General features: G+C 44.5%; 1 protein-coding gene across 3 annotated transcripts; it reads right to left on the bottom strand.

The window, feature by feature from the left end:
• Positions 1–53,110: 53,110 nt before the first annotated feature.
• On the bottom strand, positions 53,111–250,495 carry MPND (MPN domain containing). Of its 3 annotated transcripts, none has more exons than XM_075863851.1 (13): positions 250,404–250,495; positions 230,006–230,211; positions 167,953–168,183; positions 167,755–167,866; positions 166,396–166,468; positions 154,682–154,778; positions 154,537–154,609; positions 154,369–154,445; positions 114,767–114,935; positions 114,609–114,679; positions 113,076–113,165; positions 79,325–79,417; positions 53,111–53,310 (listed from the first exon to the last, which is right to left on the bottom strand). In XM_075863851.1, the coding sequence occupies exons 2-13, from the start codon at positions 230,207–230,209 to the stop codon at positions 53,233–53,235; spliced, it is 1,368 nt and encodes a 455-aa protein (XP_075719966.1). In that variant the 5' UTR covers positions 230,210–230,211; positions 250,404–250,495; the 3' UTR covers positions 53,111–53,232. The 3 variants fall into 3 exon arrangements, with proteins under 3 accessions (XP_075719966.1, XP_075719971.1, XP_075719973.1); XM_075863856.1 differs by lacking the exon at positions 250,404–250,495 and adding an exon at positions 250,306–250,378; XM_075863858.1 differs by lacking the exon at positions 113,076–113,165.
• Between the last annotated feature and the right edge of the window lie 37,863 nt (positions 250,496–288,358).

Raw genomic sequence — 288,358 nt, 5'->3', positions numbered from 1 at the left:
TCTCTGATACACCTCCACCAGTAAATCATCTGTCCCTGTAGCCTTACCTTTTGGCATCCCCATCACCGTACTTATCCTGACTCTCTTTTGATAACGTTGGCAATTTAAGATCCAGCAAATAGCTCTTTAAATCCCTTCCTATATTAACGGTATCTGAGCTATATAACTTTATAAAATACTCTTCAAAGAGGGACTTTATTCCTTCCTGGTCCTTTATCTTCCCTCCATTAGAGGCCCTAATAAAACCAATTTTCTTGTTGGTTTCGTTTTTATTAACCTTATCGGCAAGCCACTTTCCCATCTGACCTCCCTCAACAAGATAATTGTTGGTAGTCTTACAATGAATACATTTAGCTTTATCCAAAAGGTATTCCACATAGGCCTCACTAGTTTTAAGAAATTCTACTTTTTTTTCCTTTAGAGGGATCCCTGAGATATTCTTACTCTGCCTTTGATAGCCCTCTCCTTCCAGTCCAGATCCAGCATATATTTTTCCTTTTTTTACCCTAGAGGAACCCTTTTTCAATAGTTCACGTTAAAATGCCTTACCAGTGTCCCAGACCACTAGTAAATCTGCAGAGCCAATGCTAATGTCAAAAAAGCTCTTAAAAGGGTTTGCCCTATCAGTGACATTTATGGCATATCCACAGGGGGACCTGCACCTATCTCTAGAACGGGGCCCCCTAAACTCCGTTCTACCTTTGTCTTCTCCCACTGCCTCCCGGCCACTTCCTGATAAGATGGTCGGGAGTTCCAAAGACAGCTGAGCTACGCTGTTTCCGCAACTCCCATAGAAGTGAATGGCAGTTACGGAAGCAGCTTAGCACACGAGTTATCTGACATTTATGGCATATCCTGTGGATATGCCATAAATGTCCCTGATGGGCAAACTCCTTTAACCCCTTCCCGCTCCTGGACGTACTATTAGGTCACGGTAGCTGTATCGTTCGCGCTCCATGACCTAATAGTACGTCACGGGAGTAACGGCCATTTCGGCCGTCCTCCCAACACATCCAGGAGCTGTGACAGCTGCTGTCTCGTACAGCAGCTGCCGCAGCTCCTACAGCGGGGACCGATCGCTGTGTTCCCGCTGATTAACCACTTAAAAGCCGTGTTCAATAGGGATCGCGGCTTTTTAGGGGTTAAGCTACCATCGACGGCCCGCTACACGATAGCGGCCGGCGATGGTGACTATGGCAACCGGAAACCAAACAATGGCGTCCGGCTATGCCATCGACGGAAGCCTAGTGGGTCCTGACAAAGTCCCACTAGACCCACTATGCTTGCTGTCAGTGAGCATGTAGTGCAGTATATTAGAATAGCGATCAGGGCATCCTGCCCTCAAGTCCCCTAGTGGTACAAAGTAATAAAGTTAAAAAAAAAGTAAAAAAAAGATGTGTAAAAATAAGAAAAGAAAAGTTTTAAAAGTAATAAAAGTAAAAATCCCCCTTTTTCCCTTTTCAGTAATTATTATTAATAAAAATAGATAAATAAACAAATAATGGTATCACCGCGTCCGTAACGGCCTGAACTACAAAATTATTTAGTTATTTATCCCGTGCGGTGAACGCCGTAAAAGAAAATAATAATAAACCGTATAACAATCACAATTGTTTGGTCACTTCACCTCCCAAAAAATGGAATAAAAAGAGATCAAAATGTCGCATGTACCTAAAAATGGTAATGATTGAAACTACAGTTCGTTACGCAAAAAATAAGTCCTCGCACAGATTTATTGATGGAAAAATAAAAAAGTTATGGCTCTTAGAATATGGTAACACAAAAAGTGAATGATTTTTTACAAAACGTATTTTATTGTGCAAACGCCATTAGACATAAAAAAAACTATAAACATCTGGTATCGCCGTAATCGTATCGCCCCGCAGAATAAACTGAATATGTCATTTATAGCGCACGGTAAACACTGTAAAAAAAATGGAATTAAAAAAACAACAGTAGAATTGCTGTTTTTTAGTCACCACGCCACCTAAAAATAGAATAAAAACTGATCAAAAAGTCGCATGCACCCCAAGAAAACTACAATGAATTCCTCAAGGGGTCTAGTTTCCAAAATGGGGTCACTTTTGGGGGGTTTCCACTGTTTTGACACCAAAAGACCTCTTCAAACCGGACATGGTGCCTAATAAAAAAGAGGCCTCAAAATCCACTAGGTGCTCCTTTGCTTCGGAGGCCGGTGCTTCAGTCCATTACCGCACTAGGGCCACATGTGGGATATTTCTCAAAACTGCAGAATCTGGGCAATAAGTATTAAGTTGCGTTTCTCCGGTAAAACCTTTTGTGTTATAGAAAAAAATGGTATAAAAAGGATTTTCTGACAAAAATAAATATGTAAAATTCACCTCTACTTTGCTCTAAATTTCTGTGAAACACCTAAAGAGTTCATAAACTTTCTAAATTCTGTTGTGAATACTTTGAGGGGCCTAGTTTCTAAAATGGGGTGTTTTATAGGGGTGTCTAATATATAGACCCCTCAAAGCAACTTCAGAACTGAACTGGAACCTGAAAAAAAATAAAAAATTAGGCAATACTTTGCTTCTCCTAATGAGCATTGCCTACTCCAAGATGACCCCAGTTTTGACCATTTGTATAAACGGAGACCCCTATTAGACCGTTTCAGTGCCCGGTTTTCCCAAGCATACACCACCAAGACGTGTATTTCTATTGATGAGTACTTGGTACATTTTAAAGGGAGGCATCAATTCCGCCAGTACCTGCCGGGTAAGAAGGCAAGGTATGGCGTGAAGATGTATAAGCTGTGCGAGTACATCAGGTTATACCTACAAATTTAGGATATATGAAGGGAAGGACACCAGTGCTCAGACCCCAGAATGCCCCCCCTTACTGGGAGTTAATGCAAAAATTGGGATTTGGTGCACCCACTGCTGGACCAGGGTTACCACCTCTACCTGGATAATTTTTATACCAGCGTCCCAGTCTTCAACTGCCTCGCCTCCAGAAATCCTGCAGCATGCGGCACTGCTAGAAGAAATCTGAGAGGCCTGCCTAAGACTCTGCTTGGGCAAACACTCAGAAGGTGTGAGAGCAGGGCACAATCTAGCAGCAACATATTGTGTGTCAAGTACAAGACAATAGACTGCATCCTGGACTACAATAGGTACATGGGAGGGGTGGACTTGTCAGATAAAATCCTGAAGCCCTACAGCGCCATGCGGTGTGGTATAAGGAGCTGGCCGTGCACATCATACAAATGGCATTGTACAATGTGTACGTGCTACGTTGATGTGCAGGCCAGATGGTAACTTTCCTGGAATTTCAAGAGGTGGTTATCAAGAAACTAATTTTTAGGGACCAAGAAGGGGTGGGCACCCAGTACTTCTGGAAGCGGGGCCACACGCATCATACCAGGGCAACACTATCCAGGAGAAGTTCCCCAAACTGGCAGGAAAGGAAAAAGTCAAAAGAGGTACAAAGTCTGCTATAAGAGGGGGATAAGGAAGGACACAATATATCAATGTGACACGTGTCCCGAAAAACTAAGGCTCCGTATGAAAGAGTGCTTCAAAATGTATCATACATCCCTTGATTTTTAATCTACCCAGTTTTACTTACCCTGATGCACTCCGCACAGCTTATCCCCCTCATCTTTCCCTTCTGAGCCCTGCTGTGTGCCCAGGCAGCTGATAAAAGCCACATTGAGGGTATTGCCATACCCGTGGGAACACACATTACAGTTTATAAGGTGAATGTCTCCGGTCAAAATGCTCACTACACCTCTAGATGAATGCATTAAGGGTGTTGTTTTTAAAACGGGGTCACTTCTTGGTGGTTTCAACTGTACTGGTACCTCAGGGTCTTCTGCATACATGACTTCACACCAGAAAATCCCCAGTAGGCCAAATGGTGGTCCTTTCACTCTGAGCCCTCCCATGGGCCCAAACGTCAGTTTATCACCACAAATTGGGCATTGCCGCACTCAGGACGAATTGAGCAACAAAATGGGGTCTTTTATTTCTTGTGAAAATAAGAAATTTTCAGCCAAAACTACATATTATTGGAAAAAATTAATTTTGTTTGAATTCCCAGCCCAATTCAAATAAGTTAGGTGAAAAATCTATGGGGTCAAAATGGTCACAACAGCAATAAATGAATTCCTTGAGGTGTGTAGTTTCCAAAATGGGGTCACTCTGGTGGGTTTCCATTGCTTTGATACCTCTGGGGCACTGCAAATGCGACATGGCACCCGAAAACCAATCCAGCAAAATCTGGACTCCAAAGAACAACTAGCGCTCCTTTCCTTCTGAGCCCTCCTATGGGCCCAAACGGCAGTTTATCACCACAAATGGGGTATTGCTGCACTCAGGACAAATTGGGCAACAAAATGGAGTGTTTTATTTCTTGTGAAAATAAGAAATTTTGAGCTAAAACTACATATTATTGGAAAATATATATAGTTTTTAAATTCCCAGCCCAATTCAAATAAGTTCTGTGAAGAAACTATGGGGTCTAAATGGTCACATTACCCATCAATTAATTCCTTGAGGGGTGTAGTTTCCAAAATGGGGTCACTTCTGGTGGGTTTCTATTGCTTTGATACCTCTGGGGCTCTGCAAATGCAACATGGTACCCGAAAACCAATCCAGCAAAATCTGCACTCCAAAGAACACACAGCGCTCCTTCCATTCTGAGGCCACCCATGGGCCCAAACTGCAGTTTATCGACACAAATGGGGTACTGCTGCACTCAGGACAAATTGGGCAACAAAATGGGGTATTTTGTTCCCTGTGAAAATAATAAATTTTTATCAAAAATGACATCTTATTGGAAAAAATTTCATTTTTTTAATTTCACAGCCCAATTCAAATACGTTCTGTGTAAAAACTGTGTGGTCAAAATTGTAACAACAACCATAAAAGAACTCCTTGAGGGGTGTAGTTTCCCGAAATGTGGTCACTTTTGGGGGATTCCTACTGTTTTGGCACCTCAACACCTCTTCAAACCTGGCATGCTGCCGAAAATATATTCTACTAAAAAGAGGCCTCAAAATGCACTAGGTGCTTCTTTGCTTCTTGGGCTTGTGTTTTAGTCCACGAGCACACTAGAGCCACATGTGGGACATTTCTTAAAACTGCAGAATCTGTACAATACATATTTAGTAGTGTTTCTCTGGTAAAACCTTCTGTGTTACAGAAAAAAATTGAATACAATTGAAATTCAGCAAGAAAAATTAAGTTTGCAAATTTCACCTCTACTTTGCTTTAATTTCTGTGAAATGCCTGAAGGGTTAAATAAACTTTCTAAATGCTGTTTTGAATACTTTGAGGGGTCTAGTTTTCAAAATGGGGTGTTTCATGGGGGTTTCTAATACATAGGCCCCTCAAAGCCACTTCGGAACTGAAGAGGTACCTTAAAAAAATTGCTTTTTAAATTTTCTTAAAAATATGAGAAATTGCTGTTTATGTTCTAAGCCTTGTAACGTCCAAGAAAAATAAAAGAATGTTCAAAAAACGATGCCAATCTAAAGTAGACATATGGAAAATGTGAACTAGTAACTATTTTGGGTGGTTTTACAAGCAGATGCATTTAAATTCTGAAAAATGCTGATTTTTATACATTTTCTCTAAATTTTGCAATTTTTCACCAATAAACACTGAATATATCGTCCAAATTTTACCACTAACTTAAAGCCCAATGTGTCACGAGAAAACAATCTCAGAATCGCTTGGATAGGTTTAAGCATTCCGACGTTATTACCACATAAAGTGAAATATGTCAGATTTGAAAAATGGGCTCTGAGCCTTAAGACCAAAACAAGGCTGCGTCCTTAAGGGGTTAAAAACTTGCTAGCATTCTGACGTAGACCTATACTATCACTATAAAGCTTGTCACATGTTATATAGTCATTATCATACATGATTTTCTTAGTCCAGTATAAAATAATAAGTGTTGCCAAATCATTGTTCTTTGATATATTCTGTAGTAAATGTTTATTTTTATGATATGTAAACATTTAATTTTTAACATGAGAATTTAATAAAGTATTTATACAATTTTAAATTATATGGTTATCATTTCTGGTTTTTGGTTTACCACCCAGATGGTGTTGCATCCTGCTGAGAGAGGAAGGTCTGTGACGAAGTCCATTGCAATGTGCTGCCAAGGGGCATTGGGTACAGGCAGAGGTTGAAGCAGGCCGGCAGGATTGGAGTGAGAAACTTTGTTAGAGGCACACACCGTGCAAGAAGAGACAAAGTCCAGAACATCTTTAGGTAGTGTGGGCCACCAGAAGTGACGAGCAATCAGGTCTTGGGTTTTACGGACACCAGCGTGCCCAGCCAGTTTAGAACTGTGTCCCCAGCGGAGAATTCTTCTCCTGTCTGCCAACCGAACAAATGTTCTCCCCGGAGGGATGTCTCTAATCTGCAGCGGATTAGCGGTGACAATGCAGGACGGGTCTATGATAGTCTGAAGGGACTCCACCGTGTCCTCCGTCTCAAACGATCTGGACAGGGTATCGGCCCTCACATTCTTGTCAGCCGGACGATAGTGGAGCAGAAACTCGAAACGGGTGAAGAACAGCAACCACCTGGCTTGACGAGGATTCAGTCTTTGAGCGGACTGAAGGTAGGCAAGGTTCTTGTGATCGGTGTAGATCAAGATGGGGTGAGCTGCGCCTTCTAGATGATGTCTCCACTCCTCCAGAGCCAATTTGATGGCCAGTAGCTCCCGATCTCCAATAGAGTAATTACGCTCAGCAGAAGAAAACAGTCTTGAGTAGTACTACTGCCTTTCCTTTAGAGCTCCTCTGGAACAGAAGTGCACCTGCACCAACAGAGGAAGCGTCCACTTCCAGTGAGAACTGCCGAGATACGTCAGGGTGATGGAGGATCGAAGCTGAAGTGAAGGCTCTCTTGAGGCTAATGAATGCATACTCTGCCTCTGGAGTCCACACCTTGGCGTTCACACCCTTCTTGGTAAGGGTAGAGATGGGAGCCTTCAGAGATGAAAAGTTCGGAATTAACTGCCGGTAGAAATTGGCGAATCCTAGGAAACGTTGTATGGCCTTGAGGACGTGGCCATTCCAGGACATACTTTAGTTTCTCAGGGTCCATCTTAAGATGACGTAGCCGAGGAAGGGCAAAGACTTCTTTTCAAAGACGCACTTCTCCAACTTGGCATATAAGCGATTCTCTCTTAGTCGCAGAAGAACTTGACGGACTTGCCTCTGATGAGTCATCGGATCTGGGGAGAAAATCTAAATATCATCAAGATAAACAACAACACAGACATAGAGGAGATCTCGGAAAATACCATTGATGAATTCCTGAAATACTGCGGGAGCGTTACACAGTCCGAAGGGCATCACTAAGTATTCGTAGTGCCCATCGCGGGTGTTAAATGCCGTCTTCCATTCGTCACCCCGGCGAATCCGGATTAGATTATAAGCCCCCCGCAGATCTAGATTGGAAAAAATTTTGGTTCCTCGTATGCGATCAAACAGCTCGGATATAAGTGGCAACAGATATTTGTTCTTGACCGTGATCTTGTTGAGACCACGGTAGTCAATGCAGGGTCGAAGAGGTCCATCTCTTTTTTTTTTTTTTTTTAACTCGGTTTATTGTAAAAGTACATACAAAAATCATCAGCAAATGGAAACAAAATAATGACATTAACATTAACATTCCTGCATACCATGAATACACATTAGAAACAAGAGTTTGCAATTTACATTTATACATGAAGGCGAGTCACAGGAGACTCCAAATATTCACTGCACGCAGGCAGGTCAGTGTCACACTTATTTGTGATTCTGTAGACATACAGGTCGCAGTTATTTACCAGAACCAAGCTCCATTCTCACACCTAGGGCATTAAATACCTGGTCAAATAGATCTCAGATCCCTCCTACTTGAAGTGGTAAGGATTCTCTAAGGTCGCCCACGCTGAAGGAGGCAAGAGGTGAGGAGCACCACTCTCCCCAGATTTTCAAGAATTTATATTGACATCCTCTATGTTTATATACTATATTTTCATATGGGAGAATAGCATTGACCAAGCTTTTCCATTGTGATGTATCCGGAAAAGTGTCCCCCATCCATCAGATGGCTATCGCTTTTCTGGCTAAGAACAGGGCTTCTCGCAGGAAGATACCCTCATAGTGTGTCCGGGTTCTCTCTCCCAACAGCCCCAATAAGCATAGACCTGGTTCACATGGAATCGGGTTGGTCATAATTGAGGACAGTATTTGCGTCACTTCTTTCCAGAAATTGGCTATGACTGGGCATAACCACATCATGTGATCAAAGCCAGCCTGATCTTGAGAGCATCTAGGACATCGTGTGTTAGGTGCCCTTCCCATCCGATATAATCTGATGGGGGTAATATAACATCTGTGTATGATGTACAATTGCGTCAATTTATTGTTCGCTGCAGGCGAGACCAAGAGATGTGATCCCATGGCCTCCCCCCAGTCCTCACTAGATAATGTAGGAATAAGACCCCTCCATCCAACCTCAACCGACATCTCAGCGTGAGCGACCCTCTGTGATAGGAGGTAAGTATAAAGTGCAGATACCATCCCCCTTGGTCCCTGTGTTCTCAGAATACCAATGAGTGGAAGTGAAGAAATGGATCTCTGATCTTCCCTGAACTGGGATTGTAAAGCATGCCTAATCTGTACACAGCGGAATGCGTCTCTCTCAGGGACCCGGAATGTATCCTGTATCTCTCTGGCTGATATCATATGTCCCTCGTCATCTATCAGGTTTTGCACCTGCGTTATACCTACTTCAATCCAAAAATCAGAATCCTGCATCCCCCTAAAATGAGAAAGACCCTGATGAGACCAAAGTGGCAGCTCTGCAACTATGTCCTCCCATTCCAGAACTTTCTTAACATGTGACCAGACCTGTCTGGCTAGTTTAATTATTGGCAAGGAATGCCTAGGGCTATATCCATGCGGCTCAAGTATGGGCCACAAAGAGGGGATCCTAAGAAAATGGGCCAAGTGGAGATCTGCATTAGGCATTGGTTCCTCAGCCACCCATGTTTTAATAAATCTTAATTGGCCTGCCAAGTAATACAAGAACACGTCAGGTAGAGCAGCCCCCGCCTGTTCCTTGGGGCGTTGGAGCGTGCTAAGTTTAAGCTTGGGGCGACTCTCCCCCCATACAAATGAGGAAAATAAGGAGCTTACCAGGTTGAAAAATCGTTTAGGGACCAGGGTGTCCGCGTGTTCTAGGAGGTATAACATTTTGGGCAGCACTATCATCTTAATTAAATTTATTCTTCCTGCCGTCGATATAGGGAGCGCCTTCCAGACAGCAAATTTATCTCTCAGATATGTCAACAGGGGATATATATTTAGATCATATGAAGCGCCACTATCCCTAACTATATGGACCCCTAAGTATTTAAAACAGGAAACCACCTGCAGGCCCTGGAAGTCCTTATCCCACCCACAGTTATCGGGTCTAAGGGGCATAAGAAATGACTTACTCCAATTGATATATAGGCCTGAGAACCGTCCAAACTCTTCCAGTATTGTCATTGCTCTTGGTAAGGAGGCGTTTGGATTAGCCATATACAAAATCATGTCATCGGCATAAAGACCAATCCGATCCTCCCGTGGTCCTATGCGGATACCCTGAAAAGCCGCATCTAGACGGATGCGGATAGCCAGGGGCTCAATGGCCACTGCAAACAGAAGAGGGGACAGGGGGCATCCCTGCCTCGCACCTCTATGGAGACAAAAGGAGGGAGACAAAATCCCATTGACCAACACCGATGCCTTCGGATCTTTGTATAGGATGTTAATCCATTTAAGGAATCTCTCGCCAAAACCAAATCTGCGAAGGACCTCAAACAAATAAGGCCACTCTACTGAATCAAAGGCCTTAGCCGCGTCCAACGAGGCCAATGCCCAGTCCTGCTGCTCCCACCACCCTATCTGGGTCACCACCTGAGCTCTGCGGATATTATCCGATGTTGATTTGCCTGGGATAAAACCGGATTGGTCCGGATGAATAATATCTGTGATAGCACCACTAAGTCTATTAGCTAAAAGTTTGGTTAGGATTTTATAATCCACATTGAGTAGGGATATCGGGCGGTACGACTCACATTCCTCTGAATTTTTTCCTGGTTTCAAAATGACAACTATAGTGGCATCTTTCATCGAGACTGGTAACTCACCCTTCTGAAAGGCGTCCTCAAATACAGTTAATAACTGGGAATTTAGAGTATCTGCATATTTAATATACACCTCTAGAGGGAGACCATCCGGACCTGACGCCTTCCCTTTTGTCATGGAGGATAAGCATTCTTCTATCTCCTGTACCGAGAAAGGGGCCTCTAACTTGATTCTATTCTCCTCTGACAACCCTGGGAAGTTTGCCCCATCTAAATAGGAGTTCAATTCCTCCATCGAATACTGTGCCTGCGAAGTGTAGAGTTCCCCATAAAAATCTGCAAATCTATTCAGTATGTCTAATGGTGTATTAGCTGTACCCTGGTTTGGTTGGGATATACGTAGCACTGGGGGGGACATGGTATTCTGTTTCGCTATTTGTGCAAGCAGCTTACTCGACTGATTACCGTGCTCAAAAAAGGATTGTTTAGAGAAGAATATCCTTCTTGCTGCCTTTTCCTTGACTAGAAGCAAGTATTGTCTGCCCGCTGCCAGCCACGCTTCTCTGTTACCCTGGGATGGGTCCCGTACGAAAGTATCCTCTAAACCCCTGCATTGTTGTGCTAAATCCATTTCTTGTCTGGCTGAGGAGCGTTTAACATAGGAAATAGAGGGCTCAAGCACCCTCTCAAATACGCTTTTAATGTATCCCACACCAGTGCACTATTTTGTTCTTGTGAATGCGCTTCTAAAAAGACATCTAGTTGGTCAGGAATTCTGTCACTTCCCGTAAACAATTGCAACCAAAATGGGTGTATCTTAAGAGCTCCCCTCCTTCCCTCTGCCCGTTGATGTAACTGTAAAAGAATCGGGCTATGATCCGACACATTAGCTGACCTAATCAAGCAAGGCGGGTAGTGACGTCGAGACTCTGCCTTGTGAATCCCTGGCCATGTTGGGAACATCGCACGAAAAAGGATACTATATGGATACTATATGGTTTGGAAAATCACCTTCTTGAAAGTGTGGGCCCCTCTTTCTTTTGGATCTAATACCTCTATATGTTTCCTGTGGAGCAACCTTGCATGTCGGAGACGTAATAAAGCCTATATTGAAGAATTCAATCCTAAAGGCTTGAAGGAAGGTATGAGCTTATGGGCGGAATCTCACCTGAATACCACCTGGTGAGAGGCATTGGAGCTTCAAATTGTGCCTGCTGCTCTTCCACGTCTCTTTGCGGATGTTTAAAGGTAAAAGCCGTATAAAATCATTAAGAACGGAGCTCTCTGTGATAATTATAAGGATCGGGAGGAATATATTTTGACCGGAATGGTCTAAGAAATAGACTGTCTATTACCCCTGATCCCTGAGGCAAGATTGATCCTTGAAAGGGAGGAATGAGAGCCACACACAATAAAAAATACAATCCCCTTACTGAATGACAGCTTTATTTCTATAGGGGAATGCTTCTTTCATATATGGGAAGGCCTTCCTCATAAATCTACTACACGTTCTTTTGACAAGAACTGCTGTCATTTTTGGAGGAAATACACATAAGTATGTGCAAGGGAAAAAAAACGCAGGTGTGAATTCAACCTAGCGATTTTTCTTGGATCTATGCTATTTACCCCAATTGTGGGGAAAACAAGGTGTACATCTATGCTTTCTACTTATTAGTAATATATTTTGTATAGGAGGTTATTTGTATCTGTATGTAACCTTTTCCTGGCCAGGAGACAAAAATGTTTTAATTTGTGTGAATACATTTATATTTTCTAAATAATTGGAGTTTTAATAATAAATAAATTTTCATAATTTTTCAATGACCCAAGAGTGCCTGGTTATATTTCTGATATAGTTTTTCTTTTTTGTTTTACATATGATCCGACACCCCTCTGGGCAAGTGCTCTATAGAAGCCATGCTTGAGAAAATGGCGGGAGATCCCAACACGTAGTCAATGCGAGACAGAGCGTTAAACTGCGGAGTATGGCACGTGTATTCCCTTATTCCCGGGTGGCTCACTCTCCATAGATCCAACCATCCTATCTCCTCTATCATAGATGCTAGCGGAGTGGGGTTCGTTGGGTCGGGGGCCCGACCTAGCAGTAAAGCGATCCAACAGAGGGTCTATGGTGAGGTTCAGGTCCCCCATTAGTATAACTCGCGCCTCCTGATAAGCGGATGCGAATGTGATGGCCTCTCTGAGTATACTCATTGAGCCCTGTGGCGGGTTGTAGATACCAATTATGACATAAGGGACAGAGTTTACATTAGCATGAACCAGCACATATCTACCATCAGTATCTATTCTTGTATGTAACGCCTCCCAGCGTAAATTCCTATGTACTAGCAGTGATACTCCCCGTGATGCTGAGGATCTAGTAGCATGCCGCCCCCATTGAATCCAAGATTTACTCAGCATATGCACCTTATCTGCCGTAAGATGCGTTTCCTGAAGGCATATAATATGAGGCATGTGCCTCCGTAGTATAGAAAAGATCACATTTCTCTTACCCGGCGTTCCCATCCCCCTCACATTCCAGGACATAAATTTAAGCGTCGCCATATTCCACTCTATACCATATCTCTATGTGAAGGCACCATCCCCCCACAATCAGCGAGCAGTAATAATGGAACCCTGTTCCCATGTCATCATGTAGCAGGCATGCAAAACCGATTTGAACCTTAAACCAATAACTTTGAACAATTAAGCTCATCAGGAGCTGCTTAAGCCTACAAGGCATAAAAAATGCAAAGTGCATAAAAACGGGGGAAGTTTCCACTGCTTAGGTTAGTAACACAGAGGAATCAAGATAAGCAATAGTACCTTTTCAATGGCTTCACCCATTGTTAACCTGTATTTCAGCCATATAAGATTCTATGTTCCCTTCCTTATAACTTAGATAAACGTGAGGGTAATTAATCCAGTTATTTAAACTATAACATTTTACTCCTATGCCACCTCAATATATCTGCCCCTCTCCCCTTATCTTCTTCAAGGTTTAGTACATACATATACTCAGTACATCAAGAACACTTATATACACTTGTATATAACCCATGTGTGTGCGAGATCAAACATCCACTGCATAGGGACCCCTCATAAAATGCATATTGCAATCATGTAAAATCACTGTCCCCTTCATATAAAACGTGGTCCTCAAGTCAGCGTCGAGGAGACCGTCCATGTCTGGTGAGCCACTCATCTGCCGCCTCAGGGGTAGTGAAAAACACGGATCTCTCTCCATCCACAACTCTCAGTCGCGCAGGGTACGCCATAGAATATGGGATCTGACGCTCCCGAAGTCGTCTCTTGACGTGCATGTACGAGGCCCTCTGTCGTTGTAGCTCCGGGGAAAAATCCGGTAAAATGGACACCGTCGTGTTCTCCACTCTAATCACTCCTTTGCGCCTTGCCGCCTGCAGCACCAAATCTCGGTCCTTGCAATTTAGCAATCTCGCCAGCAATGGTCTGGGATTCGCCCCGGGTGGTGGTGGTTTCGCTGGCACTCTGTGCGCCCTTTCAACTGCAAAGGCCATTGAAAATACTGTATCCGGAAATAGGTCTTTCAGCCACTTCTCCACAAATTCATCTGGTCTAGGCCCCTCCGACCTTTCAGGGAGGCCTATTATCCTCAGATTATTTCTTCTCAGTCGATTCTCGAGATCATCTGCTTTTTGGCGCCACAACTCCACTTTCCCCGACAGGTCTCTCAGCGTGCGCGGTACTGCTGCCGTCACATCTTCCAGGTCCGAAACCCTTGTCTCAACCTGAGTTACCCGGTCTCTCAGATTATGGAGGTCCTGCCGCATCAGACCGACATCCACCTTCACCTCCTCCACCTTCGTTGTTACCGAGGTACGTGTCTCCAGAATCGCCGCCAGGAGCATCTCCGTCACCTGCTTCAGCGTTAACTCAGGGGGCACCGCTTCCCCTGCCTCGGCGAGTGCAGCAGGCCGTCTCTCCTGAACATGTGCCGACGAGGACTGCTCCCCCCGGGCGCCATCTTGTCCCGAGTTCCTGGCGAACTCTTTCAGTTTTTCCACCGCTCCCGATGTCTTGGAGGGTCCCATATTTTGTCGAGTGGGTTTCCTACCCTTCTTTCTCAACAGGTAAGGAATTTTGGCTGAAATACTTTCTCCACAGGATGAAATACAGGGTTCAGCACACGGAGCTAAGGTTCAGTGCGACCGCTCACATCCGTGCCTGGCCACGCCCCCCCCATCTCTCTTTTTAACGAAGAAGAAGCTTGCCCCAGCGGGGGAGGAAGATTTTCGAATAAAACCCCTCTCCAAGCTCTCCTTGATATAGGCTGACATAGATAAAGTCTCTGGCAAGGAGAGAGGATATACTCGTCCATGGGGAAGAGAAGCATTAGGAACCAGTTCAATGGGACAGTCATAACTCCGATGTGGAGGCAACGTCTCAGCCTCTCGTTTGCAGAAGACATCCGCAAAACTGGCATACTGAGAAGGTAGAGTGGAGAGTGATTGAGGCAGAGGGGGCATAACAGGACGGACTTGTGAGAGGCAATGGCTATGGCATCTGGAACCCCATTGAAGAATCTCTCCGGAATTCCAGTCAAGGACCGGGGCGTGTAGGCGGAGCCATGGCAGGCCCAGCAGGATAGGATTGATGGCCTTAGGTAGTACCAGGAAGGTGATCTGTTCAGAGTGAAGAGCTCTGACCTGTAGTGTCAATGGCTCCGTGATGAGCATTATCGGATCTGGCAATGGTAGACCATTCACAGAGGCGTCAGCCAGGGGTCTCTATAGTCGGACTGTGGGTAGGCGTAAACGATCCACTGGATCCTGCTGGATAAAATTAGCAGCCACTCCAGAGTCAAGATAGGTGGAGGAAGGATGTGACTTTTCTCCAGAGACGAATGCCACAGGAATCGAAAATCTGGAAAAGAGGTTTTAACATTTGGAGACGTTCCACCTAGAGTTGCCTCTCCAACCAACCCTAGGTACTGGAGTTTCCTGGTTTCTGTGAGCATTGGCACACAAAATGACCCTTAAGGCCACAATACATACATAGTCCAGAGGAGCGTCTGCGCCGCTTCTCCTGTTCAGATAACCGGACTCTGTCCACCTGCATGGGTTCTTCAGGTAGCGCACATGGGGAAGACAATAGTGGTCTCTGGACCGAGGGTGCTGGTCTGTGGACCCGGCTCTCCTTTCGAACCTCTTGAGTGCGCTCCGGGATTCTCATATGAACCCGGGTGGCTAACAGGATGAGGGCATCCAAGGTAGAAGGAAGTCAGTTCGTCCTTGATGTGAGAGGGGAGTCCCTGCCAGAAGGTCGCCACCAGTGCTTCATTGTTCCATGCCAGCTCAGCTGCTAGGGTACGGAAGGAGATAGCATACTCCCCTACTGTGGAACCTACTTGCTTGAGGGTCAACAGAGTAGCTGCGGCAGAGTATGTTCGACCCAGCTCCTCGAACACGGCACGAAAGGACTGCAGGAACAAGGCTAGGTCCAAGGATACAGGTCCTTGTTGCTCCAAGATTGGGTTCCCCCATGTGAGGGCCTTGCCAGCGAGAAGGGAGATAATAAACGCCACCTTGGCCTCCTCGGAGTAGAAGAGATGAGGCCGCAGCCTAAAATGAACCGTGCATTGATTAAGAAATCCTCTACATGCTCTGGGATCACCGTCGTAGCGAGGAGGAAGAGGCAGAGGAACTGTGGATCCGGAACAAACAGGAGGAGAAATGGGCAGTGGCACAGCAACAGCCTCAGGAGGAAGAACCGGGGGTGGAACAGTGAGTAGATCCAGGCGGACCAGGATAGAATTCACAGCCTCAAGGAGTTGATCCTCTTGTGTGCGTAGGTCATGCATCTCTGTCTGTATCTTCTGGACTGCGGTCTTGGGCTGGCCTGCTGGTTCCATGGCCTGAGCGTACTGTCACGGGCACAGGTTATGTGGACCCACTAGGCCGCTCCGCCGTAGCGCGGAGGCAGCTGACCAGGTCACAGTCTATACGAAAGTCAATAGCAGATAGCAATGCTTGGGTACCTGAACTAGTCCAGACGGTGGCTGTGGCTTCAGCACGGATGGAGGCTGGTGCGGCAGGTACCGCCAGACGTGGCGGGCAGTATCCGATGTAGCAGAAGACACTGGACGTGGCAGAATTCACTGGACGTGACAGAAGACACTGGACGTGGCAGAAGACACTGGACGTGGCAAACGACACTGGACGTGGCAAACAACAGCAGGTGCAGTAGACACGACTCCAAGACTGGTAGGCACAGGAACAAGAACAATACGGAACACAGGAACGGATAACAGGGCACGGGTAACAACTGGAACGGGGAAACACTAAGGGACCATTTGCGAGACAGACTGGGAAAGACTAACAACTCTCAGGCAAGGATTAGAAGGCCTGGGGCCTTCTTATAGACCAGGAAATCGTGGCAGTTGATAATGATTACGACTTCCTATTTGCGCGCGCTAGGCCTTTAAGGCCGGGCACGAGTGTGCGCGTGCAGCCTACGGGACACAGCAGAACGGAGCGGAAGTGAGCGCTGGCGTCTCCTAGGAAGAAGATGGGGACCAGCGTTCACGGATCCATGGCTGTGGGCGTCAGGAGGTGAGTAAACCTGACGGCCCGCGGCCATGGACGCTACACTGCGGTCTCGATCTCGCTGCTCAATAGAGAGTCTCTGGAGCAGCGACGTTGTGACAGCTGATAGTGGCAGTCTCTGTAAATTTAACCACGGACTGGGAGAGTGTATCTTCTCCTGGCTTAGTATATCATAGTCGCCTGCCAATACCAGCAAGGTATGTCCATATGACTTTATGGACTGAGGTTCAATTCAGGCAACCGTGAGAACGTTCAAATACTAAAGCTACGTAAATATAGCTTCATTGAGTACTCCCTCCTTTTTCCCATTTGATATGGATGTAGCCATTCATATAGGATGGTCTCTTTAATCAATGGGATTTGAAACATAATAATATTAAATAATAAAAATAACAATAAAAATACTAACAATAATATAAGAAACATCTAAGCAAAAATAAATCATAATAATAAATAAAAATTTAAAATAAACAGAATCGTCTTGTCAGTGTAACTCAAGAGGACATTGCACTGTACATTCCTTTTCCTATAACTGTTGGTATCAATATAAACTACAATTGAAGGCGACATAACACTGATTACTCTTGCCCTATTTTCCTTCTTTTCCCATACCTACAATTTCTATTCATCTAGTGGTGTAGTGAGCATTTTGACCCCACAGGTGTTTCATAGATTTTATTAGAATTGGGCAGTGAAATTTAAAACAATCCCTTTTCTTCAATAAGTAGCTTTAGCTCAAAATTTTTCATTTTCTCAACAAATAAATGAAAAAAGAACCCATCATTTATAAAGCAACTTCTCTGGAGTACGGAAATACCCCATATATGGTCATAAACTGCTGTTTGGGCACACGGCAAGGATCATAAGAGAAGGAGCAACTTTTGGCTTTTGGAGTGCAGATTTTGCTGGATTGGTTTTTGACACCATGTTGCATTTGCAAAGCCCCCAATGTACCAGTACAGTGGAAACTACCCAAAAGTGACTGCATTTGGGATACTACATTCCTTGAGGAATTAATCTAGGGGTGTAGTAAGCATTTTGACCCCACAGGTGTTTCATAGATTTTATCTGAATTGGGCAGTGAAAATAAAAATTAAATTTTTTACCAATAAGACGTAGCTAAAGCTCAATTTTTCATTTTCTCAAAAACTAAAGGAGAAAAAGCACCCCAATATTTGTAAAGCAACTTCTCCCGAGTACGGCAATAACCTATATGTGGCCACAAACTGCTTTTTGGGCACACTGCAGGGCTCAGAAGGGAAGGAGCGCCATTTCGGTTTTGGAGTGCAGATTTTGCTGGATTGGTTTCTGGTCGCTATGTAGCATTTGCAAAGCCCCTGTGGTACCAAAACAGTGGAAACCCCCCAGAAGTGACCCGATTTTGGAAGCTACACGCCTCAAGGAGAGTAGTGAGCATGTTAAACCCGCAGGTGTTTTGTAGAAATTTGTGTGCACTCGATGTTGCAGAGTGAAAAATTGGATTTTTTTCCATGGATATGTCAATATGTGGTGCTCAGCTTGTGCCACTGTAGCATCCATGGCCACGGGCCATCGGATTTACTCACCTCCCGACACCCGCAGCCATGGATCAGTGAGCGCTGGGTCGCATCTCCTTCCTAGGAGATGCCAGTGATCGCTTCCGCTCCAGGCCGCTGTGTCCCGGTCTTAAAGGGCCAGCGCGCGCACATGTGAATAAATCAACATCAACTACACATGATTGCTGGACTATAAGAAGGGCCCTGCCCTTCTGATCCTTGCCTGAGCGTTGTTATTGTATCCCAAATCTGTCTTGCAAATGTTTCCTTAGTGTTTTCCCGTTCCAGTTGTTACCCATGCCCTGTTACCCGTATCCTGTATCCCATGCTGTGTTCTCGTTTCTGAGCCTCTTAGTGTTGAAGTCGTGTCCTATTGCACCTGCTGTCGTTTGCCAGGTCCAGTGTCTTCTGCCACGTGCAGTGTCTTCTGCCACGTCCAGTGTCTTCTGCCACGTCTGGTACTGTCTGCCATGTCTGGTGCAACCTGCTGCACCTAACTCTATCCGTGCTGAAGCCACAGCCACTGTCTGGACTAGTTCAGGTACCCGTGTGTTACGAACTGCTATAGACTTTTGTATAGACTGTGACCTGGCCAGCTGCTAAGGCGGAGCGGCCTAGTGGGTCCACATACCCTGTGATCGTGACAGTGCGCTCAGGCCATGGAACCCACTGGCCAGCACAAGACCGCAGTCCAGAAGATACACACGGAGATGTATGACCTACGCACATGTCAGACTCCTTGAGGTGGTAAATACTGTCATGGTCCATCTGGATCAACTCACTGTTCCTCCTCCGCTTCTTTCTCCAGAGGCTGTTGCTGTGCCACTGCCCAGTGCTCCCCCTGTTTGTTCCGGATCCACAGTTTCTCTGCCTCTTCCTTCTCGCTATGACGGTGATCCCAGAGCCTGTAGAGGATTTATTAACCAATGCACGGTTCATTTTAGGCTACGGGCTCATCTCTTCCCCTCCGAGGCCAAAGTAGCGCTTATCATCTCCCTCCTCGCTGACAGGGCCCTCGCATAGGCGAACCCAATCTTGGAACAACAACGTGTTTGAGGACCCAGGACGAACATCCTCTACCGCAGCCACTCTGTTGACCCTTAAGCAAGAAGGTTCCACAGTAGGGGAGTATGCTATCTCCTTCCATACCCTGGCAGCCGAGCTGGCATGGAACAATGAGGCACTGGTGGCGACCTTCTGGCAGGGACTGTTCTCTCACATCAAGGACGAACTGGCCGCCTGTGACCTTCCTTCTACCTCGGATGCCCTCATCCTGTTAGCCACTCAGGTTGACATGAGAATCTGGGAGAGCAATCAAGAGGTTCGACAGGAGAGCCGGGGTCACAGGCCAGCACCCCCAGTCCAGAGACAACCATTGCCTTCCCCTAGTGCGCTACCTGAAGAACCCATGCAGGTAGACAGAGTCCAGTAATCTGAACAGGAGAAGCAGCACAGACGTTCCTCTGGACTATGTATGTATTGTGGCCTTAAAGGGTAATTTTGTGCGTCAATGCCCGCAGAACCCGGGAAACTCCAGCACCTAGGGTTGGTTGGAGAGGCATCTTTAGTTGGGATGTTTCCAAACGTTAAAACCTCTTTCATATTATCGATTCCTGTGGCCATCGTCACCGGGGAGACGTCACATCCCTCCTCTGCCTATCTTGACTCCGGAACAGCTGCTAATTTCTGCTAATTTTTGCTAGTGGATCGTATACATCTTCCCACAGTTCTTCTGGAGAGGCCCCTGGCTGTTGCCAATGTGAATGGTCTACCATTGCCCGATCCGATTATGTTCATCACAGAACCGTTGACAATTCAGGTCGGAGCTCTTCACTCGGAGCAGATCACCTTCCTTGTACTACTTAAGGCTATCAATCCTATCCTGCTGGGTCTGCCATGGCTTTCTCCTACACGCCCCGGTTCTTGACTGGTTTTCCGGAGAAAATCTTCAAAGGGGTCCTAGATGCCAAAGCCATTGCCTGTCACAAGTTCATCCTGTTACGCCCCCTTCTGCCTCAGTCACTCTCCGATCTACCATCTCAGTATGCCAGTGTTGCGGATGTCTTAAGCAAGCGAGAGGCTGAGACGTTGCCTCCACATCGGAATTATGACTGTCCCATTGAACTGGTTCCAAGTGCTTCTCTTCCCCGTGGATGGGTATATCCTCTCTCTTTGCCAGAGACTTTATTCATGTCAGCCTATATCAAGGAGAATTTGGAGAGGCGTTTTATATGAAAATTTTCCACCCCGGCCAGGGCTGGGTTCTTCTTTGTTAAGAAGAGAGATGGATCTCTTCGACCCTGAATTGACTACCGTGGTCTCAACCAGATCACGGCCAAGAACAAATACCCGTTGCCACTTATATCCGAGCTGTTTGACCATATACGAGGAGCCAGAATTTTTTCAAAATTAGACTTGCGTGGGGCTTACAATTTGATTAGAATCCGTCAAGGGGACGAGTGGAAGACGGCGTTCAATACCCGAGATGGGCACTATGAATACCTGGTGACGCCCTTCGGACTGTGTAACGCTCCCGCAGTCTTTCAGGAATTCGTCAATGATATCTTCCGGGATCTCCTCTATATCTGTGTTGTAGTCTATCTCTATTATATTTTTATTTTCTCCCCAGATCTGATGACCCATCGGAAGCATGTCAGCTAGGTTCTACTGCGACTAAGGGAGAATCGCTTATATGCCAAGTTGGAGAAGTGCGTCTTTGAAAAGAAGTCTTTGCCGTTCCTGGGCTAAATCATCTCGGATCAAGGTCTCAAGATGGATGCTGAGAAACTAAAGTCTGTCCTGGAATGGCCTGAGAGCCATACAGCGTTTCCTGGGATTCGTCAATTTCTACCGGCAGTTTATTCCAAACTTCTAATCACTGATGGCTCCCATCTCTACCCTTACCAAGAAGGGTATGAACACCAAGGTGTGGACTCCAGAGGCAGAGTCTGCATTTATTAGCCTCAAGAAAGCCTTCACTTCAGCCTCGATCCTCCATCATCTAGACGAATCTCTGCTGTTTTCTTTGGAGGTGGACACTTCTTCTGTTGGTGCAGGTGCACTTCTGTTCCAGTGGAGCTCCAAAGAAAAGCCAGTAGTATGTGGCTATTACGCGAGACTTTTTTCTTCTGCAGAGAGCAATTACTCTATTGGGGATTGGGAGCTTCTGGCCATCAAATTGGCTCTGGAGGAGTGGAGACATCTTCTAGAGGGCGCAGCTCACCACATCTTGATCTACACCGACCACAAGAACCTCACCTATCTCCAGTCCGCTCAACAACTAAATCCCCGTCAAGCCAGGTGGTCGCTGTTCTTCACCCATTTCCAATTCGTGCTCCACTACCATCCCGCTGACAAGAATGTGAGGGCCGTTGCCCTGTCCAGCTAATTTGAGACGGATGACACAGTGGATTCCCTTCAAAGTATAATAGACCCATTCTGCATTGTCACTGCCAACCCTTTACAGGTTAGAGACATCCCTCTGCGGAGGACTTTTGTTCGGTTTGTAGACAGGAGAAGAATTCTCAGCTGGGGACACAGCTGTAAACTGGCTGGGCACGCTGGTGTTCGTAAGACCTGGGACCTAATTGCTCGTCTCTTCTGGTGGCCCACTGTCACGAGGCGGGGTGTGGACCCACTGGGCCGTACCACGTAGCGGGATGACAGCTGGCCAAACAGGGTACCTAAGGCAGTGTAGACAGTAGCAAGGCAGGCTCGGCTGGGACCAGGCAGCAGGTAGACGTCAGGCGTGGAATAGTAGAACAGACGTGGAGATGCAGCACAACACGACAACAGCTCAGCACAGCAGTAGACCAGGATGGTACAGATAGCACGGGAAACAGGATACAGGAACGGGAAACACTGGGAAGCTGGAAGACACTTAGGAGACCATTTGCAAGGCAGACTAAGGGAAATAACAACAACGCTCAGGCGATGATAAGAAGGGCGGTGACCCCCTTATAGTCCAGGAGTTCATGAGTTGATGATGATGATTTTCAGGTGCGAGACAGGCACGATACCAGGGGAGAGTGCCGGCGCCACACAGGGGGATGACGCAGCATAGCAGCCGGACGTCCATGGCCGCGGTCATCAAGGGGTAAGTTAGTACGACAGACAGCGGCCATAGACGTTACAGTATCCCCCCTCTTACGCCCCCTCTTCTTGGGACCAGAACGGGAGAGAAACTTCCTTATGAGGACAGGGGCATCGATGTTCTCCTCTGGCTCCCAAGACATCTCTTCTGGGACGAATCCCCTCCAATCCACCAAATAAAACTTCCTTCCTCCCACCTTCTTGGTTTCTAGAATCTCCCTTACCTCGAAAGTCCCTGACGAATCGCCAGGAGCCACTGCGGAACTAGGTGTAAAGGATCTGCCAGACACAGCTTCTGTGTCGACGCCCGTGGGTAATCGGTCTGCACCTGCTCCTAGGTCTGAGGGAGTGACTCCATCTTCTACCACTCGGGCTGGAAGGCTTGGGGGTGGGAGAGCCTGTCACAGCCTGGCCAGACGGAGCTAGCTCCCGCCCTCTGTCTATTTATACCTGCATTTCCTGCTCCTCCTTTGCCTGTGATTCTGCCTGTTTCCTGGCTCTGCTGCTCCTGCTAATACTATTGACCTCTGCTTCAAATTGACCCTGGCTTTACTGACTACTCTCCTGCTCTGCGTTTGGTACCTTGTACACTCCTGGCTTGACTCGGCTCGTTCACTACTCTTGTTGCTCATGGTGTTGCCGTGGGCAACTGCCCCATTTCCCTTAACTTCTATGTACCCTTGTCTGATTGTCTGTCATGCACTTATTTGAGCTTAGGGACCGTCGCCCAGTTGTGCGCCGTCGCCTAGGGTGGGCCGTTACAGGTGGGCGGGGACTGAGTGGCGGGTAGATTGGGGCTCGCCTGTCTGTCTCCCTACCCCGTCATTACACTAGGAGTCCTAGATAAGTGGTTCAGGACCACGGGCCTCAGCAAGGAGACATGGAAGGAGTTAGGGATCTTGAGTGTAGGAGGCAGCCGCAGCTTGTACGACACCGGTTTAATTTGTAGCAGGATCTCGAAGGGTCCGAGGAACCTGGGAACAAATTTGAAGGGCGGTACCCTCAGCCGGATATTCTTTGAGGACAAACAGACTCTTGTACCTGGAAGAAACTGAGGAGGATCCCGTCTTCTAGTATCTGCTTTTCTCTTCATGCGATCCACCGCCAGCAGAATAGAAGATCGGGTCTGTTGCCATATTTGTAGAAAGTCCCTGAAGGTTGAGTCAGCTGCAGGCACCTGGGACATAGTAGAGACAGGAAGTGGTATTTGAGGATGTTGGCTGTAGACTATGAAGAACGGGCTGGAGGTGGTGGACTCACTAGTATGGTTATTATAGGAGAATTCTGACCACGGGAACAGCTGCACCCAGTCATCATGTCGTCTGGAAACGAAGTGCCGCAGATAGTTCTCCATAATTTGGTTAATCCTCTCGACTTACCCATTAGACTGGTGATGATAGGCCGAAGAGAAGTCCAACTTTACACTAAGGAGACCGCAGAATGCTCTCCAAAACTTCGAAGTGAACTGGACCCCTCGATCCGAAACAATATGTAGGGGCAAGCCATGAAGACGGAAGATCTGTTGTATGAAGAGGTCAGCCAGTCGAGAAGCAGAAGGCAGAGGCCAGTCAGGGGAACAAAATGAGTCATTTTAGAGAAAAGATCCACCACCACCCAGATCACACTGCAACCCGCAGAGAGAGGGAGATCTGTGACAAAGTCCATTGCAACATGCTGCCAGGGGGCACTGGGCACAGGCAGTGGTTGGAGAAGACCAGCTGGTCTGGAGTGGGCAACTTTATTAGCTGTGCATACCATGCATGAGGAGACGAAGTCCCTGACATCTTTGGGCAGCGTGGGCCACCAGAACTGATGGGCGATTAAGTCTTGGGTCTTACGAGCACCCGCGTAACCTGCCAGCTTGGAGCTGTGACCCCAGTGAAGGATTCTTCCTCTGTCTGCCAGACGTACAAAAGTTCTTCCTGGAGGAATGTATCTGATCTGCAGAGGGTTCACAGAGAAGATGCAGGAAGGATCAATAATATTCTGTGGAGACTCCACAGTGTCCTCTGTTTCAAATGACCTAGACAAGGCATCGGATCTCACATTCTTGTCGGCAGGTCGGTAGTGGAATTCGAACTGGAATCGAGCAAAGAATAATGACCACCTGGCTTGACGAGGATTCAACCATTCAGCCATCTGTAAATAGGTCACATTCTTGTGATCCGTGATGACCAGTACAGGGTGGACTGCGCCTTACAGTAGGTGTCTCCACTCCTGCAGGGCCAGGCCAGTAACTCCCGATCCCCAATCGAGTAGTTGCGCTCTGCGGAAGAAAAAAGTTTGGAATAGTAGCCACATACCACAGTCTTGACTTTAGAACCTCTCTGGAACAACAGTGCAACAGAGGAAGCGTACACCTCTAAAGAAAAGTGTAGGGACACATCAGGGTGGTGAAGTATAGAGGCTGACGTGAAGGCTTTTTTCAGGGTCGCAAATGCGGCTTCAGCCTCCGGAGTCCACATTTTGGCATTCATACCCTTCTTTGTGTGGGAAGAGATGGGGGCTGTCAATGACGAGAAGTTGGAGATGAACAGCCGGTAGAAGTTGGGGAATCCCAGGAAGCGTTGTATGGTCCTTAAGCCTTGGGGGCGAGGCCACTCCAGGATAGCCTTTACCTTCTCAGGGTCCATTTTGAGGCCCTGATCGGAGATGATGTAGCCCAGGAAGGGAAGAGATCTTTGTTCAAACGTGCACTTCTCCAGCTTGACGTAAAGATGATTCTCCCTTAAACGAAGCAACACCTGGCGGACATGACTCTGATGAGTTACTGGATCTGGGGAAAAAATCAAAATGTCATCGAGATACACCACAACACAGATATAGAGGAGACGACGAAAAATGTAATTGACAAATTCTTCAAACACCGCGGGGGCGTTACACAGGCCGAAGGGCATCACTAGGTATTCATAGTGCCCATCACGAGTATTAAATGCGGTCTTCCACTCGTCACCTTGACTAATCCAAATCAGGTTGTATGCCCCCCGCAAGTCCGGTTTAGAAAAAAATTTTGCCCCCCGTATGCGATCGAACAGTTGCAAAATTAAACGCAAAGGGTACCTGTTCTTCACCGTGATCCGATTGAGGCCTCGGTAGTCAATGCAGGGACGGAGGGATCCATCCCTTCTCTTGACAAAGAAGAACCCGGCTCCGGCCGGAAATGAGGATTTACGAATGAAGCCCCTCTCCAGATTCTCCTTTAAAATAGGTCGACATAGACTGAGTCTCTGGTAGGGAGAGAGGGTATACTCTACTGCGAGGAGGGGATGAATTAGGAACCAAGTCGATCAGACAATCATAGGCACGATGAGGCGGCAAGGTCTCTGCTTCCTTCTTGTCTAAGACATCAGCGAACTGAGAGAAACAGGGAGGCAACCCTGCCAATGACTGATGCGGAGAAGGCTGCGGTGGATGTATATGACCCAGACAGCGGTCGAGACACTTGGGACCGCACTGGAGAACCTATCCGGAGTTCCAATCCAGGACTGGGGCGTGCAAACGGAGCCAAGGAAAACCCGGCAACACAGGGTTGACGGCCTTGGGCAGAACAAACAGGGAGATGTGCTCACTTGAAGTCTCAATGGCTTGGTAACAGAAAAAACTGCATCAGGCAAAGGCAGTCCATCTACCGAGGCAATGATCAACGGCCTTTCCAGGCAGACAGTGGGCAACTGGAGAAGATCCACAAGGTCTTGACGGATGAAATTAGCTGCAGAGCCAGAGTCCAGGTATGCAGAAACCGGATGGGGCCTCTCGCCAGCGACCAAACAGTTTGGAAGAGAGTTCACGATTAAATGCAGTAGCGCCCAGGGTTGTCTCTCCAACCAAACCTAGGCGTTTGGGGTTTCTTGGTATCTGTAGACACCTACGCACGACATGGCCAGTGAGGCCGCTATACAGACAGAGACAAGAGGTGTGCCTGCGCGGTTTCTCTTGCATAGACAATTTTAGGTGATCTACCTGCATCGGCACCTCAGGCGTAGCAGTAGATGAAGGCAAGAGGGGTTGTTGAAAGTTGCATCTCATGAGACCTCTCCCTGAGCCTTATATCTACCCTATTAGCCAGCAGAATCAGGTCATCCAAGGCAGGTGGTAGGTCTCGGGCAGCAAGTTCGTCCTTGATCCTGGGCGACAGGTCAGGCCAGACGGATGCCACCAAGGCCTCATTGTTTCAGGACAGCTCTCCCGCCTATTGGCGAAGGTTGAAGACAGCCGTGGCTGCCGACAAAACACATCCTGGCTCCTCAAAAACAGTATGGAACAACCGCACGAACCCCTGGAAGTCTCGAGTCTCGGGTCCCTGTCGTTTCCAGATTGGGTTCGCCCATGCCAGGGCCTTGCCAGCAAGTAGGGACACGATGAAGGCGATCTTGGTTCCGTCTGACGGAAATGCTCGGGCGTTCAGGGAAAAATGGATATAGCATTGGTTCAGAAATCCAATGCACGTAGTTGCGTCTCCATGGAACCGAGATGGTAATGGCAGCGAGAACCGGGAACCGGAACCGGAACCGCCAGGAGAAGTAGCAGGAGGGTCGGTCGGAGGAGCTTGTATAGAGGAAATGGAAGCAGTTAGCGCCCCTAGCTGCTGCGCCATGGAGCCCACTGTTACAAGAAGTCGATCCTGTCTTGTTCGGAGATCCTGCAAGTTCGCCTGCATGGCTTGGTAGGGTGACAAGCGGGGTCCATGGCCTGAGTGTACTGTCACGAGGCGGGGTGTGGACCCACTGGGCCGTACCACATAGCGGGATGGCAGCTGGCCAAACAGGTATGGTACAGTCTATAGTCCAGAAAAGGGTACCTGAGGCAGTGTAGACAGTAGTAGGCAGGCTCGGTAGGGACCAGGCAGCAGGTAGAAGTCAGGCGTGGAGTAGTAGAACAGGCGTGGAGATGCAGCACAACACGACAACAGCTGAGTACGGAAATACACCAGGATGGTACAGATAGCACGGGAAACGGGATACAAGAACGGGAAACACTGGGAAGCTGGAAGACAGGTAGGAGACCATTTGCAAGACAGACTAAGGGAAACAACAACAACACTCAGGCGAGGATAAGAAGAGCGGTGACTCTCTTATAGTCCAGGAGTTCATGAGTTGATGATGATGATTTTCAGGTGCGCACACCCTCCGGGAGACCGGCTCGATACCCGGAAGTGAGTGCCGGCGCCTCACAGGGGGACGACGAAGCACAGCAGCAGGACGTCCATGGCCGCGGTCATCAAGGGATAAGTTAGAACGACAGACCGCGGCCATAGACGTTACACCCACGCTTCCCATATATGTTGTGGACTTTGTCTCTTCCTGTACGGTGTGTGCTTCTAACAAGGTTACTCGCTCCAGGGCCACCGACCTGCTCCAACCTCTCCCTGTACCCAATGCCCCCTGGTAGCACATTGCGATGGACTTTGTTATAGACCTTCCTCCCTCAGCAGGATTCACTACTGTCTGGGTGGTGGTGGACCGGTTCTCTAAGATGGCACATTTTATTCCACTGACCGGCCTACCTTCTGCTCCCTGACTGGCGAGTGTCTTCATTAAGCATATCTTCCGCTTTCATGGCTTGCCCCTTCACATTGTGACCGTTCGGGTTCAATTTACCTCAAAGTTCTGGAGAGCCCTCTGTAAACTCGTGGATGTAAGATTGGACTTATCCTCGGCCTATCACCCTCACTCCAATGGGCAAGTAGAGAGGATCAACCAGATCATGGAGAGTTATCTCCGCCACTTTATTTCCTTGCAGCATGATAACTGGGTGCAGCTTCTTCCATTGGCCGAGTTCTCGTATAACAACCAAACAAGCGAGTCCACCACTTCCACTCCGTTTTACATTATGTACAGTCATACAGTCCCTCTTCCTGTGTCGACTACATCTCAAGTAGCCGCTGCTGACTCTGCATTTGGGGACTTTCTGCAAATCTGACAACAGACCCGGTCCTCTATTTTGCTGGCAGTTGATCGCATGAAGCGAAAAGCGGACACAAAAAGAAGAGACCCGTCTCAGTATCTTTCAGGTACCAAAGTCTGGCTGTCCTCACAGAACATCCGTTTGAAGGTGCCTGCATACAAGTTTGCTCCAAGGTTACTGTTGAGATTCTGCAACAGATAAACTCTGTCTCCTATAAGCTGCGGTTGCCTCCTACCCTCAGAATCCCCAACTCCTTTCATGTGCCACTCCTGAAACCTGTGGTCCTGAACCGCTACAGTAAGACTTCCAGTTCCACAGTACACCGCATTCCAAATTATGCAAATGTTATTTTTCACTGATTTTCCTAAATAGTCAATGCAAATGAAAGTCAGTATAATCTTCAAGCCATCAACCGTTGGAGTATAATGCTAATTTTATTGAACAAATCTCCTAATGATAACAGATTTTTTTTTAGAAGTAAAAAACTCAAAATGCACTATTTCAAATTATTATGCACAACAGAGATCAAAACATTTTAAAAGTTGTAAAGAGAACTAAAAAGGTCATTTGTTGAATTTGCAGAATCAGGAGGTCATATTTACAGAAATCAAAAGCTCTTTCAATCAAAAAAACACTGAACAGGCCAAGTTACATGTTAACATAGGACCACTTCTTTGATATCACATTCACAATTCTTGCATCCATGGAATTTGTATTTGGACAGTTTCTGCTTGAATATCTTTGCAGGATGTCAGAATAGCCTCCCAGAGCTTCTGTTTTGATGTGAACTACCTCCAAACCTCATAGATATTTTGCTTGAGAATGCTCCAAAGGTTCTCAATAGGGTTGAGGTCAGGGGAACATGGGGCCACACCATGAGTTTCTCTCCTTTTATGCCCATAGCAGCCAATGACACAGAGGTATTCTTTGCAGCATGAGATGGTGCATTGTCATGCATGAAGATAATTTTGCTACGGAAGGCACGGTTCTTCTTTTTGTACCACGGAAGAAAGTGGTCAGTCATAAACTCTACGTACTTTGCAGAGGTCATTTTCACACCGTCAGAGACCCTAAAGGGGCCTACCAGCTCTCTCCCCATGATTCCAGGCCAAAACATGACTCCGCCACCTCCTTGCTGACGTCACAGCCTTGTTGGGACATGGTGGCCATTCACCAACCATCCACTACTCCATCCATCTGAACCATCCAGGGTTGCAACGGCACCCATCAGTAAACAAGACGATTTGAAAGTTAGTCTTCATGTATTTCTGAGCCCACTGCAACCGTTTCTGCTTGTGAGCATTGTTTAGGGGTGGCCGAATAATAGCTTTATGCACACTTGCAAACCTCTGGAGGATCCTACACCTTGAGGTTCGCGGGACTCCAGAGGCACCAGCGGCTTCAAATACCTGTTTGCTGCTTTGCAATGGCATTTTAGCAGCTGCTCTCCTAATCCTATTAATTTGTCTGGCAGAAACCTTCCTCATTATGCCTTTATCTGAACTAACCCGTCTGTGCTCTGAATCAGCCACAAATCTTTTCACAGTACGATGATCACGCTTAAGTTTTCTTGAAATATCCAATGTTTTCATACCTTGTCCAAGGTATTGCACTATTTCACGCTTTTCGGCAGCAGAGACATCCTTTTTCTTTCCCATATTGCTTGAAACCTGTGGCCTGCTTAATAATGTGGAACGTCCTTCTTAAATAGTTTTCCTTTGATTGGGCATACCTGGCAAACTAATTATCACAGTTGTCTGAGATTGATTACAATGATCCAAAGAGCCCTAAGACACAATACCATCCATGAATTTAATTGAAAAACGAATAATTAAATGTTTATGACACTTAAATCCAATGTGCATAATAATTTGGAACACGGTGTAGCTCCCAGCGGTTCATCTGATGTGTTTGAGGTGAGGGAGATCCTGGACTGCAAAAGGGTAGGAAGAAGGACTTTCTATTTGGTGGACTGGAGAGGGTTTGGTCCTGAAGAGAGGTCCTGGGAGCCGGAAGAGAACCTCAGTGCCCCTTCTCTCATTAAAAAATGTCTCTCTCGCTCTGGTCCCAAGAAGAAGGGGCATGAGAGGGGGGATACTGTAGCGTCCATGGCTGCGGGGCATCAGGTTTACTCACCTCCCGATGCCCGCAGCCATGGATCAGTGAGTACTGGCTCGCATCTCCTTCCTAGGAGACGCCAGCGATCACTTCCGTTCAGGTCTGCTGTGTCCCGTAGGGTGCGCGCGCACTTGTACCCCGGTCTTAAAGGGTCAGCGCGCGCACATGTGAAACCATCATCATCAACTACACATGATTCCTGGACTATAAGAAGAGCCCTGCCCTTCTGATCCTTGCCTGAGCATTGTTAGTGTATCCCAAATCTGTCTTGCAAATGGTTCCTTAGTGTTTTCCCGTTCCAGTTGTTACCCGTGCCCTGTTACCCGTATCCTGTATCCCGTGCTGTGTTCTCGTTTCTGAGCTTCTTAGTGTTGGAGTCATGTCCTACGGTACCTGCTGTCTTTTGCCTCGTCCAGTGTCGTTTGCCACGTCCAGTGTCTTCTGCCACGTCCAGTGTCGTCTGCCACATTGTGTCGTCTACTACGTCCAGTACTGTCCGCGTCTGGCATAACACGTCTGGCCCAACCTGCTGCACCTACCAGTGTCTTCTGCCACAGCCACTGTCTGGACTTGTTCAGGTACCCGTGTGTTACGAACTGCTATAGACTTTTGTATAGACTGTGACTAGGCCAGCTGCCTCTCTGCTACGGCGGAGCGGCCTAGTGGGTCCACATACCCTGTGATCGTGACAACCACCATAACAAGACAGCTCTCTAATTATTATGCTGGATTTCCCGGTTTTAGAATCACCATACATGGGGCACTAATCTTTTGCCTGGACATTCGACAGGGCTCAGGAGTGAAAGAGTACCATGCGAAAGCGAGGCCTAATTTGGCGACTTACAAAGTATTGGTTCACAATTGCAAAGGCTGTGATGTGAAATAATAAAAGAAACTCCTGAGAAGTGACCCCATTTTGGAAACAATACCCCTCAAGGCATTTATTAAGAGGTGTTGTGAGCATTTTCACCCCATTAGGCTGCGGAAGGTGCAAAGTAAAATTTAAATTTTTCCCTAGATATGCAATTTCAGTGGCAAATATGTCGTGCCCAGCTTGTGCCACTGGAGACACACATCCCAGAAATTGTTAAAGGTGTTCTCCCGGGTATGGCGATGCCATATATGTGGAAGTAAACGGCTGTTTGGGCATGCTGTAGGGTTAATTTGGCTTTTGTCTCCATCACACGGAAAAAGAATACTGTGCGGTTTGGAAACTTACCTTCTTGAAAGTGTGTGCCCTTTCCCTTCGGATCTTGTACCTCTTGATGCATACTGTGGAGTGACCTTGCACATCGGAGAAGTAAGAGGCTTCTAACTGGAAACGAAATCCAAAGGCTTAAAAGAATATATGAGCACATGGGCTGAAAATCACCTGGTGAGAGCCATTGGAGCTTTAAAGAGGCTCTGTCACCAGATTTTGCAACCCCTATCTGCTATTGCAGCAGATAGGCGCTGCAATGTAGATTACAGTAACGTTTTTATTTTTAAAAAACGAGCATTTTTGGCCAAGTTATGACCATTTTTGTAGTTATGCAAATGAGGCTTGCAAAAGTCCAAGTGGGTGTGTTTAAAAGTAAAAGTCCAAGTGGGCGTGTATTATGTGCGTACATCGGGGCGTTTTTAATACTTTTACTAGCTGGGCGCTCTGAAGAGAAGTATCATCCACTTCTCTTCAGAACGCCCAGCTTCTGACAGTGCAGATCTGTGACATCACTCACAGGTCCTGCATCGTGTCGGCCACATCGGCACCAGAGGCTACAGTTGATTCTGCAGCAGCATCAGCGTTTGCAGGTAAGATCGACTTACCTGCAAACGCTGATGCTGCTGCAGAATCAACTGTAGCCTCTGGTGCCGATGTGGCCGACACGATGCAGGACCTGTGAGTGACGTCACAGATCTGCACTGTCAGAAGCTGGGCGTTCTGAAGAGAAGTGGATGATACTTCTCTTCAGAGCGCCCAGCTAGTAAAAGTATTAAAAACGCCCCGATGTACGCACATAATACACGCACACTTGGACTTTTACTTTTAAACACACCCACTTGGACTTTTGCAAGCCTCATTTGCATAACTACAAAAATGGTCATAACTTGGCCAAAAATGCTCGTTTTTTAAAAATAAAAACGTTACTGTAATCTACATTGCAGCGCCGATCTGCTGCAATAGCAGATAGGGGTTGCAAAATCTGGTGACAGAGCCTCTTTAAGCTGTGCCTGCTGTTCTTCCACGTGTCTTCCCGGTGCACTTCGGATGACCAGAGGTAAAATACCATGTGGATAATGGAAGTAAGAATTGCCATATAAAATCATAGAAAAACTGCGTTTTCTGGGATAACGGTAGGGATCGGGAGGAATGCATAAAGACCGCAATGGTCTAAGAATAGACTGCTGGTTACCCCTGATTCCCTAGAAAAGATCTGATTTCGAAAGGGAAGAACGAGAGTCACACACATCGTAAATATAATCTCTTTACTGCATGATGGCCACATTCCTATGAAAGGAACTATTACACATAGGAAAGTTTTCCTTATAAATCCATTACTAAGGTTCTTGAACAGGAACTTTTGCCATTTTTGAGGATATATAAAAAAATTTATATAGAGAAAAACCGCAAGTGTGAATGCAACCCAGCGTTTTTTTTCGGACTATGCTATTGACCCCAATCTTGTGGGGGGAAACATATGTATACTGTAATGACAGGGATAGGGAAACAGACAAGTGAGCTTTAATCTACCCGCCACTCAGTCCCTGCCTACTTGCAGCGACCCGCCCTAGGCGACGGGGTACAACTGGGCGACGGTCCCTACACTCAGTAAGTACACGACAGACAACCAGACAAGGAAACACAGAACAAAGGGAAACGGGGCAGTTGCCCACGGCAACACCGTGAGCAACAAGAGTAGTAAACGAGCCAAGTCAAACCAGCAGAGTAGGAGGTGCCAAACGCAGAGCAGGAGAGTAGTGAACAAGCCGAGTCAAACCAGGAGTGTACGAGGTACCAAACGCAGAGCAGATGAGTAGTCAGTAAGCCAGGGTCAATACGAAGCAGGGACAAGTAGTTCAAGAAGCTGCAGCAGGGCCAGGAAACCAACAGAGAAGAATCACAACCAAGGACGAACAGGAAAGGCAGGTATAAATAGACGGAGGGCGGGAGCTAGCTCCGTCTGGCCAGGCTGTGATAGGCTCTCCCACTCCTAAGCCTGCCATCCTGAGTGGTGGAAGATGGAGTCAGTCTCACAGACATAGAAGCAGATGCAGACTGATTACCTATGGGCGTGGATACAGAAGCTGTGCCTGGCAGATCCTTAACAGTACCCCCCCTTTATGAGGGGCCACCGGACCATTTCTAGATGGACCTGGTTTATTGGGGAAACGAAGGTGGAACCTCCTGACCAATACCCCAGCGTGAACATCCCGGGCGGGTACCCAAATCCTCTCCTCAGGCCCGTATCCTCTCCAATGGACCAGGTACTGGAGGGAGCCTTGGACCATCTTGCTGTCCACAATCTTGGCCACCTCGAATTCTACCCACTCAGGGGTGAGAACGGGGACAGGAGGTTTCCTCGAGGGAGCCAAGGATGGGGAGCAGCGTTTAAGGAGGGAGGCATGAAACACGTCGTGTACTCAAAAAGATGGGGGCAAATCCAGTCGGAAGGAGACAGGATTGAGGACTTCAATGACCTTGTACGGCCCTATAAACCGGGAAGCAAACTTCTTGGACGGGACCTTAAGGCGCAAGTTCTTAGACGATAGCCACACCAGATCCCGACCATAAACAAGGGGTTAGCAGAACGTCTTCTATCTGCCTGAGTTTTTTGTATGCTCTGGGACACCTCTAGGTTCTTCTGAACCTGGGCCCAAACTGTGCACAGTTCCCGATGAACGACCTCTACCTCGGGATTGTTGGAACTATCAGGTGAAACGGAGGAGAACCGTGGATTAAACCCAAAATTACAGAAAAAGGGGGAGACCCCTGACGAGTTACTGACCCGGTTATTAAGGGAAAATTCGGCGAGGGGAATGAATGAGACCCAATCATATTGACAGTCAGAGATAAAACACCTTAAATATTGTTCTAGAGACTGATTAGTCCTCTCAGTTTGGCCATTAGTTTCAGGATGGAAGGCAGAGGAGAAGGACAGATCAATCTCCAAATTTTTACAGAAGGCTCTCCAAAACAAAGAAACAAATTGTACCCCTCTGTCAGAAACAATATTGACAGGGACCCCATGGAGACGCAGGATGTGTTTGACAAACAAGGTAGCTAACGTCTTAGCATTGGGTAGTTTTTTGAGGGGCACAAAGTGGCACATCTTACTGAAGCGGTCTACTACAACCCACACTACCGACTTGCCATGAGATGGAGGCAAATCGGTGATAAAATCCATGGAGATATGGGTCCAAGGTCTCTGGGGAATGGGCAAAGAACGTAGTAAGCCCTCTGGTCGGGACCTGGGAGTCTTGGACCTAGCACAAACCTCACAAGCAGCAACGTAGGCCTTAACGTCTTTAGGCAACCCAGGCCACCAATAGTTTCTGGCAATGAGGTGCTTGGTACCCAGGATGCCTGGATGACCAGATAGTGCGGAGTCATGATTTTCCCTAAGTACCCTTAGCCGGAATTGCAGGGGAACAAACAGCTTGTTCTCAGGAAGGTTCCCGGGGGCTGAACCTTGATCAGCCGCAATTTCGGAGACTAAATCAGAATCAATAGAGGAAATGATTATACCTGGAGGCAAAATACAAGCAGGATCTTCCTCCGAAGGAGGGCTGGCCATGAAGCTACGCGACAGTGCATCAGCCTTAATATTTTTAGACCCAGCCCTATAGGTAACCAAAAAATTTAATCTGGTAAAAAATAACGCCCATCGAGCTTGTCTCGGGTTTAGCCTCCGGGCAGATTCTAGGAAAATCAGATTCTTGTGGTCGGTAAGGACCGTTACCTGGTGCCTTGCCCCCTCCAGTAAGTGGCGCCACTCTTCAAATGCCAATTTAATGGCTAAGAGTTCGCGGTTGCCAATATCATAGTTACTCTCAGTGGGCGAAAACTTCCTGGAGAAGTAGGCACAGGGACGGAGATGGGTGAGGGACCTGGTACCCTGGGACAAGACAGCCCCCACTCCCACCTCGGACGCGTCAACCTCCACAATAAATGGCTCCATTTGGTTGGGCTGAACCAACACCGGGGCCGAGATAAAGCACTTCTTAAGGACCTCAAAAGCCTGGACAGCCTCAGGCGGCCAGCGGAGGAGATCAGCACCCTTGCGAGTGAGGTCCGTAAGAGGCTTAGCGATGACCGAGAAGTTAGAAATAAATCTCCTGTAATAATTAGCGAACCCCAAGAAGCACTGTAATGCCTTCAGGGAGGCAGGTTGGACCCATTCCGCCACAGCCTGGACCTTGGCGGGGTCCATGCGGAATTCATGAGGAGTGAGGATTTGACCCAAAAATGGTATCTCCTGCACCCCAAACACACATTTTTCGGTCTTCGCAAACAGTTTGTTTTCCCGAAGGACCTGGAGCACCTTCCTGACATGCTCAATGTGGGAGGACCAGTCCTTGGAAAACACAAGTATATCATCAAGGTACACTACAAGAAATACCCCCAGGTAATCTCTTAAAATCTAATTTATGAAATTATGGAAGACCGCGGGAGCATTACACAACCCAAAGGGCATGACGAGGTATTCTAAATGACCTTCGGGCATGTTAAACGCAGTCTTCCACTCATACCCCTCTTTGATGCGGATAAGGTTATACGCCCCCCATAGATCAAACTTAGAGAACCATTGGGCCCCCTGAACCTGATTAAAGAGATCAGGAATCAAAGGAAGGGGATACTGGTTCCTTACAGTGACCTTATTCAAGTTATGGTAGTCAATGCATGGCCTAAGACCACCATCCTTCTTCCCTACGAAGAAGCCAGCACCTACCGGAGAAGTAGAGGGGCGAATGTAACCCTTGGCCAGGCATTCCTGGATATACTCTCTCATGGCTTCACGTTCGGGACAAGAGAGGTTAAATATCCTACCCTTAGGTAGCTTAGCTCCTGGTACCAAATCGATAGCGCAATCTTATTCTCTATGAGGAGGTAACACTTCAGAGGCCTCCTTAGAGAAAACATCCGCGAAGTCCTGAACAAACTCAGGTAGCGTGTTCACCTCCTCAGGGGGAGAAATAGAATTAACAGAAAAACATGACGTCAAGCATTCATTACCCCATTTGGTAAAATCCCCAGTATTCCAGTCAAACGTGGGATTATGCAACTGCAACCAGGGAAGGTCTAAAACCAAATCGGACGATAATCCCTGCATCAACAGTACAGAGCACTGCTCCAAATGCATGGAGCCAACAAGGAGTTCAAAAACAGGGGTATGCTGTGTAAAATAACCATTAGCAAGAGGAGTGGAGTCGATACCCACTACCGGGACAGGTTTAGGCAAATCAATCAAAGGCATAGCTAGAGACATAGCAAATTCCACAGACATGATATTAGCAGACGACCCTGAATCCACGAAGGCACTGCCGGTAGCAGACCTACCACCAAAAGAGACCTGAAAGGGAAGCAAGATTTTATTACGTTTCATATTTACGGGAAATACCTGTGCGCCCAAGTGACCTCCCCGATGATCACTTAGGCGCGGAAGTTTTCCGGCTGCTTATTCTTACGCCTAGGACAGGTGTTCACTTGATGCTTGTCATCCCCACAATAGAAGCAGAGACCATTCTTCCTGCGGAACTCTCTACGTTGTTGGGGGGACACGGAGGCCCCGAGTTGCATAGGTACCTCCGAGTCTTCCGTGGAAGAACGAAGCAACGGAAACTCGGGAGGCATCATGGGGGAGTCAGAGGAGAAAACACATAAACGTTCACGTTGTCGTTCACTGAGACGTTGGTCAAGTCGTACCGCTAAAGCCATAACCTGGTCTAGTGAGTCAGAAGAGGGATAGCTAACTAGCAGGTCTTTCAGGGCGTTCGACAGACCCAACCTAAACTGGCACCTTAAGGCAGGGTCATTGCACCGAGAAGCTACGCACCACTTCCTAAAGTCAGAGCAATACTCCTCAACAGGTCTCTTACCCTGACGTAAGGTCACCAGCTGACTCTCGGCAAAGGCAGTCCTGTCAGTCTCGTCATAAATGAGTCCGAGAGCAGAAAAGAAAAGATCAACGGAGGAAAGTTCAGGGGCATCATGAGCCAAGGAGAAGGCCCATTCTTGGGGCCCTTCCTGGAGCCGGGACATAATTATACCCACCCGCTGGCTCTCAGAACCTGAGGAGTGGGGCTTTAAACAAAAATAGAGCCTACAACTCTCCCGAAAGGAGAGAAAAGTCTTCCGGTCCCCTGAGAACCGGTCAGTCAACTTGAGGTGGGGTTCAAGAGGTGAGGTGAGGGGCACTACCATGGTAGCATCAGGCTGGTTGACCCTCTGAGCCAGGGCCTGGACCTGTAGGGAGAGACCCTGCATTTGCTGAACCAGGGTCTCAAGGGGGTCCATAGTGGTGTGAGGGACCAGGGTAGAGTAGGTATATGGGCTTGTGATTATGTAATGACAGGGATAGGGAAACAGACAAGTGAGCCCTAATCTACCTGCCACTCAGTCCCTGCCTACTTGCATCGACCCGCCCATCTTGTGTCGAATCCATCCCGTGGAGCCAATTCCACTCTCGAAAATGACAAAATATGTTTCCATACCAGTGGGATCACAAACGAGTTCCTAAATTCAAAAATATTTGATTCCCGGGTCAGTTAAGACATCTCTCGTCTGGTGGGTGTCTCTAAACAACCTAAACAGAGTAGTTCCATGGAAGCTTTCTCCATACGTGGTAGTCACCATAGATGCAAACAAACAAGGTTGGGGTCTATAATTCATGACAAATATTTCCAATACTTCTGGTCTCCTCAAATAGGAAATATGTCTTTAAACTACAGGGAACTGAGAGCAGTTTGGGAAACTCTCAAGCAAGCTCTTCCACTAGTAAAAGGGAAACATATAAGGATATTGTCAGACAACATCACAGCAGTATCCTTTCTTCGTCACCAAGGGGGAACAAGACATGCTCATCTCCAAGCTCTCTCCGCTCAAATTTTCAGCTGGGCAGAGGAAAATGTCCTGTCCATATCAGCAGTCCACTTCAAGGGCACAGAAAATATATCAGCCGACTTTCTGAGCCGGAAGAAAACAGATTCCGGAGAATGAACAAAGAAATCTTTCAATCTCTAAGCCAGAAATGCGGTCTTCCTCAAGTGGATCTATTTGCCACAAAACAAAATACTCAGGTAGATACCATTTTTTCCCTAAACTCCAGAGACAACCCGGTAGGAGTAGATGTGTTGTCCCATCAGAGGGACATGAAGCTGGCTTACGCATTTTCTCGATTCCCTCTAATTCTGGCAGGATTAAGGAAGGCTCAAGAGGAGTTAACGAACCTAATTAGAATTCTTCCATACTGGCCAAAAAGGAACTGGTTCCCAATCCTAAAATGGTTGGCATTGGAAGACCCGATCATACTCCCGGTGAAAATGGACCTTCTCTCCCAGGGGCCTTTATTTTATCAAGAAATGGAGACTCTAAATCTATCAGCATGGATCCTGAAAGGGAAATCCTGAGAAACCATTTCAGAAGAGGTAATCTCAACCACTCTTTTAAGCAATAAGGAGGTAAGTTCAAAGATCTACCGTAAAATCTGGAAAAAAATTCTGTTCCTGGCCCTTTTCTTCCAAATACAGCAAAAATCCTAGATTTTCTACAAGCAGGGTTCAAAAAGGGACTTAGAGCTTAAATTTGTACTTTTAGGGTACTAGGGCTGAGTAATTTTTTCAACACTCCGCTGGCTGAACATAGGTGGATCAAAAGATTTACACAGGCAGTTTCTAAATTAAAACCATCCTTAAAGAAATCAGTCTCTTCCTGGCACCGGACTTTAATGTGTAATTAGCCCATGAGTGCCCTGGACTATAAGAGGGGCCCAGCCCCGTGCTTCGATGCCTGAGCGTTGTTTGTCGTATCCTAGTTTGTCTAAGCAAATGGTCTCCCAGTGTTTTCCAGTTCCCAGTGTTCCCTGTATCCCGTGCTATTTTGGTCAAGTGCTGTGCTGAACTGTAGTCGTGCTGTGCTGTATTCCATGCCTGTCCTGCTACTCCATGCCTGACGTCTACCCGCTGCCTAGTCCCAGCCGAGCCTGCCTTGCTACTGTCTGAGCTGCCACAGGTACCCTATACGAACTATAGACTGTGACCTGCGCCCTGTTGGCCAGCTGCCATACCACCAAGGCATTACGGCCCAGTGGGTCCACGGACCCTACTTGACAGTACGCTCTGGCCATGGAACCCGCTGGTCGATCCAAGACCAAGATGACGTCACAAGAGATGTGGACGGATATGCTGGACCTCCGGTCTCTACACGACCAACTTCTAGGCCTTGAACATTCTCGCACATCGTTAGAACGCACAAGCGCCCGTTCCTTCCACTACACCTCCTGGCAGTACTGATCCTCAGACTACACCTCCTGGAAGTGTTGATCCTCGTTTTTCTTTGCCACTCCCTGACCGCTATGATGACGCAGGTACCGGTCGTGGATTTTTTAACCAGTGCCAGACCCACTTCAGCCTGTATTCAAGGGCATTTTCATCTGATGGCGCAATGGTCGCTTTCATCATCTCTCTTCTAACTGGCAAGGCCCATGCATGGGCGAACCCTATCTGGGAGAGACCAGGACCAGAGACCCGTGACTTCCAGGGGTACTTCCGGATATCTCGTACGGTGTTTGAGGAGCCTGGACGAGCCTCTCCTCTGCAGCGGCTTCCTTGCTGAACCTATGCCAAGGAAACATCTCTGTGGGCAAGTACGCCATCCACTTCCGCACCCTGGCAGGAGAACGGTAGTGGAACAATGAGGCCCTGGTGGCTAAATTCTGGCATGGACTGTCTCCTAAAATTAAGGACGAACTTGCCGCTCGAGACCTGCCGTCTACCCTGGATGACCTCATCATTTTGGCTGCCCGGATTGATAGAAGGCTCAGAGAACGGCTCCAAGAGGTTCGTCGGGAGGGAGGTCTTCCTAGTCCGGTCCCTACCTTGCAGCAACCCCTACTGTCCTCAGATGCCGATCCTCCTAAGGAGTTTGTGAGGATGGACCAATGTAAGCTATCTACCCAGGAGAGACAACGCAGACGCACTTCAGGACTCTGTCTATATTGTAGTCTCGGTGGCCATCTTACCGTTAACCCAATGCTTATGGGCCTGCCTTGGCTCCGACTACATGCCCTAGTCCTAGACTGGAACTCTGGAGAGGTTCTCCAATGGGGCCACGAGTGTCATAGCCGATGCCTTGTGCAGATTCGTTCGGCTCAGCCACCTCTGCCTCGGTCATTGGCAGGTCATTATGCTGCATTTTCGGACGTCTTCAGCAAAAGGGAGGCGGAGACACTGCCCCCACACCGGGCATATGACTGTCCTATCGAGCGGATTCCTGGTGCATCCCTTACCCGGGTATATGCTCTCTCCTTGCCAGAGACTCTGTCCATGTCCACCTATGTGAAAGAGAACTTGAAGAGGGGCTTCATACGGAACTCTTCCTACCCGGCAGGAGCTGGGTTCTTCTTCATCAAAAAGAAGGTTGGCTCACTGCGTCCTTGTATTGACTAACGGGGTCTCAACCAAATCATGGTAAGGAATAAGTATTCGTTACCACTGATCTCTGAATTGTTCGATCGTATACGTGGTGCCAAGATTTTTTCCAAACTAGACCTGTGTGGGGCTTACAACCCAATCCGGATTCGCGGGGGTGACGAATGGAAGACTGCATTTAACACCCGTGATGGACAATATGAATATCTAGTAATGCCCTACGGCCTGTGTAATGCTCCCGCGGTCTTCCAGGAGTTCGTTAATTACATTCTCCGTGACCTCCTCTATGTTTGTGTTGTGGTCTATCTTGATGACATCTTGATTTTTTCTCCAGATCCTATGACTCATCAGAGACATGGCCGTCAAGTTTTGCTGCGGTTAAGGGAGAATCGTCTGTACGCCAAGTTGGAGAAGTGCGTTTTTGAAAAGGATGCTCTACCCTTCCTGGGCTACATTGTCTCGAATAGAGGTCTCAAGATAGATCCTTAAAAGGTAAAGTCCGTCCTGGAATGGCCACGCCCTCAAGGCTTGAGGGCCATACAGCGCTTTCTGGGGTTCGCCAATTTTTACAGTTTATTCCAAACTTCTCCTTACTGAAATCTCCCATCTCTAACCTCACTAAGAAGGGCATGAACGCCAAGGTGTGGACTCCTGAGGCAGAGTCCGCATTCAATAGCCTGAAGAGTGCCTTCACGTCAGCCTCTATCCTTCATCATCCAGACATTTCTCTACAGTTCTCGTTGGAGGTGGACGCATCCTCTGTTGGTGCTGGTGCACTCCTGTTCCAGAGAGGTTCCAAGGGCAAGTCAAGGGTATGTGGATATTTCTCGAAGCTCCTCTCTTCCGCAGAACGCAACTACTCAATTTGGGATCGGGAGTTACTGGCCATCAAATTGTCCCTGGAGGAGTGGAGATATCTAATAGAGGGCACAGCTCATCCCATCCTGATTTTTACGGACCACAAGAACCTCACCTATCTTCAGACGGCCGAACCCTCGTCAGGCCAGGTGGTCGATGTTCTTTACCAGGTTCAAGTTAGAGCTCCATTATCGCCCGGCCGAAAGAATGTGAGGGCCGATGCCTTGTCCAGGAATTTCGAAGACAGAAGACACCATGGAAATTCCACAGAATATTATTGATCCGTCTTGTATTGTCTCTGTCAATCCCCTGCAAGTTAGGGACATTCTGTAATGACGGGGTAGGGAGACAGACAGGTGAGCCCTAATCTACTCGCCACTCAGTCCCTGCCTACTTGCAACGGCCGTCCTAGGCGACGGCGTACAACTGTGCGACGGTCCCTACGCTCAATAAGTGCACGACAGACAAACAGACAAGGGTACATAGAAGCTAAGGGAAATGGGGCAGTTGCCCACGGCAACACCGTGAGAAACAAGAGTAGTGAACGAGCCGAGTCAAACCAGGAGTATACGAGGTACCAAACGCAGAGCAGGAGAGTAGTCAGTAAAGCCAGGGTCAATTTGAAGCAGAGGTCAATAGTATTAGCAGGAGCACCAGAGCCAGGAAACAGGCAGAATCACAGGCAAAGGACGAGCAGGAAATGCAGGTATAAATAGACAGAGGGCGGGAGCTAGCTCCGTCTGGCCAGGCTGTGATAGGCTCTCCCACTCCTAAGCCTCCCAGGCTGAGTGGTAGAAGATGGAGTCACTCTCTCAGACTTAGGAGCAGGTGCAGACTGAATACCCACGGGCGTCGACACAGAAGCTGTGTTTGGCAGATCCTTTACACATTCCGCCAAGGAGGACTTTTGTGCGCCTGGCTATCCGAGGGAGAATCCTCTGCTGGGGACACTCCTCTAGACTGGCTGGTCACACGGGGACCCTTAAGACCCGGGATCTGATTGCCCCGTCATTTCTGGTGGCCCACGCTGCCCAAGGACATTATGGACTTTGTTTCTTCCTGCTCAGTATGTGCAGCTAACAAGGTCGCTCACTCCAGACCTGCTGGCCTGCTCCAGCCATTGCCTGTGCCCGATGTTCCCAGCTATGGACTTTATCACTGACCTGCCTCTCTCTGCCGGATGCTGTACTGTCTGGGAGGTGGTGGATCGATTTTCGAAGATGGCCCACTTCGTTCCTCTGACCGGTCTTCCTTCTGCTCAACTGGCCAAGCTGTTCATCCAACACTTCTTCCACCTGCACGGCTTGCCGCAGCATATTGTGTCTGATCGGTGGTGTTCAGTTCACATTGAAGTCCTGGAGAGCCCTCTGCGGACTCCTAGATGTAAAGTTGGACTTCTCCTCGGCCTACCATCCTCAGTGCATTAGTGAGTCAGGTCGAGAGGATCAATCAGATCTTGGAAAACTACTTACCCCACTTCATCTCCAAGCACCATGATGACTGGGTGCAGTTGCTCCCGTGGGCTGAATTCTCTTACAATAATCACACCAGTGAGTCCACAGAGAACACACCATTTTTTATTATCTATGGCCAACACCCACGAATTCCTCTCCCGGTGCCTGATATGTCCGAGGTACCAGCTGCTTACACGGCTTTTAGGGACTTTCTGCAGATCTGGCAGCAGACTCGATCCTCTATCCTACTGGCAGTCGACCCCATGAAACGGAAGGCGGACACAAGAAGAAGAGAACCTCAATGCTCCTACCCTTCTGATGAAGTTTATCTCTCGCTCTGGCCCCAAGAAGAGGGGGCGTAAGAGGGGTGATACTGTCAAGTCCGTGGCTGCGAGCCGTCAGGTTCACTCTCCTCCTGGGGGCAGCGCACGCACCGGACTTTAATGTGTAATTAGCCCACGAGTGCCCTGGACTATAAGAGGGGCCTAGCCCCTTGCTTCGATGCCTGAGTGTTGTTTGTCGTATCCTAGTTTGTCTAAGCAAATGGTCTCCCTGTATCCCATGCTATCCTGGTCAAGTGCCGTGCTGTGCTGTATTCCACGCCTGTCCTGCTACTCCACACCTGACGTCTACCTGCTGCCTAGTCTCAGCCGAGCCTGCCTTGCTACTGTCCAAGCTGCCACAGGTACCCTATACGAAGTATAGACTGTGACCTGCGCCCTGTTGGCCAGCTGCCATACAGCCAAGGCGGTACGGCCCAGTGGGTCCACGAACCCTACGTGACACTTCCTTTATCCTAAAGTGGCTCCTTCCTTTCACAGAGATCAGGAAATAATTTTGCCTTTTATCCACATCCAAAAGATCAGCAGGAACAAAGGTACAATTCCCTGGATGTTAGACATGCTGTACTCCATTACCTGGAGGTAACATCCCCCTGGAGACCAGATAAAAATGTATTTGTCCTTTATGGTGGAAAAAAATAAAGCAAAGAAAGCTTCAAAATGCGCTCTAGCAAGATGGGTAAAGATTACAATTCAAGAAGCCTACAGTTCCCAAGGACTCTGCGCTCCCCTGGGCATAAAAGCTCATTCTACAAGAGCGGCCTCTTCCTCTTGGGCAGAAAGAAGAGAAGACTCTTTGGGCCAGATCTGCAGAGCTGCCACTTGGTCGAACTATCATACCTTTTGCAGACACTATAGATTGGACGCTCTGTCAGATACGGATCTTAGTTTTTGCCGGAAAGTCCTCCAATCCGTAGTCCCGCCCTGAGCATTATAATTTGGTATTGCTCCTGTGGTTCTGGCATGAGGGACGTACTGGAAAGTAGGAATTAGACCTACCGGTAATTGTATTTCCAGGAGTCCATCATGACAGCACCCTTAGGCTGGGTTCACACGAGCATGTTACGTCCGTAAAGAACGGAACGTATTTCGGCCGTAAGTCCCGGACCGAACACGTGGCAGGGAGCCGGGCTCCTAGCATCATAGTTATGTACGACGCTACATACGACGCTTGTCCTCGCTGCAGGACAACTGTCCCGTACTGTAATCATGTTTTCAGTACGGGACAGTAGTTCCACGGAGAGGCAAGGACTCCTAGCGTCGTACATAACTATGATGCTAGGAGCCCGGCTCCCTGCAGTGTGTTCGGTCCGGGACTTGCGGCCGAAATACATTCCGGCCTTTACGTATGTAACATGCTCGTATGAACCCAGCCTTACATTCCCTCCCTTTACTAAAATTCTGGGTTGCATCCATCCTGGTGTAGTAATTTGAAAAACACTAGCAAGTGGGTGGAGGGAGGGGCCTTTTAACCTCTCTGTCTTCCTGTCCCTATAGAGGTCAATAGGGCAACCTCCTGTGGTGCTGTCATGATGGACTCCTGGAAAATGTATTGGCTGCATTTCCTGCAATTCCTTCCACTTTTTTTTTTGTACCCTTAGAGGTGTTACCCTTATTCTTCCCCACAATTATATGGGTTCTTGTCTCCTCAGTAAAATGTTGAACAAACATTCCCTCGTGGTATCACTATTGTTTAGAGAGAGCGAAATCCAAAAGAAGTGGCTCTACCCTTAAAGGGGTTTTCCCATGAGAGACATTTATGACATCCACAGGATATGTCATAAATGTCAGATAGATGCGGGTCCCACCTCTCGGACTCACACCTATCTCCAGAATGGGGCCCCCTAAACCCCGTTCAGCTGCTCTGTGTTGCAGCTGAATGAGGTGAATTCCGACCATGAAAAAGGTTATATGGTCGTGTGTTACGAAAACAGCGTAGCTCGCTGAGCTATGCTGTTTCCGTAAGTCCCATAGAACTGAATGGTAGTTAGGGAAACAGCGTAGCTCGCGTGCTACGCTGCTTCCGTAACTGCCATTCACTAATATGGAAGTTACGGAAACAGCGTAACTCCCGACCATATAACCAGGAAGTGGCCGGGAGTCAGCAAGATCAGACAAAGCTAGAACGGGGTTTGGGTCCCAGAGATTGGACCCGCATCTATCTGACATTTATGACATATCCTGTGGATGTCAAGTAAAATAGTCGAACAACAGCACACGTCTCCAGATGATCAAAGTGGTTTTATTGTCAAAACATCCACGACAGACAGGCAACGTTTCGACCCATAGTGAGTGTGGGGTCTTTGTCAAGCCTAACATTACATCTAAAAACATCATACTAAATAGGTGAATTCGAATGATCACATGGTACATTGCAGCCAGTGAGAATCGTGATCCCGGTCTCCCAGGTGAATCATACATTAGTCTTGATGACAACCAACAACTTGTTACATAGTACAAAAAAGTGTATAAATTCGACATACAATACATCTTCAATCCATAGTAAGTATTTAAGCCATCAATTATTGATCTTGGAGTAGAAAACGAAAAAGGAAAGTCCACCACACTCCAGGCACCAGCTCCGATCCCAGGACGCCACCGCGCATGCTCCACAATCAGTGCATCGCAACGGCATAATCAAAACAAAAGTATTACAAAAGCATCTCTTGTACGCAGGTGCCTATAGAGTGAATGATGTCCTCACTCTCCCACTGTGTGGTTCAGAAATACCAGTCCACACAATGTGATGGCAATCGCATGGAAAAACGCTTATAGAATGTCATCTCATGTTGTCAAGGACGCCATCACTGCGTGACGATAAGTCACGTGTGTCCAGGCGTCTACTACAAAAGAGAATTGGAAAAGGTAAATATAACCTGTAGTTAACCAATAATGAGGGTCAAAAAGTGATAAGATCTTGAAGTCATCAGTCGTGTTAAATCGCCTATATGAATTAGATCACCAAAAAGTGGACAAAAAATAATAATTATAGGGAATGCTCGTAACATACATCCGATGGAATACATCGAATAATAGTACTGCATAATACACTAGACTTCTAGTAAATAATCGATCATCACTTCTAATATCCCACTTGAAACTTCTATATTCTCCATGATAAATGCTCGCGATAAACAAGAGAAGAAAAAAAATTTTTTGTATAGTCCACGTCCTGGTCGTATGCCCGCTGGTGTGTGGTGAACGAACCTCCAAGCAGGGTAATCCCCAACTGTAAAAGATATGCAAAATTTTTTTTATTATCAAAGATTTTTCTTTAACATCCAAGAAATTTTTATAGAAAGCTTTTCTAGTTATTTAAAAAGACGGGGGGAAGAAAGATGAACATATCTCGATGGTCACCCATAAAGTGTACAATATTAATAAAAAAATTTAAAAACAGCAATGAAGTTTCAGAGTCCAGGTGTTATCTTATATTCTAGATTCAAACCTCTTGGGTGTAAAGAATCAAGTTCAAAGATCCAACGTAATTCCTTCCTTTTCAGTAATTTCTGTCTATCCCCTCCCCTTCTCAGTGTTGGGACACAATCTATTATCCTGAATCTTAATTGATTCAACTGGTGGTTTTTCTCAATGAAATGTCTCGGTATTTGTAATTCAATCATTTTCTTCCTGATTGTGCTCTTATGTTTATTAATTCTTAATTTGATAGGCATAGTCGTTTCTCCTATGTAAATTAAAGAGCAGGGGCATGTGATCATGTACACGACAAAATCTGAATTACATGTGAACCTATGTCTGATGTTAAAAGTCTTCCCAGTATATGGGTGCTGGAATTTGTTCCCCTTCAGGATGTTGTTACAATTGCAGCAACTTAAAACATGGAAAATTTCCATTTTTAGGGGGGCAGAGCAATAATTGTGTGTTCTTCTTCCTACTACCCACATCAGATTTAACCAATGTGTCTCTAATATTTTTGGTCCTCCGATAGGACATGATAGGTGGTACATTCAATGTCTCGATCTCACTATGTCCCTTCGATACTATCGACCAATTTTTTCGCAAAATATTGCCAATATGGCCACTCAGGTTACCAAAGGTTGAAATAAACGGTATGCGTTCAACCTGTTTAGTCTTGGTTTTGGATTCTAAGATACCAGTATCTAGTCTATCTCTATATTTTTGTACAAGCTTTCTAGGGTAACCTCTCTTTTTAAATTTGTTACACATCTGTGTCAACCTAATTTGTTTCTGTGTTGTATCTGATACAATTCTATCAACTTGTAACAGTTGACTCCATGGAAGAGACTCTATCATGTGTCTAGGGTGGTTACTGTTATATAAGAGGAGATTGTTTCTGTCTGTGGTTTTCACAAATAGATCCGTGGAGAATACTCCATCTTTCAGTTGTACCAATGTATCCAAGAACTGCAATTCCTGGTCAGAGCACTCCATAGTGAACTGCAGTGCTGGAATATGGCTGTTTAACTCCAATAAGAATTGATCTAAACACAATCTATCTCCCTCCCAGATGACAAAAATGTCATCAATGAATCTCCACCAGCAGCGGATGTGACCCATATGTGGAGAGGTGTAGACATGCTCCTCCTCAAAGGTGGACATGAAGATGTTGGCATACGTTGGGGCCACATTGGCAAAGCACCAATGTATATGGTCCTCCCCAGAGACGCAGGAAATCAAGGAAACAGGGGAATGGCAATGTTTTATATACCACAGGCGATTCTGATTCCACTGATGAAGCTAACCACGTACCTTTTTTAGACAAAGGTCCACTTGGAAACATGGACGGTCTAGGAGAGGGGGACGAAAACACCAACGGCAACGTAAGAGGCCAATTCCGCTCGAGATCGAGACCCCCGATGAGGAGGAATCCTCCAAGAACAAAAACATAGTGGTAAATATCTCTTCTATTGATCTTACGAATGACCAACTACAAGTATTACAGAAGGGACTTTCATTTTGTCTTGATACCAATGTTGATTGGTTCCAATTAGATTTGGACCTTAAAAGTTTTTTTAGACGTCTGAACCTTAAAGTGTTGTTTTCTAAAGAGAGTATTACTATTTGTGATAAGGTTGATTCCAATTGTATTTTTCAATCTAACAAATTAGGTCTTAGACCGATTAGCACATATATGCCTCCCTCTAGCCCAGTCATTGAGACATTTTCCAAGATTGTGTTAGAAGAGATAAGGACATTAAAAGAGAGTACAATTCATGATACTAGGATCAATTCAAATTTGTCCAGAAAGGAAAGGCAGGCTTTGAAGGAACTCATGAGCAATAGGGAGATTACCATAAAACAAGCCGATAAGGGTGGGGCCACAGTTATTTTAGATAGCAATAAATATGAATCCGAAATTTATAGACAACTGGCAGATATGGAAATATATCAATCATTACCCAGAGACCCCAAACCTGATTTACTCAGAGAGATTAAAGTGATTATTGATGTTGCAGTGGAACAAGGGATTATTGACCAACAATTAGGGCATTTTCTGAAGGTAGAGGAACCCATCACTCCAGTACTATATATACTCCCTAAGATTCACAAAAATCTACATGCCCCCCCATGTAGACCTATCGTATCAGGGAGAGGTTCAATTTTTAATAACATTGCCATCTTTCTGGACAAAGTTTTGAGAGATTTTGCCATTAAGGCAAAATCATACATTAAAGATACGACAGATTTTTTGTGTAAATTAAAGAACATTGAGGCGAGAGGTCCACTATTGCTAGTCTCATTTGACATTGTATCTCTATACACCAGCATCGAACACAATAGAGGTTTAAGGGCAGTTGAGAATTGTCTCGCCAGCGCCGGATGTGACCCAGGGTGTAGACGCTTCATCCTCCAGCTGCTGGAGTTGGTACTCGGGAGGAATTACTTCCTCTTTGGTGACCAGTTCTACCTGCAGCTTAGAGGGACAGCGATGGGGTCCAATGTGGCCCCAACGTATGCCAACATCTTCATGTCCACCTTTGAGGAGGAGCATGTCTACACCTCTCCACATATGGGTCACATCCGCTGCTGGTGGAGATTCATTGATGACATTTTTGTCATCTGGGAGGGAGATAGATTGTGTTTAGATCAATTCTTATTGGAGTTAAACAGCCATATTCCAGCACTGCAGTTCACTATGGAGTGCTCTGACCAGGAATTGCAGTTCTTGGATACATTGGTACAACTGAAAGATGGAGTATTCTCCACGGATCTATTTGTGAAAACCACAGACAGAAACAATCTCCTCTTATATAACAGTAACCACCCTAGACACATGATAGAGTCTCTTCCATGGAGTCAACTGTTACGAGTTGATAGAATTGTATCAGATACAACACAGAAACAAATTAGGTTGACACAGATGTGTAACAAATTTAAAAAGAGAGGTTACCCTAGAAAGCTTGTACAAAAATATAGAGATAGACTAGATACTGGTATCTTAGAATCCAAAACCAAGACTAAACAGGTTGAACGCATACCGTTTATTTCAACCTTTGGTAACCTGAGTGGCCATATTGGCAATATTTTGCGAAAAAATTGGTCGATAGTATCGAAGGGACATAGTGAGATCGAGACATTGAATGTACCACCTATCATGTCCTATCGGAGGACCAAAAATATTAGAGACACATTGGTTAAATCTGATGTGGGTAGTAGGAAGAAGAACACACAATTATTGCTCTGCCCCCCTAAAAATGGAAATTTTCCATGTTTAAGTTGCTGCAATTGTAACAACATCCTGAAGGGGAACAAATTCCAGCACCCATATACTGGGAAGACTTTTAACATCAGACATAGGTTCACATGTAATTCAGATTTTGTCGTGTACATGATCACATGCCCCTGCTCTTTAATTTACATAGGAGAAACGACTATGCCTATCAAATTAAGAATTAATAAACATAAGAGCACAATCAGGAAGAAAATGATTGAATTACCAATACCGAGACATTTCATTGAGAAAAACCACCAGTTGAATCAATTAAGATTCAGGATAATAGATTGTGTCCCAACACTGAGAAGGGGAGGGGATAGACAGAAATTACTGAAAAGGAAGGAATTACGTTGGATCTTTGAACTTGATTCTTTACACCCAAGAGGTTTGAATCTAGAATATAAGATAACACCTGGACTCTGAAACTTCATTGCTGTTTTTAACATTTTTTATTAATATTGTACACTTTATGGGTGACCATCGAGATATATTCATCTTTCTTCCCCCCGTCTTTTTAAATAACTAGAAAAGCTTTCTATAAAAATTTCTTGGATGTTAAAGAAAAATCTTTGATAATAAAAAAAATTTTGCATATCTTTTACAGTTGGGGATTACCCTGCTTGGAGGTTCGTTCACCACACACCAGCGGGCATACGACCAGGACGTGGACTATACAAAAAAAATTTTTTCGTCTCTTGTTTATCGCGAGCATTTATCATGGAGAATATAGAAGTTTCAAGTGGGATATTAGAAGTGATGATCGATTATTTACTAGAAGTCTAGTGTATTATGCAGTACTATTATTCGATGTATTCCATCGGATGTATGTTACGAGCATTCCCTATAATTATTATTTTTTGTCCACTTTTTGGTGATCTAATTCATATAGGCGATTTAACACGACTGATGACTTCAAGATCTTATCACTTTTTGACCCTCATTATTGGTTAACTACAGGTTATATTTACCTTTTCCAATTCTCTTTTGTAGTAGACGCCTGGACACACGTGACTTATCGTCACGCAGTGATGGCGTCCTTGACAACATGAGATGACATTCTATAAGCGTTTTTCCATGCGATTGCCATCACATTGTGTGGACTGGTATTTCTGAACCACACAGTGGGAGAGTGAGGACATCATTCCCTCTATAGGCACCTGCGTACAAGAGATGCTTTTGTAATACTTTTGTTTTGATTATGCCGTTGCGATGCACTGATTGTGGAGCATGCGCGGTGGCGTCCTGGGATCGGAGCTGGTGCCTGGAGTGTGGTGGACTTTCCTTTTTCGTTTTCTACTCCAAGATCAATAATTGATGGCTTAAATACTTACTATGGATTGAAGATGTATTGTATGTCGAATTTATACACTTTTTTGTACTATGTAACAAGTTGTTGGTTGTCATCAAGACTAATGTATGATTCACCTGGGAGACCGGGATCACGATTCTCACTGGCTGCAATGTACCATGTGATCATTCGAATTCACCTATTTAGTATGATGTTTTTAGATGTAATGTTAGGCTTGACAAAGACCCCACACTCACTATGGGTCGAAACGTTACCTGTCTGTCGTGGATGTTTTGACAATAAAACCACTTTGATCATCTGGAGACGTGTGCTGTTGTTCGACTATTTTACTTGGAATTCTACAACATGCCGGAGCGGGTTTGCCCGGCTTGACAGCGTGCACCGCACCAGACTCGGGATTTGTGCTGCTTCAAAACCTTCTATTTTGCTTCATATACTGTGGATGTGTCATAAATGTCTCTCATGGGAACACCCCTTTAAATTGCAATGGTAGTTATATCTAATTCGGACAAAGATAAAAAAAAATACTGTGACCATTCAGCCACTCTTATTAATTGCAATCTGAGTAAATCCAGAAAGAACACTTGCAGTCAATATTACATGTATGCCTTTTGTTGAGGAGAAGCAACCAGATCATGTGATATCACTATTTAGAGAGATAAATCAAAGAAAAGTGGTTCTTCCCTTAAATTGCCATGGTAGTTATATCTATTTCAAACAAATTACTGACCATTCAACCGCTCTTATTAATTTCAATCTGAGTAACTCCAGAAAGAACACTTGAAATCAACATTACAGTTATGTCATTTGTTGAAGAGGAGCAACCAAATCATGTGACTTCTGATCTCCGCACTAGAATGTTTAACAAACGTACCATTGTATATAGAGTTGTTATATAGCCAAACACTTATACTGAGCTCCCATTGGTCTCCAACAGTTCTCGGAAAATGAGTGTGTTAGAAACGATTTCCTATGTGAAAGAGGTTTACAGGTTTCGTTAACCTAATCAGGCAAGAAATTAAAAGGTGCTTTTTTTTCCTACTCACATCCCTTGCCTGGATGAAAGCAACGTCCCTGGAAAATGGCCCAACCAGGAGAGAAGGATGAGACAGCTTTAACGGCAGTTCATAACAAACAGCTTTTAATGTCCAGTCAAGTTCCAATGTTCTCCCCTGGGTCTCCTTGGCATCCACACCTTCAATCCTGGTTCCAGAGCCGCATTCCCCATTCCAGTGGTGCGGCGATGCAGCAAGGAGCAGGAAGAAGAGCCGGGTGCAGTTAAAAAGCTGTTTTTGACCGCGTGGGGCAACGAGACTTGGCCGCCATACTATGGCGGCTAGCAGAATCCAGCGGCAGGAAGGGAGATGGAGGGCATGCTACGTGCTACGTCATGACGACCACGTTGCAGCGTCACCGGTCACATGACCGAATAACCTCTTTAGAGATAGATTTACTTTAAATAAACTTAAAATCACTAAACACAGCTGAAACTATTTTTATTGAACACATATGATAAGTACAGATCACAGGCCTACATTATTCTAAATTTTATTAATATTGCAAATTGAGCATTTTAAGTAAAACCTGTACAGTCCATCCAACTAGTTAAGAACGCTATAGATTTTGTCTAAAACGGCCTCAAATCCGACATCCTTAGGAATACGGGCAGCCAACGATCCCTGCAAAAGTACAGAGAGGAAATTAAATTACAGGTAAGCATCAACAGGATGTAGACATGGGAAGAAAGCACACTGTATCTAGCAAAAATGTATGCAATGATAGGTTTCAAGTACTGTTGGATATCCAACTATTAGGGTCAGTTCACACAGTTTTTTGGAGCTGATCGTGACACGGAAAACGCGTCTGAATCAGTGCCAAAAGACGGCCTAAATCACCTCCCATTGATTTCAATGGGAGGCAGAGGAGTTTTTTTTCCCGAGAGGCTTTCGGCCATGTTATTTCTTGTAGTGGTTTCCGCCTCTGAGCCCCCTGTTAGTTTGAGTGTTTTTTTATGCGTTTCTTGGCCGCGGTCCTTGCATTAGATTTAAAACTTTTCATCATACAATAAATAAAATTTATGTGCTGAAATTATAACACCCCTTTAAAGATTTTCATAGGTTTTTAACAATATTTATGTAACACATAAAAAATACACAATATATATTTAGATGCAGTACAAAGCTGAGAGTTTTTGAATGTAACTTTATGTACACTACCGTTCAAAAGTTTGGGGTCACCCAGACAATTTTGTGTTTTCCATGAAAACTCACACTTATATTTATCTATTAACAGTGTTTCTGACTTCAATTCTATGGAATGGTGTGATTTGTATTCGCCTGAGACCATTTTTACTTATGTATTTGAACTGTTTTTGTATTGTTTGTCTAATAATTGTAGGGTGGTAATTTGTCCTTTGATAGGGGACTAATAAACTATATTTTTACATTATTTTTGAGTTATTTATTATTGATTAGTTTCATTAGACAATATTGGTTTCGTCAGTATTATTCTTTTTGTCTTATGTTATGGATATATGCTCGGGATGTATATATAGGTTATTATTAACCCCTTAATGACCAGCCTATTTTGGACCTTAAAGGAACAGTGTCATCACAAAAAATGTTTTCATATGTTCAAGATGTTAGTGCTTTATTAAAAACGTTTATATTTATTTGTGTGTTTGTGTTTTACTTTTTCTTATTTTTACACTTTTTCTTCCCTATGGGGGCTGCCATTTTTTGTTCCATTTCTGTGTGTGTCGATTAACGACACATACAGACATGGAATACGGCAGCCACAGTCCCATAGGAACTGCGAACGGCTCCCGTCCCATTCACTTGTGTGTACGGCGTCTGTGTGGGAACTGCGCATGCGCCGCTCCCACACAGTCCAATTTGAAATTGGCGCCGTCCGGCGCCATTTTCCTGTGGACCGGAAGTCGCGGCCGGACAGTAATATTACTACTTCCGGTCGCGGCTTCCGGACTTGTGCACTTGGACCAGCGGCAGCAGACGGAGCGGACGGGCCGGAGGGAGCCGCGGCGGCAGGAGCAGGTAAGAGATTTCAATGTATGTTCGTGTTTGTGTGTGTTTACTACTGTATGTAAACCTACTACACTGTGTGTTAGCTCAAAAAATGGCGACACACAGTGTAGGAGGTTACACCGTTCAAACCCCTCGTTTATCCCGGCACTAGCCAGGATAAAGGAGGGGGGGATGCTGAGAGCTCAATAGAGCGAGGGCTTTTTACCCAATTTTGCAGCAGAAAAGCTATGTGGTTGCTTTACCACATGCTTTTGGGAATGGCTCCATCTAGTGACCAGAAATGGTAAATACTATAAATTTGAATCCAATTGAATCCAATTTATAATATTTCCTGACTCGTGAAAAAAATAAAAAAAATTTGAACAATGTTTAATCACCTACACACTAAATGTTTAATTTAAAAAAAACAAACATGTTTTTCTGGCAACACATTGCCTTTAATGACCAAGCTATTTTTTACGTTTTTCAATCGTCGCATTCCAAGAGCTATAACCTTTTTATTTTTGCGTCGACATAGCTGTCTAAGGTCTTGTTTCTTGCGGGACAAGTTGTATTTTTTAATAGCACCATTTTTAGGTACATATTATTTATTGATTAACTTTTATTAACTTTTTTTGGGGGGGGAATAGAAAAAAATCTGACATTTCGCCACTCTTTTTTGCTTCCTAAATCTACGCCGTTTACCATGTGGTATAAATAACACAATAACTTTATTCAGCGGGTTGTTACGATTGCAATGATACCAAATTTGTATAGTTTTTGTATGTTTTACTACTTTTACACAGTAAAAACGCTTTTTTTTCTAAATTATAAGTTTTTGTGTCTCCATATTTGAAGAGCCGTAACGTCTTTATTTTTTCGCCGATGCGGTTGTATGAGGGCTTTTTTTTTGCGGGACGACTTGTAGTTTTTATTGGTACCATTTTGGAGTAGATGCGACTTTTTTGATCACTTTTTATCACATTTTTTTTAAGTCAGTATTCACAGAAAACAGCAATTTTTCCATAGTTTTTTATTAATTTTTTTACGGCGTTCACCGTGCGGCTTAAATAATGTAATAGATTTATAGTCGGGGTCGTTACGGATGCGGCAATACCAAATATGTGTAACTTTTTAACTTTATTTTGTTTTTTTAACAGTAAAGCATTTTGTAAGGGGAAAAGCTGGGTTTTTCATTTTTTTTCACATTTTTTTTTTTAATTAACTTTATTCAACTTTATTTTCACTTTTTTACTAGTCCCATTAGGGGACTATAATATGCGATTCTGTGATCGCTATTGTAATACACTGCGATACTTTTGTATTGCAGTGTATTACTGCCTGTCCGTTTAACACGGACAGGCATCTGCTAGGTCATGCCTGCGGCATGATCTAGCAGGCATTCACTCCAGTCAGACCTGGGGGCCTTTATTAGACCCCCGGCTGCCATTGGAGACACAGACACTCGGTGATCGTATCGCTGGGTGTCGGTGGGAGAGAGAGGGAGCTCCCTCCCTCTCTCCAAAACCGCTCAGATGCGGTGCTCGCTATTGAGCACCGCATCTGAGGGGTTAAACGTGTGAGATCGATACTAATATCGATCTCACACGGCAGAGCAGGGACGCTCCCAGCCCTCAGCTGCCTCTAGCAGCTGAGAGCAGGGAGATTTGACAGCTCCCTGCTCTGTAAACTTATTCCGATGCCGCGACGTAAAAAGTCTATGGCATCGGAATAAGGCCCGTTAGTGACCGACGTAGAAAGACGATGGGCCGGTCACTAACGGGTTAAATAAACAGTATTACTTTATTCTGATTACACATTTCAATGCCCTACCACAACATCTTCATTGGCCCATCAAAAAGCCAATACATAAGAGAAAATAAATATACTAAAGGACCGCCACGTTAAAGGGTGATCTGACGTCATCTAAGGTCAAAGAGTTAAAAAATAGACCGTTTAAACAGCCAATCACAAGAATTGTATATACAGTCAAACCTCTTTAAGCCAACTAGCCAAAATTGCAAAATAAAATGGTCTTTTATGGGGGTGGTCCTCTCAAAAAAAGTATACAGAATGCAGGTTAAAGTGTGTAATGCAGTCAGCAAACATGTACAGCACACAAATAAACAGTCCTCTCCTTCTTAATACCCAGCATGGCTCACCATCTCATTCATAGTCCCCAGCATGACTCCGCTCTCATTCTTAGTACCCAGGATGTCTCCCACATCTCATTCTTAATCTCCAGCATGGCTTCCCTTTCATTCTGTCCCCAGCATGGCTCCCCTCTCTTTATTAGTCCCCAGAATGACTCCCCTCTCATTCCTGGTCACTAGAATGACCCCTCCTCTAATTCCTGGTCACCATCATTGCTCCCCTCTCTAAATCTTGTTTCCTAGCATGGTTCCCCTCTTGGTCCCTAGCATGGCTCCCCTCTCATTCCTGATTCCCATTAGCTCTCATTCTTATACAGGACAGTACACCAGCATGGCTACCTTTACTTTTAGAGCCCAGTTAGGCTTCACTCTCCATATCCCCCCAGACCGCTAACTATGACACCCTAGTCTACAGGCTCCCTTGCTCAGCAATCCAGCGGGCTGTTAAAGAGGCTCTGTCACCAGATTTTGCAACCCCTATCTGCTATTGCAGCAGATAGGCGCTGCAATGTAGATTACAGTAACGTTTTTATTTTAAAAAAACGAGCATTTTTGGCCAAGTTATGACCATTTTTCTAGTTATGCAAATGAGGCTTGCAAAAGTCCAAGTGGGTGTGTTTAAAAGTACAAGTCCAAGTGGGCGTGTATTATGTGCGTACATCGGGGCGTTTTTAATACTTTTACTAGCTGGGCGCTCTGATGAGAAGTAACATCCTCTTCTCTTCAGAACGCCCAGCTTGTGACAGTGCAGATCTGTGACGTCACTCACAGGTCCTGCATCGTGACGGCCACATCGGCACCAGAGGCTACAGCTGATTCTGCAGCAGCATCAGCGTTTGCAGGTAAGTCGATCTTACCTGCAAACGCTGATGCTGCTGCAGAATCAACTGTAGCCTCTGCTGCCGATGTGGCCGTCACGATGCAGGACCTGTGAGTGACGTCACAGATCTGCACTGTCACAAGCTGGGCGTTCTGAAGAGAAGAGGATGTTACTTCTCTTCACAGCGCCCAGCTAGTAAAAGTATTAAAAACGCCCCGATGTACGCACCTAATACACGCCCACTTGGACTTGTACTTTTAAACACACCCACTTGGACTTTTGCAAGCCTCATTTGCATAATTACAAAAATGGTCATAACTTGGCCAAAAATGCTCGTTTTTTAAAAATAAAAACGTTACTGTAATCTACATTGCAGCGCCTATCTGCTGCAATAGCAGATAGGGGTTGCAAAATCTGGTGACAGAGCCTCTTTAAGTGCAGCATGATGCATGTGGCACCATCCCCTCCTCTGACAGCTTTTCTCTTCCTCCCTTAATGGTGCTAAAATTCTTCTCCCCTGATGTGCCAAGCAAGTCTCTTGCTCGGTCTGTTTTGGCAATGCGGCGCACACCCGCATCCAGATGATTTACAGTGCATGTGTCCAATTTGTGGTCTTTTCAAGAGGTGTTTCCACTGAAAAATTTGCTAAAACAAAAGTGGCCTTTGGTCGTATTAGGGTGTGGTCTGCTTAAAGAGGGGCAGCTTTCATAGAAAACAATTGTAAAGGATCTGCCAGACACAGCTTCTGTGTCGACGCCTGTGTGTATTCAGTCTGCACCTGCTCCTAAGTCTGAGAGAGTGACTCCATCTTCTACCAGTCAGGCTGGGAGGCTTAGGAGTGGGAGAGGCTATCACAGCCTGGCCAGACGGAGCTAGCACCCGCCCTCTGTCTATTCATACCTGCATTTCCTGCTCCTCCTTTGCCTGTGATTCTGTCTGTGTCCTCGCTCTGCTGCTGAACTATTTGTCCTCTGCTTCATTTTGACCCTGGCTTTACTGACAATTCTCCTGCTCTGCGTTTGGTACCTCGTACACTCGTGGTTTGACTCGTCTCGCTCACTACTCTCGTTGCTCACGGTGTTGCCGTGGGCAACTGCCCCATTTCCCTATCTTCTGTGTACCCTTGTCTGTTTGTCTGTCATGCACTTATTGAGCGTAGGGACCGTCGCCCAGTTGTACGCCATCGCCTAGGACGGGCCGTTGCAAGTAGGCAGGGACTGAGTGGCGGGTAGATTAGGGCTCACCTGTCTGTCTCCCTACCCCGTCATTACATAATCACAGGCCCATATACCTTTTCTACCCTGGTCCCTGACACAACTAAGGACCCCCTTGAGACCCTGGCTCAGCAAATGCAGGGCCTCTCCCTACAGGTCCAAGCCCTGGCTCAGAGGAGCAACCAGCATGATGCTACCCTCGTAGTGCCCCTCACCTCACCTCTTGAACCCCACCTCAAGTTGCCTGACCGGTTCTCAGGGGACCGGAAGACTTTTTTCTCCTTTCGGGAGAGTTGTAGGCTCTATTTCCGCTTAAAGCCCCACTCCTCAGGTTCTGAGAGCCAGCGAGTGGGTATAATTATGTCCCGGCTCCAGGACGGGCCCCAAGAATGGGCCTTCTCCTTGGCTACTGACGCCCCTGAACTTTCCTCTGTTGATCTTTTCTTTTCTGCTCTCGGGCTCATATATGACGAGACTGATAAGACTGCCTTTGCCAAGAGTCAGCTGGTGACCTTACGTCAGGGTAAGAGACCGGTTGAGGAGTACTGTTCTGACTTTAGGAAGTGGTGTGTAGCTTCTCAGTGGAATGACTCTGCCTTAAGGTGCCAGTTTAGATTGGGTCTGTCGAACGCCCTGAAAGACCTGTTAGTTAGCTATCCCTCTTCTTACTCCCTAGATCAGGTTATGGCTTTAGCGGTTCGTCTTGACTGACGTTTCAGGGAACGACGACTTGAACGTTTTTTTGCCTTCTCCTCTGACTCCATGATGGCTCCCGAGGTTCCGTCGCTTCGTTCCTCCACGGAAGACTCGGATGAACCTATGCAACTCGGGGCCTCCGTGTCTCCCCAACAACGTAGAGAGTTCCGCAGGAAGAATGGTCTCTGTTTCTACTGTGGGGATGACAAGCATCAAGTGAACAACTGTCCTAGGCGTAAGAATAAGCAGCCGGAAAACTTCCGCGCCTAAGTGATCATCGGGGAGGTCACTTGGGCGCACAGGTATTTCCCGTAAATATGAAACCTAATAAAATCTTGCTTCCCTTTCAAGTCTCTTTTGGTGCTAGGTCTGCTGCCGGCAGTCCCTTCGTGGATTCAGGGTCTTCTGCTAATATTATGTCTGTGAAATTTGCTATGTCTCTAGCTATGCCATTGATTGATTTGTCTAAACCTGTCCCGGTAGTGGGTATCGACGCCACTCTTCTTGCTAATGGTTATTTTACGCAGAATACCCATGTTTTTGAACTCCTTGTTGGCTCCATGCATTTGGAACAGTACTCTGGACTGGTGATGCAGGGATTATCGTCCGATTTGGGATTATCGTCCGATTATCGTCCGATTTGGTTTTAGGCCTTCCCTGGTTGCAGATGCATAATCCCACATTTAACTGGAATACTGGGGATCTTACCAAATGGGATAATGAATGCATGACGTCATGTTTTTCTGTTAATTCTATTTCTCTCCCTGAGGAGGTGAACACTCTACCTGAGTTTGTTCAGGACTTCGCTGATGTTTTTTCTAAAAAGGCCTCCGAAGTGTTACCTCCTTGTAAAGGATTTGCCAGACACAGCTTCTGTGTCAATGCCCGTTGGCAATCAGTCTGCACCTGCTCCTATGTCTGTGAGACTGACTCCATCTTCAACCATTCAGGATGGCAGGCTTAGGAGTGGGAGAGCCTATCACAGCCTGGCCAGACGGAGCTAGTTCCCGCCCACTGACTATTTATACCTGCCTTTCCTGTTCCTCCTTTGCCTGTGATTCTTCTATGCTTGTTTCCTGGCTTGCTGCTGCTGCTTGTACTACTCATCCTCTGCTTGTTATTGACCTTGGCTTTCTGACCACTCTTCTGCTCAGCGTTTTGTACCTCGCTCTCTCCTGGTTTGACTCGGCTCGTTCACTACTCTTGTTGCTCACGGTGTCTCCATGGGCAGCTGCCCCGTTTCCCTAGTTTCTGTGTACCCTTGTCTGTTTTGTCTGTCTTGCACTTACTGAGCGTAGGGACCGTCGCCCAGTTGTACCCCGTCGCTTAGGACAGGTCGTTGCAAGTAGGCAGGTACTGAGTGGCGGGTAGATTAGGGCTCACCTGTCTGTCTCACTACCCTGTCATTACACTCCTCATAGAGAATACGATTGCGCAAACGATTTGGTACCAGGAGCTAAGCTCCCTAAGGGTAGGATATTTAATCTCTCTTGTCCCGAACGTGAAGCCATGAGAGAGTATATCCAGGAATGCCTGGCCAAGGGTTACATTCGCCCCTCTACTTCTCCGGTAGGTGCTGGCTTTCTTCTTCGTAGGGAAGAAGGATGGTGGTCTTAGGCCATGCATTGACTACCGTAACTTGAATAAGGTCACTGTAAGGAACCAGTATCCCCTTCCTCTGATTCCTGATCTCTTTAATCAGGTTCAGGGGGCCCAATGGTTCTCTAAGTTTGATCTACGGGGGGCTTATAACCTTATCCGCATCAAAGAGGGGGATGAGTGGAAGACTGCATTTAAAACGCCCGAAGGTCATTTCGAATACCTCGTCATGCCCTTTGGGTAGTGTAATGCTCCCGCGGTCTTCCAGAACTTCATAAATGAGATTTTAAGAGACTACTTGGGGGATATTTCTTGTAGTGTACCTTGATGACATACTTGTGTTTTCCAAGGACTGGTCCTCCCACATTGAGCATGTCAGGAAGGTGCTCCAGGCCCTTCGGGAAAACAAACTGTTTGCTAAATCCGAAAAATGTGTATTTGGGGTGCAGTACCATTTTTGGGTCAAATCCTCACTCCTCATGAATTCCGCATGGACCCCGCCAAGGTGCAGGCTGTGGCTGAATGGGTCCAAACTGCCTCCCTGAAGGCGTTACAGTATTTCCTGGGGTTCGCTAATTATTACAGGAGATTTATTGCTAACTTCTCGGTCATTGCTAAGCCTCTTACGGATCTTACTCGCAAAGGTGCTGATCTCCTCCACTGGCCTCCAGAGGCGGTCCAGGCTTTTGAGGTCCTTAAGAAGTGATTTATCTCAGCCCCAGTGCTGGTTCAGCCTAACCAAATGGAGCCATTCATCGTGGAGGTTGACGCCTCCGAGGTGGGAGTGGGTGCTATCTTGTCCCAGGGTACCAGGTCCCTCACCCATCTCCTTCCCTGTGCCTACTTCTCCAGGATGTTCTCGCCCACTGAGAGTAACTATGATATTGGCAACCGCGAACTCTTAGCCATTAAATGGGCATTTGAAGAGTGGCGCCACTTCCTGGAGGGGGCTAGGCACCAGGTAACGGTCCTTACCGACCACAAGAATCTGGTTTTCCTAGAATCTGCCCGGAGGCTAAACCCGAGACAAGCTCGATGGGCGTTATTTTTTACTAGATTCAACTTTTTGGTCACCTATAGGGCTGGGTCTAAAAATATTAAGGCTGATGCACTGTCGCGTAGCTTCATGGCCAGCACTCCTTCGGAGGAAGATCCTGCTTGTGTTTTGCCTCCAGGTATAATCATTTCATCTGTTGATTCTGACTTAGTCTCCGAAATTGCGGCTGATCAAGTTTCAGCTTTCGGCAACCTTCCTGAGAACAAGCTGTTTGTTCCCCTGCAATTCCGGCTAAGGGTACTCAGGGAAAATCATGACTCTGCACTATCTGGCCATCCAGGCATCCTGGGTACCAAGCATCTCATTGCCAGAAACTATTGGTGGCCTGGGTTGCTTAAAGACGTTAAGGCCTACGTCGCCGCTTGTGAAATTTGTGCTAGGTCCAAGACTCCCAGGTCCCGACCAGCGGGCTTGCTATGTTCTGTGCCCATTCCCCAGAGACCTTGGACCAATATCTCCATGGATTTTATCACCGATTTGCCTCCATCTCAAGGCAAGTCGGTGGTGTGGGTTGTAGTAGACCGTTTCTGTAAAGGATCTGCCAGGCACAGCTTCGGGGTTAACGCCCATAGATAATCAGTCTGCACCTGCCTCTATGTCTGTGAGACTGACTCCATCTTCCACCACTCAGGGTGGAAGGCTTAGGAGTGGGAGAACCTATCACAGCCTGGCCAGACGGAGCTAACTCCCGCCCTCTGTCTATTTATACCTGCCTTTCCTGTTCCTCCTTGCTTGTGATTTCTTCTCATTTGGTTTCCTGGCCCTGCTGCAGCTTCTTGTACTATTGTCCTTGCTTCATATTGACCCCGGCTTGTTGACTACTCTCCTGCTCTGCGTTTGATACCTCGTACTCTCCTGGTTTGACTCGGCTTGTTCACTACTCTCCTGCTCTGCGTTTGGCACCTCGTACTCTCCTGGTTTGACTCGGCTTGTTCACTTCTCTTGTTGCTCACGGTGTTGCCGTGGGCAACTGCCCCTTTCTCCCCCTAGCTCTGTGTACCCTTGTCTGTTTGTCTGTCGTGCACTTATTGAGCGTAGGGGCCATCACCCAGTTGTACCTCGTCGCCTAGGGCGGGTCGTTGCAAGTAGGCAGGGACTGAGTGGCGGGTAGATTAGGGCTCACTTGTCTGTCTCCCCACCCCCGTCATTACAGTTTCATTAAGATGTGCCACTTTGTGCCCCTCAAGAAACTACCCAATGCTAAGACGTTAGCTACCTTGTTTGTCAAACACATCCTGTGTCTCCATGGGGTTCCTGTCAATATTGTTTCTGACAGAGGGGTACAATTTGTTTCATTGTTTTGGAGAACCTTCTGTAAAAAGTTGGAGATTGATCTGTACTTCTCCTCGGCCTTCCATCCTGAAACTAATGGCCAAACCGAGAGGACTAATCAGTCTCTAGAACAATATTTAAGGTGTTTTATCTCTGACTGTCAATATGATTGGGTCTCCTTCATTCCCCTCGTCGAATTTTCCCTTAATAACCGGGTCAGTAACTCGTCAGGGGTCACCCCCTTTTTCTGTAATTTTGGGTTTAATCTACGGTTCTCCTCCGTTTCACCTGGTAGTTCCAACAATCCCGAGGTAGATGTCGTTCATCGGGAACTGTGCACAGTCTGGGCCCAGGTTCAGAAGAACCTAGAGGCCTCCCAGAGCATACAAAAGACTCAGACTGATAGAAGACGTTCTGCTAACCCCTTGTTTGTGGTCGGGGATCTGGTGTGGCTATCTTCTAAAAATTTGCGCCTTAAGGTCCCGTCAAAAAAATTTGCTCCCCGATATATAGGGTCGTACAAGGTCATTGAAGTCCTTAACCCTGTCTCCTTCCGACTGGAGTTACCCCCTGTCTTTTCGAGTACACGACGTGTTTCATGCCTCCCTCCTTAAACGCTGCTCCCCGTCCTTGGCTCCCTCGAGGAAACCTCCGGTCCCTGTTCTCACCCCTGAAGGGGTAGAATTCGAGGTGGCCAAGATTGTGGACAGCAGGATGGTCCAAGGCTCCCTCCAGTACCTTGTCCATTGGAGAGGATACGGGCCTGAGGAGAGGACTTGGGTACCCGCCCGGGATGTTCACGCTGGGGTATTGCTAAAGGAGGTTCCATCTTCGCTTCCCCAATAAGCCAGGTCCACCTAGAAAGGGTCCAGTGGCCCCTCTTAAAAGGGGGGGTACTGTAAAGGATCTGCCAGACACAGCTTCTGTGTCTACGCCCGAGGGTATTCAGTCTGCACCTGCTTCTAAGTCTGAGAGAGTGACTCCATCTTCTACCACTCAGCCTGGGAGGCTTAGGAGTGGGAGAGCCTATCACAGCCTGGCCAGACGGAGCTAGCTCCCGCCCTCTGTCTATTTATACCTGCATTTCCTGCTCGTCCTTTGCCTGCTCCTCCTTCTGTCTGTGTCCTGGCTCTGCTGCTGCTGCTGAACTATTTGTCCTCTGCTTCATTTTGACCCAGCAGCCATATCCGTGAGCGCTGGTCCCCATCTCCTTCCTAGGAGACGCCAGCGCTCACTTCCGCTCCGGTCTGCTGCGTCCCGTAGAGTGCACGCGCACGCTCGTGCCCGGCCTTAAAAGGCCAGCGCGTGCACAAAAGGAAATCACCACCATTAACTACCCATTATTTCCTGGTCTATAAGAAGGCCCCAGCCCTTCTGATCCTTGCCTGAGCGTTGTTAGTTATCCCAAGTCTGTCTTTCAAATGGTCCCTTAGTGTTTCCCGTTCCAGATGTTACCCGTGCCCTGTTACCTGTTCCTGTATCCCGTGCTGTGTTCTTGTTCCTTTGCCTACTAGTGTCGGAGTTCTGTCTTCTGCACCTGTAGTCGCTTGCCACGTCCTGTGTCTTCTGCCACATCGGATACTGCCCGCCATGTCTGGCGTTACCTACTGAACCAACCTCCATCCGTGCTGAAAACACAGCTACTGTCTGGACTAGTTCAGGTACCCAAGTGTTACTACTACTATAGACTTTCGTATAGACTGTGACCTGGTCAGCGGCCTCTCCGCTATGGTGGAGCGGCCTAGTGGGTCCACATACCCTGTGATCGTGACAGTACGCTCAGGCCATGGAACCAGCTGGCCAGCCCAAGACCGCAGTCCAGAAGATACAGACGGAGATGCATGACCTACGCACACGTCAAGATCAACTTCTTGAGGCGGTAAACACTATCATGGTCCGCCTGGATCTACTCACTGTTCCACCTCCGGTTCTTCTTCCTGAGGCTGTTGCTGTGCCACTGCCCCTTGCTCCTCCTGTTTGTTCCGGATCCACAGTTCCTCTGCCTCTTCCTCCTCACTACGACGGTGATCCCAGAGCATGTAGAGGATTTATTAATCAATGCACGGTTTATTTCAGGCTACGGGCTCATCTCTTCCCCTCCGAGGAGGCCAAGGTAGCTGTCACGAAGGGTCTGTGGACCCACTGGGCCGTACCGCCTTGGCAGTAGGGTAGCTGGCCAACAGGGAGCAGGTCACAGTCTATGGTGTATAGGGTCCCTGTGGCAGCACGGACAGTAGCTTGGCAGGAACTAGGCAGCAGGTGGACGACAGGTGTGCGTAGGCAGTCAAGCATGGTATCCAGCACGGCACGACAATAGCAAGCACGGCACTAGATCGGGATATAGGAACAGGAGCAGGAAACACTAGGGGACCAATTTGCATAGACAGACTAAGGAAACACAACAACGCTCAGGCATCGAACTAGGGAGCTTGCCCCCTCTTATAGTCCAGGGTACTCACGGGTCAAAGGTCGTCCATGATGTCCGGTGCGCGTGCTGCCCCTTTAAGAGCGGGGACGAGCGTGCGCGCGCACCTTACGGGATCCGGCAGAGGTGAGTGGATGCAAGCGCTGGCGTCTCCTGAGGCTGGGGCCAGCGCTTGCCGACTCGTGGCTGCGGCTGTCAGCGGGAGGTTGGAGCTGACAGCCCGCAGCCACGGATATTACAGTATCCCCCCTCTTATGCCCCCTCTACTTGGGACCAGAGCGAGAGAGAAACTTCTTCAGAAGAGTAGGGGCATTGAGGTTCTCCTCTGGCTCCCAGGACCTCTCTTCGGAACCAAACCCCCTCCAATCCATCAAAAAAAAGGTCTTTCCTCTCACTCTCTTAGGGTCCAAGATCTCCTTGACCTCAAAAATGTCAGAGGGGCTGCTGGGGGCAACCGCAGGGCTGGGAGTCTTGGAATAGCAGTTTAGGATCACAGGCTTCAGGAGGGAGACGTGGAAGGAGTTGGGAATCCTGAGCTTAGGAGGCAGCTGAAGCTTGTAGGCGACAGGGTTGATCTGCTGCAGGACCTCGAATGGTCCGAGGAACCTGGGGGCAAATTTACATGACGGCACCCTCAGTCGGATATTCCTGCCCAACAGCCAGACCTTAGTGGCAGGAAGAAACCGAGGAGGCTCTCTTCTCTTCCGGTCAGCCTTCCGTTTCATGCGGTCCACTGCCATTAGGATGGAAGATCGAGTCTGCTGCCAGATCTGCAAAAAGTCTCTAAACGTGGAGTTAGCTGCAGGTACCTCGGAAGCATCAGGCACCGGAAGAGGAATTCGTGGATGCTGGCCATATACAATGCGGAACGGAGTATTCCTAGTAGACTCACTGGTGTGATTGTTATAGGAGAACTCCGCCCATGGGAGCAGCTGCACCCAGTAATCATGCTGCTTGGAGATGAAGTGGCGTAGGTAGTTCTCCAAAATCTGGTTGATCCTCTCGACCTGACCATTAGACTGAGGATGGTAGGCAGAAGAAAAGTCCAATTTCACGCCAAGAAGTCCGCAGAGGCCTCTCCAGAACCTCGAGGTAAACTGAACCCCCCGATCAGACACAATATGCTGTGGCAAGCCGTGCAGGCGGAAGATGTGTTGAATAAATAATTTGGCCAACTGAGGAGTGGAAGGAAGGCCGGTCAGAGGAACGAAGTGGGCCATCTTCGAAAATCGGTCCACCACTACCCAGACAGTACTGGATCCAGCAGAGAGAAGCAGGTCCGTGATAAAGTCCATCGCTATATGCGGCCAGGGAGCATTAGGCACAGGCAATGGCTGGAGCAGGCCTGGAGTGGGTCGCCTTGTTGGCTGCATATACAGCACAGGAAGAAACGAAGTCCACAATATCTTTGGGCAGAGTGAGCCACCAGAAATGACGAGCAATCAAATCCCGGGTCTTACATAACCCCGCATGACGTGCCAGTCTAGAGGAGTGACCCCAGCGGAGGATTCTTCCACGATCAGCCAGGCGCACAAAAGTCCTCCCAGGAGGAATGTCCCCAATCTGCAGGGGATTGACCGAGACAATGCAGGATGGATCGATAATATTCTGTGGATTCTCAATGGTGTCTTATGTCTCGAAAGACCTGGACAAGGCATCGGCCCTCACATTCTTTTCGGCCGGGCGATAATGAAGCTCAAATAGAAACCTTGCAAAGAACAGTGACCACCTGGCCTGACGAGGGTTCAGGCCGTAAAAATCAAGATCGGCTGAGCTGTGCCCTCTAGTAGATGTCTCCACTCCTCCAGAGCCAATTTGATGGCCAGTAACTCCCGATCCCCAATCGAGTAGTTGTGTTCTGCGGAAGAGAAGAGTTTAGAGAAGTATCCACATACCCTTGACTTGCCCTTGGGACCTCTCTGGAACAGGAGTGCACCAGCACCGACAGAGGATGCGTCCACCTCCAACGAGAACTGTAGAGAGATATCCGGATGATGGAGAATAGAAGCGGACGTGAAGGCACTCTTCAGGCTATTGAATGCAGACTCTGCCTCGGGAGTCCACACCTTGGCGTTCATACCCTTCTTAGTAAGTTTATAGATGGGAGAAGTCAGTGAAGAGAAGTTCGGAATAAACTGCCTGTAAAAGTTAGCAAATCTCAAAAAGCGCTGTATGGCCCTCAAGCCTTGAGGGCGTGGCCACTCCAGGACAGACTTTACCTTCTCAGGGTCCATCTCGAGACCTCGATTCGAGACGATGTAGCCCAGGAAGGGTAGAGCATCCTTGTCAAATACGCACTTCTCCAACTTGGCGTACAGACGATTCTCCCTTAACCGTAGCAGAACCTGACAGACATGTCTCTTTTGCGTCATAGGATTTGGGGAGAAAATCAAGATGTCATCAAGGTAGACTACAACACAAACGTATAGGAGGTCACGAAAAATGTCATTAACGAACTCCTGGAAGACCGCGGGAGCATTACACAGGCCGAAGGGCATTACTAGATACTTATAGTGTCCATCACGGGTGTTAAATGCAGTCTTCCATTCATCGCCCTGACGAATCCGGATTAGGTTGTAAGCCCCACACAGGTCTAGTTCGGAAAAAAAATTTGCACCACATATTCGATCAAACAGTTCGGAGATCAGTGGCAATGGATATTTATTCTTCACCATGATCTGGTTAATACCACGGTAGTCGATGCAAGGACGAAGAGAGCCATCTTTCTTTTTGATGAAGAAAAACCCGGCTCCTGCCGGGGAGAAAGACTTTCGTATGAAGCCCCTTTCTAGGTTCTGCTTCACATAGGCGGACATGGACAGAGTCTCTGGCAAGGAGAGAGGATATACCCTACCACGGGGAAGGGATGCACCAGGTAACAGTTCAATAGGGCAGTCATACGCCCGATGTGGAGGCAAAGTCTCCGCCTCCCTCTTGCTGAAGTCGTCCGAAAAGGCAGCATAATGACGCGGCAATCCTGCCAGTGACCGAGGCAGCGAAGGCTGAGTCGAACGAATCCTCACCAGGCAACGACCTTGACACTCAAGCCCCCACTGAAGAACCCCTCCAGAATTCCAGTCCAGAACTGGGGCATGCCAAGGAACACAAGATTAATGGCTTTGGATAGGACATAGAACGACAGGACATAGAACTGATCAAGAGTCCAGATAAGCAGAGACTTGGTGCGTTCTCTCGCCGACCACTATAATCACGGGTATGGACAATTTAGATGGAAGTCCATCTTTACCCAGGGTCGTCACTCCAAGCAATCCTAGGTTTTGGGATTTTTGGGGACACAGGCGCACCAGGTGGCCATCGAGGCCGCAATAAAGACAAAGTCCAGATGTGCGTCCGCGTAGTCTCTCTTGGGTAGATAACTTATAATGGTCCGTTATTACCGACTTTTCAGGAGGATCGGCATCTGAGGGCAGCAGAGGTTGCTGCAACGTAGGGGCCAGACTTGGAAGGGCTCCATCCCGTCGAACCTCTTGGAAGCGTTCACAGATCCGCATATTAATCCGGGCAGAGAGAAGGATGAGGTCATCCAGGGTAGACGGCAGATCCCGGGCGGCAAGTTCGTCTTTCATTCTGGAAGATAGTCTGTGCCAGAATGCAGCTACCAGAGCCTCATTGTTCCATGTGAGCTCTCCCGCCAGGGTGCGGAAGTGGATGGAGTACTCATTCACGGAGGTGTCTCCTTGGCGCAGGTCAATCAAAGAAGCTGCTGCAGATAAGACCCGGCCGGGCTCCTCAAACACCATGCGAAACGTCCGAAGGAAGGCAGGGAAGTCACGGGTCTCTGGTCCTGGACTCTCCCAGACAGGGTTCGCCCATGCAAGGGCCTTTCCGGTGAGGAGAGAAATGATGAACGCGACCCTGGCGCCATCAGACGAAAAAGTCCCAGCGTACAAGCTGAAAAGGATCTGCCATTGATTAAGAAAACCGCGACAAGCACTTGCTTCTCCATCGTAGTGGTCAGGAAGGGGCAAAGAAACACGTGGGTCAATACTGCCAAGCGGTGTAGACGGAGGATCCACATTTCCAGGCGGTATAGTAGGAGGAACAATATTGCCAGGAGGTGTAGTAGGAGGAACAGCAGCTTGTGCCTCCTGCCGACGTGCAAGAATGTTCAACGCCTGGAGGAGTTGGTCCTGTCGGGACCGGAGGTCCAGCATATCCGCTCGCATCTCTTGCGTCGTCATAGTTTTGAACCGGCCATCGGGGTCCATTGCCTGAGCGTACTGTCACAAATGGTCTGTGGACCCACTGGGCCGTATCGCCTAGGCGGTAGGGCAGCTGGCCAACAGGTCGCAGATCACAGTCTATGGTGTATAGGGTACCTGTGGCAGCACGGACAGTAGCTTGGCAGGAACTAGGCAGCAGGTGGACGACAGGCGTGGGTAGGCAGTCAAGCGTGGTATCCAGCACGGCACGACAATAGCAAGCACGACACTCTATATAGGGATATAGGAACAGGAGCAGGAACGAGAAACACTGGGAGCAGGAAACACTAGGGGACAGACTAAGGAAACACAACAACGCTCAGGCATCGAACTAGGGGGCTGGACCCCTCTTATAGTCCAGGGTACTCACGGGTCAAAGGTCGTCCATGATGTCCGGTGTGCGCACTGCCCCTTTAAGAGCGGGGACGACCCTACGGGATCCGGCAGAGGTGAGTGGATGTAAGTGCTGGCGTCTTCTGAGGAGGCTGGGGCCAGCGCTTGCCGACTCGTGGCTGCGGCTGTCAGCGGGAGGCTGGAGCTGAAAGCCCGCAGCCACGGACATTACAGTAGCATTTATCATCTCCCTTCTTGCTGGCAAGGCCCTCGCATGGGCGAACCCAATCTTGGAGCAACAAGGACCTGTATCCTCTGACCTAGCCTTGTTCCTGCAATCCTTTTGTGCCGTGTTCGAGGAGCCGTGTCGAACATCCTCTGCCGCAGCTACTCTGTTGACCCTCAAGAGGGTTCCTGTAATGGCAGGAAGGAGGTGAAGGGAAAGTGAGCCCTAATCTACCCACCGCCCTGTCCCTGCCTACTTGCAATGACCCGCCCTAGGCGACGGGGTACAACTGGGCGGCGGTCCCTACGCTGTCTAAGTGCACGGGAGAACAAACAGGGAACACGCAAGGGAAGGAGCAGTAGCCCACGGAACGCCACGAGGAAACGGAGCGGTGAATGAGTTGTCAGGACCAGGATGAAGTGGAGTATAGCCAAGTGAGCACGGAGGAGGAAGCAAGCCGGAGGCAAAGCAAAGCGGGTTAAGCAGAACAGCAGCAAGGCAGAAGCACGGCAGAAGCAGGCTGGAGCAAGCAGCAGTGGGGCCAGGAATCCAAAAGAATTACAAGCACTGAGGAGGAGAAAACAGCAGGTAATAAAGGACAGGGGGCGGAGCTAACTCCGACTGACCAGGCCGCGATAGGCTCTCCCACTCCTGAGCCTGCCACCCTGGTTGGTGGGAGATGGTGTCAGTCGAACAGGTCTGGCCTCAGGTGTGGATTGATTAATCCCAGGAGTATACCTAGATGTAGTACCTGGCAGATCCCTAACAGTTCCACAGTAGGGGAGTATGCTATCTCCTTCCGTACCCTGGCAGCCGAGCTGGTATGGAACAATGAGGCACTGGTGGCGACCTTCTGGCAGGGACTGTCCTCTCACATCAAGGACGAATTGGCAGCCCGCGGCCTTCCTTCTACCTTGGATGCCCTCATCCTGTTAGCCACCCGGGTTGATATGAGAATCCGGGAGCGCACTCAAAAGGTTCGACAGGAGAGCCGGGTCCACAGACCAGCACTCTTCGTCCAGAGACCACTATTGCCTTCTCCTAGTGCGCTACCTGAAGAACCCATGCAGGTAGACAGAGTCCGGTTATCTGAACAGGAGAAGCAGCGCAGACGCTCCTCAGGACTATATATGTACTGTGGCCTTAAGGGTAATTTTGTGTGCCAATGCCCACAGAGACAGGGAAACTCCAGTACCTAGGGTTGGTTGGAGAGGCAACTCTAGGTAGAACATCTCCAAACGTGAAAACCTCTTCCAAATTGTCGATTCCTGTGGCCATCATCTCCGGAGAGACGTCACATCCCTCCCCTGCCTATCTTGACTCCGGAGCGGCTGCTAACTTCATCCAGCAGGATCTAGTGGACCGTTTGCATCTACCCACAGTTCTTCTAGAGAGACCCCTGGCTGTTGCCTCTGTGAATGGTCTACCATTGCCCGATCCGATTGTGTCCATCACGGAGCCGTTGACACTACAGGTCGGAGCTCTTCACTCGGAGCACATAGTCTTCCTTGTACTACCTAAAGCTATCAATCCTATCCTGCTGGGTCTGCCATGGCTTCGCCTGCATGCCCCGGTTCTTGACTGGAGTTCCAGAGAGGTTCTTCAATGGGGTTCCAGATGCCATAGCCATTGCCTGTCACAAGTCCATCCTGTTATGCCCCCTCTGCCTCAGTCACTTTCCGGTCTACCATCTCAGTATGCCAGTTTTGCGGATGTCTTCTGCAAGCGAGAGGCTGAGACGTTGCCTCCACATCGGAATTATGACTGCCCCATTGAATTGGTTCCAAATGCCTCTCTCCATCGTGGCCGAGTATATCCTCTCTCCTTTCCAGAGTCTCTATGTATGTCGGCCTATATCAAGGAGAATTTGGAGAGGGGTTTCATACGAAAGTATTCCTCCCCGGCCGGGGCTGGATTCTTCTTCATTAAAAAGGATGGATCCCTTCGACCCTGCATTGACTACCGTGGTCTCAACCAGATCACGGTCAAGAACAGGTACCCGTTACCACTTAAATCCGAGCTGTTTGATCGCATACGAGGAGCCCAAATTTTTTCTAAGCTAGACCTGCGGAGGGCTTATAACCTAGTCCTGATTCGCCCGGGTGACGAATGGAAGACGGCATTTAACACCCAGGACGGGCACTACGAATACCTAGTGATGCCTGTGTAATGCTCCCAAGAGTGTTTCAGAAGTTCGTTAATGATATCTTCAGAGATCTCCTCTATGTCTGTGTTGTAGTCTATCTTGATGATATTTTGATTTTCTCCCCAGATCCGACGACTCATCGGAGGCATGTCCGTCAAGTTCTACTATGATTTAGGGAGAATCGTTTATACGCCAAGCTGGAGAAGTGCGTCTTTCAGAGGAGTTATCTGCCATTCCTGGGCTACATCATCTCGGATCAAGGTCTCAAGATGGATCCTGAGAAAGTCAGAGCTATACTGGAGTGGCCACGTCCTCAAGGCCTAAAGCCATAGAGCGGTTCCTGGGATTCGCCAATTTCTACCTGCAGTTTATTCCAAACTTCTCATCCCTGACGGCTCCCATCTCTACCCTTACCAAGAAGGGTGTAAACGCCATGGTGTGGACTCCAGAGGCAGAGTCCGCATTTATTAGCCTCAAGAAAGCCTTCACTTAAGCTTCGATCCTCCATCATCCTGACATATCTCGGCAGTTCCCAGGTGGTCGCTGTTCTTCACCCATTTCCAGTTTGTGCTCCACTACCGTACCGCTGACAAGAATGTGAGGGCCGATGCCCTGTCCAGATCGTTTGAGATGGAAGACACTGTGGAGTCCCTTCCGACTATCATAGACCCGTCCTGCATTGTCACTGCTAATCCTCTGCAGGTTGGAGACATCCCTCCGGGGAGGACTTTTGTTCGGTTGGCAGACAGAAGAAGAATTCTCCACTGGGGACACAGTTCTAAACTAGCTGGGCATGCTGGTGTCCGTAAAATCCGAAACCTGATTGCTCGTCACTTCTGGTGGCCCACGCTACCTAAAGATGTTCTGGACTTAGTCTCTTCTTGCACGGTGTGTGCTTCTAACAAAGTTACTCATTCCAAGCCTGCTTCTACCTCTGCCTGTACCCAATGCCCCCTGGCAGCACATTGTGATGGACTTTGTCACAGACCTTCCCCCCTCAGCAGGATGCAACACTGTCTGGCTGGTGGTGGACCGGTTCTCTAAGATGGCACATTTTATCCCGCTGACCGGCCTACCTTCTGCTCCCCGACTGGCGAGTTTCTTCATTCAACACATCTTTCGCTTGCATGGCTTGCCTCTTCACATTGTGTCCAACCGGGGGGTGGGGGGGGGGTCAGTTTACTTAAAAGTTCTGGAGAGCCCCCTGTAAACTCCTGGATGTGAGATTGGACTTCTCCTCCGCCTATCTCCCCCAGTCCAATGGGCAAGTTGAGAGGATCAACCAGATCATGGAGAATTATCTCCGCCACTTCATCTCTTTACAGCACGATAACTGGGTACAGCTTCTTCTATGGGCCGAGTTCTTGTACAACAACCACACAAGTGAGTCCACCACTTCCACTCCATTTCACATTGTGTACAGTCAAAATCCTAGAGTCCCTCTTCCAGTGTCGACTACATCTAAGGTACCTCAGGTACCCGCTGCTGACTCTGCATATGGGGACTTTCTGCAAATCTGGCAACAGACCCGGTCATCGAGATACACCACAACACAGACATAAAGGAGATCACGAAAAAGGTTATTGACAAATTCTTGAAACACCGCGGGGTCGTTACACAGGCCGAAGGGCATAACTAGGTATTCATAGTGCCCATCACGAGTATTAAAAGCAGTCTTCCACTCGTCACCTTGACGAATCCGGATCAGATTGTAGGCCCCCCGCAGTTCCAGTTTAGAAAAAAATGTTGCCCCCCGTATGCGATCAAACAGTTCGGAAATCAAAGGCAGTGGGTACATGTTCTTCACCGTTATCTGGTTGAGGCCTCAGTAGTTAATTCAGGGTCGTAGGGATCCATCTTTCTTCTTGACAAAGTAGAACCCAACTCCGGCCGGGGATGAGGATTTATGAATGAAGCCCCTCTCCAGATTCTCTTTAATGTAGTACGACATTCACTCTACCGCGAGGAGGAGATGACTCAGGAACCAATTAGATCGGACAATCATATGCTCGATGTGGCGATGGTCTCCACTTCCTTCTTATCAAAGACATAAGAGAACATAGAGTAACAATAAGGCAACCCTGCCAATGACTGAAGCCGGAGGAGGCTGTGGTGGCTGGATATGATCCAGACAACGGTCGAGACACTTGAGATCCCACTGGAGAACCTCTCCAGAGTTCCAATACAGGACTGGGGCATACAAACGGAGCCAAGGCAAACCCAGCAGCACGGGATTGACGGCCTTGGACAGGACAAACAGGGAGATGAGCTCAGAATGAAGAGCTTCCACTTGAAGTCTTAATGGCTTGGTCACAGACACAACTGGGTCAGGCAATGGCAGTCCATCTACCGAGGCAACGATCAATGGCCTTTCCAGCTGGATAGTGGGCAACTGAAGAAGATCCACAAGGTCTTGGCAGATGAAATTGGCTGCAGAGAATGAACAGTTTGGAGGAGAGTTCTCAATTAAATGCAGTAGCGCCCAGGGTGATTTCTCAAACCAAAGCTAGGCGCTGGGGTTTTTTGGCTCCTGAGGACACAGACGCATGACATGGCCAGCGAGGCCGCAATATAAACAGAGTCCAGAGGTGCGCCTGCGCTGTTTCTCCTGAACGGACACTTGCATCGGAACCTCGGGCAAAGCAGTAGAAGGAGGCAAGAGGGGTTGCTGGAAGTTGGGCGCCAGTCTAGGAAGCCGTCTCTGCTGATGAACCTCATGAGATCTCTCCCCCAGCCTTATGTCCACCCGAGTGGCAAGCAGAATCAGGTCGTCCAAGGTGGCAGATCTCGAGCGGAAAGTTCATCCTTGATCTCGGGCGATAGGCCATGCCAAAAGGATGCCACTAAGGCCTCATTGTTCCAGGATAGTTCTCCTGCCAGGGACCGGAACTGGATGGTGTATTCGCCCACGGCGGTGTCTTCCTGGCGAAGGTTAAAGATAGCAGTGGCTGCCGATGAGACTCGTCCTGGCTCCTCGAAAACAGTCCGGAATAACCGCACGAACCCCAGGAAGTCTTGGGTCTCAGGTCCCTGACGTTCCCAGATAGGGTTTGCCCATGCCAGGGCCTTGCCGGCAAGTAGAGACACGATGAAGGCGATCTTGGTTCCATCTGACTGAAATGCTCGGGCGTGCAGGGTAAAATGGATATAGCATTGGTTCAGAAACCCCCGACACGTACTTGCGTTTCCATAGAACCGAGAAGGTAATGGCAGCGAGAACCGAGGATCCGAGCCGGAACCGCCAGGAAGTATAGCAGGAGGGTCGATCTGAGGAGCTTGCATAGAGGCAGGAAGGGAAGCAGCTAGTGTCCCTAGCTGCTGTGCCATGGAGTCCACTGCCACAAAAAGTTGATCCTGTCTTGCTTGGAGCTCCTGCAGGTCCGCCTGCATGGCTTGGGAGGGTGACATGCCCTTGAATTGGCCAGCGGAGTCCAATGCCTGAGCGTACTGTCACGATGTGGGGTGTGGACCCACTGGACCGTACCGTGTAGAGGAACGGCAGCTAACCAAACAGGTAAGTACAGAGTCTATAGTCCAGAGAGGGTACCTGTGGCAACTTGGACAAAAGCAAGGCAGGCTTGGCTGGGACCAGGTGGCAGGTAGATGTCAGGCGTGGCGTGGCAGAACAGGCGTGATATGCAGCACAACACGACAACAGCTTAGCACGGTACTAGACTGGATAGCACGGTAAACAGGATACAGCAATAGGGAACACTTGGAAACTGGAAGACACTAGGGGACAATTAGCAAGACAAACTTTGGGTAATGAACAACGCTCAGGCAAAGAACAAGAGGGCAGGGCCCTTTTTATAGCCCAGTAGCATTCTGGGCTTGACTGCAGACTTCCTGCAATTATGCGCACACTGGCCCTTTAAGACCATCACGCACGTACGCGCGTACCCTCCGGGAGACCGTCTCGATGACAGGAAGTTTATGCCGGCGCCTCACTGGGAGACGACGCAGCAGAGAGCACACATGTCCGTGGCCACGGCCGTCAAGGGGGTATGTCAGACCGACGGGCCGTGGCCACAGACGTAACAATCAGTACCTGTAGCCAATTATATTGATATACTTACTGGCTTTAACTGGGTCTGGTAAGTAACTCTGCGACGTATTCTATCTTTATGGCTTTTTGTATGTATTTTTAAAGTGATTTATTAAAATTGCATTTTTATACACCTCTTATATAATGTGTAGTGTGATATTCACTCTTTCTATGTAGGGTCAGTGCAGAAAAAATTCCCATCTGTCTGGTTGCCTACATTTTCAAAACAAAAAGAGTACCACTTGAAACACATTGACATAGTGCCCGTTACGCTTCTACAATGCAGTTGTCATGGCAACCAATGTTAGAATCTGACTATGGAAGCTCAGATGGGACAGTGTTAGAACATAATACTTACTATACCGGCAGCTGCGGGGCACTAGAAAGATATCATTTTTAGGGTATAGACCATGACACAATGTACTGCTCAGAGCGAGGACTCTATAATGTCGTTCGACCCATTTGGTTGGAGCCTCGACAGTTTGTAGATCCAATAGTTCTCTCTCTTCATTAACATGATAAAAAAACAACGTCTTTGGTTCATCTTTTACATACAATTTCTCTAAAGATAGCATTGAATTACTAGATTTGGTAATTGCCAAATATAGTGAGGGAAACTTATCAACAAACACCCATTTCAAGAAAGTAGACGTCAAAAGTTACTTAGATTTTTAGAGTGCCCACTATGTAACCTGGCTCAAGAACATTACCTTTGATCACTTTAAGCATATCAGGAAAAACTGCTCTTATGATGCTATATATAGTTCAGTGTAAAACCCTGAATAAGGCTCTCTCCACATCTGCATCAAGGCTTTCCGTTATTCTGCTCCATCATAGGAGCAGAACAACGAAAAAACTGAGTCACCGGTGTCACGATCTTGGGGTATGTGGACCCACTAGGCCACACCACCGTAGCGGAGTAGCAGCTGGTCAAACAAGAGTCTATAAAGTCTATGCAATGTCCTTAGCACAAGAGTACCTGTAAGAGTCCATACAGTAGCAGAGGCTTTGGCGGGGATGAAACTTGATGTGGCAGAAGACGCCATACGTGGCGGTTGATACCAGACGTGGTATATGACAGCAGGCGTGGCAGAAGACACCAGACGTGGTACCAGACGTGGTATATGACAGCAGGCGTGGCAGATGACACAACATGACACCAACACTAGATAACACTAGATAAGGCACAGGAACAAACAAAGCACGGGATACAGGAAACGGGAACACTTGGAACATGATACAACTAAGGGACCATTTGCTATGACTAACATGACAATATAACAATGCTGAGGCAAGGAGGGGAAGGGCAGAGCCCTTTTGTAGTCTAGGGTGATCTGGGAATTTTGACGCATTTCTCAAATTGAAACAGAGAGAACTATTGGATCTACAAACTGTCAGGACTGCAACCAAATGGGTTGAAAAACATTATAGAGTCCTCACTCTGAGCAGACCATTGTGTCGTGGTCTATACCATAATGATGATATCTTTCTAGTGTCCCGCAGCCACCGGTACAGTAAGCATCAGAAGCTCTAACATTGTACCATCGTGGCTTCTGTACCCAGATTCTAGCGTATGGTTGCCATGACAACTGCATAATAGAAACATTTTAGGTACTATGTAAATGTATTTTACGTGGTACTCTTTATTTTGAATATTGAGGCAGTTAGACAGATTGGAATTTTTTATATGCCCTTCTAAATATTTGCTTTTAACTTTTGTATTGAACTTTTGTTACACACAGCTATGAGTCCTATTAGCCGAACATGATCACTTATCAGTAACTCTTTATACGTTTTATTATACTGTGCATGATATATATATATATATATATATATATATATATTTTTTTTTATATATATATTTTTTATTTTTCATTCTAAATGCTGTTTTAAGGTGATCTGTTTAGTATATGATATCATTTTTTTAAGTGATCCATTGTTCTGTAAGCAAATTTCTTTAGTGTACTTCACACTTTATCACTGTTTGATTGAGTGTTTAGATACACACTTCATCTGAATGGCTTTTTGAACTGTCTATCTTTTAACCCTTCAACCTCAGATAACGTCAGTTCACCCTCTGGTTTGGCATTCTTATAGTATATTTATTTTTTCTTATGATGAACCAAGTGACAGGTTCCCTTTAATAAAGATACCAGAGCAGAAGTACAGATACTCACCTCTCCCCATTCCTGCACTCCGCAGACATCTGTGTCAAGACGTTGTTTGCGTCAGTGCCCGGGAGTGAAGAGTAGTGTAGGAATAAGGAGAGGTGAGTATACTCTACACCCAGATTTGCCTTCTCTTTCGGGATATCTCCCCATTTTCCAGGAGTATCCCGGATATCCTGGAGGAGTTTGCAAGTATGATTATACAGTATTTTTAATGCGTGATGGTAGTTGCATTTTAGATGGTGCAAATGATGAACATGAAATTACATGATGTATTTGCCATATTTTCATACCTTTATTTTGTCTAGAAAAGCATTATCTTCATCCCATATGTCCTGGAATGTAATCTGGTCTGGCCCTCTCTTATAAAACTCAACCAGAAGGACCTGTGAAACATAGAAAAGTGACTGAGAAAGACTGTTCGATTTTGTAGCATGAAAGTACCAAGCGTTTAGAACTTCTGAATACTTAAAGGTTTTGTATAAGGCTAGAAAAATGCAGCCATTCTTGTCCCAGAGCCATTTTGAAGTTGGTTGGTTGGCTTCATTCATCACGCTATTGGAATCCGTCTAATCTAATTTTGAGCTAAATATTCTCACTTCAAATATACATTAGGGAAATACAAGCTAAATTTTGTTTTTACCTTTCCTTGCAACAAACATGAAACTAACCAGGGGCTTCTGTTTTTCAACCATATTAGGCCCCATTTACATCCGTTTAACGTATAATGTATACGTCATGAGTTTTTCAGGATGTATGCGTTAAACAGATATCATAATAGCCAATGGGTGATAGATGCCACTGTTGAGGAATCCATTACAGGCATTCATCACCCATAGGCTATTATTGCATCCGTTTAACATATAGGGCATGAAATGCTCATAAAAAGCTTGTGACATATACAGTCCTGGCCACAAAGTTTGCTGCTGCAGTTTTTATAGTGGCCATTTGCATTAACTCTAGGTTATGAAGAGTGATCAGATGAATTGCAATTAATTGCAAAGTCATTCCTTGCCACATAAACACCATTTCCACTGCATTTCAGCCCTGCCACAAAATGACCTAACATCATTTCCTTGATCTTCTTATTACCTCAGGAGAAAGTGTCAACGAGGACAAGGCAGCTAAGCTGATATCACTTTGTCATGCTGATTGAATTAGAAGAGCAGACTGGTTGCTTTAAAAAGGGGGATGGTGCTTAACCCCTTAAGGACGCAGCCTAGTTTGGGCCTTAAGGCTCAGAGCCCATTTTTCAAATCTGACATATTTCACTTTATGTGGTAATAACGTCGGAATGCTTAAACCTATCCAAGCGATTCTGAGATTGTTTTCTCGTGACACTTTGGGCTTCATGTTCGTGGTAAAATTTGATCGATATATTCAGTCTTTATTTGTGAAAAATTGCAAAATTTAGAGAAAATTTACAAAAAATAGCATTTTTCAGAATTTAAATGCATCTGCTTGAAAAACAGACGGTTATACCACCCAAAATAGTTATTAGTTCACATTTCCCATATGTCTACTTTAGATTGGCATCGTTTTTTGAACATTATTTTATTTTTCTTGGACGTTACAAGGCTTAGAACATAAACAGCAATTTCTCATATTCTTAAGAAAATTTCAAAAGCCTTTTTTTGAAGGTGCCAGTTCAGTTCTGAAGTGGATTTGAGGGGCCTATGTATTAGAAACCCCCATAAAACACCCCATTTTAAAAACTAGACCCCTCAAAGTATTCAAAACAGCATATAGAAAGTTTTTTAACCCTTCAGGCATTTCACAGGAATTAAAGCAAAGTGGAAATGAAATTTGCAAATTTCATTTTTTCTGCTGAATTTCAATTTTATTCAATTTTTTTTTAGTAACAGAGAAGGTTTTACCAGAGAAATACTACAAAATATGTATTGTCCAGATTCTTCAGTTTTTAGAAATTTCCCACATGTGTGTCTACTGCGCTCGTGGACTAAAACACAAGCCCTAGAAGCAAAGAAGGACCTAGTGCATTTTGAGGCCTCTTTTTTATTAGAATATATTTTAGGCAGCATGCCAGGTTTGAAGAGGTGTTGAGGTATCAAAACAATGGAAACCCACCAGAAGTGACCCCATTTTGGAAATTACACCCCTCAAGGAATTCATTTATGGTTTTTGTTATCATTTTGACCGCACAGTTTTTTCACAGCACCTATTTGAATTGGGCTGTGAAATGAAAAAAATGATATTTTTTCCAATAAGATGTCATTTTTGATCAAAATTTCTTATTTTCACAGGGAACAACATACCCCATTTTGTTGCCCAATTTGTCCTTAGTGCGGTAATACCCCATTTGTGGTGATAAACTGCCGTTTGGGCCCATGGGAGGGCTCAGAAGGAAAGGAGCGCTATGTGTTTGTTGGAGTCCAGATTTTGCTGGATTGGTTTTCGGGTGCCATGTCGCATTTGCAGAGCCCCAGAGGTATCAAAGCAATGGAAACCCACCAAAAGTGACCCCATTTTGGAAACTACACCCCTCAAGGAATTCATGTATGGTTTTTGTTATCATTTTGACCGCACAGTTTTTTCACAGCACCTATTTGAATTGGGCTGTGAAATGAAAAAAATGATATTTTTTCCAATAAGATGTCATTTTTGATCAAAATTTCTTATTTTCACAGGGAATAACATACCCCATTTTGTTGCCCAATTTGTCCTTAGTGCGGCAATACCCCATTTGTGGTGATAAACTGCCGTTTGGGCCCATGGGAGGGCTCAGAAGGAAAGGACCACCATTTGGCCTACTGGAGCTTTTCTGGTGCTAAGTCATGTATGCAGAAGCCCCTGAGGTACCAGTACAGTTGAAACCCCCGAGAAGTGACCCCATTTTAAAAACTACACCCCTTAAGACATTCATCTAGAGGTGTAGTGAGCGAGCATTTTGACCCCACAGGTACTGTGTAAAAGATAATGCGCAGCAGATGGTGCAGTGTGAGATTTGCAATTTAATATATATATATATGGCATGTCAGTGTCCGATATAGGGTGCCCAGCATGCGCCACCGGAGATCTACACCCCTTAAATTGCAATGTGGGTTCTCCTGGGTACGGCAATACCCTACATGTGGCTGTTATCAGCTGCCTGGGCATACGGCAGGGCTCAGAAGGGAAAGATGAGGGGGGTAAGCTGTGCGGAGTGCATCAGGGTAAATTAAAAATCAAGGGATGTATGATACATTTTAAAACAATCTTTTATACAGAGCCCTGGTTTTTCGGGACACGTGTCACATTGGTATATTGTGTTCTTCCTTATCCCCCTCTTATAGCAGACTCTGCACCTCTTTTGACTCTTTCCCTTTCCACCGGTTTGGGGAACTTCTCCTGGAAAGTGTTGCCCTGGTACGATGCGTGTGGCCCCGCTTCCAGAAGTACTGGGTGCCCCCCTTCCTGTTCCCTAAAGATTAGATCTTGAAATTCCAGGAAAGTTCCCCTCTGGCCTGCACATCGACGTAGCACGTACGCATTGTACAAAGCCATCTGTATGATGTGCCCGGCCAGCTTCTTATACCACACCGCATGGCACTGTAGGGCTTCAGGACTTGATTTGACAAGTCCATCCCTCCCATGTACCTATTGTAGTCCAGGATGCAGTCTGGTTTGGGGGTGGCCTTTCCTTCATATATCCTAAATCTGTAGGTATACCCTGATGCACTCTCACAGCTTATACATCTTCACGCCATACCTTGCCCTCTTACCTGGCAGGTACTGGCGGAATTGAACCCTCCCTTTAAAATGTACCAGGGACTCATCAATAGAAAAACACTTCTCGGGGGTGAATGCTTGGAAAAACCGGGCACTGAAACGGTCTAATAGGGGTCTCCGTTTATACAAACGGTCAAAACTGGGGTAATCTCGGGGTGGGCACGGCTCATTATCAGTATAATGTAAGAAGCGAAGTATTGCCTCATTTATTTATTTTTTTAGGTTCCAGTTCATTTCTGAAGTTGCTTTGAGGGGCCCATATATTAGAAACCCCTATCAAATACGCCATTTTAGAAACTAGACCCCTCAAAGTATTCACAACAGCATTTAGAAAGTTTATGAACCCTTTAGGTGCTTCACAGAAATTTAGAGCAAAGTAGAGGTGAAATTTACTCTTTTTATACCATTTTTTTTTATAACACAAAAGGATTTATCAGAGAAACGCAACTTAATACGTATTGCCCAGATTCTGCAGTTTAGAGAAATAACCCACATGTGGCCCTCGGGCGGTAATGGACTGAAGCCTCGGCCTCCGAAGCAAAGGAGCACCTAGCGGATTTTGAGCCCTCTTTTTTATTAGGCACCATGTCCGGTTTGAAGAGGTCTTGTGGTGCCAAAACATTGGAAACCCCCCAAAAGTGACCCCAATTTGGAAACTAGACCCCTTGAGGAATGGATTGTAGTTTTCTTGGGGTGCATGCAGCTTTTTGATCAGTTTTTATTCCATTTTTAGGTGGCGTGGTGACTAATAAACAGCAATTCTACTATTGGTTTTGTATACTTTTTTTTTTACAGCGTTCACCGTGCGCTATAAATGATATATTCACTTTATTCTGCGGGGTGATACGATCTCGACGATACCAGATGTTTATAGTTTTTTTTTATGTCTTATGCCGTTTGCACAATAAAATACGTTTTGTAAACAATCATTCACTTTTTGTGTTACCTTATTCTAAGAGCCAGAACGTTTTTATTTTTCAATCAATAAAGCCGTGCGAGGACTTATTTTTTGCGTAAGGAACTGTAGTTTCGATCAGGACCATTTTTCGGTACATGCGACTTTTTGATCTCTTTTTATTCCATTTTTTTGGGAGGTGAAGTGACCAAACAATTGTGATTGTGGTACGGTGTATTAATATTTTTTTTTACGGCATTCACCGTGCGGGATAAATAACAAAATAATTTTGTAGTTCAGGCCGTTACGGACGCGGCGATACCAATTATGTATAGTTTATTTGTTTGTTTATATATTTTTATTAATAATAAAGGAGTGATAAGGGAAAAAGTGGGACTTTTACTTTTATTACTTTTAAAACTTTTATTTTCTTATTTTTACACATCTTTTTTAAACTTTTTTTTAACTTTATTACTTTGTCCCACTAGGGGACTTGAGGGCAGGAGGCCCTGATCGCTATTCTAATACACTGCACTACATGCGTAGTGCAGTGTATTAGAACTGTCAGCTACTCACTGACAGCAAGCATAGTGGGTCCTGACGTTGTCAGGACCCACTAGGCTTCCGTCTATGGCATAGCCGGACGCCATTGTTTGGTGTCCGGTTGCCATAGTCACCATCGCCGGCCGCTATCGTGTAGCAGGCCGGCGATGGCGGATTAACCCCTAAGAAGCCGCGATCGCTATTGAACGCGGCTTCTGAGGGGTTAATCGGCGGGGGAGCTCCGCGATCGGTCCCGGCACATTGAGCAGTGATAGTCTGCTGTCGGAAACAGCAGCTATCACAGCTCATGAACGCGCCCCGCGCGAACGGCGCCGTGTTTACTCCATGACCTACTATTAGGTCACTGAGCGTGAACGCTACAGTTAGCATGACCTAATAGTAGGTCATGGAGCGTTAAGGGGTTAAGATCATTGTCATCTTCTGTCAACCATAGTTACCTCCAAGGAAACATTCCTTTTTTTATCAAAAGGGCTTTACAGACAAGGACATTGCTTGTAAGACTGCACCTAAATCAACCATTTATCGGATCATTAAAAACTTCAAGGAGAGACGTTTAATTGCTGTAAGAAGACTTCTGGGCACCCAAGAAAGTCTAGCAAATGCAAGGACCGTCTCCTAAAGAGGATTCAGCTACGGGATTGGTCCAACACCAGTGCAGAGCTAGCACATGAATGGCAGGAGGCAGGTGTCAGTGCAGCTGCACGCACAGTGAGGCAAAGGCTTTTGGAGGCTGGCCTGGTGTCAAGAAGGACAACAAAGAAACCACTTCTCTCCAAGAAATTAAACCGAAAAGGTTGCGAAACGCGCGTCGAGGTGCTTGGTGTCCAGGTGTCCTATCCTACCAGTATCATGTCCTCAACAGGTATTGTGTTCTATTGCTAACTGCCTATAGCTTGTCTCTGATTAGGTCTCCATTACCATAAGCATGGTTGCTATATTCTATTGATTGGAGGGACCTGTCAGTCTGATACTCATACATATGGTATAAGCTATTACTTACCTGGGATGTGATTCTCTATTTGGAGGAATTATTTCTCTATTTTTTTGATATTGTATTTTGTGAACCTGGTATACATTCTTTTAATTATATTTTATATGTCTATAGTATATACTTGGGAGGGGGGTTAATTTTGTATGTTTTGTATTTATTGATGTGTAATAAAGTACAAATAAATATATTTTGATATATTATTATGTCGAGATTTTTCTTTTCGGTTTAATATATATGGATTATGTGAAATTTTGAATTTAATGAATTGGCTATGAGTATATATATATAGGTTATAATATATTCTCTCCAAGAAAACCCATCAAGGACATACTAACATTCTGCAGGAAGTACAGGGATTGGACTGCAGATGACTGGGGTAAAGTAATTTTCTGTAATGAACCCCCCTGCAGACTGTTTGGGACATCTGGAAGAATGATTGTGTGGAGAAATCCTGCTCTATCCAGGACCTGTGGCTGGCCGGGATGCAGACGTGTGCTCTCCAATAGCCCTGTGGAACAAAGTCTGACCTCGGTAGTGCATTCAAAACCTCCCCCTCTGTCCCTTCTGTTTTGTGTTCCTGCAAAGGGATATTCGACCGGTGACGATGCGGCAAGGAGGAGGGCAGTGAGGAGTGTTGATTACTGTGGCCCTGTCTACGGGCAGTTGCTAAATGTAAACTGCCTCTGCCTCAGGCTGCGACAATATAGGGAAAGCAGGACCCTGCCCACGGTTTCCTTCTTCGGGGAGAGAACCGTCCTATCTATCCTGAAATGGAGCCATACCAGAGCAACGAAACAGCTGGTCACCAGTGAGGATTGACCGGAAGAGGGAAAAAATGCCCCCTGCATCTCCAAGTGGATAATAGGAGAAAGAGGAATCTAACTCAGCATTGGAACAGGTCGTATGGTGCTAAAAAAAAAAATTCTGTAACCACAAACTGCCATTGCATATGTATTACACCAACTCCAACTACTATAGTACAACTTTTTTGGAATATCTGACTTTATTTAAACATCTTCATGTACTGACTGTTAAACAAAAACTATAGATAACCAAAAGGAAAAAAAGTATTAAAATCTAGCATTGGAATAATTTCCACAACAGTGTTTGGTTTGTAATTACAACCGCCATTGCATCCGATATCTAGCATTCTTGTGTTCCTGAGGGCTGCTAAAAAATGTATTAAAAAAAATTTCAATATTGGAACAGGCCTTATAATACTATTTTGCCTGCAATTTCAACTACTACCGTGCAATTATTATACCAAGCACAACTGGTGTGTTATATGCTTGTGATATTCATTTCAATGAACAGGTCATGTAGTGTTATAACTTTTTGAAGTCCTAAGGGTCATCGTATACATGGTGCACTAACTTTTTAAAACAAAATCTATATATAACCGCATGGTGAAAATAATTAAAATCCAGTATTGCAATAACCTGTATAATACTATCTGGTTTACAATTGCAGCCGTCATTGTATTTGTTATATTGCATCCGTAGGATCTTGCCTTTTTTTTTGCAAAAACGGTCATATATTAAACGTAATACTGGAACAAGCTATATAATGGTAACTTTGCAACCGCAGCTACTATCGCAGAATTGCTACATTAAATAGGCTCTGTCACCAGATTATCAAATCCCTATCTCCTATTGAATGTGATCGGCGCTGCAATGTAGATAACAGCAAAGTTTTATTTTTTTGAAAAACGATAATTTTTGCCCAAGTTATGAGCAATTTTATATTTATGCAAATGAGCTTTTCAAATGGACAACTGGGCGTGTTTTCTCGTATTTCCAACTGGGCGTGTATTGTGTTCTTACCAACTGGGCGTGTATTGTGTTTTTACCAACTGGGCGTTGTGAATAGAAGTGTATGACCGCTGACAAATCAGCATCATACACTTCTCATCGTTCCCACCCAGCTTCTTTCACTAAAGACACACAGCGTGACGTCACACACAGGTCCTTCAACCTTGTCGTCGGACAAAGAAGATACATCGGCGAAAGGCGTACAAAAGGTTAATATGCTCGTCTCTAGGGAGTTTGCTATGCTTACCTGCACATGGTGATGCTGCTGCAAATTCAACTGTAGGTGGACTCTGGCTGCACTTACTCTACTCAGTCACCATGGGTATGTGAGACATCATTGACTTTTTGAAAATTTTCACTTACCTCGCTAATGATTTTGTTTTGCATGTTTTTGATCCTTTGTACTCATCATGTTTATTGGCATCTGTGTTGTCATATCTGTTCTCTTATGACCACAATAACAACTTGATATACTTCTATGTAGTCTGTTGTACTTCATATTCATATATGTATTTAATTGAACTACTTTTTGCACAGACTGTCATTAACGGATGCCTACACACATCCACTACATTAGTCAAAGGACGCACATGCATTCTATCTATCTGTCTTTTGCATAGCTATATGGTCTGACTTTATTCATCAGCCAAAGATCCTTGTTTTTACTGTGGTTTTTTGGATTCTTTTTATATGTGCTATCATTGTTAAATAAAGTATTTTTTGTATATTTACTACTTCCTAGTTTCCCAGCGTCAATCTTTCTCTTTTGGTTCTCTGTTGCATTTTTCGATGCTGTTAGGGTTTTACACCCTGAAATCGACCTATTGGTCCACACATATTTTTATGTGCAATTTTTCTTGGACCTTTGGGTATGTAGATTTCTGTTGCTTTCCTTTTTGGATCGGTTATATAAATTCAACTGTACGCCTGGAGCTGATCTGTCTTCTCTCTTCCGACGCCAAGGTTGAAGGACCTGTGGGTGACGTCATCATTCCCAGTGTCTGCAGTGAAAGAAGCTGGCTGGGAATGATGACGTCACCCACAGGTCCTTCAACCTTGGTGTCGGAAGAGAGAAGACACATCAGCTCCAGTTGAATTTGCAGCAGCATCACTATGTGCAGGTAAGCATAGTAAACTCCCTAGAGACGAGCATATTAACCTTTTGGGCAGGGAGCCGATATATCTTCTGTGTCCGACGACAAGGTTGAAGGACCTGTGTGTGATGTCACGCTGTGTGTCTTTAGTGAAAGAAGCTGGGTGGGAATGATGAGAAGTGTATGATGCTGATTCGTCAGCATCATGCACTTCTATTCACAACGCCCAGTTGGTAAAAACACAATACACGCCCAGTTGGTAAGAACACAATACACGCCCAGTTGGTAAGAACACAATACACGCCCAGTTGTCCATTTGAAAAGCTCATTTGCATAAATATAAAATTGCTCATAACTTGGGAAAAAAAAAACTTTGCTGTTATTTACATTGCAGCGCCCATCACATTCAATAGGAGATAGGGATTTGATAATCTGGTGACAGAGCCTCTTTAAGCACATGTTAGGAAATGCCTGTTCCCTTAAGATTACCATGACTACGGTTCTGGCTTCTGGGTGTGTCTGTTTTTTCCTTGAGCCTATCTCTTTTCTCTATCTTTCTGCCTATCAGATTTGGTTTAGTATTTATACCTGTCCTTACTCAGTCTTTGCTTGTGATTCTCCTATCTTCTGGAGTTCTGTCAAGCTCATGACATTTCCTGAACTTGTGACTTCTGGACCTCGTGAATACTGACCTTGGATTGCCTCTCGTTGACCCTCTGCATACCGATTCTGATTATCTGTTCCCGGCTGGTTTTGACCTTTGCTTTGCCTGATTACCCCTTGCTCTAGCTTTGCACTTTCATTTAACCCTCTGGCTGTCTGGTATCCAGATCAGGTTTGCATGCATAGCACCTCTTATCCAACACAGTACTCTGCTAAGACAACCTGGGTTCTAAGCAGCAAAGACCATCCCACCTTGCGGTCGGCTCAAGGTCGAATACTGACCTTGGATTGCCTCTCGTTGACCCTCTGCATACCGATTCTGATTATCTGTTCCCATGCTGGTTTTGACCTTTGCTTTGCCTGATTACCCCTTGCTCTAGCTTTGGACTTTCATTTAACCCTCTGGCTGTCTGGTATCCAGCTCAGGTTTGCATGCATAGCACCTCTTATCCAACACAGTACTCTGCTAAGAAAACCTGGGTTCTAAGCAGCAAAGACCATCCCACCTTGCAGTCGGCTCTGGCGAACACCTTAGAGGTATCCCTATACTCTGTCAATCAGAGTGGTTACAGATTTGAAGTTGCGGTTTTATGTGCACACTCTCTCCTGGCAGACTCCAGCAGCCTTTGGAAAATCACTCAAACTTGCATTTCCATAACAGCACAATTGTTGTGCAACATTTGTGGGACATTAACTTCAACTAAAATCAAGCAGACGTAGGGGAAAGAGAAAAGAAGAAGAAAAAGAAGATGAAAAAGAAGATGAAAGATGAAAGAGAAGAAGAAGAAATGAGAGCAGCAAGGGTAAAGAAAAAGAAAGAAAAGAAAGAAAAACTCTTGCTAGAATCTCCTTCTGGTCTAACAACCATTGCTTGTTAAGGAATTGACTGACTGTGAACGAGAGAGATATAGAGACTTTAGATAACATTTTTTAGAAGGATCTTTTTTTGTCTGTCTTCGTTCTTCCCTATGGCCTCATGCACACAATCGTGCCCGTAATTACGACCCATAATTACGTGCACGGCCGGCCATGGGCAGCTGGCCGTTTTTACGGGCCGTGCTCCCATTATAAAGTATAGTAGCACGGCCCGTAAAAAAAAAAAATAGGACATGTTCTATATTTTTCAACGGCACGGGCAACTTCCCGTAAGCAAACGGGAAGGCACCCGTGGCCAAAAGTCTATGGGCCCGTAATTACGGGCCATAATTACGGGCGTGTGCATGGGGCCTATGTCTGTATAAAAACTGGCAAAGTGTAGAACTAGTTGGCAGCTGAGGAGTGCAGGGGGGGTAAGGGAAGACAGTGATAAGAGAGGGACTAAGGTCAGGGGTCCAATAAGTATTTGAGGACGAGGCTGATCTCACTAGGAAGTGGGGCTTTTTTTTTTCTCTTACTATCCCTATGGGAGGGAAAAGGAAATCAATGCCTATAAGGAATTTACAGAGTCAGGCCCCATGCATATGACCATATTTTTTCCCTTGCGTAAATACGGGTCCGTAGTCACCTGTATCCACCCGTATTTACGGACCCGTCTTCTCTGCTTCTCTTTACACGTAGAGAGAGATATTGCACTGCACTAATCGGCAGCCCCTTCTCTCTATCCAGCACTGATAGAGAGAAGAGGCTGCTGATCAGTGCTGGATAGAGAGAAGGGGCAGCCACTTCTCTCCATCCAGCTCTGATCAGCAGCCTCTTCTCTCTATCAGTGCTGGATAGAGAGAAGGGGCAGCCCTTTCGGGTAGAGTTTCTGCAGCGGAATGCAGCGATAGAAAGAAAAATAAGTTCATACGTACCCCGGCCGTTGTCTTGGTGACGAGTCCCTCTTTTGACATCCAGTCTGACCTCCCTGGATGAAGCGGCAGTCCGTGTGACCGCTGCAGCCTGTGATTGGCTGCAGCGGTCACATGGGATGAAACGTTATCCCAGGAGGCCGGACTGGAGGAAGAAGCAGAGAGTTCTGGGTAGGTATAAACTTTTTTGTTGCGGGTTTTTGAAGGAAACATTAGAAATCTATATTGTGAGCGCAGCGCATGGTACTCACTGTCCAGTGGTAGTCACTGTCCAGGGTGCTAAAAGAGTTACTGCCGATCAGTGCAGCCCCTTCTCTCTATCCAGCACTGATCGTTTAACTCTTTCAGTAACCTGGACAGTGACTACCGCTGGACAGTGAGTACCATGTGCAGCGCTCACAATATAGATTTCTAATGTTTCTAATTATTCAAAAATTCAAATCAGGCATGAGCCTGCAGACAGGGGAATACCCTGACATCGCCTAGCAACGCCCCCGTAATTACGGGTGCACACACGTAGCCACCCGTAATTACGGTAGCCCCATAGAATTCTATGGGCCTGCCCGTGCTGTAACTACGGCCTGAAATAGGACATGTTCTATATTTTTCAATGGCCCGGGTATCTTCCCGTAAGCAAACAGGAAGGTACCCGTGGCCAATAGAAATTAATTACCGGCGTTTTTACGGTCGTGTGCATGGGGCCTAAGAACTTCAGAAACACAACAGAACCATGAAAAACTGACTCTGCTAGAAGCACCCGAGAAAAATATAAAATTTGGACTTCAGTATCCCGCAACCTTGAAGATCTTCCGGCAGGATAGTTCTATACAATTATTTGACCAGCCAAAAGAAGCATCCAAGTTCTGTAAAGAGAAATTCAATACTTGCTTGGATGAGTAGACAAATGCAGAATCCCTCCTACTCCTCCCTTTTTTTTTTGTTCATACTAGGCCTTCTATTTTTTTTCTTTCTTTGTTATCATTTTTAGGTCGATGGAGAGCAATTGTTATGGAAATGATGATAACTAAGAATTGCTTTTAGGGAAAAAAGGAAGTCGATACGTGAGGAAAAGGGGAGGGTGAGACATTCGAAAAGACTCAACACTGAGATAGCCCTTCTCCAGAAATCATATCTTTCAGAGAGAGAGATACAAAAACTTAATAAAAGCTGGCTGGGTCAGGTGAGGGGAAAAGGGATAGCGCAACGCAAGACTGGAGTGATTATATTGTTTAATAAAATTCTTAATGCCAAGATTATATCTACAGAATCTGGGGAAAGAGGGAAGATCAATGCGCACTTTGATTAAGTGCCAGAATAAAGAAATGATTATCTATAATAGGGATGGACGATGCATTGAAACTTCGATACTGTTTCGATACCGTGCACCCTCAAATGGTTCGATACCGTTATTTCATGTATTTCGATACTAAGCTGTGCGGCCACACAGCTTAGTATAGTAATACATGAATGTATGAGAGCAGGACTGCAGCTGTGTAATACAGCCATTGCCCCGCTCCTGAGAAGTGCGCGCGTGGTCAGCACGATGTGATGCGACCAGCGCTGCACTAATGAGCGGCGGCACTGAAGACAGAACATGACGGGCGCACTGCAAAACAGACCCATGTTCGGTCTTCAGTGCAAGTGCCGCCGCTCATTAGTGCAGCGCCGGCCACATCACCTCATGCTGACCGTGCGCGCACTTATTGCCAGGAGCAGGGCAATGGCTGTATTACACAGCCGCAGCTCCGCTCTAACGGCAGAGATCAGAGAAACCTCTCATCACCGCCGCTATTCTCGTGAATGCTGCGACCAAAGCTGACCGCAGTATTCAGGGGAAAATGAGAAGGGGAGATGCCCTTTGGATCTCGTCACAGGGAATTCCTGTGACACGATCGAGGGCCATACCATATATGGGCAGACAGCCCAGGGTGCATTGAAGGACCCCAGGGCTGTCTGACCATATTTCCTGTTAGGGCATACTTAGGTATGTCCTAACAACTGATAGTACACAGGCTAATTTACTGGCATATAGATACATGCCAGTACATTAAAGTTTAAAAATAAAAAAGTTAAAAAAATAAAAATAAAGTAACGTTAAATGAAAAACACACACACACACACACACACACACACACACACACACACACACACACACACACACACACACACACACTACAATAAAAATTCAAATAAGTCTCGATACATAAAATATACACATATTCGGTATCGTCGCGACCATAATAACACATTTATAACGTCATTCATGTTTAAGCTGTTATAAAATAAATAAAACTGCTTTCTTTCACTTGTTAATGTGAGGCACGAAGAATTATGAATTTTGAACCTCCATGTGCCTCACATTAATAGTATTTAACCCCATCATGTACCTCACACATTAACCCAATGTTGTCCATTATGACTAATGGGTTAATTGCTATTAATGTCAGGCACGTGGAGGTTCAAAATTCATAATTCTTCGTGCCTCACATTAACAAGTGAAAGAAGTAGTTCAGACAGTACAACGGCTAGCTTCAGATGGGACCTTCGCGGCAAATTTGGTAAGATCCCCAGTATTCCATTTAAATGTGGGATTATGCATCTGCAACCAGGGAAGGCCTAAAACCAAATCGCTGCATCGATAATCCCTGCATCACCAGTACAGAGCACTGCTCCAAATGAATGGAGCCAAGAATGAGCTCAAAAACAGGGGTATGCTGCGTAAAATAACCATTAGCAAGTGGAGTGGAGTCTTGATCGGAAATAGAGCCTACAACTCTCCTGAAAGGAGAAAAAAGTCTTCCAGTCCCCTGAGAACCGGTCAGGCAACTTGAGGTGGGGTTCAAGAGGTAAGGTGGAGGGCACTATCTGGTTAGCATCACGCTGGTTGCACCTCTGAGCCAGGGCTTGGACCTGTAGGGAGAGACCCTGCATTTGCTGAGCCAGGGTCTCAAGGGGGTCCATAGTTATGTAAGAACCAGGGTAGAAAAGGTATATGGGCCTGTGATTATGTAATGTCGGGGTAGGGAGACAGACAGGTGAGCCCTAATCTGAAGACAGCGAACAAGGAGGGCGCACTGAAAAACCCCCATGTTCTCTGTCTTCAGGGACGATGCCGCCGCTCATAAGTGCAGTGCCAGCTGCATCACCTCATGCTGTCCGCGCACACATACTTGTCAGGAGCGATGTAGAAAAGGTATATGGCCCTGTGATTATGTAATGACGGGGTAGGGAGACAGACAGGTGAGCGCTAATCTACCCGCCACTCAGTCCCTGCCTACTTGCATTGCCCGTCCTAGACGACGGCGTACAACTGGGCGACGGTCCCTACGCTCAATATGTGCACGACAGACAAACAGACAAGGGTACACAGAAGCTAAGGGAAATGGGGCAGTTGCCCATGGCAACACCGTGAGCAACAAGAGTAGTGAACGAACCGAGTCAAAACAGGAGTGTACGAGGTACCAAACGCAGAGCAGGAGCATAGTCAGTAAAGCCAGGGTCAATTTGAAGCAGAGGTCAATAGTACTAGCAGGAACAGAAGAGCCAGGAAACAAGACAGAATCACAGGCAAAGGAATAGCAGGAAATGAAGGTATAAATAGACCGAGGGCGAGAGCTATCTCCATCTGGCCAGGCTGTGATAGGTTCTCCCACTCCTCAGCCTACCAGCCTGAGTGGTAGCAGATCGAGTCACTCTATCAGACCTAGGAGCAGATGCAGACTGATTAACCATGGGTGTCGACACAGAAGCTGTGTCTGGCAGATCCTTTACAGGCAAATACTGAGGTGGCTCTCTTCTCCTAGTATCCGCCTTTCACTTCATGCGATCGCCTTCCTGCAGAATAGGGGACCGGGTTTGCTGCCAGACCTGTAGAAAGTCTCCGAATGCAGAGTCAGCTGCGAGTACCTGGGATGTAGCCAGAACAGGAAGACTGATTTGTGGATGTTGGCCGTACACAGTATAGAATGGTGTAGAAGCAGTGGACTCACTTGTTTGGTTGTTGCATGAGAACTTTGCCCATGGAAGAAGCTGTACCCAGTCTTCATCCCGCGTGGAGATGAAATGGTGAAGATAATTCTCCATGATTTAGTTAATCCTCTCAACTTGACCATTTGACTGGGGATGGTAGGCTGAAGAAAAGTCCAAATTCACGTCTAGGAGTTTACAGATGGCTCTCCAGAACTTCAAGTTGAACTGAACCCCCTGATCAGACACGATATGAAGAGGCAAGCCATGCAAGTGAAAGATGTATTGGATAAAGAGGTTAGCCAGTCAGGAGGTAGAAGGTAGGCCAGTCAGCGGAACAAAATGAGTCATCTTCGAGAATCAGTCCACCACCACCCAGACCGTATTGCATCCTGCAGAGGAAGGAAAGTCTGTAACAAAGTCCATTGCTATATGCGGCCAGGGAGAATTGGGCACAGGCAGAGGTTGGAACAGACCAGCAGGCTTGGAGTGAGCAACTTTGTTGGAAGGGCACACAGTGCCAGTTTGGAGCTGTGCCCCCAGCAAAGGATTCTCCTCCTGTCTGCCAAACGCACAAAAGTCCTCCCCAGAGGGATGTCTCTAACTTGCAGAGGAGTAACAGAAATAATACAGGACGGATCATTGATACTTTGTGGAGACCCCACGGTGACCTTTATTTTGAATGACCTGGACAGGGCATCAGCCCTCACATTTTTGTCAGCAAGAGGGTAGTGGAGCACTAACTGGAACTGGGTGAACTCAGGCCTTGAGGACGTGGCCATTCCAGGACGGACTTTACCTTCTCAGGATCCATCTTGAGGTCTTGACCTGAGATGATGTAGCCCAGGAAGGGTAGAGAATTCCTCAAAAACGCATTTCTCCAGCTTGGCATACAGACGATTCTTCCTTAATCACAACAGAACTTGACGGACATGTCTCCGATGAGTCATCAGATCTGGAGAAAAAATCAAATTGTCATCGAGATAGACCACAACACAGACATAGAGGAGATCTCGGAAGATATCATTGACAAACTCTTAGAAGACCGCAGAAGCGTTACACAGACCAAAAAGGCATTACCAGGTATTCATAGTGCCCGTCTCGAGTGTTGTCACCACTTTTCACCCTGGCGTATCCGGATCAAATTGTAAGCCCCACGCAGGTCTAGTTTATAGTTCGGAAATTAGTGGCAACAGATATATTTGTTCTTGATCCTGATTTGATTGAGACCACGGTAGTCAATGCAAAGTCGAAGAGATCCGTCTTTTTTCTAGACAGACTCTGGCAAGGAAAGAGGGTATACCCGTCCACGGGGAGGGGATGCATTTGGAACCAGTTCAATGGGACAGTCATAAGACCAGTGTGGAGGAAGCAACTCAGCCTCCCTCTTGCTGAAGACATCCGCAAACTGAGAGAAATGAGGGGTAATCCTGACAATGACTGAGGCAGAGGAGGCTAGACAGGATGGATCTGCAACAGATAGTGATTGAGACATTTGGAGCCCCATTGGAGAACCTCTCCGGAATTCGAGTCCAGGACTGTGGCATGTAGTCCAGGCCAAGGCAGGCTCAGCAGAACAGGATTGCCTGCTTTGGACAAAACAAGAAATTAAGTTCAGGATGAAGGGCTCCAACTTGGAACTTTAGCGGCTTGGTCTCAGATACAATTGGGTCGGGCAGAGGCAGTCCATTTACCGAGGCAACAGCCAAAGACATCTCCAGAGGGACTGTGGGCAACTGGAGAAGATACTAGGTCTTTTTGGATGAAGTTTGCTGCAGACCCAGAGTCAGTGCGTCTGCGTTGTTTCTCCTGGACTGACAATTTGAGCCGGTCCACCTGCATAGGCTCCTTTGGTGGAACAACTGGTGAGAGTGACAGAGATGGCTAGAAAGTAGGAGTCAGCTTGGGGAATCTTCTCTCCCGACGAACCTCTTGGGATCGCTCCCGGACCCTCATGTCAATCTGGGTGGCAAGAAGAATGAGGTCATCCAGGGTAGGTGGCAGATCACGAGCGGCAAGCTCGTCTTTAATCTCGGAAGACATTCCCTGCCAGAATTTAGCCATCAAGGCCTCGTTGTTCCAGGACAGCTCTGCCGCCAGGGTGCGAAACTGAATGGCGTACTCGCCCACGGAGAGGTTTCCCAGCTGCAGATGACATTCACCCAAGTTCCTCAAATACTGTGCAAAAAGTCTGTAGGAAACATTGGTAGTCACAGATCTCTGGTCCCTGACGTTCCCAGATAGGATTCGCCCATGCTAGGGCCTTGCCAGTAAGAAGCGAGATGACGAAAGCGATCCTTGCGCCATTAGACGGAAATGCTCTGGCATGTAGGCTGAAGTGGATCCGGCACTGGTTCCGAAATCCCCTGCAGATACTCACGTCTCCGTCGAAGCGAGGAGGTAGTGGCAGCGAGAATCGGGAGTCGGCACTTGTACTGACAAGAGGAGTAGTAGGAGGAAAATCCAGAGCAATAGGAACAGGTGCCGTGATGGCTGCAGATTGCGCATCCAGTTGCTTTGCAATGGAGTTCACTGCCAGGAGGAGTTGGTCTTGTCGTGACCAAAGGTCTTGTATGTCTGCCTGCATGGCTTGTGACGTCGACATGGTCTTGGGTTGACCAGCGGGGTCCATGGCCTGAGCATACTGTCACGATCTATGGGTCTGTTGACCCACTGGACCATACCGCCGTAGCGGGATAGCACCCCCAAACGGAGTACCAAGTCAATGTATATATAGTCCAAGCACAAGGGTACCTATAGTAGTTCAGAATGTACAATGGCTAGGTTCAGATGGGACCTTGGCAGCAGACACTGGGCGTGGTGTAACGCAGCAGGCATGACCGGTGGCACAACACGACTCCAACGGTCTCAGGCACAGGAACAAAGGTAGCACGGGATACAGGTAGCAGGGTACGGGAAACAGTGGGAACAGCAAAACACTAAGGGACCATCTGTAAGACTAACACGGGTAAACACAAAAACGCTCAGGCAATGAATGAAAGGGCAGAGCCCTTTTTATAGTCCAGGGTGATCATGGGCTAATTACAGATTTTCCTCATGTGTGTGCACTGGCCCTTTAAGGCCGGGGGCGTGAGCATGCACCCTACGGGAACTAGTGCAGCGATGCGGAAGTGAGTGCCGGCATCTCAGGAGGGAGATGCCGCTCGGCACTCACTTGTACATGGCAGCGGCCGTCGGGGAGCAGGTAAGCACGACGGTCCGTAGCTGTGAACATTACAACAGGTACTGTAGTTCTAAAAACTTTCATTGACTGTAGTTTGTCCAGCTGCTAGCTACTCTGCTACGGCGGAGCAGCCTAGTGGGTCCGCATACCCCCAGAGCCGTGATACTACACCTACTCTCCAGGGCTGGGTCCTTCGTTATGTTGAGAGACTCTAAGGTAATTTGGGGACTGCTGATAAAAAATTTTAACCTGTCATATAGATAATCGGGGTTCCTGAATATAGTGGAATATTTGCAACTTAGAGGGTATTGAGATAATAGAGGCTGGGCAAAGAGGTGGGCACAAAAAGGCAGTTGCAAAAGTTCAGATTTAATCGATGAGCAGGCCAAAAAATTTAAAACGTTCACCCAAGTTAGGGACCAATAGGATCTTGAACATGGATACTTTTTGCAGTACATGCAAATAGAACATATAATGAAAAAGGAGGGAGGTTTGCAAAGGCTCTTGGTAACCAACCAAAAAAACTTCTTATGCATGACAAGAGGTATGCAGGGTAGCCCATCAATTGCATTTATCAGGCGGAGACTGATAATAAAAGAAGACAATAGATAATTAAAGAATATAATACAAAATTGTCAAAGAGATTTGGGCACCCAGCTCTCGGAGGTGGAAATTGAGGAACGATTGTTTAAAGGTTGGTCACAAACAAGTAAGGTTACATCATCTGAAAAGCTAAGGGAAATGCAATGGAAGACGGAATCTAGACATTTAATATGCCATATGAAAATTACATCTTTAATTACATACGACACTGTCCAAAATGTGGCGAAGCCAATGAAGGGCTAGTACACTGTTTATGGTCATGCGCTGCAATTAGGAGACTATGGTTCTCGGCAGAAAATTATATGAGATATGTATTAAATAATTATATAAGATTGGACGAGCGGATTTGTATGCTCCAGTATGCCTCAGGTGAAACAGATCGTCATTTGTCACATCTGGTTCAGATAATGCCACTCTCGGTAAAAAAAATTATCCTAGCAGAATGGGTATCCACAAATATACTATCCATGGTTCAGGTTAGGAGGTACTGGATAAAATTACTATTTCTGCAGTGGGTAGACAAAAATAAACAAATAAAAAAACTTAGAAGGATGGATAAGAAAATGGCACCCAATAATGTTAAGAATACTATCTAATATAGAGCTTCAGGAGATTAAGGTTACATTCACACGAGCGTATCAGATTCACGCGAGTGAAAAATGCACGTGAATCTGGTCCGTGTGCGTTGCGTTATGCATCAGTGTGCTTTGGGAGTGGCATGCATTTTTCACGCACTCGCAAAGCACATCTTTTTTTTTTCAATGGAATTGATTCGCAAATCACGCACAGCACACGCATGTGAATCCGTGTGCTGTGCGTGATTTTCACGCACCCATTGATTGGGCTCGTGGGTGCGTGAAAAACGCACCAATATAGGACATGCAGTGAGTTTCACGCAACGGACACACGCTGCGTGAAAACTCCTGCATGTGAGAATGGCCCCATTGAAATCAATGGGTCACTGTGCTGTGCGTGATTTTGACGCACAGCACACGGAAGAGTTTTATGCTCGTCTGAATGAGCCCTTATGGAACTTATTGATAAAAGGGGGGGGGGCGAAAAGGTGGGAGGATTATGGGTAAATTGTACTAGTTAAATGTTGTTATTAAAAGAAAACCTATATGATTTCACCTGTGAATGGAATATGTTTTATATAGATGGAAAATCAAATAAAGTTTTTAAATAAAAGAAAATACATCCTCCAAGAGCAACTTCTCACCAACGATCAAGGAGCAATTTGGTGATGAACAATGCTTTTTCCAGCATAATGGAGCACCATGTCACAAAGTAAGACTAATAACTAAGGCCCCATGCACAGTGTTAGGTCCGTGATATACAGTCCGTAGGTTGGCCGCATGTCCCGGACCGAGCACAGTGCAGGGAGCCGGGCTCGGTCCGGGACATGCAGCCGACCTGCGGACCGTATATCACGGACCGAACATGGTCGTGTGCATGGGGCCTAAGTGGCTCGGTGAACAAAAGATTACAATTTTGAGCCCATGGCCAGGAAACTCCCCAGATCTCAATCTCATTGAGAACCTGTGTTCAATCCTCAAAAAGCGGATGCACAAAGAAAAACACTTTTCTGATTGCTGTTGTAATACAAGGGCCAGTTGGAGAGAGCTTTTTTGACTGCGCATACTATTGCATTGGCTCGGGATGCCTCTCTTTGTATATACAGTGGCATCCATAGGCTACCATCTTAAAAAAAGATATACTGAGCGGATCCGGTTTAGTCTTCTAAATTATTCCATACTGAATAATGTATGTAATGGTAGAGCAACTTCAGAACAAAGGCACAAACAAATGAGACAAAACTGAGTCCTGCATCCCAGCTATAAAGAAAGAAGTTAGCAATGTGGTTCGTGGCTCGGAGCTGCATGCAATAATTACAAAATATTAAATATAAAATAAAAACTCTGCAAAAATCAGCATTGCTCGTTACATAGTTACATAGTTAGTACGGCTGAAAAAAGACACATGTCCATCAAGTTCAACCAAGGAAAGGGAAAAGGGAAGGAAAAATTTCTACACATAGGAGCTAATATTTTTTTGTTCTAGGAAATTATCTAATCCTTTTTTAAAGCCATCTACTGTCCCTGCTGTGACCAGCTCCTGTGGTAGGCTATTCCATAGATTCACAGTTCTCACGGTAAAGAAGCCTTGTCGCCTCTGCAGCTTGAACCTTTTTTTCTCCAGACGGAGGGAGTGCCCCCTTGTTTTTTGAGGGGGTTTTACAAGGAACAGGATTTCACCATATTTTTTGTATGTGCCATTAATATATTTATATAAGTTAATCATGTCCCCCCTTAGTTGTCTTTTTTCAAGGCTAAATAGGTTTAATTCTTTCAATCTTTCCTCATAACTTAAATTTTCCATGCCCCTAATTAGCTTTGTTGCTCTTCTTTGTATTTTTCCCAACTCCAGGGCATCCTTTCTATGAACTGGAGCCCAGAACTGAACTGCATATTCTAGATGAGGCCTCACTAATGCTTTGTAAAGTGGTAATATTACATCCCTGTCCTGCGAGTCCATGCCTCTTTTAATACACGACAATATCCTGCTGGCCTTTGAAGCAGCTGATTGACATTGCATGCTGTTATTGAGTTTATGATTTACAAGTACACCCAGATCCTTCTCAACAAGTGAATCCGCTAGTGTAGCTCTCCCTAGGACATATGATGCATGCAGGTTGTTGGTACCCAGATGCATAACTTTACATTTATCTACATTAAACTTCATCTGCCAAGTGGACGCCCAAACACTTAGTTTGTTTAAATCTGCCTGCAATTCATGAACATCTTCCATAGACTGAACTATATTACATAGCTTGGTGTCATCTGCAAAAATAGAAATAGTGCTATTAATCCCATCTTCTATATCATTAATAAATAAGTTGAATAATAGTGGTCCCAGCACTGAACCCTGGGGTACACCACTTATAACCGGGGACCATTCAGAGTAGGAATCATTGACCACAACTCTCTGGATACGGTCCTTGAGCCAATTCTCAATCCAATTACAAACTATATTTTCTAAACCTATAGTCCTTAATTTACCCATTAGGCGTCTATGGGGGACAGTGTCAAATGCCTTTGCAAAGTCCAAAAACACTAAATCCACAGCGGCCCCTCTGTCTAGGCTTTTGCTCACCTCTTCATAAAAACAGATTAGGTTAGTTTGACAACTTCTGTCCTTAGTAAAACCGTGCTGGCTGTCACTTATAATGCTATTTATTGTCACATAATCCTGTATATAGTCCCTCAATAGCCCCTCAAACATTTTCCCCACGATGGATGTTAAGCTTACTGGTCTATAATTACCTGGGGAAGACCTAGAGCCCTTTTTGAAAATAGGCACCACATTTGCGCTGCGCCAGTCCCTTGGCACTATACCAGTCACTAGAGATTCTCTGAATATTATGAAAAGGGGGACAGAAATAACTGAACTAAGCTCCTTAAGGACTCTAGGGTGTAACCCATCTGGTCCCGGGGCCTTGTGCACATTTATTTTATTTAATTTAGCTTGGACCATATCTACATTCATCCAATTCAGTATATCAACTGATATATTAACAGCACTGGCAGCGGCTACATCAGCTGCTCTTTCTTCTGTTGTATATACAGAGCTAAAGAACCCATTTAGTAACTCTGCCTTCTCTTGATCCCCTGTGATCAACTCCCCATTACCATTATCTAGGGGTCCTACATGTTCAGACCTTGGCTTTTTAGCATTTATATGAATTATAAGAATTTTTTGGGATTTGTTTTACTATCCTTGGCCACCTGCCTTTCCTTTTGTATTTTGCTAATTTTATTACATTTTTACAGATTTTATTAAGCTCTTTATATTTTACAAAGGCTACAGCTGTACCCTCAGATTTGTATTTTTTAAATGCCCGTTTTTTGTCGTGTATTGCCCCTTTCACAGAAGGTGTAAGCCATGTGGGGTTTAATTTGAGTCGTTTATACTTGTTACCTATAGGAATAAATTTTGCACTATAATAACTCAAAGTAGATGTGAAAATCTCCCATTTATCATTTGTTCCATTATTTGACATTAGTTCTTCCCAGTCCATATCCTGAATTGCAACCCTCATCCTGGGGAAATTGGCTTTCTTAAAATTAAGTGTTTTTGCCCTCCCAGCCTGCGTTTGTTTTTTACAGTATAGGTAAAATGTAACTATATTATGATCACTGTTACCGAGGTTTTCACGAACATTGACATTCCCAACAAGATCTGCATTATTAGAAATGACCAGATCCAACAGAGCTTCACCTCTAGTCGGGTCTTCCACAAACTGGCCCATAAAATTTTCCTGCAACAGGTTGAGGAAATGTCTCCCCTTTGCAGTTGAAGCTGAACCATGACACCAATTAATATCCCGGAAATTAAAATCTCCCATTATCACTACAGTACCCGCCTGTGCAGCCTGCTCCATATGTTTATATAGCTGAACTTCCATCTCCTCAGTTATATTGGGGGGTCTATAGATTACACCAAAAGTAATTTTTTCAGTGTTTACCTCCCTTTCTAGTTCCACCCACAAGGTTTCAACCTCCTCACAGTATTCACCCACTATTGTCTCTTTCACACTCGCCTTCATATCACTTCTCACATACAGACATACACCACCACCTTTCCTATTTGTCCTGTCTTTCCGAAACAGTGTAAAACCCTGTAGATTTACAGCCCAGTCATGTGAAGAGTCCAGCCATGTTTCAGAAACACCAACTATATCTATATTTTCTTCCAGTATCAAGGCCTCCAGCTCCCCCATTTTGCTTGCTAGACTTCTGGCATTTGTGAACATACACTTTAACTTGCCTGTCAGTTTTAGTCGTTAATAGTTACTTTAAAGAGGCTCTGTCACCAGATTTTGCAACCCCTATCTGCTATGCAATGTAGATTACTGTAACGTTTTTATTTTTTAAAAACGAGCATTTTTGGCCAAGTTATGACCATTTTTGTAGTTATGCAAATGAGGCTTGCAAAAGTCCAAGTGGGTGTGTTTAAAAGTAAAAGTCCAAGTGGGCGTGTATTATCTGCGTACATCGGGGCGTTTTTAATACTTTTACTAGCTGGGCGTTCTGATGAGAAATATCATCCACTTCTCTTCAGAACGCCCAGCTTCTGCCAGATCACGCTGTGACGTCACTCACAGGTCCTGCATCGTGTCAGACGAGCGAGGACACATCGGCACCAGAGGCTACAGTTGATTCTGCAGCAGCATCAGCGTTTGCAGGAAAGTAGCTACATCGACTTACCTGCTAACGCCGATGCTGCTGCAGAATCAACTGAAGCCTCTGGTGCCGATGTGTCCTCGCTCGTCTGACACGATGCAGGACCTGTGAGTGACGTCACAGCGTGATCTGGCAGAAGCTGGGCGTTCTGAAGAGAAGTGGATGATACTTCTCGTCAGAGCGCCTAGCTAGTAAAAGTATTAAAAACGCCCCGATGTACGCACATAATACACGCCCACTTGGACTTTTACTTTTAAACACACCCACTTGGACTTTTGAAAGCCTCATTTGCATAACTACAAAAATGGTCATAACTTGGCCAAAAATGCTCGTTTTTTAAAAATAAAAACGTTACTGTAATCTACATTGCAGCGCCGATCTGCTGCAATAGCAGATAGGGGTTGCAAAATCTGGTGACAGAGCCTGTTTAACAAGCCTTACGAATGCTGCAATAGGGTACTTTCCAGTACAACAGTACAATTAAGCCTCGCTTTTCCAGCTGCTTTCTCTCCGCTATGGCATCTATCAGAAGTGCACGCTCTCCTTCATCCAGCTCTGCGGACAGGGCGTGTTTACCATTTTGCACTGCGGGTGCAGTGCCTAGGGCGTCCAGCCGGGGGGGGGATGGAGGATCGTATTTTTTTTATTAAAAACTTAACTCGTGACCTGACCGGCCAGTGGTCAGGTAACACACAGGGCAGGGTGGGGGGTGTGCGCTTCACCAGCGCTCCTTAGTCTGTAACACACGCCCACTATAAATGAATTGGCCAGAGCAGCTGTGGCCAATCCGAGAACAGTGGGCCTCTCTTCGACTCAGAAGCACTGTAGGGGGAGCGGATGGCAGAGCAGGACAAGAGGGCATCGCAGCAGGTTCAGGTAAGTAGTACTACATGTTTAATGTAATGTAATGTAGTGTTGGGTTGCACGATGCATCGATACTATTTCGATACCGTGCACCCTCAAACGGTTAAATACCGTGAATTAATGTATTGCAATACTAAGCTGTACGACCGCACAGCTTAGTATTGTATACATGAATGTAGTTAGAGTGGGGCTGCGGCTGTGTAATCCAGCCATTGCCCCACTCCTGACAAGTGTGTGCGCGCGATCAGCATGAGGTGATGCGGCCGATGCTGCACTATTGAGCGCCGGCACTGAAGACAGTGAACAAGGAGGGCGCACTGAAAAACCCCCATGTTCTCTGTCTTCAGGGACGATGCCGCCGCTCATAAGTGCAGTGCCAGCTGCATCACCTCATGCTGTCCGCGCACACATACTTGTCAGGAGCGATGTAGAAAAGGTATATGGCCCTGTGATTATGTAATGACGGGGTAGGGAGACAGACAGGTGAGCGCTAATCTACCCGCCACTCAGTCCCTGCCTACTTGCAACGACCCGTCCTAGGCAACGGCGTACAACTGGGCGACGGTCCCTATGCTCACTATGTGCACGACAGACAAACAGACACGGGTACACAGAAACAAAGGGAAATGGGGCAGTTGCCCACTGCAACCCCGTGAGCAACAAGAGTAGTGAACGAGCCGAGTCAAACCAGGAGTGTACGAGGTACCAAACACAGAGCAGGAGAGTAGTCAGTGAACGAGCCGAGTCAATATGAAGCAGAGGGCAAAGTACAAGCAGCAGCAGCAGAGCAAGAAAACAGAATCACAGGCAAAGGAGGAGCAGGAAATGCAGGTATAAATAGACAGAGGGCGGGAGCTAGCTCCGTCTGGCCAGGCTGTGATAGGCTCTCCCACTCCTAAGCCTGCCAGACTGATTGGTAGATGAAGGAGTCACTCTACCAGACTTAGGAGCAGGTGCAGACTGACTAACCATGGGCGTCGACACAGAAGCTGTGTCTGGCAGATCCTTTACAGTACCCCCCCCTTTTATGAGGGGCCCCTGTACCCTTTCTAGGTGGACCTGGCTTATTGGGGAACCGAAGATGGAACCTCCTGATCAATACTCCAGCGTGAACATCCCAGGCGGGTACCCAAGTTCTCTCCTGAGGGCCGTATCCTCTCCAATGGACTAGGTACTGGAGGGAGCCTTGGACCATCCTGCTGTCCACAATCTTGGCCACCTCGAATTCTACCCCTTCAGGGGTGAGAACAGGGACCGGAGGTTTCCTCGAGGGAGCCAAGGACGGGGAGCAGCGTTTAAGGATGGAGGCATGAAACACGTCGAGTATTCGAAAAAACGGTCGTAACTCCAGTCGGAAGGAGACAGGGTTAAGGACTTCAATGACCTTGTACGGCCCTATATACCGGGGAGCAAATTTTTGTTGACTGGACTTTAAGGCACAAATTTTTTGAAGATAGCCACAACAGATCCCCGACCACAAACAAGGGGTTAGCAGAACATCTTCTATCTGCCTGAGTTTTTTGTATGCTCTTGGACGCCTCTAGGTTCTTCTGAACCTGGGCCCAGACTGTGCACAGTTCCCGATGAACGACATCTACCTCAGGATTGTTGGAACCACCAGGTGAAACGGAGGAGAACCGTGGATTAAACCCAAAATTGCAGAAAAATGGGGAGACCCCTGAAGAGTTACTGACCCGGTTATTAAGGGAAAATTCGGCGAGGGAAATGAAGGAGACCCAATCATATTGACAGTCAGAGATATAACACCTTAAATATTGTTCTAGAGACTGATTAGTCCTCTCAGTTTGGCCATTAGTTTCAGGATGGAAGGCTGAGGAGAAGGACAGATCAATCTCCAACTTTTTACAGAAGGCTCTCCAAAACCATGAAACAAATTGTACCCCTCTGTCAGAAACAATATTGACAGGAACCCCATGGAGACGCAGGATGTGTTTGACAAACAAGGTAACTAACGTCTTAGCATTGGGTAGTTTCTTGGGGAGCACAAAGGGGCACATCTTACTGAAGCGGTCTACTACAACCCACACCACCGACTTGCCTTGAGATGGAGGCAAATCGGTGATAAAATCCATGGAGATATGGGTCCAAGGTCTCTGGGGATTGGGCACAGAACGTAGTAAGCCCGCTGGTCGGGACCTGGGAGTCTTGGACCTAGCACAAATTTCACAAGCGGCGACGTAGGCCTTAACGTCTTTAAGCAACCCAGGCCACCAATAGTTTCTGGCAATAAGATGCTTGGTACCCAGAATGCCTGGATGGCCAGATAGTAGTGCAGAGTCATGATTTTCCCTGAGTACCCTTAGCCGGAATTGCAGGGGAACAAACAACTTGTTCTCAGGAAGGTTCCCGGGAGCTGAACCTTGATCAGCCGCAATTTCGGAGACTAAGTCAGAATCAACAGAGGAAATGATTATACCTGGGGGCAAAACTCAAGCAGGATCTTCCTCTGAAGGAGGACTGGCCATGAAGCTACGCGACAGTGCATCAGCCTTAATATTTTTAGACCCAGCCATATAGGTGACCAAAAAGTTGAAGCTAGTAAAAAAGAACGCCCATCGAGCTTGTCTCGGGTTTAGCCTCCAGGCAGATTCTAGGAAAACCAGATTCTTGTGGTCGGTAAGGACCGTTACCTGGTGCCTCGCCCCCTCCAGGAAGTGGCGCCACTCTTCAAATGGCCATTTAATGGCTAAGAGTTCGCGGTTGCCAATATCATAGTTACTCTCAGTGGGCGAGAACTTCCTGGAGAAGTGCCGGGGTAATATACTGGCATATAGATATATGCCAGTACATTAAAAGGGTATTCCGGTTACAACACGTTACCCCCTATCCGTAGGGTAGGGGGTAACTTGCTGATTGATGGGTCTCTGACAGCTGGGACCTCCACAGTTTCCGAGAACAAACAGGGTCCCGTACCCCTCGTTTGAAACGAGGGGCAGGTCGCTCATGCGTACTGCCGCTCCATTCATTCTCTATGGCAGTGCCGGAAATAGCCGAATGCTGTACTCGCCTATCTCCGGCACTCCCATAGAGAATGAATGGAGCGGCAGTGCACATGAGCGACCTGCTGCTTGGTTCTAACAAGGGGTACGGGTCCCCTGTTATCGTAAATGGAGGGGGTCCCAGCTGTCGGGCACCCACCGATGAGAAAGTTACTCCTTACCCTACGGATAGGCGGTAAATTGTTGTAATACCCCATTAAAGTTTAAAAATACCAAAAGTAAAAATAATGTAATGTTAAATAAAAAAACTAATTAAAAAAATACACACCCAATTTTTTTTACAACGAACCATAAAATAAAAGTCTCATTACAAAAAATATACACACATTCAGTATTGTCGCGACCGTAATAACCTGCACAACAAATTTATAGCGTCATTTATGATGTGTACAGTATAAAAAAAAACAAAAAAAAAATACCTCCATGTGCCTCTGATTAATAGTAATAACCCCATCATGTACCTCACACATTAACCTAATGTTGTCTATTATGACTGAGAAACACGATGGGGTTAATTACTATTAATATGAGGCACATGGAGGTTCAAAATTCATCACACCACGTGCCTCACATCAGAAAATGGAAGAACTTTTTTATTATTGTTGGCAAAGTATCATTTTGGTATGGAGAATCGCACTACTACACAAAGTATTGGTATCGAAGTCCAAATTCTGGTATCGTGACAAACCTAATGTAATGTACTGTCTTCAATTGTATCCGTGTCCTTAGGAAGCGGATAAAATTGAAAGCGCAGGTGAAGCAAGGGAACCATTAGTTCCCTTCCTCATCATTCAACGCTTTCTTGTGATGCGGCCTGCCGTCGTTCCGCTGGAGCAGGCCTGATCAGAAAAGACCAGGCCTGCATCAACGGAAACTTTATTGCTGAGCCCCGCCTACGCTAGTAACCCCTAGTGCAGGATACCTTTGTATCCGAAGGCGTCCTCACACTAGGTTTATAGTGGCACACGCACCCGAGATGCGCCAAAATTCTGGTGCATCTTGGATGATCCTGTGTCACTTACAAGACTTAGTAAACTAAGCAGTGACAACTCTAAGCTGTCATTGGTTAGTTTACATCACGTGGTGGGCGGTCACCTAAGTTCATTGTCCTACTTTTAAAAGTAGATAACCTGGGAGCACGAGTTGTAAATGAACCAATGACAGCTAGGAGCTGTCACATTTTATTTAACTGTCACAGACCCAATAGTTTTGGTTTTTTACTTATTAATGTCACAAATGTTTATTTTCGTGCTTTTTTCTACAGGTTTGGTCAGTGGACTACGTCGGATTCGAGGACTACTTCGATGACTGTCTTTTTATTTTCAATAAATTGGTCAACGAGGGTTGTGTAGGGGGTTTTATTTAAATTAAATATTTTTTATGTTTCCGTTTTTCTTTTTTAATTATATTACTACTGCCTTAGTAATGGTGGCAGTCTGATAGACAGCATCCATTACTAAGGTGGGGCTTAGTGTTAGCTGGTGCAGAGGCTAACACTAATCCCCTAAACCCCCTCATTATTACCCCGGTACCAACCGCCACCAGGGGTGCCGGGAAGAGCCAGGTACAATCCAGTACCTGACCATCTGAAGTGATGGTCGGGCACTGGGGCAGCAGCAGGCTGGTATTATTAGGTTGGGAAAGCCCAAAAACAATGGGCTTTCACACCCTGGTAATGCTAGGCAGCTGCTGCTATGTTGTATCTGGCTGGTTATGAAAAAACAACTTTTTCATAACCAGCTAGATACAATAATGCAGCTGCCGCCTAGCATTACCAGAGTGGGAAGGGACATTGTTTTTGGACTTTCCCAGGCTAATAATACCAGCTTGCATCTACCTCAGTACTCAACCATCACTTCAGATGGTCGGGTACTGGATTGTACCCAGCTCTTTCTAGCACCCCTGGTGGCGGTGGGTACCAGGGTAATAATGGGTGGGGTTAGTGTTAGCCTCTTCATCGGCTAACACTAAGCCCCCCCTTAGTAATGGACGCGGTCTTTCAGACAGCTGCCATTACTAAGGCAGCGGTAATGAAGTAAAAAAAAAAACAACTACAGAGAAAATCCCACACAACCCTCGTTAACCATTTTATTGAAAATAAAAATGCAGTCATCAAAGTAGTCCTCGAATCCGACGTAGTCCAACAACCGAACCTGTAAAAAAAAAAACATACAAAAAACAAACACATTAGTTAGGGTATGTTCACAAGCTTAATAAAAAACTTCTAAAAATACAGAGCTGTTTTCAAGGGAAAACAGCTCCTGATTTTCAGTCGTTTTTTAATCAAACTCGCGTTTTTCGCGGCATTTTCTACGGCCGTTTTTGAAGCTATTTTTCTATTGAGTCAATGAAAAACGGCTCCAAAAAGGGCTCAAGAAGTGACATGCACTTCTTTTTCGGGGGCGATTTTTAACGCGGCCGTTTTTAAAAACAATGCCCCGTCGGAACAGAACGCAGTTTTTCCCATTCAAATCAATGGGCAGATGTTTGGAGGTGTTCTGCTTCCGATTTTTCGTCTGTTTTTCGGCGATTTATGGCCCGTAAAACGTCCGAAAATTAGCCGTGTGAACATACCCGAACACTAATAACTAAAAAAGCAAAAGGATTATTATACTTACCTTCCTCGGTCTGTGACAGTAAACTAAGAAGTGACAGCTCTAAGCTGTCATTTTGTTAGTTGACATCACATGGTCCCAGGTTACCTCCGTTCATTGGCTTACTTTTAAAAGTAGGACGTTGTACTGAGGTAACCGTCAGGGAGTTTTTTTGCTCCAGTCGGGAAGTGTTTTTTTTCCCTAAAAAATAGTGTTAATGGGGTAGCACTGAGTGTAAAGGATCTGCCAGGCACTTCTGTGTATACGCCCATGGGTAATCAGTCTGCACCTGGTTCTATGTCTCTGAGACTAGGAGTGCTGGAAGATTGAGTCAGTCTCAGAGACATAGAACCAGGTGCAGACTGATTACCCATGGGCGTATACACAGAAGTGCCTGGCAGATCCTTTACACTGAGCATTTATTTTAGGGTAAATCCGTAGCGTAATACAGTAGCAGTAGAGTATATATATTTGAACAAATCTCATCCATACGCTGCGCAAATAACCCACCGAAAAACCGTTCATAATTTGACCTGCGGTGCGTTTTTTTAAATCCGCAGCATGTCAATTTATCGCTGATTTTCTGTTGCTGGGTTTCCCTATTGAATTAAATCGGGAAGTAAAACCCGCAAAAATTAGCAAATGTTGCGCAAAAGCTGCGTTATCGGGGGCATCACCCCTAAAAGTGCCTAGGGCAGCACAAACTCTAAATACAGTCCTGTCTGTGGATAGTGCGGTTGTTCAAATTTCCTCCTAAACAGAAGACTGAAGGAAAAACAGCTGATCCTTGGATCCTCTGGGAAGCGGATAGATGGTTTTCTTTGCTCCAAAGGAATTTGCAGTGAGAGAAAAGCAAAAAAAACACTGGGTGGAAACAGATTACACAGTTAGGCTGGGTTCACACGACCACATTAACGTCCGTAATGGACGGACGTATTTCGGCCGGAAGTCCCGGACCGAACTCAGTGCAGGGAGCCGGGCTCCTAGCATCATAGTTATGTACGATGCTAGGGGTCCCTGCCTCTCCGTGGAACTACTGTCCCGTACTGAAAACATGATTACAGTACGGGACAGTTGTCCTGCAGAGAGGCAGGGACTCCTAGCATCGTACATAACTATGATGCTAGGAGCCCGGCTCCCTGCACTGAGTTCGGTCCGGGACTTCTGGCCAAAATACGTCCGTCCATTAAGGACGTTAATGTGCTCGTGTGAACCCAGCCTTAGATGCGCTGCATTTATTTTAAAGCTTCCAAAATGATTTCTTGGATAAAAGCATATCGGTCTGACTTGCAGCCTACATCAAGCTATGTCGACGGAAGACTAGTTATTGCTCGTTGAATGCAACGATTGCAAAACGTAAAAACTGCTTGGTAATAGGCTGGTCACTAAGGCGTTAAACATTGAGCAAGAGCTAAATTGTTTTATTTTAAAATAGTTGTTATATATGTTTTTATGCTTGTAAATGTGTATTTGAAACATTGTGACCTTTTCGACCCGGAAGTTAATTCTGCCACGGGTTTATAAAGTATTAGTCCTCAGTATTATGTCCCCGATAAAGTAGGAATAGGCGAAACTAGTCGGACGTATACACTGAGGATCAATTGATGTAGGCTGCAAGTCAGACCGATATGCTTTTATCCAAGAAATCAATTTGTAAGTTTTAAAATAAATGCAGGCCATCTAACTGCTTAATCTGTTTCCACACAGTGTTTTTTTTTTTTGCTTTTCTCCCACTGCAAATTCCTTTGGAGCAAAGAAAACCATCTATCCGCTTCCCAGAGGATCCAATGATCAGTTGTTTGTACTTTAGTCTTCTGATTAAGAGGAAAATTGAACAGTACTATCTGCAGAGCTGGATGAAGGAGAGCGTGCGCTTCTGACAGACGCCGAAGTGGCGAGAAATCAGCTGGAAAAGGGAGGCAGAATTGTACTGGACAGTACACTATTGCAGCATTCGTAAGGCTACTGAAAAGTAACTATTAGAGCAGTGCTAAATTATTCCATACTTTTTTTTTCGCAGTATGCCAACATACAATGGCCAGATGGAAGCCAAAAGGACACATTTTTAGCCTTCATCAGGCTAATGTCACCCAGTGGAAACGTTTACATTTATTTCAGAAGCTTTCCTGGCATACACGTTAAACGTAGGGAAAGAACGTGATGTGAATGGGGCCTTACGTTCATAACTACCATTATTCCCACCATAAGCATTGTTAACACAGCAGTCTATAGCATCGTATTGAGCTTTCTACATAGAGATGTTTCATGGACATATTGAAGAAGCCTCGCATATAAAATAATAAACTTAATTAGCGTTTTCAAAACCTGTCCTGAAGGAACCCCAACAGGATTTCCCAAAGAGAAAATTCATGCGCTAATTTTTTTTTTGTGAAGCTAATTAAATCACCTAAATCATTCTCAAAATGAGACCTATTGGGGTTTCTTTAGGACTGGTTTGAGAAAAAAAAATCTAGAGAACCTGACAAACGGGTCTCAAGCATCCTTTTATTGTAAGAATGTTATAAACACCTGGAAACATGTTTTGATCTTAGAATGTAAATCTCAGTTCATTGTTTTAAATCATACTAAGGGTATATGAACATGCAAAATCAAGGGTATATGCAGACACGTTTTTTACGTCCGTTTTTGAAGCTGTTTTTCTATAGAGTCAATGAAAAGCGGCTCCAAAAACGGCTCAAGAAGTGACATGCACTACTTTTTTGGGGGCGTTTTTCTACGCGGTCGTTTTTAAAAACGGGCGTGTAAAAAAACTCCGTCGGAACAGAATGACGTTTTTCCCATTGAAATGAATGGGCAGATGTTTGGAGGCGTTCTGATTCTGATTATTCAGCCGTTTACGGCCCCAAAAACGGCCAAAAATAAGCCGTGTGAACATACCCTTACAGTGCTCTCTAAGGCTCTGTTAACACTAGCATTGTGGTTTCCGTTTATAACTAAAACCATGACGCATTGTCTAATCTAGGAGTGATACCAACAAGCCTAAAGTTCCCTATTGACTCCCTGAGTCTTTACCATGTCGTGCAAGATGTCATTGGTTAGAAAGCTGTCCTGTATATATGTCACTTCAACCTCCATAGGAATTCCATAATCATTTGGACGGTGCTGAAATAGAAGATTTAAAAATCTATTAATAAAAAATCACTACAAGCAACCTACACTCCTCAACATTGAAATTGCAAAACCAAGAAGGAAAAGTTTGGGATTTGTAGAAATCACACGATCGATAGACAAGTTAATGATATGCAAATGAGAAAAAAAATTTAAACAAAATATTCCAAAGATCTTGATTTATTCAGTTTTGAGTGTCACACACAGAAATACATGCACTTACAAGCCTTGGCATGCGATCAATGAGGTTATTAATAGTTGTCTGAGGAATGTTATGCTACGCTAAATGCACTTGGGCATGCAAATTTAAAAAATTGGCTGCTGGCAGCTCCCTTTGCAATTGCCGACCAATGACATCCCAGATGTGCTAGATGGGAGACAAGTCCGGATACACTGCAGGCCATGGTAGCACCTTTAAGCCACACAGTAGCACGTGCTCACAGTAGCACGAGCAACATGCGACCTGGCGTTCTGTTGGAAAACGGCTTCTGGGATACTTTGGAGAAATGGCCGTAGCACTGGTTCCACGACCAAATCAATGTAACGCCTAACTGTTAGTGTACCTGAAATGAAGACTAGAGGTACATTATGCAAACGCAGATCATCATCTCGGGAGTAGGAGCAATGTGACGTTCCCTTGTGAAGGCCTCTTCATGATGTTCCCCACGTGGTCCCCAGACCAGTTTCTGGCTATTATTGCATCCGAGACAAAAGCGGGTCTAATCGCTGAAAAGAATAAACCTCCATTTAAGACTCCATTGCCGTCTTGCTGTTCACCATGATTTGAGGACGGTGGCGGGTGGTCAATGGAACACCTGTAGCTGGACATCTTGCTCGTAACCCAATGTTGTGCAAACACCTTCTGATGGTTTGTGTCGACACAAGTTGCCGCCCTAGGCTTGGGATGTGACGTCCAATTTCATTTGCAATACAGAATGGATCACTAGCGCCATTCTTCCAATCACACGATCCGTCCGTGCAGAGGTTCGACTCCTCACACTTCTTGATATAATTTCCGTTCGTTGTTGCTCTCCCAACCTACAGGACACAGTGCTGTCATTTTGGCCTAGATGCGTAGCAATCTGCGGGAGTGATAAACCGAGGTCTCTCAGTTCAAGGATTCTATCCCTCTCAGTTTGCGATGAGTGGCGATAACTGGCACATCGATGAACAGGAGGCATCACACACCACTTGATCTATTTTTGAGGTTTGATTTGGGTAAAAAACTTTGCTTCCAATCTGGCTTTTATGCCCCTTCCACATGCCACAGTTTGGAGATAGGTGCTTGAAAATTTGATCATTTGCAGATCTTAGTGACACCTGCTATTTCCTCGCTTTGCATAACCTCAACATTGAAATTGCTGCACCAAGAAAATAAGGAGTGTATAAAGCAGTGAATGGGAAAAATTGGGTTTATAAAATAGGTTTATAACTAACCTCTGCTGGAGGCATAACCCAAAATGGACAAATTGTAGACTGGTCTCCGTGGTTTCCACGGAAGTACGGGGCTAATTGAAAAGGAGGAAATAGCTATCAAAGAAACAGTAATCTTCAAGTGGCATGATTTGATGAGACAAATGAGGGAAATTTCTTACCACATATCAAGCCCAAACATGGCTGGAAACTGTTGTCTGAGCCCTGCAGTTTTAGCTGATAATCCATCTGAGACTCTATGTCCTGCAGGGATGGCAGTGCAGGACTAAAGGGATGACTATGATACCAGCCAACCAAAGACAGTCCACGTAGGAAGAGATTATGATAGATCTGCTTGGAAAGAGACTTTTATTGAATAAACAGAATGGGAATAGAAATAAATGAAGGTGATGTAGGAAACTGGAAATGTATATACTAATTATGCAAGACTCTTAGGCCTCATGCACACGGCCGTGCCGGTAATCCCAGGCTGCGATTACGGGAACAACCGGTGACGGCCGCGGACGGCCTCCCACATTCTTGGCCAGTGCTCTCATACAAAGTATGGAAGCACGGCCCGTAAAGTGCAAAAGAATGGACATGTCCTATCTTTTACGGTACACTTCTACGACCCGGACACCTTCCCGTATATATATGCGGGAGGTGTGCGTGGTCAATAGAAGTGAATGGGTCTGTAATTACGATCCGCAATTAAGGACAATTTTTCCGTCGTGTTCATGGGGCCTTATTGGTATCCTAAGAAAAAGAACGTCTTCACAAAATCTAATTAGTAATTTACAATGTATTCCTTGCTTCTTTATTTATGTAGTGTAATACTGTACATTGATATCCACAGGGGTATTTCTGGTGCCCATCATTAAAAGGATCTGCAAAAGTAGCATTTAACCCTTTCCCTGCCAATGATGTAGCACAGGCCAGATTGCAGATAGAGATGCGATCTTGGTCTTGTTTTGAAACAAGACGTGCTCACAGCGTGCAGGCACTTCAGATGATCCCAGGGCGAGGGGTAACATGAACTTTTGTTCATGGTAACCCCTTTTATCAATCACAGAGCAGACTTGCTACCTGACTGTCACATAAGGGGTTTCTTTTCTTTTCCAGAAAAGGAGTAAGTAGATAGGCAGTAGCTCATCTAATCACCCCTCTGCGTATAATTAGACCGTTTATTGACTCCAGGACCCGGACGTTCGAATTGCGGCGTCAAATAATTTGCACATACTATAGCATAAAATCTGATGACTACTTCTATAGCTATACCCGTTAGACGCTACAGGCAGAGCGATAACAATTAACACTAGAGAGTAATGTCTTCTACATTCCTGACTGATTAAAAAGATTTCTGTCAGTGATCGTTTCCAACTAGTTTCACACAAAAAAAATGTATCCGTTAATGTGTTAGATTAGGTTTAGGGATTTGTGATGATTAATTAAAGGGTAACTAAACGTTCAACAAACTTCTGACATGTCATAAGTTTTGATTGGTGGGGGTCCGAGCACTGACACCCACACCAATAGCTAAAACGAAGCGGTAGAAGCGCTAGTGTGAGCGCTCAGCCGATTTGTTTCTGTTCTGCTTTTTCCGGAAAGCCAATGAGTACGGGCTCATAGACTTTCTTCGCTTCGTTTTAGCGATTGGTGGGGATCTCAGTGCTCGGACCCCCACCAATCAAAACTTCTGACATGTCACTAGGACATGTCAGAAGTTTGTTCTATGTTTAGTTACACTTTAAGGTAAATTCATATAGGGGGATGGAAACGTATATACCTATAAAAGCCGCATTTTTATTTGAATACAAAAATTTGTATGTATTCCTCCGGTTTTGGAATTTTTTTAGCCCCTGTGAATGAGCTGCAAGTTAAGAGACTGCAAACGAGATTTTGCGGAGCAAGTGTTAAGTAAAGTGGGATTTTGCAGATAAGTGTATAGTTAACCCCTTGAAGTCCAAGCCATTTTTTTATTTTTGTTTTTCACTCCCTGCCTTCTAAGAGCCATAACTTTTTTAATTTTCCATCAATGGAGTGGTGTGAGGGCTTATTTTTAGTGGGAGGAGTTGTAGTTTCTACTGGCACTGTTTAAAGTACCATATAATGTACTGTGAATTGGAAAAAAAAATCTTTGTGGGGTGTAAGTGTAAAAAACCTGTGATTCCTCCATTTTCTTTTGGGTTTAGTTTTTAAATCTTTCATCGTGCGTCAAAAACAATAATTTAACTTTATTCTGCTGGTCAATACGATTACGTTGATACCAAATTGATCTAGTTCTCTTAATGTTTTACTCCTTTTACAAAGAAAAACCTAAACTATAAAAAAAATTATTTGTGTCACCCCATTCTGTAGGCCAGAACTTTTTTATTTCTTTTTCGATTGAGCGGTATGAGGGCTTATTTTTTTGTGGCACAAGCTGTGGTTTTCATTAGCACCATTTTTTGGTTTATAAGTCTTTTTGATGACTTTTTATTAAAAAAAATTTGATCGCTAAGTTGACCAAAAAACTGCGATTCTGGTGTTTTATATTGTACAAGTGGGCGTGTATTGTGTGTGTACATCTGGGCGTTTTTACTTGTTTTACTAGCTGGGCGTTGTGAATAGAAGTGTATGATGCTGACGAATCAGCATCATCCACTTCTCTTCGTTAACACCCAGCTTCTGGCAGTGCACAGACACACAGCGTGTTCTCCAGAGATCACGCTGTGACGTCACTTCCTGCCCCAGGTCCTGCATCGTGTCGGACGAGCGAGGACACATCGGCACCAGGCGACAGAGGCTACAGTTGATTCTGCAGTAGCATCGGCGTTTGCAGGTAAGTCGATGTAGCCTCTGTCGCCTGGTGCCGATGTGTCCTCGCTCGTCCGACACGATGCAGGACCTGGGGCAGGAAGTGACGTCACAGCGTGATCTCTGGAGAACACGCTGTGTGTCTGTGCACTGCCAGAAGCTGGGTGTTAACGAAGAGAAGTGGATGATGCTGATTCGTCAGCATCATACACTTCTATTCACAACGCCCAGCTAGTAAAACAAGTAAAAACGCCCAGATGTACACACACAATACACGCCCACTTGTACAGAACTTTAAACACGCCCAGTTGTACTTAAGAAAGGCTCATTTGCATAAATATAAAAATGCTCATAACTTGGCCAAAAATGCTCGTTTTTGAAAAAAAAACAAAAAACTTTACTGTAATCTACATTGCAGCGCCGATCTGCTGCAATAGGAGATGGGGGTTTGAAAATCTGGTGACAGAGCCTCTTTAAGTTTTCATATTTTTTTCACTACTAAAAACTTTATTTAACTTTTTTTTTTTACACATTTCTTTAGTTCCCCTAGGGGACTTGAACCAGCGATCGTTAAATCGCTGGTACAATACACTGCAATACTAATGTATTGCAGGGTATAGTTCTTTTTACAGGCTTCATGGGCAGGGCTTAACAGAGGCAGACTGAAGGCAGTCCTGGGAGCCTTCATTAGGCCCCTGGGCTGCCATATCAACCATTGGCGACCCTCAATCGCGCTATGTGTCCGCCGATGCGCTGTCGGACGTCAAATGCTCTGGTCGTGATTGACCACAGCATTTGAGGGGTTAAACGGCCAGGAACAGCACGATCGCTGTTCCTGGCCGTTACTCCCGGGTGTCGGCTGTAAAACACAGCCGACACTCGCAGCGGATGGAGCGCGCTCAGCCTGTGAGTGCGCTCCATACTTCTACCCCTGCACCATGATGTGCTGATATGTCATGGTGCGTCAAGGGGTTAACCATTAATACCGAAGCTATGTTAAAGATGCTCTGTCACCAGTTTATAACTGCCCTATTTCCTACCTAATCTAATAGGCGCTTTATTGTAGATACTTACTGGTTTTTTTTTAAATACTTTTATTTTTGACCAAGTTATGAACATTTTAAGATTTATGCAAATTTGTTCTTATTTGTTTTTACTTTTCACCGAGTAGGCGTTGTAAAGAAAAGTGTATGACGCTGACCAATCTCCGTCATACACTTCTCTTCATTCCAGCCCAGCTTGATCCACAGCACAGCGTGATCTCGCGAGATCACGCTGTGACGTCACTTCCTCCCGGAAGAGTGAACAGACATCGCCTCCACCCGTGCCAGAACGTTTATTGGAATCTGCAGCGGCTGGAGGCGATGTCTGTTGAGTCCTCCATCTCTCCGGTAAAGGACTCGCGATATTAAGTGACATCACAGCGTGCTGTGGATCAAGCTGGGCTGGAATGAAGAGAAGTGTATGACGCGGATTGGTCAGCGTCACACACTTTTCTTTACAATGCCGACTTGGTGAACAGTAAAAAAAACGCCCAGTTGGGCATTAAGAACCAATTTGCATAAATTTAAAATGTTCAGAACTTGATAATAAATTAACGTTTTAAAAAAAAAACAGTAGTTATCTACATCAAAGCGCCTATTACATTAGGTAGGAGATAGGGCAGTTATAAACTGGTGATAGAGCCTTTTTAAACCTTAACCGCTTCCCGACCGCCCACAGTAAATTCACGTCGGCGCTTGCTGGGCTCTGTGCAGGGCCAACATGAATTCACGGTGGGTGTTAAAAGCGCGATCCGGGTGTCTCAGAGTAGCGCTGACACCTGGATCGCGCTGTTATCCCCTGCCTCTGGTCCCGGAAATATGATCGGGACCTAATTAGTTCAGGTCCCGGTCATGTGATTGCAGGGAAAGTTTGTTGTAGCAACAAACTGGAAAGTTTGTTGCTACAACAAACTTTCCCGGGGACCGATTGCGGGTGCTGCAGTCGGTTATAAGGCAAAACCGGAGGCCATACAACAGCCCCCGGGTCTGCCATGCACCGAAGCCTATGAGAACCAGCCGGAGGCCGGTCCTCATAAGCTTTCTGTCAGTGTGACAGGTAGTGTAATGTATTATAGCAGCAATCAGTGATGCAGGTCTTCAAGTAAAACTAGTAAAAAGTAAAAAAAAAAAAGTTATAAAAATGTTTTATAAAAGTGTAAAAACAAGTTCTAAAAGTTACAAAAACAAAAAATGCTTTTTTTCCTATAATAAGTCTTTTATTATAGGAAAAAAAATTAAAATGTTTAAAAAAAAGTACACATATTTGGTATCACTGCGTTCATAACGACCCAAACTATAAAACTATAATATTATTTTTCCCGCACGGTGAACACCACAAAAAAAATAATTAAAAAACAATCACTATTTTTTGGTCATCAACCCTCCCAAAATATAGAAATTTTTTTTATCAAAAAGTCGCATGTACCCCAAAATAGTACCAATAAAAACTACAACCCGTCCCGCAAAAAAAAAGCCCTTACACAGCTTTTTTGACTGAAAAATAAAAAAGTTATGGCTCAGAATACGGTGACACAAAAAAAAATTATTTTATCGAAAAGTGATTTTATTGCGCAATCGCCACAAAACAAAAAAACTATATACATATGGTATCGCCGTAATCGTATCGACCCGCAGAATAAAGTAAAATGTCATTCATCGCGCACGGTGAACAGTGTAAAAAAAAAAAAGACAAAAAACTTTGTCAGAATATAGGTTTCTTTGTCATTTTGCTTGCCAAAATAATCTAATAAAAAGTGCTAAAAAAAAAAAAAAAATCACATGTACCCTAAAATGGTACCAATGAAAACTACAGATTGTCCCGCAACAAATAAGCCCTCACACAGCTCCGGTGGAGAAAAAATAAAAAAAGTTCTGGCTCTCAGAATATAGCGACAGAAATTGTGCAGTGTCCAAAAGCGGATAAGATCGGGCACCATTTATCAGTGCGACATCAGCCACTTATTTACCCCATTATTATACCCTGATGTACTCTGCCCAGTTTACACATACCCCCACATTATAAATTGAAATACCAGCAAAACCACAAACAGAACAGTTACCATGCAAAATCTGCGCTCCAAAAGCCAAATGTCGCTCCCTCCCTTCTGAGCCCCACAGCGTGCCCAAACACCAGCTTACGTCCACATATATGATATTTTATATCCGGGAGAACCCGCTCAACATTGTATGAGGTATTTATCTTCAGTGGCACAAACTGGGCACAACATATTGTGCATTAAAATGGCATATCAGTGGAAAATTGTAATTTTCAATTTGCACCATCCGCTGCGCATTAACGCCTTCGCGCACCACGAATAGCATGTCGTGGTGCGAGGGGTTATATATGGAGCGGGCTCATGCGCTGCGCCCGCCCAATATTCTGCAGGTGTCAGCTGTGTATTACAGCTGACATCCGGGACTAACGGACAGGAACAGCAATCGCGCCGTTACAGGAGCCTGTAAAAATTATAGTGTAATGTACCAGCGACCTAATGATCGCTCTTTCCAGTCCCCTAAAGGGACTTTTGGCAGGTTTCCACTGTTTTGGTACCTCAGGGGCTTTGCAAATGCGACATGACACCCGTAAACCATTCCAGCTAAATTTGAGCTCCAAAAGCCAAATATTGTTCCTTCCCTTCTGAGTCCTGCCGTGGGTCCAAACAGCAGTTTAATACCACATATGGCATATTGCTGTAATCAGGACAAATTGCTTTACAAATTTTGGGGTGCTTTTTCTCCTTTATTCATTGTAAAAATTAAACATTTCTATGTTTAAGAAAAAAGTAGATTTTCATTTTCACGGCCTAATTCCACTAAATTCAGCAAAAAAACTGTGGGGTCAAAATGCTAACTAGAAAGAACAAATGTGCCTGGGGCACACTGAAAGCCAATTTCCCAACCACTAACAGATAGTATTAAAATGTAACTTTTATTATTTTGCCATTAAAGATGTCCATGAGGACATACACGATAAGCACAGACGATTAAAATTTGTAGCCAATGTTGATTTAGCACACGCTCTATCTAGACTCTATATGCATTGTTGCCAGACAGAGTGTGGAGTGATTAGATTTAAATGTGTCAGGCCAGCGGCTGCAGACCGCTCAGCCTACAAAGATACACTGTAGTAAGCGTGCTCTGATTGCTAGTAGAACCTGGCTGTTTAAAAGATTAGATTTAGCCCCCCCGACATGTTTCGCTGTTAACACAGCGTCCTCAGGGGATCAAAACGGGGCTAGCCGTGTTTTGATCCCCTGAGGACGCTGTGTTAACAGCGAAACATGTCGGGGGGGCTAAATCTAATCTTTTAAACAGCCAAGTTTTACTAGCAATCAGAGCACGCTTACTACAGTGTATCTTTGTAGACTGAGCGGTCTGCAGCCGCTGGCCTGACACATTTAAATCTAATTACTCCACACTCTGTCTGGCAACAATGCAGATAGGGTCTAGATAGAGCGTGTGCTAAATCAACATTGGCTACAAATTTTAATCGTCTGTGCTTATCGTGTATGTCCTCATGGACAGTGGCAAAATAATAAAAGTTAAATTTTAATACTATCTGTTAGTGGTTGGGAAATTGGCTTTGTGTGCCCCAGGCACATTTGTTCTTTCTTGTATCCGTTATAGCCCTGCCAACCACTCGGGTCTTTTCATTAAAATGCTAACTATACCCCTAGAAAAATTCCTTGAGGTGTGTAGTTTCCAAAACCGTGTCACTTTTGGGGGATTTCCACTGTTTTGGCACTACAAGACCTCTTCAAACCTGACTTGGTGCCTAAAATATATTCTAAAAAAAGGAGGCCCCAAAATCCACTAGGTGCTCCTTTGCTTTTGAGGCCTGTGTTTCAGTCCATTATTACACTAGAGCCACATGTGGGATATTTCTAAAAACTGCAGAATCTGGGCAATAAATATTGAGTTGCATTTCTTGGGTAAAACCTTCTGTGTTACAGAAAAAAATGTATTACAAATGAATTTCAGCAAAAAAAATCGTGTAGTACCGTGTTAGCCAGAGACAATATGAAATGTTAAATACTTTTGTGTCAAAAAAGACAAAAGTATAATAGGTATGATACCTTTATTGGCTAACCATAAAAGTTCTATATGCAAGCTTTCAGAGCACAGAGGCCCCTTCTTCAGGCAGTTTACAAATGAATGACTTAGAAAAAAGCACAACATTTAGATCAAATTTGTAAATTTCACCTCTACTTTGCTATAATTCCTGTGAAGCGCCTAAAGGGTTAATAAACTTTCTGAATGCTGTTTTGAATACTTTGAGGGGTGCAATTTTTAATACGGGGTGATTTATGGGGTCTATCTAGTACATAAGGCCCTCAAAACCACTTCAGAACTGAACTGGTCCCTGTAAAAATAGCCTTTTGAAATTTTGTTGAAAATGTGAGAAATTGCTGCTAAAGTTCTAAGCCTTGTAACGTCCTAGAAAAATAAAATAATGCTCAAAAAACGATGCAAATATAAAGTAGACATATGGAATATGTGAAATAGTAACTATTTTGTGTGGTATTCTGATCTGTTTTACAAGCAGATACATTTAAAATTAGAAAATCATAATTTTTGCAAATTTTCTCTAAATTTTGGTGTTTTCACAAATAAGCAATTAATTTATTGACCAAATTTTTCCACTAACATAAAGTACGATATGTCCCGAGAAAATAATCTCAGAATCGCTTGGATAGGCAAAAGCATTCCAGAGTTATTACCACATAAATTGACACATGTCAGATTTGAGAAAATGGGGCTGGTCCTGAAGGCCAAAATGAGCTTGATCCTGAAAGGGTTAATGGCCAAGCTATTTTTTAAGTTTTCCATCATCGCATTCAAAGAGCTATAACTTTTTTAGTTTTCCGTCTACATAATTGCCTAAGGACCTGTTTTTTGCGGGACAAGTTGTATTTTTTAATAGCACCAATTTGGGGTACTTATAATTTATTGATTAACTTTTATTAAACTTTTTGGGTGGGTTAATTGGAAAAAAAAGACATTTCATAACATTTTTTTGTTTCTTAAATTTACGCTGTTTACCGTGTGGCATAAATAACATAATAACTTTATTCAGCGGATCGTTACAATTGTGGCGATACCAAATTTATCTAGTTATTATATGTTTTACTACTTTTACACAGTAAAAATACTTTTTTTTCTAAATTATTTGTTTTTGTGTCACCATATTTTAAGAGCCACAACATTTTTATTTTTCTGCTGACATAGCTGAGGTTTTTTTTTTTTTTGCAGGTCGACTTTTTATTGGTACCATTTTGGAGTACATGCAACTTTTTAAATCACATTTTTTTGAAGGCAGGATGAACAGAAAACAGCACTTCTGGCATTGTTTTTTATTTACATTTTTACGGCGTTCACTGTGCGGGTTAAATAATACAACAGTTTTATAGTTGTGGTCGTTACGGACGTGGCGATACCAAATATGTGTTCCTTTTTTTCACAATAAAGTATTTTTAACTTTTTTTTTTTTGTGACACTAGTGGACTTTACTATGCGATCTTTTGATCGCTTTTATAATACACTGCAATACTTCTGTATTGCAGTGTATTACTACTGCCTGTCCATGTAAAACGGTTAGGCATGTTTTTTTCGGCATTCACTGTGCGCCATAAATTACATGTTAACTATATTCTGCGGGTCGATACGATTATGGCAATACCAAATTTGTATTGTTTTTTTTAATGTATTGCAGCTTTTTCACAATAAAATCACTTTTTTAACCCCTTAAGGACGCAGCCTTGTTTTGGCCTTAAGGCTCAGAGCCCATTTTTTCAAATCTGCCATATTTCACTTTATGTGGCAATAACGTTGGGATGCTTAAACCTATCCAAGCTATTCTGAGAATGTTTTCTCGTGACACATTGGGCTTTATGTTAGTGGTAAAATTTAGACGATATATTCAGTGTTTATTGGTGAAAAATTTCAACATTTAGGGAAAAATTATAAAAAATATCATTTTTCAGAATTTAAATACATCTGCTTGTAAAACAGACGGTTATACCACCCAAAATAGTTACTAGTTCACATTTCCCATATGTCTACTTTAGATTGGCATCATTTTTTTAACATTCTTTTATTTTTCTTGGACGTTACAAGGCTTAGAACATAAACAGCAATTTCTCTTTTTTTTAAGAAAATTTCAAAAGCCTTTTTTTTAAGGTACCTCTTCAGTTCTGAAGTGGCTTTGAGGGGCCTATGTATTAGAAACCCCCATAAAACACCCCATTTTAAAAACTAGACCCCTCAAAGTATTCAAAACAGCATTTAGAAAGTGTTTTAACCCTTCAGGCATTTCACAGGAATTAAAGCAAAGTAGAGGTGAAATTTGCAAATTTCATTTTTCTTGCTGAATTTCAATTTTATTAATTTTTTTTGTGTAACACGAAAGGTTTTACCAGATAAACACTACTAAATATGTATTGTCCAGATTCTGCCGTTTTTAGAAATGTCCCACATGTGGCTCTAGGGCGCTCGTGGACTAAAACACAAGCCCCAAAACAAAGAAGCACCTAGTGCATTTTGAGGCCTCTTTTTTATTAGAATATATTTTAGGCAGCATGCCAGGTTTGAAGAGGTGTTGAGGTGCCAAAACAGTAGGAATCCCCCAATAGTGACCCCATTTTGGAAACTACACCCCTCAAGGAATTAATTTATGGTTCTTGTTATCATTTTGAGCACACAGTTTTTTCACAGCACCTATTTTAATTGGGCTGTGAAATTAAAAAAATGAAATTTTTTCCAATAAGATGTAATTTATGATCAAAATTTCCTATTTTCACAGGGAACAAAATACCCCATTTTGTTGCCCAATTTGTCCTGAGTGTGGCAATACCCCATTTGTGGTGATAAACTGCCGTTTGGGCCCATGGGAGGGCTCAGAAGGAAAGGAGCGCTATGTGTTTGTTGGAGTCCAGATTTTGCTGGATTGGTTTTCGGGTGCCATGTCGCATTTGCAGAGCCCCATCGGTATCAAATCAATGGAAGCCACCAGAAGTGACCCCATTTTGGAAACTACACCCTTCAAACAATTCATTTATGGGTAATGTGACTATTTAGACCCCATAGTTTCTTCACAGAACTTATTTGAATTGGGCTTTTGAATTGGGAATTTAAAAAAAAATTATTTTTTCCAATAATATGTAGTTTTAGCTCAAAATTTCTTATTTTCACGAGAAATAAAATACTCTATTTTGTTGCCCAATTTGTCCTGAGTGCAGCAATACACCATTTGTGGTCATAAACTGCCGTTTGGACCCAAGGGAGGTCTAAAAAAGAAAGGAGCGCTATTTGTTCTTTGGAGTCCAGAATTTGCTGGATTGGCTTTCGGGTGCCATGTCGCATTTGCAGAGCCCCAGAGGTATCAAAGCAATGGAAACCCACCAGAAGTGACCCCATTTTGGAAACTACACCCCTCAAGGAATTCATTTATGTTTGTTGTTATCATTTGGACAACACAGTTATTTCACAGCACCTATTTGAATTGGTCTGTGAAATTAAAAAAATGACATTTTTTTCCAATAATATGGCATTTTTGATCAAAATGTCTTATTTTCACAGGGAACAAAATACCCCATTTGGTTGCCCAATTTGTCCTTAGTGCGGCAATGCCCCATTTGTGGTGATAAACGGCCGTTTGGGCCCATGGGAGGGCTCAGAAGGAAAGGACCACCATTTGGCCTACTGGGGATTTTTGGAGCAAAATCATGTATGCAGAAGCCCCTGAGGTACCAGTACAGTTGAAACCCCCAAGAAGTGACCCCGTTTTAAAAACGACACCCTTGAGGCATTCATCTAGAGGTGTAGTGAGCATTTTGACCGGAGACATACACCCCATAAACTGTAATGTGGGTTCTCACGGGTACGGAAATACCCTACATGTGGCTGTAATCAGCTGCCTAGGCACGCAGCAGGGCTCAGAGGGGAAAGACGAGGGGGGATAAGCTGTGCGGAGTGCATCAGGGTAAGTAAAACTGGGGTAGATTAAAAATCAAGGGATGTATGATACATTTTTAAGCACTCTTTCATACGGAGCCTTAGTTTTTCGGAACACGTGTCACATTGATATATTGTGTTCTCCCTTATCCCCCTCTTATAACAGATTTTGTACCTCTTTTGACTTTTTCCTTTCTTGCCAGTTTGGGGAACTTCTCCTGGAAAGTGTTGCCCTGGTACGATGCGTGTGGCCTCGCCTCCAGAAGTACTGGGTGCCCCCCCTTCTTGGTCCCTAAAAATTAGTTTCCTGATAACCACCTCTTGAAATTCCAGGAAAGTTCCCGTCTGGCCTGTACATCGATGTAGCATGTACACATTGTACAATGCCATCTGTATGATGTGCACGGCCAGCTTCTTATACCACACCACATGGCGCTGTAGGGCTTCAGGACTTGATCTGACAAGTCCACACCTCCCATGTACCTATTGTAGTCCAGGAGGCAGTCTGGTTTGGGGGTCTCTGTACTGGTACCTCGTCCTGGTACATGGGTACTGGTGTGACATCTCTCTTGTCCTTGTACTTGACACACAATATGTTGCTGCTAGATTGTGCCCTGCTCTCACCCCTTCTGAGTGTTTGCCCTGCAGAGTCTTAGGGAGGCCTCTCAGATTTCTTCTAGCAGTGCCGCATGCCGCAGGACTGGAAGCGAGGCAGTTGAAGAGTGGGACGCTGGTATAAGAATTATCCAGGTAGAGGTGGTAACCCTGGTCCAGCAGTGGGTGCACCAAATCCCACACAATTCCATGCCATTCTGGGGCTAAATACTGGTGTCCTTCCCTTCATATATCCTAAATTTGTAGGTATACCCTGATGCTCTCTCGCACAGCTTATACATCTTCAAGCCATACCTTGCCCTCTTACCCGGCATGTACTGGTGGAATTGAACCCTCCCTTTAAAATGTACCAAGGACTCATCAATAGAAATACACTTCTCGGGGGTGTATGCTTGGGAAAACCGGGCACTGAAACAGTCTAATAGGGGTCTCCATTTATACAAACGGTCAAAACTGGGGTCATCTCGGTGTGGGCACTGCTCATTATCAGTATAATGTAAGAAGCGAAGTATTGCCTAATTTATTTATTTTTTTAAGTTCCAGTTCAGTTCTGAAGTTGCTTTGAGGGGCCCATATATTAGAAACCCCTATCAAACACCCCATTTTAGAAACTAGACCCCTCAAAGTATTCACAACAGCATTTAGAAAGTTTATGAACCCTTTAGGTGTTTCACGGGAATTTAGAGCAAAGTAGAGGTGAAATCTACTTACTTTTTTGTCAGAAAATCCTTTTTATACCACTTTTTTTTATAACACAAAAGGTTTTACCAGAAAAAAGCAACTTAATATTTATTGCCCAGATTCTGCAGTTTTGAGAAATATCCGACATATGGCCCTAGTGCGGTAATGGACTGAAGCATCGGCCTCCGAAGCAAAGGAGCACCTAGTGGATTTTGAGCCCTCCTTTTTATTAGGCACCATGTCCGGTTTGAAGAGGTCTTGTGGTGCCAAAACAGTGGAAACCCCCCAAAAGTGACAGCATTTTGGAAACTAGACACCTTGAGGAATTCATTGTAGTTTTCTTGGGGTGCATGCAGCTTTTTGATCAGTTTTCATTCTACTTTTAGGTGGCGTGGTGACTAAAAAACAGCAATTCTACGATTGTTTTTTTAATCTATTTTTTTTTTACAGTGTTCACCGTGCGCTATAAATTACATATTCACTTTATTCTGCGGGGCGATACGATTACGGCGATACCAGATGTTTATAGTTATTTTTTTATGTCTTATGGCGTTTGCACAATAAAATACGTTTTGTAAAAAATCATTTACTTTTTGTGTTACCTTATTCTAAGAGCCAGAACTTTTTTATTTTTACATCAATAAAGCCGTGCGAGGACTTATTTTTTGCGTAATGAACTGTAGTTTCCATCAATACCATTTAGGTACATGTGACTTCTTGATCTCTTTTTATTCCATTTTTTGCGAGGTGAAGTGACCAAAGAGTTGTGATTCTGGTACGGTTTATTATTATTTTCTTTTACGGCGTTCACCGTGCGGGATAAATAATGAAATAATTTTGTAGTTCAGGCCGTTACAGACGTGGCGATACCAATTATGTATAGTTTATTTGTTTGTTTATATATTTTTATTAATAATAAAGGACTGATAAGGGAAAAGGGGGGATTTTTACTTTTATTACTTTTAAATCTTTTATTTTCTTATTTTTACACATCTTTTTTTAACTTTTTTTTTACTTTATTACTTTGTCCCACTAGGGGACTTGAGGGCAGGAGGCCCTGATCGCTATTCTAATACACTGCACTACATGCGTAGTGCAGTGTATTAGAAATGTCAGCTACTCACTAACAGCAAGAACTTCATCAGGACCCACTAGGCTTCCGTCGATGGCATTGTTTGGTGTCCGGTTGCCATAGTCACCATCGCCGGCCGCTATCGTGTAGCAGGCCGGCGATGGCAGCCTAACCCCTAAAAAGCCGTGATCGCTATTGAACACGGCTTTTCAGGGGTTAATCAGCGATCGGTCCCCGCTGTAGGAGCTGCGACAGCTCCTCTATGTGTCGGGAGGACGGCCGAAATGGCCGTTACTCCCGTGACGTACTATTCCGTCATGGAGCGCGAACAGGGCGCTTCCCATGACGGAATAGTACCTCACTGAGCGTTAAGGGGTTAAAAAAAAAACAAACACATTTGTTTTCTGTGTCGCCATATTCTAACACCCATAACTTTTTTATTTTTGCGTGGACAAAGCTGTATCAAAGATTTTTTTTGTGGGACGGGCTGTTTTTGTTAATAGTATTTTGTGGTAAATGTGACTTTTTGATCACTTTTTATCCCATTTTTTTGGGACATGTGACCTAAAAACAGCGATTCTGGCATTGGTTTTTATATTTTTTTTACAGCGTTCACCGTGCGGGATAAATGACATAATAGTTTCGTCGTTATGGGCCCTTCAATACCAATTATGTGTATATATTTTTTTTCCTTTTTTCCAATAATAAAAGACTTATTGTGGGGAAAAAAATGCAATTTTTTTTTTTTAACTTGACATTTTTTACATTTTTGTTAACTTTTTTTTTGTTCCACTAGGGTACTTGAAGGTCTGCACCTCTGATTGCTATTCTAATACACTGCACTACATACGTAGTGCAGTGTATTGGAGCTGTCGGTCATACACTGACAGCAAGCCTGTGAGGACCCGCCGGAGGCTTCCGTACAAGGCAGACATGGAGGACATTGCTAGGCTTCCAGTTGCCATACCAACCAACGGCACCTCAGCAATTGAGTCGCTGGGGTGCCGGTTGGCTAAAAACCCCTCAGATGCTGCGATCACTTTTGAGTGCAGCATCTGAGTGGTTAATTGGCCGGATCGGAGACTTGCTCTGGTCCTGGCCGTTACAGCAGGGTGTCAGCTGTAACATGCAGCTCCCACCCGGCGGTGACGGTGAGGGCTCAGCTTCTGAACCTGCACTATCACCGCACCGTAATGGTACTGCGGTTTTCGGGGTTAAACAAAGGGCCATACTCTGTGATAACTGTGTATTTCGGTATATTGTTGTTTTGTTTGTATTGTTGTTTTGTATGCATGTGGTGGGAAAGGATAAAAAAATTTTTTATTTAATTTGCCGCACCTGGGCCTTGAGGTTTTGGTGAGTGGAGCGAGTGTGCAGTAAAGTGAGATTTTCCAGATAAGTGCATAGTTATACAAAGGACATAGGAAAATTAGGTTTGGTAAATTTTCTTTGTGCATTGTTGTATATTCTGTACTAAAAAAAAGTTTTTTTATTTGTGTTCCTATGGTGTTTATCCCCATTTAAACATGTGCTCGATGGACAATGCTATCAGGTGTGTGTTTTTTGCAATGTACGCATGCCTTTGAGAGTGCATATCTTCGCACTAGATGCACACATGTTGTGTATTTCGAAGGCCAGGTATTGGATTTAATTATGCAGCTTGCAACACTTAGGATATGTGCACACGATAATTGCATTTACGTCTGAAATTACAGAGCGGTTTTCAGTTGAAAACAGCTCCGTAATTTCAGACGTAATTGCATGTACTCACGTTTTGCGAGGCGTCAATTACGGCCGTAATTTGGAGCTGTTCTTCATTGGAATCAATGAAAAACGGCTCAAATTACATCTCAAGAAGTGTCCTGCACTTCTTTGGACGAGCCGTCTTTTTTACGCGTCGTCGTTTGACAGCGACGTATTGGAGCCGTATTTTCAGACGTAAATCGAGGCTTAAAACGCCTAGTTTACGTCTGAAAATAGGTCGTGTGAACCCAGCCTTAGGGTATGTTCACATGCTGAGCCAAAAACGTCTCAAAATACGGAGCTGTTTTCAAGGGAAAACAGCACCTGATTTTCAGAAGTTTTTTGAGCAACTCGCGTTTTTCGCGCCGTTTTTTTGGCCGTTTTTGGAGCTGTTTTCAATAGAGTCTATGAGAAAACGGCTCCAAAAACATCCCAAGAAGTGTCCTGCACTTCTTTTGACGAGGCTGTAATTTTACGCGTCGTCTTTTGACAGCGACGAGTAAAATGACAGGTCGTCGGCACTGTACATCGGCAAACCCATTGAAAGCAATGGGCAGATGTTTGCCGACATATTGGAGCCGTCTTTTCAGGCGTAATTCGAGGCGTAAAACGCCTCCATTACGCCTGAAAATAGGTTGTGTGAACCCAGCCTTAGGAGCAATGCAAACCTGGAGAGGAGTTTAGAGCTCACTGAGCAAGCACTGGCTGGGGCCAGCGAGATGGAGGTGGGTGGAGGAGCATACCTCCCAGATTCAGCGGGACAGTCCAGAATTCTGGGCGGTGTCCCGCTGTCCCGGGCGGCCATGGTATGTCCAGGTTTCAACTGTATCTGCGTGCTTAGGACGCAGATACAGTTGAATCCAATGCTGAAGCAGGGAACCGTCAGCTCCCTGCTTCAGCATTCAACTATGGAGCAGCGCAAGCTCTCTTCCCTGTTTTGGAAAAGCCCTTGACTTCACTGTCCATAAATCCACTGGCCGTGGATTCCGCTCCTAGATGGTGCCCCAATGGAGCTATCTACAGGGGTGTTATCTACAGACAGGGTGGCATTATCTATATGGGCACTGTGGCACTATATGGGCACCATTTACATGGGCATGGTGGCACCATATTTAGTGGGCACTGTGGCACTATGTGGGCACTGTGGTGGTATGTGGGGACTGGCACCATCTATGTGGGCACTATCTACAGTGGACACTATCTACAGGGGCATAGTGGCACTATGGGGCATTATACTGTATGGGGGAATGGGTTTGGGCATTATACTGTATGGAGGCAGCTATGCGGGCATTATACTATATGGAGGCAGCTATGGGAGCATTATGTTGTATGGGGATAGCTATGTGGCATTATACTGTATGGGCATTATACTGTATGGGGGCATCTGTGTTGGCTTTATACTGTATGGGTGCATCTATGTGGGCATTATACTGTATGGGGGCATTATACTGTGCGGGGGCAGCTATTTGACATTATACTGTGTGGGAGGCATTATGGGGTATTATACTGTGTGGGGAGCAGCTATAGTGGCATTATACTGTGTGGGGATTCTATGGGGGAACTATACTGTGGGGAGGCACTATGGGAGCATGATAATGTGTGGGCTGAAGCGGGTGTGTATGGGCGGATATTGGGCGGTGTTAGAAATGTGGCTTAAAAAGGAAAAAAGTAGTCCCTCTTTGCGATACCTAAAAGTTGAGAGGTATGGTGGGGGCAAGCTCAGGATCCTCAGATTAGTAGCTGGGTAAGAGTAATAGGAAGGGGTAGGGAAAAAAGTACCATGGAGGCTAGTCATGAACTGTCACAACCTAGTAAATATGTCTGTTTGGCTGATATTAGGTCTGCTGTAGAAGGGATGGGAGTATAAGTTCAGCAAATATCAGACAGATGCTAGTGGTAGGGGATTCTATTATATTATATTCTCTTATAGGGTCATCTGTCAACAAGACCGTGAATGCCGAACTGTGTTGCGTGCTGGGTGCACGTGTTCGGCTTATTGCGGATCGAATAGACAGAATGCTGGGTGGGGCTGGGGAAGACCGGGCGGTCATGGTAAACATAGGTACCAATGACAGACAGTGGAAGATGGAAGGTCCTCAAAAATTATTTTAGGGAACTAGGAGAGAAGCTAAAGTGCAAGACCTCCAAGGTAGTGTTTTTAGAAATACTTCTAGTGCCACGAGCACTACTAGAAAGACAGCAGGATATTAGGGAGTTAAATAAGTGGCTTAGAAAATGGTGCAGGAAGGAAGTGTTTGGGTTCATGGAGAACTGGGCTAACTTCTCTGTCGGCTACAGGCTCGATGGTAAGGATGGGTTGCATCCAAATGGGGAGGGTGCAGCTATGCTGGGGGAAAGAATGGTTAGACGGCTGGAGGAGCTTTTAAACTAGGATCTGGGGGAAGGGAGGTGGGGGATACACAAGTGGGGTTTAATAAAGTACATAGGGAGTGGGATACAGAAGGGGGGCTGGGTATAGCACGCCGAGTAGGGTGTTGACTAGGAATAAATGCGGCCCAAAGAATATTAAAGATGTCGGCATGATCAAACTTATGTTGACAAACGCAAGAAGTCTTGCAAGTAAAATGGCCAAGTTAGAGATTCTAATGGATTATGATGTAGTGGGCATAACAAAAACCTGGCTGGATGAGAGCCATGACTGGGTAACAAATGTGGAGGGCTACACCGTATTTGGAAGGGGTTGAAAAAAAAAAACTGGAGGGGTTTGTCTGTTAGTAAAATCCAGCCTAAGATCAGTGTTGAATGAAGACATTCGGGGAGACTGTGACAGTATGGAGTTATCATGGGTAAATATTCATGGAGCAATTAATAACGGTAAACTGCTAACTGAAGTTTGTTATAATACACCCAACATAGCGGAAAAGGCTGAGGAAGAAATGCTGCAACAAATAGAAAAAGCAGCAAATAATAATGGGGCCCTTATAATGGGGGATTTTAACTATCCTGACATTAATTGGGAGATAGTGGCCACTGGATGTAATAAAAGCTGGAATTTTTTATACATAATTCAAGACAATTATTTTGCTCAGGTAGTTGATAAAACAACCAGAGGGGATAATGTGCTGGATCTGATCTTATCTATTAGACCAAACACAATATCAGATATGGAGGTCCAAGAACACTTGTGCAATAGTGACCACAATATGGTAAGTTTTAATATAATATTAAATAAAAGAGTACGAAGGGGAGCTACAAAAACCTGGAATTTTAGGTTAGGAAAGCAAAATTCAATCGACTGAGGAAAGCACTTAGTCGTGTTGACTGGGATCATGTAATGGTAAATAGGGATACTGAAGCTAAATGGGGAGTTTTTGCAGATATATTACATGAATCGTCTATTAAGTTTATACCCTCCGGTAACAAATTTGTCTAGAAATAAAAGGAGACCAATATGGATGAATAGGGAATTACTGAATATAATAAGTCAAAAACAAAAAGCATTCAAAACATTGAAGGCTGAGGACTCAGCAAAAGCACTCCAGACTTACAAAGATCCCAACAGGAAATGTAAAAATGAACCCCTTCCCGCACCTTGCCATTAATGCATGTCGAGGTGAGCAGTAACTTCGCGCACCTCGACGTGCAGTTACATCTGTGCTTTGACAGTTAACCGCCGAGTGGCGCTACACCGCAGTGGCGGTTAACTGTGCAGGGTGTCTGCCCTGCATTCCCTGTTGCCGATCAGCGGTCCATCGCCGCTGATTTCGGCAGTTAACCCCTTCGATGCAGTGATCGATTCCGATCGCCACATCTAAGGAGTTTAGCGGAGATCGGCAGCCCCCACGTGAAATCACGGGGGCTGGCGATGGTACCCATGGCAACCGGACGCCAGACAATGGCTTCCGGGCTGCCATGTACCGAAGCCTATGAGGACCAGACGGAGGCTGGTCATCGTAGGCTTCCTGTCAGTGTGACTGTCACGTCACAATGATAGTTGGAATGCATTACACTACGTAGGTAGTGTAATGTATTCCAGCAGCGATCAGAGCTGCAAGTCTAAGTGTCCCCTAGTGGGACAAGTGAAAAAAGGAAAAAAAAGAATAAAAATATAAAAAAAAAGTGTAAAAATAAAAGTTATAAGTGACATAAACAAGAACTGCTTTTTTTCCTATAATAAGTCTTTTATTATAGGAAAAAAATGAACACGTAAAAAAAAAGTACACATATTTGGTATCACCGCGTTCGTAAGAACCCCAACTATAAAACTTCAATATTATTTTTCCCGCACGGTGAACACCGCAATTAAAATAAGCGAAAAACAATGCCAGAATTACTATTTTTTGGTCACCACCCCTCCCAAAATATACAATAAAAAGTGATCAAAAAGTCGCATGTACGCCAAAATGGTACCAATACAAACTATATCCCGTCCCGCAAAAAAACAAGCCCTTACACAGCTTTTTTGACTGAAAAATAAAAAAGTTATGGCTCTCAGAATATGGTGACACAAAAAAATAGTTTATTTTATAAATAAGTTCTTTTATTGCGCAAACGCTGCAAAATGTAAAAATAACGATATACATATCCCTTCTGAGCCCTACAGCGTGCCCAAACAGCCGTTTACGTCCACCGATATGGCATCGCCATACCCGGGAGAACCCGGTTAATATTTTATTTGTGGTATTTGTGGCACAAACTGGGCACAACATATAGTGCACTAAACCGGCAAATCAGTCGAAAATTTTAATTTTCACTTTGCACCATACGCTGCGCATGAAACCTTTCGCGCACCATGACTTAATAGCATGTCATCATGTGGGGGGTGATGTATGGAGCGTCTCACTCAGTGAGCCCGTACCATACGCTGCGTGTGTCAGCTGTGTATTACAACTGACACCCGGGACTAACGGGCAGAAACAGCGATCGCGCTGTTACAGGAGCATGTAAAAATGACAATATACTGCAATACATTAGTATTGCAGTATATTCTACCAGTGATCTAACGATCGCTGGTTCAAGTCTCCTATGGGGATTAATAAAATGTGTAAAAACAAAAGTAAATAGTTATTATTAGTGGAAAAAAATTAAATAAATATTTAAAGTCCAAAAAAACAACCTTTTCACATTTTTTTCTCCAAAGTAATGTCAAAAAATTAAAAAAATACACAAAATTGGTATCGCTGCGTCCATAAAAGTCCAAACTATTACAATATACCATTATTTAACTCGCAAGGTGAACGCCGTGAAAAATAAAGAATTTAAAACGGCAAATCCGCTGTTTTTTGGTCACCTTGGCTCTACCAAAAAATGTAATAAAAAGTGCTAAAAAAGTTGTATGCACCAAAAAATAGTACCAATAAAAACTACAGCTCGTCCCGCAAAAAATAAACCCTCACACCGATCTATTGACGGAAAAATAAAAAAGTTATGGCTTTCGGAAGGCGGGGAGGGAAAAATTAAAAAGAAAAAGCAAAACATGGATCAGTCCGGAAAGGGTTAATTACTTTCTAATGAAAAAGCATTTATGACCACATGTGGGGTATAGCCATACTCGGGAGAAATTGCTTTACATATGTTGGGTGGCTTTTTCTCCTTTATCCTTCGTGAAATTGAAAAAAATTCTACATTTTTGTGGAAATAATGTTGATATTAATTTTCACGGCCTAATTCTAATAAATTCTGCAAAAGACATGTGGGGTCTAAATTCTCACTATACCCCTAGATAGATTCCTTAAGTGGTGTAGTTTTCCAAATGGGGTTACTTTTGGGGGGCGAACACTGTTTTGGTCCCTCGGGGGCTTTGCAAATTTGACATGACACCCAAAAACTATTCCAGCTAAATTTGAGCTCCAAAAGCCAAATAGCGCTCCTTTGTTTTACAAATGTTGGGGTGCTTTTTCTCCTTTATTCCTTGTAAAAATTAAAAAGGTCTAAGTTTTTTCAGCAAAAAAGTAGATTTTTACCTTTACAGACTAATTCCAATGAATTCAGCAAAACAACTATTTGGTCAAAATGCTAACATTACCCCTAAAAAAATTCCTTGAGGGGTGTAGTTTCCAAAATGGGGTTACTTTTGGGGGGTTTCTACTATTTTGGTTCCTCCAGTGCATTGTAAACGCGACACGGCACTGAAAACTATTCCAGCTAAAATCCAAATGGCGCTCCTTCCCTTCTGAGCCATGCTGTGGGTCCAAACAGCAGTTTATTACCACATATGGGGTATTTCTATAATCTGAAGTAATTGCTTTACATATGTTGGGGTGTTTTTTCTACTTTATTCCTTGTAAAAATTAAAAATGTCTATGTTTTTTCAGAAAAAAGTAGATTTTCATCTTCACATACTAATTCAAATAAATTTAACAAAAAAACTGTGGGTTCAAAATGCTAACTATACCCTTAGATAAATTCCTTGAGGGGTGTAGTTTCCAAAATGGGGTCACTTTTGGGGGGTCTTTACTGTTTTGGCTCCACAAGACCTATTCAAACCTGACATGGTGCCTAAAATATATTCTAAAAAAATGAAGACCCAAAATCCTCTAGGTGCTCCTTTGCTTCTGAGGCCAGTGTTTCAGTCCTTTAGCGCACTAGGGCCACATGTGGGATATTTCTAAAAACTGCAGAATCTGGGCAATAAGTATTGAGTTGCGTTTCTTGGGTAAAACCGTCTGTGGTACAGAACAAAAAGTATTACAAATGAATTTTGGCAAAAAAAAAAATGAAATTTGTAAATTTCACCTCTGCATTGCTTTAATTCCTGTGAAACGCCTAAAGGGTTAAAACACTTTCTGAATGCTGTTTTGAATACTTTGAGGGGTACAGTTTTCAACATGGGGTGATTTATGGGGTACGTTCTAATATATAAGGCCCTCAAAGCCACTTCAGAACTGAACTGGTCCCTGATTAAATAGCCTTTTGAAATTTTCTTGAAAATATGAGAAATTGCTGCTAAAGCTCTAAGCCTTGTAACGTCCTAGAAAAATAAAAGGATGTTCATAAAAAAAATGCAAACATAAAGTAGACATATGGGAAATATAAACTAGTAAGTATTTTGTGTGGTATTATTATCTGTTTTACAAGTAGATACATTTAAATTTAGAAAAATGCACATTTTTGCAAATTTTCTCTAAATCTTGTTTTTTTTACAAATAAATATTGAATTTATTGATCAAATTTTTTCACTAACATAAAGTACAATATGTCACGAGAAAACTGTCTCAGAATCGCTTGGATAGGTAAAAGCATTCCGGAGTTATTACCACATAAAGTGACACATGTCAGATTTGAAAAATCGGCTTCGTCCTGAAGGCCAAAACAGGCTCAGTCCTGAAGGGGTTAAATCAAGTTATCTACAAAAGAACAAACAGCTAAAGACATTAAAATAAAGCTCAACATTTTTTATAAATATATTAATGCCAAAAATAAAATAAATAAAATCGGATAATATTGTCCTTTTAGAACGGACCATGCAGATTTAATGGTAGGGAAGTGTCCCTATTTATGCATATATGTATGTGTATATGTGTGTATATATATATATATATATATATGTGTATGTGTATATATATATGTATATACATAATATGTATATGTGTGTATATATAATACATAATAATAATGTCTCATGAGCCAGGGCTGTAGAAACACAGCCCTGATCATGAATACGGTTGTAAACAAAGCAGGACAATTAGCATTGCCCTGCTTTGTTTGGAAACCATGGAGACAGGAGATAGTTTGATCTCCTGTCTCCATTTCAAATCTACTGCGCGCACGGCCGGTCTCGTGCGCACACGATCTCGCGGTATTACGCGCGGGCGCTCATGAGTCGGCTGGTGATACATTATCACCATGCCGACCCATGCTAGCCGGGGCGTACCGGCAGGGTTAAATAGCCCTGCGTCAGTACGCTCAGCAGCTGAAGACCACCTCACCACTCCACCAATGAGGAGCAGTTGGGACCTGCCTGCCTCCCACACCATCACGGACCGGCTCACCTCTCCTGTACTGCCTCTCTCCTCCAACGACCTGCTCCTGTCTCCTGCTACGGCTCCTGACTCTACTCCCCTGTTCCACCAACGAAAACGCTAAGTATCAGTGTAGCTACGGCTACACTTTAAACTCTCCCTCTCTCTGTCCCTGACTCCCTGACGTTAACCCTTGCTGTCCCAGAGTCCCTGACGTTAACCCTTGCAGTCCTTGAAGTTAACCCTTGCAGTCCCTGAAGTTAACCCATTGCTGCCCTGAGTTAACCCTTGCTGTCCCTGAGTAACCCTTGGTGCCCCTGAGTCCCTGTTAACCCTTACTGTCCCTGAAGTTGACCCTTGCTGCCCTGTGTAACCCTTGCTGTCCTAAAGTTACCCCTTGCTGTCCCTGAGTTAACCCTTTCTACCCCTTGCAGTCCCTGAGTTAACCCATTGCTGCTGTCCCTGATTTAACCCTTTCTACCCCTTGCATTCCCTGAGATAAGCCCTTGCTGACAACCCTTCCCACTGTTAATCCTTTACCTGATTAACCCTTAGCGTACAGGGACAGTTATATTAGGAGGGAGTGGGACAGAGATAGTGAGCGTGTGAGAATAACATGTAATTTATGTGTATTGTGTTGTAACGTAACTTCTATGTATGTTTAGGTAAGTGGGTGGCGGTATAATTAGGATTGTGATACAGTGTTTATACTGTACTGTGATTAGTTACTCTATTTTATATATAAGAGTGATTACTGTATGTTAAGAAATATTAACTTTATTTACTATACGGTCTTATTCCCTTGAGTAGCAGCAAAAGCAATTAGATTGACGTTAGTATAAGGAAAAGGGAGGGGAACTAGGCATAACCCTAGTGACCCCGATTATAAAGGCGGTAGTAATAGTGGGTGACACTAACCAGTGAATCCCGCTATTACCCCACCCCCTTTAACAAGGACATTGGCCAGGGTGAGATATTAAACACGTACTTTTCCTCTGTGTTTACTGATAAGCTGCCCATGCAGGTATTTAGAGGGACAGTGATAAAGGTTCACCACCCAATATTACCTGCTTAACACAGGAGGAAGTACAGCTATGTCTGAGCAAATTAAATATTGATAAAGCCCCTGGCCCAGACGGCATTCATCCAAGGATATTAAGGGAATTGATATAAAACTTTGTAGGATACTTAAAACTCACCTTGACTATAAAATATTACAGAAAAACCTAGATAAGATGGCAGCATGGCCAAAAACATGGCAGATGAATTTGAATGTCGATAAATGTAAAGTAATGCACCTACAACTAAATAATAGTATTATGCATATACATAAAATGGAATAAAACTAGGGATAACGGAACAAGAGAAGGTTACAAATAAGCTAAACAGCAGCACTCAATGTCAAGCAGCAGCTGCAAAAGGATTTTAGGGTGTACAAAAAGAGAGATTAAAAGTCTGTGATTCAAATGTGTTATTACCCCTCTATAAATCACTTGTAAGGCCACATCTTGAGTATGGAATTAAGTTTTGGGCTCTGAATTGTAAAAAGGATATAGGAGAACTGGAGAGGGTTCAAAGACAAGTGACTAGATTATTAAATGGGATGGGAGGTGTCGCTTACATTGAAAGGCTAGCGAAATTGGGCTTGTTCAGCTTGGAAAAAAAGACGCCATAGGCTTTATTGGAACGAGCGTGTCCGTTTCGCGAGTGTAAAAAACGTAGCATTTTTCCTGCATTGCAGTTCCATGTGGCATCCGTGTACGGTGTGCGTCTGCGTTTTTTACGCGCTTATGTCATCTGTATGTCACGCGTTTTTTACGTCAGCAAATAAAACTGAAGGAGGTGTTTGATTTTTTTCCTCATAATTTCTTTAGCAACTGGTGCGTGAAAAACACTAACAGCACACGGATAACGTCCGTGTGCTGTCCGTTTTTTTTCACGCACCCATTGAAGAATAGGACATGCAGCGAGTTTCACGCAGCGGACACACGCTGCGTGAAAAACACTGAAAGTCTGTATGGACCCATTGAATTGCATAGGTCCGTGTGACGTCCGTTTTTTTAACGCACGTAACACGGACGTGAAATACGCTCGTGTGAATAAGGCCTTAGAGGTGATATTATTAATATGTATAAATATATGTTTGGTCATTACAAATAACTAGCACATGATCTGCTCCTTCCAAGGACTCTACAAAGGACGAGGGGACATTCATTACGTCTGGAAGAAAGACGTTTCAGACATCAATATAGGAAAGAGTTCTTTACAGTAAGGCTGAATCAAAAACATCTGAAAATACGGAGCGGTTTTCAAGGGAAAACAGCTCCTGATTTTCAGACGTTTTTTGAGCAACTCGCGTTTTTCGCTGCATTTTTTACGGCCGTTTTTGGACCTGTTTTCAATAGAGTCTATGAAAAACGGCTCAAAAAACGGCTCAAAACGGCCGCGTAAAAAAACGGCCCATCAGAACAGAACGCAGTTTTTCCCATTTAAATCAATGGGCAGATGTTTGGAGGTGTTCTGCTGACGATTTTTCGGGCGTTTACAGCCCGAAAAATGGCAGAAAATAGGCCGTGTGAACATACCCTTAGAGTAGTCAAACAATGGAATGTCCTACCCCAAGAGGTAGTAATGGCAAATAATATATCCGCAGTTAAAAAAAAATCTAGACCTAGGCCTAAGGGCGGATTCACACGAACGTGATTTTCGTCCATGCAACCCGCGTGGTTTTCACGCGGGTCGCACGGACCTATACAAGTCTATGGGGTGTGCAGACAGTCCGTGAGTTTTGCGCAGCGCGAATCCGCTGCGTAAAACTCACGACATGTTCTATATTTCTGCATTTTTCGCGCATCACGCAACCATTGAAGTCAATGGGTGCGTGTAAACCACACGTCACACGGAAGCACTTCCGTGCGAACAGCGTGATTCGCGCAAAAGCTGTCAAACTCTGAATGTAAACAGAAAAGCACCACGAGCTTTTCTGTTTACAAACATCCAAACGGAGTGTCATAATGATGGCGGCTGCGCGAAAATCACGCAGCCGCGCATCATACGCTGATGACACACGGAGCTGTTAAGTGCCTTTTGCGCACGCAAAACGCCACGTTTTTTTTCGTGTGAATCCGCCCTAAGTGGTATGTATAAACTCTGCACATCTTTACCTTTTATTTTTAGAAGGTGTTGTGCGTATTATTTTATGCTTAGGTCACATTTTTAGACATAAATATAACATTGTATGCATTTTTTATGAAAAATTACAATTTGATGCAAAATTGCATGAAGGTGCCTGTGTGTATAAAGTGCTGAGTGGCATTTTGCGAATGTGCCAGGTATCTACTTTTAGAATATATGTGTTAAGGATCTGCCAGGCACAGCTTCTGTATCCACGCCCATAGGTAATCAGTCTGAACCTGCTTCTATGTCTGTGAGACTGACTCCATCTTCCACGACTCAGGATGGCAGGCTTAGGAGTGGGAGAGCCTATCACAGCCTGGCCAGACGGAGCTAACTCCCGCCCTCTGTCTATTTATACCTGCCTTTCCTGTTCCTCCTTGCTTGTGATTCTTCTCTGTTGGTTTGGTACCTCGTACACTCCTGGTTTGACTCGGCTTGTTCACTCCTCTCCTGCTCTACGTTTGGCACCTCGTACTCTCCTGGTTTGACTCGGCTCGTTTACTACTCTTGTTGCTCACGGTGTTGCCGTGGGCAACTGCCCCTTTTCCCTTTGTTCTGTGTTTTCTTGTCTGTTGTCTGTCGTGCACTTATTGAGTGTAGGGACCGTCGCCCAGTTGTACCCAGTCGCCTAGGGCGGGTCGTTGCAAGTAGGCAGGGACTGAGTGGCGGGTAGATTAGGGCTCACTTGTCGGTTTCCCTATCCCTGTCATTACAATATGGTTATGGTGGTTTAGTATGACTTTTATTTTGGAAGTTAGGTCTTACATGTCAAAAGTGCTATTAGATAATTGCTCTTGCTACGAGAGGTGCAAATGTCCAAAAACCCCTAGCAATGAGAGGATTAGTGCCCGCTCCATACAATGCGGGTGTTGGCTGTACGTTACAGCTGACACTTCAAAGTAACAAGCGGGATCGTGCTTGTTTAACCCATTAAATGCTGCAGTTAATAGCGACCGTGGCATTTAAATCGTTAGAAAGAGGGGGGGGCAACGCCTGCTAACAGCTCATTGCGATCACGGAGTGGCAATGATTGCTATTGCAGCCTGGGGACATAATGAAGACCCACAGGTCTGCCACCTTTGTGCGCCTATTAAGCCCTGCTCAATAGAAGCCTGTCAGAAGGACGATATACTGCACATTAGTATTGCAGTATATAGTGCAAGCGATCCAACAACCGCTCGTTCAAGTCCCCTAGGGGGACTGATAAAAAAAAAAAAGTAAAAATCTGTTAAATAAAGTTGTTTTTTCTATACAAATAAAATAAATATTAAAAAAAACCTTTTCCCATATTCCCCCTGAAGCATTGTAAAAAAAGAAATAAACAATTGGTATCACCACATCGGTAAAAGTCTGAACTATTATAATAAATCATTATTTAACCCTCACGGTGTACGCCGTATAAAAAAAAAAAAAAACAAGTAAAAAGCCAGGATCTGTTTTTGGTCACCTCATCTCCCACAAAAAATTGAATAAAAAGTGAACAAACCCTCGCATGCACCCCAAAATGGTACCATTTCCAGTTCGTTTTTTACTTGTAAAAGTAGTAAAATATAGAGAAAAAATATATAAATTTGGTATCGCTGTAATAGTATTGACTCAACAAAATAAAGTTAACATGTCGTTTTAATTGCACGGTGAATGCCGTAAAAACGAAGCGCAAAAAACAATGGAGGACCCACTGTATTTTTTCATTTTCTACCCCACAAATATTTTTTTTCCCGTTTCCTAATACATTATATGTGTTAGGGATCTGCCAGGTACTTCATCTAGGTATACTCCTGGGATTAATCAATCCACACCTGAGGCCAGACCTGTTCGACTGACACCATCTCCCACCAACCAGGGTGGCAGGCTCAGGAGTGGGAGAGCCTATCGCGGCCTGGTCTGTCGGAGTTAGCTCCGCCCCCTGTCCTTTATTACCTGCCCTGTTCTCTCCCTCAGTGCTTGTAATTCTTTTGGATTCCTGGCCCCACTGCTGCTTGCTCCAGCCTGCTTCTGCCGTGCTTCTGCCTTGCTGCAGTTCTGCTTAAACCTGCGTTGCTTTGCCCCTGGCTTGCTTCTGTCTCCTTGCCCGCTTGGGTGTACTCACTTCGTCCTGGTCCTGACTGTCCGTTCGCCGCTCCGTTTCCTCGTGGCGTTCCGTGGCTACTGCCCCTTCCCTTGCATGTTCCCTGTTTGTTTTCCTGTGCACTTAGACAGCGTAGGGACCGCCGCCCAGTTGTACCTCGTCGCCTAGGGCGAGTCGTTGCAAGTAGGCAGGGACAGGGCGGTGGGTAGATTAGGGCTCACTTTCCCTTCACCTCCTTCCGGCCATTACATAATTACAAGCCCTTACCTAGTCTACCATTTCTCCTACGCTGACGCTATCATGGACCCCCTTGAGACCCTGGCCCAGCAGATGCAGGGCCTCTCCCTACAGGTCCAGGCCCTGGCCCAAAGGGTCAATCAGGGTGACGCTGCTTTAGTAGTACCCCTCACCTCACCTCTAGAACCCGACCTCAAGTTACCTGACCGGTTCTCAGGGGACCGTAAGACGTTTCTCTCCTTCCGGGAGAGTTGCAGACTGTATTTCCGCCTAAAGCCCCACTCCTCAGGTTCCGAGAACCAGCGGGTGGGTATCATCATATCCCAACTCCAGGAAGGGCCCCAAGAGTGGGCCTTCTCCTTGGCTCCTGACGCCCCTGAACTTTCCTCTGTTGATCGTTTTTTCTCTGCCCTCGGACTCATTTACGACGAGACTGACAGGACTGCCTTAGCCGAGAGTCAGCTGGTGACCTTACGTCAGGGTAGGAGACCGGTTGAGGAATACTGTTCTGATTTTAGGAAGTGGTGCGTAGCTTCTCAGTGGAACGATCCGGCCCTAAGGTGCCAGTTTAGGTTAGGATTATCTGACGCCCTGAAGGATCTGCTGGTTAGCTACCCCTCATCTGACTCCCTTGACCAGGTTATGGCCCTAGCAGTACGACTTGACCGACGTCTCAGGGAACGTCAGCTAGAACGCTTCAGTGTGCTCCCCTCTGACTTTTCTGCGATCCCCCCCGAGGTCCCGTCTCCTCGCCCCTCCACGGAGGACTCGGAGGTACCTATGCAACTCGGGGCCTCCATGTCCCCTCGACAACGTAGGGAGTTTCGCAGAATGAATGGTCTCTGCTTCTACTGTGGGGACGACAAGCATCTACTGAACACCTGTCCCAGGCGCAAGAATAAGAAGCCGGAAAACTTCCGCGCCTAAGTGATCATCGGGGAGGTCACTTGGGCGCACAGGTATTTCCCGTTAATGTGAAACGCAATAAAATTTTGCTTCCCTTTCAGGTCTCGTTTGCTGGCCGGGCTGCCACGGGCAGTGCTTTCGTGGATTCTGGCTCATCTGCTAATATCATGTCTGCGGAATTTGCTATGTCTCTAAAGATGCCTTGTATTGATTTACCTTATCCTATCCCTGTAGTAGGAATCGACTCAACTCCCCTTGCTAATGGTTATTTTACTCAGCATACTCCTGTTTTTGAACTCCTTGTTGGCTCCATGCATTTGGAGCAGTGCTCTGTACTGGTGATGCAGGGATTATCGTCTGATCTGGTTTTAGGCCTACCCTGGTTGCAGTTGCATAATCCCAAGTTTGATTGGAATACTGGGGATCTCACCAAATGGGGTAATGAATGTCTTATGTCATGTCTTGCTGTTAACTCTATTTCTCCCCGGGAGGAGGTAAACACGCTTCCTGAGTTTGTTCAGGACTTCGCCGATGTGTTTTCTAAGGAGGCCTCCGAGGTGTTGCCCCCCCATAGAGATTACGATTGCGCTATCGATTTGGTGCCTGGTGCCAAGCTTCCTAAGGGGAGGATATTTAATCTTTCATGTCCTGAACGTAAAGCTATGAGGGAATATATCCAAGAATGCCTGGCCAAGGGTTTCATTCGCCCCTCGACTTCTCCTGTAGGTGCTGGCTTCTTCTTCGTGGGGAAGAAGGATGGTGGTCTTAGGCCGTGCATTGATTATCGTAACCTGAATAAGGTCACCGTAAGGAACCAGTACCCACTTCCTTTGATTCCGGATCTTTTTAATCAGGTTCAGGGAGCCCAATGGTTTTCTAAGTTCGATCTACGGGGGGCATATAACCTTATCCGCATCAAAGAGGGGGATGAGTGGAAAACTGCGTTCAACACACCCGAGGGTGATTTCGAATACCTGGTCATGCCCTTTGGGTTGTGTAATGCCCCTGCTGTCTTCCAGAATTTTATTAATGAAATCCTGAGAGAGTACCTGGGTAATTTTCTTGTTGTGTACCTTGATGACATACTGGTGTTTTCCAAGGACTGGTCCTCCCACGTGGAGCATGTCAGGAAGGTGCTCCAGGTCCTTCGGGAGAATAATCTGTTTGCTAAGACTGAAAAATGTGTCTTTGGGGTACAGGAGATACCATTTTTAGGGCAAATCCTCACTCCCCATGAATTCCGCATGGACCCTGCCAAGGTTCAGGCTGTGGCGGAATGGGTCCAACCTGCCTCCCTTAAGGCGTTACAGTGTTTTTTAGGGTTCGCCAACTATTACAGGAGATTTATTGCCAACTTCTCGGTCGTCGCTAAGCCTCTTACGGACCTTACCCGCAAGGGTGCTGATGTCCTCCATTGGCCCCCTGAGGCCGTCCAGGCCTTTGAGACCCTCAAGAAGTGCTTTATCTCGGCCCCCGTGCTGATTCAGCCCAACCAAGAGGAGCCATTTATTGTGGAGGTTGACGCTTCCGAGGTGGGAGTGGGGGCCGTCTTGTCCCAGGGTACCAGCTCCCTCACCCATCTCCGCCCCTGTGCTTACTTCTCTAGGAAGTTTTCGCCCACGGAGAGTAACTATGATATTGGCAACCGCGAACTTCTAGCCATTAAATGGGCTTTTGAGGAGTGGCGGCACTTCCTGGAGGGGGCCAGACACCAGGTAACGGTCCTTACGGATCACAAGAATCTGGTTTTCCTAGAATCGGCCCGGAGGCTTAATCCTAGACAAGCTCGGTGGGCACTATTCTTTACCAGATTTAATTTCTTGGTTACCTATAGGGCTGGGTCCAAGAATATTAAGGCTGATGCTCTGTCACGTAGTTTCATGGCCAATCCTCCTTCTGAGAAGGATCCTGCTTGTATTTTACCCCCTGGTATAATCGTCTCTGCCACGGATTCTGATTTAGCTTCTGATATCGCGGCTGATCAGGGTGCAGCTCCCGGGAACGTTCCTGGGGACAAACTGTTTGTTCCCCTGCAATACCGGCTAAGGGTACTCAGGGAAAACCATGACTCCGCTCTATCTGGTCATCCTGGCATCTTGGGCACCAAACACCTCATTACCAGAAACTATTGGTGGCCTGGGTTCCTAAAGACGTTAGGGCTTACGTCGCCGCTTGTGAGGTTTGCGCTAGGTCCAAAACCCCTAGGTCCCGACCTGCGGGCCTACTACGTTCCTTGCCCATTCCCCAGAGACCTTGGACCCATATCTCCATGGATTTTATCACCGATTTGCCTCCATCTCAGGGCAAGTCGGTGGTGTGGGTGGTAGTCGACCGCTTCAGCAAGATGTGCCACTTTGTGCCCCTTAAGAAGCTACCTAACGCCAAGACGTTAGCTTCTTTGTTTGTGAAACACATCCTGCGTCTCCATGGGGCCCCAGTCAATATCGTTTCTGACAGAGGGGTACAATTTGTTTCCTTATTTTGGAGAGCTTTTTGTAAAAAGTTGGAGATTGATCTGTCCTTCTCCTCCGCCTTCCATCCCGAAACTAATGGCCAAACGGAAAGGACCAACCAATCCCTGGAACAATATTTAAGGTGTTTCATCTCTGACTGTCAATTCGATTGGGTCTCATTCCTTCCCCTTGCTGAATTTTCCTTGAATAACCGGGTCAGTAACTCGTCAGGGGTCTCCCCGTTTTTCTGTAATTTCGGGTTTAACCCAAGATTCTCCTCCGTCTCCCCTGGTTGTTCCAATAATCCTGAGGTAGAGGATGTTCATCGGGAACTGTGCACCGTCTGGGCCCAGGTTCAGAAGAACCTAGAGGCGTCCCAGAGCGCACAAAAGATTCAGGCGGATAGTAGACGTTCTGCCAACCCCCGGTTTGTCGTCGGGGATTTGGTCTGGTTGTCGTCCAGGAACTTGCGCCTTAAGGTCCCGTCCAGGAAGTTTGCTCCCCGATTTATTGGACCTTATAAGATCATTGAAGTCCTCAACCCTGTATCCTTCCGTCTGGAGCTCCCCCCATCATTTCGCATACATGACGTCTTCCATGCCTCCCTCCTTAAACGCTGCTCCCCGTCCTGGTCCCCCTCGAGGATACCTCCTGTTCCCGTTCTCACCCCTGAGGGGGTGGAATTCGAGGTGGCCAAGATTATGGACAGTAGGATGGTCCAGGGCTCCCTCCAGTACCTGGTCCATTGGAGAGGATACGGGCCGGAGGAGAGGACTTGGGTACCTGCCCGTGATGTTCACGCTGGGGTATTGATCAGGAGGTTCCACCTTCTCTTCCCCACTAAACCGGGTCCCCTTAGTAAGGGTCCGGTGGCCCCTCATAAAAGGGGGAGTACTGTTAGGGATCTGCCAGGTACTTCATCTAGGTATACTCCTGGGATTAATCAATCCACACCTGAGGCCAGACCTGTTCGACTGACACCATCTCCCACCAACCAGGGTGGCAGGCTCAGGAGTGGGAGAGCCTATCGCGGCCTGGTCTGTCGGAGTTAGCTCCGCCCCCTGTCCTTTATTACCTGCCCTGTTCTCTCCCTCAGTGCTTGTAATTCTTTTGGATTCCTGGCCCCACTGCTGCTTGTTCCAGCCTGCTTCTGCCGTGCTTCTGCCTTGCTGCAGTTCTGCTTAAACCTGCGTTGCTTTGCCCCTGGCTTGCTTCTGTCTCCTTGCCCGCTTGGGTGTACTCACTTCGTCCTGGTCCTGACTGTCCGTTCGCCGCTCCGTTTCCTCGTGGCGTTCCGTGGCTACTGCCCCTTCCCTTGCATGTTCCCTGTTTGTTTTCCTGTGCACTTAGACAGCGTAGGGACCGCCGCCCAGTTGTACCTCGTCGCCTAGGGCGAGTCGTTGCAAGTAGGCAGGGACAGGGCGGTGGGTAGATTAGGGCTCACTTTCCCTTCACCTCCTTCCGGCCATTACAATATGGTACAATACATGGTTCCATGAAAAACTACAGCTCATCCCGCAAAAATCAAGCCCTCATAGGACTAGAGGGACAGAAAAATAAAAAATGTATGGCTTTTGGAATATGGGGAGGAAAAAAAGAAATTGAAAATCGTAAAAATGGATGCGTAACTACCGCTGTAGCAGCTGCTACGGGGCCCGCGGCTTCAGGGCCGCAGCTAGCAACCGTTATGGCTGCTACAGATGTAGAGACGCTACTACAGGGCCCGCGCCGCCAAGCCTCTAACATGTATGGGCCGGGCGACACAGGCCCTCTCATGACCGGGGGCGTTGCTAGCACCAGTGGGGGCCCCGGAGCTAGTGACAGCCACCCCCTCTTGTAGTAATTGTACCTGCGTCTATAGCACGCAGGTACAAATACATGCATTAGCGCTGGGTAGCCGGGCACTTTCTGTGCCCGACCATTCAGCGCCTTACAATGACGCTGATTGGCGGGGCAAAATGACGCCCCACCAATAAGCGCCTTTCAACGACGCTAGCGGCGCGATGGCGTCATCGCGCCGCTTCCGTGCTTGAAAGGCGCTGATTCACGGGGCAAGTCATTCTGCCCTGCCAATCAGCGCTTTTGAACGACGCGCCGCTTTCGTTGTTCAGCTTCAGCAGACCTGCTCAGAAGAGAGCAGATTTACATTGCCACCGGACAGCGTGGGAACGGGATCAGGGTGAGGTAAAACTGTGAGTGGCGTTATCTACGGTGAGGGCTCTATCTACAGGGGGGGTTGTCTATATGTGGGGCACTATCTACAGGGGGGTCTATATGTGGGGATGTGGGCCACTATATACACCGCATTCCAAAATTATTATGCAAATGTTATTTTTCGCTGATTTTCCTAAATAGTCAATGCAAATGACAGTCAGTATAATCTTCAAGCCATCAACCGTTGGAGTATAATGCAAATTTTATTGAACAAATCTCCTACATTGTGTGGGACAATGTATGGTACTATTATAATCAGGGACACAGTGTATGGCGCTATTATATTTAATGGTGACGTATTGCGCTTTATTATATTTAGAGGTGTTGAGAATTTAACTTTGTTTATAGGTGCAGAAATGTTTTAAAAGTGAGAAGCTGAAGACATCTGAGCGGAAAACTGCAGAAATGGGTCGTGGCCAGGAGAAATCCATCATAGAGGTCTGGACCGGAGGGAGAAGAAAAGAACTAGAATCTGAGACATCACCGGTGAGTCACTTAATGTAAATGTTTATTCTGCCTCTAATCAGTACTGTAGTCACTGTATGACCTGCAGCGAGATGATGGGTGGTATGATTTTTTTTTTGTGAAACAGCATCTTCCAGCATATCCTTACCATTGTTCGGGCCATGCTGGGAGCTGTAGTTTTACGTTGTACAAACCTATACGGCAGGGGTTGCACTAAATTGAGCTGTATTTGTTCTGGTGTTTTATATATGTACTGAGCTTGGTTCTGGGGCTGTATTTATGTACTGATCTTTCTTCTTGTATTGTATATATGTACTGAGCTTGGTTCTAGTTCTGTATTTATGTACTGAGGTTGGTTCTGGTGCTGTATATATGAATGAGCTTGGTTCTAGTGCTGTATTTATGTACTGAGCTTGGTTGTGGTACTGTGTATATGACAGAGCTTGGTCCTAGTGCTGTATTTATGTACAGAGCTTGGTTCTGATGCTGTATATATGTCAGAGCTTAGTTCAAGTGCTGTATTTATGTACTGAGCTTGGTTCTGGAGTCATAATTATATAGGATATATTTATAATAACAAAATTGCAGGACAGATGGAATTGTTCTCAATTCATTGTATATTACATGGGAACCTGTCTGGTAGTTTTAACCCCTTGACCCGCCACCATGCGGTAATACATGACCTGAAAACATTTCCAAATGTATGTTTTTTTCAGATGCAGCAAAATCTTTAAAATCCACTTTTAAAACGGCGCACACTATATGCTAATATCTCATTAAAGGGTCATGCAGTGCCACTATCCTGAAGAGTCACATAGTCCTGCCTTCAAACCCACCTTTCCATGTTGGATTGACATCCCCCTGGCTGATACAACATTCTCGGATGTGCCATTGCCTTGTGTGCCATTGCCTTGTGGCACTATATACAAGGGGGGCAGTGTGGCACTGCACACAAGGGAGGCTGTGTGGCACTGTACACAAGGGGGAGCTGTGTAGCACTACACACAAGGGGAGCTGTGGGGCACTCTATACAAGGGGCAGCTGTGTGGCACTATACACATGGGGAGCTGTGTGGCACTATATACACGGGGCTGTGTGGCACTACTAAGGAGGGCCTGTGTGGCACTATCTACTAGGGGGGCTCTATGGCACTATTTACAAGGGGGAGGGCTGTGGCTCTATCTACAGGGGGCTGTGTGTGGCGCAATCTACAGGGGTCTGTGTGTGGCACTATCTACTAAGGGGGGGCTGTGTGGCACTATCTACTAAGGGGGTCTGTGCGGCACTATATTCAAGGGAGGGGGCTCTGTGGCACTATATACCGTGGGAGCTGTATAGCGCTATATACAGGGGGGCTTTATGGCAATATCTACAGGCGGAGCTGTATGGCACTATCTACAAGGGGGAGGTGGGGGCGCTATCTACAAATGGGGTGTGATACTGTCTATAGGTGGAGTTGTATAGCACTGTCTTCAGGGGGGCTGTATGCTACATTCTACAGGGGGCACTATCTATAAGGAAAGCTGTTATGGCACCTGGGGGGGCCCAGTCAAGAGTTTGCTATGGGGCCCAGTCTTTCCTAATTACGACCCTGGGTTAAGCAATGTTTTATTCTGAAATGCCACAGCGCTTCAGAGTAAAACGTAATTTACTGTAATCAGAGCACCTGTCGTTACCTGCTGACAGGTTCCCTTTAACCCCTTCAGGAAACAGCCTGTTTTGGCCTTAAGGACCAGGCCAATTTTTTCAAATCTGACATGTGTCACTTTATGTGGTAATAACTTTAGAATGCTTTTATTTATTCAAGCGATTCTGAGATTGTTTTCTCGTGGCACATTGTACTTTATGTTACTGGTAAAATTTGGTCGATACATTCATTGCTTATTTGTGAAAAACACCTACATTTAGAGAATTTGTTTTAAAATGTAAATGTATCAGCTTGTAAGACAGATAGTAATACCACACAATATAGTTACTAGTTAACATTTCCCATATGTCTACTTTGTGTTGGCATCGTTTTTTGAACATTCTTTTATTTTTCTAGGACTTACAAGGCTTATAAGTTTAGCAGCAATTTCTCAAAGTTTTAAGAAAATTTCCAAAAGTCGTTGTTTTTGGGACCAGTTCAGTTTTTAAGTGGCTTTAAGGGGCCTATATATTAAAAACTCCCATAAAAACACCCCATTTTAAAAGCTGCACCCCTCAAAGTATTCAAAACAGTATTTAGAAAGTTTCTTAACCCTTTAGTCCAGGGGTCAGCAACCTGTGCCACGCACGCGGGGCATGGTTTGCTGGCACACTTCCCTCTCCTGGTGTCCAGCCTCGTGTGCTTAGCAGCACTGAACACAGGGAGGGAGAGCGGTGCTTCATTATGCACTTTGCGGCGCTGATCACATGACAGAGAGCAGTGCTTTATTGTGTTTGTCACTGCCGAACACTTGGCAATTACACTTGGCAATTACACAATTACACAATGCAGCACTGCTCTCTCTTGGTTATCAGTGCCGCAAGGACAGAGTTCAGTAACCCCTCTAAAAGTCCTTATGCAGACTGCTGTGTTCGGTCTGTGATATAAGGACCGTGTGTTGGCCGTATTTCCAGGACCGACCACAGTTCAGGGAGCCGGGTTTCTAGCATCATAGTCATCCATGAAGCTGTGAGTCACTGTCTCCCTGCAGGAATACTGTCACGTACTGAAAACATGGTTACAATATAGGACAGTATTCCTAGATATCTATGATGCTAGAAGCCCAGCTCCCTTAACTGTAGTTGGTCTGGTAAATACAGCCGACACACCGTCCGTATATCACGGACCAAACACGGCCGTCTGAATAAGGCCTAAAAGAAAAAGTTAGCAAAAGTTTGAATTTCTCTCTCCTGTGCGCATCCCCCACATAGGAGAGAGAAGGTGTCTCTCTCAACTATGTGCACCCCCCCAGCTTGTGTTCAGTAGACACTCTCTCTCCTATGTGCACCCCCCCAGTTGGTGTTCAGTAAACGCTCTCTCTCTCTCCTATATGCGCCCCCAGCTGGCGCTCAGTAAACACACTCTCTCTCCTATGTGCACCACCCACATAGGAGAGAGCGGTTGTCTCTCTCGGCTATGTGCAGCCCCGCATCTTGTGTTCAGTAGACACCCTCTCTCTCCTATGTGCACCCCCCCAGCTGGTATTCAGTAGACGCTCTCTCCTATGTGCACCCTTCCTCCAGCTGGTGTTCAGTAGCCACGGTCTCGCCTATGTGCACCCCTCCTCCAGCTGGTGTTCAGTAGCTGCGGTCATTCTTGCGTCCACCCCTCCCCCAGGTGGTGTTCAGTAGCCTTGTATGCACTACAGATGGATCATCTTTACAAAGGAAGTCAGATGTCACACTGAAATTTAAGTTTAATTAACTGATTAATTGGTTCAGGTCATACAGGTGGTAACAGTATGTCTTATATGACTTTCATGTTTGCGTGGCACACTGAGTACTTAATTTTATAAAAATATATTTTATCGATACGCCTTACAAAAAAGGTTGCCTACCCCTGCTTTAGGCAATTCACAGTAATTAAAGCAAAGTTGAGCTGAAATGTAGACATTTTTTTTTTTAAAGAAATTCCATATTTATAGAAAAAAATATATGTAACACAAAAGACTTTACAAGAGAAATACAACTCAGTATTATTGCCCTGATTTTGCAGTTTTTGGAAATATAATGCATGTGGCCCTAGTGTGCTACTGGACTAAAACACAGACCTCAGAAGCAAAGGAGACCCTAGTGGATTTTGGGGCTTCCTTTTTATTAGAATATATTTTAGGCACCATTTCACGTTTGAAGAGGTCTTGTGGTGCCAAAACATAGGAAACGCCCCCAAAAAGACACAATTTTAGAAACTACACTCCCTAAGGAATTGATCTAAAGGTATAAGGAGCATTTTAACCCCACAGATTTTTTGCTGAATTTCTTGAAATTAGGCCGTAAAAATAAAAGTTTTAAAAAATAGTTTTAGCTCAGATTTCCTCATTTTCACAATAAATAAAGGAAAAAAAGCACCCCAATATTTGTAAAGCAATTTCTGCCGAGCAAGATAATACCCCAACTGCTGTTTGGTATAAGCAGTTTAGTATGCTAGTAGCAGCCAGTACTGAGAGATGCTGGGCTGAAGGGAATACCTGTGCAACACGTAAATTTATGTGGGGTGATTGGGAGGAAGTTAAAGGCTTGTTGGAATGTCAAGGGAGGAGTAATATCAAGGATAAACCTTTTGTACTTTGATATATTTAAATAAAAGAAATCGTAAAAAACAAAAAACAAAATACAAAAATAGTTTTCCAACAGTCTATAAGGAATGGGAGCCAGATAAAGCCGTTGAATTCTGTTACTTTTTATGGGATGTATGATTACACATTCCTCCCATCTCAACGGTTTCCAAAAAAAACAAATTTCACAAACCTCACCTCTTCTTCTACTGTTGCAGCAGTCTCTGTGTCCCTCAGGCGGGAGCGACAAGGAAAGGCACGCAGCACCGTGAGCACTATAGAAAGATTTACAGTTTGTTCCAGCACAATACAGTATATAGTGTGATAAATTAACATTACATAAAGTACCAAGAAGAAAAGACTTACACTGGCTGTTAGTGTCCCAACGTCCCCCAAGGTAGCCCACTACTTCACTGCGAGTCAAGTGGCTGTGAAAATCCTGGTGTGATATGAATATATTATTTGAGGTTTATTAACAGCATTGTGTTTTTAAACTGGACTCAAAACTTACCAACAACAGGAGAGTATTACTGGAAATGGACACATGGAAAGGCTGGAACTTGTTTAATGCCATAAATGAGGTAAGTTGAACCAAGGTATGTGGGTCCCTAGAACAGTAATAGAGTATGTTATTTATCACAGTTATTCCCACGTGGATGGAGCCATGATGTCAGTATGAACAGAACCTCACTCAGTCACTTGTCAAGGAGACAGGAGCAACTGACATTTTAAATACCATATAGCAAATCTCAACGAGTTAAGAACGAAGCCTTTTTTTGTTTTACCCTCCCTGCCTTCCAAGAGCTAGAAATTATATATATATATATATTGTAAACAGTCAGTAGGAAGACTGGTAGAGGGTAGGTATGTGCCACTGTGATTTCTTATCTCAGTGGTGTAAATCTCTGGGAAGTTTGTTGCTCAGCAAGGTTAGTTGGCGAGAAGGAGTTTTTAGGCTGGATTTCAGGGTCCGGGATTTAGGAATGGATGTAGAGATTCTGGGTGGGATGGCCATTCCCATACCTCCACTCCAGGTTTTGGTTTCTAGAGGTTCTGAGTCTCAGTTGGCCCTAATTAAAAGGGAAGCTGACAGTGTGAAGAGAAAGAGAGAGTGAGAAGGAAGGAGATAGTTGTTCCTCCAGGGAGACTGCTATGAACGAAACACCTAACAAAGGGCACTTGAACGCTCAAGTGGTGGCTGCTACAGGGTGAGAACTTTAAAGATCGTTTTTCAACAAGTTATATTGTTTTGTTTGTTGCTTTACCCAGTGGACGTAAGCTCTGTACAAAAAGGATCTGTTTGTTTGGTGCGAATAAAAAGTACCTGCTGTTTGTGTTTACCCCGTTTCCGTGGGCATGACTGCCCAATACAGCAGCCCAAGTGGGACGCCAGCTCACATATGGTGGAGAATGTGGCCATTGCGCTAAGGGTAAATGCACAGTTCCTTAATTTGATTGGACTTCCCGTATGTCCTGGGTAAAAGCAGCAACAGGATTGAAAAAAAGAGACTGTTATGGAAGAGCTTGTAAAACAGATGGTGCAGGCAAACCTGCAACAGCAGCAAGCGATCGCACAGCAGCAGAGGGCTCATGCGGAGGCTATACAGGTTCAACAGGAGACCAACCGCCTGCTGGTTGAGCAAGTTTCTGCCCTAAGAGAGACGGTCGTGGCTCAATCACAATTACCACGGGAAACAGCCACCACCCTGATAAATGTGCGCAAAACTGTGCAAAGCACCCTGCAGAAAATTACTGATGCAAATGATGTGGAGGCATATATAACCATGTTCGAAAGGTTGGCGGAGCGAGAGAAACTCCCTCTGAAAGAGTGGGCAGAGGTCCTGGCACCATTTTTAGTGGGAGAACCACAAAAGGCATACTTCAACCTGACACAGGACCAAGCCAGTGACTATCACCTATTGAAAGCAGAGATCCTGGCTCGGTTGGGGGTTACCCTTTCTGTGCGGGCTCGTCGGGTTCATGCTTGGAGGTACGAGAGGACTAAACCACCTCGATCCCAGCTGTTCGATCTCCTGCATCTGGCACGCAAGTGGCTTCAGCCCAAAATCCTAAATCCTAGGGAGATGGTGGAAAGAGTGGTGATGGACTGCTACCTGAGTAGCCTGCCAAGAGAGTTGTATCGCTGGGTTGCCCAGGGAGACCCGCAGACTCTAGACCAAATGCTTTTGGCAGTTGAGAGGTATACCTCTAATAAATATTTTCTTGCCCCTGAACCAAAAGTGCGACCTCCTGAGCGAGGCTACGAGGTCCACCCTGCTGCGGTAGGAGCAAATCCGGTCCCCAAGACCCGAATGGCGGAGTTGCCACGAGGAGGGAAGCTAAAGTTTAAACCCCTAGCACCAGGCACCCAACAGTTCCAGTCTCCAATCCGGAGTAGACGTGACTTTCTCAGTTGGAGGTGCCAGCAGCCGGGCCACATTGAGCCCACTGTCCCCAAAACGCGCAACCGATGGATTGCAGTGCCACTCAACGATGCTCCCTGTTTGCCCATTTGGCCTGCAGTGCTGGTATCCGACAGGATGAGGGACTACAGGAGCGACAAGTCCTTGTCAATGGGGCCATTGTCACAGCCCTCCTGGACTCAGGTCACACTCTTGCGGGCCACCCTACCACATGTACTGGTTAACCCGGAAAGGCGGGTGGGGGTGATTTGTGTACATGGGGACACCAAGGACTACCCAGTGGCCAACGTCGCTATAGAGACTGACTGTGGGTCTCAGGTCCATGAGGTCGCAGTTGTAAATAATTTGATTCATGTCTTTATCATTGGCCGTGACTTTCCCTTGTTCTGGGAGCTGTGGAACCACAGGTCGGCTAGGGTAGGCAGGAATAATATTGATACTTTGTCTTTTCACCCTGTTCCTTTAAATGAGGATGGGCCCACTGAGGCAGTAGCAGTAACCGAAAAGGGGGCCGACAATTTTCCTCTGGCGGTTTTAGCAGGAGAAGAGGGTGAGCCTGCAGGTCCCGAGGCAAGTCCCCCTGATCTTGAGGTATCCCGTGACAACTTTGGAACAGCTCAACTAAGAGTCCCCACCCTAAAAAATGCCTTCGGAAATGTGACCGTCATTAATGGTGTTCCGCAGGGTCCTAATGCGGATAAATGTTTTCCCTATTTTGCTCTTAATGGGGATCTACTGTATCGGGTCACGCAAATAAGGGAGACCCTAGTTGAACAGTTGCTGGTACCCGCCACATATGGTACTGGACATCGCTCACACCCATGTGCTAGGTGGTCATTTAGGTACAGATAAGACCCAGGAAAGGATCCTACAAAGATTCTACTGGCCAGGCGGTTATAAAGAGGTTGCTAACTATTGTAAATCCTGCCCAACCTGTCAGTTAACTACTCCTGTAGCCTACTTTAGGAGCCCGTTAGTTCCCCTACCTATAATTGAGGTCCCGTTCGTACGAATCCCGATGGACCTAGTGGGACCGTTGGTTAAGTCTGCCCGGGGCCACCAGTATATTCTGGTGGTGTTGGACTATGCCACCAGATACCCTGAGGCTATCCCCCTGCGAAACACCTACTCTAAATGTATTGCTCGGGAGTTGGTTCACATATTTTCGAGAACTGGCCTGCCAAAGGAAATATTGACAGATCAGGGAACCCCTTTTATGTCTAAAATCATGAAAGAGTTATGTAGGAACTTGAAGATCAAACAAATAAGAACCTCTGTCTATCATCCTCAGACCGATGGGCTGGTAGAGAGGTTCAACAAGACCATGAAGGGGATGTTAAAAAGGGTTGTGGAGAAGGATGGTCGGGACTGGGATTGCTTATTGCCCTATTTGTTATTTTCTATCAGAGAGGTCCCTCAGGCCTCCACTGGGTTCTCTCCATTTGAGTTACTATACGGCAGGCACCCCCGTGGTCTCCTCGATATTACCAAAGAAACATGGGAGAGTGAGGCGAGACCTTATAGGAGCATAATAGAACATGTTGCACAAATGCAGGATCGGATAGCCAGGGTCATGCCCATAGTAAAGGACCACCTACAGAGAGCTCAGGAGGCACAGAGCCGGATATATAACAGGGCAGCCAAAGTGAAGCAGTTTAACCCGGGTGATCGCGTGTTGGTGTTAGTGCCTCCAGTTGAAAGTAAATTGTTGGCCAGGTGGCAGGGCCTCTATGAAATTGTGGAAAAGGTTAGTGACGTAACTTACAAGGTACATCAGCCGGGGAAAAGAAAGCCGAACCAGCGCTATCACATAAATTTAATTAAACCCTGGCAGGATAGGGAGTCCTTGCTAACTTTCTTAAAAATATCTCAAGATCTGGATATGCAGATTAGAAAGGTTAAGATTGCTGAAACTTTGTCACCGCCACAAAAACAAGAGACGAGTGAATTTTTACAGCATAATAGGGACCTGTTTTCAAATCTCCCAGGGGTTACTGATGTGATAGAACATGATATTATTACTGACCTGAAAGTAAGCATTAAGCCCTATAGAATCCCAGAAGCCAGGAGACAGGCCATCTCAGAGGAAGTGAAACGCATGTTAGCACCGGGGGTGATTGATGAGTCTAATAGTGAGTGGTCCAGCCCCATAGTATTAGTTCCAAAATCCGACGTGACATGGAGGTTCTGCAATGACTTTCGTAAGCTGAACGAAGTTTCCAAATTTGATGCCTACCCTATGCCTAGGGTAGATGAGTTAATTGAGCAATTGGGGCCAGCCAGATATATTACAACCCTAGATCTCACAAAAGGGTACTGGAAAATTCCGTTGTCAAAGGAAGCCAGGGAGAAAACTGCCTTCTCCACCCCAGAGGGGCTGTTTCAGTATGTAACCATGCCCTTTGGGTTACAGGGTGCACCGGCCACCTTTCAAAGGGCGATGGATCGGGTTTTGAGTCCGCACAAAAGATACTCGGCAGCCTACATAGATGATATAGTCATCTTCAGCACTAACTGGGAGACCCATTTGAATAAAGTTCAGTCTGTGTTAGATTACCTCAGAAAAGCAGGGTTTACTGCTAACCCAGAAAAGTGTGCCATTGGGTTAGAGGAGGCCAGGTATTTGGGCTATTTGGTAGGAAGAGGTGTAATAAAACCTCAAGTGAACAAAATTGAGGCAATACAAAAATGGCCACAGCCCCTTACAAAAAAACAGGTGAGGGCATTCTTAGGAATTGTGGGATACTATCGAAGGTTCGTCCCAAACTTTGCCTCCATTGCAGCACCCTTAACAGATCTAACGAAAAGGAAGAAGTCCGTCATGGTTCAGTGGTCCCCAGAAGCAGAAAGGGCATTTCAGGGGCTTAAGAAAGCCTTGTGCAGTCAGCCGGTGTTGATAGCACCAGACTTTTCGAAAGAATTTGTTGTACAAACCGATGCCTCCAATGTTGGTTTAGGGGCAGTCCTATTGCAAGAAGTGAATGGGGAGGAGCATCCCATAGTGTACTTAAGTAGGAAACTCACTTCTTGTGAGAGGAATTATTGAATAGTGGAAAAGGAATGTTTGGCCATAAAGTGGGCACTAGAGACGCTGAGATACTATCTACTAGGCAGAAAATTCTGGCTAGTTTCGGATCATGCTGCCTTGAGGTGGATGTGCCACAACAAAGGAAATAATGCAAGGGTAACTAGATGGTTTCTAGCATTGCAAAATTTAAATTATAGTGTGGAACACAGACAGGGGAAACTACATGTCAATGCCGATGCCCTTTCACGTCTCCATTGCTTATCGGCTACAAGTGCCCAGTCACCTGGCCTTGGGCAGAGGGGGGGATTTGTAAACAGTCAGTAGGAAGACGGGTAGAGGGTAGGTATGTGCCACTGAGATTTCTTATCTCAGTGGTGTAAATCTCTGGGAAGTTTGTTGCTCAGCAATGTTAGTTGGTGAGCAGGAGTCTTAAGGCTGGATTTCAGGGTCCGGGATTTAGGAATGGCTGTAGAGATTCTGGGTGGGATGGCCATTCCCATACCTCCACTCCAGGTTTTTGTTTCTAGAGGTTCTGAGCCTCAGCTGGCCCTGATTAAAAGGGAAGCTGACAGTGTGAAGAGGAAGAGAGAGTGAGGAGGAAGGAGATTGTTGTTCCTCCAGGGAGACTGCTATGAACGAAACACCTAACAAAGGGCATTTGCACGCTCAGGTGGTGGCTGCTACAGGGTGAGAACTTTAAAGATTGTTTTTCCACAAGTTATATTGTTTTGTTTGTTGCTTTACCCAGTGGACGCAAGCTCTGTACAAAAAGGATCTGTTTGTTTGGTGCAAATAAAAAGTACCTGCTGTTTGTGTTTACCCCGTTTCCGTGTGCGTGACTGCCCAATACAGCAGCCCAAGTGGGACGCCAGCTCAAAATAAATATATATATAGCAACAAAAAACTGATCGCAGCACTCCCATTAGAATATTACCATACACCGTACCCCTAAATATAATAGCGCCAAACACTGTGCCCCTAAATATAATTGTCACACACTGTAAAGCACCGTACCCCCTGTAGATCATGCCACACTCCCATGTAGATACCGCCATACACATCACCCTGTAGATAGTGCCACGACTCTACATGTAGATAGCACCACACACACCCCTCTAGTTAGCACAGACCCCCTATAGATAGCATCACACACATTCCCCTGTAGACAGCGCCACACACAGCCCCCTATAGATAGCACTCCCCCCTTGTATATAGTGTCACACAGTGCTCCCCCTCCTTGTAGAGTGTCACACAGTGCTCCCCCTCCTTGTAGAGTGTCACACAGTGCTCCCCCTCCTTGTAGAGTGTCACACAGTGCTCCCCCTCCTTGTAGAGTGTCACACAGTGCTCCCCCTCCTTGTAGAGTGTCACACAGTGCTCCCCCTCCTTGTAGAGTGTCACACAGTGCTCCCCCCTCCTTGTAGAGTGTCACACAGTGCTCCCCCTCCTTGTAGAGTGTCACACAGTGCTCCCCCCTCCTTGTAGAGTGCCACACAGTGCTCCCCCCTCCTTGTAGAGTGCCACACAGTGCTCCCCCCTCCTTGTAGAGTGCCACACAGTGCTCCCCCCTCCTTGTAGAGTGCCACACAGTGCTCCCCCCTCCTTGTAGAGTGCCACACAGTGCTCCCCCCTCCTTGTAGAGTGCCACACAGTGCTCCCCCCTCCTTGTAGAGTGCCACACAGTGCTCCCCCCTCCTTGTAGAGTGCCACACAGTGCTCCCCCCTCCTTGTAGAGTGCCACACAGTGCTCCCCCCTCCTTGTAGAGTGCCACACAGTGCTCCCCCCTCCTTGTAGAGTGCCACACAGTGCTCCCCCCTCCTTGTAGAGTGCCACACAGTGCTCCCCCCTCCTTGTAGAGTGCCACACAGTGCTCCCCCCTCCTTGTAGAGTGCCACACAGTGTCCCCCCTTGTAGAGTGCCACACAGTGCTCCCCCCTTGTAGAGTGCCACACAGTGCTCCCCCCTTGTAGAGTGCCACACAGTGCTCCCCCCCCTTGTAGAGTGCCGCACAGTGCTCCCCCCCCCTTGTAGAGTGCCGCACAGTGCTCCCCCCCCCTTGTAGAGTGCCGCACAGTGCTCCCCCCCTTGTAGAGTGCCGCACAGTGTCCCCCCTTGTAGAGTGCCGCACAGTGTCCCCCCTTGTAGAGTGCCGCACAGTGTCCCCCCTTGTAGAGTGCCGCACAGTGTCCCCCCTTGTAGAGTGCCGCACAGTGTCCCCCCTTGTAGAGTGCCGCACAGTGTCCCCCCTTGTAGAGTGCCGCACAGTGTCCCCCCTTGTAGAGTGCCGCACAGTGTCCCCCCTTGTAGAGTGCCGCACAGTGTCCCCCCTTGTAGAGTGCCGCACAGTGTCCCCCCTTGTAGAGTGCCGCACAGTGTCCCCCCTTGTAGAGTGCCGCACAGTGTCCCCCCTTGTAGAGTGCCGCACAGTGTCCCCCCTTGTAGAGTGCCGCACAGTGTCCCCCCTTGTAGAGTGCCGCACAGTGTCCCCCCTTGTAGAGTGCCGCACAGTGTCCCCCCTTGTAGAGTGCCGCACAGTGTCCCCCCTTGTAGAGTGCCGCACAGTGTCCCCCCTTGTAGAGTGCCGCACAGTGTCCCCCCTTGTAGAGTGCCGCACAGTGTCCCCCCTTGTAGAGTGCCGCACAGTGTCCCCCCTTGTAGAGTGCCGCACAGTGTCCCCCCTTGTAGAGTGCCGCACAGTGTCCCCCCTTGTAGAGTGCCGCACAGTGTCCCCCCTTGTAGAGTGCCGCACAGTGTCCCCCCTTGTAGAGTGCCGCACAGTGTCCCCCCTTGTAGAGTGCCGCACAGTGTCCCCCCTTGTAGAGTGCCGCACAGTGTCCCCCCTTGTAGAGTGCCGCACAGTGTCCCCCCTTGTAGAGTGCCGCACAGTGTCCCCCCTTGTAGAGTGCCGCACAGTGTCCCCCCTTGTAGAGTGCCGCACAGTGTCCCCCCTTGTAGAGTGCCGCACAGTGTCCCCCCTTGTAGAGTGCCGCACAGTGTCCCCCCTTGTGGAGTGCCGCACAGTGTCCCCCCTTGTGGAGTGCCGCACAGTGTCCCCCCTTGTGGAGTGCCGCACAGTGTCCCCCCTTGTGGAGTGCCGCACAGTGTCCCCCCTTGTGGAGTGCCGCACAGTGTCCCCCCTTGTGGAGAGCCGCACAGTGTCCCCCCTTGTGGAGTGCCGCACAGTGTCCCCCCTTGTGGAGTGCCGCACAGTGTCCCCCCTTGTGGAGTGCCGCACAGTGTCCCCCCTTGTGGAGAGCCGCACAGTGTCCCCCCTTGTGGAGTGCCGCACAGTGTCCCCCCTTGTGGAGTGCCGCACAGTGTCCCCCCTTGTGGAGTGCCGCACAGTGTCCCCCCTTGTGGAGTGCCGCACAGTGTCCCCCCTTGTGGAGTGCCGCACAGTGTCCCCCCTTGTGGAGTGCCGCACAGTGTCCCCCCTTGTGGAGTGCCGCACAGTGTCCCCCCTTGTGGAGTGCCGCACAGTGTCCCCCCTTGTGGAGTGCCGCACAGTGTCCCCCCTTGTGGAGTGCCGCACAGTGTCCCCCCTTGTGGAGTGCCGCACAGTGTCCCCCCTTGTGGAGTGCCGCACAGTGTCCCCCCTTGTGGAGTGCCGCACAGTGTCCCCCCTTGTGGAGTGCCGCACAGTGTCCCCCCTTGTGGAGTGCCGCACAGTGTCCCCCCCTTGTGGAGTGCCGCACAGTGTCCCCCCCTTGTGGAGTGCCGCACAGTGTCCCCCCCTTGTGGAGTGCCGCACAGTGTCCCCCCCTTGTGGAGTGCCGCACAGTGTCCCCCCCTTGTGGAGTGCCGCACAGTGTCCCCCCCTTGTGGAGTGCCGCACAGTGTCCCCCCCTTGTGGAGTGCCGCACAGTGTCCCCCCCTTGTGGAGTGCCGCACAGTGTCCCCCCCTTGTGGAGTGCCGCACAGTGTCCCCCCCTTGTGGAGTGCCGCACAGTGTCCCCCCCTTGTGGAGTGCCGCACAGTGTCCCCCCCTTGTGGAGTGCCGCACAGTGTCCCCCCCTTGTGGAGTGCCGCACAGTGTCCCCCCTTGTGGAGTGCCGCACAGTGTCCCCCCCCTTGTGGAGTGCCGCACAGTGTCCCCCCCCTTGTGGAGTGCCGCACAGTGTCCCCCCCCTTGTGGAGTGCCGCACAGTGTCCCCCCCCTTGTGGAGTGCCGCACAGTGTCCCCCCCCTTGTGGAGTGCTGCACAGTGTCCCCCCCCCTTGTGGAGTGCTGCACAGTGTCCCCCCCCTTGTGGAGTGCTGCACAGTGTCCCCCCCCTTGTGGAGTGCTGCACAGTGTCCCCCCCCTTGTGGAGTGCTGCACAGTGTCCCCCCCCTTGTGGAGTGCTGCACAGTGTCCCCCCCCTTGTGGAGTGCTGCACAGTGTCCCCCCCCCCTTGTGGAGTGCTGCACAGTGTCCCCCCCCTTGTGGAGTGCTGCACAGTGTCCCCCCCCTTGTGGAGTGCTGCACAGTGTCCCCCCCCTTGTGGAGTGCTGCACAGTGTCCCCCCCCTTGTGGAGTGCTGCACAGTGTCCCCCCCCTTGTGGAGTGCTGCACAGTGTCCCCCCCCTTGTGGAGTGCTGCACAGTGTCCCCCCCCTTGTGGAGTGCTGCACAGTGTCCCCCCCCTTGTGGAGTGCTGCACAGTGTCCCCCCCCTTGTGGAGTGCTGCACAGTGTCCCCCCCCTTGTGGAGTGCTGCACAGTGTCCCCCCCCTTGTGGAGTGCTGCACAGTGTCCCCCCCCCTTGTGGAGTGCTGCACAGTGTCCCCCCCCCTTGTGGAGTGCTGCACAGTGTCCCCCCCCTTGTGGAGTGCTGCACAGTGTCCCCCCCTTGTGGAGTGCTGCACAGTGTCCCCCCCCTTGTGGAGTGCTGCACAGTGTCCCCCCCCTTGTGGAGTGCTGCACAGTGTCCCCCCCCTTGTGGAGTGCTGCACAGTGTCCCCCCCCTTGTGGAGTGCTGCACAGTGTCCCCCCCCTTGTGGAGTGCTGCACAGTGTCCCCCCCCTTGTGGAGTGCTGCACAGTGTCCCCCCCCTTGTGGAGTGCTGCACAGTGTCCCCCCCCTAGTGGAGTGCTGCACAGTGTCCCCCCCCTTGTGGAGTGCTGCACAGTGTCCCCCCCCTTGTGGAGTGCTGCACAGTGTCCCCCCCCCTTGTGGAGTGCTGCACAGTGTCCCCCCCCTTGTGGAGTGCTGCACAGTGTCCCCCCCCTTGTGGAGTGCTGCACAGTGTCCCCCCCCTTGTGGAGTGCTGCACAGTGTCCCCCCCCTTGTGGAGTGCTGCACAGTGTCCCCCCCCCTTGTGGAGTGCTGCACAGTGTCCCCCCCCTTGTGGAGTGCTGCACAGTGTCCCCCCCCCCTTGTGGAGTGCTGCACAGTGTCCCCCCCCTGTGGAGTGCTGCACAGTGTCCCCCCCCTGTGGAGTGCTGCACAGTGTCCCCCCCCCTGTGGAGTGCTGCACAGTGTCCCCCCCTTGTGGAGTGCTGCACAGTGTCCCCCCCCCCTTGTGGAGTGCTGCACAGTGTCCCCCCCCCTTGTGGAGTGCTGCACAGTGTCCCCCCCCCTTGTGGAGTGCTGCACAGTGTCCCCCCCCCTTGTGGAGTGCTGCACAGTGTCCCCCCCCCTTGTGGAGTGCTGCACAGTGTCCCCCCCCTTGTGGAGTGCTGCACAGTGTCCCCCCCCCTTGTGGAGTGCTGCACAGTGTCCCCCCCCCTTGTGGAGTGCTGCACAGTGTCCCCCCCCCTTGTGGAGTGCTGCACAGTGTCCCCCCCCCCTTGTGGAGTGCTGCACAGTGTCCCCCCCCCTTGTGGAGTGCTGCACAGTGTCCCCCCCCCTTGTGGAGTGCTGCACAGTGTCCCCCCCCTTGTGGAGTGCTGCACAGTGTCCCCCCCCCTTGTGGAGTGCTGCACAGTGTCCCCCCCCTTGTGGAGTGCTGCACAGTGTCCCCCCCCTTGTGGAGTGCTGCACAGTGTCCCCCCCCCCTCTTGTATATAGGGCTACAGTGTCCCCCCCCTCTTGTATATAGGGCTACACAGTGTCCCCCCCCCCTCTTGTATATAGGGCTACACAGTGTCCCCCCCCCCTCTTGTATATAGGGCTACACAGTGTCCCCCCCCCCCTCTTGTATATAGGGCTACACAGTGCACGCTCCCCAAAAAAAATATTTTACTTACCTTGCCCCGTTCCCGCGACAGACGCAGCGCTACACATCCTCCAGATGGGATGCCTGCACAGGGAGTCTTCCCAGCGCCTTATAGGCTGCAAGCCTAACGTTGCTTGCAGCCTATGATATTCATTTGTATTTATGAATCTCCTCTTTCATATGCCACCAGAACAGCTTTTCTAGGTGGTCCACAGCCAGAGATATGGCTGTTTGAAGTGATCGCCCTTCCCTCCAGCTTTATTCTCTCACACTGTGTGAAGCAGATTCATGCTGATAGGACAGCGTCAGAAGCTGTGAGGTAGCTACCGTACACCTCAGGAGAATCGCTGCTGTTGACGGCCACTTGTCTAATAAAGGCTCATTTGCACATAAAAAAAAGCTCATAACTTTTAAAATAATAGACTTTTTGGGACACAATTTTCTCTAGCATTATCAGTGTGATAGAACTAGGAGATCGGGCATTACTAAACTAGGGACAGAGCCTCTATAAGTAGCACTGGTTTAGTGAACTGCAAGATTAGAACATACTAATCTATTAACTATAATACAAATGAAAAACTATAGATAAACAGAATGTGAAATAATTGTATCTTATTTCCAAATTTTGTATTGTACCTTGCTGAATCCCGACTGCCTAGTGTGGAAAATTTCACAGGGGTCCGGCTTTCAACTTGGCTGCATCTCAGATCTGCAACAAGGATTCTCATGTAAGAAAAAGAATGTGTATACACAATAAAGAATGTAACAAGTTTTGAAAAAAAAAATTTGTACAAGGAAGGCCAGTAAAAAAAATAATATAAAGATTACTTACTAAGCTTTATAGGGGAAAGATTATAACATAAGCTGGTTTCGCAGTAATTTGGGCCCAGCCTACATGGTGACTCGTGGTCGCGCGCAAGTCACATTAAAATCACAGGGAGACCATGAAATTAGAAGCAACTTTGCGATGCTCTCAAAAATCCAACCATTTTAAGAACAATTATTGAAGATGTGGTGCAACTGGGAACATACAGTATATCAGACACTATTTCACTTTTTTTTTTGTCACGAATAGCTTTTCTACATTAGCGTGCAGAGAATTTGAACACATGACAAACAAATAATAGTATCAGTAGTATTGTTATTTAAAAGCGGTTGATTATGATTTGCTATTTGGGGTATTAACCATTTGGAAAGTTAAAAACAAGGCCTTCGTTAAATAGTATATTATGTAGAGTTACCACTAGTTTTTGAGGTGCATAATGAATACACACCTACAATAGGTCTTCTAACGTGTCCATAGGGCGCCATTACCCAACGGAGGCCAAAAGAGTGTCCTTGTGGCCTCGGTCATTTTTTTCAAAGGATGGAATAGCATAGTAGATTAGTACGCTTTTCCATTCTGCTGTATCACACAAAAAAAAAAAGTGTACTGCGTAGTAAACTTTTTTTTCCACATGGGAGACTATGGGTGACAAGTACCACTATATGGCATACGTCACAGGCATCCGTTGCCTTTCATGATGTATCCATTAAACAGATACCATTATAGTCTATGGGTGACATATGTTAAACCGTTTAACAGATATGTCAAACTCTCATGATCCTAGTGCTCGGACACCATTAGATCCTATGGTGATGGATGCCACTGTTAGGCATTCATCACAGTCAACGTTTAACGTAGGGGCCAACGTAGAGCTTTTTTTCAACATATAGGTCAAACGTAGGCAAAAACGTTACGTAAGCAGTTCCTAACTCATCAGTTTTCAAAATAAAATATATCTAGTGTAAAACAGTAAATAGACTATCTGCCTAAGGAGTAATTGTGAATTATTATTATTTTTTGTAATAGGTACACTTTAAATACCTACATTCCTTATGCACAATATGTTTTGTATATCGCTCAAGGGATATATAAATAACCAGCATGAAAGAAAAATCATCTTTATGCATATTTCATGATTTCCTATCCTACCCATTTACTTTATACCTTACCTTGCTCTTTTTTGCTGCCATTGGGTTCCCTGTTACATATCTTTCCACATCTAGAGTCCACATCTCCCTCTTCCTCAAGCAGATCATATTCCTCCCCTTCACTTAATGGAATCTGCAGGAAGCATAAGTATTAAAAATAGGACATGGTAGTGAAGACGCAATAATAATTTGCAGCACCAGAAATTATGACAATCTTACTCCTTCAGTTGTTGACCCATGAAGCTGATTCTGTCTCAACCACGCAGTCTTATACTGGTCTAGTTTTTGTCCCTTGTACCGTACTGATGCCCATCCACAGCCAGATTTCTTGGCAGGGTTAACAAGTCGTTTGCAGTGTGTAGCCCATGCACTGGGAGAGTTAAATGCTTGACCACTCTCCTGCCAAATAATTTTTCCATCCACTAAGAGATCACCAAGAAACTTCCTTCCCTGTGAATGAAAAAGTTTTGGAAATACGTAAGTTAATGGCACAACCTTCCTAAAAGGATCAAAGTAAAGTCTCTTGGAAACATCTTTTATTTATCTCTTCCTACATAAAAAAAAAGTTATGGGTTAAAGAAGTATTACACAGAGGGTAAAAGCAGACAGGACAACAGTATTAGAGGAGGCAAATAACTTATCTTAAAGAATACCGCATATATATATATATATATATATATATAGTGCACCAACCAATATTGAGTGCCTGTGACCTTTGTGTTCAGAATACAGTTGTTCCAAAGGGGGAATAGCCTCCCAGCCGCTTGGTGGTCCAACATACCAACCTTTCAGTTTGCTGAATGCAGGACTCGGAGCATTAACCCATGGACACCAAGTTTTTTTTTCAAACTGTGAATGAGTATATTTGAGTATGCTTGTTACTTAGATTTTTGAGTAACATTATTTGTATAATCGTTTAACTGGTTCCCAAACGCTTCCTGTGTTTTTACAGCCAGCAGTCGGGGTCTCTGAAGTCCGCCGCATAGACTAATTACAGCGGCACTTCAGAGTGGTCATGCGCGATCGCATGCACACAGCCCTTTGTTCTTGCTGTTGCCAATCTTTTGGTCCCTGATCATGTGATGGCTGTGAGAACCTATCACAAATATCACATTTGTTTTTATTATGAAAAGTTCTGGCAGCGAATCTCCTGTCTCTTTTCTTGTCCTCACAAAATTGTTTCAGGGTGAGGAGAAGTAGGGAGAATCGCTGCCAGAATAATACTACTGTGTCACAAAATTATACACAGTGTTTCATCTACACTACATTTTTTTTGTATAGATTTCTATCTATCTATGTACCCTTCTATCTTTACTAGAATATTGTGGAGCGAGGCAAGCGAGTTTCACAGCTGTAAGAGACAGTAACACAGCAAATATAGTTCAAACAGTGTTTGCCTGTGTTTTATTTTTATATTTCAAAATTAGAAAAAAAAAAAGCCTTTTACATTTCAGGCAAAAACCAAGACGACTAAAGAAACCTGCTCGGCTGAGCACTAACTACACAAATGCAGTCCCTGACTGTACCAGGTACCTTCCTACCAGGCACTGGAAACACAGACAGCAGGCAATGTCCCATACACAGGAGTCAGACCCATAAGTGAGCGAGTCAACCCTGTGTCTTCACCTTCTTATGCAGAGTCTACAGGTACAGCTAATTGACCAGCAGTCTAGCCCTAATGACAGAGATGGACAAGAGATTTGGGATTCCACCCTACTCTTCCCCAGTTCGACTCCAGGTTATTTTCCAACTAGCCAGCTTTGTGAAGTCTGAGCTTTCCATTTTAAATATTCCCTGGAGACTAAGACACATACAACAGGACTCTAGGGGAAATGTACCTTCCCTCAATGACCTTACCTGTCACAGATTCACAATATATAGATCTCAACATATATATAAGACCTGATTCACATGAGCGCTGCGCATTTCGGACATGAAAAACTGCAGTTTTTCACGTCCGAGGTGCATCCGTGGTCAGCGATGTGGGACACGATGTCACGCATCCCCCCCATAGTGGTGAATGTATGGAGGGATGCGTGATGCGTGAAAAGAACGGACATGTCCTATTTTCCCACGGACCCTTCACACGGTCCGTTGAAACAACGGGTGTGAACGGCCACATTGAATTACATAGGCCCGTGGGACGGCCGCTGTTTCAATGGCCGTTTAACACGTTCATGTGAATAAGGCCTACTACAGTGCATCACTTTTTTCACATTTTATGTTGAGGCCTTGTGCTAAAACAAAAAAAAAAAATCACGTTTTTCCCCATCATTCTGCACTCAATACCCCATAATGACAAAGTGAAAACAGAATTTTAGAAACTTTTTCAAATTTATTAAGAAATGAAAAACGCAAATTCTGCATGGACATAAGTATTCAAACCCTTTGCTATGACACTTGAAATTTAGCTCTGGGGGACCTCCCATTTCTCTAGATCATGTTTAAAATGTTTCTACACCTTGATTGGTGTCCACCTGTGGTCAATTTATTTCATTGGACATGATTTGGAAAGACACACCTTGTCTATATAAGGTTTCACAGCTCACAATCAGAGCAAAAAACAAGCCATGAGGAGGAAATAACGGCCAGTAGAGCTCAGAGACTGGATTGTGTGGAGACACAGATAAGAGAAGGGTACAAAAAAAATTCTGCTGCTCTGAAAGTTCACAAGAGCACAGTGGCCTCCATAATTCTTAAATGGAGGAAATTTGGAACAACCAGGTTTCTTCCTAGAGCTGGCTGCCCCACCAAACTTAGTAATTGGGGGAGAAGGGCCTTGGTAAGAGAAGTGACCAAGAACCCAATGGTCGCTCTTTCTGAGCTCCAAAGATCCTGTGTGCAGAAACGTCCAGAAGGTCAACCATCACTGCAGCACTCCACCAATCTGGGCTTTATGGCAGTGTTGCCAGAAAGAAGCCTCTCCTCAGTAAGAGACACATGAAAGCTCACCTGGAGTTTGCCATACAGCACGTAAAAGACTCTGACTGTTAGAAACAAGATTCTGTGGTCTGATGAAACGAAGACTGAACTTTCTGGCCTCAATGCAAATCTGGAGGAAACCAGCCACTACTCATCACCTGCCCAATACCATCCCAACAGTGAAGCATTATAGTGACAGCATCATTCTGTGGGGGTGTCTTTCAGCGGCTGGAACAGGGAGACTGATCAGGGTTGAGGGAAAGATGAATGGAGGAAACTACAGAGATATTCTAAATGAAAACCTGAACCAGAGGGTTCTGAACCTCAGACTGGGCCAAAGGTTCTCCTTCGAACAAGACAATGACCCTAAGCACACAACCAAGACAACAGAGGAGTGGCTTATGGACAACTCTGTCAACGTCCCCGAGTAGCTTAGCCAGAGCCCTGACTTGAACCCAATCCAACATCTCTGGAGAGACCTGAAAATGGCTGTCCACTGATGGTCCCCATCCAACCTAACAGAGCTTGAGAGGATACGCAGAGAAGAATGGCAGAAAATCCCTCAATCCAGGTGTGCAAACCTTGTGGCATTATACCCAAGAAGACTGGAGGCTGTTATCGCTGCCAAAGGTGCTTCAACTAAGTACTGAGTAAAGGGTCTGAATACTTATGTCAATGCAATATTTTAGTGTTTGCTAATTTATTGAAAAGAAAAGATTACTAACCATTTGTTTTCACTTTGTCATTATGGGGTATTGAGTGCAGAATGATGAGGACAGTCTTGATTTTTTTTTCTCTTGTTTTAGCACAAATGTGAAAAAATTTAAAGGGTCTGAAGACTTTCCAAAGGCATTGTGTGTGTGTGTGTGTGTGTGTGTGTGTGTGTGTGTGTGTGTGTGTATATGTATATATATATATATATATCTCGAGGTTTCTTTTTTTGTTAGCGCTAGCGTAGATCTAGTTTGTTTGATCATATACAGTGAAGGAAATAAGTATTTGATCCCTTGCTGATTTTGTAAGTTTGCCCACTGTCAAAGACATGAACAGTCTAGAATTTTTAGGCTAGGTTAATTTTACCAGTGAGAGATGGATTATCTAAAAAAAAAAACTGAAAATCACAGTCAAAATTATATATATTTATTTGCATTGTGCACAGAGAAATAAGTATTTGATCCCTTTGGCAAACAAGACTTAATACTTGGTGGCAAAACCCTTGTTGGCAAGCACAGCAGTCAGACGTTTTTTTGTAGTTGATGATGAGGTTTGCACACATGTTAGATGGAATTTTGGGCCACTTTGCAGATCATCTGTAAATCATTAAGATTTCGAGGCTGTCGCATGGCAACTCGGATCTTCAGCTCCCTCCATAAGTTTTCGATGGGATTAAGGTCTGGAGACTGGCTAGGCCACTCCATGACCTTAATGTGCTTATTTTTGAGCCACTCCTTTGTTGCCTTGGCTGTATGTTTCGGGTCATTGTCGTGCTGGAAGACCCAGCCACGAGCCATTTTTAATGTCCTGGTGGAGGGAAGGAGGTTGTCACTCAGGATTTGACGGTACATGGCTCCATCCATTCTCCCATTGATGCGGTGAAGTAGTCCTGTGCCCTTAGCAGAGAAACACCCCCAAAACATAATGTTTCCACCTCCATGCTTGACAGTGGGGACGGTGTTCTTTGGGTCATAGGCAGCATTTCTCTTCCGCCACACACGGCGAGTTGAGTTAATGCCAAAGAGCTCAATTTTAGTCTCATCTGACCACAGCACCTTCTCCCAATCACTCTCAGAATCATCCAGATGTTCATTTGCAAACTTCAGATGGGCCTGTACATGTGCCTTCTTGAGCAAGGGGACCTTGCGGGCACTGCAGGATTTTAATCCATTACAGCGTAATGTGTTACCAATGGTTTTCTTGGTGACTGTGGTCCCAGCTGCCTTGAGATCATTAACAAGTTCCCCCCCGTGTAGTTTTCAGCTGAGCTCTCACCTTCCTCAGGATCAAGGATACCCCACGTGGTGAGATTTTGCATGGAGCCCCAGATCGATGTCGATTGACAGTCATTTTGTATGTCTTCCATTTTCTTACTATTGCACCAACAGTTGTCTCCTTCTCACCCAGCGACTTACTTATGGTTTTGTAGCCCATTCCAGCCTTGTGCAGGTCTATGATCTTGTCCCTGACATCCTTAGAAAGCTCTTTGGTCTTGGCCATGTTGTAGAGGTTAGAGTCAGACTGATTAATTGAGTCTGTGGACAGGAGTCTTTTATACAGGTGACCATTTAAGACAATTGTCTTTAATGCAGGCACCAAGTTGATTTGGAGCGTGTAACTGGTCTGGAGGAGGCTGAACTCTTAATGGTTGGTAGGGGATCAAATACTTATTTCTCTGTGCACAATGCAAATAAATATATATAATTTTGACTATGTGATTTTCTGTTTTTTTTTTTTTTTATATAATCTATCTCTCATTGGTAAAATTAACCTAGCCTAAAAATTCTAGACTGTTCATGACTTTGACAGTGGGCAAACTTACAAAATCAGCAAGGGATCAAATACTTATTTCCTTCACTGTATCAGATTTTATATATATATATATATATATATATATATATATATATATATATATAAAAAAGCAGCACTCTGTCAAATTCCGCCACGGTAATGGGTGCAAGCAGGTAATGTAGATCCGTGGATTACGAGATATAAGTGGAAGAAATCCCACAGCATTCCAGTGGTTCAAAAAAAGCATGTAGTTTTATTCAGTCGCAAGCTGCAACCTTTCCGTCCTGCTATAGGACCTTTTTCAAGATAGATATATATATATTTTGTATCAGGGCAGCTACTAAGGGGCAGGATTTGGGCCCAGAATTAAATATTTAAAAGGTCTGGGTTGCTGGAGTGGAAGAAAATAGTAAAAGGTCCACTCCGCTACAGGACAGTCCAGGGTTTGGGCTGCCTTATGAGTCTCATTAGCTGCCAGCTATTAACCCGTTAGTGACCGGCCCATAGTCTTTTTACGTCGGTCACTAACGGGCCTTATTCCGATGCCATAGACTTTTTACGTCGCGGCATCGGAATAAGTAAACAGAGCAGGGAGCGGTCAAATCTCCCTGCTCTCAGCTGCCAGAGGCAGCTGAGTGCTGGGAGCATCCCTGCTCTGCCGGGTGAGATCGATATTAGTATCGATCTCACCCGTTTAACCCCTCAGATGCAGCGCTCAATAGCGAGCACCGCATCTGAGTGGTTTTGGAGAGAGGGAGGGAGCTCCCTCTCATCCCACTGACACCCGGCGATAAGATCGCCGAGTGTCTGTGTCTCTGATGGCAGCCGGGGGCCTAATAAAGGCCCCCAGGTCTACATGGAGCGACTGCCTGCTAGATCATGCTGGAGGCATGACCTAGCAGATGCCTGTCAGTTTTAAACGGACAGGCATAATACACTGCAATACAAAAGTATTGCAGTGTATTATAATAGCGATCGGACGTTCGCATAGTGAAGTCCCCTAGTGGGACTAGTAAAGTAAAAAAAAAAGTTTAATAAAGTTAATTAAAAAAAAGTGAAAAAAAATGAAAAAACCACTTTTTCCCCTTATAAACTGCTTTACTATTAAAAAAACAAAATAAAGTTAAAAAGTTACACATATTTGGTATCGCCGCGTCCGTAACGACCCCGACTATAAATCTATTACATTACTTAACCCGCACGGTGAACGCCGTAAAAAATGACGGAAAAATTGCTGTTTTCTGTGAATCCTGACTTTAAAAAAATGTGATTAAAAAGTGATCAAAAAGTCACATCTACTCCAAAATGGTACCAATAAAAACTACAAGTCTTCCCGCAAAAAAAAAGCCCTCATACAACTGCATCGGCGAAAAAATAAAAACGTTACGGCTCTTCAAATATGGAGGCACAAAAACAAATCATTTTGAAAAAAAAGCGTTTTTACTGTGTAAAAGTAGTAAAACATACAAAAACTATACAAATTTGGTATCGTTGCAATCGTAACAACCCGCTGAATAAACTTAGTGTTATTTATACCACACGGTAAACGGCGTAGATTTAGGACGCAAAACAGAGTGGCGAAATTTCAGATTTTTTTCTATCCCCCCACCCCCCAAAAAAAAAGTTAATAAAAGTTAATCAATAAATATGTACCGCAAAATGGTGCTATTAAAAAATACAACTTGTCCCGCAAAAAACAAGACCTTATACAGCTATGTCGACGCAAAAATAAGAGTTCTAGCTCTTGGAATGTGACGATGGAAAAACGTAAAAAATAGCCTGGTCATTAAGGTTTAAAATAGGCTGGTCATTAAGGGGTTAAGGCTCCTTTTAACCAGTTAGTGACCGGCCCATAGTGTTTCTACGTCGGTCACTAACGGGCCTTATTCCGATGCCAGACTTTTTACGGCGCTGCATCGGAATAAGTAAACGGAGCTGGCAAATCTCTCAGCTGCCAGAGGTAGTCCCTGCTCGACCGGGTTAGATGCGGTGCTGAATAGCGTGCACCGCATCTGAGTGGTTATGGAGCGAGGGAGGGAACTCCCTCTCATCACACTGACACCCGGCGATGAGCTCGCCGAGTGTCTGTGTCTCCGATGACAGCCGGGGGTCCAATAAAAGCCCCCAGGTCTGCCTGTCGTGAATGCCTGCTAGATCATGCCTCTGGCATGACCTAGCAGATGCCTGTCCGTTTTACACGGACAGAAGTATTGCAGTGTATTATAAATGCGATCGGATAATTGCATAGTGAAGTTCCCTAGTGGGACTAGTAAAAAAAAGTTTAATAAAAAGTGCCGTCATCTACGTTATAGCGCCGATCTCCTTATGTAGGAGATGGGGCACTTATAATGTGGTGACAGAGCCTCTTTTAGGCCGGGTTTACACGAGCGTGTGCGTTTTGCACTCGCAAAAAATGCTGCATTTTGCCTGCGCAAAAGGCACTTGGCAGCTCCGGGTGTCAGCCCTGTGATTTTCGCGCAGCCGCCATCATTATGACACTCCGTTTGGATGTTTGTAAACAGAAAAGCACGTGGTGCTTTTCTGTTTACATTCATAGTTTGACAGCTGTTGCGCGAATCACGCTCGTCCCACGGAAGTGCTTCCATGTGGCATGCGTGATTTTCACGCACCCATTGCACAAATATAGGACATGTCGTGAGTTTTACGCAACGGACTCACGCTGCGCAAAAATCACGGACTGTCTGCACTGGCCCATAGACTAACATAGGTCCGTACGACACGCGTGAAAATCACGCGCGTTGCACGGACATATATCACGCTCGTGTAAATGAGCCCTAAGGCTCAGACCATTTTTCAAATCTGACATATCACTTTGTGGTAATGACTTCGGAATGCTTAAACTTAAACAAGCGATTCTGAGATTATTTTCTCGTGAGACATTGAACTTTATGTTAGTGGTAAAATTTGGTCGATATATTCGGTGTTTATTTGGGAAAAATTGCAAAATTTAGAGAAAATTTAGAAAATAGCATTTTTCGGAATTTAAATGCATCTGCTTGTAAAACAGATGGTTATACCACCCAAAATAGTTACTAGTTCACATTTCCCATAGGTCTACTTTAGATTCGCATCGTTTTTTGAACACTTATTTTTCTTGGACGTTACAAGGCTTAGAACATAAATGCCAATTTCTCATTTTTAAGAATTTCAAAAGCCTTTTTTTTAAGGTACCTGTTCAGTTCTGAAGTGGCTTTGAGGGGCCTATGTATTAGAAAACCCCATAAAACACCCCATTTTAAAAACTAGATCCCCTCAAAGTATTCAAAACAGCATTTAGATTATTTTTTTAACCCTTCAGGCATTTCACAGGAATTAAAGCAAAGTGGAGGTGAAATTTGCAAATTTCATTTTTCTTGCTGAATTTCAGTAACACAGAAGGTTTTACCAGAGAATAACTACTAAATATGTATTGGCCAGATTCAGCAGTTTTTAGAAATGTCCCACATGTGTCTAGTGTGCTTGTGGACTAAAACACAGGCCCCAGAAGAAAATAAGCGCCTAGTGCATTTTTTTATTTTATTAGAATATATTTTAGGCGGTGTTGAGGTGCCAAAACAGTAGGAATTCCCCAAAAGTGACCATTTTGGAAACTGCACCCCTCAAGGAATTAATTTATGGTTGTGGTTACCATTTTGACCCCTGTTTTTTCACAGCGCGTATTTGAATTGGGCTGTGAAATTAAAAAAATGAAATTTTTTCCAATAACGTGGTTTTTGATCAGAATTTCTTCTTTTCACAGGGAACAAAATGCCCCATTTTGTTGCCCAATTTGTCCTGAGTGCGGCAATACCCCAATTGTGGTGATAAACTGCCGTTTGGGCCCATGGGATGGCTCAGAAGGAAAAGACCACCATTTGGCCTACTGAGGTACCAGTACAGTTGAAACACCCAAGAAGTGACCCAGTTTTAAAAACTTCACTCCTTAAGGCATTCATCTAGAGGTGTAATGAGCATTTTGACCCCACAGGTATTGTGTAAAAGATAATGTGCAGCAGATGGTGCAGTGTGAGATTTGCAATTTTCTATACATATATGCCATTTCAGTGTCCGATATAGTGTGCCCAGCATGCGCCACCAGAGACATACATCCCATAACCTGCAATGTGGGTTCTCCTGGGTACGGCAATACCTTACATGTGGCTGTTAACAGCTGCCTGGGCACACAGCAGGGCTCAGAAAGGAAAGACGAGAGGGGTAGATTGAAAATCAAGGGATGTATGATAAATTTTAAAACCCTTTCATATAGAGCCCTAGTTTTTCTGTACATGTGTCACATTGGTACATTTTGTCCTACCTTATCCCCCTCTTATAGCAGACTTTGCACCTCTTTTGACTTTTTCCCTTCTTGCCAGTTGTCATGTCCTTGGCTGCGGGCCATCAGCGCACTCTCCCCATGACAGCCGCAGCCACGAGTCGGTGAGCGCTGGCCCCAGTCTCCTTCCCGGGGATGCCAGCACTCGCTTCCACGCACCTCAGCCGGATCCCGTAGGGTACGCGAGCATGCTCGTGCCTGCTCTTAAAGGTGCAGCGCGCGCACCGGACTTTGATGAAGCATCGGGCCGTGAGTACACTGGACTATAAGAGGGGTCCAGCCCCCTGCTTCGATGCCTGAGCATTGTTGGTGTTTCCCTAGTTTGTCTATGTAATGGTCTCCTAGTGTGTTCCTGTTCCCTGCATTCCGTACTATCCTGGTCGAGTACTGTGCTGAGCCAAAGTCGTGCCGTGCTGTATACCACGCCTGACCTGCTTCACCTCGCCTGACTTATACCTGCTGCCTAGTCCCAGCCGAGCCTGCCTTGCTACTGTCCGAGCTGCTACAGGTACCCTATACGAACTATAGACATTGACCTGCGCCCTGTTGGCCAGCTGCCATACCGCCAAGGTGGTACGGCCCAGTGGGTCCACAAGCCCATCGTGGCACCAGTTTGGGGAACTTCTCCTGGAATGCATGTGGCCTCACTTCCAGAAGTACTGGGTGCCCCCCTTCTTGGTCCCTAAAGATTAGGTTCTTGATAACCACCTCTTGAAATTTCAGGTAAGTTCCCCTCTGGCCTGTACATCGACGTAGCACGTACGCACTGTACAATGCCTTCTGTATGATGTGCACGGCCAGCTTCTTATGCCACACCGAATCGGCGCTGTAGGGCTTCAGGACTTGATCTGACAAGTCCACCCCTCCCATGTACCTATTGTAGTCCAGGATGCAGTCTGGTTTGGGGGGTCTCTGTACTGGTACCTCGTACAGGTACATGGGTACTGGTGTGGCCATGTATTGTCAATACAAGGATATCTCTCTTGTCCTTGTACTTGACACACAATATGTTGCTGTAAGAATGTGCCCTGCTCTCACCCCTTGTTTGCCCAAGCAGAGTCTTAGGGAGGCCTCTCAGATTTCTTCTAGCAGTGCCGCTTGCCACAGTATTCTGGTATAAAAATTATCCAGGTAGAGGTGGTAACCCTGGTCCAGCAGTAGGTGCACCAAATCCCACACAACTTTTGCATTAACTCCCAGTAAGGAGTGGCATACTGGGGGGTGAATACTGGTGTCCTTCCCTTCATATATCCTAAATTTGTATGCACTCTCGCACAGCTTATACATCTTCACACCATACCTTGCCCTCTTACTCGGCAGGTACTGACAGAATTGAAGCCTCCCTTTAAAATGTACCAAGGACTCCTCAATAGAAATACACTTCTTGGGGGGTGTATGCTTGGGGAAACCGGGCACTGAAACTGTCTAATAGGGGTCTCCGTTTATACAAAACTGGGGTCATCTTGGGGTGGGCACTGCTCATTATCAGTATAATGTAAGAATCGAAGTATTGCCCCATAACACATCCTGGACACGGCCATGCGGTACATCGGGGTGTGGTATAAGAAAAATACTTATTTTTTTAAGTTTCAGTTCTGTAGTGGCTTTGAGGGACCTATATATTAGAAACCCCTATCAAACACCCCATTTTAGAAACTAGGCCCCTCAAAACAGCATTTAGAAAGTTTATTAACCCTTTAGCTGTTTCACAGGAATTTAAAGCAAAGTAGAGGTGAAATTTACATATTTAATTCTTTTTTTTTTTTGTCAGAAAATCCTTTTTATTCCATTTTTTTTTTCTGTAAAACAGAAGGTTTTTACCAGAGAAACACCACAATACTTATTGCCCAGATTCTTCAGTTTTGAGAAATATTCCAGATGTGGCCCTAGTGCGCTAATGGACTGAAAGACAGGCCTCCGAAGCAAAATGAGGCCCCCTTTTTATTAGGTACCATTTCCGGTTTGAAGAGGTCTTGTGGTGCCAAAACAGTGGAAAACACCCAAAAGTGACCCTATTTTGTAAACTAGACCGCCTTTTTGATCAGTTTTTGTTCTACTTTTAAGAGGCGTGGTGACTAAAAAAAAACAAAAAACAGCAAATCTACTATTGTTTTTTATTCAATTTTTTTTTTTACAGCGTTCACCGTGCGATATAAATGACATTCACTTTATTCTGCGTGGCAATAAGATTACGGCGATACCATATGTTTATAGTTTTGTTTTAATGTCTTATGGCATTTGCACAATAAAATACTTTTTATTAAAAGTAATTTACTTTGTGTTGCCTTATTCTAGGAGCCATAAGGGTTGTTTTTTTTTTTTTCCATCAAGAAAGCCTTGTGAGGACTTGTTTTTTGCGTAACAAACTGCAGTTTCGATCAGTACCAATTTTAGGCCTCATGCACACGACCGTAGCCAAGTGCACGGCCGTGATTTTCGGGTCGGCCGGCTGCGGACTGTCAGCCGCGAGCCGCCCGCAAATCGCGGGCCATGCACATGGCCGCGGCCATTATTTTCAATGAGCCCGGACCGCAGAAGACGGCCGTAATAAGTCATGTCTGTTCTTTCTGCAGTGCGTAAAAACTACGGTTGTGTGCATGGCCCCATAAAAAAAATGGGGCCGCAATTCTCCCGTGGATTTTCGGAGGAACTGCGGGCGCAAAAGCACGTTAGTGTGCATGGGGCCTTAGATACATGTGACGTTTTGATCCCTTTTTATTCAATTTTTTGGGGAAGTGAAGTGACCAAAAAATTGTGATTCTGGTATAGTTTATTATTTTCTTTTACAGGGTTCACCGTGCGGGATAAATAACTAAATACTTTTGTAGTTCAGTGTATTAGAACTGTCAGCTACTCACTGACGGCAAACATAGTGGGTCCTAACTTAGTCAGGACCCACTAGGCTTCCGTAGTTGGCATAGCCGGACGCCATTATTAGGCGTCCAGTTGCCATAGCCGGCCGCTATCGTGTTGCGGGCCGACCATGGTAGTTTAACCCCTAAGCCGCGATCGCTATTGAACGCGGCTTCCAAGAGGTGTCACAGCTCCTGTATGTGTCGGGAAGACGGCCGAAATGGCCGTTCCTCCTGCAAAGTACTATTCCTGCGCTGAGTGCGAACTATGAACTTAGCATGACGGAATAGTACGTCGCTGAGCGTGAAGGGATTAACTTCTTCCTGCTTTGGCCACTTTTGACTTTCCTGACAGAGCCTAATTTTTCAAATCTGACTTTATATGGTAATAACTTCGGGAATGTTTTTACCTATCCAAGCGATTCTGAGATTGGTTTTTCGTGACACATTGGACTTTATGTTACTGGCAAAATTTGCTCAGTACATTAAGTATTGTGAAAAAAGCCAAAATTTTGACAAATTTGCATTTTTCTAAATTTCAATGTATCTGCTCCGAAGATAGGCAGTTATACCACACACAATTGTTGCTAATTAACATCCGCCATATGTCTAATTTAGATTCTAATCGTTTTTTGAACATTCTTTTCTTTTTCTAGGACGTTACAAGGCTTAGAACTTTAGCAGAAATTTCTATTTCAATTTTCAAGAAAATTTCAAAAAGCAATTTTTTCAGGGACCAGTTCACTTGTGAAGTGGTTTTTAGGGCCTTATATATTAGAAACCCCCAATAGGTCACCCCCATTTTAAAAACTTCACCCCTCCAAAGTATTCAAAACAGCATTTAGAAAATTTCTTAACCCTTTAGACATTTCACAGGAATTAAAGGAAAGTATAGGTGAAATTGACATATTTCAGTTTTGTGTTTTTTTTTTGTTTTTTGCAGAAACTCATTTTTAATCAATTTTTTTTTGTAACACAGAACATTTTACCAGAGAAACTCAACTCAATATATATTGCCCAGGTTCTGCAGTTTTAGGAAATATCCCTCACGTGGCCCTTGTGGGCTTATGGACTGAAACACAGGCCTCAGAAGCAAAGGAGTACCTAGTGGATTTTGGGCCTCCATTTTATTAGAATACATTTTAGGCACCATGTCAGGTTTGAAGGGCTCTTTCGGTGCCAAAACAGTGGGAATCCCCCAAAAGTACCCCATTTGGGAAACTACACCCTCAAGGAAATTATCTAGGGGTATAGTGAGCATTTTGACACTACAGGTTTATTGCAGAAATTATTGGAATTAGGCCATGAAAATCTACATTCTTTCATAGAAAATGTAGGTTTAGCTAATTTTTTTTGCTCATTTCCACAAGGCCTAAAGGAGAAAAAGCCATGCAACATTTGTTAAGCAATTTCTCCTGAGTAAAATCAATACCCCACATGTGGTCATAAACAGCTCTTTGGACACACAGCAGGGCTTAGATGGGAAAGAAAGCCCTATTTGTGTCACGGTTTGTGGGTATGTGGACCCACTAGGCCACACCGTTGTAGCAGGGAGGCAGCTGGCCAAACAGGAACCCCAGAAATACAAAGTCCTGCACAAGGATACCTCGATAGTCCAGACAATGGCCGCAGCTCTGGCACGGATGGAGGTGGGTGCAGCAGGTAACGCCAGACGTGGCGGATGACAGCAGGTGCCGCAGGTTGAGCCAGACGTGGCGAATCCCTCTGGACGAGGCAGATGACACAGGACGTGGCAAGGCAACAGCAGGTGTAGTAGACACTACTCCAACTAGTAGGCACAGGAACAAGAACACAGCACGGGATACAGGAACAGGTAACGACTGGAACGGGAAACACTAAGGGACCACTTGCAAGACAGACTTGGGAATACTAACAATGCTCAGGCAAGGATCAGAAGGGCTGGGGACTTCTTATAGACCAGGAAATCATGTGGTTGATAGATTGTTTTACAGGTGCGCGCGCTGGCCCTTTAAGAGCGGACACGAGCGTGCGCGTGCACCCTACGGGACACAGCAGACTGGAGCGGAAGTGAGCGCTGGCGTCTCCTAGGAAGGAGATGGGGACCAGCGCTTACAGATCCATGGGTGCGGGCGTCGGGAGGTGAGTAAACATGACAGCCCGTGGCCATGGACGCTACAGTTTGGAGCGCTAATTTAGCAGGAATGGTTATTGCGGAGGCCATGTCGCATTTGCAAAGCCCCTGAGGGACCAAAACAGTAAAAATACCCAAAAAGTGACTCCATTTAGGAAACTACACCAATTGAGGAATTCATCTAGGGGTGTAGTGAGCATTTTGACAGCACAGATGTTTCATAGATTTTATTAGAATTGGGCAGTGAAAATAAAAACAATCGTTTTTTTTCTTCAAAAGGACGTAGATTTAGTGCTAAATTTTTCATTTTCTCAACAAATAAAGGAAAAAAAGAACCCCAACATTTGTAGAGCAACTTCTCTGGAGTACGGAAATACCCCATATTTGGTCATAAACTGCTGTTTGGGCACACGGCAAGGATCAGAAGAGAAGGAGCGCCATTTGGCTTTTGAAGCACAGATTTTGCTGGATTGGTTTCTTGACCCCATGTCACTCTTGCAGGGCCCTAAGGTACCAGTACAGTGGAAACTACCGAAAAGTGACTCCATTTGGGATACTAAACCCCTTGAGGAATTTATCTAGGGGTGTTGTGAGCATTTTGACCCCACAGGTTTTTCATAAATTGTATTTGAATTGGGAAGAGAAAATAAAAACGAAATTTTTTTTCTAATAAAATTTTTCATTTTCTCAAAAAAAAGAGAAAAAGCACCCCAAAACTTGTAAAGCAATTTCTCCCTGTGGGACCAAAACAGTGGAAACCCCCCAGAAGTGACCCCATTTGGAAATTACACCGCTCAAGGTATTCACCTAGGAGTGTAGTGAGAATGTTAACCCCGCAGGTGATTTGCAGAAATTATTGTGCACTCGATGTTGCAGAGTGAAAATGGGATTTTTTTTCCATAGATATGCCAATATGTGGTGCCCAGCTTGTGCCACCATAATAAGACAGCTCTCTAATTATTATGCTGTTTTTCCCGGTTTTAGAATCACCCTACATGGGGCACTAATCTTTTTCTTGGACATTCGACAGGGCTCAGGAGTGAAAGAGCACCATGCGAAAGTGAGGCCTAATTTGGCGACTTACAAAAGTATTGGTTCACAATTGCAGAGGCTCTGATGTGAAACAATAATAGAAACCTGAGAAGTGACTCCATTTTGAAAATTACACCCCTCAAGGCATTTATTAAGGGGTGTAGTGAGCATTTTCACCCCACAGGTCTTTTACAAACTAAAAAAAATTTTCCTCAGATATGCCATTTCAGTGGCAAATGTCATGCCCAGCTTATGCCACTGGAGACACACACCCCAAAAACTGTTAAAAGGGTTCTACCAGGTATGGCGATGCCATGTATGTGGAAGTAAACGGCTGTTTGGGCACGATGTAGGGCTCAGAAGGGAGGGAACACCATTTGGCTTTTGAAGCGTAGATTTTGCTTGGTAGTAGTTTTTGTTTGGAGTTTTACTGGTATTTCAGTTTATAATGTGGGGGCACATGTAAGCTGGGCAGAGTACATCAGGGGCATAGTCAGGTGGTATAATAAAGGGGTAAAAAAAAAAATAATTCATCGATATTTGTTACACTGTCAAGTAATTCTTTATGAACAGGCCAGTGTAGCACTGATAAATGGTGTCTTTTCTTATTCCCCTTTTGGTCCACACTCCACACCTTTGCAGCTTGGGGAATTTTGCTGGGAAGTGCTGTCCTGGTATAATGAGGGAACCCTCACTTCCGGCAGATATGTTTTGGCCCTCCCCTTCCTGGTTCCCTAATTTTAGGGCCTCGATAAATCGCCTCTTGAAAACAGAAAACCTGTTCCCCTCAGGCCTGCACAACCGCATATTTTTTTTTTTTCCTGACTTATTGCAGCCTTAACTAATTTTATTTTTTCATAGACTTAGTGGTATGAGGGCTGTTTTTTTGCGGGACGAGCTGTAGTTACTATTGGTACCATTTTGGTGTACATGCGACTTTTTTTATAAACTTTTTAACCTATTTTTTTGGGAGGCAAGGTGACCAAAAAACAGAAATTCTGGCATAGTGTGTATATATTGTGACAACCTGGGGACCACTTAGCTCATGGGATCGCCATCTCCCAGGTGAGATGGTTGGCACACATAGAAAGTTCACTCCAACTCCTTGAGTAAAAAGTTTAAACCAGCCACAGCAATCAGTGGTACAACAATAAACATACAAAATAAACCCTAGGCCGTCCAGTCTCTAACTAACACATTCAGTGTCCCTCACTATGTGACACTGAGCCTTGTGCCCAGCACCTCAAAACCTTCACAGCTTTACCTCACACGGTGGTGACTCTCACAGGCTAGCATGCCTGTCTTCCCCAGACTGAGAGCCCTGTGTGAACTGTACACACCTGAATTAAAGAGCCGTCTCAGGTGAAGCCTAACTAAGCTCATCAGACAGCCCAAGACATGGACTGTCTGAAGGAGAAGGGCGGGCTTCCACTCCATACACACTCCAGCAAACCAGGCCCTATTACAGGCTTTACACCCAAGCAACCGCAGAGAAAACCCTCCCTGGTTGCGTAAAACCTGAGTTTCTGCACTGTCCAGTAGCTGCACTGCTAATATATATATATATATATATATATATATATATATATATATACACACAGCGTTCACTATGCGTTATAAATGACATGTTAACTTTATTCTGCGGGTCAGTGCGATTCCGGTGATACCCAATTTCTAGCACTGTTTTGTTTTACAACTTTTTGCAATACAAATTTTTTACAAAAAGGAATTTTATCCTGTTGCCACCGTAACTTTAAAAAATTTATCGATTGAGCTGTATGAGGGCTTGTTTTTTGCGAGATGAGCTATAGTTTTTATAGGTATCATTTTTTGGATACATGCAACTTTTTGGTCACTTTATATTTACGTTTTTGTAGCACCACGTGCTTTTCTGTTTACAAACATAGTGTCATAATGATGGCGACTGTGCGAAAATCACCATATGATCATGACACACGGAGCTGTCAAGTACCTTTTGCGCGCGCAAAAATGCACACGCTCGTGTTAATCCTCCCTCACAGATAAAAATTAACAAGTGAGATGGGAAAATTTTCATTTTAGTTCCATAATAATTCTGCACACTAATAGTTGCCCAATCCCAATAATTATGCACACATAGATATTCTCCTAAGGCCGGATTCAAAAGGCACTTAACAGCTCCGTGTGTCAGCCCTGTATGATGCGTGGCTGCGTGATTTTCGCACAGCCGCCATCATTATGACACTCCGTTTGGATGTTTGTAAACAGAAAAGCACGTGGTGCTTTTCTGTTTTCATGAATCCTTTTCACTGCTGTTGCGTGAATCACGCGCGTCCCACGGAAGTGCTTCCATGTGGTGCGCGTGATTTTCACGCACCCATTGACTTCAATGGATGCGCGATGCGTGAAAAACGCAAAAAGAACGGACATGTCGTGACTTTTACGCAGCGGACTCACGCTGCGTAAAAATCACGCAACTGTCTGCACGGCCCCATACACAAATATAGGACCGTGCGACGCGCGGGAAAATCACGCACGTTGCACGGACGTATATCACGTTCGTCTGAATAAGCCCTAAGAAAGCTAAAACCTCACTTTTACTTTCTTAAATATTCAGGTTTGAGGTTTATTAACATTTTGGATTGACCGACAGCACTGTAGTTCAATAATAAAATTAATCCTCAAATGCAACTAGTCTAATAATTGTGTGTGTGTGTGTGTGTGTGTGTGTGTGTGTGTGTGTGTGTGTGTATATATATATATATATATATATATATATAAACAATTTTGGAGTGTTAGTGACATTATGGTGAATAGGTTATATGGTGCTGAGGAGGCATACGCCATGCTGTGGTTACAATCTGATACAGCATCAGAGATGGCGTCAGAGAGGGAACCTGTTTTAGGCAGCGACGATGTTGGCGTCATTTCAGGTTCATCTTCAGGGGACGTTATCCCTGACTAAGTTGACGCTGCAGAACATGAAAGCGCAGGGCCTAGTAGCCTCCAGTCCATGCTCTTGTATGGGCACCTGCTCCATCAAATCCACACATTTACTGCCACTTCTGGCAAAACCATGGACAATTCAAATGTTGCCCAAATGGACTACTTTAGTTTATTTATTACGGACGACTTCCTAAATATAATCCTCCACCAAACCAAATTTATATGCCACGCAGTATAGAAGGCAGAAACCTTCATTCACCTATGTCGGATTTGATGCCCCCCAATTTGCCTGAATTTAAAAAATAAATGTGGGGCTCACCCAAAATATGGACATTGTAAAAAAGCCCTCCATTAGATATTACTGGTCAACAAGACCCGCCCAAGCCATCCCAGTGTATTCTGCAGTAATGTCCAGGTCTCGTTACGAAACGTTAATTAGGTTCCTTCACTTCGGTGACAACTCACAGGCCCCCCAAATACTGAAGCAAACCGTGATCGGTTGTTGAAATTAGGACTGCTGATTGCCTAAATTTATTTCTGCAATTTTACACCCCAGAGCAGAATGTAAGCGTGGACAAATCCCTCCTCAACTTCCATGGAAAGCTTAGCTTTTGCAAATATCTACCTTCCAAAAGGGCAAGATATGGCATTAAAGAGGCTCTGTCACCAGATTTTCAAACCCCTATCTCCTATTGCAGCAGATCGGCGCTGCAATGTAGATAACAGTAACGTTTGTTTTTTTTCAAAAACGAGCATTTTTGGCCAAGTTATGAGCATTTTTATATTTATGCAAATGAGCCTTTCTTAAGTACAACTGGGCGTGTTTAAAGTTATGTCCAAGTGGGCGAAAGCGGGTCAGGTTATACTGCAGGATTTATGAAGGGCGGGACCGCTCAATAAATGTTCCTGGATGCCCCCCTAATCTTTCCACCAGCAGTAAAATTGTGTGGGAAATAATGCAGCCTCTGTGTCACAAGGGGTACCACCTGTACTGTGATAATGTTTATTCAAGCGTGCCCCTGTTTAGGCACTTGCATGCTGCGAACACAGTTGCATGTGAAAGCATGTGCAAAAACAGAATTGATTTTCCGCTGCGATTAGTGGGGAAGCACATGGTAAAGGGGGTGTCCTGTGCTTATGCATGTGAGGAATTGCTGGTGTGAAAGAAATTATTTAATTCCACCATTTTGTCTTCTATTCTATATTTCCATTTTAACTTCAATATAAGAGTGATATTTTGAGAGAATGCATTTCTGTTTTTGCTGTGTTAAGGAATTGAATCAGCAAGAATAAAGGCTGAGGGAAAACTGATGACTCAAGACCCCACCCTCTACGCCCTCCTTACAGAATACAGAAGATGATAAGGACTTACCATTTTCTTACTTGATAGGAAAATATTGCAATGCTAAGAAAATATTGTGAATGTAATTTGTTTTGTGCAAACTCAAGAGAATATATTACAGCTGATGTAGTAAAAGTTCAGTCTAAAAAACTGTATATAAGCCCACTCATAATGTATGTAAAATGCCGTCTGCCATCACTTGCTGAGTGACATCATTATGACACTGCTGTGAAACCTTCTCATGAGGAAATAAATATGAATGAATCTGGAGCAACTGTTTGACTTTGGATTATCCACAACAATTTTGGTGCCGAAAAGTCCCGGGAACCGAAAGCGGCTGGAACGGAACCAGGACAGGAACCAAGGACAGGAGACCGAACTGGCGCCATTAAACAGGTGAGAAACTTTTTTCTCATTCGCTCTCTCTTCCTTTGGTCCCCAGTCCCTCTGTTCTCTGTCGTGAGTACGGTTGCCAAGAACCTCAAACAGTTGTTAAATGTACTAACCTCTTTTTGATATGTATGTGAATGAATGAATGAGGATGTTGGTGCATGCCACATCAGCGTGAAAGAGGCCTTTACGGCGGAGTGCTTGAAACTGCCTCAAGACGCACCTCTACGGAGAAGGCATGGTGGGGGCAGTGCTGTGATAAGTAAGAGGACCCTACCGTCCTCAGACACGATTGTTGTTCTATTTTTCTGTGTTTGTCAAGTAAATTGTTATTAACCACTGCCTGAGCAGCAGAAGGACAAAAAAGTGCGCGTGTCCTGAAGCTACTCCTGGCTTGTCTCCCTCATGAAAAATCATACTGCTTAGAAGATACCTTTCTTAGATTGTTTGATATAGATGATATAATGAGCAGATCCTGTGTGGGATTATTGTTTAGTTGGTTGTAATTTGGCTCAGTTGGAATATTTGTGTAGTGTATACAGGGTGTATACGGGTACGTAGGAGATACGTAGTGTGGGACTTTCCCTAACAGCCAATAGCCATAGTGTTTGTTAATGAAAATAAAAACTGAGAGAGAAGGGTAGGAGTCCCCTCCATCATAGCAGGGCTATGGGCAACAGTCACGGCAAACGAGGGTCTGGCCGATCACCAGATCACAGAGTAGGGCGTCCGCAGGCTTCTCTGACCCCACAGGAGGAGATGAATTTGAAGTATGGCATATGGGTAAGCAAGCACCTGTTAAAATGGTGTAAGCTTACTAGGGGATTGGATTCAGGTATTCCAAAAAAAAGGAACATATGAACTGACTCGCTGGGTCTGTTTAAAAAATTTTAAATCCAGAATCACTGAGCCAAATGAGAAAGCAGCTTGGAGTAGATGGATTGTAGAGTCTTTTAGAAAGCAACAAAAAGCCGAAGGTATATACACAGTAGGAATTAAAACAGGGTCTAGTCAGTCAGGTGAAGATAAGCAGGTTGAAGATGAGGAAGAGGGAGAGTTAATTTCAAATATAGAACAAATTGCAATGTCTCTAGTGGAGCCCACCGCAGCGGACTTAGAGGTCCCTGACTCGAGCACCCAGGGTATTCCAGTGGACACAGGGGCTAGATCTAAAAGCCCGCTTCAAGTGCCCACTAGCTCGGCTGCGTTGTACCCCACTGCAGACTTGTCACTTGCATATAGCTCTCCACCCCCAGTGTATATTGAACCTGAGGTCAGGGCCACTGCCCCTGAATTTATGTCTCCTCACTCTACCCCCACCCCATGGGAGAAAGTATCTGTCCCAGGGGGAGGAAAGGTTTTGTGCGGAGTACATGGGGAACTCCTGATCACCCCTAAAATAAACCAAAAAGAAGTAGACCGGATGACTGAGGAACAATTGTTGCCTTTGGCCTCAGCTTTCCCTGTCAGACAACAACTAATACCTGGTACAAATGGCCAGACAGAGAGGAGGATCACTCAACATGTCCCGTGGACACCTGGGGAAATGAAAGGATTCCTCTCATCAATCCCTAAACCACGGAACAATCCACATGGATTTGTAAATGAACTGTACAATGTCGCAGTGAGTTACAATCCTACTTGGAGGGACCTGTTGCAGATAATAAAGGCCACGGCTGGTCAAATAGATGCAGCAGCCATCTGCACCAGGCTCACCCTACCACAAAATCCATCGGAACGTGAAGACACTCCTCAAATGGCGTTGCAATATGTCACCCAGATCAAGGACAAGATTGGAGATGTCTTTCCTCCACAGTCCTGGATAAGGGTGACTAATATTCAACAAAGGGTTAAAGAACCAGTGGAGGATTATTTTGAAAGGTTTAGACAGGTTGTAGAAGAGGCAGGTGGGAATTTAGATGACCAAGGAATGGGAAAGATGCTGACTGCCACCTTAGTGTCTGGACTGAATAAGGATATCCATGATAAATTAATCTCAGCCCATGCCGATTGGCGTGATAAATCAGTCCCAGCACTAATGAGCCTAGCTAGCTCAATCCAGAGGAATATACAAGATGTACAGGAAAAAAGAGTTCAGAAGATAATGTTGGTAGATGTACCAGAGAGACAGATAGAAGGAGGTAAAAGCTGGGGAGGAAATAGATGGGATCGTAGCAAATTCAGATGTTACAATTGTGGAAAAATGGGTCACTTTTTAAGGGATTGCAGGGCCCCGAGGAAAGGGAGACAGGAGGATAATTGACGAGGAGGGCTTCCAGTGTTACCAGTGATCTCTGAGAGCAGGGGGGGTGATGCCTTTGTCCATTTGACCCTCTCTGAAATGCCTTTTTATACAGTAGAGTGCCTGGTGGACACTGGTGCAGCCCGCAGTGTTCTTAAAAGATCAGAAGCCCCAAATTTAGAAACTACCGGATTTATAGATGCTGTAGGACTGGGGGGTAAACCCATTACATTGAGGGAAACGGTAGAGACCCCTGTAAATATAGGTCCAATTAGCACCTCCCTTTCTTTTGTCATTAGTGAATCTGTTCCTTGCAGTTTGCTGGGGAGAGATGCACTGATGAAGTTGAAAGCTAACATCCAGTATACAGAGAATGGACCTATTGTGACATCATCGGTGGGATCAGATGACCATAACACTTTGGAAAGTCTGATTCCTCTGATGGTGGTCTGCAGTCTTCCAGAGCAGGATATCCCTCCTGATCTGAAAGATGTCCCCCAGGAGATCTGGGCTACAAAAGGAGGACCAGTGGGCCTGATAAAACAAGCAGACCCAGTGGTCATCAAGCTTAGACCTGGAGCTAACCTACCCCGAGTCCCTCAATACCCCCTCAGTCTGAAACAAATGAATGGCGTAAGAGACCAAATTAAATCTTTGGTGAATCAGGGCATCCTAGTTCCCATAAAGTCCCCGGTAAACACACCCCTGTATCCAGTGGCTAAGCCTGGGAAACAAGGCCAGTTCCGTTTGATCCATGACCTACGGGCGGTAAACAAAATTATCCAGGAAGACTCCCCACTTGTCCCAAATCCTCACACTATTCTAGGAGAGATCCCACCAAATGCCTCCTGGTTTAGTGTGATAGATTTAGTTGATGCTTTCTTCTGTGTGCCTGTGCACCCAGACTCTCAGTATCTGTTTGCCTTCACCTTTGAGGGACAACAGTATGCTTGGACAAGATTGCCACAGGGAATGATTTCTTCACCTTCTGAATTTGGTCAAACTATGAAACAGGTCCTCGATAGGTGGCGATCGCCACCAGAGGTCACTATTGTGCAGTATGTTGACGATCTATTGCTAACAGCCCCCTCAAAGGAGTTGTGCATTAGTGCAACTGCTTCTCTATTGTCCCACCTGAGTGCTGAGGGATGCAAAGTATCCCCTAGTAAGTTACAGTTTTGCCAGGAAAAAGTTACCTTCTTGGGACACTATATTTCACAGGGCTCTAAACATATCACTACTGATAGAGTCTCTGTGATCCAGAGGGCACCATACCCACAGAGTGCCAAGCAAATCAGAGCCTTTTTGGGACTAGTTGGGTACTGTAGACAATGGATACCAAATATGTCTCAACACGCTGCTCCCCTTTATGCTCTGACGACTCAGGCTGGTCACTTAGAGTTGTCTGCAGAGGAAAAACAGGCTGTAGATCATCTGAAAGCTGCCATACTTAGTGCCCCTTCACTAGCACTCCCAAACTATACAAAGCCATTCTACCTGTTCTGCCATGAACAGGAGGGACAGGCTTCAGGGGTGCTTACTCAGAAGTATGGAGGGAAACAGAAACCAGTGGGCTACTTTAGTGCCAAGCTTGATTCTGTTATCTCAGCAGGAGCTGCATGTGTCAAATCAGTAGCTGCAGGAGCCCTCCTAGTTGAAAAGACAGCTGATATTGTGTTGGGAAATCAGTTATTTCTTATGGTTCCACATGCTGTACAAGCAGTCCTTCACAGCCTAACCACCAGACACCTCTCTGCTGCCAGATTAACCAAATATGAAATCTCCCTGTTAGCACCATCTAATATCACCATACTCAGGTGTAATGTACTAAATCCTGCTACCCTCTTACCACTCCAGACTAATGAGGATGGACAGGATCCAGAGCATGATTGTGGGCAGGTGGTGGAACTTTTTTACACCCCTTCCAGTCCTGTGCTGGATGAGCCCATCCCAAACGCTGAAATGACCCTCTATGTGGATGGGTCCAGGCAACAAAAACCAGAGGGAGGGTTTGCGGCAGGTTTTGCTGTAACAGATGACACCTCTGTTTTATACTATGAGACCCTTGATCCTGGCATACATTCTGCACAGAGTGCAGAGTTGCTTGCCCTGATCAAGGCATGTAAACTGGCAGAGGGAAAAACTGTAAATATATATACGGACTCCCGTTATGCTTATGGAGTTGTACATGATTTTGGTTTACTGTGGGAGCACAGAGGTTTCTTAACTTCATGTGGGAAGGTTGTGAAGCATGCAGACCTCATACAGCAGTTGCTGGAAAATGTAAAGCTACCTAGAGCTATAGCTGTTATCAAATGCCAGGCACATCAGCGAGCAAAAGATCCTATCACTATGGGTAATAACAGGGCAGATGAAGCGGCTAAAAAGGCTTCTTTTCTGATAATCCAAGAGTCCCCAAATGATGACCAAAATCTGACAATGGACACTCTCATAACTTTGCAAAAACAGGCAGGTCCCCAGACACACAGTAAATGGAGGAAGACAGGTTGTAAGCCAGATAATGGTGTTTGGAAACATGAGGATGGTCGATTGTGTGCCCCTCCAGCTATATATCAGTTTTTAACAAACTTATCTCATCTTCCATCTCATGTTTCCAAAGGAGGAATGGTTTCTATTGTAAGTAAATTTTGGTTTGCACCCGGATTCTCACAATTTGCAACACAATGGTGCAAGAAATGCATGATTTGTGCCAAGCACAATCCAGGTAAAATGACTAGGGTACAGATGAAACACCTTGTAAAACCTGACTACCCATTCCAGAGACTGCAGATAGACTACATCCAACTACCCAGATGTGGTGTCTATGAGTATGTCTTAGTATGTGTGGATATGTTCTCCTCTTGGGTAGAAGCATGGCCTGTTGCTAAGGCAACAGCTGTAGTGACAGCTAAGAAAATAATATCTGAGATTGTGTGCAGATACGGCCTACCTGAGACGGTAGAGTCTGACCGTGGGACACATTTCACGGGGCAGGTATTTGCAGAAATGTTGAAAGGGTTGCAAATTAATCAACAGCTACACACTCCATATCATCCACAGTCATCAGGGAAGGTTGAGAGAGCAAATGGCATCTTAAAAAATAAGATAGCTAAAATCTGTGAGCAAACAAAACTTACTTGGGTACAAGCCCTACCGTTAGCTCTATTTGCAATGAGGCATACACCAAAGGGAATGCATGGACTTTCACCGTTCGAAGTGCTGTTTGGCAGGCCACCGCTGACTGGACTTTTCTTTCCACAGGAATTACATGGACAGTATGCTTCTCTAACTGACTATGTTGTCCAGCTCCATAAGCAGCTGACTAATTTGCATGGCTTAGTCTTTTCTTCTTTACCAGACTCAGAAGGCAAAACTGGAACTCACCACCTCCAACCTGGAGATTGGGTCGTGATATACGTGAGGAAACATCTGGAACCCAGATTTGATGGTCCATACCAAGTACTACTGACCACTTCTACCTCAGTGAAAATAGAGGGGAAACCCAACTGGATTCACGCTTCTCACTGTAAAAAGGTGAACTTTCAGGTCAGGTGACGCAGATCTGTGTAAAAAGGGTGAGGCCACTAGGAGACAGGAGGATTGACTATAGGAAAATGTCAAAAATGCATTTGCTGTTTTGCCTGTTCCTTTGTATCTTATGCTATTGTACACAGGTGAATGGAGAACGGCGGAAGAACTCTATTTGGCTTCTACATCAACAAACAGCCAAGCAGCTGAACATAACTGACTGTTGGATCTGTTCTCATGTTCCTGCAAATCATAAAGGAATCCCTTTAATTGGTGTGCCAATATCTATGAATGATCTCAATCTCACAGACTATAGCTATGATGTTGAAATAGATGTAAATCACACTGCTCACAATGCTCTCTCAGACCAAGGAACATATTTAGAAATTGCTGGCCTACTAAATACACCCACTATGTGCATAGGGCCTATGTATGCTGATCACATAGCCAGTATTAATGGGCGCAAAGTCAATTTACCTAAGGTACACGTTGGAGAAACAGATTGTAAAAATGCCACATTACTATTCAATATGAAGTATGAAGTAAACTGTGATGAGGTACATGGTAATTGTAATAACCAATGTTGGTGTGCAACTATGACAGCGTCTTGTGCCCCCAGGTGTTCCTGTCCTGACAAAGGAGATGATGACGAATGGGACTGTAAGACTAAAGTGCATGACAATATGAGATGGTTTCAAAGTTGGTTGGGGAATCATGGTAAAATAGTTCCTAGGGTAATAACACCAGGGCTATATTATATTTGTGGTAACCGAGCCTATTCGTGGCTTCCTATGGGAGCGTGGGGTAATTGCACTATAGGAAGAGTTGTTCCAGCCATCAGACAACGTCCAAATATCTAAATTGCTGACATTTATGAAATGTATTCTAAGGAGACTAGATATAAACGAGAGTTGTTTACAGAAGCAGATAAAGCTTGGATGTGGTTCCCCTCTTGGACAGGCTGGGGAATCGAACTAGCGAATAAGTTAAACAAATATGCTAGTATTATGGATGGGATAATTAATGAGACCTCCAGTTCTATCCATGCTATCAATGAAGAGTTGGCCCAAGTTAGGAAAGTCGCCCTCCAAAATAGAATGGCTCTTGATTATCTGTTAGCAATAGAAGGTGGAACTTGTGCTATAATAGGTGAAGAATGTTGCACCTGGATTGAAGACTCACATGACCCCATAGAGGCACACATGAATAAGGTAAAGGAATTGCAGAAAAAAGCTAGAGATATATCTAAGGAGGGATGGAATCCCTTTTCTTGGATGGGATCTATTGGTGTTTGGTTTAACAATATGCTTTCTGGATTGCTGAAACCCATAGTGGTAGTGATAGGACTGATTTTAATGCTATTAATTGCCTGGAAATTATTAATGTGTTGTGTTTCTCGTTGCAGTAAAGATGTGGATACAACTATTCTCTAAACATGATGACAAAACAGCTACAGAGTTGATCGTCTGACAGCCAAGCTCGACTACCCGCCTCTCCTGAAGACCCCTCAGCTGTTTGAGAGTAGGGTGGAGGACATCATCTCTGAGAAGAGGGTCCCACAGATGCACCCCAGCAGTTTGAGCACCACCCTTAATGAAGAGTTAATGCTCTGAGAATGATTTCACCGGGGATTTCTCCGGGGTGGTCCTTGTGATGTGATGCATCTCTGGCCGGCTGTTGTCATCTACAATAGTTAGAAAAGAGTTTGTGTGTGTTTTGCTATCAATACAACATATGGACGATTTAGTGGAAATTGCTACCAAGAAACAGTCAAGAATAGATGTTTGACATCTCATGGTCTATGCAGCTTATCTGTATACTCTGTGAAGTACGGACTGTCTCGGGGGTGGTTTCCAGGATAGGAAGGATGATAGTTAGTTAGTGAGAATAATATATATATATGTGTGATAATGATATTATCAAAAGGGTGAAATGTGAAAGAAATTATTTAATTCCACCATTTTGTCTTCTATTCTATATTTCCATTTTAACTTCAATATAAGAGTGATATTTTGAGAGAATGCATTTCTGTTTTTGCTGTGTTAAGGAATTGAATCAGCAAGAATAAAGGCTGAGGGAAAACTGATGACTCAAGACCCCACCCTCTACGCCCTCCTTACAGAATACAGAAGATGATAAGGACTTACCATTTTCTTACTTGATAGGAAAATATTGCAATGCTAAGAAAATATTGTGAATGTAATTTGTTTTGTGCAAACTCAAGAGAATATATTACAGCTGATGTAGTAAAAGTTCAGTCTAAAAAACTGTATATAAGCCCACTCATAATGTATGTAAAATGCCGTCTGCCATCACTTGCTGAGTGACATCATTATGACACTGCTGTGAAACCTTCTCATGAGGAAATAAATATGAATGAATCTGGAGCAACTGTTTGACTTTGGATTCTCACAACACTGGCGGTCAAATACAGGGATTGCAAAGATGTTTGTGCTGAGAACAATTCATACCGCAGCAACCGTGGCAGTGATGGAAAGGGGGGCAAGCAATCATCTGAGAAGAACAAACCAGTGAGCAAGTCCGAATATAACAAGTACATGGGGGGGGGGGGTGGCTTTCAGAGACCAGGTTTTACAGCCCCATTTAGTTAAACGCAGAAAATAAACCTGCTACAAAAAAGTGGCCATTTATCTGTTGCAGGTGGCAACCCACAATTAATTTGTGCTCTATTAAAAAAAAAAAAAAAAAAAAAAAGAGGCAGAGACACATATCTGGATTTCCAGGAGAAAATTATTGAAGGCGTTATTTGACGTTCAGGATACCGGAGATTGCCCCCAGTCTGAGGATGTCAAATGGTTGACTGAAAGGTATTTTATCACTGCCGTGGTCCATACTATGTGTGATCGCTGTTTGCATAAAGAGGCAAATTTGCTAAATTCTTGAATTCCTCCCCCCCCCCCCATTTTTACCACTTTAGAGAAAAAAAAAAAAAAATTCAGACAAATGCCATTAAAACAAAGTTCCTATCTGTCCTTTTAAAAAGAGTGTAAAATTCAAAGATAAACTTTATTCACCTGCAGAGTTATATTCCTCTAAAGAAGAACATATCAAATTTGTGACATTTTCTCTGGTCATTTAGCTGTAAAACAAACTAGTCCTTAACCAGTTAATTTACAATCCTTATATTCCCTGTGCAATTCAATATTGTAACCCAATAATATGAAAATGTGGTGATATTGTTTGAATAACTTAAAGAGCTCCCTTAGCTGCTGCTTTTATAGCAATGCGTCTCAATTTGTCCCCATTGTAGCACACTTGCAAGAAAAATGAATAAAAAAATGTGTAGTTGGGGGTGTGTGATTTAGCTATGGCGGAGTGCAGACACTAAACCCTGGAACCCTGCACCAAAATACTGCAAATTTACCTTTCCCCACTCTCGTGGATTCCTCCGGCATGAGCAGATGCTGGAAGTGCATGGTCTAAGGTGTAAGCCGAATTATCTTCTGCTCCTTCCACTCCTGCATCCAGCCTAGACCATTCATCCAGCCCACAGTCCAGACACCTTTTGGTCACCTCACCTGCTGTAAAAGGCACCATACTGCTCTACAGGCCGCCAGCTTTTCTGCCTCCTTCCTTCCTGTGCAGTTGGCTGAGCAGACATAACTCTCCTTCCTCACCCCGAGGAGGACATGGAGCAGTCACCACAGGCACTTCACTCTTAGTGCTCAACGCTGTGGTCTGCACCAGAGTATCCGCTTGCCTTCTTGCAAATGGTGCCCCTACTCCATACTGAGCTAAAAAAATAAAAATACCTGTGGGTCCTGGTGAAAGCCCTCCCAACCTGGACACCCTGGTCTCTAGGCTTGAACAAGCCCACAAGCAGGATATATCCCAACTTGGTGACTATAAACAAAATAACATTATGGAATAGTCTACCGCAGGAGCAGGTCACAGCAGGGACAGTAGATGGCTTTAAAAAAGGCTTACATAATTTCCTAGAACAAAAAAATATTAGCTCCTATGAGTAGAAATTTTTTACTTCCCCCTTTCCCATCCCTTGGTTGAACTCGATGGACATGTGTTTTGTTTTTTTTTTTTGTTTTTTTTTTCAACCGTACAAACTATAACTATGTAACTTGAGGATTACTGCCGCGAATGCCGCCTCCTGTGCCTCAGAGGGCTGAGTTTCAACCCTAGACGCTATAGCAGATTCCTCCTAGATACAGCTACAGTCTTTTCTTTTGGATGACCAGGAGAACAGGGGACTCTGTAACAATATCAGGCTCTGCCCCTGACAAACTGTTAAATACGGTGTACATAATCTTCAATACAGTCCTGGGCCACCATCCTTTTTTCCAAATTCTTCTATTTTCCATTTTCAAAAATACACATGATAATATAGTGCAGACATGAGTAGCACAGACATCGGCTCACAGGCCAGTATATGCAGATACAGTAAATGCAAGAAAACAACAACGCGCAGCGGAAAACGTTATTAGAAAAAACATCCTATGCATCCTGAACCCGCAGCCATGCATAGCGACCTGTAAGAAAACAGGACATAAAGATATCGAGAAGCGAAGAAAAGGGGAGCCGAGGGAAAAAGGAAGAGTAAAGAACTGACATTACAGACCAGGCCTAGGATTTAAACTCAAGAGGTAATAATGGTCCTAAACTCCACAGAAGGTTGAAATCGAATCCAATGATGCCACGTTTTGAGGAATTTAGCATGGGTCCCTCTCATGGATGCCGTGACCTCCTCCATTCTCATAATCTCCTGGATCTTGCCGAACGACATGCCCACTGACGGAGGACAAGATTGTCTCCACAGCGCGGGAACGCTTGCTCTAGCGGCATTCACCCGATGACGAACCACTGAGCGTCTGTACGTAGATAATGGAACATCGCACAGATGGAGCAGGAAAAAGGCTGGAGAACACGGAAGGGGGAAATCCGTAAATTTGGAGGCGATACGCCACACCTCTGACCACTGTCTGTCAACTGCGGGCATTCCCAAAAGATGTGTAAAATTGTGCCCACATGGACTCCACATCTCCAACGCAATGGTGAGACCACAGGGATTAATGCATGCAATCTGGAAGGCACTCTATACCATCGTGTCAATCTTAAATCCCGCCTCCTGAAATCTGCTAGCCATGGAAGATTTATGTGTCGTAAACAAACGATCCTTATGTTCTGCAGTAAATGTTAGACAAAAGTCCCTCTCCCAACTAAGCAAATAAGGTGTGGGAAGATTGGATGGAGAGATCTGGAGAGCATAAAGTCTGGACAGCGAATGACTCACTGTGCCCATACCAGTGCAAAGGAGCTCGAAAGGAGAACTATCCAGCGAGTATTCTGACGGGTTAGGTAAGGACGTGAGGAAATGTCTCAACTGAGTAACCTGCCAGGAGGTAAAGGAGTGAGGATCTGTCAAAGACGCCAACTGTGGGCTAGGAAGCATAGGAAAAAGCGGATGTTTACTCGGGCGCAACCGGTGTTCAATTCGTTCGTTCTACTCGGTCAGCAGGACAAGGTGAGTAACAACAGGTTTTTATTAAGTACAAGATACAAACAATATACATGTTTTCGAGACCGGACATGTCTCTTCCTCAGGTGATGTACAAATAGTTAAGTGACAGACTCCCTGTTATATAGCCAGTGTAGGAGTTTGCTTAACCCCTTCCCGACATTGGACGTAAATGTACGTCATGGAAAGCATTGACTTCCCGCAAAATGCCGTACATTTACGTCAAATGGACACGGATATCTTACAGCTGACATCCGACTGTAACGGCGGGGACCGAAATTAGCTTAGATCCCCGCCATTAACCCCTTAAGTGCAGCGCTCAAACGCGATCGCTAAACTTAAGGTGTTTGCAGCTCATCGGAGCCCCAGCAATGAAATTGCCGGGGTTACGGTGGCTGCAATGGCAACCAGAGGCCTAATACTGGCCTCCCGGTCTGCCTAGCACCGAAGCCGGTCAAGATCCGCCCGGCGGCGGAGCCTGATCGGCTTCCGCGTAGCTGCCGGCAAGATGGCGCCGGGTCAGGAGCTGATCCGGCGTCATCAGCGGTGGAAGTCAGCTGTACTGTACAGCTGACATCCACCTGTAACGGCAGGAACCGGAGCTAGCTCCGATCCCTGCCATTAACCCCTTCGATGCAGCAATCGAAAGCGATTGCTGCATCGTAGCGGTTACTAGCAGATCGCCAGCCCTGAGAGGCAATCGGGACTGGCGACTGCTGTTATGGCAACAGGAGACACAATGGTCTCCTGCTCTGCCATTACGGAAGCCGATTTAGGCCCCGCCGGGAGGCGAAGCCTAATCGGCTTGCTGTCAGTGAATGACTGACAGATCTAATACATTGCACTACATAGGTAGTGCAATGTATTAGAAAAAAAAAAATCTGACCATTGGAACTTCAAGTCCCCTAGTGGGACTTGAAGAAAAGTGAAAAAAAAAGTATAAAAAAAGGGTAAAAAAAAGTGAAAAAAATAAAAGTTTGAAAACAATAAAAGTTTCAAGTAATCAAATAGCACACAATCTCCCTTTTACTCTTATCAAGTCCTTTATTATTGAAAAATAATAATAAACCATATGAATTTGGTATCGCCACGACCGTAACGACCTGAGGTATCAAAATATTATAATATTTATTGCACGCGGTGAACAGCGTAAAAAAAAAAACCATAAAAAACTTTACCAGAGTTTCTGTTTTTTGGTCACTTTGCCCTACAAATATTAGAATAAAAAGTGATCAAAAAGTCGCACGTATCCAAAAATTGTACCTATAAAAACTATAGCTCGTCCTGCAAAAAACAAGCCCTCATACACCTCGGTCGACAAAAAAAATTAAAAAGTTATGGTTCTCACAACTTGGCGACAGAAAAAATACATTCTTTTTACAAAAGTAATTTTATTGTGCAAAAAGTTGTAAAACATAAAAAAGTGCTATAAATTAGGTATCGCCAGAATCGTACTGACCCACAGAATAAAGTTAACATGTAATTTATAACGCATGGTGAACGCTGTATAAAAAAACCAAAAAAAGCTGTGCCAGAATTGCGTTTTTTTGTTTACCTGGCATCCCAAAAAATAGGATAAAAGGTGATCAAAAAGTCACATGTACCCCAAAATGGTACCAATAATAACTACAGCTCGTCCCGCAACAAACCAGCCCTCATACCGCTACGTCTAAGAAAAATAAAATTAGTTATGGCTCCAATAAGTCAGGAAATAAAAAAATATGCAGTTGTGCCCGAGGGGAACATTTCTTCTGTTTCAAGAGGCGATTTATCAAGGACCTAAAATTAGGGAACCAGGAAGGGGAGAGCCCAAACATATCCGCTGGAAGCGACGGTGCCCGTATTATACCAGGACAACACTTTCCCAGAAAAATTCCCCAAACGACAAAAGGTGCGGAGTGTGGACCAAAAGGGGGATAAGAAATGACACCATTTATCAGTGCGACACTGGCCTGTGCGGAAAGGATTGCTTCACAGCGTAACACACATCTATGGATTATTTTTATTTTTTTTATACCACCTGACTATGCCCCTTATATACTCCGCCCCGCTTACATGTATCCCCACATTATAAAACACCAGCAATACTCAAACAAATATAGTACCAAGCAAAATCCGCTCTCCAAAAGCCAAATGGTGCTCCCTCGGCTCTGAACCCTACAGCGTCCCCAAACAGCAGTTTCCTTCAACATATATGGCATCGTCATACCCGGAAGAACCCTTTTAACAATTTTTGGGGTGTGTGTCTCCAGCGTCATAAGCTGGGCATGACATATTTGCCACTGAATGGCATATCTAGGGAAAAATATAAATTTTTAATTTGCACCATCCGCAGCGCATTCATTTATGGAAAAGACCTGTGGGGTGAAAATGCTCACTACACCCCTTAATAAATGCCTTGAGGGGTGCAGTTTCCATAGTGGGGGTCACTTATCAGGGGTTTCTTTTTATTATTTCACATCTGAGCCTCTGCAGTTGTGAACCAATACTTTGTAAATCGCCAAATTAGGCCTCCACTCCGCATGGTACTCTTCACTCCTGAGCCCTGTCATATGTCCAGACAAAAGATTAGGGCCACATGTAGGGTGTTTCTAAAACCGGGAAACACCGCATAATAATTAGAGAGCTGTCTTATGGTGGCACAAGCCGGGCACCACATATTGGCATATCTATGGAAAAAAATCCCATTTTCACTCTGCAACATCGAGTGAACACTAATTTCTACAAAACACCTGCAGGGTTAAAATGCTTACTACACCCCTTGGTAAATGCATTGAGGCGTGTAGTTTCCAAAATGGGGTCACTTCTGGAGGGTTTCCACTGTTTTGGGCCCACAGGCGCCCAGAAACCAATCCAGCAACATCTGCACTCCAAATGGCGGTCCTTCCGTTCTGAGCCCTGCCGTTTGCCCAAACAGCAGTTTATGACCACATATGGGGTATTGCCGTACTCGGGAGAAATTGCTTTACAAATGTTGGGTTCTTTTTTTCCTTTATTTGTTGAGAAAATGAAAAAATTTGCGCTAAAGCTACGTCTTATTGAAGAAAAAGGACTGTTTTTATTTTCACTGCCTAATTCTAATAAATTCTATGAAACATCTGTGGGGTCAAAATGCTCACTACACCCCTAGATGAATTCCTCAAGAGGTGTAGTTTCCTAAATGGAGTCCCTTTTTGGGCGTTTTCATTGTTTTGTCCCCTCAGGGGCTTTGCAAATGTGACCTGGCCTCCGCAAATCATTCCTGCTAAATGTGATCTCAAAAAGCCAAATAGTGCTCTTTCCCTTCTAAGCCCTGCCGTGTGTCCAAACAGCCGTTTATTACCACATGTGGGGTATTGTTTTACTCGGGAGAAATTGCTTTACAAATTTTGCGGTGCTTTTTCTCTTTCAGTCCTTGTGGAAATTATAACAAATTAGCTAAACCTACATTTTCTTTGAAGAAATGTTGATTTTAATTTTCACGGCCTACTTCCAATAATTTCTGTAAAAAACCTGTGCGGTCAAAATGCTCACTACACCCCTAGATAATTTCCTTGAGGTGTCTAGTTTCCCAGATGGGGTCACTTTTGGGGGATTTTTACTGTTTTGTCACTGCAAGAGCCCTTCAAACCTGACATGGTGCCTAAAATATATTCTAACAAAAATAAGGCCCCAAAATCCACTAGGTGCTCCTTTGCTTCTGAGGCCGGTGCTTCATTCCAGTAGCACGCTACGGCCACATTTGGGATATTTCCTAAAACTGCAGAAACTGGGCAACAAATATTGAGTTGCATTTCTCTGGTAAAACCTTCTGTGTTATAAAAAAAATTGTATTAAAAATTTATTTCTGCAGAAAAATATGAAATTTGTAAATTTCACCTACTTTGCTTTAATTCCTGTGAAATGTGTAAAGGGTTAAGACATTTTCTAAATACTGTTTTGAATACTTTGAGGGGTGAAGTTTTTAAAATGGGGTGACTTTTTGGGGGTTTATAATATATAAGGCCCTCAAAACCACTTCACAACTGAACTGGCCCCTGTAAAAATAGCCTTTTGAAATTTTCTTGAAAATGTGAGAAATTGCTGCTAAAGTTCTAAGCCTTGTGATGTTATAGAAAAATAAAAGGATGTTCAAAAAACGATGCCAATCTAAAGTAGACATATGGGTGATGTTAATTAGCAACAATTTTGTGTGGTATAACTGCCTGTCTTACAAGCAGATACATTTAAATTGAGAAAAATGCTAATTTTTGCAATTTTTCGCTAATTTTTGGTGTTTTTCACAATTAAATACTGAACATATCAAGCAAATTTTGGCAGTAACATAAAGTCCAATGTGTCACGAGAAAACAATCTCAGAATCGCTTGGATAGGTGAAAGCATTCCGGAGTTATTACCACATAAAGTGACACATGTCAGATTTGAAAAATGAGGCTCTGTCAGGAAGGTCAAAAGTGGCTAAAGAGGGAAGGGGTTAAGGTAACGACTACCGGTTCATCGTAACAGGTCATATTATCGGTTAAACAGATTTTATATATATATATATATTGAAAATAAACAATTTAAAACTAAGGTATACAGTATATTAAAATAAATCTTATAGTGTACTGATATGTTCCTAAAATATTAAATAGTATAAACTTAAAATACAATCCAATAAAAAAAAAATATAGATCTAGAAATATATGGAGATATATATACATATGTTTGTGTGATTGTATATCATGCAAATGTTATAATAATAATAATAATAATAGATAAAGTGTAAAGCGAACTCACTGTGAAATACCGTTTTTATTGTAATGAGTCATTGGTTACCATAGCAATATGTCGCTATATATGCAATGGAGTTTATTTGGGGCAGGTTTTGTTGAGAATAATTCTCTAATCCGGAGAATTAATCACATATTATATTTTGTTTTGATAGAGACCGTGTAGCCTCGCTAAAAAGGATGGTAATTAATGTCTGGGTTTTTAATTGCAGTATTCTCTCAAGATGTACACTGAAGATCTACACAGATCAGATAACGATCTCCATGATTTCATTTAGACCTTCAGGAATTAAAGTTTTTAGTTTATATATCCAATAGTTTTCACGTTTGCAGAGAGATGCAAAACGATTGGTTCTAAATTCGGGTATTTGCTCTATTGGTGTGATATTAAAGCCATTGTGTGCAACAGTGCAGTGTTTAGAAACACTATGTAAAAGAAAAACTATTTTTACAATTTGATCGGTATTTATTTACACGACAATGTAGTTGTTGTGGTGGTCTACCTACATATTGTAGAGCGCATTTACAATTAATTAGATTCAATATTGTGATTGACAGTTTAAAGATGTCTCAATTTTATATTCAATTCCAGTTTGATTTGATATGAAACAGTCTTAATGATATCACCGCAAAGACATCTTTTTTTCTCCACATTTGGAACTGCCCTTTTTGATTGATTTTGCATGGATAATTGGTATTATTTCGTTGTCTTTACTTGGGAAGATTACCCGACTCGGTGCTAAAATATTTGTAATAGTTTTTGCTCTCCTGAAGGTAATTGCCAGCTTGGATGGTAAAATTTTGCTTAAGTAGGGATCGATTTGCAAGACATGCCAATGTTTATGAATGATGTCTCTAATTTTTTTTTTATAGGCACAATTATATTTAGTAACAAAATTTTGATTGACAGAAAGATGTAGCTGTAGTTATATTCCCTTCCGAGATAAAAAATAAATAAAAATCATCTATGTATCTTTTAAAAAAAATACAATATGGGTGGTAGCCCATGTGTGTTGCCAGATATTTGTTTCTTTAAACATGCCCATATAAATGTTGGCATAGCTGGGCGCCACTCTAGACCCCATTGCAGTGCCTCTAATTTGATGATAAATGTTGTGATCAAAAGTAAAAACTTTATTTTTTAAAATGAACTCCATGCTATTGCATAGAAAATTGTTTTGCAATTGGTAGTAAATCTGGGTCTCTGTTTTAGGGATGTCACAATACCAGAATTTGGACTTCGATACCAATACTTCGTTTAGTATTGCGATTTCGATACTTTGCCAACAGTAATAAAAAAAAAAAGTTCTTCGGTTTTCTGATGTGAGGCGCGAGGTGTGATGATGAATTTTGAATGTGCCTCACATTAATAGTAATTCACCCCATGTTTCTCAGTCATAATGGGTTAATGTCTAAGGTACATGATGGTGTTAATTACCATTAATGTGAGGCACATGGAGGTTAAATTCATCACATCTCGTGCCCCACAATAAGTGAAAGAAAGCAGTGTTTATTTTTTTACAGCGTACACATCATAAATGATGCAAAAAAATTGTGACTTATTATGGCCGCGCCAATACTGAATGTGTATGCTTTATGTATTGACTTATTTTAATGTTTATTGTAAAAAAAGGTGTGTGTATTTTTTTTTTATTTAACATTACTTTTTTACCTTATTTTTAAACTTGAATGTACTGACAAATATCTATATACCAGTACATTAGCCTGTGTACAGATAGTACACAGGCAGTTGTTAGGGCATACTGAGGTATGCCCTAACAGGAAATATGGCAGGACAGCCCTGGGGTTCTTCAATGGACCCTGGGCTGTCTGCCCATATATGGTATGTCCCTCAATCGCGTCACAGGGATTCCTGTGATGCGATCCAAGGGGCATCCCCCCCTTCTCACTTCCTCTTGAATGCTGCAGTCAGCTTTGATCGCAGCATTCACGGGAATAGCGGGAGAGATGAGAGGTTCCTTTGATCTCCGCCGTTATAGAGCGGGTCTGTGGCTGTGTAATACAGCCATTGCCCCGCTCCTGACATTAAGTGCGCACGCGGTCAGCATGAGGAGATGCGGCCGGCGCTGCACTAATAAGCGGCGGTTCAGGCACTGAAGACAGAACATGGGGGTGTTTTGCAGTGCGCCCTCCATGTTCTGTCTTCAGTGCCTGCAATCATTAGTGCAGTGCATCATCCTGACGGCGCGCACTTGTCAGGAGCGGGGCAATGACTGCATTACACAGCCGCAGCCCCGCACTCATACATTAAAGGAACAGTGTCATCACAAATTATTTTTTTATATGTTAAAGATGTTAGTGCTTTATTAAAAACGTTTATATTCATTTGTGTGTTTGTGTTTTACTTTTTCTTATTTTTACACTTTTTCTTCCCTATGGGGGCTGCCATTTTTTGTTCCATTTCTGTGTGTGTCGATTAACGACACATACAGACATGGAATACGGCAGCCACAGTCCCATAGGGACTGCGAACGGCTCCCGTCCCATTGACTGCAGTGTACGGCGTCTGTGTGGGAACTGCGCATGCGCCGCTCCCACACAGTCCTATTCGAAATTGGCGCCGTCCGGCGCCATTTTCCTGTGGACCGGAAGTCGCGGCCGGACAGTAATATTACTACTTCCGGTCGCGGCTTCCGGATTTGTTCACTTGCACCAGCGGCAGCAAACGGAGCGGACGGGCCGGAGGGAGCCGCGGCGGCAGGAGCAGGTAAGAGATTTCAATGTATGTTCGTGTTTGTGTGTGTTTACTACTGTATGTAAACCTACTACACTGTGGGTTAGCTCAAAAAATGGCGACACACAGTGTAGGAGGTTACATCGTTCAAACCCCTCGTTTATCCCGGCACTAGCCAGGATAAAGGAGGGGGGGATGCTGAGAGCTCACTAGAGCGAGGGCTTTTATCCCAATGTTGCAATGCTGCAATTTTGGGAACAGCTCCATCTAGTGACCAAAAATGGGTAGTATTATAAATTAGAAATAATTTATAATATTACCTGGACTCGTGCAAAAAAATAAAAAAAATTTGAACAGTGTTTAATCACCCACACACTAAATGTTTAATTTTTAAAAAAAAAACATGTTTTTCTGGCAACACATTCCCTTTAATGTGCGGCTGCGCAGCTAAGTATCGAAATACATGAAATAACGGTATTGAACAGTTTGGGGATGCACAGAATCGAAACCGTATCGAAGTTTGGATGCATCGTGCATCCCTACTCTGTTTAACATAGTTTTTAGGCCAATTTCATGTTTGTTGCTATATAACGAGCTCACATCTAAAGTGATGAATAGAAAATTTTCTTTAACATTAATTGCACTGAGGTCCTTGATTAGTTGTGTGGAATCTTGCAAATAGCTGGGAAGTTTCATTACATATTTTTGGAGGATTATATCCAAATAGTGAGAAAGATGACATGTTGGTGATTGGGGGATTTTTTATATCCTTGTGGATTTTTGGAAGATGGTAAAAAAAAAAAAAAAAAGGCATATTTATATTTTTTGGAATTAAGTAGTTTGTTTTTTTTTTCATTTTTTATTGAAAATTTTGTCAAAGGATGCTTGATTGATCATTGATTTCAATTTTTCCAGAATCGTAGATATTGGATTATGTGTGAGTTTAATGTAATAGTTAGTATCTGATAGGATTTTAATAGCTTCCGAGTGATACCCTGTGATCGTGACACAGATTATCTGGAACCAATAGGCCGCTCTGCCGTAGCAGGGAGGCAGCTGACCAAGTCACAGCCTACACGAAAGTCAATAGCAGATAGCAACGCTTGGGTACCTGAACTAGTCCAGATAGTGAATGTGGCTTCAGCACGGATGGAGGCCGGTGCGGCAGGTAGCACCAGACATGGCGGGCAGTATCTGATGTGGCAGAAGACACTGGACGTGGCAGACGACACTGGACGTGGCAAACGACTCCAACACTGGTAGGCACAAGAACAATATGGGATACAAGAACAGGTAACAGGGCATGGGTAACAACTGGAACGGGGAAACACTAAGGGACCATTTGCAAGACAGACTGGGATAGACTAACAACGCTCAGGCAAGGATCAGAAGGGCTGGGGCTTTCTTATAGACCAGGAAATCGTGGCAGTCGCTGACTATTTCCTTTGTGCGCGCGCTGGCCCTTTAAGGCCGGGCACGAGCGTGCGCGTGCACCCTACGGGACACAGCAGACCGGAGCATAGCTACGGATCCATAGCTGCGGGCGTCGGGAGTTGAGTAAAACCCGACGGCCCGCGGCCATGGACGCTAAAATCTGTAGTGTTTTGCACTACAGTTCCTCCACCTTTTATCCGCTGATCGGATAACGTTCTTGTTGTTTTTAAGACTTTTTAAAGCTGATTTTTCATTCAGGGTTAGATTGTTTTTCCTAGGGATCTTGTAGGTATCGAGACTTTCTAGATCTTTAGAAACTAAATGATAAAACCTGCATCCAAATTCTATCCCATAGCAAACCAAGGTAATTTTATAAATACATTTTAAGTTTGTGTCTCTAAAAGTATCTGTTTGACCAGATTCAGGAAACATGTCCTTATTTGAAGAAATAGTTTCATTGGTAGACTTATTTTTCATAGCTATTATTTCAATATATCTGTGTAATGTTAGTTTTCTTGTAAATTTATGCAGATCCAAAAAAAGATCGAATCCGTTGGTGCTGGCGGTGGGGCAGAAAGATAGTCCTTTATTGAGAAGAGAAATCTCTGAATTGTTCAAAATATGTTTGGATATATTAAAAATGCAAGTTTGTTGTGAGGTGGTGGTTTTTTGGTTTTTATTTTTTTCTTTTGGCCTCCCCTAGTTCCTCTGAAACGTTTTTTTTCTTTTTTTGGGGTGAAAGAAATGGGTGATGGTTAGTGTTTGGGGATTTTGTGGGAATGTACCTCCTAAAAAAGGAGAAGATTCTGAGGTTGAGGGTAGGGGTTCTTCTAGATTAGTGGTAGAAAATGCTGAGGTCAAAAAAGGAACAGACATGGTTGTCCCAGCGTTGGTATTATCTATAGTGGTAGCTGTGGTAAGAACTGTAGGGGAAGATGAAACATGTGAGTGGTTGGAATTACTCTGAAGGGAATTGGGTATTGTTAATGTTTGGGAGATAACTGATTGATAAACATCTTTTTATGGGGTGGGAGAGGTGTCTTGTGAGTTGTGAATAATAAAAAGGGACAGCTCTAATATGTTCTCTGTTGGAGATATTAACTGGGGTTCAGGGGGAACAATAGTGTTTAGTGGGATTTCTATCAATTTGGCTATTTTCTATAGGTTTACTGGTTGATTTGATGTCCTGTTTCACTTTGTTATATTTACTATTTAGGGTATGTTCAGACAGCCAAATTACGGACGTAATTTGGGCATTTTACGCCTGGAATTACGTCCGAAAATACGGCTTGAAAGCGTTGACAAACATCTGCCCATTGAAAGCAATGGGCTGACGTTTGTCTGTTCACACAAGGCGTATATTTACGCGTCGCTGTCAAAAGACGGCGCGTAAATAGACGCCCGCACCAAAGAAGTGTCATGTCACTTCTTCAGATGTAAATGGAGCCGTTTTCCATGAACTCCATGGAAAACCAGCTCGTTACGTCCGTAATGGACGCGGCGTTCAAGCGCCTGCACATGCCGTTACGGCTGAAATGACGGGGCTGTTTTCTCCTGAAAACAGCCCCGTTATTTCGGCCGTTACGGACACTGCCGTGTGAACATACCCTTAAGGAATAACCTACAGGGGACTAATGAAATGTTCCAAGGACTACTGAACCACACGCTTTTAGATGTTATGCTCCCAGCATAACGACTCAAGGTTAGCATAACCTGTATCTCCTATTACCGGCTCAATCATAGGGTCAGCAGCAGAGACATAGCCTAAAAGGCAATAGATAGTTTTAACCCCCAGACCAGTCTCTCCTATTATTTTATATTCGCTGAATCCCAGTGATTGAATAGTATTTGCGCTGTGCCACGCTACACCATGCGCTACACCGCGCTCGTCCGGCTCTTTGAGCCAAGTATAGTGATATGGTCAGCAATAAAGATCAAGACCTCCAGTTGTAGGTAACAAGCACCCTGTTGCAAGATCGCTGACCAATGTTCACTCAATATTTATTATGTTATTTTTGCTATATCGCGCTAATCCTACGCGTTTCTGAACCACCCTTCTTAGTGGAGCATCATCAGGGATTATTAGTGTTACAAATTATTGTTCAACATAGCTGCCGGATCGCACGGTTGTGTGCATTAATGAACCTCCCGGCCCGTGCACGATCAAGATATAATGGTCCATGGCGACCCAATTAACATTAACCCAATTCCCTTCAGAGTAATACCAACCACTCACGTGTTTCATCTTCCCCTACAGTTACTACCACAGCTACCACTATAGATAATACCAAAGCTGGGACAACCATGTCTGTTCCTTTTTTGACCTCAGCATTTTCTACCACTAAACTAGAAGAACCCCTACCCTATACTTCCTAAAAGAGGAGACTATTCTGAGGTACCTTCCCACAAAATCCCCAAACACTAACCATCCCCCATTTCTTTCACCCCAAAAAAAGAAAAAAAAACGTTTCAGAGGAACTAGGGGAGGCCAAAAGAAAAAAAGAAAAACCAAAAAACAAACCACCACCTCACAACAAACTTGCGTTTTTAATATATCCAACCATATTTTGAACAATTCAGAGATTTCTCTTCTCAATAAAGGACTATCTTTCTGCCCCACCGCCAGCACCAACGGATTCTATCTTTTTTTGGATCTGCATAAATTTACAAGAAAACTAACATTACACAGATAATTTGAAATAATATCTATGAAAAATAAGTCTACCAATGAAACTATTTCTACAAATAAGGACATGTTTCCTGAATCTGGTCAAACAGATCCTTTTAGACACTGAGCTGGCGTCCCCCTTGGGTTGCTGTATTGGGCAGTCACGCATACGGAAACAGGGTAAAATAGATACAGCGGGTACTTTTTATTTGCACCAAACAAACAGATCCTTTTTGTACAGAGTTTGCGTCCACTGGGTAAAGCAACAAACAAAACAATATCACTTTGTTGAAAAACAGTCTTTAAAGTTCTCACCCTGTAGCAGCCACCACCGGAGTGTGCAAATCCCCGTTTGTTAGGTGCTTCGGTCATAGCAGTCTCCCTGGAGGAACAACCACCTCCTTCCTCCTCACTCTCTCTGGTCACACTGTCAGCTTCCCATTTAATCAGGGCCAGCTGAGACTCAGAACCTAGAAATCAAAACCTGGAGTGGAGGTATGGGAACGGCCATCCCACCCAGAATCTCTACAGCCATTCCTAAATCCCGGACCCTGAAATCCAGCCTAAAAAAACTCCTGCTCACCAACTAACCTTGCTGAGCAACACAGTTCCCAGAGATTTACACCACTGAGATAAGAAATCTTTGTGGCACATACCTACCCTCTACCGGTATTCCTACTGACTGTTTACAACACACAAACTTAAAACCTGCATCCAAATTCTATCCCATAGCAAACCTAGGGAATTTTATAAATACATTTTATTATTTAGTTTCTAAAGATCTAAAGTCTCGATACCTACAAGATCCCTAGGAAAAACAATCTAACCCTGAATGAAAAATCAGCTTTAAAAAGTCTTAAAAACAACGAGAAGATCGTTATCCGATCAGCGGATAAAAGGTGGAGGAACTGTAGTGCAAAACACTACAGATTATCACTCGGAAGCCATTAAAATCCTATCAGATACTAACTATTACATTAAACTCACACATAATCCAATATCTACGATTCTGGAAAAATTTAAATCCATGATCAATCAACAAGCATTCTTTGACAAAATTTTAAAGAAAAAAACAACTTAATTCCAACAAATATAAATAAACCTTTTTTTTACCATCTTCCAAAAATCCACAAGGATATAAAAAATCCCCCAATCACCAACATGTCATCTTTCTCACTATTTGGATATAATCCTCCAAAAATATGTAATGGAACTGCCCAGCTATTTGCAAGATTCCACACAACTAATCTAGGACCTCAGTGCAATTAATAAAGAAAATTTTCTATTCATCACTTTAGATGTGAGCGCGTTTATATAGCAACATCAAACATGAAATTAGGCTAAAAAACCTAAAAACTATGTTAAACAGAGACCCAGATTTACTACAGTTGCAAAACAATTTTCTATGCAATAGCATGGAGTTCATTTTAAAAAATAAAGTTTTTACTTTTGATTACAACATTTATCATCAAACTAGAGGCACTGCAATGGGGACGAGGGTGGCGCCCAGCTATGCCAACATTTTTATCGGCATGTTTGAAGCAACACATATCTGGCAACACACATGGGCTACCACCCATATTGTATTTTTTAAAAGATACATAGATGATCTGTTTTTTTTATCTGGGAAGGGGATATAACTACCGCTACATCTTCTGTCAATCATTAAACAATAATATTTGGGGAATGAATTTTATGTTCAATATTCAAAAAAAATTAGATACATTTTTTAGATTTAGTCATTGCAAGAACAGAACAGAGGATCATTACACGGACACATTTTAAGAAAGTGGATAGCAACAGCTATTTAGACTTTAATAGTGGACACTACTCAAAATGGTTAAAGAATATACCATACAGTCAGTATATGCGTATAAGAAAAAACTGTACATTACTTTCCGATGCTTATAAAAAAACAAAGTCTAAAACAATCAGAATGTCTATATACTACCAATAGAAAATAAAAAATCCAGAATACACCCACAAATGAAACTGAACAACCAAATCCTTCTGAGCCTAAACACTACAACAAGTTTTCATTACATTTTGTTACTAAATATAATTGTGCCAATAAAAAAAAAATCAGAGACCTCATGCATAAACATTGGCATGTCTTACAAATCGATCCCTATTTAAGCAAAATTTTACCATCCAAGGCAGCAATTACCTTCAGATGAGCAAAAACGATTAAAAATATTTTAGCACCGAGTCGGATAATCTTCCCAAGTAAAGACCACTAAATAATACCAATTATCCATGCAAAATCAATCAAAAAGGGCAGTTCCAAATGTGGATAAAAGATGTCTTTGCGGTCAATCACAAGATTTAATCTATTCATTGTCAATGTGCTCTACAATATGTAGGTAGAACAACACAACTACATTGTCGTGTAAATAAACACCGATCAAATTGTAAAAATAGTTTTGTTTTTTTTACATAGTGTTTCTAGACACTGCACTGTTGCACACAACAATGACTTTAATTGCTTTAATATCACACCAATAGAGCAAATACCCGAATCTAGAACCAATCGTTTTGAATCTCTCTGCAAACGTGAAAACTATTGGATATATAAACTAAAAACTTTAATTCCTGAAGGTCTAAATGAAATCATGGAGATCGTTATCTGATCTGTGTAGATCTTCAGTGTACATCTTGAGAGAATACTGCAATTAAAAACCCAGACATTAATTACCATCCTTTTTATCGAGACTACACGGTCTCTATCAAAACAAAATATAATATATGTGATTAATTCTCCGGATTAGAGAATTATTCTCAACAAAACCTGCCCCAAAAAAACTCCATTGCATATATAGCGACATATTACTATGGTAACCAATGACTCCTTACAATAAAAACGGTATTTCACAGTGAGTTCTCTTTACACTTTATCTATTTATTATTATTATATTTGCATGATATACAATCACACAAACATATGTATACAGTGAAGGAAATAAGTATTTGATCCCTTGCTGATTTTGTAAGTTTGCCCACTGTCAAAGACATGAACAGTCTAGAATTTTTAGGCTAGGTTAATTTTACCAGTGAGAGATGGATTATATATTAAAAAAAAAAGAAAATCACATTGTCAAAATTATATATATTTATTTGCATTGTGCATTGAGAAATAAGTATTTGATCCCTTTGGCAAACAAGACTTAATACTTGGTGGCAAAACCCTTGTTGGCAAGCACAGCAGTCAGACGTTTTTTGTAGTTGATGATGAGGTTTGCACACGTTAGATGGAATTTTGGCCCACTCCTCTTTGCAGATCATCTGTAAATCATTAAGATTTCGAGGCTGTTGCTTGGCAACTCGGATCTTCAGCTCCCTCCATAAGTTTTCGATGGGATTAAGGTCTGGAGACTGGCTAGGCCACTCCATGACCTTAATGTGCTCCTTTTTGAGCCACTCCTTTGTTGCCTTGGCTGTATGTTTCAGGTCATTGTCATGCTGGAAGACCCAGCCAAGAGCCATTTTTAATGTCCTGGTGGAGGGAAGGAGGTTGTCACTCAGGATTTGATGGTACATGGCTCCATCCATTCTCCCATTGATGCGGTGAAGTAGTCCTGTGCCCTTAGCAGAGAAACACCCCCAAAACATAATGTTTCCACCTCCATGCTTGACAGTGGGGACGGTGTTCTTTGGGTCATAGGCAGCATTTCTCTTCCTCCATACACGGCGAGTTGAGTTAATGCCAAAGGATTTTAATCCATAACGGCGTAATGTGTTACCAATGGTTTTCTTGGTGACTGTGGTCCCAGCTGCCTTGAGATCATTAACAAGTTCCCCCGTGTAGTTTTCGGCTGAGCTCTCACCTTCCTCAGGATCAAGGATACCCCACGAGGTGAGATTTTGCATGGAGCCCCAGATCGATGTCGATTGACAGTCATTTTGTATGTCTTCCATTTTCTTACTATTGCACCAACAGTTGTCTCCTTCTCACCCAGCGTCTTACTTATGGTTTTGTAGCCCATTCCAGCCTTGTGCAGGTCTATGATCTTGTCCCTGACATCCTTAGAAAGCTCTTTGGTCTTGCCCATGTTGTAGAGGTTAGAGTCAGACTGATTAATTGAGTCTGTGGACAGGAGTCTTTTATACAGGTGACCATTTAAGACAGCTGTCTTTAATGCAGGCACCAAGTTGATTTGGAGCGTGTAACTGGTCTGGAGGAGGCTGAACTCTTAATGGTTGGTAGGGGATCAAATACTTATTTCTCTGTGCACAATGCAAATAAATATATATAATTTTGACTATGTGATTTTCTGTTTGTTTTTTTTTTTATATAATCGTTCTCTCACTGGTAAAATTAACCTAGCCTAAAAATTCTAGACTGTTCATGTCTTTGACAGTGGGCAAACTTACAAAATCAGCAAGGGATCAAATACTTATTTCCTTCACTGTATATATCTCCATATATTTCTAGATCTATTCTTAATTGGATTGTATTTTACGTTTTTATACTATTTCATATTTTAGGAAGATATCAGTACACTATAAGATTTATTTTAATATACGATATTATACTGTATATCTTAGTTTTAAATTGTTTATTCTCAATATATATATATATATATATATATATATATATATATATATAAAAAAAATCTGTTTAACCGATAATATGACCGGTTACGATGACCTGGTAGTCGTTACCTTAAACAAACTCCTCTCCCGGCTATATAACAGGGAGTCTGTCACTTAACGATTTGTACATCACCTGAGGAAGAGACCTGTCCGGTCTTGAAAACATTTATATTGTTTGTATCTTGTACTTAATAAAAACCCGTTGTTACTCACCTTGTCCTGCTGACCGAGTAGAGAGAACGAATTCAACACCGGCTGCGCCCGAGGAAACATCCGCTTTTTCCTATGCTTCCTTCCCAATGAAATATCGACTGTTCCAGTATTCGAATCGGATCTCCGGCTGCACCCATATCCAAGCCTACAAATTACCAAGGACTGCTGAACCACACGCTTTTGGATGTTCTACTCCCAGCGTAACGACTCAAGGTTAGCATAACCTGTATCTCCTATTACCAAGCATTTACTATTTCATGCACTATGTGCGCTTTGTCTTTTTTCTTTTATCCTATCCAGCTAACTGTGGGCTAGACATCCAATTCCCACCCTGTAGAAAATGAGCAGCATGTCCCCTACCTGCCCTCAACCAGTGCTGGAAGGTACCTCGTTCTTGTCCCGGCGGGAACGCAGGATTGCCCAGGATAGGAAACCAGGGGAGGGAGATCTCCTTCCGGAGAAAGAGCCGGGACGAACCGCCAAGGTGGGCCCAATAGTCAGGTGTGTCCGCGCCGATAGGGGAATGTGTTTGCCCAGCCAAGGCAGTGTCTGCAGTGGGACCGCAAGGAAGGTCTGTTCCATTGACACCCACTGTTTAACCTAAATGTCTAAACCAGTCCAAAATTCGTGACAAATGTGAGGCCTGATGGTAGGAAACAAAGTCTGGAAGGCCAACACCGCCCTCACAATTAGCACGAAAAAGCATGGAGCAGGCAATACGGGCTGGTTTCCCCACCCATATGAATCTATGGAGTAAGGAAGGAAGGGCTTGAAAGAAAGGGCGTGGGATGTAAACCAGCAGAGCTTGGAAGAACTGTCCTGCATTGCAGAGCCATGCGGTTAGCGTCCTGCCGTGGCACAGACTGGCTGGAGAGGAGGAAAGTCATCCGCCGGGACCGGTGGAGCCAACCCAGGATTGGCATCTGAGCCCTGACATGCCTCCGGAGTCGCCATGTCGGGAATGTGAACCTGGGATCAGCAGCTGATACTTGCCGGCCCGGAGGAGCAGGATGTCGGCGAGGGCACACGTGCTGGCGGCGTCCGACTGCGGCCTGAAGGAGGAATGGAGGAGTGCCGTGGAGATGTCCCATCCTGCCTGGAACGAAGGAACCTGCTGATGGAAGAGGTGCCAAGAGTGGCCGAGAGACTCTTACGATGCCTCCCCTTCATCATCTCACACACCGACCAGGTAAGTGAGCCATTTTGGACGATCTATTTGGTATCTCCGTAATCGTATTGACCCAGAGAATAAAGTTAACATGTTGTTTTAATTGCACAGTGAATTCCGTAAAAACGGTGAGCAAAAAACCATGGAGGAATCGTATTTTTTTCCCCCACAAATTTTTTTCCCGTTTCCTAGTACATTATATGGCAAAATAAATGGTACTACGAAAAACTACAATTCGTCCCGCAAAAATCAAGCCCTCATAGTACTATATTGACGGAAAAATAAAGATGTTATGGCTTTTGAAGGGTGGGGAGGAAAAAACGAAAATGAAAATCTGAAAAAGGGCTGCGGCGGGAAGGGGTTAAGAGTATATAAGAAGTCTCTTCTATACTTGGTCATGGTGGCACATGCTTGCATCACTTTTGCATGTAAACAGGACCCACCTTCCCTCCCAATTTGGTTTTCCAAAGTGAATAATATGATTTTTATGGAGGAGCTAACATCTTCTGTGTGTAAGGCTGGGTTCACACGACCACATTAACGTCCGTAATGGACGGACGTATTTCGGGCGGAAGTCCCGGACCGAACTCAGTGCAGGGAGCCGGGCTCCTAGCATCATAGTTATGTACGATGCTAGGAGTCCCTGCCTCTCTGCAGGACAACTGTCCCGTACTGTAATCATGTTTTCAGTACGGGACAGTAGTTCCACGGAGAGGCAGGGACTCCTAGCATCATACATAACTATGATGCTAGGAGCCCGGCTCCCTGCACAGAGTTCGGTCCGGGACTTCCGGCCAAAATACGTCCGTCCATTACGGACGTTAATGTGGTCGTGTGAACCCAGCCTAACACTACTGACTCATTTTACACCACCTGGTACCACTGTACAATTTTCCGTGACAGTGTAGAATACAGGAGGGACATTCCCATAACTAGTAACTCCTCAGCCCTTCATTACTAAAGTTAACTTATACAGTAATTACTTACTTTTCTTCTCTTCTTTCTCTTCCTCTTCTGTCACTTTAAAGTGGATCCTTTCTGGATCTCATTGCTTTGCTCTTCAGGGCCCCGCTTCGGCCTCTCCCTCTTATTTTATCAGTTTTATTACCTTATGGAATTCAAGTTTTCTGCATTCACACCTAGAGAACTTTCCCTTTCACTAGTCTCCCTTTCATCCGCTTATGGTTATACAAAATTGAAAGGCCAAAACGAAAGGGCCTCGGACGCTTTTTAAAAATCATTATCTCAATTCTGTCACTCGCTGGAATAATAAATGCAGTTTTTGATGCATTTGCAGGCAGGAATGGATCCAAAAAGCAAGGACCTATGTTTCCTTCCTGGTAGATCCTCTTCTGGCTTTGGATAAAAACAAAACATCAAAAACTGTACGTGTGATTCCAGTCTTAGTACAATAACTATTTGTTGAATGACTTATATACTAGGTTTCCATGGCCAAGTAGTCAAGACAGATCACCATGTGCAATGCTAAACATAAGTCTCTAGTCATGTAAAGCATGGTGGCATTGGACTCAAATATAGGAGAAGAAAAAAAAATATTGGCCCTGACTATCAGGTTTGCTCCATGCACTTCCTGCATTTAGCAGGCAGATGCTTTCACCTGGTGTGGAATTCATGGAGATTGATGCTGTCGTTGGGAAAGTGTGACTACTAGGGAAGCAGAGAGGGCAGAAGGGACACTACTGCACTCCAAAGGGAGTTCTATTCTGAATAGTGAGGGGGCAAAACCTGAAGTCATGTGTAGTGCCAGGCTCGCACATCCTCAGGTACAGTGAATTTGCTCGACATTCTTTTTTTATTTTAAATAAATGTGCATCAATCTCTCCTCAACTGCATGGTGTGGACCCAGCCCTATAGAGTGATGTCGCTAACTTTTGGAGCTGGCTCCTGGACCTGCAGAACGTTACCTGTGTGTCACTGAATTTCACAGCTTATTCTGAATCTGACTGTGTCTGATCAATACTGGATTCACTATGGTCTGAGAATGATGATGGGTGGTACCATTTTAAAAGACAACAAGTCCCAGCATATCGCTATTTTTACAGGGGCCAGTTCAGTTGTGAAGTGGTTTTGAGGGCCTTATATATTAGAAACCCCCAAAAAGTCACCCCATTTTAAAAACGTCACCCCTAAAAGTATTCAAAACAGCATTTAGAAAATGTCTTAACCCTTTACACATTTCACAGGAATTAAAGCAAAGTAGAGGTGAAATTTACAAATTTCATATTTTTTTGCAGAAATAAATTTTTAATACAATTTTATTTATAACACAGAAGGTTTTACCAGAGAAATGCAACTCAATATTTGTTGCCCAGTTTCTGCAGTTTTAGGAAATATCCCACATGTGGCCGTAGCGTGCTACTGGAATGAAGCATTGGCCTCAGAAGCAAGGGGATTTTGGGGCCTTATTTTTGTTAGAATATATTTTAGGCACCATGTCAGGTTTGAAGGGCTCTTGCAGTGACAAAACAGTAAAAATCCCCTAAAAGTGACCCCATCTGGGAAACTAGACACCTCAAGGAAATTCTCTAGGGGTGTAGTGAGCAGGTTTTTTACAGAAATTATTGGAAGTAGGCCGTGAAAATTAAAATCAACATTTCTTCAAAGAAAATGTAGGTTTAGCGATTTTTTTTCTCATTTCCACAAGGACTAAAGGAGAAAAAGCACCGTAAAAATTCTCAGGAGTGAAGAGTACCATGCGGAGTGGAGGCCTAATTTGGCGATTTACAAAGTATTGGTTCACAACTGCAGAGGCTCAGATGTGAAATAATAAAAAGAAACCCCTGAGAAGTGACCCCCATTATGGAAACTGCACCCCTCAAGGCATTTATTAAGGGGTGTAGTGAGCATTTTCACCCCACAGGTCTTTTCCATAAATGAATGCGCTGCGGATGGTGCAAATTAAAAATTTATATTTTTCCCTAGATATGCCATTCAGTGACAAATATGTCATGCCAAGCTTATGACGCTGGAGACACACACCCCAAAAATTGTTAAAAGGGTTCTCCCGGGTATGACGATGCCATATATGTTGAAGGAAACCGCTGTTTGGGCACGCTGTAGGGTTCAGAGCCGAGGGAGCACCATTTGGCTTTTGGAGAGCGGATTTTGCTTGGTACTATATTTGTTTGAGTATTGCTGGTGTTTCCATTTATAATGTGGGGGTACATGTAAGCGGGGCGGAGTATATAAGGGGCATAGTCAGGTGGTATAAAAAAAATAATAATAATCCATAGATGTGTGTTACGCTGTGAAGCAATCCTTTCCGCACAGGCCAGTGTCGCACTGATAAATGGTGTCATTTCTTATCCCCCTTTTGGTCTACACTCCGCACCTTTTATAGTTTGGGGAATTTTGCTGGGAAAGTGTTGTCCTGGTATAATACGGGCACCGTCGCTTCCAGCGGATATGTTTGGGCTCTCCCCTTCCTGGTTCCCTAATTTTAGGTCCTTGATAAATCGCCTCTTGAAACAGAAGAAATGTTCTCCTCGGGCACAACTGCATATTTTTTTATTTCCTGACTTATTGGAGCCATAACTAATTTTATTTTTCATAGACGTAGCGGTATGAGGGCTGGTTTGTTGCGGGACAAACTGTAGTTATTATTGGTACCATTTTGGGGTACATGTGACTTTTTGATCACCTTTTATCCTATTTTTTGGGATGCCAGGTAAACAAAAAAACGCAATTCTGGCACAGCTCTTTCGTTTTTTTTTTATACAGCGTTCACCATGCGTTATAAACTACATGTTAACTTTATTCTGCGGGTCAGTACGATTCCGGCGATACCTAATTTATAGCACTTTTATGTTTTACAACTTTTTGCACAATAAAATTACTTTTGTAAAAAGAATGTATTTTTTTTCTGTCGCCAAGTTGTGAGAACCATAACTTTTTAATTTTTTTGTCGACGGAGGTGTATGAGGGCTTGTTTTTTGCGGGACGAGCTATAGTTTTTATAGGTACCATTTTTGGATACGTGCGACTTTTTGATCACTTTTTATTCTAATATTTGTAGGGCAAAGTGACCAAAAAACAGAAACTCTGGTAAAGTTTTTTATGGTTTTTTTTTACGCTGTTCACCGCCAAACATTTGCCGTAAATGTACAGCATTTTGCGGGAAGTCAATGCTTTCCATGACGTACATTTACGGCAAATGTCGGGAAGGGGTTAAAATGATCATTCCATTTATTGTGGATAAAGATTTATTCAAAATCTATATCACCCATGTGAAAAAGTAACTGCTTCCATAAACCTAATAACTGGTAGTTCCACCCTAACAACTGCAATCACACACTTGCAATAACTGGCGGAGTGTTTTATATTGCTATGGAGGAATTTTGGCCCACTTTTCTTTGCAGAATTGTTTTAGTTCGGCTAGATTGGAGGGTTTTTGAGCAAAACCTTAATTTTGATTCTTTTGAGCTATTCTTTTCACCCCTTCCGGCTGCAGCCGTTTTTCAGATTTTCATTTTCGTTTTTCCTCCCCACCTTCCAAACTGCCATAACGTCTTTATTTTTCCGTCGATATAGTACTATGAGGGCTTGATTTTTGCGGGACGAGTTGTAGTTTTTCGTAGCACCATTTATTTTGCCATATAATGTACTAGGAAACGGGAAAAAAACAATTTGTGGGGTAGAAAATGAAAAAAAACAGCGATTCCTCCATGGTTTTTTGCGCGCCGTTTTTACGGAATTCACTGTGCAATTAAAACAACATGTTAACTTTATTCTGTGGGTCAATACGATTACGGCAATACCAAATATATATAGTTTTTTTTTTCTATATTTTACTACTTTTAGGGCAAAGCCACACGTGGCGGAATTGCTCTTGAATTCCGCTGCGGACACTCCGCAGCGTTAATCCACAGCGGAGCCGTTTCTCCATTGACTTCCACTTCTATTTAGTAGGGTTCGTTTAGACGATGCGGAAAATTCCGCTGCGGAGCATAGGCTGCGGAGCGGAATTTGGTATCCGCAGCATGCAATGGATGTTTTGCGGAGTTGTGGCGGACTGGTTGCGGACTCATGGCGGAATTTCTCCATTGACTTCAATGGAGATTCTAAATTCCGCAATGAAGTCCGCAGCTGTCATGCACATGTTGTGTGCTGCGGATGCGTCTTGCTTTTTGGACATGACATTTCTTCATTCTAGCTGGACCTTTGTATTTCTAGGTCTACAGCCAGACTGAGGAAGTCAATGGGGCTCCCGTAATTACGGGAGCATTGCTAGGAGACGTCAGTAAATAGTCACTGTCCAGGGTGCTGAAAGAGTTAAGCGATCGGCAGTAACTGTTTCTGCACCCTGGACAGTGACTACCGATCCCAATATACAGCAACCTGTAAAAAAAATAGAAGTTCATACTTACCGAGAACTCCCTGCTTCTGTCTCCAGTCCGGCTTCCCAGGATGAAGTTTGAGTCTAAGTGACGGCTGCAGCCAATCACAGGCTGCAGCGGTCACATGGACTGCCGCGTCATCCAGGGAGGCCGGGCTGGATGCCGAAAGAGGGACGCGTCACCAAGACAACGGCCGGTAAGTATGAAATTCGTTTACTTTCGCTAGGGAAAGTGCTGGCCCTTCTCTCTATCCTGCACTGATAGAGAGAAGGGAAGGACTTTTACCGCAGTCCGCAGCAGCTAGTCCGCATCAATTTACTGCACATTTTGGGCAGATCCGCCGCAGAATCTGCAACGCAGATTCTGTGCGGCATTGATGCGGACAGTTGCGGAGGAAATCCGCCACGTGTGGGCATGCCCTTACAAGTAAAGACCTAAGTGTAAAAAAATGTGTAAAAATAATGTATTTTGTGTCGCCAAATTCCGAGAGCCACAACTTTTTTATTTTTCTGTCGATTAAGTGGTATGAGGACTTATTTTTAGCGGGATAAGCTGTAGTTTTTAATACTAACATTTTGTTGTACATGCGATGGTTTGATCACTTTTTTTATTTCATTTTTTGTGGGAGATTAGGTGACCAAAAAATAGAGATTCTGGCGTTTACAATTTTTTTTTTTTTACGGCGTTCACCGTGCGGGTTAAATAATGATATATTGTAATAGTTCAGAATTTTACAGACGCGGCGATACCAATTGTGTATTTGTTGTTTTTTTTTTACTATGCTCTAGGAGGAAAATGGGAAAAGGTTTTTTTTTTAAACTTTTAATATATATATCTTTTTTGCACAAAAAAACAACTTTATTTAACTAATTCGAAAACACAGAAAGAAGAGAGCTTGTAGCCAAGAAATTACAGTATATTTAAACATACAAAATTTATTAGTAACCTATACAAGAATACATTTAAAAAATATATGTATATAATACAATATATTAAAAGGACGAGACTCTAGAAAGAAGTTTCAAGAAGCAGATATTGGTAATATCTATATGCAGATAGGGTTGGCTATATTGTCACAAGAGCATAATCTCTCAAATATAGTAGGGAAATCCCTCTTGTAAAGCGTAGTCAAATTACAGAAAATCCCAGTATAGAGAGACATACCTTGTAAAGATTTAAATACTAAGTATGACATCTGAATTCCAGATATCTAACTAAATTAGTTACTAGGAGAGAAGATGCATTGGACAAAGCTTACCCATTTTGTATTGCAGTAGTAGTCCGATAAGTGCTCCAGCACAGACGCCCCAACGCGCGTTTCGCTATAGTGTTGCTTCCTCAGGGGGAGATGTGTGTCTATGTCCTGTGTCTTGGGGCCCTTTTATACTATGTGACGCAACAAGAAACAGCCGATGATTATCGGCGCATGCCCAGAGCCACGACCGGAAGTGAGGACTGCCCCACTTCCGCCTCTGCAACAACAGGGCACAGCCATGGGCGCGGCATGTGCGCCATCCTATGCGAATCTGTTTCTTGGCTTTTGGGAGAGGCAGATTTTCCATGGGGATGGCGCCTGTGCCGCGGACCATGTACATCTATGGTTACGATACATAGATTACATTTTCTTCATCTGGCAAGGATCGGAGTCTGGGCTGATGAATTTCATGCAGCAATTGAATATAAACCCATATAACATCAAATTGACATATAAATACCATCAACAAAGGATTGAATTCTTGGATATACAAATATTCACTGACGACTCTGGCTTTTTGCACACCGATGTATATCGCAAGCCTACGGCAGTCAATTCTCTGCTGCATGCTTCATCAGCCCATACTCCATCCACTATCAGAGCCATCCCGGTTGGACAATTTTAGGATCAGGCGGATTTGCTCATCCAATACCCTATTTGAAAACCAATCAAATGATCTAAAAAATCAGATTTAGGGAGAGAGGGTACAGTAATAGAGTGATTAAAACAGGATATGGAAGAGCAAGAAATACATCACGAAATGAGCTCCTGAGACCCAAATTGTATCAATCCAACGATCCAGAAATAAGATTTATTTCTACGTACAACAGACAATGGAACCAGATGAGGGCAATATTGGATAAACTCTGGCCAATTTTAAGATCCGAGCCACTACTAGCTCGGACCTTGCCAGAAAGGCCAATGATGACGGCAAAGAGGGCCAAGAACTTGAGGGACTTTCTAGTCAAAAGCCATTATATACCTCGTCAGATTTGCCCATTTGGCTCCCGTGGACCTAAAAAGGGCTGCTATCCCTGTGGTGACTGCAAGGCATGTAGTAATATATGTCGAGCGACTAATTTTGTGTCAGCGGATGGACTCAAACAATTTGAGATCAGGGAATATATCTCGTGTAGCAGTACACATGTGGTGTATTATGCCACATGCGGGTGCCAGAAAATCTACATTGGACTAACATCCAGGGAACTAAGAACCCGGACTAGGGAGCATGTACGGGATATTACTAAAGCAGTTGAAATCGATGACCCTCTGAGTCTCAAAACCCTACCTAGGCACTTCAAAAAGTATCATAATTGTAACCCCAAAACTCTGTCGATACGCGGCATTGATAAAATACACTGTGGCATCAGAGGGGGTAACGTGAAGAAAATTCTGTCACAAAGGGAATGCAAATGGATCGTAATGATTGGATCCATGAAACCTTATGGCCTTAATGAAAACCTGAGCTTCGTTCCATTTCTATAGTCTCTGCCTCTATTTATTTATTTTTAAATTTTTCTAACTTTGTTTTGTGTACTTTTTCTAATTGTCTGCTTTTATTTAGGTTTCCAAAAAAAAGTTCCTGTATGTCTTTTTGCCCGAAGACTGTGATTGATGTCTTTAATCCCTTCTCTACCATCCAGAATACCTGAATAACAAGAATGCCTAATCCATTGCATTGTATAATATGATTGTGTAACATAGCGACACTTCGTGTGGATAATTTTCTCTAATGTATTGGTCAGTTTGACTGTGTCTTCATAACTATGACAAGAATGTGGGGTAAGAGTAGACGTTTGTCTTCTATACTCCTAAATGTGTGAAGGTCTGGAAGATCTTCCAGTACTGTCCACCTCAATTTCTACTATTAAGAGGAGCGGTTATATGCATCAAACTCTATATAATGGCCTCACGGTGACACTGTTTTAGATATTAATTTGAAACTTTTTTGTCATATGCACCATATATCACCCCTTGATTGATTTGTCTTAATATATCTTTATTTATGGCATTCAATTGTCAGCACTCATTATAGGACCGATACATCAGCTTAGCAGGATGTATTTTGTTCCTGTGATGAACTATAAAATAATTTTTTGTATAATATGGTCACTTTATATCAATAGGTTGTGCTATGGTCTTATATATTTTTTATGCACTTGTTTTAATTTTCTTGTTGAGTCCTTGTTATGTCTGCAAATTGTTTTCTAACTATTATTTATGGTGATCACTCTGTGAGTGCGGTAGATAATATCTTTTCTATTTTAACCAGATACCGATTACGATAAGACTCTTCTTATATGTATTAAATATACATATGGGAAAACTTTTTGTACACTTATCCCTACTTCGCATATTTATTTCGAGTATGGTCAACTATAATCCTCATTTTAAAACTACTTCTTAGCATTACACTGTTTTTTAGCATTACACTGTCACTTTATGTCAGTAGACTTTATGTTTTCCTTTTTATATTCACACATCTGAATGCAACATATTACTATATTTCCACTGTTTTCAAAAATGATTGGCGACATACACACATGATATACTACATTGAGACGAACATCATCTCACCCACTGGATCTGTAAACTTTTCAATGCGATGTGTGCGCATGCCCGGATCCGACCTGGGTTGCGACGCTGTCCCCGCTCCGTCTCTGATGATGCACTGCGCATGCCCGGAAATCCCGCTACGCGTCGGGTATCCGGATGTGCGCTCAAGCATGTGGAGGCGGAAGTGGGGCAGTCCTCGCTTCCGGTCGTGGATCTGGGCATGCGCCGATAATCATCGGCTGTTTCTTGTTGCGTCACATAGTATAAAAGGGCCCCAAGACACAGGACATAGACACACATCTCCCCCTGAGGAAGCAACACTATAGCGAAACGCGCGTTGGGGCGTCTGTGCTGGAGCACTTATCGGACTACTACTGCAATACAAAATGGGTAAGCTTTGTCCAATGCATCTTCTCTCCTAGTAACTAATTTAGTTAGATATCTGGAATTCAGATGTCATACTTAGTATTTAAATCTTTACAAGGTATGTCTCTCTATACTGGGATTTTCTGTAATTTGACTACGTTTTACAAGAGGGATTTCCCTACTATATTTGAGAGATTATGCTCTTGTGACAATATAGCCAACCCTATCTGCATATATATATTATCGATATCTGCTTCTTGAAACTTCTTTCTAGAGTCTCGTCCTTTTAATATATTGCATTATATACATATATTTTTTAAATGTATTCTTGTATATGTTACTAATAAATTTTGTATGTTTAAATATAATTCCTTGGCTACAAGCTCTCTTCTTTCTGTGTTTTCGATATACTTAAATAGAGTTGCCTATCTAATTTCACATGGGAGGTCGGTCTTTGACTTTGACCTAGCCCATAGTACTAATGCGTTCTAGAGTGCATATATTGATTTTTATTTAACTAATTTTTACTTTTTTTTTATTAGTCCCCATAGGGGACTTCAACCAGCGGTCGTTAGATCGCTTGCACTATATACTGCAATACTAATGTATTGCAATATATCGTGATTCTGACAGGCCTCTATTAAGCCCTGCCGGAGGCAAGGCTTAATAGGTGTACAAAGATGGCATACCTGGGGGCCTTCATTAAGCCCCCAGGCAGCCATAGCAACCATTGCCCCCCCGCGATTGTGTTGCGGGGGGTGCGATGAACTGTTAGAGGGGGTCGCCCCCCTCTTTCTAACTATTTAAATGCTGCAGTCGCTATTGACCGCAGCATTTAACGAGTTAAACGAGCGGGATCGCTCATTACTCTGAAGTGTCGGCTGTAACAAACCGCTCCATACTTCCCCCTACCCGACTTTGGCGTATGGATACGTCAAATTTCGGGAAGGGGTTAAACCATTCTTACTTGGACTAGCTTGTGTGCTATTGATCATTTTCCTGCTTCATAATCCCACTGTGCTTGAGCTTTAGGTCACAAACTGATGGGCGGACATTATCCTTTAGGGTTTTCTGATGGAGAGCAGAATTCATGGTTTAATTACGAAGAGTCATCCAGGTCCTGCAGAAACAATGCAGCCCCAGACAATGACACCACCACCACCACCACCACCATGGTATGATGTTCTTATGGTGGAATGCAGTGTAGGCGTTACGCCAGATTTAACGAGACCCATGTCTTCCAAAAATTTCCACCTTTGACTCATGAGTCCACAGAATATTATCCCATAATTATCTAGATGTTTTTTGGCAAAAGCGAGACGAGCCTTTGCACCTTGCAACTCTCACATGTATGTCATTTTTGACCAGTGTCTTTCTTATTGAAGAATTGTGTACATTGTGACCTTTCATTTGCGGATAATGGCTTTCACTGGGGTTCGCTGGTGTCGTAGAGTCTTAGCAATGGGTTTGTAACCCTTTCCAGACATGTAGATTTCAATCACTTTGTTTTGCATCTGATTTTTAATCTTTTTAGAACGTGGCATCATATGCTGCTTCTTGAGACCTGCTAGCTGCTTCAGATTGCCAGACAGGTTCTATGTAAATACTGCCAGTCCTGTTGAATCTAAACATAATTCACGCCTGATTGTAGCTAGTGAAATTGAACCCAATTGTCAATTGAATTTTGGTTTTTTTCACATAGGGCAAGGTCAGGCTGAACAACATTTTCCCTTAAATAAATTAAATTATCATTTAAAAACAGCATTTCTGTTTACTACGGTTATCTTTGTCTAATATTAAAAGTAGTTTTATGATCTGAAAGTGTGACAAATATGCAGAAAAAGGACATTTTTTTTTACAGCACTGTATGTGCCACAATGTACAACTGTTCCACCGAATAATAATTTTCATCATCTCTTCAAAGCAATCTCTGCTCTGCTGTTTACTGCACTGATTAGTCAGTGGTCTATTATAATATTTAAATCTACCATATGTTTTGGATTATAAGACCCACCCAGGTTTTAGACAATGAAATATTGGAAAAAATTAAATTTTTTTAGTACTTTTACATAGCAAAAACTATTTGTTAAAAAAAATAATTTGTTCCGTTTCACCACAGCCATTTTTTGGTACATACGATTTTTTTTTTATCACTTTATTTCATTCCTTTTTTTTTTATTTTTTACATTGTACTTGGGGAAAAATGGGAAAGGGTTTTTTTTAAAAAAAAATGTAATATTTTTTTTTACACTCCTGACAATGTATCTAACTTATTTTTTTACACATTTTATTCGTTCCCCCTAGGGGACTTGAACCAGCAATCATTAGATCGCTGGTACAATACATGGATGAGTTACGCTGTGCTACGCTGTTTCCGTAGCTCCCATAGTAGTGAATGGCAGTTACGGAAACAACGTAGCTCAGTGAGTCATGTACGCTGTTTTCAGAGCTACAGAGTTCTGGAAACAGCAAAGCTTGTAGTGCTACGCTGTTTCCATAACCCCCATTCACTTCTATGGGAGTTAAGGAAACAGCGTAGCACAGCGAGCGCTCGGCTGTTTCCGTAACTCCCGACCACCTAACCAGGAAGTGGCCGGGAGACAGCGGATCGAGTAAGATAGAACGTGGTTTAGGGGGCCCCGTTCTAGAGATAGGTGCGGGTCCCAGGGTGGGACCCGCATCTATCTGACATTTATGACATATCTTGTGGATATGTCATAAATGTCCTTCATGGGAAAACCCTATAAATGCTGCGGTCGCTATTGACCGCGGCATTTAACTAGTTAAACGTCCAAGAAAAGCGCCATCGCTGTTCTGGCCATTAGAGCAGCGTGTCAGATGTAAAACACAGCTGACACCTGCAGTGTATGGAGTGCGCTCAGCGTGTGAGCCCGCTCCAAACATCATTCCCTCCCTGCTCCATTATGTGCCGGCACATCATGGGTCGGGAAGGGGTTAAGTAAAAAGTGGTCAGGGTGCCCGGCGCTGCCGGGTCCCTTGACTGCCGACTATAAGACGCAGGGACTTCTTAGCAAGATTTATTCTTGCTAAAAACTGTGTCTTAGGCCGGATTCACACGAGCGTGTGCGTTTTGCACTTAACAGCTCCGTATGTCAGCCCTGTATGATACGCGGCTGCGTGCTAGAATGCCAAAGGTCTGCAATGCTGTAATTGCTGCAAATGGAGCATTCTTTGACGAAAGCAAAGTTTTAAGGAGAAAATTATTATTTCAAATAAAAATCATTATTTCTAACCTTGTCAATGTCTTGACTATATTTTCTAGTCATTTTGCAGCTCATTTGATAAATATAAGTGTGAGTTTTCATGGAAAACACAAAATTGTCTGGGTGATCCCAAACTTTTGAATGGTAGTGTATATAATATGAGTTTCACTTTTTTCGAATTGAATTACTGAAATAAATTAACTTTTTGATGATATTCTACTTCATTGAGAAGGACCTGTAGATGTACATCAGATCTTCATACTGGAGTACAATAAAATTAATAACAAAGCGAAATGTCAAGAGGTATATGTTCTCACCAAGTAGAGTATAGATAGAACCCCTTGGCCAGGCTCTATCAGGCCATCTTTCAAGAGTACTCTCAGGGTGATGCCCCTCTTTGTCAAAAAGCTGCTTGCCTTCCAAGAGTGAGGCACTCTTCCAGAGCTTTCTGCCTCATTATCCTCCAATTCCTCATCATCTTCTTCCAATCCATCTTCCACCCAAGGAGATTGCTCTTCCATTCCTAAGAACAATAAAACAGCATTCTAATCACTGTACAAGTGCAAATGTCTTACATGTTATTACCACTAACTAAACTGATTTCTGGAACCTCAAAAAAGAGAAACCCCATTGAAATAAGTATTCTATCAGAATACCGTTTCAACAGAACCACAATACTTTTCTACAAAATGCCTTTGTTTTTATGGCTTCTCATTTTGGGCATGTGTTCCTGAGATGACCTTGAAAAACTTAATATGGACTTGCTCTAATCTATTTTTTTACTGAAAATAGGAATGGATCCCAGCACTGAGACCTGCTAGTCTAAACTACAAACATACTGGATTAGATTTACTCAAGAATAGCTTTCAGATCTCTTTAGAGGGAATCTGTCAAGATTCTTCAATGATGTGGAGCTACAGTTCCCGACGCAAACTGTGGACGGGTGTGGCAGTGTTTTTGGAAGAAAACAGCCATGTTTTTTTAAATCCTGAACAACCCCTTTAACCCCTTAGACTAAGCCTCTTTTGGCCTTAAGGACCAGGCCATTTTTTTTCAAATCTGACATGTATCACTTGAAGTGGTAATAACTTTGAAATGCTTTTAAGGGTATGTTTCTTACGGAGGAAACAGCCAAAACTCTCATTGTTGCTCTGATTCACTCTCGTCTTGACTACTGTAACTCATTACTAGTCGGTCTTCCTCGTCACTAAAGTCTCCCCTCTACAATCTATCCTTAATGCAGCAGCCAGGCTCATATTTATGACCAACCGCTACACCAACGCCTCTAATCTTTGTCACTGCACTGGTTGCCCATCCCCTTCAGAATAAAATTGAAACTTATTACTCTCACCCACAAAGCTCTCCACAGCGCTGCACCTCCTTACATCTCCTCCCTCATCTCTGTCTACCACCCTACTCGGGGTCTAAGTTGTCACGAAAGGTCTGTGGACCCACTGGGCCGTACCGCCTTGGTGGTAGGGCAGCTGGCCAAAAGGGTGCAGGTCACAGTCTATGGTATATAGGGTACCTGTGGCAGCACGGACAGTAGCTTGGCAGGACTAGGCAGCAGGTGGACGACAGGTGTGGGTAGGAAGTCAAGCGTGGTATCCAGCACGGCACGACAATAGCAAGCACGGCACTAGATCGGGATATAGGAACAGGAGAGGGAACGGGAAACACTGGGAGCAGGAAACACTAGGTGTAATGACGGGGTAGGGAGACAGACAGGTGAGACCTAATCTACCCGCCACTCAGTCCCTGCCTACTTGCAACAGCCCGTCCTAGGCGACGGCGTACAACTGGGCGACGGTCCCTACGCTCAATAAGTGCACGACAGACAAACAGACAAGGGTACACAGAAGCTGAGGGAAATGGGGCAGTTGCCCACGGCAACACAGTGAGCAACAAGAGTAGTGAACGAGCCGAGTCAAACCAGGAGTGCACGAGGTACAAATCGCAGAGCAGGAGCGTAGTCAGTAAAGCCAGGGTCAAAAATGAAGCAAGGTCAATAATCATAGCAGGAGCAGCAGAGCCAGGAAACAGAAAAGAATCGCAGGCAAAGGAGGAGCAGGAAATGCAGGTATAAATAGACAGAGGGCGGGAGCTAGCTCCGTCTGGCCAGGCTGTGATAGGCTCTCCCACTCCTCAGCCTCCCAGCCTGACTGGTAGAAGATCGTGTCACTCTCTCAGACTTAGGAGCAGGTGCAGACTGATTACCCACGGGCGTCGACACAGAAGCGGTGTCTGGCAGATCCTTTACACTAGGGGACCAATTTGCATAGACAGACTAAGGAAACACAACAACGCTCAGGCATCGAACTAGGGGGTTGGACCCCTCTTATAGTCCAGGGTACTCACGGGTCAAAGGTCGTCCATGATGTCCGGTGCGCGCGCTGCCCCTTTAAGATTGGGGAAGAGCGTGCGCGCGCACCCTACGGGATCTGGCAGAGGTGAGTGGATGCAAGCGCTGGCGTCTCCTGAGGAGGAGGCTGGGGCCAGCGCTTGTCGACTCGTGGCTGCAGCTGTCAGCGGGAGGTTGGAGCTGACCGCCCGCAGCCACGGACATTACATACGTTCTGCCAACGACCTTAGATTAAAATCCTCCATAATCCGAACCTCTCACTCCCGTCTCCAAGATTTAACTCGTGCTGCACCAGTCCTCTGGAATGTGCTACCCCAGACAATCAGATTAATTCCCAATATCCACAGTTTTAAAAGTGCCCTGAAAACACATCTATTTAGACAGGCCTATAACATTCCCTAATCTGACTCCTTTCCATGGCCCTCCTTTCCATGGCCCTCCTTTTAGATTAGTCAACAGAATAAGATTCCGTAACACTCCTTCTCTTCATGTCCGTCATACACGGATACTGGCTGGTGACCGGCTCATGCAGCTTTGTGTACCACCCAATGGCGGATTATCATATGCCCGAACCCAGAGGTGTAGCTAGGTTCTCCTGCACCCGGGGCAAAGATTCAGATTGGCGCCCCCCCCACCAACTTATTTCCCGACATCTCCTTCCCCCTCGCCATGTTTTCTTTCCCTACCAATCAATGAGATGTAATTTTTTTTTCACAATATTTTTTCATGTAACTCGAGTATAAAAGCATTTCTACATTTTACAAGCGATGTAGTTCTATAATGTAATTAACATAAAAATAAATTAAAGAGGCCACACACAGCCCCCTGTAGATAGCGCCACACAGCCCCTCTCTTGTAGATAGTGCCACACACAGCCCCCTGTACATAGTGCCACACACAGCCCGCTTCCCCCCTTGTAGATAGCAGCACACTCCCTCCCCTTGTAGTTAGTGCCACACACAGCCGGCTTCCCCCATTGTAGATAGCAGCACACTCCCTCCCCCCCCCTTGTAGATAGTGGCACACACAGCCCGCTGCCCCTTTGTAAATAGCGCTACACTCCCCCCCCCTTGTAAATAGTGCCACATTCCCCCCTTTTAAATAGCGCCACACTCCCACCCCTTGTACTTAGCGCCACATTGTGAACAGACCGGTGAGCGGTAGTCTACCGCTACCACTGTCCACTCTGCCTGGTGTGACTTACCGGAGGAGCTGAGGAGGTCATGCGGCGCAGGCAGCGGCGGAGTTTCTTCTGAATAGGGTTGGTGACAGCCAGGGCCGGGCCTTAGGTTGGATGGCGCCCTGTGCGGGACTCTCTATTGCCGCCCCCCACACAAACCAAAAATTAACCACATATATGGACACGCTGGAACATATATACTGTACATACATAAAGACAGATATTTAGACATACAGGCAAATATACATACACACATTCTGGAATATATACATACAGGTAAATGTATAGACATAGACACATTATATATATATATATATATATATATATACACACACACACACACACCGGCAGATAAATACACAGACAGGGACATATACAAATACATAAAAGGCACATATAAACAAGCACAAAGACACATTCACAAACAGACCCATATATACGCACACAGGCACATATGTACACAGCACAGATAATGTAGTAGATGTTACCTGCAGTCCTATGTAACACCACAGATAACACATTGTAGCAGAGCTGAGATTGTAATTTAGCACAATGTGTTATCTGTGGTGTTACATAGGACTGCGGGCAACAGCTACTACATTATCTGTAATCAGAGTTATCACTGTGTTATCTGTAGTGTTACATAGGACTGCAGGTAACACTACTATCTGTATTTAGAGAGTTATCTCTGTGTTAACTGTGGTGTTACATAGGACTTCAGGTAACATCTACTACATTATCTGTACTGTTTAACAAACCGAACAATACCCCAATTGATACTAGTGGTCCTAGTGACTAATTTAAACAAAACCAGAAAAAGAAACCAGTCACGACCAGGTATTTGAAAAAATACAAACAATCTTTATTAAAGTCAATTAGACACATAGAAACATATAACAATTAAACATAATAAAATGCCATGGACCCTCGAACAAAAACGGAATCCGAACGTAAAAGCAGAGTGGCCCCCCAGATGTAAAAATGGTCTAACAAAAACCTATATACGGCTAAAGTGCATAAATACATAATATTGAGCAGGTACTAGGCATGGTACACTTTGCACAGATGAACACACAAATAAGTATAGAGAATATATATAAAGTGCAATCTTAAGTATAAACAACATGCAAAGCAATATACCTACACCTGCGTATAAGGAGATGAATAGGAGATCAGGACCGGGAGGGGGGACCTCTGCTTGACCCGACGCGCGTTTCGCTGGTGCTGACTCATCTGTGCAAAGTGTACCATGCCTAGTACCTGCTCAATATTATGTATTTATGCACTTACACACACAGAGACGCACATTACACACACACAGAGACACACACAGAGACACGCATTACACACACAGACACTCACCATGTCTCCTTGCTGACAGGTCAGGACGGGCTGTGTGTGGGCGGAGCTTCCTCTCTGCTTCTCAGCGTGTGTGTAGAGCACAGAGTAGAGGCAGATGCTGGAAGGCTGCAGCACGGGAGTGGACCTGTCCCCTGACCTGAGTCATCTGACCTCATGTCACTGACGTGAGGTCAGGTGACTGGACTGGTCCACTCCCTGGCCCGTCACAGACCCCAGTCAGAACGCCGTAATGTCCTGGCTCTTCCTAAGCTGCTGCAGGTGTCCGACATACGGGGAGCCAGTCAGCAGCGATGAGCTGCTCTTCGGCGCCCCCCCCTTACCTAACACCGGGTTGCGCCCGGGGCACATGCCCCGCCTGCTCCCCCCCTAGCTACGCCCCTGCCCGAACCGCACACAATGTTAAAAAACTATGCAGTGCTGCTAGCTGCCGCACTGTCCCGCTTGCAACTGAATCTGCGTCCGCAGGACGCAGATTCAATTGGGTTGAATGCTGGAGCCTCGCTCCAGCATTCACTCTGCCGTGAGCGGCTCGGCGCAGGCAGGCGCGATGTAGTGACGTCATCGCGCCTGTATGCACAGAGTCACTCACGGGACAGTGCAGAGGAGGAGAAGCATCCCCCACCGTCGTGGGAACCGGGATAGGTAAGTAATTATGTTTTTTTATTTATTAGGTACGTACATATGGAGGCATTATACGGTGTAGCAGCTATGGAGGGAATTATACTGTGTCACAGCTATGGGGGCATTATACTGTGTCGCAGCTATGGAGGCATTATACTGTGTGGAGGCAGCCCTGGAGGCATTCTACTGTGTAGCAGCTATGGGGCATTATACGGTGTAGCAGCTATGGGGCATTATACGGTGTAGCAGCTATGGGGCATTATACGGTGTAGCAGCTATGGGGCATTATACGGTGTAGCAGCTATGGAGGGAATTATACAGTGTCACAGCTATGGAGGCATTATACTGTGTGGAGGCAGCTATGGGGGCATTATACTGTCGCAGCTATGGGGGCATTATACTGTGTCACAGCTATGGGGCATTATACTGTGTCACTGCTATGGGGCATTATACTGTGTCACAGCTATGGGGCATTATACTGTGTCACAGCTATGGGGGCATTATACTGTGTAGGGTCAACTAAGGGGAAAATTATACTGTGTAGAGGCAGCTATGAAGGGCATTATACTATGGGTGGCAATATACTGTGGGGGCAGCTATGGGGGACATTATACTGAGCAATTACTTGAGCTGCAGGTCCAAGGGGGGAGACGCTGTGTAGCACTATATACAAGGGGGATTGTTGTATAGCACTATATAGAAGGGAGTGCTGTGTATCACTATATCTAAGGGGGATTGCTGTGTAGCACTATATACAAGAGGGGGAGGGCTATGTGACGCTATTTACAGAGGGGGGAGGACTGTGTAGCGCTATTTACAGGGGTCAGTGTGTAGCGCTATCTACAGTGTTTGACACAATTATATTCAGGGGCGCAGTCTATGGTGCTATAATATTTACGGGCCCAGCGTTTGGTACTATTTTATTCAGGGGTGCAGTGTTTGGTGCGATTATATTTAGGGGCACAGTGTGTGGCACCATGATAATATTATCTTAATTAGGTGTGGAAATGTTGGAAAAGTGAGGAGCCAAAGACATCTGAGTGGCAAATTCTGCAGAAATGGGTCATGGCCGGGAAAAGTCGTCATGAAGTCTGGACTGGATGGAGAAGAAAAGAGGGAAAAAACGACGTCGTCACCTGTGAGTCACTAGATTTATAGACAATCTGTCATCTCTCCTGACATGTTTATTATAGGAAATCCTTGTATTTCACAAAGTCTTTGTGCAGTCCAGGACTGATAGACAAATAAGTGTTACTATTCCCCTTGTCAGGAGAATGTGTCCCTACACGGTGCGATACTGTCAGCGATGGTTGGAGACTGTCAGTATGTGGGGACACAGCCTTTTGACAAGGGGAGTAGTAACACCCATTTGTTAATGTCTGGACAAAAAGGAAGTGTTAACAATAGTTACAGGGCGGCGGAGGAGAAGGGGGGCCCAAGTTTGGATAACAGCCCAGGGCTGTAAACGCCCGAAAAAACGGGCGAAAAATCGGAAGCAGGACTCCTCCAAACAACTGCCCATTGATTTCAATGGGAAAAACTGTGTTCTGCTCCGACGGCCTGTTTTTTTATGCGGCCATTTTGAAAAACGACCGCAAAAAGTGCAGGTCACTTTTTGGGACGTTTTTGGAGCTGTTTTTCAATGACTCTATAGAAAACCGCTCCAAAAACGGCCGTGAACAACGCAGCGAAAACCGCGAGTGGCTCACAAAACTTCTGAAAATCAGGAGCTGTTTTCCCTTGAAAACCGCTCCGTATTTTCAGACGTTTTTGAGTTTACGTGTGAACAAACCCTCATTTTTCAAGCGATTCGGAGACTGTTTTCTTGTGACACATTGGACTTTAACCCCTTCCCGCTCCTGGACGTACTATTAAGTCATGGTAGCAGTATCGTTCGCGCTCCATGACCTATTAGTACATCTCGGGAGTAACGCTGATTAACCCCTTAAAAGCCGCGTTCAATAGCGATCGCGGCTTTTTAGGGGTTAAAATACAATCGCCGGCCTGCTACACGATAGCGGCTGGCGATTGTAACTATGGCAACCGGACACCAAATAATGACGTCCGGCTATGCCATCGACGGAAGCCTAGTGGGTCCTGACAAAGTCAGGACCCACTATGCTTGCTGTCAGTGAGTAGCTGACAGCTCTAATACACTGCACTACGTATGTAGTGAGGTGTATTAGAATAGCGATCAGGGCCTCCTGCCCTCAAGTCCCCTAGTGGGACAAAGTAATAAAGTTAAAAAAAAGGTGTAAAAATAAGAAACAAACTATACATAATTGGTATCGCCGCGTCCGTAACGGCCTGAACTACAAAATTATTTCGTTATTTATCCCGTGCGGTGAACGCCCTAAAAGAAAATAATAATAAACCGTACCAAAATCACAATTGTTTAGTCACTTCACATCCCAAAAAATGGAATAAAAAGAGATCAAAAAGTCGCATGTACCTAAAAATGGTACTGATTGAAACTACAATTCGTTACGCAAAAAATAAGTCCTCGCACGGCTTTCTTGATGGAAAAATAAAAAAGTTCTGGCTCTTAGAATAAGGTAACACAAAAAGTGAATGATTTTTTACAAAACGTATTTTATTGTGCAAACGTCATAAGACATAAAAAAAACCTATAAACATCTGGTATCGCCGTAATTGTATCGCCCCGCAGATCAAAGTCAATGTGTCATTTATAGCGCACGGTGAACGCTGTAAAAAAAATAGAATAAAAAAACAATAGTAGAATTTCAGTTTTTTAGTCACCACGCCACCTAAAAATAGAATAAAAACTGATCAAAAAGTCGCATGCACCCCATGAAAACTACAACGAATTCCTAAAGGGGTCTAGTTTCCAAAATGGGGTCACTTTTGGGGGGTTTCCACTGTTTTGGCACCAACAGACCTCTTCAAACCGGACATGGTGCCTAATAAAAAAGAGGGCTCAAAATCCACTAGGTGCTCCTTTGCTTCGGAGGCCGGTGCTTAAGTCCATTACCACACTAGGGCTACATGTGGGATGTTTCTCAAAACTGCTGAATCTGGGCAATAAGTATTATGTTGCGTTTCTCTGGTAAAACCTTTTGTGTTATAAAAAAAATGGTATAAAAAGGATTTTCTGACAAAAAGAAATATGTAAATTTCACCTCTACTTTGCTCTAAATTCCTGTGAAACACATAAAGAGTTCATAAACTTTTTAAATGCTGTTGTGAATACTTTTGAGGGGTCTAGTTTCTAAAATGGGGTGTTTCATAGGGGTGTCTAATAAATGGGCCCGCCAAAGCAACTTCAGAACTGAACTGGAACCTAAAAAAAAATAAAAAAATGGGGCAATACTTTGCTTTTCCTAATGAGCATTGCCTATTCCAAGATGACCCCAGTTTTGACCGTTTGTATAAACGGAGACCCCTATTAGACCGTTTCAGTGCCCGGTTTTCCCAAGCATACACCACTGAGACTTGTATTTCTATTGAGGAATCCTTGGTACATTTTAAAGGGAGGCTTCAATTCCGCGAGTACATGTCGGGTAAGAGGGCAAGGTATGGCGTAAAGATGTATAAGCTGTGCGAGAGTGCATCAGGGTATACCTACAAATTTATGATATATGAAGGGAAGGACACCTGTATTCAGCCCCCAGAATGCCCCCCCCCCCTTACTGGGAGTTAATGCAAAAATTGTGTGGGATTTGGTGCACCCACTGCTGAACCAGGGTTACCACCTCTACCTGGATAATTTTTATACCAGCGTCCCACTCTTCAACTGCCTCACTTCCAGAAGTACTGCGGCATGCAGCACTGCTAGAAGAAATCTGAGAGGCCTACCTAAGACTCTGCTTGGGCAAACACTCAGAGGGGGTGAGAGCAGGGCACAATCTAGCAGCAACATATTGTGTGTCAAGTACAAGGACAAGAGACATGTCACACCAGTACCCATGTACCTGTACGAGGTACCAGTACAGAGACCCCCAAACCAGACTGCATCCTGGACTACAATAGGTACATGGGAGGGGTGGACTTGTCAAATCAAGCCCTACAGCGCCATGCGGTGTGGTATAAGAAGCTGGCCGTGCACATCATACAGATGGCATTGTACAATGTGTACGTGCTACGTCGATGTACAGGCCAGAGGGGAACTTTCCTGAAATTTCAAGGGGTGGTTATCAAGAAACTAATTTTTAGGGACCAAGAAGGGGGGGCACCCAGTACTTCTGGAAGCGGGGCCACATGCATCGTACCATGGCAACACTTTCCAGGAGAAGTTCCCCAAACTGGCAAGAAAGGAAAGTCAAAAGAGGTACAAAGTTTGCTATAAGAGGGGAATAAGGAAGGACACAATATATTAATGTGACACGTGTCCGGAAAAACTAAGGCTCCGTATGAAAGAGTTCTTCAAAATGTATCATACATCCCTTGATTTTTAATCTACCCCAGTTTTACTTACACTGATGCACTCCGCACAGCTTATCCCCCCCCCCTCGTCTTTCCCTTCTGAGCCCTGCTGCGTGCCCAGACAGCTGATAACAGCCACATGTAGGGTATTGCCATACCCAGGAGAACCCACATTGCAGTTTATGGGGTATATGTCTCCGGTCAAAATGCTCACTACACCTCTAAATGAATGCCTTAAGGGGTGTAGTTTTTAAAACGGGGTCACTTCTTGGGGGTTTCAACTGTACTGGTACCTCATGGGCTTCTGCATACATGACTTCGCACCAGAAAATCCCCAGTAGGCCAAATGGTGGTCCTTTCCTTCTGAGCCCTCCCATGAGCCCAAACGTCAGTTTATCACCACAAATTGGGCATTGCCGCACTCAGGACAAATTGGGCAACAAAATGGGGTATTTTATTTCTTGTGAAAATAAGAAATTTTCAACCAAAACTACATATTATTGGAAAAAAATTATTTTGTTTGAATTCCTAGCCGAATTCAAATAAGTTATGTGTAAAAACTATGGGGTCTAAATGGTAACAACACCAATAAATGAATTCCTTGAGGGGTGTAGTTTCCAAAATGGGGTCACTTCTGGTGGGTTTCCATTGCTTTGATAACTCTGGGGCTCTGCAAATGCGACATGGCACCCGAAAACCAATCCAGCAAAATCTGGACTCCAACAAACACATAGCGCTCCTTTCCTTCTGAGCCCTCCCATGGGCCCAAACGGCAGTTTATCACCACAAATGGGGTATTGCTGCACTCAGGACAAATTGGGAAACAAAATGGAGTGTTTTATGTCTTGTGAAAATAAGAAATTGTGATCAAAAATTACATCTTATTGGAAAAAATGTAATTTTTTTAATTTCACAGCCCAATTCAAATACGTGAGGTGTAAAAACTGTGGGGTCAAAATGGTAACAACAACCATAAATGAATTCCTTGATGGGTGTAGTTTCCGAAATGGGGTCACTTTTTGGGGATTCCTACTGTTTTAGCACCTCAACACCTCTTCAAACCTGGCATGCTGCCTAAAATATATTCTAATAAAAAAGAGGCCTCAAAATGCACTAGGTGCTTCTTTGATTCTGGGGCTTGTGTTTCAGTCCACGAGCGCACTAGAGACACATGTGGGACATTTCTAAAAACTGCAGAATCTGGATAATACATATTTAGTAGTGTTTCTCTGGTAAAACCTTTTGTGTTACAGAAAAAAATTTAATACAATTGAAATTCAGCAAGAAAAGTTAAATTTGCAAATTTCACCTCTACTTTTCTTTAATTTCTGTGAAATGCCTGAAGGGTTAAATAAACTTTCTAAATGCTGTTTTGAATACTTTGAGGGGTCTAGTTTTCAAAATGGGGTGTTTTAAGGGGGTTTCTAATACATAGGCCCCTCAAAGCCACTTCGGAACTGAACAGGTACCTTAAAAAAAAAGGCTTTTGAAATTTTCTTAAAAATAAGAGAAATTGCTGTTTATGTTCTAAGCCTTGTAACGTCCAAGAAAAATAAAATAATGTTCAAAAAACGATGCCAATCTAAAGTAGACATATGGGAAATGTGAACTAGTAACTATTTTGGGTGGTATAACCGTCTGTTTTACAAGCAGATGCATTTAAATTATGAAAAATTCTATTTTTTTTATAAATTTTCTCTAAATTTTGCAATTTTTCACGAATAAACACTGAATATATCGTCCAAATTTTACCACTAACATAAAGCCCAATGTGTCACGAGAAAACACTCTCAGAATCGCTTGGATAAGTTTAAGCATTCCGACGTTATTGCCACATAAATTGAAATATGTCCGATTTCAAAAATGGGCTCTGAGCCTTAAGGCCAAAACAACGATGCGTCCTTAACCCCGATCCGCACCAGGACGTAACTGTCCGTCGTTGCGGGAGGTTACTTCCCGCACGAGGACGTACAGTTACTGAGTTAATCCCGGTGCACACTGTCGGCGACAGTGTGCACCGGGAATCGGGAGGTCAGCTGTCGCCGACAGCTGACACTCCCCTCTTGCCGGCCAGCGGTCCTTTGCCGCTGATTTCGGCGCATTAACCCCTTAAATTCGGCGATCGGGTGCAATCGCCGAATTTTAGGGGTTTCTAACATATCGGCAGACCCCCGTCCGAAATCGCGGGGTCTGCCGATAGTTAGTATGGCAAACGGAAGCCAAACAATGGCTTCCGGGTCTGCCATGGATGGAAGCCCATCAGGACCAACCTTCGGCTGGTCCTGATAGGCTTCCTGTCAGAGTGACAGAAAGTCACTGTGCTGTTACCGATGCACACTGTCGGCGACAGTGTGCATCGGGAACTTGGAGATCAGCTGTCCCCGACAGCTGACACTCTCCAGTGTTGCCGATCAGCGGCTCATCGCCGCTGATTTCGGCAATTAACCCGTTACATGCGGGGCTCGATTGCGATCTCCGCATGTAGCGGGTTTGTAGCGCATCAGCAGCCCCCATGCAATCGTGGGGGCTTCTGATGCTTGTGATGGCACCCGGGGGCCAGACAACGGCCCCCAAGTCTGCCATGTATGTCAGCCTATGAGGATCAGCCTCTGCTGATCCTCGTAGACCAACTGTCAGAGTGACTGTGACGTCATACTGACAGTTGGAATACGTTACACTACCTAGGTAGTGTAATGTATTCTAGCAGCGATCAGAGCTGCAGGTCAAAAAAATAAAGTGTAAAAAGTAAAAAAAAAAGTTAATAAACAAAAATATAAAGTGTAAGGCCTCATGCACACGACCGTGTTTTTGCGTCCGCAATTCAACCGCAAATCCACGGGTTAATTGCGGACCCATTCATTTCTATGTGGCCATACCTACTATCCGTGTTTTTACGGCTCTCCGCATGTCCGCACATCCGTGCCGCAGAAACTCCGGACATGTCTTATTATGGGCCGCAAATGCGGTGCGGACATGCCAATAGAAGTCAATGGGCCCGTGGAAATTGCGGATACACCGCCGTGTGTCATCCGCAGTTTGCGGATTTGCGGATCATGTGACCTTCTAAAGGGGGTTTGACCAAGCTTTTGGCATCCTGTTTAAAAGTCCTTTTTTTTTTTTTTTTTTTTTCCATCCGCATTTTTGCGGATTACATACGGATGAACTGCGGATTACATACGGATGAACTGCGGATGACATTCCACGGAACACGGTCCTGGAATTTGCGGACCAGAAAGACACCACGGTCGTGTGCATGAGGCCTTAAAAGTAAAAAAAAGTTAATAAAAATGTTTTATAAAAGTGTAAAAATAAAAGGTTTTGTTTTCCTATAATAAGTCATTTATTATAGGGAAAAAATGAAAACGTTAAAAAGAAGTACACATATTTGGTATCGCCGCGTTCGTAACGACCCAATCTATGAAACTATAATGTTTAATTTTTCCGCACGGTGAACGCCGCAAACAAAATAAACGGTAAACTGTCAGCGTCGCTATTTTTTGGTCACCACCCCTCCCAAGATAGAGAATAAAAAGTGATCAAAAAGTCGTATTTACCCCAAAATGGTACCAATAAAAACTACAACCCGTCCCGCAAAAAACAAGACCTCCCACAGCTTTTTTGACAAAAAAATAAAAACGTTACGGCTCAAAATAGCGTGTCCCAGAAAATAATTTTTTTTATAGAAACTTAATTTTATTGTGCAAACGCTGCAAAACTTTAAAAAATCTATACACATATGGTATCGCCATAATCGTACCGACCGGCAGAATAAATTAAAACGTAATTTATTGCGCACGGTGAACGCTGTAATAAATAAAGAATTTAAAGCGCCAAAATCGCTGTTTTTTGGTCACCTTAGCTCTAAAAAAGATCCTGAGGGGCCAAAATGCTCACTATACCCCTAGAAAAATTCCTTGAGGGGTGTAGATTCCAAAATGGGGTCACTTTTGGGGGGTTTCCACTGTTTTGGTCCCTCCGGGGCGTTGCAAACCCGACATGGCACTGAAAACCAATCCAGCAAAATTTGCGCTCCAAAATCCAAAAGGCGCTCCCTCCCTTCTGAGCCTTGATGTGGGTCCAAACATCAGTTTACGACCACATATGGGGTATTGCCGTAATCGGGAGAAATTGCTTTACAAATTTTGGGGTGCTTTTTCTCCTTTATTCCTTGTAAAAATGAAAAAATTCTATGTTTCCACAGAAAAATAGGTGATTTTCATCTTCACAGACTAATTCCACTAAATTCTGCAAAAAAACTGTGGGGTCAATATGCTAACTATACCCCTAGAAAAATGCCTTGAGGGGTGTAGTTTCCAAAATGGGGTCACTTTGGGGGGTTTCGACTGTTTAGGTACCACAAGACCTCCTCAAACCTGACATGGTGCCTAAAATATATTCCTAAAAAAAGGAGGCCCCAAAATCCACTAGGTGCTCCTTTGCTTCTGAGGCCGGTATTTCAGTCCATTACCGCACTAGGGCCACATGTTGGATATTTCTAAAATCTGCAGAATCTGGGCAATAAATATTGAGTTGCGTTTCTCTGGTAATACCTTCTGTGTTACAGATTTTTTTTTATTACAAATGAATTTCGGCAAAAAAAATGAAATTCGTAAATTTCACCTCTACTTTGCCTTAATTCCTGTGAAACGCCTAAAGGGTTAAAATATTTTCTGAATGTGGTTTTCAATACCTTGAGGGGTACAGTTTTCAAAATGGGGTGATTTATGGGGACTTTCTAATATATAAGGCCCTCAAAGCCACTTCAGAACTGAACTGGTCCCTGAAAAAATAGCCTTTTGAAATTTTATTGAAAATATGAGAAATTGCTGCTAAAGTTCTAAGCCTCGTAACGTCCTAGAAAAATAAAAGTACGTGAAAAAAAATGATGCAAACATAAAGTAGACATATGGGGGATGTTAACTAGTAACTATTTTATGTGGTATTACTATCTGTTTCACAAGCAAATACATTTAAATTTAGAAAAATGCAAATTTTTGCTAAAATTTGAAGTTTTTCACAAATAAATATTTAATTTATCGACCAAATTTTTTCACTAACATAAAGTACAATATGTCACGAGAAAACAATCTCAGAATCGCTTGGATAGGTAAAAGCATTCCGGAGTTATTACCACATAAAGTGACACGTCAGATTTGAAAAAATCATCTGTGTCCACAAGGCCAAAACAGGCTGTGTCCTAAAGGGGTTAAGGGGTTAATTTAGTGGTAAAATTTGGTCGACACATTCAGTGTTTTATTTATGAAAAACACCAAAATTGAGAAAAATGTCAAAAACGAGCATTTTTTAAAAAAAATGTATCTGCTTGTAAGGGCCGATTCACGCGAACGCGAATTGCGTCCGTGCAGGCCGCGTGGTTTTCACGCGGCTCGCATGGACCAATAGAAGTCTATGTGGCAGTACAGACAGTCCGTGCTTTTTGCGCAGCGTTTGTCCGCTGCTTAAAAAGCGCAACATGTTCAATGTCTCACCGTATTTAGCGCATTACGCACCCATTGAAGTCAATGGGTGCGTGAAAACCACGCAGGTCGCACGGTAGCACTTCCGTGCGAACTGCCTGTTTCGCGCAACAGCTGTCAAAAGGATGAATGTAAACAGAAAAGCACCACGTGCTTTTCTGTTTACAAACATCCAAATGGCGTGTCATAATGATGGCGGCTGCGCGAAAAGCACGCAGCCGCGCATCATATGATGCTGCCTCACGGAGCAGGTAAGTGGCTTTTGTGCAGGCAAAACGCTGCGTGTTTTGCGTGCGCAAAAACGCCACGTTCGTCTGAATCAGGCCTAAGACAGATAGTTGCTATTTTGTGTGGTATTACTATCTCCCATTTCATATAGGTCTACTTTGTTTGCATTGTTTTTTGAACGTCCTTTTATTTTTCTAGGAAGTTGCAAGGCTTAGAACTTTAGCAGCAATTTCTCACATTTCCAAGAAAATTTCAAAAGCCTTATTTTAGGGGCCGGTTCCATTCTGAACTGGTTTTGAGGGCCTTATATACTATAAATCCCCTATAAATCACCCATTTTAAAAACTGAACCCCTCAAAGTATTCAAAACAGCATTTAGAAAGTTTCTTAACCCTTTCGGCGTTTCACAAGAATTAAAGCAAATTAAAGGTGAAATTTACAAATGTAATTTTTTTGAAGAAAATCAGTTTTGATCAATTTTTTTCTGTAACACGGAACGTTTAACCAGTGAAACGCAACTCCATAATTATTGCCCAGATTCTGCCGTTTTTAGAAATATCCCACATGTGGCCCTAGCGTGCTACTGGACGGAAACACAGTCCTCAGAAGCAAAAGAGCACCTAGAGGATTTTGGGGCCTTATTTTTATTAGAATATATTTTAGTCACCATGTCAGGTTTGAAGAGGTCTTGTGAGGCCAAAACAAAGAAAACACCCGAAAAAAGACAACATTTGTCAAACTACACCCCTCAAGGGGCATAGTGGGCATTTAGACCCCACAGGTATTTTGCTGAATTTACTGTAATTATGCTCTGAAAATGAAAATCTAAGTTTTTTTTCTAATAAAATGTCATTTTAGCTCAGATTTTTCCATTTTCACAATAGATAAAGGAGAAAAAGAACCACAACATTTGTAAAGCTAGCTCTTCTGAGTATGGCAATACCCCATATGTGGTAATAAACTGCTGTTTGGACCCACGGCAGGGCTCAGAAGGGAAGGAGCGCCATTTGGCTTTTGGAGCTCAAATTTTGCTTGATTGTTTTTCAAGTGCCATGTTTCATTTGCAAAGCCCATGAGAGGCCAAAACCGTGCTCTTCACTTCTATTTTGGTGATTTTCACAGAATTGGCCCACAATTGCAGTGCTCGGAAGTCCAATAGTAAAACAAACCCCAATTAGTGACCCCCATATTGGAAACTACACCCCTTAGGACATTTTAAGGGGTGTAGTGAGCATTTTGACCCCACAGGTGAGTCTACATTAGAAATTAGTGCCCAGCGTATGGTGAAAATTGCTATTCTCCACTGATATGCCAATTTGGTGCACAATATGCTGTGCCCAGTTTGTGCCACTGAAGACAAATATCTCAAACTGTTAAGCCAGTTCTCCCGGGTATGGCAATGCCATATTAGTGGACGTAAACTGCTGTTTGGGCACGCTGAAGGGCTCAGAAGGGAGGGAGCGACATTTGTCTATTGGAGCGCAGATGTAGCTTGGTAGTTGTTCTGTTTGGGGTTTTGCTGGTATTTCAGTTTATAATGTGGGGGCATATGTTATCTGTGCTAGGTACATCAGGGCATAATAAGAGGGTATAATGCGGTAAATAAATAATAACCCTCATATGTGTGGCCGGTGTCGCACTGATAAATGGCGCCCAATCTTATCAGCTTTTGGAACACTGTATATTTTTCGTCCCCATATTCTGAGAGCCAGATTCTTTATGTTTTCACCACCGGAGCTGGGTGAGGGCTTATTTGTTGCGGGACAATCTGTAGATTTCATTGGTACAATTTTGAGGTACACGCAATTTTTTTGATCACTTTTTATTCCATTTTTTTGGCACGCAAGGTGATCAAAAACCAGCAATTCTAATAATGTTTTTTTTTGTTTTATTTTACAGTGCACTATAAATTACATTTTACTTTATTCTGCGGGTCGATACGATTACGGCGATACCGTATGTATATAGTTTTTTTTTTATGTTTTACAGCTTTGCAACAAAAAATCCTTTTTGAATAATTAATTTTTTGTGTCCCCATATTCTAAGAGCCATAACTTTTTTTATTTTTGCGTTGACAAGGCTGTGTAAGGAATTTTTTTTTTTTTGTGGGACGGGGTGTAGATTTTAGTGGTACTATTGTTGGGTAGGTGCGACTTTTTGATCACTTTTTATTCTATACTTTACAAGGGATGGTGACAAAAAAATAAATAGCAATTCTGGCATTTTTATTTTTTTTGCGGTGTTCATCATGCGGGAAAAATAACATTAGTTTTATATTTTGGGTTGTTACAAACGCGGTGATACCAAATATGTGTACTTTTTTTTTTATCCTATAATAAAAGACTTATTATAGAAAAAAAGGCGGTTTTTAATTTTTCAACTTTTTTATAACTTTTTTTTGTTTCACTATGGGACTTGAAGACCTGCACCTCTCATCTTTATTCTAATACATTGCACTACCCACGTAATGCAATGCATTGGAGCTGTCTAATAGGCTTCCGTAAGTGGTAGACGAGGAAGCCACCGTTGCCCTCTGGTTGCCATAGTAACTATCGGCATCCGTGTGACCACATCGCAGCGATGCTGGTTTCCTGGAAACAACCAAGATGCCTGCGATCGCTTTTGATCGCGGCATCTAAGGTGTTAATGGTTAGTTAGCTCCGTTCCCTGCTGTTACAGCAGGATGTCAGCTGTAACATACAGCTGACATCCTTCGGCTGATGGCGCAAGCTTAGCTTCTGAGCCCGCTGCCTTCTTTCATCTGTGACCGGAAGTCTTTTAAGCCCCACCTCTGGGCAGGGCCTAACAGGCCGCCGTACTTGGCAGACAGGGGGCCATTATTAGGCCTCTTGTTGCCAACAGCCGATTGGCTAGCGTGGCTACCCGGCTCTTTTAGCCCGGTAACCATGCTGCAATACTGTGATTGGTCAGTCACTACTGACTGACCAATCACAGCGATCGCTGGCGACGCCGCGATTGTTCCCCCGACAAGTCGCTATGACAGCCGATGTCACTGTTCTGTCACCATGTGTTTTTACATGGTGACCGCAAAGCACCATAGCGTAACTGTACTTCATGGTGCCTTAATGCAGTGCAAACCATGATGTACAGTTGCGTCATGGTGCGTTAAGGGGTTGACTAAGAATAACTTCCATTCCTAAACACTTTACAAGCTCTATGTAAATAAGGCTCTGTTCACACCTGCATTTTGGGGTTTCCATCAAGCTTTTCAGTGTTCATGTATTTTTGATGGTGATGGCAAGAAGTCTCAGAGACCCTAATAAAGTCAATGGGGAAATTTCAGGAGAAAACAGCTCCTTAATGTCAGACGTTTTTAGAAGTGCACGCGTTTTTCGCAGCGTCTTTTACGGAATTAATTGGAGCTGGTTTTCATTGGAGTCAATGAAAAACGGCTCCAATTACGTCCCAAGAAGTGTCCTCCACTTCTTTGACGCGGCCCTAATTTTACGCGCCGTTTTTTGACACCGACACGTAAAACGACAGCTCGTTTGCACAGAACATCATAAGACTCATTGCAAGCAATGGGCAGATGTTTGCCGACGTATTGGAGCCGTCTATTCAGCCGTAATTCGAGGCGTAAAACACCTCCATTACGCCTGAAAATTGGTCGTGTGCACATACCCTTACCAACATTTGAATAATCGTAGGACATTTAAGCCCCAAATCATTCTGTCTGGGGTAGCCCTAAAAACTTCCCTTTTACTGCAAAATTGCACAAAACCACATTCCATTTTGTGGCTCATTTAGGGGGACAGTCCTGTGACAATCGGGGCTGTTGGCAAGTATGCCAACATGTATGTTTATGAGGAAGTCGGCAGAGATATCGGTCGGCTGAATGAACTTACGACTGACAGCTATCCAATGTGTATGGCCGGTTTTAGCAAATAAACATTATTCTTTGCATAATAAAAAGTTTCCAATATACTTACTGTATCAATTCCTTCACTTCCCATTATTTTTCATTATGAAAAAAAAGATGTTCGCTGAAGCCGGAATATTACAGCTTCAGGAATTTTTAAGCAGATTTTGACCAGCCTGAGCTGTCTTGCCGCAAATTTTGCGACATTTTTCAGCAGCAGCCAAAAACATAAAAAAAAAAAACGCTTTCACTGCCCCCCCCCTCCCCCCATTGATTTCAATGGAAAGGTCAGATGTGGAACCGCGGCAAGAAAGAGCACATCACTTTTTTTTTTTACCGTGAGCTGCTAAAAACCGCTGCGAAAAAAACCAAAACACCTCGGTTTCAGACGTTTTTTGCCGCTGATTCCGCATCAAAATCAGCATAAAAAAACTCTGTCAACTGGGCCTTAGAGTGGATTCACACGCGGTATATCTTGTTGCAGAAATCTCTGCCACTAAAAATCTGTTCTACTCATCTGAACGATTAATGGAACTGATTTTCAGTCGCAGAAAATTCTGCCGCGTGTGACTGCACTTCTAGGCCATGTTCACACGCAGAATAAACACAGCGGAATTCCCAACAGGATTTTGTTAGCGCCAATTCTGCTGCATTTTCGTAACCACAATCGACATGCTTTGGAATGATATTCCGTTTAAAATGTCAGTTTCCGACCGCTTTTTCCGCGGCTTTCATATGCAAGCGTATGGATGAGGTTTGTTGGACTTCATCTACTTTGCTGCTGCTGTGCTGCCCTTTTGCTTTTTATTTTCAGCACCTCAAGTTCAGCTGAATCTGAGCTCACATCCCAGTAGCTTTTCCTATAGAATAGTGTCCGTCCTACTTCAGGACCACAGTCACCTGATACAGGTTGTGTCCATTCCCAGCATAGAAATTGCTTGTAATGCGTTTCTCTAACATTTTATGCAACAAGCAGGAATGCGTTATCTGGCGTCCAAAATAATGAAACATGCAAAAAAAAAAAAAATCATGTGGCGTGAAATGATAAAGAGGTTCCATACTCCGTCTAGCGCTGCATTGTAGCCATGATAAACGCTTGGAAGCCGGCTGCACAGAAGAATTACCACAAGGCGCCGGTATCCTGCACGACCTCGTCACTGGAGGTGTCACCTACTCCGTTCAGGTTTCCCCATTATTACCGGCAAAAGCGCTAGTGATTTACCTTCCAGATGATGTCTATCAAGCACCGCGTCCAGGTGACTCGACTGTACACAAAGGCTCGTTCTATCACACCCCTACATCCCGCTGATTGGTCTGTTCCCGACAATATGACTGAATGAGCGACGGAACGTCTTGATATCATTAATTCCCTCACAGAGGGGCGACATTGGGAAAACGTTACCTCCCATAGTCTGTAGCCATTTTCACGCCGATATCTAAGTCAAGTCTGCTTACAGTTAGAGGGCTTCATTATATTGATTTCATTTTTATAGGCACATGACGGTTTATATAATTACTAATATCCTGTGTTTTATAAGTCTCTTCCTTCAACTCACACAGCTGAAGGCAAACTACCTGGACATGCCTCAGGCTCTATTCACACTACAGTGAAAAATGGCCGTTTTTTTAAGGTATGTTCACACTGGGGCGTTTACACCTCGAAAAATGCCTGAAAAAACGGAAGCTGAATGCCTACAAACATCTGCCCATTGAAATCAATGGGAAAAACAGCATAGCGCATAGGGATCCTTTTAGATCACTATGTGCTGTCTTATACTAAGGGTATGTTCACACAGCAGCGTCCGTAACGGCTGAAATTACGGGGCTGTTTTCAGGAGAAATCAGCTCCGTAATTTCAGCCGTCATGGCATGTTGAGGCACTTTTCGCTGCGTCAATTACGGACGTAAATGGAGCTGTTTTTCCATGGAGTCAATGGAAAACGGCTCCATTTACGTCTGAAGAAGTGACAGGCACTTCTTTGACGCGGGCGTCTATTTACGCGCCTCGTGGGAACAGACCAACGTCAAACCCATTGCTTTCAATGGGCAGATGTTTGCCGACGCTATCGAGCTGCATTTTCGGACGTAAATCGAGGCGGAAAACGCCCGAATTATGTCCGTAAATAAGCCATGTGAACATACCCTAACACATTAACAATACTGAAGTGGTTAGACAGTGAATAGACATTCCACGGGATGTCTATTCACAATCCCTGCACTTCGTTACTCTGTCTGTGGTAGTTACAGCAGAGGAAGCGTGATCTCGCAAGATCTCGCTGTAAATTACAGGTTACAACGAGATTACGCTTCCTCTTCTGTAACTACCATAGAAACCGTAACGAAGTACAGAGATTGTGAATAGACATCCCGTGGAATGTCTAAACACTTCAGTATTGTTAATGTGTTAGTATAAGGGTAAATTCAGACGAGCGTGGCGTATTTGCGCACGCAAAACACGCAACGTTTTGCCTGCGCAAAAGCCACTTAACAGCTCCGTCTGGCAGCAGCATATGATGCGCGGCTGCGTGCTTTTCGCACAGCCGTCATCATTATGACACGCCATGTGGATGTTTGTAAACAGAAAAGCACGTGGTGCTTTTCTGTTTTCATTCATCCTTTTGACAGCTGTTGCGCGAATCACTCAATTCGCTCGGAAGTGCCTCCGTGCGACATGCGTGGTTTTCACGCACCCATTGACTTCAATGGGTGCGTGATGCGCGAACAGCGCACAAATATAGCACATGTCGTGCGTGTCACGCAGCGGACCAACGCTGCGTGAAACTCACGCACCTGTCTGCACGGCCCCATATACTTCTATTGGCCATGCGAGCCGCGTGAAAACCACGCGGCCTGCACGGACACAATTCACCTTCGTGTGAATCCGCCCTAAGACAGCACATAAGGGTATGTGCACACACACTAATTACGTCCGTAATCGACGGACGTATTTCGGCCGCAAGTCCCGGACCGAACACAGTGCAGGGAGCCGGGCTCCTAGCATCATAGTTATGTCCGATGCTAGGAGTCCCTGCCTCGCTGCAGGACAACTGTCCCATACTGAAAACATGATTACAGTACGGGACAGTTGACGGGCCGCATTACTATCAAATTTGATGCAATACAAAACTATTTGTTAATCAATTCGTTATAAATAATACAAAACTACATTACTATAACAATACTACGTTACTATAATACTACATTACTATAACAATGCTACATTACTATAACAATACTACATTACTATAATACTACATTACTATAACAATACTACATTACTATAATAATGTTACATTACTATAACAATACTACATTACTATAATAATACATTACTATAACAATACTACATTACTATAACAATACTACATTACTATAATAATGTTACATTACTATAACAATACTACATTACTATAATAATACATTACTATAACAATACTACATTACTATAACAATACTACATTACTATAATACTACATTACTATAACAATATGACTACTATAACAATACTACATTCCTATAATAATACATTACTATAACAATACTACATTACTATAACAATACGACATTACTATAACAATACTACATTACTATGACAATACTACATTACTATAATAATACATTACTATAACAATACTACATTACTATAATAATACTGCATTACTATAATACTACATTACTATAACAATACTACATTACTATAATACTACATTACTATAACAATACTACATTACTATAATAATACTACATTACTATAATAATACATTACTATAACAATACTACATTACTATAATAATACTACATTACTATAACAATACTACATAACTATAAAACATTACTATAACAATACTACATTACTATGACAATACTACATTACTATAATAATACTACATTACTATAATAATACCGCTAGGTTTAAACTTTCATCAAATTTGCGAGTTTACGCCACGAGCTTAATAAAACAATCCAGTTTTCCAGTTTAAGTGTCTATCAATACAGTCTGGCGGCTCAGTTGGCAGCATTTGGCAGACACAAGAATGTCAAGATTGGGCTGCCCCTTTTTAGATAGTGCCACAGTGCCCTCTGTAGTTACTGCCACACAACCCCCCTAGATAATGCCACAGTGCCCTCTGTAGATAATGCCACAATGCCCTCTGGAGATAGTGCCACATTGACCTCTGTAGCTAATGCCACTGTGCTCTCTGTAGATACTGACACCCACCCATCCGTAGATAATGCCTCAGTGCCCTCTGTAGATAATGACACAGTAGATAGAGACACACACACACACACACACACACACACACACACACACACACACGAAGATAGCTCCATTGGGGCCCCCTCTAGGAGTGGAATCCCCAGCCAGAGAGGAGCCCTTGATGTCACTGTCCATAGGCAGTGACGTCAGGGGATCCTTCTGGACCAGAATGTGATGTCCGGGGCAACACCAGAGCCGGAGTCGCAGAGCACTAGTATAGGCTCTGCTCCTGAACTCTGGGGTTGGCCCTGACATCACTGTCAGGAGCAGAGCTGGAGTCCCAGGCTAGTAGCGCTCTGCCTGGGACTACAGCTCTGGGGTTGACCCTGACATCACTGTCAATATATGTATAGTGATGTCAGGGGCTTCCCCAGTGTTCAGGAGCGCTTCTAGCGCTCTGCCTGGCACTCCAGCTCTACTCCTGACATCACTGTCCATATATGGAAAGTGATGTCAGGAGCTTCTCCAGAGCCGGAGTCCTGGAGCAGAGCCACTTCTAGCACTCGGACACTCCTCCTTCGGCCTGCTCTCATCGGGCTTCAGTTGACAGCCTCAGGGGCCACAGCATTTTTGGGACCCCTGCTGTAAACAAACCATTATAAAAATCTGATGTATTGCATGTCAAAAGTTGGTAGTCCATATAATATTTTGCTTTCTCCACCAAGGACACCAATATTCTTGGAAACAACCGTTGATGTTTATTTCAACAGATAGGGAAAAAGCTGATGCCAGTCACTTTTCTCTAGTAAGAGTAAAGAATTCTTCTGTTCCCTGACAGCAGACATCAATAGAGTCATGGGCTTCCCTCATACACAGTAGATCGTTGGCCAGTCCAGCGGAATCAACCAACTTTAATGTGTATGGCTGGTTTTAGGTTTTATTCATGTTAGTGTAAAGCCACTATCTTGTCCATTTAAATTCACCAAAAACAGATACCATCACCAAGAAGGTAGAAGTCTGGCCACTTGATAAGATTTTTGTCTTTTTATTTGCATGAAAATTGTATGCATTTTCAAATAAACCATTTACTCAATAATTTGAGATACTTTACATTCCCTCATACGTACCAAGGGGAAATTTATTATCAGCTTTACGCCACTGTTCTGGCGTAGAAAAGTCGCACATTTTGGTGCAAGCCATATTTGTGCTCAAATTTGCGTAGATTTTTTATTTTATGGACTGATCGAGAAATGCCTAATTTATTAACCCCTACCCCCACGAGTCAATAACTGTATGTCCTGGTAAGAGGTTACTTACCGCACTGGAAAGTACAGTTACTGAACTGTTCCCGGAGATCACTGTCATAACAGTACAGTGTCCGGAAACCGGGAGATCTGTTCCAGACAGCTGACACTCCCCTGTCACCGGTAATAGACTTATTATAGCGGTTCAATGCCGGCGATCGCTGCGATTAACCCCTTAAATACGGCGGTCAATATTTAAGGGGTCTGTTGCAGATCGGCACCCACGCAATGCGATCGTGGGGGTGCCGATGGTTGATATCAGCCTCGGGGTCTGTCAAGTACGGACAGTGTAATGAATTAGTATAGAGATCAGTGTTGCAGGCCTTAAAGTCCCGTGGTGGGACAAATAAAAAAAAGTTAATAAAAATGTTGTGTAAAAATAAAAGTTTCAAGTTAAAAAAACACAAAACTGCCTTTTTCCCATATGGCTGGGTTCACATGACCTATTTTCAGACGTAAACGAGGCGTATTATGCCTCGTTTTACGTCTGAAAATAAGGCTACAATACATCGGCAAACATCGGCCCATTTATTTGAATGGGTTTGCCGACGTACTGTGCAGACAACCTGTAATTTACGCGTCGTCGTTTGACAGCTGTCAAACGACGACGCGTAAAAATACAGCCTCATCAAAAGAAGTGCAGGGCACTTCTTTCAGAGGTAATTTGAGCCGTTCTTCATTGAACTTAATGAAGAACAGCTCAAAATTTACGGCTGTCAGAGAAGCCTCGCAAAATGCGAGGAGGAGCATTTACGTCTGAAACGAGGCAGCTGTTTTCTCCTGAAAATAGTCTGTCATTTCAGACGTAAAAGCCTGCTACCGTGTGCACATACCCTAATTGTTTTATTATTGGAAATTTTTTTTAAAAAACTAAAAAAAAAACCCTATACATAATTGGTATCGCTGCGTCCGCAAAGATCCGAACTCTAAAACGGTCATGTAATTTATCCCGCACGGTGAACGCAGTAAGAAAAAATATGAAAACCTCCCAAAAATTTAATAAAAAGTGATCAAAAAGTCACATTTACGACAAAATAGTACAAATAAAAACTATAGCCCATCCCACATTAAACAAGCCCTGACACAGCTTTGTCAATCCAAAAATAAGTTATGGATCTTCGAATATGGCGAAACAGAAAACAAAAGATTTTTTTTATAAAGTGATTTTGTTGTGCAAACACTGTAAAACATGAAAAAAATATATATTTTTCATTTTCACTGCCCAATTCTAATAAAATCTATGAAACACCTGTAGGGATAATATGCTCACTACACCCCTAGATGAATTTCTCAAGGGGTGTAGTTTCCCAAATGGGGTAGTTTTTGGGGTGTTTCCTTTGTTTTGGCAACACAAGACCTCTTCTAACCTGACCTGGTGCCTAAAATATAATCTAATAAAAAGAAGGCCCCAAAATCCTCTAGGTGCTCCTTTGCTACTGAGGCCAGTGCTTCAGTACATTAGGACACTAGGGCCACATGTGGGATATTTAACCGGTTAAGGACTAGGCTGTTTTACAGCTAAATGACCAGAGCAAATTTCACAATTTTGCTATGCGCTTCTTTAGATGACTATAACTCTGCAGGTGAATAAAGTTCATCTTTGAATTTTACACTCTTTTTAAAGGACAGATAGGGCTTTGTTTTAGTGGCATTTGTCAGTATATATCATTTTTATTTTTTTCTCTAAAGTGGGCAAAATTGGAAAAAAATTCAAGAATTTAGCAATTGCGTCAGTTTAGGCTAGCATTTTTCACACACAGTATGGACCACGGACAAAATTAATCTCCTTTCACATTCTTCCACTTCTCCCGTGCATGGGGATAACAAATATGTGTGCCTTATTCACTGTGCGGGCATGTGCCAGGGCTTGGCATAAAAGGAGGCTTTTTGGCCTTTTCGGTCCAGGAATTTTTCATTTGATTTTATAGCCGCATACTGTTTTCTGGGGGGCGTAATACTGCTGAAAGATTAGAATCACCCCATAAATTACTTCATTCACACAAGTAGACCCCACAAGGTTTCCTTCAAGGGGTTTATCATATTTTTAGACAGTCCAGTTTTCTTCTGAAAGTTTCTTGAATAAGATGGAACAAAATAAAATCAGCGTTTTTTTAGCAAATGCGTCAGTTTATACTAGCATTTTTCACGCACAGTATAGACCACAGTAAAAATTAATCTTCTTTCACATTCTGCCACTTCTCCAGTGCATGGATACCAAATATGTGGGCCTTATTATCACATAGAGATGTAGGAGGGCGGACGATAGAAGAAGATTATTTCACAAATCGCTTTTTTTCAAAGCTGGTTTTACAAAACTCAACAGAGTTTCTATAACACTTCCAAAATATCTGCTCTTGAAGCAGAAATCCCAAAATATTCATCTAGGGGTATAATGGGAATTAATTTTTTGGGGTTTTCTAAAATAAGAAATTGCAGGTTTATGCAAATGAAGCTCTCCAGCAGATGAACTTTAGCAAACATGACATCCACCCCCCACCCATTCCCTCCCTCACCCTTGGAGTAAAATCAGGGGAAAAATAAAAAAGGAATGTAGGGCAAATATATTTTCAACGAATTAACTAAAATCTAATAATTCAGAACAGTGTGGTATTTTTTAAAACATGGCTCAATGCACAGGCCTGGTTGCGAGGGACATGAGGGACAGAAATATCGGGAATCTTTGCGGTGCCCGTCTTTTCTGCAGACGCGGCACTTTTTCTGGGGGTTGCTTCTGGTTGGTGTTGGGGGAATCCGACTGATGAAGTGTCTTTCAGTCAGTCGCGTGACATCCTCAGACTGGGGGCATTCTCGGGTGTCCTGAACATCAAAAATGAGGCCTTCAATAATTTTCTCCTGGAAATCCAGGTATGTGTCTCTGCCTCTGTTTTTTTTGTAGAGCACAAATGAATTGTGGATTGCCACCTGCAGAACATTAATGGCCACTTTTTTGTACCAGGTTTTTGTTTTTCGCTTTACTAAATAGGGCTGTAAAACCTGGTTGCTTAAATCCACCCCCCCCCCCCATGTACTTATTATATTCGGACACGCTCACTGGTTTATGCTTGTCCGATGTTGCCCCCCTTTCCCTCACTGCCACTGTTCCTGCGGTATGAAATCGTGCTTAGCACATACACGTATATACTTTGCGATCCCTGAACTTGACCGCCAGCAATTCCTCAGATGCGTAAGCACAGGAGTCCCCCTTTACCATGCGCTTCCCCACTAATTGCTGTGGAAAACCAATTTGGTTTTTGCGCATGGTACCACATGCCCCAGTCCTTGCAGCATGCAAATGCCTAAACCGGGGCACACTAGAATAAAAATTGTCACAGTAAAGGTGGTACCCCTTGTGAAGCAGAGGCTGCATTATCTCCCACACAATTTTGCTGCTGGTGGAAAGATCAGGGGGGCATCCAGGAACATTTATTGAGCAGTCCCGCCCTTCATAAATCCTGAAGGCGGTGGTATATCCTGACCCGCTTTCGCACAGTTTATAAAGCTTAACGCCATATCTTGCCCTTTTGGAAGGTAGATATTGGCGAAAGCTAGGTCTGCCATGGAAGTTGAGGAGGGATTCGTCCACACTTACATTCTGCTCAGGGGTGTAGAGTTGCAGAAATAAATTATTCAGGGAATTTATTAGCGGTCTTATTTTGAACAACTGATCCCGGTTTGCATCGGTACTTGGGGGGGCCTGTGCGTTGTCGTTGAAGTGGAGGAACCCCATTATTGTCTCATAACAAGACCTGGGCATTACTGCAGAATACACTGGGGTGGCTTGGGCGGGTCTTGTTGACCAGTAAGACTTAATGGAGGGCTTTTTGACAATACCCATATTTAGGGTGAGCCCCAACAATTTTTTTAATTCCTGCAAATTGGTGGGCGTCCAATCTCTGGCATGGGTGGATGAAGGTTTCTGCCTTATATATTGAGTGGAATATAAATTTGTTTCGTGGACAATCTGATTTAGGATGTCATCCGTTATAAATAAATGGAAGTAATCCATTTGGACAAAATTAGTATTGTCCACGGTTATGCCAGGAGTGGCAGTAAATCCGTGGATTCTAGGCCCAAAAGATGGGGCAGGTGCCCATACAAGAGCCTAAAGAGGTAGTGGAAAAAGGGAGGATCCTGTGAGGCGCTGCTGCGTGGCTGTTGAAGGAACTCAGCGATGGTAGACAAAATGATATAAATAAATATGTTTATTGAAAAACATTAATAATAATAATGGCTACGCGTTTCAACGCTGTACTAGCGTCTTCCTCAGGCCGTTAAAATTACATACAAAGGAGGTTGCTTATATATCAACGAAAATTTAAGCACACAGGAAGGGAAAAAAGGGTCAAAAGGGGAAAGGTCAAAGAGTGACTGTGACGTCATAAATAACATCTATATCGGAAAATTGATTTAAAAACAAATTGATATCTACACAAAAGGAAAAAAGATCATCCGTATTACTTTTTAGAAATTAGCACACATGCAATTGTAATCTAAAGAGTGCGTCCTTCAAACGGAGTTTGAAAGAGTCAGCAGGGAAAGTCAGTGAAACTAACAATTTAATATATATTAAACAAAAACAGAAACTATGAAATCAAATCTAAAGCTATGATGGATGGTAGAGAAAGTAAGGCAAAATAACGCTAAATTGCCGAATTATTGATACAGTACACGTGAGTGTCTTTGTCCCTGGTGTTAATATAACCTATTGAGTAAAAAAAAATTTTGTTTAAATATTATTAAAATAAGAGGGATAAAAATTCTGTGAAAGTTTAAAACATATAGATAGATGTAAAAGTTAAAAAGCACGATGTCATTGGTGGCTAAATAAGGCTAAAAAGCGTTTTTACGGTCAAGACAGCCGCAATAGCCCGATGTATTACTACTTGGAAAAAAAGGAGCTATTAATAGATATATGATAGAAACATATAAGTCAGTGTTTAAGAAAAGAAAACATAGTGTCCCCAATTGCTGGATTATTTGGGCAATACGGAGAAGCGTCTATGTCATTAGTGTCAATTGAACATCTTGTATAAATAGAAAAGTTCTCATTATTAAAGAAGGGTAAAATTACTGTCAATGCTGGTAGCATACAAACGGATGTTCGGTACAAAAGACCTAATGTCATTAGTTATTAGGTAGTTGGAATGACGCTGATAAGCGTCTCTGTAGTCTAGGCAACTGAAAGCAGCTTATAATGTGAAGTGACTGTTACCCATTAGAAAGAAGGGGGGAAAAACCTAATTGAGTTGTTTTATCAAAAAATCCATATATATGGGAATTAGAAAGGAATAGTTCAGTATCACTGATTGTTACATATTTGAGCGACCAGCATTGACAGTAATTTTACCCTTTTCTATTTATACAAGATGTTCAATTGACACTAATGACATAGACGCTTCTCCGTATTGCCCAAATAATCCAGCAATTGGGGACACTATGTTTTCTTTTCTTAAACACTGACTTATATGTTTCTATCATATATCTATTAATAGTTCCTTTTTTTCCAAGTAGTAACAGGCACCCATACATCGGGCTATTGCGGCTGTCTTGACCGTAAAAACGCTTTTTAGCCTTATTTAGCCACCAATGACATCGTGCTTTTTACCTTTTACATCTATCAATATGTTTTAAACTTTCACAGAATTTTTATCCCTCTTATTTTAATAATATTTAAACAAAATTTTTTTTTACTCAATAGGTTATATTAACACCAGGGATAAAGACACTCACGTGTACTGTATCAATAATTCGGCAATTGAGCGTTATTTTGCCTTACTTTCTCTACCATCCATCATAGCTTTAGATTTGATTTCACAGTTTCTGTTTTTGTTTAATATATATTAAATTGTTAGTTTCACTGACTTTCCCTGATGACTCTTTCAAACTCCGTTTGAAGGATGCACTCTTTAGATTACAATTGCATGTGTGCTAATTTCTAAAAAGTAATACGGATGATCTTTTTTACTTTTGTGTAGATATCAATTTGTTTTTAAATCAATTTGTTTTTAAAACAATTTTCCGATATAGATGTTATTTATGACGTCACAGTCACTCTTTGACCTTTCCCCTTTTGACCCTTTTTTTCCTTCCTGTGTGCTTACATTTTCGTTGATCTATAAGCAACCTCCTTTGTATGTAATTTTAACGGCCTGAGGAAGACGCTAGTACAGCGTTGAAACGCGTAGCCATTATTATTAATGTTTTTCAATCAACATATATTTATTTATATCATTTTGTCTACCATCGCTGAGTTCCTTCAACAGCCACGCAGCAGCGCCTCACAGGATCCTCCCTTTTTAGACTACCTCTTTACGTTCTAACTAGCGGTGACCACCTGGTTTACCGGTTTGGATCCTGGCAGCAGCACCTGTGGACTTTTTCATTGCCTTTTCCAAGCACTATCGTGGTGAGCATAATAGAACACGTTCAATACTCTATTTAAACCTCATTGACCTGCACTACGTGGCGCCGTGCTTTTTGCTTTTCTGTTCATACAAGAGCCTGGACTGGAGGGACCAGGCTGTCCCGTGCTACAGCGCTACTAGGCCCTGCGCTTTCATGTTCTGCAGTTTCAACTGCATCAGGGACAACGTACCCTGAAGATGAACCTGAAGTGACGCTGTCATCGTCACTGCCCAAAACAGGTTCTATCTCTGACGCCATCTCTGATGCGGTCTCCGACTCAGACTCAGACCACAGCATGGCGTATGCCTGTAAAGGATCTGCCAGGCACTACGTCTGGGTATACTCCCAGGATTAATCAGTCGACACCTGAGGCCAGACCTCTGAGACTGACACCTGCTCCCACCAATCAGGGTGGCAGGCTCAGGAGTGGGAGAGCCTATCGCGGCCTGGTCAGTCAGAGTTAGCTCCGCCCCCTGTCCATTTATACCTGCCGTTTTCTCTTCCTCCTTGCTTGTTGTTCTTTTGGATTCCTGGCCCCACTGCTGCCTTGCTCCAGCCTGCTTCTGCCGTGCTTCTGCCTTGCTTCAGTTCCGTTTATCCTGCGTTGCTCTGCCCCTGGCTTGCTTCTGCTCCGTGCTCCCGTTTGTATACTCCACTACTTCCTGATCCTGACTGGCTCATTCACCGCTCCGTTTCCTCGCGGCGTTCCGTGGGCTACTGTATTCCCTTGCGTGTTCCCTGTTTGTACTCCCTTGCACTTAGACAGCGTAGGGACCGCCGCCAAGTTGTACCCCGTCGCCTAGGGCGGGTCGTTGCAAGTAGGCAGGGACAGGGCGGTGGGTAGATTAGGGCTCACTTGTTCCCTTCACCTGCCATTACATAATAACAAGCCCCTACCTAGTCTACCATTTCTTCTACGCTGACGCTATCATGGACCCCCTTGAGACCCTGACCCAGCAGATGCAGGGCCTCTCCCTACAGGTCCAGGCCCTGGCTCAGAGGGTCAATCAGTCTGACGCTGCCTTTGTAGTACCCCTCACCTCACCTTTAGAACCCAACCTCAAGTTACCTGACCGGTTCTCAGGGGACCGTAAGACTTTTCTCTCCTTCCGGGAGAGTTGCAGACTTTATTTCCGCCTAAGACCTCACTCCTCAGGTTCCGAGAACCAGCGGGTGGGTATCATTATATCCCGACTCCAGGAAGGGCCCCAAGTGTGGGCCTTCTCCTTGGCTCCTGACGCCCCTGAACTTTCCTCCGTTGATCGGTTTTTCTCTGCCCTCGGTCTCATTTACGACGAGACTGACAGGACTGCCTTAGCCGAGAGTCAGCTGGTGACCTTACGTCAGGGTAGGAGACCTGTTGAGGAATACTGTTCTGATTTTAGAAAGTGGTGCGTAGCTTCTCGGTGGAACGACCCGGCCCTAAAGTGCCAGTTTAGGTTAGGATTATCTGACGCCCTGAAGGATCTGCTGGTTAGCTACCCCTCTTCTGACTCCCTAGACCAGGTTATGGCCCTAGCAGTACGACTTGACCTACGTCTCAAGGAACGTCAGCTTGAACGTTTCAATGTTTTCCCCTCTGACTGCCCTGCGATTCCCCCCGAGGTCCCGTCTCCTCGCTCTTCCACGGAGGACTCAGAGGTACCTATGCAACTCGGGGCCTCCATGTCCCCTCGACAACGTAGAGAGTTTCGCAGGAAGAATGGTCTCTGCTTCTATTGTGGGGACGACAAGCATCTACTGAACACCTGTCCCAGGCGCAAGAATAAGCAGCCGGAAAACTTCCGCGCCTAAGTGATCATCGGGGAGGTCACTTGGGCGCACAGGTATTTCCCGTTAATACTAAACGCAATAAGATTTTGCTTCCCTTTCAGGTCTCGTTTGCTGGCCGGTCTGCCACTGGCCGTGCCTTCGTGGATTCGGGCTCATCTGCTAATATCATGTCTGTGGAATTTGCTATGTCTCTAAAAATGCCTTTTATTGATTTAACTTATCCTATCCCGGTAGTGGGTATCGACTCCACTCCTCTTGCTAATGGTTATTTTACTCAGCATACTCCTGTTTTTGAACTCCGTGTTGGCTCCATGCATTTGGAGCAGTGCTCTGTACTGGTGATGCAGGGATTATCGTCCGATCTGGTATTAGGTCTTCCCTGGTTGCAGCTGCATAATCCCACGTTTGATTGGAATACTGGGGATCTCACCAAATGGGGTAGTGATTGCCTGATGTCATGTCTTTCGGTTAACTCTATTTCTCCCCGGGAGGAGGTAAACACGCTTCCTGAGTTTGTTCAGGACTTCGCTGATGTGTTTTCTAAGGAGGCCTCCGAGGTGTTGCCCCCTCATAGAGATTACGATTGCGCCATCGATTTGGTGCCTGGTGCCAAGCTTCCTAAGGGGAGGATATTTAATCTTTCATGTCCTGAACGTAAAGCTATGAGGGAGTATATCCAAGAATGCCTGGCCAAGGGTTTCATTCACCCCTCGACTTCTCCTGTAGGTGCTGGCTTCTTCTTCGTGGGGAAGAAGGATGGTGGTCTTAGGCCGTGCATTGATTATCGGAACTTGAATAAGGTCACAGTAAGGAACCAGTATCCCCTTCCTTTGATTCCGGATCTTTTTAATCAGGTTCAGGGGGCCCAATGGTTCTCTAAGTTCGAACTACGGGGGGCATATAACCTTATCCGCATCAAAGAGGGGGATGAGTGGAAAACTGCGTTCAACACGCCCGAAGGTCATTTCGAATACCTAGTCATGCCCTTTGGGTTGTGTAATGCCCCTGCCGTCTTCCAGAATTTTATTAATGAAATTCTGAGAGATTACCTGGGTAATTTTCTTGTAGTGTACCTTGATGACATACTGGTGTTTTCCAAGGACTGGTCCTCGCACGTGGAGCATGTCAGGAAGGTCCTCCAGGTCCTTCGGGAAAATAATCTGTTTGCGAAGACCGAAAAATGTGTGTTTGGGGTACAGGAGATACCATTTTTAGGTCAAATCCTCACTCCTCATGAATTCCGCATGGACCCTGCCAAGGTTCAGGCTGTGGCGGAATGGGTCCAACCTGCCTCCCTGAAGGCGCTACAGTGTTTTTTGGGGTTCGCTAACTATTACAGGAGATTTATTGCCAACTTCTCGGTCGTCGCTAAGCCTCTTACGGACCTCACTCGCAAGGGTGCTGATGTCCTCCATTGGCCCCCTGAGGCCGTCCAGGCTTTTGAGACTCTCAAGAAGTGCTTTATCTCGGCCCCCGTGCTGGTTCAGCCCAACCAAAGGGAGCCATTTATTGTGGAGGTTGACGCGTCCGAGGTGGGAGTGGGGGCCGTCTTGTCCCAGGGTACCAGCTCCCTCTCCCATCTCCGCCCCTGTGCTTACTTCTCTAGGAAGTTTTCGCCCACGGAGTGTAACTATGATATTGGCAACCGCGAACTTTTAGCCATTAAATGGGCTTTTGAAGAGTGGCGTCACTTCTTGGAGGGGGCCAGACACCAGGTAACGGTCCTTACTGACCACAAGAATCTGGTTTTCCTAGAATCTGCCCGGAGGCTTAATCCTAGACAAGCTCGTTGGGCACTATTCTTTACCAGATTTAATTTCTTGGTTACCTATAGGGCTGGGTCCAAAAATATTAAGGCTGATGCACTGTCACGTAGTTTCATGGCTAATCCTCCTTCTGAGAAGGATCCTGCTTGTATTTTACCCCCTGGTATAATTGTTTCTGCCACTGATTCTGACTTAGCCTCTGACATCGCGGCTGATCAAGGTTCAGCTCCCGGGAACCTCCCTGGGGACAAACTGTTTGTCCCCCTGCAATACCGGCTAAGGGTACTCAGGGAAAACCATGACTCCGCTCTATCTGGTCATCCTGGCATCTTGGGTACCAAACTCCTCATTACCAGAAACTATTGGTAGCCTGGGTTGCCTAAAGACGTTAGGGCTTACGTCGCCGCTTGTGAGGTCTGTGCTAGGTCCAAGACCCCTAGGTCCCGACCTGCGGGCTTACTACGTTCCTTGCCCATTCCCCAGAGACCTTGGACCCATATCTCCATGGATTTTATCACCGATTTGCCTCCATCTCAGGGCAAGTCGGTGGTGTGGGTGGTAGTAGACCGCTTCAGCAAGATGTGCCACTTTGTGCCCCTTAAGAAACTACCTAACGCCAAGACGTTAGCTTCTTTGTTTGTGAAACACATTCTGCGTCTCCATGGGGCCCCAGTCAATATCGTTTCGGACAGAGGGGTACAATTTGTTTCCTTATTTTGGAGAGCTTTTTGTAAAAAGTTGGAGATTGATCTATCCTTCTCCTCCGCCTTCCATCCCGAAACTAATGGCCAAACGGAAAGGACTAACCAATCCCTGGAACAATATTTAAGGTGTTTCATTTCTGACTGTCAATTTGATTGGGTCTCATTCCTTCCCCTCGCCGAATTTTCCCTGAATAACCGGGTCAGTAACTCGTCAGGGGTCTCCCCGTTTTTCTGTAATTTCGGGTTTAATCCTAGGTTCTCCTCCGTTTCCCCTGGTTGTTCCAATAATCCCGAGGTAGAGGACGTTCATCGGGAACTGTGCACAGTCTGGGCCCAGGTTCAGAAGAACCTAGAGGCGTCCCAGAGCGTACAAAAGATTCAGGCTGATTGTAGACGTTCTGCTAACCCCCGGTTTGTCGTCGGGGATCTGGTGTGGTTGTCGTCGAGGAACTTGCGCCTTAAGGTCCCGTCCAGGAAGTTTGCTCCCCGATTTATTGGACCTTATAAGGTCATTGAAGTCCTCAACCCTGTATCCTTCCGTCTGGAGCTGCCCCCATCCTTTCGAATACACGACGTCTTCCATGCCTCCCTCCTGAAACGCTGCTCCCCGTCCTGGTCCCCCTCGAGGAAACCTCCTGTTCCCGTTCTCACCCCTGAGGGGGTGGAATTCGAGGTGGCCAAGATTGTGGACAGTAGGATGATCCAGGGCTCCCTCCAGTACCTGGTCCATTGGAGAGGATACGGGCCGGAGGAGAGGACTTGGGTACCTGCTCGAGATGTTCACGCTGGGGTATTGATCAGGAGGTTCCACCTTCTCTTCCCCACTAAACCGGGTCCTCTTAGTAAGGGTCCGGTGGCCCCTCATAAAAGGGGGAGTACTGTAAAGGATCTGCCAGGCACTACGTCTGGGTATACTCCCAGGATTAATCAGTCGACACCTGAGGCCAGACCTCTGAGACTGACACCTGCTCCCACCAATCAGGGTGGCAGGCTCAGGAGTGGGAGAGCCTATCGCGGCCTGGTCAGTCAGAGTTAGCTCCGCCCCCTGTCCATTTATACCTGCCGTTTTCTCTTCCTCCTTGCTTGTTATTCTTTTGGATTCCTGGCCCCACTGCTGCCTTGCTCCAGCCTGCTTCTGCCGTGCTTCTGCCTTGCTTCAGTTCCATTTATCCTGCGTTGCTCTGCCCCTGGCTTGCTTCTGCTCCGTGCTCCCGTTTGTATACTCCACTACTTCCTGATCCTGACTGGCTCATTCACCGCTCCGTTTCCTCGCGGCGTTCCATGGGCTACTGTATTCCCTTGCGTGTTCCCTGTTTGTACTCCCTTGCACTTAGACAGCGTAGGGACCGCCGCCAAGTTGTACCCCGTCGCCTAGGGCGGGTCGTTGCAAGTAGGCAGGGACAGGGCGGTGGGTAGATTAGGGCTCACTTGTTCCCTTCACCTCCTTCCTGCCATTACAATGCCTCCTCGGCGCTAAACAACTTCCTCGCCATAACGTCACTAACACTAACGCTAACTAAACCAATTTTTTTTTTTTTATAAAACACACAAACTAACTGCTATATATATCTACACTACCGCTAACAAAAAAATAAACCGCTATTGCTATATATATATTATATATATGTGGATATATATATAATTATATACTCCCTACCTGCCTATTCTAATAGAATAAAAGAAAGGTAGATAGATAGAAAAGAAGATAGATGGATAGATAGATTGTATAGATAGATAGATAGAAATCTATATATACAGAGAATGTATTACAGTGTAACACTTTTTTTTCACAGTATTCTTCTGGCATCAATTCTCTCGAGTCTCTTCTTCTCCTCAAACTGAAACATTGTGTGAGGAGAAGAAAAGAGGCAGGAGATTTACTGCCAGAAAAGTCAAAATAAAACAAATGTGGTCGCTGTGATAGGTTTTCACAGCGACCACATGTTCAGGGACCATCAGATTTGTCCCTGATACTCTGCCCAGTGCCCAGAGCTGTTGGTAACAGCGTGGGCACAGGGCTGTGTGCACGCGATCGCGTGCACACTGTTTTATACGCAGAAATGCATGTGATCGCTGTGATTGGTTGTCACAGCGATCACATGTTCAGGGGCCAAAAGATTGGCCCCTGACATTCTGCCCAGTGCCCATGGCTGTTAGCAACAGCCAGGGCATAGAGCTGTGTGCACGCGATCGCGCATGCACAGTCTCTGAAGTGCCGCCGTAATTAGTCTATACGGCGGACTTCAGAGACCCTGACCGCTGGCCATATAAATACAGCCAGCGGTCAGGAACCTGTTAAAAAAAAAATCTGAATCTGGGCAATAAATATTGAGTTGCGTTTCTCTGTTAAAATCTTCTGTGTTACAGAAAAAAATTGATTAAAATGGAATTTCTGCAAATAAAATTACATTTGTAAACTTCACCTCCACTTTGCTTTAACCCGTTAACCCCTTCCCGCTCCTGGACGTACTATTAGGTCATGGTAGCTGTATCGTTCGCGCTCCATGACCTAATAGTACGTCTCGGGAGTAACGGCCGTTTCGGCCATCCTCCCGACACATACAGGAGCTGTGACAGCTGCTGTCTCGTACAGCAGCTGTCACAGCTCCTACAGCGGGGACCGATCGCTGTGTCCCCGCTGATTAACCCCTTAAAAGCCGCGTTCTATAGAGATCGCGGCTTTTTAGGGGTTAAGCTGCCATCGCCGGCCTGCTACATGATAGCGGCCGGCGATGGTGACTATGGCAACCGGACACCAAACAATGGCATCCGGCTATGCCATAGACGGAAGCCTAGTGGGTCCTGACAAAGTCAAGACCCACTATGCTTGCTGTCAGTGAGTAGCTGACAGTTCTAATACACTGCACTACGCAAGTAGTGCAGTGTATTAGAATTGCGATCAGGGCCTCCTGCCCTCAAGTCCCCTAGTGGGACAAAGTAATAAAGTTAAAAAAAAAGATGTGTAAAAATAAGAAAATAAAAGTTTTAAAAGTATTACAAGTAAAAATCCCCCTTTTTACCTTATCAGTCATTTATTATTAATAAAAATATACAAAACAAACAAATAAACTATACATAATTGGTATCGCCGCGTCCGTAACTGCCTGAACTACAAAATTATTTCGTTATTTATCCCGCAGGGTGAACGCCGGTAAAAGAAAATAATAATAAACCGTACCACAATCACAATTGTTTGGTCACCTCCCAAAAAATGGAATAAAAAGAGTTCAAAAAGTCGCATGTACCTAAAAATGGTACTGAACGAAACTACAGTTCGTTACGCAAAAAATAAGTCCTCGCACGGCTTTATTAATTGAAAAATAAAAACGTTCTGGTGCTTAGAATAAGGTAACACAAAAAGTAAATGATTTTTTACAAAACGTATTTTATTGTGCAAATGCCATAAGACATAAAAAAAAAACTATAAACATAGGGTATCGCCATAATCGTATGGCCCCGCAGAATAAAGTGAATATGTCATTTATAGCGCACGGTGAACGCCGTAAAAAAAATAGAATAAAAAAACAATAGTAGAATTGCTGTTTTTTAGTCACCACGCCACCTAAAAATAGAATAAAAACTGATCAAAAAGCCACATGCACCCCAAGAAAACTACAATGGATTCCTCAAGGGGTCTAGTTTCCAAAATGGGGTCACTTTTGGGGGTTTCCAATGTTTTGGCACCACAAGACCTCTTCAAACCGGACATGGTGCCTAATAAAAAGAGGCCTCAAAATCCACTAGGTCCTCCTTTGCTTCGAAGGCCGGTGCTTCAGTCCATTACCGCACTAGGGCCACATGTGGGATATTTATCAAAACTGCAGAATCTGGGCAATACGTATTAAGTTGCGTTTCTCTGATAAATCCTTTTGTGTTATAGAAAAAATGGTATAAAGAGGATTTTCTGACAAAAAAATAAATGTAAATGTCACCTCTACTTTGCTCTAAATTTCTGTGAAACACCTAAAGGGTTCATAAACTTTCTAAATGCTGTTGTGAATACTTTGAGGGGTCTAGTTTCTAAAATGGGGTGTTTGATAGGGGTTTCTAATATATGGGCCCCTCAAAGCAACTTCAGAACTGAACTGGAACCTAAAAAAATAAATAAATGAGGCAATACTTCGCTTCTTACATTATACTGATAATGAGCCGTGCCCACCCCGAGATGACCCCAGTTTTGACCGTTTATATAAATGGAGACCCCTATTAGACCATTTCAGTGCCCAGTTTTCCCAAGCATACACCCCCGAGAAGTGTATTTCTATTGATGAGTCCCTGGTACATTTTAAAGGGAGGGTTCAATTCTGCGAGTACCTGCCGGGTAAGAGGGCAAGGTATGGCGTGAAGATGTATAAGCTGTGCGAGAGTGCATCAGGGTATACCTACAGATTTAGGATATATGAAGGAAAGGCCACCCCCAAACCAGACTGCATCCTGGACTACAATAGGTACATGGGAGGGGTGGACTTGTCAGATCAAATGCTGAAGCGCTTCAGCGCCATGCGGTGTGGTATAAGAAGCTGGCCGTGCACATCATACAGATGGCATTGTACAATGAGTACTTGCTACATCGATGTGCAGGCCAGAGGGGAACTTTCCTGGAATTTCAAGAGGTGATTATCAAGAACCTAATCTTTAGGGACCAAGAAGGGGGGGCACCAAGTACTTCTGGAAGCGGGGCCACACGCATCGTACCAGCGCGGCAACACTTTCCAGGAGAAGTTCCCCAAACTGGTAAGAAGGGAAAAAGTCAAAAGAGGTGCAAAGTCTGCTATAAGAGGGCGATAAGGGATGACACAATATATCAATGTGACACGTGTCCCGAATAACCAGAGCTCTGTATGAAAGAGTGTTTTAAAATTTATCATACATCCCTTGGTTTATAATTGACCCCAATTTTACTTACCCTGATGCACTCCGCACAGCTTATCCCCCCTCGTCTTTCCCCTCTGGTCCCTGCTGTGTGCCCAGGCAGCTGATAACAGCCACATGTAGGGTATTGCCATACCCGGGAGAACCCACATTACAGTTTATGGGGTGTATGTCTCCGGTCAAAATGCTCACTACACCTCTAGATGAATGCCTTAAGGGTGTAGTTTTTAAAACGGGGTCACTTCTTGCGAGTTTCAACTGTACTGGTACCTCAGGGGCTTCTGCACACATGACTTCGCACTAGAAAATCCCCAGTAGGCCAAATGGTGGTCCTTTCCTTCTGAGCCCTCCCATGGGCCCAAACGGCAGTTTATCACCACAAATGGGGTATTGCGGCACTCAAAACAAATTGCGCAACAGAATGGGGTATTTTGTTTCTTGTGAAAATAAGAAATTTTGAGCTAAAACGACATATTATTGGAAAAAAATTTTTTTTTAAAATTCCCAGCCCAATTCAAATAAGTTCTGTGAAGAAACTGTGGGGTTTAAATGGTCACATTACCCATAAATGAATTCCTTGAGGGGTGTAGTTTCCAAAATGGGGTCACTTATGGTGGGTTTCCATTGCTTTGATACCTCTGATGCTCTGCAAATGCGACATGGCACCCGAAAACCAATCCAGCAAAGTCTGGACTCCAACAAACACATAGCGCTCCTTTCCTTCTGAGCCCTCCCATGGGCCCAAACGGCAGTTTATCACCACAAATGGGGTATTGCCGCACTAAAGACAAATTGGGCAACAAAATGGGGTATTTTGTTCCCTGTGAAAATAAGAAATTTGGATCACAAATGACATTTTATTGGAAAAAATGAAATTTTTTTCATTTCACAGCCCAATTCAAATACGTGCTGTGAAAAAACTGTGCGGTCAAAATGGTAACAACAACTATAAATGAATTCCTTGAGGGGTTTAGTTTCCAAAATGGGGTCACTATTGGGGTATTCCTACTGTTTTGGCACCTCAACACCTTTTCAAACCTGGAATGCTGCCTAAAATATATTCTAATAAAAAAGAGGCCTCAAAATGCACTAGGTGCTTCTTTGCTTCTGGGGCTTGTGTTTTATTCCACGAGCGCAGTAGAGCCACATGTGGGACATTTCTAAAAACTGCAGAATCTGGACAATACATATTTAGTAGTGTTTCTCTGGTCAAACCTTCTGTGTTACAGAAAAAAAATTGAATAAAATTGAAATTCAGCAGAAAAATGAAATTTGCAAATTTCACCTCCACTTTGCTTTAATTCCTGTGAAATGCCTGAAGGGTTAAAGAAAACTTTCTAAATGCTGTTTTGAATACTTTGAGGGGTCTAGTTTTTAAAATGGGGTGTTTTATCAGGGTTTCTTATACGTAGGCCCCTCAAAGCCACTTCAGAAATGAAGAGGTACCTTTAAAAAAAAGGCTTTTGAAATTTTCTTAAAAATAGGAGAAATTGCTGTTTATGTTCTAAGCCTTGTAACATCCAAGAAAAATAAAAGAATGTTCAAAAAACTATGCCAATCTAAAGTAGACATATGGGAAATGTGAACTAGTAACTATTTTGAGTGGTATAACCGTCTGTTTTACAAGCAGATGCATTTAAATTCTGAAAAATGCTATTTTTTCTAAATTTTCTCTAAATTTAGCAATTTTTCACCAATAAACACTGAATATATCGACCAAATTTTACCACGAACATGAAGTCCAATGTGTCACGAGAAAACAATCTCAGAATCGCTTGGATAGGTTTAAGCATTCTGACGTTATTACCACATAAAGTGAAATATGTCAGATTTGAAAAATGGGCTCTGAGCCTTAAGGCCAAAACTAGGCTGCGTCCTTAAGGGGTTAATGACTAGCCTATAGAGCTATAATTTTTTTATTTTTGCGTTGACATAGCTGTATAAGGTTTTGTTTTTTGCGGGAGAAGTTGTATTTTTAAAAATTGCTGCTAAACTTATAAGTCTTGTAATGTCCTAGAAAAACAAAAGGATGTTCAAAAACAATGCAAACATGAAGTAGACATATGGGAAATGTTAATTAGTAACTATTTTGTGTGGTATAGATACATTTATATTTAGAAAAATGCTAAATTTTGCACATTTTCTCAAAATTTTGGTGTTTTTCACAAATCTATGTATATTATTTTTTCCCGCACGGTGAACACCACAAAAAAAATAAGTAAAACAATGCCAGAATCCCTATTTTTTGGTCACCACCCCTCCCAAAATATAGAATAAAAAGTGTTCAAAAAGTCGCATGTACCCCAAAATAGTACCAATAAAAACTACAACCCGTCCCGCAAAAAACAAGCCCTTACACAGATTTTTTGGACTGAAAAATAAAAAAGTTATAGCTCTCAGAATATGGTGATTTTATTGTGCAAATGCTGCAAAACATAAAAACATAAAAAAATATATATACGTATGGTATCGCCGTAATCGTATCGCAGAATAAAGTAAAATTGTAGTCTATAGCCCATGGTGGACACTGTAAAAAAAAAGAACAAAAAACATTGTCAGAGCTGATGGTTTTTGGTCACCTTGCTTGTCAAAAAATGGAATAAAAAGTGATTAAAAAAAATCGCATGTACCCCAAAATGGTACCAATGAAATATACAGATTGTCCTGCAACAAATAAGCCCTCACACAGCTCCGGTGGTAAAAAAAAATAAAGAAGTTCTGGCTCTCAGAATATGGCGATGCAAAATGTGCAGTGTTCCAAAAGCGGATAAGATCGGGCACCATTTATCAGTGTGACACCGGTGGCACATCTATGAATTATTATTTATTTACCCCATTATTATACCCTAATGTACTCTGCCCAGCTTACAAATGCCCCCACATTATAAACTGAAATACCAAACAGAAATACTACCGAGGAAAATCTGCTTTTCAAAATCCAAATGGCGCTCACTCTCTTATGAGCCCTACAGAGTGCCCAAACAGCAGTTTACGTCCACAGATATGGCATCGCCATAACTGCGAGAACCCGATTAACATTTTATGAGGTATTTGTCTTCAGTGGCACAAACTAGGCACAACATATTGTGCACTAAAATGGCATATCAGTGGAAAATTTAAATTTTCGCTCTGCACCATCCGCTGCGCATTAACCTCTTCGCGCACCACGACTTAATAGAATTTCGTGGTGCAGGGGGTGATGTGTGGAGCGGGCTCACGCACTGAGCCCGTGCCATACGCTGCAGGTGTCAGCTGTGTATTACAGCTGACACCCAGGACTAATGGACAGGAACAGCGTTATTACAGGAGCTTGTAAAAATGACAATATACTGCAATACATTAGTCCCCTAGGGGGACTAATAAAATGTGTAAAAAAAAAAAAGTTAACAAATTTGTGAAAAAATGTATATAAATATTTAAAGTCCCAAAAAAAAAATTTCCCCATTTTTTCTCTAAGGTAATGTAAAATACACAAAATTGGTATCCCTGCGTCCGTAAAAGTCTGAACTATTACAATATACCATTATTTGACTCGCATGGTGAACGGCGTAAAAAATAAAGAATTTAAAACGCCAAAATCGCTGTTCTTTGGTCACCTTAGCGCTCAAATTTTTTTTTATAAAAAGTGTTTTAAAGGTTGTATGTTCCAAAAAACTACAGCTCGTCCCGCAAAAAATAAGCCCTCACACCTCTTAATCGACTAAAAAATAAAAAAAGTTATGCCTCTTGAAATATGGTGAAACAAAACAATTTTATTTTTTTTAACAAATAGGTTTTACTTTTGTAAAAGTAGTAAAATATAAAAAAAAACTATAAATTTGGTATCACCGTAATCGAGTCACATAAAAAATGTAAGTTATCGTTTTTACTGCATAGTGAAAGACATGAAAAACAAAACCCAAAAACTATGGAGGAATCGCAGTTTTTTCCAATTTCAGCCTGCAAAGAATTTTATTTTCAGTTTCCCATTTGCTTTGCAAACGCGACATCGCACTGAAAACTATTCCAGCAAAATCAGCGCTCCAAAATCCAAATGACGCTTCTTCTCTTCTGATCTTTGCCGTGGGTCCAAACAGCAGTTTATTACTACATATGGAGTACTGCCGTAATTGGGAGAAATTGCTTTACATATGTTGGGTGTTTTTTTATCCTTTATTCCTTGTAAAAAATTAAAATTTCTAAATTTTTTCTGAAAAAAAGTAGATTTTCATCTTCGGAGACTAAGGCTGGGTTCACACGACCTATTTTCAGACGTAATGTAGGAGTTTTACGCCTCGAATTACGTCTGAAAAAACGGCTCCAATACATCGGCAAACATCTGCCCTTTGCTTTCAATGGGTTTGCCGATGTACTGTGCCGACGACCTGTCATTTTATGCGTCGCTGTCAAAAGACGACGGGTAAAAATACAGCCTAGTCAAAAGAAGTGCAGGACACGGCCGAAAAAACGGCGCGAAAACGCAGCGAAAAACACGAGTTGCTCAAAAAACGTCTGAAAATCGGGTGCTGTTTTCCCTTGAAAACAGCTCCGTATTTACAGACGTTTTTGGCTCAGCGTGTGAACATACCCTAATTCCAATGAAATCAGCAAAAAAATTGTGGGGTCAAAATGCTAACTATACCCCTAGATAAATTCTTTGAGGGCTGTAGTTTCCAAAATGGGGTCACCTTTGTTTTTTTACTGTTTTGGCACCACAAGACCTCTTCAAACCTGACATGGTGCCTAAAATATATACTAAAAAAAAAGGAGGCCCCAAAATCCACCAGGTGCTCCTTTGCTTCTGAGGCCTGTGTTTCAGTTCATTAGCACACTAGGGTCACATGTGGGGTATTTCTAAAAATAAATATTGAGTTGCATTTCTCGGGTAAAACCTTCTGTGTTACAGAAATTGTTTTATTACAAATGAATTTCGGCAAAATTTCACCTCTACTTTGCTGTAATTCCTGTGAAACCCTTAAAGGGTTAAAACACTTTCCGAATGCTGTTTTGAAAACTTTGAGGACTCTCTAATATAGAAGGCCCTCAAAGCCACTTCAGAACTGAACTGGTCCCTGAAAAAATAGCCTTTTGAAATTTACTTGAAAATGAGAAATTGCTGCGAAAGTTCTAAGCCTTGTAACATCCTAGAAAAAGAAAAGATGGTTCAATAAACGATGCAAACATAAAGTAGACATATGGGATATGTAAAATAGTAACTATTTTATGTGGTATTAAAGAGGCTCTGTCACCACATTATAAGTGCCCTATCTCCTACATAATCTGATCATTGTATTATTATATTAATAAGTATTATAGGCCAATATTACAATTCATAAAAATAACAATAAAGAAACAATGAAGAGATAATAAATGCAATGGCAGTGTGTACAATATATTTGAAACATTTATTATGGCTTGATATGATAAAAGGACAGCTGTGAAAAAATAATATATACGAACCACACTCACTAATCAGTCTAGGTGAAGCGAATAACATTAATATATATAGAAGGAAATAAGTATTTGATCCCTTGCTGATTTTGTAAATTTGCTCACTGTCAAAGACATGAACAGTCTAGAATTTTTAGGCTAGGTTAATTTTACCAGTGAGAGATAGATTATATAAAAAAAAAAAAAAGAAAATCACATTGTCAAAATTATATATATTTATTTGCATTGTGCACAGAGAAATAAGTATTTGATCCCCTACCAACCATTAAGAGTTCAGCCTCCTCCAGACCAGTTACACAGCAAGGGATCAAATACTTATTTCCTTCACTGTAATATATATATAGATATATATATATATATATATATATATATATATATATATATATATATACACACACACACACACACACACACACACATTCCTCAACATTTAAATTGTAACACAAACAAGGTCAAGCTGTAAGGTTATGCAAATCGAGGAAGTAGGAGGTGTTGCTAAAATCTGCAAATGCTCACATTTTCAAGCACCTAGCTCCAATCTGTTGTATGGGGCATATAATCCAGATTGAAAGTTTTTTAGTCACATGAAACCTCAAAAATTGGATCAAGTGGTGTGGGATAATTGTGCGATGCCTCCTGTTTGTCAACGTGCCAGTTATCTCCACTTGTGGCATACTAAGAGGAACAGAATTCTTGAACTTAGAGACCTTGGTTTATCACTCCAGCAGATCACTATGCGCCTAGACAGAGATGTCAGCACTGTTCAACATGTGTGTCCCGGAGGTTGGGAGAACAAGAAACGGGAATGACAGTAAGAGGTACACAGAGGCGAACCTCTGCACGGACATGGATAGTCTGATTGGAAGAATGCCGCATAGTGTTCCATTCTGTACTGAAACTGGACGTTACATCCCAAGCCTAGGGTGGCAAACGGTGTTGACACAAACCATCAGAAGGCGTTTGCACAACATTGTGCTACGAGCCAGATGTCCAGCTACAGGTGTTCCATTAAACATACGTCACCGCTCTCAAAGGCTATAATGGTGCACATCAAGACGGCAAATCCATATCTTGCTTTTGTCTCGGACGCAATAATAGCTGGAGATTGGTCTGAATAGGCCTTCACATGTTTCACCAAACACCACACCTGTCCTACTCCCGGGATTATGGTGTGGGGTGGCATAATGTAGGGTAGCCGGACCCCTCTAGTCTTTATTTCAGGTAAACGAACTGCTCGGTGTTACATTGATTTGGTCATGGAACCAGTGGTACGACCATTTCTCCAAAGTGTCCCAGAAGCCATTTTTCAACAGGACAAGGCATGTTGCTCGCGCTACTGTAAGCAGCTTGCGTGGCCTAAGCATGCTACCCTGGCCTGCTGTGTCTCCAGACTTCTCTCCTATCAAGCACATCTGGGACGTCATTGGTCGGCAATTGCAAAGGGAGCTGCCAGCAGCCAGTCTTGATAATTTGCGGGCATAAGTGCATTCAACATGGCATAACATTCCTCAGAAAACCATTAATAAACTCATTAATAGCATGCCAAGGCGTGTAAGTGCATGTATTTCTGGGCGTGGCACTGATACTCAATTCTGAATAAATAAAGTTGTTTGGAATATTTAGTTTCCATTTTTTTATAATTTGCATATAATTAACATGTCTATCGATCCTGTGATTTCCACAACTCCAAAACTTTTCCTTCTTGGTGTTGTCATTTCAAAGTTAGGCCACTTATAATGTGGTGACAGAGCCTCTTTAAGTAGTTCAGCAGTTCCCCAAAGAGCACTCAATTACCGCAATTACAGAAGTGTTCTTTTCTCTTCCCCTTCACTATTGATAGCAGTGCAGCCACCCTCTTACCACAGCAGTTATAGCAACACCACCCACACTCTCCTTAGTAGTCCCTGCAGGTCCCCCTCCCCCAGTAGTCAGCAACTAGTTTATTTTGTAAATATTCTTGAATATTTTTTTTGTTCAACCCTGTGCATTTAAGGGCCTGATTTACACAAACGTGATATACGTCCGTGCAACGCGCGTGATTTTCACGCGCCTCGCACGGACCTATGTTAGTCTATGGGGCTGTGCAGACAGTCAGTGATTTACACGCAGCGTGTGTCCGCTGCGTGAAACGCACGACATGTCCTATATTTGTGCGTTGTTCGCGCATCACGCACCCATTGAAGTCAATGGGTGACTGAAAATCACGTGCAGAACATGGAAGCACTTCCGTGGGTTGCGAGTGATTTGTGCAACAGCAGTAAAACTATGATTGAAAACAGAAAAGCGCCACGTGCTTTTCTGTTTACAAACATACAAACAGAGTGTCATAATGATGGCGGCTGCGCGAAAATCACGCAGCCACGCATCATACAAGGGTGACACACGGAGCTGTTAAGTACCTTTTGCGTGTGCAAAATGCCGCGTTTTTTGCGCGCGCAAAACGCACACGCTCGTGTAAATTTGGCCTTACTATGGGGAAGCAGAATACTGAGACTTACTTCTTACCCATGCCTGTAAGGCTGGATTCACACGAGCGTGTGCCTTTTGCGCACGCAAAAAACGCGCCGTTTTGCCTGCACAAAAGGCACTTAACAGCTCCGTGTGGCAGCATCATATGATGCGCGGCTGCGTGCGTTTCGCGCAGCCGCCATGATTATGACACTCCGTTTGGATGTTTGTAAACAGAAAAGCACGTGGTGCTTTTCTGTTTTCATTCATCCTTTTCACAGCTGTTGCGCAAATCACGCAGTTCGCACGGAAGCGCTTCCGTGCGGCATGCGTGGTTTTCCCAACCCATTGACTTCAATGGGTGCGTGATGCGTGAAAAACGCCCAAAGAACGAACATGTCGTGACTTTTACGCAACGGACCAACGCTGCGTAAAAATCACGCACATGTCTGCACGGCCCCATAGACTAATATACACTACCGTTCAAAAGTTTGGGGTCACCCAGACAATTTTGTGTTTTCCATGAAAACTCACACTTATATTTATCAAATGAGTTGCAAAATGACTAGAAAATATAGTCAAGACATTGACAAGGTTAGAAATAATGATTTTCTCCTTCAAACTTTGCTTTCGTCAAAGAATGCTCCATTTGCAGCAATTACAGCATTGCAGACCTTTGGCATTCTAGCTGTTAATTTGCTGAGGTAATCGGGAGAAATTTCACCCCATCCTTCCAGAAGCCCCTCCCACAAGTTGGATTGGCTTGATGGGCACTTCTTGCGTACCATACAGTCAAGCTGCTCCCACAACAGCTCTATGGGGTTGAGATCTGGTGACTGCGCTGGCCACTCCATTACAGATAGAATACCAGCTGCCTGCTTCTTCTCTAAATAGTTCTTGCATAATTTGGAGGTGTGCTTTGGGTCATTGTCCTGTTGTAGGATGAAATTGGCTCCAATCAAGTGCTGTCCATAGGGTATGGCATGGCGTTGCAAAATGGAGTGATAGCCTTCCTTATTCAAAATCCCTTTTACCTTGTACAAATCTCCCACTTTACCAGCACCAAAACAACCCCAGACCATCACATTACCTCCACCATGCTTGACAGATGGCGTCAGGCACTCTTCCAGCATCTTTTCAGTTGTTCTGCGTCTCACAAATGTTGTTCTGTGTGATCCAAACACCTCAAACTTCGATTCGTCTGTCCATAACACTTTTTTCCAATCTTCCTCTGTGCAATGTCTGTGTGCTTTTGCCCATATTAATCTTTTCCTTTTATTAGCCAGTCTCAGATATGGCTTTTTCTTTGCCACTCTGCCCTGAAGGCCAGCATCCCGGAGTCGCCTCTTCACTGTAGACATTGACACTGGCGTTTTGCGGGTACTATTTAATGAAGCTGCCAGTTGAGGACCTGTGAGGCGTCTATTTCTCAAACTAGAGACTCTAATGTACTTGTCTTGTTGCTCAGTTGTGCAGCAGGGCCTCCCACTTCTCTTTCTACTCTGGTTAGAGCCTGTTTGTGCTGTCCTCTGAAGAGAGTAGTACACACCGTTGTAGGAAATCTTCAGTTTCTTGGCAATTTCTCGCATGGAATAGCCTTCATTTCTAAGAACAAGAATAGACTGTCGAGTTTCACATGAAAGATCTCTTTTTCTAGCCTTTTTGAGAGTTTAATCGAACCCACAAATGTAATGCTCCAGATTCTCAACTAGCACAAAGGAAGGTCAGTTTTATAGCTCCTCTAAACAGCAAAACGGTTTACAAAGGTGCTAACATAATTGCACAAGGGTTTTCAAGTGTTTTCTAATCATCCATTAGCCTTCTAACACAGTTAGCAAACACAATGTACCATTAGAACACTGGAGTGATGGTTGCTGGAAATGGGCCTCTATACACCTATGTAGATATTGCATTAAAAACCAGACGTTTGCAGCTAGAATAGTCATTTAGCACATTAACAATGTATAGAGTGTATTTCTGATTAATTTAATGTTATCTTCATTGAAAAAAACTGGGCTTTTCTTGCAAAAATAAGGAAATTTCTAAGTGACCCTAAACATTTGAATGGTAGTGTAGGTCCGTGCGATGCGCGTGAAAATCACGCACGCTGCACGGACGTATATCCCGTTCGTCTGAATAAGCCCTTACTGTGAGAACTTCTTCCGAATGAAGCAAGAATCCCACCTTTGAAGCTTTGCATATGGTGGTGTAATACCCACTCTTCACCTGCATTTCCATTACTTCATTCTCATGCCTAAGTACCCATGCACACGACAGTATTCTCTCCCGAAATACTGTCCATAAATACAGTCCGTATTGCATCCGTATTCCATCCGTATATACGGATCCGTGCAAAAAGAGGGAGGTCGAAAATTATCTCATCATTTTGCCTAGCAACGCTTCCATAAATGCGGACGTTTTACGGATGCACATCAGTAGCCGTCCGTATTTATGGAAGCTCCCATAGACTTCTATGGGAGAGTGCTTGCCGTAATTACTGACAAGAATAGGACCGGTTCTATAATTTTTTCAGCACGGACACCCATCAGTAAAAGTACTGAAAGGTGTCCGTGGCCAATAGAAATGAATGGGTCCATAATTAGTCAGTATTTACTGTCCGTAATTACTGATGAAAAATACTGTCGTGTGCATGGGGCCTAACGCTAAGTTCACACTATCGTTAAACTCCATTTAGCTCTCTTCAGTTGAAGGAAGAGATTAACGAGAGTCCAAACGGAAAACATCGCTGATTTCAATGGTAATTCTTTTATTTTAGATGCATTCCGTTTGCTAGGTTTCTGTTTTTCTGACGGAAGCAAAAGTGCAGTCTGCAGCACTTTTGCTTCCGTGAAAAAAGATGGAAGCCTAGTGAATGGAGGCAAATGGAAAGTATCTGAAAGAAAAGAATTACCATTGAAATTAATAATAATTCTAACAGAAGCGATGCTTGCCGTTTGGCCACTCTGACGGAAGAGTCCTAAACGTAATATAACGGTAGTGTGAAAGGAGCCTTATTCATAAATTGACCAAATCATATAGCCGTATACTGATCAGTATACCATCAGATAATGACTTAAAGGGGGATGTCCCACCATTAAATATATTAATTTACATGCTGTTAAAGAAAATATATGATCTAGTGAAGAGTTATGACATTTCCAAAGTTGCAGGGACTTATTTTTCGAATGGAGCTACATACCGGCATCTAACTACGAATGAAAACAACATTGAAAATAACAATTGTGCAGGCGGTGGATGGGGCGGGCTCAAGTTATGCTGCTGCTGTGCGTTGCTGTGGCCCAACTATATATACTTTATGTATAAAGCAGAAAAAGAATGGCGACAGCACACTGCGACACTAATGCCACCTAAACCACTAAATATAAATAAATATGCACTAAAGCTAAATCTACTTATAATAGGGAGGTTCTTAGTGCACATTTTGATCAAAAAGTGTTTTCCCACCTGCCACGACAAGGCGACCTCTGTAAGGTGGGAACCTACGCTGCACATACACCCAGAACTGGGACTAAGCCTACATATATACCTGGGGATGGTAGGATCCAGCATTGAACTAATTAAAATCACCCAGGGCAGAATGGGAGGAGTGCAAGAACAAAAATGGAGGCAGTCACTAACCCCACATATATGGATCACATAAACAACAAAAATTTGAACAGCACATTCCAACTAAATGATATAAAATGTGTATGCAGGTGCAGGACACCTGTGACTGCAAATATACAGCAGAAAAAGAATGGCGACAGCACACTGCGACACTAATGCCACCTAAACCACTAAATATAAATAGATATGCACTAAAGCTAAATCTACTTATAATAGGGAGGTTCTTAGTGCACATTTTGATGAAAAAGTGTTTGCCCACCTGCCACGACAAGGCGACCTCTGTACTTTATGTATAAAGGTATGTTCCCACAGCCAGGATATGCTGAAACAGTACAGGCCGGACCCGACAGAATGCCCTGGGGGGGGGGGGGGAGGCCACCATAATCAGGGATGTAGGCAGGGAAGGAGTTAAGGGAGTTAGGAGGGGTGGTTAGGAGGTAGTGGGGGGCGGAGGTTAGTGGGGCGAGGCTAGGATACTTAAAGGGAATGTGTTGCCAGAAAAACATGTTGTTTTTTTTTTAATTAAACATTTAGTGTGTAGGTGATTAAACATTGTTCACATTTTTTAAATTTTTTTCACGAGTCAGGAAATATTATAAATTAATTCTAATTTATAATATTTCCCATTGCTGGTCACTAGATGGAGCTATTCCCAAAATTGCAGCATTGCATGTGGTAAAGCAACCACATTGCTTTATGCTGCAAAATTGGGTAAAAAGCCCTCGCTCTAGTGAGCTCTCAGCATCCCCCCCCTCCTTTATCCTGGCTATTGCCGGGATAAACTAGGGGTTTGAACGGTCTAACCTCCTACACTGTGTGTCGCCATTTTTTGAGCTAACACACAGTGTAGTAGGTTTACATACAGTAGTAAACGTACACAAACACGAACATACATAGAAATCTCTTACCTGCTCCTGCCGCCGCGGCTCCCTCCGGCCCGTCCGCTCCGTCTGCTGCCGCTGGTCCAAGTGCACAAGTCCGGAAGCCGCGACCGGAAGTAGTAATCTTACTGTCCGGCCGCGACTTCCGGTCCACAGGAAAATGGCGCCGGACGGCGCGCATTTCAAATTGGACTGCATGCGCAGTTCCCACACAGACGGCGTACATGTTAGTGGATGGAACGGGCCCCGTTCGCAGTCCCTATGGGACTGTGGCTGCCGTATTCCATGTCTGTATGTGTCGTTAATCGACACATACAGAAATGGAAAAAAAAATGGCAGCCCCCATAGGGAAGAAAAAGTGTAAAAATAAGAAAAAGTAAAACACAAACACACAAATAAATATAAACGTTTTTAATAAAACACTAACATCTTTAACATATTAAAAAAATAAATTGTGATGACACTGTTCCTTTAAGGGTGGCAGAGAGGAAGGAGGTTGACAGCGTTTATTGGGAGTTGTCTACAAATGCGGCGGGGGGGCGTGGATTTTGGGGCTTACTGCAAGGGACAGTGGTGCGCTGATCGGTGGCAGGAGAAGTGGGTGGAGTTGGGTTTGGTGAAGAACCTTGCTTTCCTTGAACTTTTTCCCATCATGATGGCGGTGGAAATTTGGAGTGAGAGGTTTTGGCACAGCAAACTCCGTTTCCATTGTGACAATTTGGGGGTGGTGGGGGCTATTAATAACGTGTCAGCTTCGTCCCCCCCGGTCGTCCGGATTTTGAGACACTTAGTTTTACGTTGCCTGTCATTGAACGCTTGGATTGTGGCGGTTCATGTGCCGGGTGTCCAGAATGATATCGCAGATTCTCTTTCTCGATTGCAGTGGGACCGTTTCCGGATGGTGGCTCCGGACGCAGATGCGGAAGGGATCTCTTGCCCGGAGTGGCTGTGGGGGCTGGGTTACGAGCTGCAGGAGGTTGGATTGGGGCTTCGCTTGCTCTGGGGACTTGGGCTGCTTATGATTCTGCGTGGCGGGAGTGGGAAAGTTGGCTGGCAGTTCTGGATGGGGTAAGGACGGATGACGATCGGGTGGTGGCGTTGCTGGTTTTTCTGGGACAGGTCTTTTATTGCGGGCTGGTCGGTGTCCAAGTTAGTCGTTTTGTGGTAGCCCTGGCTTTTGGTTTTAAGCTCCGGGGGTACAGGGATATTACAAAATGTTTTTTGGTTGGCCAAGCCCTGAAGGGTTATAGGAAGGGGAGAATGTTACCGGATCGTCGGCGCCCAGTGTCTTTTATGTTGTTGGAACAGTTGTGGGGGGTGTTGGGTGAAATTTGTTTTTCTAGTTTCGAGGTGACTCTATATAGATTGGTGTTCTCGTGGGCGTTTTTTAGGGCAGCTGGTGCCGCCCAGCACTAGGAGGCCTGGGGGGTTGAGGATGGAAGATATGTTGTTGGCGGACAGGAGTGTGAAATTCTGGATTCGGCGTTCTAAGACGGATAAGGGGGATCGGGGTAAGAGAGTGGTGTTGGGGGCGGCCAGGGGGGCCAAGATGTGCCCGGTCGCATGCTTTGCAGGGTACAGAGAGAGTAGGCCGGTGATGAGGGGACAGTTGTTGTGTCACGTGGACGGGTCCTTTCTGTCCCGGTACCAGTTTACATGGGTTTTTCGTAGGTGCCTGCGGCAGTTGGGATTGGAGGAGTCTTTGTTTTCCCTCCATTCATTTCATATTGGGGCGGCGACGGAGGCAGTGTCATGGGGGTTGGGGGCGGAGGTGGTGAAGCGGATAGGTCGATGGGATTCCCGCAATTTCCAGTTATACGTGCGCCCGCAGTTTTTGTGATAATTTTGTGTGAAGTTTTATTTCCCTCCCCCCCCTCCGTCCCTCTCTCTCTCTCCTCCTTCCTTTTCGCTAACATCTGTGCATAGCTTTGGTTTTACTCTGTTTGGTTTTTAATTTTCCAGGTCCCCCTGGCTGATTGGTGTGGATCGTCGGGCATTCGTACGTTCATTGGGGGGCGGAGCGGGCTGATGTTCGTCCGGACGGGCGGCAGTTGGGTTTTCGGCGGGAGGAGGTAGTTGTGCGGTGGCTGGTGAGTAGAGGTATGGTGTGGAGTCGGGTGTTGCCTGATGTACACAGGTTTGCGCAGATGGATGGAGCTCCGGATTTCCTGGTTTTGCACGTCGGAGGTAATGATTTGGGTAGTCGCCCTTTCTTTGAATTGATTAGGGACATTAAGTACGATTTACTTAGGTTGTGGTCCAGTTTCCCAGGGGTTAAGGTGGTATGGTCGGAGATTGTCCCGCATAAGGCTTGAGGGCATGCCAGGTCAGTGGCGCGAGTAATAAGGCCCGGGTGAAGGTCAATCGGGCAGTTTCCTGGTTTTGTGGTGAGGAACGGGTGAGCCTTTGTGCGTCATTACGTCTAGTGATGGTCGGGCAATGGGGCGGCCGCAGGCTGGTATTATCAGGCTGGGAAAGGCCAGAAACAGCGGTCCTTCCCATCCTGGTAATGCTGCCTGCTGCTGCTATGTTCTATCTGGCTGGTTATGAAAAATGGGGGGGATCCCACGTGATTTAAAAAATAAATAAATAATAATAATTAGAAAGAACGATCCTATCATGTGTGATACTGTCTGCTGAGCTACTGTATCTAATCCCATCATGTGTGATACTGTCTGCTGGACCCTATCTCTAATCCTATCATGTATAATACTGACTGCTGAGCCACTGTATCTAATCCTATCCTGTGTGATACTGTCTGCTGAGCTGTGTATCTAAGCCTATCATGTGTGATACGGTCTGCTGAGCCACTGTATCTAATCCTATCATGTGTGATACTGTCTGCTGGGCCACTGTATATAATCCTATTATGTGTGATACTGTCTGCTGGGCCTTATATCTAATCCTATCATGTGTGATACAGTCTGATGAGCCACTGTATCTAATTCTATCCATAGTTTATAGGGTCATAGCGCTATAGATATGTTGTCTCCTATACACACATACATTTTTTGGGGGGGGGGGCACATATGTATTGGGGCTATTTCCCCTGACATTTTAAGTCCTTAGTGACGCCCCTGGCTTCTAGTGCTGCATTGTTGGATCACTTAGGAGACCCAGCGATGCAGCTGAAAGCTGCGGACCGTCGACCATGAGAAGTTTGCGGGGGGGGGGGGGGGGCAATAAGAACTTTTGCATTGGGGCCCATGAGCCTTTAGCTACGCCCCTGGTCATGGCAGTGTGTGGCCTGTTCCCTTGTGTGTCATGACAGCCACAATGGGGTAGATTTACTACTGTGTCTTCATCTAGAATGTGTTAAAAATGTGGTGCAATTTGGCGCATTTAATTTTAGACTAATTTAACATCAAACGTTTGCACCTCACAAAACATTTTTAGATGCTTAGCGAGGAAGGGGTGTGGCTTAAAATGTGCCAATATATAACCACACTAAACTGTTAAAGAGGTCCTGTCACCTCTCCTAACATTTCAGTTTTAGTAAATAATTGTATTCCCCATGAAATAATGCTGGAGAATATTTGCTTATAATGGTATGTTCACATGGCTTAGCAAAATACGTCTGAAAATACGGAGCTGTTTTCGCCTGAAAACAGCTCCTGATTTTCAAACGTTTTTTAACAACTCGCGTTTTTTGCGGCCTATTTTACGGACGTTATTGGAGCTGTTTTTCAAGAGAGTCAATGAAAAACGGCTCCAAAAACGTCCCAAGAAGTGACATGCACTTCTTTGACGCCGTCTTTTGACACCTCGTGAGAACAGAACATCGTAAAACCCATTGAAAGCAATGGGTAGATGTTTGTAGGCGTAATGGAGCCGTTTTTTCAGGCGTCATTCGAGGCGTAAAACGCCCGAATTACGTCTGAAAACAGTGCGTGTGAACATACCCTAAGGGCAGGTTCAGACGTGGCGGAATTGCTGTGGAATTCCGCTGCGCACAGTCCGCAGTGGAATTCTCCAGCTGCCGTTTTTTTCAGTTGTTTCAATACATTTTTAGGCAAGTTAGTTCAGACGTTACGGTAAACTCTGCTGCGGACCATAGGCTGCAGTGCGGAATTTTCCCTCCGCAGCATGCACTGTCTGTTGCGGAGAAGAAGCAGAATTTCACTGTGGATTTCAGCCTTTGCAATGCAAAAACTGAAATCTGTGGCAAGTCCGCAGTGCTTTCTGCAACGTCTGAATTACCTGTCAAATATGCAAATGCCAGTGCAGATTCGTTGCGTAATTGCCCTAAATCTCCACCAACATTTGCAGCGGAAAAACTCTGCCACGTCTAACTGTGTTGTGCTCTTCCTCTACTATTCGTCCTAGAAATTTCGGAATGTTTAGGAACACACTCCATTTACACAGGGAATACTAAAACCCAGTTGTCAAATTATTCATATATTTCTAGGAGAAATAACAGAGGAACGGCACAATGCAAATCTTAGACTTCTTTCAAATTAATGTGTTTTCAATCCGTATTCCATTTGTTTTTTTCCGTCTAATACAGAGCTAATGTTAATCAATGAGACTATTCAGAAAATATGCATGTATTTTAAAAACGCATCATGCACTACTTTTAACTGTATTGCGGACGGAAAACGCAGATTGAAGTCTATGTAGAGTGATTAAAATACGAATACATCCATATTTGGGCCATATGTGATCCGTATTTCTGCAATACGGATGACATACTGATACGAAATCATCCATAATGCGTCCGTATTTCGGACGTTTACAAATATACGCTCGTGTGAAAGAGGGCTAAGAAACTTTAATCCAGAATTGTTATTTCATGAGAAATACATTTGCTAAAAAAAGGGATGTCAGGGTAAGTGACAGCTCTTAAAAAATACTTATGTATTTTACTAGATGTACTGTGACTTGCTAAGGCCAGGGCTACACCTAGACTTTTTGTGTAGTACTACATAATTGGTTTTAACTATTAGGATTTGTGCACACGACCTCTTTTCAGACGTAATGGAGGTGTTTTACGCCTCGAATTACGCCTGAAAAGACGGCTCCAATACGTCGGCAAACATCTGCCCATTGCTTACAATGGGTCTTATGATGTTCTGTGCAGACGAGCTGTCATTTTACGCATAGCTGTCAAAAGACGGCGCAGGACACTTCTTGGGACGTAATTGGAGCCATTTTTCATTGACTCCAATGAAAACCAGCTCCAATTACATCTGTAAAAGATGCCGCGAAAAACGCGTGCACTTGTAAAAACGTCTGAAATTCAGGAGCTGTTTTCTCCTGAAAACAGTTCCGTAATTTCAGACGTATTTGGCGTTGTCGTGTGCACATACCCTATAGTGACAGCTGCAGTCCAAGATTGCATGGAACGCAATGTATTAATTTAGACTTTAGCTGTAGCTCAATAGTTAAAACCAATTATGGTGCAGTTTTAGGCCGTATTCACACGAGCATGTGCGTTTTGCGCGCACTAAAAACGCGGCATATTGCGCGCGTTGTAGGTGCGTCTGTCATCCGTTTATGCAGGGTTTTTTACGCGCGTATGGCATGCGCTTTTCACGCGCGTAGAAAAAACGGAGGTTGACGTTAGGGAGAGGCCAGCCTACAAAAAGGCACCCTTCACAAACACATGCTTGATGTGTGCACATGTTCTCATCGTTTTTGCAGCTTGCAAAATACTTTGGGTACTTTACAGTGTTTACCGGCTTCTTTTCTTCAACTCAAAATTATGCCGTATACTCCGCTGGGCCGTGTGCTGCTAGCGTGGATGGTTTCTCGGCGATTTGGCAAGCG

The sequence above is a fragment of the Rhinoderma darwinii genome, chromosome 1 (genome assembly GCF_050947455.1).
Source record: "Rhinoderma darwinii isolate aRhiDar2 chromosome 1, aRhiDar2.hap1, whole genome shotgun sequence".
NCBI classification, from domain to species: domain Eukaryota; kingdom Metazoa; phylum Chordata; class Amphibia; order Anura; family Rhinodermatidae; genus Rhinoderma; species Rhinoderma darwinii.
Note: the sequence above shows the minus strand (reverse complement) of the source record. Positions and strands in the feature narration are given on the sequence as shown.

Excerpts from the sequence above, each read along its gene's own strand:
- MPND (XM_075863851.1), bottom strand. The coding sequence starts at position 230,209 with ATGGAAGAGCAATCTCCTTGGGTGGAAGATGGATTGGAAGAAGATGAT. Across the intron at positions 167,867-167,952 it reads ATGGGTCAACAACTGAAGGA|ATTCCATTAAGTGAAGGGGA; the intron begins GTAAGATTGTCA and ends TGCTTCCTGCAG. Across the intron at positions 114,936-154,368 it reads CTGCAACAGTAGAAGAAGAG|ATCTATCATAATCTCTTCCT; the intron begins GTGAGGTTTGTG and ends CTTTCCAAGCAG.